Raw genomic sequence first — 227561 nt, forward strand, 5'->3', positions numbered from 1 at the left:
AGATGTGACCTCTCCACTCTTCCTGCCATCATGCCTTGCTTCGCCATCATTAGACTGTAAGTCTAAATTAAATGCTTTCTTTGATAAGTTTCTGTGGGCATGGTGTCTTATCACAGCAATAGAAAAGTAAGTAAGACACTCAGTCTTTGAGCTGGTGACTGATCCAGGGTATATAGAGCTCAGGTTTCCCAGCAGAGGGCCTGCTTCAAAGCAAATTCTAGATCTCTTCCTGAAATAATTCTCTAACCTATGGATTTTTCTTGCCATTTGTTATAATTTCCAGACAACAACAGTTTATTCTGAAAATGTGTTAAGGTCACTAAATTCACACTTTTTAAGGCACATTGAAGTTCTACATTGGTCAGGTATTTCCAGTCTGAGACACTGTTGCCTGAATTGTTACTGTGTGTGTTCAGTCTTGGTGTCAGCTAGAAGTTTCCTGATTCCTACTTATTCCCGATTTCTGAAAGAGCCTATGGGTTCACAAACATGAGTTGGCAAGAATCTGAAAGTTCCAAGATCATCCCTAAGACAATTCTGATGGGCACCAAGAGAAACAAGCTGTCCTGTAAAAATAGTGACTGCCAGGGGATATCTCAAGACAAGGTCAAGTCTGCCAATCAAATACAGCCTTAGGCATCTGATTGCACTTTCACAAGGTCAGTTGTCATGGACTATTTACACAAAGAAGTCTGGTATGTCTTCTCTTCCCATTCTTTATATTAGTCCACCTATTTACTCACAAATCCTCAAATTCATTCATTTCTCTAACAGTTTTTATAAATCATAATTTGAGATAAAATTAATCATTTAAGTATGCACTTCATACAAATTGGTATAGTGTATATTCTTTTAACTACAGTGATTGCACAAATAACATTGTTGTATAAAATATTGCATTTAAATCAATGCAATGCAAACATTTTTTATCACTATAAACACTTATGATTTTTGAAGATCAGTCTCCCCGACCCCCAGCCTTGGGCATCCCTTATCTGTTTTCTCTCACTACAGTTGTTGGAGCACCATATGAATGCAGTCATGGAGTAAAAATGTTTTGTGTCTGATTTCTTTCACTGACCATGGTAGCTTGCTCATTTAAAATGCTCTTTTAAATGCTCTGTCACTTATTCTTATTAATTACCTAATTTCTATTGCATAGTAATTTTACAACACTACTTAAACATTTATGAATTGATGGACATAAGAATTATCATCAGTTTGAGTAAAGTTATGAATAATTCTAACATGTAGCTCTATTTGCCTCTTATCTTTCTTTCTGCTATACTGTTAAAATTTTCCTCTTTCTTATACCAAACTTATGAAAAATAGAGTTACATATTGCTAAGACTTTGTCTCTCAACTAGGGACAATTGTGGGCCACCGGAGATTTATAATGATATCTGCAATAGTTATGATTATTACAAATTGGGGTGTGGATTATCCTACTATCTATTATGAAGAATTCAGTGGTGCTCACAAACACCGCATAGTATACAGGAGAACCACCCATAAAAAGAGGAACATAGAATCAAAAATGACATGGGTGTTATGGTTAAGAAAAAAAGTCTATAAAATAATAGAAAGAAGGAGCATCCATGGAAACTACTGCTATTGATCTTATTGTTACTGTTTTGTCAAAATTCATATGTTGGGCTTTAACATCCAGTGTGATCATACCAGAGGGAAGAGCCTTTTGAGACCTGACTAAGAAACAATGGCTTGGTACTCACAAAACCAAGAAGATGCTATTGGATCCCCTGGTACTGGGGATACAGATGGTTATAAGCCACTGTGAGGATGCTGGAATCAAACCCAGGTATTCTGGAATAGCTGCAAGTGTTCTTAATTGCTCAACCATTTCTCAGCTGAATTAGTGACATTGCTTACATATACCAACCATCTCTTTTTCTTTGGGCTCTAGTCTCTTGCCTATGCATGATTTTTTTTTATTTTAACACCTCCCTTTTGAATTCCAGAACCATTTGAAATGCATTGTACTTAAAAGGTATTGTAGAAAACAAAATTACATTGCATTATCATATTCTAATCTGTAATGTAAATATGTTCACACTTCAAATGAAAATTTAAGTAGAAAACCTCTGTCTCTTTAATAACTAGGTACAAAAGCAATGAAGGAAAAAGAGGTAGGAGGAGGAAGGAGTGAAGAAAATGCCAGAATAGAAAACTGCCTGCTTCCGTTAAACAGCAGCCAAACACCCTTCTGTGAACAAAGCCCTTTGCACCCTCTTGTCTGGAGACCTTGTTTCTTGGTCTCTGAGTCTGTGCCTCATGGAAAGTGTTAAGCTCATGATAGTAATATATTCAATGATGTATAGAGAGTCTGTTCTTCCTCAAAGGGATAAAGGAAACAGATGTCTTTCTTTATGCAAGAATTCCTCAGGGAATTACATCACTTGAACAGAGGGGCTGAAAGAAAGGGAGAGAAAAGCTATACTCCCAGAAGCAAGAATGCAGAGTAGAATTTTTATGTGATGGTCTCCTAGAGATTATGTGCACTGTTGGAGCAGGAGAGGCAAGCATTCTGCTATTCAGAATGGCTTTTCCAAATATGATTTTCAAGTAGATAATTCCAGATGTATTTTTAGCACATTTAGTTAAAACCCAAGTGCTATTTCCTGCTTGGAAAGACATGTGAGGGCATCCCAACATTCTCCCCTAACAGCAGTTTCAAGGATTTTATCCTACCTCTAAATTGTTATAAGGAAGTTTCAGGCAAAATCAAATAAGATATTGTCAAAATATCTAAAAAAAAAAGGGGAGGTGGGAGGAAGACTGAAAAAGAATCAAAGAAATGGGTTAAAAAATACAATTATTTACATTTAAATTTACTTACATTAAAGCTTACTTGCATTACTTACATCTTCAAGGTCATTGAAACAAATCTAATCCCGCTGGGTTTTTTTGTTCAATTTTTGAGTGCTTTCACTAATAAACTAGTTTTCTTTTGTGTACTTGTAGAATCAGCTTTGACCACTCAGGTCTCCCTGAGATGCTCAGCTTCAACTGTGCTGCTCTCTGACAAATGGTACTCATTTGTTCATAGTGCCTTGGTCACTCCTTCTCACTGTCATTTCCTGCAGTCCAACCAACCTTATGTCCCAAGTTTCACCTTCTATAGCACAATTCAGTTTTATCCACCTGACTTTTCTATTCCTTCGTACAACTGGCTTTGTACTCTTTACATGCATGCTGTATGAACACCAGAATATAATTACCACTGTGACTCTTAAATATCAAATCACATTATGAGAATAGAGACATTGCCTATAATTATGAACCAAGCTTGTCCCCTAACTTGAACTAATAAATAAATTTTAAAAAAGAACTTCTAATAAGGACTTATTGCCTAAAATCCTGAGTAAATAAATGGGCAGATGAATGAACCTATAAACTGACTATCCTTAGAAACCAAAGGTGCCTATACACCCTAAAGAGCACCCACCTCAGATTGTCAGAGGGTCAGTATTGTTTTGTAAGCAGAATTTAGAAATGTAACCTGAATGCCCCTATTACTCAATCCTATCACTTTACCAGTTACCCAAACACACCTACACGTGTAGTAATCATATAAACATTCTCATAGTGTTCCCATTTACCACAAAAATCTTACCCCCTCAAAAAAATGACCCCTGACACTCAAAGCCTTTATAGGATTATAATTCTACATTTGTCGGGTGCCTCCTGAGTGTCCCCTCATGATCTAGTTTCTTCTCTGCAATAGCATTTCTTCCAATAAAGGTGCTTCACTGTTGTAATTCCCAGTGGAGTCTCCTTCAAGCAGTCAACAAGATACTGTCTCCAAGGATCCTAAATGTGCCAATTACTGGCAAGACCATCTGTCTCTGTGTCTATCTGTGCTCATCTGGAATCTCAGATTGAACCTGCATCTGAGTTCTCAATATGAACCTTCTCCCTATGCCTGCTTCACAGTTGCTCCAGCAAACACATAGGGAGCTTAGCTTCTCCATTGTTTCTATATGTTATCAAAGATCTTTGCGACAACTCCTTCTCTAATCCTGCAACAAAATTACCAGGATTTCATGTAACTAGATGACAGATTAACTCTGATAAAAGTTCCTCAAGTAGATCCCGGGTGATTTGAATTCTCCACACGATTATTAAGCATTTATCACACTGATATAATAATGTCAAAATATCACCCTCTTGTGCTGAAAATGTTTCCTCAAAACCTATTTCATGAATTCTTTATTTGGCCACAGAAAACAAGAAAGAGTAAGATCTAGAACAAACTTTTGATGTTCAAAAGACACACATGGCAATGAAGGGTGTGACGCATTTGTAAATGAGAGGATAGTGTAGATAAGACACACAGAGTTCCACAGGTATATAACAAAGGGGAAATTAAATAAGTTGCCATGTTTCTAACAAAATTGTGATCATGTTGCCATCTGCAACAGATAGTTACTGAATGGGTTTTCCATCAGTTGAATCAGACAGTGACAGATTTTTCCAATGAATACACTTCTGCAGCCCAGCCACTCAGTGACAGTGCTTCACTTTGGAACATCAGTCACTTAGGAATAGGATCACTCCAACAAACAAGTCTCTAATAGCCAATCTATCAAGTGCACACTGTTACCTAAGTAACCATGTATCTATAGGTGACATCAGCCCATCTTTCAAGCACCAATTCCCAATCGCAGTATTTCCCAACAACCATTTATGAATCAACTGCTTGTTCTGCTCAAAAAGGCAATAATGAACCAATACAACATTCCCTCACTCATGTAAGCAAAAGTCCAGCTGTGTATATACTTCCAGATATCAAATGGTGCTGTTACATTTCACTATCACCAAATTTGAACAGATGCTATTGGCTGGGAATACTGTCCCAAGAAATTTTAATACTAATGGTAATTACTAACATAACACTTCTACTTTAATGTCGAGACAATACATGAATAACAGTTTTTTGTACTCCCATTCAATGATATTCAAATTTGTGTTTCTTATTATTATTTTGTGTGTGTGCATCCAAGCATTGTTTACACATGGGGGAGGGTACATACATCATGACATGCATACACAGGTCTGATGGGGGAAGTACTTCTGTGTATGTTTGTCTTATTGATTGTTGAATAAAGTACTGTTTGGCCAATGAGACAGCAAGTTAGACGGGACTAGAAGTCAAAGAGGATTCTGGGAAATGTAGTAGAGAAGTGATGATCCAGACAGGAAATGACATAGCAAGGAGACTCATATTTAAGCGAAGGAGAAACAGGAAGGGTCCCTTTTTCCCCTTCCTCCTCCAGCAGCAGGATGTGATCCACCAGCAAGGAGGGACGCCAATAAGGCATCCGATAGGATAAGTCTTATAAAATATATAGATGTATGATAGTTAAGACTGAGCTAGCAGATGAGGAATCGTAGTCATTGGCCAAGCAGCTTTGAACCTAATACAAGTTTCTGTGTATTCATTTGGGCCTTACTCGGGCGGGCAGCTGGCGTAAAGCTCACACGTGGCGGTGGGGCTCAGGCAGCATTTGGTGGAAAGATTTATCGTAACACAGGTCCAAGAACAGCCTTATAGAATCCAGTCACTCCTTCTATCAGGTTGGTTCTAGGACAGAATAGGTAGCCAGGCTTGAGCAGCAAGTGTCTTAACCTGCTGATCGCACTCTATGGCCTCAGTAACTCTGGAATAACATCATGGTTCTGATGTTTTTCTATTTTTAATTGAAATTAGAAACAAGCTTGTTTTACGTGTCAATTACAATTCTCTCTCCCCCCCTTCCTCCCCTGTCCCCTACTAAACCCATATTCCATCCCCTTTCTGCTCCCCAGTGAGGGTAAGACCTTCTCTGGGGGATTTTCAAAGTCTGTCATATCATTTGGAGTAGGGCCTAGGCTCTCCCCCATGTGTCTAGGCTGAAGGAGTATCCCTCTATGTGGAATGGGCTCCCAAAGTCCATTCATATGCTAGGGATAAGTACTGATCCACTACCAGAGGCCCCAGAGTTTGCTGATGCCTCCTCACTGACACCCACTTTCAGGGTGTCTGGATCAGTCCCATGCGGGTTTCTCAGCTATAAGTCTGGGATCCATGAGCTCCCCTTGTTCATGTCAGCTGTTTCTGTGGGTTTCACCAGCCTGGTCTTGACCCCATTACTCATCACTCCTCCCTCTCTGCAACTAGATTTTAGGAGTTCATCTTAGTGTTTAGCTGTGGGTGTCTGCTTCTGCTTCCATCAGCTACTGGATGAAGGCTCTAGGATGGCATGTAAGGTAGTCATCAATCTCATTATCACGGAAGGGCATTTAAGATAGCCTCTCCACTATTGCTTAGATTGTTAGTTGGTGTCATACTTGTAGGTCTCTGGACATTTCCCTAGTGCCAGATTTCTCTTTAAACCTATAATGGCACCCTCTATTATGGTATCTCATTTCTTGCTCTCTTCTATTCTTCCCCTGACTCAATCTTTCTGCTCTCTCATGTCCTCCTCTCCCCTCCTCTTCTCCCCTTCTCTTTTACCTAACTACCTCTCCACTCCCACTATGCTCCCAATTTGCTCAGTAGATCTTGTCCCTTTCCCGTTCCTTGGGGGACAAGGAGGACTCTTAGAGTTTCCTAGTTTCTCTGGTGGTGTGGATGGTTGTAGGCTGGTACTCCTTTGCTCTAGGTCTAAAATCCATATATAAGTGAGTATATACCATGTTTGTCTTTTTGTGACTGGGTTTCCTCACTCAGGATGGTTTCTTCTAGTTCCATCCATTTGCCTGCAAATTTCAATTTTCCATTGTTTTTTTCTGATGAGTAGTACTCCATTGTGTAAATGTACCACATTTTCTCTATCCATTCTTCAGTTGAGGGGCATCTAGGTTGCTTCCAGAATCGGGCTATTACAAATATTGCTGCTATGAACATAGTTGAACAGATGTCCTTATTGTATGAATGTGCATCTTTTGGGTATATGCCTAAGAGTGGAATTGCTGGATTTTGTGGTAAAACTGATTCTCATTTTCCTGAAGAAGTGCCATACTGATTTCCAAAGTGCTTGTATAAGTTTGCACTCCCACCAGCAGTGAAGGAGTGTTCCCCTTTCTCCACATCCCCTCCAGCATAAACTATCATTGGTGTTTTTGATTTTGGCCATTCTGACAAAAGTAAGATGCTATCTCAGAGCTGTTTTGATTTGCATTTACCTGATGGCTAAAGATGTTGAGCACTTTCTTGGGTGTCTATCAGCCAATTTAGACTCCTCTATTGAGAATTCTCTATTTAGTTCTGTACCTTACTTTTTAATTGGATTATTTGGTATATTGGAATTTTTTTTGGTTGGGAGACTTTTGATGACTGTTTCTGTTTCATTAGGATTCTAAGTACATTTTAAATTGTTCATCTGTTCTTGATTTAATTTTGGTAAGAAATATCTATCCAGAAAATTATTCATTGTCTTTAAATTTTCAAAATTTTCTGGAGTACAGGTTTTCAAAATATGACCTGAGATTCTCTGGTTTTCCTCAATGTCCCTTTGTTATGTCTCCCTTTTCATTTCTGATTTTGTTAATTTGCATGTTCTCTCTCTACCTTTTGGTTAGTTTGTCTATCATGTTGATTTTCTCAAAGAACCAAATCTTTGTTGCACTGATTCTTTGTATCATTTTCTTTGTTTCTACTTTATTGATTTTAGCCCTCTGATTATTTCCCGGGAGTCTACTCCTCCGGGATGAGTTTGCTTCTTTTTGTTCTGTAGGGTTCAATTGTGCTGTTAATTCTCTAGTGTGACTGTTCGTCAGTTCATTCATGAGGGCACTTAGTGCTATGAACTTTCCTCTTAGCACTGCTTTCAAAGTGTCCCATAAGTTTGCATCTGTTGTGTCTTCATTTTCATTGAATGTTAGGAAGTCTTTTTTTCTTTCTTTCTTCCTTGACCCAGGAATGGAACAATTGTTTGTTTAATTTCCATTAGTTTGTAAGGTTTCTGCAATTTGTGTTGTAGTTGAATTCTAACTTTAAAACATGATGGTCTGGTAAGATACAGGGAGTTATTCCAATTTTTTTGTAACTGTTGAGGTTTGCTATGTTTGCCAGTATGTGGTTGATTTTAGAGAAGGTTCCATTTGGCATTGAGAAGAAGGTATATTGTTCTATGTTTGGATACAATGTTTTATAGATGTCTTTAAACCCAATTGGGTCATAACTTCTGTTAGTTCCTTTGTTAGGTTTCTGTCTGGTGGTCCTGTCTAGTGGTGAGAATGGGGTGTTAAAGTCTCCCACTATAACTGTGTGAGGTCATATGTGTGATTTGAGTTTTAGTAATGTTTCTTTTATGAACGTGGGTGCCTTTATATTTGGGGCATACATATATTTGAGACTAATTCCTGCTGAATTTTTCCTGTGATGAATATGAAATGACCATCTTCATCTCTTTTGATTGATTTTAGTTTGAAGTTCAATTTGTTAGATACAAGGATAACTATACCAGCTTGTTTTGTGGGTCCATTTGATTGGAAAAATCTTATCCCAACCTTTTTTCTGAGGTAATGTCTGTCTTTTAAATTGAGGTGTGTTTCTTGTATGCAGTAGAAAGATGGATTCTATCTTCATATCAATTGTGTTAGCCTGTGTCTTTTATAGGCAAGTTAAGACTATTAATTTTGAGGGAAAACAAGGACTATTGAGTGTAAATTCTTGTTTGTTTTGGATTTGTTGTTGATGGTGGTGGTATTGTGTGTGTATTTACCCCACTTTTTCTTTTGGCTTTTGGTAAATTAGGATTATCTATTGCCTATGTTTTTCTGAGTGTAGTTAACTTCCTTAGGTTGGAGTTTTCCTACCAGTACTTTTTGTAGGTCTGGATTAATGGCTATGAAATGTTTAAATCTCATTTTGCTGTGGAATATTTTGTTTTCTCCATCTATAGTGATTGAAGCTTTGTTTTTTATAGTAGTCTGCGATGGCATGCATGATCTCTTACTTTTGGTAGAATATCTATCCAGGACCTTCTGGCTTTCAGAGTTTCCATGGAGAAGTCAGGTGTAATTCTGATAGGTTTGCCATTATATGTTACTTGGCCTTTTTCTTTTGCTGCTCTTAATATACTTTCTTTATTCTGTATGTTTCAGGTTTTGATTATGTGATGTGGGGACTTTTTTGTGGTCCACTCTATTTGGTGTTCTGTAAGCTTCTTGTACTTTCATTAGTATGTCTTTCTTTAGATTGGGAAAGTTTCCTTCTATGATTTGTTGAATATGTTTTCTGCACCTTTGAGTGGGGTTTCTTAAAGTTTTCTTCTATGATTTTGTTGAATATGTTTTCTGCACCTTTGAGTTGGTTTTTTTCACTTTATTCTATACCTATTATTCTTCAGTTTGGCCTTTTCACTGTGTCCCATTTTCCTGGGTATTTTGTGTTAGGGATTTGTTGAACTTTAATTTTTCTTTGGTTGATAAATCTATTTCTCCTAATGTATCTCCAACGCCTGATATTCTCTTTTCCATCTCTTGTATTCTGTTAATTATGCTTTGCATCTGTAATTCCTGATCATTTACCCATCTTTTCTAATTCCAGCCTTCCCTCAGACTGTGTTTTTTTTGTTTGTTTGCTTGATTGTTTTTGGTTTTGTCTCTATTTCAGCTTTCAAACCTTGCAGTGTTTGAATTGTTTCTTGCAATTTTTGGTATTTGTTTTCTTCTATTTCTTTAAAGGCTTTTCTCATTTTGTCTTTTAGGGTCTCTATCATCTTCATGAAGTTGTTTTAAGGTCATTTTCTTTGCTTCATCTGTGTTGAGATATTCAGGTCTTTCAGGTGTAGAGTCCCTAGACTCTGGTGGCATCATATTGGTTTTTCTGATGTTGAATGTATTCTTATATTGCCGTCTTCCTATCCCTTCTTCCAGTGGGTGCAGGTGGGGTCTCTTCCTCTCCTGGTGGGTATGGGTCCAAGGTTCTCTTCTGGTGGGTGCAAGCAGGTGCAATGCTCTGATGGGTCTCACCGTGGGGGCAGGCAGGTTTGAGGCACACCCTCTTCCAGTGGGTGAGAGTGGGACTAGCACAGTGGTGTTGCCAGACTCTTCGTTGCTCAGTCTGCTGGAGGCATGTTGACCTTCCTGGCATCCCCAGGCCAGGAGATCCAAGAGCCTCATAGTTCTTATTTTCAAAGCTTATGGGTTTAAGCATTCTTAGCCTTCCATTTATACCTATAATATAGATATGAAAACCTTTTTCTATGCTAATGTGACTGTTTAATTACATAATCATGGTATAATAGATTACAAAGCATTAAATATTGGTAAGTGTGCATTAACCATTTTACATAGCTCTGTTCATTCTGGAAATCAGAACAGGTACAGAGAAAAAAATACCTTCTCTTCCTCCCTTCACTATCATCCCTTCTTCCCTTTCATACTCCATTTGCAACAAATATGAGGAGTTTCTGTTGACTTATACCAGATTCATTCCTATTCCAATGTAAGTATTTGAGTATGTTTTTACAAGTGTACAGATTTTCTCTATTTTAACCCTATTCTGTGTCTAACATTTTTCATTACCATTAATCTGAAAGTTCATGGTTTAACAATATAAATGAATTTTTTGTGGTTTTAATGTTTCTTTGGGGGGATGATATTCTTTCTACATTTGTGGTTTTGATCACAAAGATAAAATAAACTCAGTGACCGTATAAACATTGAATCCCCTTATCAATTATTCCCTAAACTAATTATGCAATCTTTATTGTGAAATCATTATAATTTTTTAATTTTGGTGTGTGCCACCATATCCATAACCAAGTGCTGGGGAAACTGAGGCAAAAGATTTGGAGTACTACTTCAGTCTAAAATACATCAAGACATCTCTCCAAAACATAAAATCACAAGTCTTTTAAAATAACTTTTTAGAACTGCAAGGGCCGTTTACTAACCGTTACTTTGTCTGGTTAGCACAGCAATAGGTTTAGATGCTCCTCTAGGCCACACAGCACAGACAGGCATGGAGTGTCTACCCAGTTAATTGTACTGGCATGGATTCCATCTTGTGAAGTGGGCTTTAAGTTCAGCCAAAGATTGGTTGGTGATTCCCAAAACATCAGAGCCATTATTGTTCAGTGGGCATACCTTGCCAGGCCAGCCATACTGTCAGTAAGCAGAGTTCAAAAACATGTAACTGTTGATGAGTTTTCTGCCCCAGGAGCAAACACAGGACCTCTTAGCCTATGAAAGTAGGGATAAAATTGGGTATCTGGTTGATTTTCCCCATGTCCCATAACTCAGGTATATGGTGTCTTTAGCAATACAGTCTTGCTACCAAGTTCTAAAGGCTAGTGAAGAGTAACAACAATAGCCTATAATGTTTATTGAATCTCTATGGCAAAGAAAAACTCAAAATAGGTAATTAATATCTAGGCTTTTTATATAATAGGTTATAATGTCTTGGGGAGGCATTCCATCCATTATAAGGTACTCTAATTTAAACCTCTTTTATGCATGCATATGTCTATTTTTTAGGAAAGCTTTTATAATAAGGTTTCCTATGGTATTTTCAAAAGTCCTTAGTGTTATCCTTCCTCAGACTCAAGAGAAAGAGAACTCACAAATATGGGAGGGCAAAGTGGTGTGGGAATTGCAGGAAGACATGGACAGGAGGGAACAAGATATATATATATATATATATATATATATATATATATATATATAATATAAAAATTTGTGTGTGTGTGTGTGTGTGTGTGTGTGTGTGTGTGTGTGTGTGTGTGTCTGCCTTCATAGGTAGATGACTTAAGCTGGGCTTTTAGATGGCCTTGGGTTGAAATAAAATAGAGGGAAAAGAATACACTATAGATTTTAATTGCTCCTTTGCCAACCATACCATGAACAGGAACTATAAAAGTTTATCATCTGACAAATGTTCCCTTTTACTGAAGTGTAAACGCAGCTCTAACAGTCATTGTGTTCTAAGCTACTGACTTCAAACTGTTAGAAAGGGAAGAAAGTGCAAGCAGAGGTGCCAGGCTCTGCAGACTCGGCACCTTCTCCATCTCAGCAGCTTCCCTTTGGGAATCAGCCAGCCTCAAGTGGCTGGCAGCACCCAACCAAACACAAAGTAAAAACATCCATTGGCAATACCCCTCTCGATGCTATGTGAAACAGTGTGGAAGTCCTCTCTTCAAGGACAATGTCTAAATATCTGAAATGCAGCATGAGACTTAAGGCATGAGAAAATTGGGATTCTAGGTTCTATGACATCAGTTAGAATGAACTGCTCTGTTGCTTCTCTTCCGTGTGTGTGTGTGTGTGTGTGTGTGTGTGTGTGTGTGTGTGTGTGTATTCATCCACCTTCATTCTAAGAATACATACTTAGAAAAGCATCTGTCAACATTAAGAACTCATTCACTCACCCCACAAACTTTAGAAAACCCTTGGGATTGTTGTAGATTTCAGTAAGGGAGAGAAGAGGAGGAAGTTTGAGAGGGCAGCCCTGAATGAGATGAGTAGTACAGACACTATAACAGGGGTCTGAAATAAAGCCCCAGCCCAATGCCACATCAAACACAAAGCAGAAATGTCTTTTAATTTAGGGCGTGTGGAAGCTTTTCAGATTAAGGACACAGAGAAAGATCTCTCCATATTACTGGGTTAGGTCTGAAAGAATTGATTGGCCCAGTGATTTTGGCTGAAAGGGGATGTGCCTGGAAAAGCTAGGGCATGATTTAGGGTAAATGTTCAGAGACTTTTGCAGAATAATGGGCCTGGCTAATATGTGACATGTGGAACACTCTGAGGTGGTGAGACTGTAAGACATGACCTCAGTCAGCCTGCTTCTAACCCAGTGGTTATAACCTGTGGGTCACAACCCCTTTTGGAAGTCAAATGACCCTTTTATAGGGTTTGCCTAAGACAATCGGGAGACACAGATATTTGCATTATGATTCAAAACAGTAGCAAAATTAGTTATGAGGTAGCAACAAAAATAATTTTACAGTTGCGGGTCACCACAGCATGAGGACCTGTACTGAAAGCATCAGGAAGGCTGAGAATCACTGCTTAACTACAGAGGGCAAGATTCCTCCCTGTCTGTTTAGGGCCTGCTTACCCTCTCTGTGTGACATGACACAGACAAGGCAGAGCAACACAGGCTATGAGAATGCAGCATGACTGCTCTGTGTCAATGTAAAACACAGCAATAACCACCAAGATTCAATTCCATATTGTTAGTCCATGTTCAACCAATTCACACATGAGTAGACAAACAGTAACTCCAGTCACAGTTGCCAATATTTAATGGCCAACCCAATAAAAAAAAAAAAAAACTGAGTCCTTCCCCACCCTCACCCCACTAGAAGCCATCAATTGTGGAGAACTATACTTCAGCACCATTATCACAATTTTTAGCAGACTTTTTTATTTAAATAAGAAACAAGCTTGTTCCACATGTCAATCCCAGCTCCCTCTCCCTCCCCTCCACCGAACCCCCATCCCATTCCCTCTCTGCTCCTCCTTCCATGGGGTATCTTCAAAGTCTGTCATATCGTTTGGAGCAGGGCCTAGACCCTCCCCAGGTGTCTGGGCAAACAGAGTATCCCTCTATGTAGAGTGGGCTCCCAATGTCCATTCATACACTAGAGATAAATACTGATCCACTACCAGAGGTCCCATAAGATTGCCCAGACCTCCAAACTGACATCCATGCTCAGGGGATCTGCAAAAGTCCTATACTGGTTTCCCAGCTCTCAGTCCCCGGACTGAGTACCCCCTTGTTCAGGTTAGCTACTTCTGTGGGTCTCTCCAGCCTGGTCTTTAAACCTTTGCTCATCACTCGTGCCTCTCTGCAACTGGATTCTAGGAGTTCAGCTCAGTGTTTAGCTGTGGGTGTCTGCTTCTGCTTCCATCAGCTACTGGATGAAGGCTCTAGGATGGCATATAAGGTAGTCACCAATTTCATTATTAGGGAAGGACATTTAAGGTAGCCTCTCCACTATTGCTTAAATTGTTAGTTGGTGTCATACTTATAGATCTCTGGACATTTCCCTAGTGCCAGATTTCTCATTCAACCTATAATTCAACCTATAACCCTCTATTATGGAATCTCTTTTCTTACTCTCTTCTAATCTTCCCCTGACTCAATATTCCTGTTCCCTCATGTTCCCTCATGTTCTCTCCCCTCCCCTTCTCCCCTTCTCTTTCTCCTAACTCCCTCTCTACTTCCCCCATCCTCTCAATTTGCTCAGGAGATCTTGTCCCTTTCTCCTTCTCTGGGTGATCATCTAAGTCTCTCTTAGGGTCCTCCTTGTTTCCTAGCTTCTCTGGTGGTATGTATTGTAAGCTGGTAATACTTTGTTCTATGTCTAAACTCCATATATGAGTGAGTGCATACCATGTTTGTATTTTTGTGACGGGTTACCTCACTCAGGATGATTTCTTCTAGTTCCATCCATTTGCCTGAGAACTTCAAGGTTCCATTGTTTTTTTTTTCCACTGAATAGTACTCCATTATGTAAATGTACCACATTTTCTTTATCCATTCTTCAGTTGAAGGTCATCTAAGTTGCTTCCAGGTCCTGGCTATTATAAATAATGCTACTATGAACATAAATGAACAGATGTTCTTGTTGTATGAATGTGCATCTTTTGGATATATATCTAAGAGTGGAATTGCTGGCTCTTATAGTAGACTGATTCCCATTTTCCTGAGGAACTGCCATACTGATTTCTAAAGTGGCTATACGAGTTTGCACTACCACTAGCAGTGGAGGAGTGTTCCCTTTTCTCCATGTCCACACCTGACAAATTATATTTAAACAATACATATTCACTAATTCAGCCCTACATAATGTTCTGGAAGGAAAACTCCAACCCAAGGAAGTTAACTATCCTCACAAAAACATCGGCAATAGATAATCCCACTTTACCAACAGCCAAAAGAATAAGGGGGTGGAAATCCACACACAATACCAACAACAACAAATCCAAAACAAACAAGAATGAACAATCAATGGTCATTAATATCCCTCAATGTCAATGGTCTTAACATTGACACAGGCTAACACAATGGATACGAAGACAGAATCCATCCTTCTGCTACATACAAGAAGCACACCACAACTTCAAAGACAGACAGTACCTCAGAGTTAAGAGTTGGGAAAAGATTTCCCAATCAAATGGACCCAAGAATCAAGCTGCTCTAGCCATCTTAATATCTAACAAATTGGACTTTAAACTAAAATCAATCAAAAGAGATGAAGGAGGTCATGTCATATTCATCACAGGGGCAATCCATCAAGATGAAGCCTCAATTCTGAACATCTATGCCCCAAATATGAGGGCATCTACATTTGTAAAAGAAACATAACTAAAACTCAAATAACACATAAAACCTCACACACTTATAGTGGGAGACTTCAACACCCCACTCTCACCACTAGACAGAACTACCAGACAGAAACTTAACAAAGAAACAAAGAAACTAACAGAAGTTATGGCCCAGTTGGGCTTAACAGACATCTATAAAACATTCCAACCAAACACAAAAGAATATACCTTCTTCTCAGTGCCACATGGAACCTTCTCTAAAATCGACCACATACTCAGCATTATCACAAATTTTATGAGTTCCCTTCATTGACTTTCTATCTAGGCTGTTACTTTTGGGGGGTGAGATGGAGTAGAGGTTGTCACAGAAGCCTCCTATGTCCCTCTTTGTCAACTATGAATCTGCAATTATCAATACAATGGCAAATATAGCTTTCTTGCCTTTTACAATCAGCAAGAGCACAAATCATGAACTTATATGTGGTACTTAACAACAGCATGGACATGGACATCCATACATGTGCCATCAATCTCAGCATGTTCCCCGGTGACAGTATTTGGTTTTTTTTTTGTTTGTTTGTTTTGGTTTTTTTTTCTATTTTGTTTTGAGAAATGGTTTCTCTGTGTGGCCTTGCTGTACTGGAACTAGATTTGTAGACCAGTCTGGCCTCAAACTCACTGAGATCTGCCTGCCTCTGCCTCCTGAATGCTGGGATTAACGGCATGCACTGCTATCCCTGGCTCAGTTTGGCAGTACCTTTCAAGTATACTCCCAAGATCTGAAATTCCAACAAGGTATCTCAAGGACCAAATGGAGAGATTTCACAGCACAGGTATTTAAGGAGAAGGTGTTTGCATATTTGTTGATATTCAGGCAAAGCAACTCCACCCAGTGTTAATGGCTGGAAAAATGGTTCAACTATTAAAGAATTTTTGATGGCCATTGATTTAGTAAAATGTCATCAGAGAAGTTTGTGAAATGAATATGTAAATCCCTTGATACAGATTGTTAGCGTTAGCATGTATATCTGTTAAAACAGTGAGTCACCCAGAAATGCCCAAGATCTTATTTATAATTCCCACAACAGCTGTAGATCTGAAGTTATATAAACTTATCTGTTAGAAAAAGAGACAGACGTGCAGAGTTGAGAGAGGGGTGAAAGGAAACCAGTCCCTTCGGGAAATTATGAAGTGTGGAGAACAAATTCTATTTTGGATAGCATGCCTTACAACAAAAAAAATTTAAGGGTGGGGGTTGAAAAGGTGGGAGGGTGGTTTAAATATTTAACAGCTCTCAGTGAGATTGTACTTTAACACATAAACATAAATTGTGAATCCTTGTGGAGATGCACTGCTAAAAATGTTTGCCATGCCTGTGCTATGGTAAAGGAACTCTGTCAGACAGCTCTGTGGAGAACTGTACTGTGAAGGAGCCACAATTGTGGAGAGCCATAGGAAAAAAGAGAACTCAGAACTAGGAAAAATCATTTGATGTCACAGGAGAGAATCTCAGAGGATAGAGGGATCTGCAAATGTATGACTTGCATGCATAATTGCACAAACTAATGGCAGGCTTATTATAAAGGTAAATGTCCTTCTGAGGATGCAAAAATGTCTTGGAAATCCTAAAGCATCAAACTTCAAAACAGGAAAAAAAATTGGAAAGTACAGGCCCAGATAGCCAAAGAATCAACAGGTTTTCACAGTTCACCAATGTGAGACACCAGTTCATTGCTCCTGTATCTAGATGTGTTTGAACTCCTCCTGTAGCTGCTAATTGCTCCTTTTATGTCCTGTCGCTAGTAATACAACTCCATTTTATAAAATTGTCTTATTTCCTTGATATTATAATTATTGCATCATTTTCCTCCTGTCCTTGTCCTCCCTCCACACCCTCCCATGTACACCCTCTTGCTGTCTTTTAAATTCACAGCCTCTTTTTTTAATTGTTGTAATGCAAGCTCTTGAGTGTGTGTGTGTGTGTGTGTGTGTGTGTGTGTGTGTGTGTGTATCCAAATGTCAGATTTTCAATAAAGCAAACTTTTAATAGCAATGAACAAAATGATTTGTATAATTTCTAAATTGAAGTTATTTACACAGAAAAGGTAAACATTTAAAAAGTGAGCCAATATCCAAACAGATAAATTGTTGTTATTTTAAACTCAAATCGAGTTTTTTTCCTACTTATTGAAGGAAATTCCAGTTCTTAATGTTCAATTTCCCTTTATTTTCAGTGGAAATATATTATTTGGATTAACATGATGCTGCTAAATTAATGCTACAGCTAGTGTAGTCATGTGCCTATATCTCAGTCAATGACTTATAAGTACAAGTATCCAGATTGCAGGCACTGTCCTTATCAGAAAATGGATGCCCTTCACCCTGATTCTCATCTTTGCATCTGCAAATTTAACAGCCGTAATCTGATGCCAGACACATGACCATGCATCCCAACACTATTCACAGATTTGAAGACTACATCACAGTAGCCAACCAGATTCATGGAACCCAGAAAAGCTAGTATACTCACTGTGATTTATTACAGACAAAAGGAAACAAACTTAATTAGCAAAGGAACAAGACAAACAAGATGGCTGGATCATAGGTCCCAGACATTATGACCCAATCACTTCCCTACGAAGCCACATTCTTGGCAAAAACCAAGGCAGGCAAATAGGAAGGACTGGGAAATGGACAGAGGGAAATGTAGATAAATACAGTAAGAAACTGAACAAATAACTCCATATTTTCATAGGCCTAAAATAAGGAAGTAAAGAAAAAAACAAATTCTTCCCAAATAAGTGGAAGAGTAAGAATTAGTGACCATCAAACAGCATCTGCTAATACTCTCCAAGTCAATCTGGCAGAGGTGGACCTATTCTTATTTCCATTATGGAATGGAGACCAGAAGTCTATACTAGCAACATGTATTTATTGAGACATCCAGATTACCCTTGTGCCTCATTCACCTTGGATTCAGTAAGCACATCTGCAATTGCTCCCATTTAATTCATTACTATATAAAACAGCCTTTAATTTTTAAAGGGCCATTTATTGTTATCTTATTGACAATAAAAAGATCTACTCTGAGTACCTGAGAGTACTATCTTTATAATTAATGTCCAATTTTTAATGTTGTCATCAACAGAGGCAGCTTGATTCCTTTTCCATATAGTTTAGTATTAATGTACAGAAATAATATTGATTTTTGTAGATCAATTTTGGGCCACAAATTCATTTATATTAGTTTTAGTAAAACTTTGGTAGCAAATTTTTGAAGAGATTCCTACAAATAAGACCATACCATCTCTAACCAGAGGTAATTTTATTTTGTTTCTTTCCTTCTGGTATGGAATATTTTTGTTTATTTCTTTTGTTTTCCAAAACATGGTTTCCCTGTTGTATCCTGCTGTCCTGGAACTCACTCTGTAGACCACACTGACCTTGAACTCACAGAGATCTGCATGCCTCTGACTCCCAAGTGCTGGGATTAAAGGCATGTGCCACTACCTCCAGGCAGGTTTGGATATTCTCATAATTTCATTTATTTATTCATTTTTGCTCTGTCTAGACTTTCCAATAATATATTGAAAAAAGGACTGAAATGGATATCTGTATTATTCATCTTTTCATTGCAAAATAAGTGAGATAGCTAAGTTTACAAAAGGAAAGAATTTTACTAAGTTTGTGTGGTTTTATAATTTCACACACGTGATGACTGCATTGGTTCAGCTCTGGCAAGCCCCTTCTGACTGCATCACATAGCAGTAGGAGTGTTTGAGGAAGAAAGTAGTCATGCAGGAATCAGAAGCACTTTATTATATCACTGCCAGTTTTGAGAACTCACTAGAGGAAACCGGCATTCTCTTCTCTTGCAGGGCCCCAAAGACTTCCAATGATTCCCTGCTTCTTAAAGGTACCACATCATCATACAGTCTCAGCACTCTGGTGAGACACAAACTACCAGAAAGCAAAGCTATATTATAACTCCAGAAGCTGAGGAGATAGTGAAGCCATGAAGATCACATATTGCTGTTGCAGATAACACATCAGCTCCCAGTGCTCACATGTTGCAGGCCACAACTGTCTATAACTCTAGCTCCAGGGACTCTAAAAGCCCATTCTAACCTCCATGGTTACCTGCACTCATGTGCACATACACAGCCATAGAGGCTTCCACACAATTAAAAATATAACTACATCAAAGCCCCATTCTATCAATGCATTGCTTCTCATCTTGGAGAAAATCTATTCAACTTTCACCATTGAGAATGATGGGAAACAGGTTTATCATGAATTCTCCTTATTTTGTAGGTGTATGTTCCTTATATGTCTAACTTGTTGACAGTTTTATGTAACAGAATGTTGTTTTGTCAAATATTTCCTCTACACCTACTGAAATGATCATATATTTCCTATTCTTCAGTCTATTATTATGATATGCTACATTCAGTGATGCATAGGTCAAGTCATTCTTGTATTCTGAGGCTTGGTCTCATCTAGACATGAAGGATAATCCTCTTAATATTCTTGGAACTTCATTTGCTAATATTTTGTTGAGACTGTTTTATATCTGTTTTTATGAACAACAAAAGGAACAGTAGTGCTCTCTATAGAATAGAAAGCAATTACAAACCATATGTCTGTCCATATGAGAAAGCAACATGATAGGAGCCTACAGATCGATAGCAAAGAGAGCAGGAGCTAATTAATGTGGAAACTGCCTAAACTGTATGTTTTTCCAAAGATGAAATTTGTACAACCAATAGGTTTATGAAAAGGTTATATATATGATGAAATTTTATGTTTTATCCAAGACATGCCCAATAAAACAAAAACAACAGCAACACACACACACACACACACACACACACACACACACACACACACACACCACAAGCACATACACATAAAGGAAGACAAGATTTGACTCTCAAGGAACAAGGAGACTGAAATGAAAACAAAGTTCATGCCCCATTCTAAGTCTGTGTACTTTGTCTGAAACTGATAAGAGCTGGATAAGGACAGGTACAATCTCCATCCACACAAAAAATTTAACAGGTCACTGAAGTCTGGAGTTAGAAGAAAGAAAATGCAGAAAGAATGGCCATTGGATAATGTCAAGCATAAAACTGGAGAAATCCACCTAGCACTTCAAATCAACATTAAAACAAGTAATCTACAGTATGTGTCATGAGGAATGTAAAGGCTTTGTGCCACTGAATTTAGACACAGCAAAAACAAATATCTTAGAACTACTGATGAGAATGTTTCAATCCTCAAAGCTAATAACTAGAGAGAACATCATCTCAAAGGTTTAAATAGTACTATTTATAACAGTAAAAACCACAAAAAGTCAAGTTATAATATTTAATTGGATGAGATCCACAGATATTCAAAATGTTAAATCTATTAAATTAAATCTTTAAAAATAACACTTATTACACTCGAGGTTTCTGCAGTAAAGACAATACATCAGATCCACTGGGAAATTGAACAAAAGGTGGAAGTGATGGGTCAAATAGAAATATGAGAAATAAACACATGAAGATGAAGAGTCCTCTGGTGTACCTATCAAACCAAGAAAAGCTGAGAAAATAATAAAACTGAAGGTAGGTCAGTAGAATTTATCAAAACAAAAAGAAAAGTGAAGTGAAAAACAGAACACAGAATTCCAGAGTTGCAAGAAAATAAAAAATGGTCTAATAAGTTCTGGAAGGAGAAAATAGAACAAAAGAGATATTTAAGGAAAGAGCAGCTGAGGATTTTCAAAAATCACTAAATAATGACAAACCACACATCTAAGAAATTTGAAGGAATCTGAGTGTCATACAGACTTGCAAATAAACACATTACCACTAATGTGCTGAAAGACAAAGAAAAAAGGAAAATACAGAAGATGACCAAATGACAAGAACACGTTGCCTACAATTAAACCAAAGACAGAAATCCGTAATGCAAAACCAATCACAATGGAGCATTGAAACAAAAGCTGTCAAAGCAGAAACCATTGCTCCATAAAATAGTTTGCAAGATTTAAAGCGAAATGACAAGTTTTACAGACACTAGGGAGTAAGATGTATCAGAAGACCTTCACTGTAACAAATGTTAGAGGAGCAGAAGATGGTGGCACAGCTCCCTGAGCTCAGCACTTGGAAGGTGGAGCTGAGAGGATCAAGAACTTAAGACCATCTCTAGATATATAGTGAGTTCAAGGCCAGCATAGAGTATATAAGATCTTGTCTTAGAAAAAATAATGAAAAAATATTAAAGTTAGATGGGCTACAACCATTTTACTAGATTGAAATTTTTAGTTATTTGATGAATTAAAGACCTACAGAAATGACAAAAATAAGTGATTTCAAGCTGTGTTTTTATCATCTCTTTTATTTTAAAACAATCTTCTCTCATTTTGCATACCAATCCAAGTTCCCACTCCCTCCCCTCCCCCGGCTCCCCCCTTCTCCCCACTTTATCATCAATCCACTCCTCAGAGAGGTTAAGATTTCCCATGGGGAGTCAATGAAGTCTGGCACAATACATTGGGGTAAGACCAAGCCCCCCCCCCCATATCTAGGCTGAGCAAAGTATCTCTCCAAAGAGAATGGGCTCTGAAAAGTCAGTTCAAGCACTAGGGATAAATCCTGGTCCTACTGCCAATGACCACACAGACAGCCCAAGCCATACTACCATCACCCACATTCAGAGAGAGTAGTTTGGTCCTATGCAGGTTTCCCTGCTGTCGGTCTAGAGTCATTGAGTTCCCACTAGCTCAGGTCAGCTGTTTCTGTGGGTATCCCCAACATGGCCTTGACCCCTTTGCTCATATTATCATTCCTCCATGCCTTCAATGGGACTCTGGGAGGTAGTCCCTGTGCTTAGATGTGGATGTCTGCATCTGTTTTCATCAGTTTATGGACAATGGTTCATGTTTGTCTTTCTGGGTCTTAATTACCTGACTCAGGATGTTTTTTTTTCTAGTTTCATGCATTTGCTTGCAAATTTCAAGATGTCATTATTTTTGACTGCTGAGTAGTAATCTATTGTGTAAATGTACCACATATCTGTAATTCATTCTTCAGTTCAGGGGCATCTAGGTTGTTTGCAGATTCCAGATATTATGAATAATGATACTAAGAACAAACAGGCAGACCAATGGAATTGAATTGAAGACACTGATATTAATCCACACATCTATGAACACCTGATTTTTGAAAAAGAAGCTAAAAAGAAGCATAACTGGATGTATGGAAGCAACCATGTAGAAGAATGCAAACAGATCCATATAATTATCCCCATGCAAATCTAAATGGATCAAATACCTCAATAAATCCAGCCATACTGAACCTCATAGAACAGAAAGTGGGAAATAACCTTGAACACATTGGCACAGGAGACCACTTCCTAAATATAACACCAGTAATACAGACACTGAGAGCAACAATTAATAAATGGGACCTCCTGAAACTGAGAAGCTTCTGTAAGGCAAAGGATATAGTCAGTAAGACGAAACGGCAGCCTACAGAATGGGAACACATCTTCACCAACCCCACATCGGACAGAAGACTGATCTCCAAACTATATGAAGAACTAAAAGGAACTAGACATCAAAATACCAAATGCTCCAATTTAATAATGGGGTACAGATTTAAACATAGAATTCTCAACAGAAGGATCTCAAATGGCCGAAAGACACTTAAGGAATTGTTCAACATCTTTAACCATCAGGGAGAAATACAAATCAGAAGAACTACAAGATACCATCAGAATGGATATGATCAAAAACACTGATGATAGCTTATGCTGGAGAGGACAGGGAGCACTCCTCCACTGTGGGTGGGAGTGCAAACATGTACAGCCACTTTGGAAATCACTATAGCAGTTTCTCAAAAACTTTGGAATTAATCTACCTCAAGACCCAGCAATACCAATTAAACATATATCCAAAGGATGCACACTCACACCACAAGGACATTTGCACAAATATATATATATTATATATATATATATATATGTTGAATCGCTTCAAAAATAATTGTCAAAAATTAGGTGGAGAGGTTGTGTTGTAGATGTTTTAGTTAAGGTTGGGCACCCCACAGTCATTTGCTTTCTGCATTTTGACAAGTAGACTTCTGCAATGGCCTCCATTTTCTGCTAAAAGAAGCATCTTTGATGAGGGGTAAGAGTGACACTTATCTGTAGATATGAGGGTAAGTTTTAGAGTACAGTTAGAAGCTACACTGATTTAGGAAAGCAGAAGTTAGATGTTGTCCTCTAGGTTCCATAACTTCATCAGCCATGGGTAGTGGACTAGGTTTGCAGTATCTGACATGAATTACTTCTCATTGAGTGGACCAATGAGAAGCTATTGGTTAACCCCAAATGTAAGTGCCACCATTGCACATTTACAGATACCTAGACATGCTAATCAATGTTGTAGTTTGTAGACTTTACTGATTCTTAGGACTTCTGATCGAAGCATGATCCTAATTAGTCTTAATAATAAAAACCCAGAGTCAGACATTGGGGTAAAAGCTGAAGGATCAGAAAAGAAAAGGACCAGCCACAGTCACCTCTTACCTCTGCAACTCCTCAGACAAAAAAGGGCTGAGATGTTGTCTAGGACCCACCTTATTACTTGCTCTCTCAACTCAGTCATATCATTTCCTGTCTCGCGTCTGTACAGACCTCTATAGTTAACTAGTGGCTAGCTCCACCCTCTGATCTCCAGGCAAGCTTTATTTGTCAGAACACAAACAAAATATCAGAACATCCGATCACTTTTAACTTTGATAATGTTCATAATACCTCCCCATACTATGAAAGTTAGCCATCAGGAAGGAGGTTTCTATACCAGTTCTATGTCTATTCCCCCAGTCCTGTGCCAAGTGTGTAATGTCTTCAGCAATAGAGTCTTACCTTCAAATTCTGGGAAGCAGCCAATAGAAATAGCAATAGCCTTTGTTCTTTGGGTACTATCTTCAACTCAACTGCCCTGACCAGCAACTCAAAGGGAGATTTCCCATGCCTGGCAGTCACTGGGTCTTTTGTTAGATGGTCTGTGGATCTCTACAGGCCAATTATCACCCAAGTGTCATCATTTCATTGTGTGTGTGTGTGTGTGTGTGTGTGTGTGTGTGTGTGTGTGTGTGTGTGTGTGTGTAAGCATATTTCCCTATGGATTTTCAACACCCTTGGTGGTTTTCACCCTTCCTCTGTCCCTCAACCTCTATATTGTTCTCCCTCTCCATTCCCAAATTAATCCCCCCACAATTTTTAGATTTACCCCTTCATACACCATGTGTTCTTTTACATTCCTCTCTAGAGCTCCTTCTCCGCCTTCCTCCCATCAATGGTCTCTTTTTACTTACCTGGTTTGAGTGGTGAATCCAAGTTATACACTCACAGCCAAAGAAGCAAAGTTAATATCCATAAACAGAAGAGAATAAATATGTGGCATCTTTCCTTCTGGCCTTGGGTTGCCTTACACAGTATAAGGCTTTCTAATTCTATCCATTTGCCTACATATTTCATCTTTCTTTGAACTGAAGAGAATTCAATTATTTATATGCTCTGTATTTTCATTATCCATTCATTGGTTGAAAGACATTTAGGTTGTTTTCATTTCCTAGCTACTGGAACTAGGGCAGCAACAAATATGGCTGAGCCAAGTATCTATAAAATAGAATGTCTTTTGGGTAAATGTTGAGTGTTGGGAGAGCTGGATAATATGATATATCTCTCTTTTTTGAGAATTCTCCACACTCATTTCCATAATGGCTATGCCAGTTTGCAATCCCAACAACAGTGAATAAGGATGTATTGTGAGAGTTAGACATATTATGGAAATAAATCTAATGACAACATTGCAACAAATGGAGAATGTAAAAAGGAAAGAAAAAAGTTATACAAATGAATCTATGACAAACTATGATAAATTCTGGGAAGGATACACTAGGCTTTCAGGGACTGAATCATTTATCATCTAACAGCATGTGGTGAGAGTGCAGGACCACATCGAACAGTTGTGAAGAAATGCTACACTGGAAGAGCTGTGGAGATGCTGCTCCTTTCAAGGTGATGGGGTAACACAAATTCAAGGAAAACAATGAGGAGGCTACTGCAAAGCGACAAAACTGTGGAGTTGGGAACTGGAATGGATACAAGGGGAAGGTGATATAGGCTGACTGGAAACACAATTAAGTTGTTTAAAATAGATGGATAAAAGGTTACAACAGAAATCCTGGATTATGTTTTCTCCACTAGTGTCATGCAGGGCTCCTTCAGTAACACCTAAAGTTCCCTTCCCAAGCAAAACAAATAATATTCAGAAAAATTATTTATGTAACATTTTCTGGATCCAAATATGGTTACAATTTAAGATATAAAATGCATTATAATTTTTTTTCTAATTCAGGTATCAAATTAATAGCCAGTACGTATTGTAGGGATTTAAGTTCTTTCCCTTTTATTTGATCCCTGGCTTTGTGTGTTCCTGCAGGCTACCATTTACAACAACAGTGAGCCGCAGGATTTTAAATATAGATGGTCATTAGTACACAACCATGACATTTTCTCACAGTTTGCTATCGTTGATTTTTTAATAACACATTAAGCACCCTGTAGCATTCATTTGCACAACCACAACACTTGCAACTTCTAAGAAATATAACTTACTATAATGGTCACTGTTCCAACCCTTGCCATCTAAAATACCTTGGAGTTGCACAAAGCAAAATAGGATTGCTTATCATGCATTACTTGGAATTTACTTCTTCGTGTCTTAAAAAAAAAAAAAACTATTGGCAATCTCTTAAATCATACCCCCAACATCAGAGTTTTCACACAATTTCCCCACTGATTTATGCTGGATGTTCTAAACATTAATTTGGCTATGTTTTATTCTCTTATGTTTCTTTCTATTTGTACTTATCCCAAAATCAAGAGTATAGACACAATAGATCAGTCTCTAGACTGTATAACACACACACACACACACACACACAGAGAGAGAGAGAGAGAGAGAGAGAGAGAGAGAGAGAGAGAGAGATGTTTTATATGTTTTATGCTCTCCATAAGATCTTCCTGAGAATTTATAGAGCCTCACAGTTCAGCAATATGTGCATAGGTCATCTTTTGTTTAGGACATATGTGCATAGGTAATTCTTAATTTATTACATTTTTCTCACATTCTATTAATAAGTTGTTATTGTGCTGAACTATCCTCTTTGCCAATCAGCAGCCATATTCATAAGACCAGCTATGTCTGCTTGCATAAGATCATCGAAGCTGGGTTTGTTGGCTATTGATGTTCCTTCATTGACGGGTGTGGTAGACAGGTTCACTGAACCCTCATTAGGCATCCAGCCACTCTCCACAGCCAGCTGTATACAATTCTGCCCTAAATGCATGTGGCCTTGCCTCTTGGTTTTAGGGAGCAGGTAGAGTATACAGGCAGGGGGGGTGTTGGGGGGCCCTACCCATGCTGCTGAAAAAAAGGCATCCAATCTGGGTAAAGAATTTGCTGTGTGGCAGCTTTTGGGCCATCAATGCTCTTTTCTATAACCCCTCACCCATGCTCTGTTAGTAAACCTAAGAAATCCATTAGTTAGGTTTGTTGTTGGGACCTAAGGCCTAATAAGATGAAGAAGTTGCTGCTTATCCACCCCTGCCCCTGCCACCTCGCCTAAGGAGAAAGTTCTCACAAAACAAGGTCTATTTGTTAATCTACTATGGTTCATGGTATTGAAAGTGAATTAAAATGAAAGGGAAGCACTAAGTAGAAAAAAGAAATATTAAAATGGTATGAAAATAAATACATTTTAATAAAGAAGAATTTATGTCTTTAGACTGAGATCACTGGATGCTTTTTCAGAATAGGGATAAAAGTCTGGCAATCCTGAGTAACTTGTAAAGACATGCCACATAAGTAAGCTATATAAGATATGTAAAAGATGAGGCTTGGAGATGATAATTAGGATTTAAAATTTTCTAAGGTCAAAGTTCAATACATTGATGTCAAACTTCTGCTTAAATCAATGGAGTTTTAAATAGTTTAAAATACTATGTTAAAAGAGTAAACATTTATGTGCAATCAAAATTTATTGAAAAGTATTTGGATTTTACTCAAGCTTTATCTGAATATTAAACAATGGTTAAAAGTAGCAGAATGGTGTAGCTGACCTTCTGGGTGTTCAATAGCCATACTTGGAAGCCTAGACTTCATCAGAGGGACTAAAAGGGAAAATATTCCCACCTTAGACCTCCAAAGTCAAACAGGTCCCAAGAAAATGGGGGATACCTCTCAGAATATTCTAAGGCCTGGTTAGTCCCCTATCATTTTCAGGGAGGTCATGGATATCCCACTTGGTAGACTATGGCCAATGTCTGGTCTACAACAGAAAGGGCCAGCAAAGAGGGAAGAATGTGCTCTCTGTGTTTCTAAAACAAAGCCACAGCAAGTGGGCTTTTAAGTTAGCCTCACGAAGACAGAAACACTGGTTAAAAAGAAAAGAAAAAGGCTGAAAGAACCAGATTTCCTAAGCCCAAGAGAGGGCCAGAGACTCTACTAGCATTGACAACAAGAAGGAAATGCTTCATCCTGGCTACTTTCATAGTCTTAAACACTTAACAGCAAAGTATATCCAAAAACTAAAATAATGGCACATTTCAAATAGTTCAAGGGACCATATCTCCTGATATTATGCTTAAATAAAACTGAGATGTTGATTAGATAACTATTTTTCACTAATGGTTTTCTTCTTGATGAATGTGATGCTTTGAATGAGAAGTTTGGTTCCCTGTTGATGGACTATTTACAAGGAATTAGGAAGTAGACTTTTGAGTTTCAAAAGCCCATTGCTCCAGTGCTATGCCTGCCTACCTGCCTGCTGCTCCCAACTAAATGCTTTACTTTATAAGTTGCCTTGTTCATGGTATCTCTACATAGTAGCAGAACAGTAACTAAGACAATGAGAAAATTTCTTCCCTGGTATAAGACATCATGGCCTTGGTTTGGTTTCAACACAGCAGCACTTACCTACAACCAAGACAGACAGACCCACTATTGTTTCAATCAAAGAATAGAAAAATGGTTAAAGTTCTGCCATCTTTCTTTTTATTTATTTATTTACTTATTTGTTTGTTTGTTTTGTTTTTTCAGATTTTTTATTTGAATTAGAAACAAGATTGTTTTACATGACAATCCCAGTTCCCTTCTCCCTCCTGTCCTCCCCTACCACCCTCCCCAACTAAAAACCTACCTATCACATATCCTTTCTGTTCCCCCTGGATGGTGAGGCCTTCCATAGGGTGTCATCAGAGTCTATAGTATCCTTTGGGATAGGGCCTAGGCCCACTCACATGTGTCTTGGCTCAGGGAGTATTCCTCTATGTGGAATGGGCTCCCAAAGTCCACACCTATGCTAGGGATAAGTATTGAACTACTACAGGAGGCCATCTTTCACTCTCTGTAAGCCATTGTGGTAGGCTCTGTGACTGTGATGCTCACTCTGCAACTATCAGAGTACTCTTTAAGTCCAGTCTTAGAGACTAAAGAAAAATCAAGGGTACCCAATAGATGGATGATTTTATAAGCCCATTGAAAAACAAAAGAATCTAATAGACTTTGATATGAACATTTTAAAAGTACCCTGTTTTGGCTCTTCCTGGGATACAAAATTCTATTAACTCTTACCTTCCCTTCTTCCTCATATCCTTTTCCAAGCACTAGTCGCAGACTTCCTTTCCTCCTGCCATTTGGCAGTTAAACAAATTAAAACACTGGTGCACTTTGGGGGTCTTTTGGATAGGCTCACTGCAAGTGTAACCATAACCGTCACAGTTAGAGTCATCTCTGGTGAAATATTAAAAATGGAAGACAAAACCTAAAGGGGAAGCCCAGTGCAAAGACCCCAAACATAACAGGTCCAAAAATAGCCTTAGTTCTCAGGCAGGCAGTGACAGAAGGGGGCTCTCATTTCTCATCTCCTTCTGGATGTGCAGCCCTATTTAAGGGCTATGTGAGGTTAGGGACTAGAACTCCAGTGCCAACATTGATCTCTTCTGATGAACTGCTTTGGACTGGATTTCTTCATTTTCATGGTAAAAAGGGGTTATGTGTATCATCCAGCTCCAGATCACCCCCTACATAATTCTTAGGTTACCTCTTCGGAAGGGGGAATGTAAAAATGTAGTACATTTCCACAATGGAGAATTACTCAGCAGGAAAAAATGAAATCTTGAAATTTTCAGGCAAATAGATGAAACTGGAAGAAAACATCCTGAGTGAGGTAACCAGTCACAGAAAGACAAGCTTGGCATGTACTCACTCATATATGGATATTAGACAAAGCAAGGAGTACCAACCTAAAATCCACACCACCAGACAAACTAGGAAACAAGGAGCACAAAGAAAAACAGATGGTCCCTTGAAGAAGGAGAAAGGGATAAGAACCCCTGAGCAAATTGGAAGAGATCAGGAAGTCTTAGACAGGGGAGGAATAGAGGAGGGCGAGAAAGGAGATGCCTTGATAGATGGAGCCAGTATAGTTTTGGAGAGGTTCTGACACAGGGAAAATATCAGGGGATCCACAGGGATGACCCCAACTAAGATTCTAGGCAGTAGTGGAGAGGCTGACTTTGATGCCCTTTCCCTATAATGAGATTGATGACTACCTTGTTGCCATCCTGGAGCCTTCATCCAGTAGCTGATCAAAGCAGAAGCAGGCACCGACAGCTAAACACTGAGCCATACTCCAGGAATTCAGAATCCAGTTATAGAGAGGGAGGAGGGATGAGCAAAGGAGCCAAAACTGTGCTGGAGAAACCCACAGAAACAGTTGACCTGACCTAGTGAGAGCACAGAGACCCTAGTCATATATCTGGGGACCCAGCATTGGACAGAACCAAGCCCTCTGAATGTGAGTGATAGCTAGGATGCCTGGGTAGTCTATGGGACCTCTGATAGTGGAGCCATTGTTTATCCCTAGAGCACAAATGTACTTTGAGAGCCCATTCCCTCTGGAGGGATACTATTGCATCCCAGATACAAGAAAGAGGGGCTAGGACCTTCCCCCAAATGATGTGACAGACTTTGATGATTCCCTGTGGAAGGCTTCACTATCCTTGGGGAGTGGGTTGGGAGGTGGGTTGAGGGTTTTGGGGGTGCATGGGAGGATGGGAGGGTGAGGGAATGTGGGGATTGATATGTAAAATAAAAACAGTAAGTAATAAATAATAGTAACAACAATAATATTAATAAGAAAATAAACCCAAGGGGGGAAAATGAATGCACTGAGTGACCTTTAACTGCTCAACAGTATTTTACCAAGTAGCATAAATGCAAACCTAAAACAGAGGTAGGTGGCCTCACTATTTACAATGCAGGTTTTCATGGAATAGTCTCTTTGTAGTAAGGTAACAATAGCTTATATTTTGGTTGTGAGCCTAGCCTTTAACAGCTGAGCTATCCCTCCAGCCTGATAGCTTATAGTTTTATATTTGCTTTCTGTCCCTTATCTGAAGTTTCTTGGTTCAACTGTCTGGAAGATGAAACCTCCAGATCCCCACCAAAGTAAAAGGAAGACATGATGTGTTTATGTGTATGTGTGTGTGTGATGTGTTTGCAATATACACATGTATATGTTTATGTACATGTGTGCGAACTGTAGAGTGGTGTGTGTGTGTGTGTGTGTGTGTGTGTGTGTGTGTGTGTGTGTGTGTGTGTGTGTGTGTGTTCTATGGCTCAGGTGGGGAGCAAGAAAAGGCAATGGCTGTGTAAGCCTTTCAACCTAGGTTTAATTCCTAGAACACATATAAATGTTTTGGAAGGAGACAACTGATTCTACAAAGTTGTTCTTTTGTGGAAACTTATTCAGCCAATAGTCTTTGGGTACCTGCCAATTAAGGTGTGATCTCGAAATCATAGATCCTCTTGCCACAGCATGCCTGTAAGATTTGCTGAAGGAGGCACAGTCAGGAGGATCTATGAGTTCAAAACCACCTTAATGGGCAGGTACCCCAAAGACCATTGGCTGAATGAGTTCCCTCAACATTGTTCTCTGAAATTCACACACAAATCATTGGCATATACCTCACCACACACACACACACACACACACACACACACACACACACACACAGACACCCATCATAGTAAGAAAAATTATTAAAGTGGTTTTGTAATTATGCTTAAGATATTATTGTAAGATTTAAATGTTTCAAACTTAGTAGACTTTTGTTAGAAATTTCTCCCTGGTGCTACAGCTCGTTGCCACATCTAGTCCATCCAGAAGATAGAGCATCCTATATTTTTCCTTGGATGTTTCTTCTCTGACAGCAGAATAGAGTTTGCACATAGGCTTGAATGACTAAACTATCACAGCTGCTGTAGTTACGAAATAGATTTTCTCAAGAATAACAAGGATCAATGAGAAAAGTATATCAGCTTGGGAACACAATGATATAAACAGCAATTCTTACTTTCTCAAACATTTAATCCTACCTTTTGACAGCTCGGTTACCTTAGCTGGACATATGGCAAGGCTTTTGTCTGAAAAAAAAACAAGCAAAAAAAAAAAAAAAAAGGATGAGATTAGATTAGTGACCACTAAGATCATTTCTGTGTTGCGTGCCGTAGGATGCAACATGGAAAGCATAATGAGACTGGGCATCAAGTACATTTTAAAAGTAGAAAATTACATGTTAGATTTATGGTAAAGCATCTTCACTAAGAAATTTACTATAGTCACCCAAACATGGAAATAGCATAATTTATATGTCTTAGACACTTTTTGATTGCTATGATGAGACACCATGACCAAGGCAACTGATAAAAGAGAACATTTAACTTGGGATTCACAGTTCCAAAGAGTTAAAGTCCGTGATCACCAGGATGGGAAGCATGGCAGTAGACAGGCATGCTGGGGGAGCAGCAGCTGAGAGCTTATATCTGAACCACAAGTACAAAGCAGAGAGAGCTAACTGGGAAATAGCTTGGGCTTTTGAAACCTCAGAGCTCATCCTCAGTGACACACCTCCTCCAACAAAGCCACACCTTCTAATCCTTGCTAAACAGTTCCATCAATGGAGTGGCATCGAAGCAAGTAGTCAAACATTTGAGCTTATGGGACCATTCTCATTCAAATCACACAGTGTTCATATTACTTATGTGACATCCAAAACCTTAGGTCTGGAGCTGGGAAGATGATGCAGAGATTAAGGAAAGCTACTGTTTTCAAATATGATACAAGTTTGGTTTCCAGAACCAATGTTGAGTGGCTCACAACTTCTCTAATTCTGTGGGATCTTACACATCTTCTAGCCTCCGCAGACACATACACATACACATGAACATATACTCACACATTAACATGCATGCACATTCACAAATATTTTTAAAGTTAATTAGTCCAAGTTTGAGATATTAAGTCAAGTAATATAATATGGACATGTTATAATATCTTCACCTTTGGGTAACTTTTTAGTTCACCTTGTCATCCTTTGAGTGAGGAAGCCTTACTGTAAACTCAGTAGGTACTGATCTACTACCATAACCTACTTGATGCTCAGGGTCATCACTCTTCTCAATACTGTGTTTAATACTCAGTCCTTCTGCAGTTCTTTCTTAATACTGCCAGTGCTTGGTTTCGTCATGCATTGTATATTAGAGTTTTGTTATGTATATGCTATTTTATATTTTTCCATATATTTACTTGCATTTTCAATCTAACTACAATTATAACAACAATGAAATTCATAAAAACAGATATTGGCATTTTTCAGATGGCAACTGTGAGGGCCAATTTTTATTTTGTCAACTTGACTGGATTAAGAATCACCCAAGGGGGGAAAAAAATCACCCAAGAGACCCATCTCTGGGCATATCTATGAAAGAATTTCTATAAAAAATTAACTGAGGAGGGAAAACCCACCCAGAATGCAAGTTACATCATCCCATGTGTCTGCTTCTCAGAGTAACTAAAAAGGAACACAGGAGAACACAAGCTGAACACCCATATCAGCTGTCTCTCTGCTTCCGTCATGACTACTGACAAAATGGGAGCAGCTGGTGCCCCCACTACCACACTTCCTGTCATGATGAACTGTTTCCCATCTTAAACCAGGAGCCAAAAGTACCTCTCCTTCCTGACGGTGATTCCTGAAGGTAATTTTGGCCCAGCAATGAGAAAAGTAACTATGATAGCCATATAAAGAGCTTCCAAATGTCTCAAAGAGAGAAACAAGCAAAATAAGGACATTTACCATCAGTCTGATTTCAATGCCTTCTGTTACTTCCCCTGTAGGAAGATTTTTGAAGTGACTACACTGTTCTTGAAAAGATATAGCTGAAGAGTTTATTAAAAACCAAATTAAGTGAATATTGCGATTTAGTTCTGGAAACAATGTCTCACAGTATTCATCCTCAATGTGACATTTCATTTCACAGCTTAAATGCTTAAGTTGAACTCCATTTCCGAATTGATAACAATCAAACCTATATATGTCATATCTAATTTCTATAAGGTCCTCTAGGATGTACATAGTTAAAGCAATCATCTCTATGAGTATGACCTTTTCCTGGAGAGTCTATTTCCATTCACCCAAACAGGGAAGGCAACAAGAGAACAAAGAATTATCTCCATTTAAGTGTAGCTTGATGGGTTTATGTGCCTAGCTCAGAAGTGTACTTTAAACTAGCATACACAAAGCCCCAGCACTGTAAAAACACAAACAAAAGCAAATTTAGTCAGGCAAACCAATTAGTTTACTGGGGTTTCAAAAAGAGTATGAGTAACAGGGTCGTTTATTGGAATATGAGCAGCTTATGGGAAACTACATCACTGAGAAACACCCTTCCAACACACAAATAATTGTTAATCCTTATGTGCCTTTCTCACCTTCCACAAAGCCTTGTCAATGAGCCAGTCTGTTCAGAGTCTCATATTTGTGGTCACAGTTGCTATGATTTCAAAGTCCCTATGGCTATATCATGCCTGAAGGACAGCACTCATCCACAATTCTCCCAAAGTAATTTTTATGACTTTCGTATCTTTATGGGCTATGGAACTTAGAGAACAAAGCACATTTAGACTTAGCTATTGCACCTGCCCATACAAAGCAAGGTAACTTTTTTCTAACTTCTTAGTGCCCTCAATTTTAAAGGGGCAGTAACAATTTCAGGTAGTGTCCTCTATATCGTTCATCACACTTCTAAAAAACATTGTACTATGGCCGTGGTATGTATCCCTCTGCATCACTAGCTATTATCTTTCCTCGGGCAGGACTATATCTCTGTTTCTTCGGTTACTTCTCCTAGGCTTCAGAGGCACTGAAAGAGTCTCCCTGAATCATGCATGATGGATGTCTTGTACACTATCACCTCCATTCCAAACAGACATGACCCCATCCTGACAGCCAAGTTCTTGTTTCTCAGGAGTGAGTCACTGAGGACACATACTCCACAGAAGCTGCCAATGTTGGAGCGATGAATGTTCATCCAGAATTCACTGAAGAAAGAAATGAGCTGGAACATATCATTTATCCAACATCCTGTGAATAATTCCCTAACTTAGATCCTTAAAAATCAGATCCTTTTTATAATGAAATCGAAAGTAGAGGATAAAATTATAAAGGAACATTCAGCATTTTCATCCTGAGATTGCTTAACAATGTAAGGAACTACTGAATTACATAACTGACCCATATAGATTTCTGGAGGATAAAATGCCTTGACATGGTTACTCTAATTATGTCACCCTTTTATATGTAAGCCTACTATGCTTTACTAAAACAAAGCCTCACCCTCAACTTCCCACCATGCCTATCATGATGCCCTCTACTTTAACAGTAGGAACATAACTGTGTGTTTTATAAACTCCTATCTTCATGTCCCACCATGACATTTCCTCCATCTTACTGGCTTTGACTGGGTCACTTACTACCTCACAGTAGGTCTGTATAGAGGATAATTTCCAAGGTCAGTTCAACCACATTCAAACTATATTATAAGAGATGAATAAATGAAAATGAGACATGGCCATTCCTAGGTATGTTGGAAGAGAAGGTTGTTATTGTAGATTTGAGGGAGACAATAGCAAGAGACATCTGGGAGAATCCAGACTAAACATGGCCATCAGAACAGACTAGGCCATGAGAGGACACTGAGAGGAAGAGAAAAGAGAGGGGCAAGAGACAGGACCAGGAGCAGGAGAAGAACCAAGGGGTCAAGAGCACCAAGAGAGCCAAGAACCCAGACATCATGTAGCCAAAATGACTGAGTAACCTAGGAATGAGAAGCTGGAGAAAAGGAAGCAGAACTTGGGGGCTAGAGAGGTTTTGGGTAATGGGCAGGGTGAGAGACTGGTGGTCAGAGTCTACTTTGATATATTAATAAGTATCTCAGTTACCCATTCATCCTGGGTCTCTTTGGGATCTAACAATGAACATTTCCAAAATTATGGGTAATTTCATTTGTAAGACATGCAACCAAGACAATGATGGCCAGTGATGATTTTTAAAAGAGCATTATAAATAGAAGTATGAAAGAATGTCACCAGTCAAAAGATTGTTTTACCTTGAAATTTGCTTAGTTTTATATATAGTTATATTATTTGGCAGAAAGTGATGTTCTGTTTTTCCTGTAGACTGCAGTAGAATGTTGGAAAGGGCACATAGAGGAAGAGTCAAGTCATCCCAAGGAAAGCCAAAATGCTGATTAGGAATGGGGATGACTGCCAGAGCACCACAAAGAAATATACACTACGTGGTATGAATGTGCCACCCACTGATTTATAATCTTTCTAATATGCAAATGATTTGTTCCCTCTTTACTAACTATATTTTGAATATGAGTAATAGCAGTTTGACAAATGTCTTCTGTGCATTTAGGAAAGCAATATCTTAAAGGCCATTTAAATCTATCTTCTCTGTCATGGTAAGGAGAAAGTATTTTTTACATCTAATGAGCTTTCCCACCCATGATGTAGAGTGAGATCTTCATATCTAAAACCCACCTGCACACTCAAATATCAAGTTATTTCATAACCACACTGTATTAATTAAATGATACTTTAATACACAGATTTCTCCATCACTGGGTAAGGATGCCAGACAGTAGGCCATGCTCCACTGTCAATGAGCCCCAGAGTCTTGAAAGAACTGCAAGTTCACTGTGATTTAGTTTCTTTAAATGTTAGAAGAAGGAAGATGGTGAAGTTGACTCCTAGAATAACTTTATGTAAGACATTTGGGAAACAAGAAGTTGAGCGGAGTTGTTGGATTGACAATAATAATAACAATAATTTTTCTGTTTTACTCTTTTATATCACAACAAAAAAGGAATTAGCTGAAGTCACTTAACAAAACAAAAGCACATCCAGAGAAGAAACACAATAGGTGGGGTAAAACTGGTCACAAGTTTCCTCTCTCTGTACCTGGGATCCACACTCATTCCTTTTTCCTTCTCTGTACACTGTTGGTGCATTTTGCACAACCCTCATCTTCTGTTTATTAATAACCATGTGTCATCCTCACACAGTGATTTCCTTCTTCTGAGGTGATCATTATATGGTCTGGAGCCTAAGAGTTGGAAGACAGACAAAACCTATATCATATTAACTCTGAAATCTCCTCAGATTACTTAAATCCTTGTTTTCAACAAAATGGAGATAAAACAAAAGCCTCACAACATCACATTTGCTAAGCAAATTAACTTGCATGCAGTGTCTTATAACATAAATTAACAAAAGACCCAATGACTGGGACTCAAACTTCAAGTTAAACATCATAAAAGCAAAGCAGCTGGCCACTAGCTCTTATCTCTACCTCAGGCTAAATGGGCTGATCCTGTCTCCAGGAGCTCTCACCAAGCCTCAGAATGTAACCTCTCCCCAGTGTGGCTAGAGAGTGAAAGTCTCATATTGGCTAGTTGCTCTTGTCTTTTATACCCTTCTAGTGCTGGGATTAAAGATGTGACCTATAATTCTCTTTTAGACTGATCCAATTTTTTGTAGATCTGGGTGGGCTTGGACTCACAGAGATCCATCTACCTCTTAATCCCGAGTCCTAGGATTAAAGGTGTGTACCACCACCTCCTAGCTTCTGGCCACAGGGATTAAAGGTGTATATCATCACTACCTGATCTCTATAGCTTGAGACTGACTTTGCTTTCCCGAATCCTCAGTCAAGCTTTAGTAAATCATAAATAATATATCACTACCATGTCTAGCACATCAAGTGTTGGTAAACTCTCAATAAGAGAGGGAAATATCAATAATTTTGTGAGTGAGTGATAATGTTTTATTTCATCAGCAACTGGAAAAATACAAATAGCACAGTAATATGTTACTATTTACCAGGAATATCTGCAAAGATGAATGCTAGTAATTGTGTCCAAATTTTTTTCAAGTATGAAATATAAGAAATACTGGAGTTGCCAGGCAGTGGTGGTGCATGCCTTTAATCCCAGAACTTGGGAGGAAGAGATAAGAGGATCTCTGTGAGTTCAAGGCTAGCCTGGTCTACAGAGTGAGTTCCATAACAGCCAGGACTGTTTCACAGGGAAACCCTCTCTCGAACCGCCCCCCCCCCAAAAAAAGTATTGGTGAAAGCATAATAGTTAGTTCTGGGTTGAAGTGAAAAGCAATGAATGGGAATGTAAAGAAAATGTATTTACAAGCTTCAAGACCATATCCTTGACAAACCACCCCAACCCCCAATTCTGTTCCCCATAGGCATGCCCTCTGGAGTTCCAAACCAGTACAGAGTATTCAGTCTGATCTGTGTCTCTTACATGCCAGTTGGAGCTGTGGATTGTGGTGAGCATAAACCAAGAACTCATTTTATAAAATAAATAAACTCATCGGGGAGACTCCACATTGGAGAAGACAGTACGAGTAGAAGCCTAGCTGTAAGCAGCTGGCTGTGGGTAAGTGGCATAGAACCACCCATGCGGAACTAGGGCCAGACTACTGAGGAAAAAGAGCTCTCTGGACAACAGAGAATGTATTGTAATCTTCCACAGGGTGTCTGCACCGGCCCCTGAATAAACCACGACACAAATTTAACACATGTGTCTGAGGCCTTGGAGGGTTGATGACTACAAAGAAAGGATGAACTGGTGTTTGGAAAAACATTTCAAAGTTCTTGCCAGTGGATTCCTTCTATCCAGTCACCTTCCATGTCATCCACAACTTCCAAGTGTCCAGACTACTTTGTGCTTGAGATATTCATGTGGTCACTCTACAGCTATATCTGGTAGTCACCTTTCTCTCACCTCCTTCAAGGTTGTCACATATCAGTCTCTGCAGGAATAAAATAATGGCATGCCTTGTAGTGTGGGATACAATTAGTAGCAGGTGCTAATAGGCTCAAAACCAATAGAAAAGCAGGAGAAAAAACAGAACTGTGCAAGGCATAAGCATCAGATCAATTTCAGTGAGCCTCCACTGTGAGATTCTGTAAAGCTGAAGGAATCTTTTGAGATGCCCTCCATTACAGGGATAATCTCAAGAAGATGCAACAGTGGAGATAGGTTGTTCCAGAAATGCAATGTGCACCTGAGAAAGGTGGCTTCTCTGGAGGCTGAAGGATAGTAACAGCTGAAGTCATCACTGCAGTGCATTCCAAAGAAGGGGCATCAAATCTTAAATCTGAACTCACAATCTGGGTGGCACATAGGTGTCCATCATGTGGTCAAGTTGTTAACAAGTCATTAAGGGCCTTATGCAGAATTCCAGGGTGCTTCTCCACAGGTGCATTGCCTTTTCTTTGATGCTACTGATAAAAGACATAAACCTCACCTAAGAACGGAAGGATATGTGGGGATGTAAGGATTATTTTCTTACGGATTTTCCTTTTTTTCTTCTCCAGCTATACTACACAAGCAGAGGATATGAGCAGCAATTCTGAGAGGGTAAAAGGACAACATCACTAGAAGAGGCTGACTCTCAGAAGCTCACAGGGCCATAGCATCCGTAATACAGGAAGGTAACATCAAAAAGATGATTTGTGAGACAGCAGAGAGTATCCATGACTTCAGGGCTCAGTATGGGTAAAGAAAATATATTGTGCCCTGGGTGGGGGGAGCTCCAGCAGTCTAGGACTGTCACCACAGGTTGTTATAATGCACAGGATATTTCAACAGACCACATATATCAGAGGAGTTTATGTGAAATGTACAAACTTTTGAAATTGGGCTACTAATTCAAGTTTTTATTTATTCCATTCAACTTCTATAACCTCTAAATTTTATGTGAGAATAAAAGTAAGGACAAAATGATAAACCATAGACTATCAATGAAATATAGCTATTCTGGCTTTTCTTTGTTGGTTCTTCTCAGCATTTAATGCATAAAGACTACTTCCTCACTGAAGAAACCTGTGATGTCATAAACAAGTACAGGGGTGAGCCCTAACACTTAGGACTCCAGTTTGTGTGTTTGTGTGTATATTAGGCCACAGGTAGACTTATGAATGTGATCATTTGAAATAAAGTGCTCATTATTTGATGAATACACAAGGAAATCTTTTATTTCTCCACTCTACAAATTCTCTCTGTAAGTTCTCCCATCCTTCCATCATCACTTCTCAGGCAATGCCCTGGTACCATGTATTCCATCTCTCTACATTTTAATCCAGGACACGTGATCATAGAATATGAAGAGTTTGTTCAATCCTTTCATCTAACTAGCTGCTGTAATCGAATAGGCCACAGCCAATGACAGAAGTGTGAACCTGGGGACCAAACCTCCTCTGAGGAAATAGCAGTCAGCCCTAGTTTGTCAGATTGAAGTCATTTGAGCAATAGTAGCCAAAGCAAGTAGCCAGACATAGGTAGCTGTCCAAGAGAATAATCAAGGCAGTTTCCACATGCTGCATCTTGTGACTGCTAAATTGCTTCAGGGTTGGACTTGTGGGTTGCATACTTCTGCATTACCGTTAATAATGACCCCATGCTTTGTCTGGTGTTGTTTCAAGATCTAAAGGTTTCTGGCCATGCTTAATGTCTGACTATGAGAGAGAAAAAGTTGTACAAGAATATTTGGAGGATCTCCAAACTTCGCATCTGAGAAGCAATTGCACAAGCCATATTTGAATATTTGTTTATGACAAGTATTGGGCCCTGAACAAATGGTTCTAGAGTTCCAAGTGTTCTATTGGGGAGCTTCACAGAAACCACAGTCTGTAAGCAAGCGAAGGATATCTCAGTGGAGGCTGTGGAAAGTTTCCATCCCTGCAATGCTCACATTAGTGGGACAACTGATGCTACAATGTGGGCCCCCATCTCACACCACACAACTCAGGAATGTTGAAAGCTAGGTCTTAATGCTACTATTAGCATTCTCCCTAGTTGCCTTTTTAGTCATACTTTTTCTTATACGATGTGCGAGTTTAGCTGAAATTCTGAGTCATGGGAGAGGCCACAAAAATAAAATTAATCTAAAACAGTCATTATAGGGAAAACTACAGTCTGGGGAAGAGACAGGGGCATCAGGAATGGCCATATGTGAGATCAGGAAGGCAGAACATCAGGGAGCCCCAAACAGAGACACAAGCAGAGCTCAGAAACCAACTGACAGCCCCCTGGGAGAACAGATGGATTAAACACACTACAATGAAAGTCACTTGGAGAATGTAGTTAAATAAAAGTAATGAGATATCAAAGGTGAAGAAAACTACATCTCACTTCTCACATTTATAAAAGAAATAAAGAGCTTATAGAGAAACCTCAGACCAAGAAACTCGTTAAGATATGATAAGGTGTTTAAGGCATAAAACTCTTATGAAGCCATGGTAAAAACATAGATGCTTGCAGGTACAAGAAAAAATGTTCCAGACTGGGGTATACTTAGCTTGAAAGGCCCCTGGTGTCCCATAAATAATGCTTGATTTATTTTAGAATATGTCAGATCCAGCTGTGTCATAAATCATGTTTGAGGAAACATGGACTGGGAATGTTTTGATCTGTTGACTTAAGCACAAAGACAAAACTCGATGTAAGCTGCAAAGTGAAACTACAATTCAAAAGAAGTGCTGTTCACCCTAAAGATGTAAATCAGAGGATTCCACTTTATTGAGTGGATAGTCAGTAACAGAGGTCCCATCACAAACGTCAGTATGCTGCAGAATTAGATTTTCTCTTATAATTTAAAGCATAAATGATTTCTTAGGATTAAGAGGAGAAAAAAAGGCACTTCATTTTATGGCAAATAATGTACAATCTGTCTGGAGAGGAAATTTAAAATATTTCTTTTCTTTATAGATTAAATGCATTTTAAAAACTCATTTGGATGAGTGTAGTTAAAGAAAAGCAATGAGCTATTTAACGTGAGGATAAATGTCATCTTGCCTTTCGGAGTTTTACTCGAGGTATCTGTATCAAGTCAAGTACAACACAAGATCTGTAGTCTGACACTCTGAACATAGAATATGGCTTAAGGATTTCCTGGGAGTTATTTAGATCTGTTCTGTGCATAAAACACTCTGGAACTGGAAGGAAATTTCAGTGCTTTTTGGCTTTTTTACTTTGTGTTGAATCTGCCACTCTTTCTAGCCAAACAAGTAAGTGAGCATGTGCCTCACCCTAGGCTTGGAGTACTAACTGAGTTTGCTTTGAAAATAGCTGAAATATTCTAAGATTGCGTTATTTCTGGTTTCAGTGTGATAGGAAAGTTATGTGCCAAGGGTGGGAGACTACAGAGAGCTGAGATTTCTCACAAGAATGCTGACAGAGGCCCAGAGGATTTGTTTGTATACAAAATTGGAATTAATTTCCCAATTCCACCAAGCTCTCTGCCATACACTTCTGATGAAGGCTCAACTGTGACACTTGGACCCGCAAAGCTGGTTCTCTATGCTGCTCAATGCAAAAGGAAGCAGTGTTCTACACCTGAGGGCCTTGGAAGATGGAACTGGGATTCATTTGTTGATTTCTTGGAATGGGTTTGTCACCATCATAAAGAACGTGTGTAAGCTGCATAATGTTTTATAAAAACACGAATACTTTTGTTTCCAGCAGGAAAAAGCATACAAGTATATTTTTTAATCTTTTAAAATACATCAGTGAAGAAATAGAGAGAAGCAGGAGAATAATAAAATAAAAGCAATAATCCAGTTATATTCCTCATCAGCTGAACACATGTCATTAAGCTAGGCAACACTCACCAAGAGCTGAAGCACAAGGCCCTTCCCCCAAAGAAGTTAAAAAGGCAGAAAATAAACAAAGACATGGAATGTTGGTTTCACAAGGGCAGAATATAGTTGCTTTGAAGGGATGGTGTGGAGGTTAAGCCTATTTTCTTTCTGGAGCAATGGAATCTGCTCTAGTTTTTAATGGATGGGTAACATGTGTCTGTCTATGAGAACATGCTTCCCATAATTGGAAGTACAAAGATTGTAAATAAATTTATTTCCATGAAATGTGCCCAAGACTACACAATATCTTGAAGCAAATGATTGCTGCCTTTGTGCAAAGTTGCAAGGAGCATCTTGGTTCATTGCAGAGCAACACAAAGAAACTTTCTATATGGTAAAATCAGGACTCTCTTTTTTCACATTTCCAGCCATATGGCCCCTAGTGTTTATTTACTAATCTTCTTCTGGCTTTAATCTTGGTATTATTTTTTAAAGACAGTTGAAAAAATTCCCTAAAATTCATGCCCACCCAGAACATCCAAATGTAACTTTATTTGAAAACAGGAGCTTTAAATAGGTAATTTATTGTGGGTCTTAAGGTGTAATTGTGTTGAGGACAGAGTGGGCCTTAAATCCAATTCAAGCATACAAATATTTTTGAGAGATGCAAAAATAACCAAATACGTGTGCCACATGAAAATAAGGGGCAAAGCTGAATTGATTTGTCTTTAAGCCAAAAATGCCTGATCTGGGACAGGGACCTTGTCAGTCTTCTAAAAGCCCAGGTGATAAAGTTTTAGTCACCAATTTGGCATCATTGGGAGTGGCAGAAGCTGTTAAAGGCAGAACCTAGTGGAGTTTTTCAGTTACAGGGAGGATGCCTTTGAAGGAAACAGTAGGACACTTCCTCCTTCATTTCTGTCCCACCATAAGGTGAATAGCTTCATTCATCCTTCTCTCTCTCCCGTGGCTTGGACCAAATGACCAGAGATGGAAGCCTCAAAAGTAACTGTTTTTTTTATTATAAATTAGTTATTTCAGGTGTGTGTTCCAGCAACAGAAAGCTGAATATCTGAGCAAAAGAGGAAGAGATGCACTGCAAAATACAAAATTATATTTCAAAACCAGTCATACTGCCACACATGGAAGTATGTGGACAAATGTGCAAGTTAGAAAGCCAATAAACACCTGCCTGATTATATCAGTTACTGCAGCAAATGTGTGTCTATTTGGAAATACAAGTAGATGAGACAGGGAGAGCATATTTCATTAGAATAGAAAGCTCAAGCAAATCTCAGCGATACATATTTTCACAGCAGGCCCTGAAACCAAACCCAGAGACATATGTCTGAGCTAACACTGGGATCCATATGTTAAGTAGGGAATGGATGGAGCTCAAGCTGAAGACTGGAGGGTGGAACTTTTTTCATGAATGTTTCACTAAATCAATAGGTTAATATAATACACACATTTAAAGCACTTAAACACATTTATTTTTTAAATCTGCAGTTTGAATGTCTAATAATTCCTAGCTTCCCTTAGCTTTCCCTCTGGAACATGTCTTATATTTTTACTTCTAATAATATTATACACAAAAATTTAGTTCTTCACTCTTTGCTATTAAATCTGCCATTATACTTCAGCTTGAATCATTGTCATGTACTTTGCATCATAACACAATAATAGTATGTGAATTGGTTACATCTTGAGTCAATAAATTAGTACCATATATTAAATATATTCTTATTTTTTCATTGCAACCATTTCTGTAATGAGCTCTTTGTATGTGCCTTTCTTCAGTATTTCTTTAGGGTAAGTTCCTAAAGAATGAAAGCACAATGTCAAAGAATGTAACTTTTCCATGGTTTACAATATGTAATATTAAACTGTTATCTAAGAACCACACAGATTCACCTTTCATGTGCCAGCCTCCTTGAGAACTTGCCAGCATTAAGTTGATTTATTTTCAATATTTGTGCTAATTTAGAGGCTGTTAAAAAATATTGCACTGTCCTGTAAATTTGCATTCCCTTAGACATTAGTAAGGTCAAATTTTTATACTAATATATGGCACACTGTAGTATATATTTAAAGAATAACTTTATTTCCCTAAGTGAAATGTAGAAAGAACCTACTTCATCATGTATCCTAACAGCACATTAACCCTGAAGAAAGAGGCAGAGAAGGAGATGGAGGTTGGGCTTCCTTGGCTCATGCCATTATCCAACAAAGCCTACAAAACCACTCATGGTTAAAAATTGCCAGTTCATGGAACTATTTTCCACAAGACAGCTATGTAATAGGATATTCTGATACTCTAAATACATAGAGGGAATTAAATAATTATTTCCTGTACAGCATTTTCACTTAACTCTGAAATAGTTCTATATACTTCAATCAGAAAATAAGACAATGGCAATATTTATTCTTAGATTAGTCACTATTATTGGCACAAGTTTTGTCTGGATTCCCAATAAGTAAAGACAGGACACTTTAATGCCACTTTAGAACTGAACCTAAATGCAAGCTATCCTTAGTGGAGTCTACTAGACCCAAAGCATTCACATGGCCCTAGCAGAGCATGTACTTCTGACCTTTTCTGTCATGGGCATTTAGAGTGAGATGTCTCCTTATTAGGTTCATTGCAGCTGTAAAATATCTCTCTGATTTGAGGAAAACCTATTCATCTTATTTTTGCTAGCTGTAATTCGAGAGAGACATATATACCCACCAAAGGGATGTCACACTAAGGACTATTTCTAGATGTCCCCAGATTAATTTCCTTGTTTTTTGCTTTAAACAGAATAGAAAATAAATGTTACATGGTCAAAATAGATATCATGAAGTCACATTTAAGAGCTGAAAAAAAGAATTATACCAAATATTATATTAGTTATTGAAAAAATATTTTCATTGTTTTTCTTTTAAGTTTTAGAATAGACTGATAATAAAGGCTCCTTATAACACTAAAAAGAAGGCAAATTTTGTACCAAGTATGTAATTTGCAAAAGTTGCCCTTTTGTTTGAACAGATTTTATGTGTTTTGTTTTGCTATGCTTTTCAAATACAGCTTAAATAGCATTATGTAGACTTGTCAGGTACAAAGGAAGCTCTGATGATTTTGCACTGTTTAGTGTGGTCACCAGAGATGTCACCTCCAGTATGTCATATGCTTACTTTTCAAAATGCATTTTTCATGTCAAGTTCCCATTTATCAGTTAATGTTATTTATAGCTAGAGGTTGAAAATATTATAATAAGAAACCATGAACTACAGAACTGCATGTTTGCTACAAAATAGAGAAGCAAGGCACATAGAGCAAAACATGGAGATGGAAAGCAAAGGAAAGGAAGACTGAAGAAATAATGTGGAATAGCAAAATTCAAGAAGGCAGAGGCAAATATTTATCCTATTTCTAGCTTCAGGAAAGAAAACTTACAGAATGAATTAATTTAATCCATAAAATGAGATTTATATCTCATCATAAAAATTTGTAAAATGTTCTATAGACCAAATAAAGCAGTAGAAAAAAAGAAAGTGAAATCATAGAGAATCATAGTTAACAATTATCATATGCAAAGTTGTCATGTGGACTGTTAAGAAATTCTGAAAAGGCTCGAGTGAAGACATCAGAGAGGAAAGCTTCTGCTCAATTCTAATTCTAATTTTAATCAAAGGCGTGCAAGTTGAAACAGTGAAATTCCACATTTTACCCATCAAATTTCTGGAGATTTGGCAACTTTATAGTAGAATGTATGAAAAAACTCCCAGTGTGATAGAGAGTATCAGCTGGCACACCCTGCAGGGAAAGCAAGTCTTAAATATGCACCGACTATCTTAAAAATATCCATACCATTTGATGAAGCTTCTCTCTGAGCACTGAATCCAAAAGGGAGAAAGAAGCCAATCTATGAACAAAAACATATGTGAAGAAACAACTCCATACATTACATCATTTTATGACAGTGAGCCTGATCAACCCACTTGGATTTTTGTGAATATGGATTTATATAAAACCAATCATCTTTGAAAACATGTTCATCATAAGTGTGTATTATGCATATTCATTTCATTTCTTTGTCTCTCATAATATATGCAAAGAAATATTAAAGCTTAATAAAGTTTATTTTCTGATAACTTCTATAATATATGTGATCAGAAATAATAAAAGAACAATTAAAGTGAAAATTTTAATTTTATATTGTCCATTCATTTTAGAACGTAATTCTAATCATGTAAAGAAAGCAGATTATTACCTTTCATGAAAAGTTAAGAGCTTTTAATTTTGTAGATCTTCCTAAGCAGCTGGAGACAAAGACTGTATGACTCAACATGGGAGGTCACTCACAGTTTCCCCTCATTTTTGTGCTTTTTGACTTTTCCTCTTTAGATCAGGATACTTAAATTGTTATATTGTATACTTTTGTAAAACTCTGGGCTCTTTGCTGCTAATAAGAGACTGTTTTAGCTAGCAAGCTCATAACCAGATAAATCACCTCTCTGCCTCAGACAGGGACCAAAAACCACTGTAAAAAATCCCAACTCCCTGACCTGCAAAAGGAAGACAGCCCCCCTTCCCTCATTTATCCCTTGACCTTTAAACCTGAGAATCAAATTAAAAGTATTTTAAGGTACTCTGAAATTAAATATTTGGATCTTAAGCAGGTTGCAATTTTATCTGGTCTCCTGACATACAAATGTGAACAATTATGCATTTTTAGCATTCTTCTAGCAGCCAAGTATATATGACTTAAGTTTTGGAACAAACAAGCTTTTCAGCTTCCAAATTACTTAACTGTCCTACCCATTTGACCTTTCAGTACATCTCAGAATCAAAAGAGGAAAAAAAAATCAAAAGACCTTCACAACCCTAAACTTAAAAAAGCATCAGAGAGCAGATTTTATGCAAAATATTTCCCGGAGGCTAAAGGGTGAGATCACACAAGCCCTTTCCAGTTCCTTAGAAACTTAATTCTTTGTCTTGCACTTTCTGATTAAAAAAAAAAGAACTCAGACAATGAATGATGACGCTCTACAGAGGGACAAATTGGAGCTAGAGTGCCCATTAAACCACAAGACAGTGGATATTTGTGAAGTTAATGATAAATGATGCTTTTCTATATTAATGCATTACTTTATTCACCATAATTATTGATCCCTAAAAGCCCTTCTTTATGCTAAAGTGCTTTAACCACCGTGGATGAAAATTCCTGGAAAGAAGACATGCTTATTTGATAACATGCTGATTTGAACTCCTGTGATAGTGGAGATGTTGAAATGTTGCAGGTCCAGGGATAATTACAAATTATCGTGGGCTTTTTGTAGTCCTAAATAGGCATTTGTTACCATATTTTATGTGATTCAACACTTTTGTAACTACAGATCTATTCTTTGAAATATGCAAACAGACCTCCAATTTCCACCCACCAAAAGGCTATGAATGCTATCAGAATTGCATTCTATAATGAGACTTCTCTAATCTTTTAAAACCCATCTACTTTATGTTTCTACCAGCATATGTGATAAAAGTGTGCCAATTTGTGGTTTCTTTTGCTCTATTACTACTAAAGCCCTATGAATCTGTTAACAATTCTAACATGGAATTAGAAGGAACCTGAATCTGTGTTCCTGGGCCATGCCTACCCGTAGTTGACTCCAGAATAAACAATCCCTATCCCCTTTGAGGTGGGAGTTTGTTTTGCCTCGAGGCCACAGTGCCCTAACAGAAAGTTCATTAATGACCTCATAAAATGATACATCTGCAAAAGGAAAATAATTAGGGAAGTTAAGGCACACAGAGCAACTTCTTGAATATCATGTGTTACTACAAATCCTTCAACAGATTACACATAAGAACAAGCAATATAAAAAATAATCCAAAGTGTGTAGACACTGTGCTCTGCCCAGAATGGAGACAGCTAAGATTCCCTGGAAGGAAGTTACAACCACCAGTCACTGGGCAGATACTGCAAGACTGTAGGGAAAATGATGGTAAAGGGTTAAAACCCACCTTGAGTAGTTTTCCTGGACATCTACCAATAATGGATTTTAAGAGGATGAATGTGTTCTGGTATGGTACAGTAATTGTAGCATATGTGGCTTTGCCAAGAGTTTGAGGCATGGTTGAGTTGATGAGAAGAAACCCTAGAGCACTCAGACAAGAAAAAGTTAAAGTCTCTTGATAGCATCCTAGAATTCAATTGTACTAATCTATGATTAGAATCAAGTTCTACATGTCTTCTGGAATTAGAAACAGCAGATCTAAGACAACTAGAAATCTTGCATTTGAAGCATTACCACACCAGCACAAAGCAATACTCAGTAAATACAACAAGACTTGGTGCTCTGTGTTCTAGCTGTGCTGTCCACAATGTTACATTTCCAGTGAGTACTTTAAAAGTAGAAACAATCTGATTTGATCTCTTTATATAGGAGAAATCCCAAGGAGACAGAATCTGCAATCAGTAGGTTATACATTCATTACTTTTAGTAATTACTGGTGTATTTGACAGGGAGCCTCACACGCCACTCCCACCTCACCACTTCTTTTTGCCATTTGTTTATTCCACTGTACACTTGTTGGGACATATTTTGGATATTCATTTCACATATTTGGGTATTTTATTTTATATACAATGTAGGATGTATTGTGAATTATGTTGTTTGTCTTATAAAGATGTCACCTAGAAAAATTACTAACTCTGCTTTGTAGTGTTGACCATTGCAATTAGCTGTTTATCTACTTAAGGTGATTTTTTTACTTAGCACTATGACCACTCTAAAGTTGTGATTTACTAGATTCCATAGCAATTATGTTGGTATTTAGTAGTAATAAGAGAGACCCTAGACAGTTTTGGCCATGTTCAATAATTCATTTAGTGTATTAGAAAAGTCATCTGCTCCTTAGCTGAACATTAATGGCAAAAACTAAGATCTCAAGAAAACATCATGCTGGTAGAAGGGAAGGCTCCAATGCTGTTCACATTGGCAGGTGACACTGTCACCAAGACCAAACTGGTAATCCATCTCCTTCCTGCTGTGTGTGAAGGCCTCAGGCTGAACTTCCTACTTTTATATTCTCCTGATAATATTATGTTTGATGAAAAACTGTGATCTCTTCATTGATGCTTCAGGCATATGAACATGTGTTCTGGGCATAGCAGCAGAACTCAGGGCTGTCGGTCCTAATATAAGCATGCAAGCACTTCTGACGAAAGTCTATACCTTCCTCTCCTGTGTGAAAAAGACATTGTTCGTGCTGTAGTTTCTTTATGTGCCCTCCCCCACTACAATTCAGTCAAGAAACTATGGCAGCAGGGAAAAGATGTTAATAAGAAATAATAATGTATTATTTAAAGATCAAGCTACAGGACTTCTCACAGGAATTTGATGGGAATCTGCTGCCCCTGTGGAGCATCTGGCACTTACAGAGAGGTGAAGATTCATCTTCATCTCTAATTTTAGTGTCTCACACGGTAATTTCATTTTATTATTCTCTTCACTCTGCTTCAAGGCTCTTCAATCATTCTAATTTTATTTTTCAGTGGGCTTTTGCAGTACCAAATTCTTGCCGAAATAAAGCCCAACTGTGAGTGGTTACACGATTTGTTGGCAGTGTGACCTTTCATTAGAAACATCTCCCTTGCCTCCATTATATCTCCATGCTTTAAAGGCCTAAGGCAACACTAGTGTGTTGTTTATAAGAAGAAGGGTTTTCATGTTTGAAATCAAAAGCAAAGAAAATCACACAGCACTAAATTCTTTGGACATTTTAGATTTTTAAAAACGGCACAGAAAAGATGACTAAAATGTTTATAAATCAATTTCTAACTCTACTTACTAAATATAACTTTCATCTATAGACTTGATAATTTAATTAAAGAGACTGTGTCCAAATTATAGTACATGAGAATTCTCAGACTTTGGAGAGCTGGAGAAGAAAGGGATACTTTAAGTCCATAAATATTGCATGAATTCACATCAGAGATGAGGGAATTTGAGGAGGAAGGGGAATTGGAGGCCTTCTGCTCCACCATGCACTGGAATCACATCCGGCCATTGGTAAAGCCCAGCTCCTTACCATTCCCCAGTACAAGCTGATTAAGTGGGTCTTAGCAGCTTTTGAAGGATCGATTCCCCCTGATTTGGATTTAGACTCTGAGAAGCCCTGGTATAAGCAAACAATCCTCGCCCTCAGCCTCCAGGTTTGATGCTGTTTCACGTTGTTTATACTTCACTAAATGGTCTTTAAATTTTAAGGCTACCGTTCAGTAAAATTTAAACCTAGTGTTACTAACCCTTAGACCTAAGTTGACCACATTGAAATTCCAAAGTACCCACTAAGTTTTAGCCATGACTTTCAGAAATTAGAAAGAAGAAAAAATGGAGTCCTTTCTTAGGGCACCCGGCTGCTTAGCTACATGGAAGTCACTCAGCCTCTGCCCATACTGTTGTGTCTGACACTAGGGGGGAATGACTAAGACATGATTTGTGGCTCTGACTTCATACATAGTTGGGGGCATACACTAGAACAGAATCTCTGAGTAGTGGTGAGGTTTACAGGACACCAGTACCTTGAACACACCTGGGAGCCCTACAGCACAGCCTTTGATTTAATAGCATAGGATACATTCTGGTAAGATGGGCGGGTCTTCTCTGCAGTTGGAAGTAATTCTTAAAACAGGAAGTCATTAAAATACTTTACACTGAAACTTAAAAAATAAAACTGCATCGAAATAAAACCCGGAACCATGCAAGAAGTAATTTTCTGTGAAGAGGCCAAATACATTTCCCTAGGCTAGACTGCTTTCTTATTCACCTAGTAGAAGGAGCAGCCTCTGCCCACTCTGCGTTGATGAATCAGAAAAATCACTAGGTAGAAAACTGAAAAATATAAGGTATTGTCAAACAAAGTTGTTGCTGCAAAATATAAGGTATTGTCAAACCAAGTTTTTATTAATATTATGCTTTCATAATAAGAAGGAAAAACTCAGCTACACACACTAATTATAAGATTTTGTAACTTAAACATTTTTATGACTTAACTGTTAGCGTGGCATGAAAAAATGACACATGACAAAAAAATCAATGTTTCTTTTCACAAAAATAAGTGGTATATACGAGGGGATGAGCAACCATAGTTGAAGTCTCATTGATCCAGTAACTAGAAGCTCTGAAGCTTTTGTCAGCTTCACCAGTGTGGATGTACAAGTAATCATCTAAGAGTTCAGTGAAACTATGTCCAAAAACTAAAACTAACAAATGCAGGAGAAGATGCAGAGAAAAAAGACGCGCATGTCTGATGAGAAAGTAAATTAATATGCTCATGACGGAGAACAGTATGGAGGCTACTTTAAAACCCAAACAGACCTACACTGTGGTCCAGATATCCCGCTCAGGGCACACATCCACAGGAAAAGGAATCAGTTTACTCAACAGGTCACTCCATACCTTTGCCTATGTACCAATAGTCACAATAACTATGATATATAACCAAAAGGCAGACTAATCAATCAATCAATAAAATGTGATCTACACCACAATACATACTATAAAAATAATTAGTAATTTGTAGCAAAATAGATAGACATGGAATGAATGATGTTAAATAAAATGGATTAGATACAGAAAAAATCTAAATGCTCACATTCATACACTCAAGCTAAAAAACATCCCAAAATGAGGACACTAGTGAATGCTGGGATGCTAGAATCAGTCAGTTGCAAGGATGATTTGAGTAATGGGTACTGAAACACAGGAAGGAGGAATTGTCTCATGATTCCCAGCCACCAGGTACAATGGCCATATTTTACAACAATCACTTACATATTTTAAGAAAAACTAGAAAAGAATCACTTACATATTTTAAGAAAAACTAGAAAAGAAAAGGCCTTAAACATAAAGAAAGGATAAGGAGACAAAATGGCCAATTATAACAATTTGGCCATTACTATTACATATATGTATTCATTTATTATATATATATATATATATATATATATATATATATATATATATTCAATCTCATGACCACCTACAGTTACAATCTTTTAATTAACAACATTTGTAAGAACATTTATTAAAGAAAAAACAGATTCCTGCGTTGCCACAAGTATTTATTGGGTTCACGTAAGGCTATTATGCAATTCCTCCCTCTGCTCCTCAGAGTTCTAAAGCCCACAGTAGGCATGATGATGTTACTGGAGTCATAGAGGGTCAGAGCCTGGGCCCTAACAGCCAGAGCAATCAAGCCTCAGGTGCCCATCCTCAACAGGTCAACCAAAAGAAGTATCATAGGGAAATGCAGGAAAATGAGATGCATTCAATGTGTCCACACGGGGAAGCAAAGCAAAGGGGACCGGTGACTCCCCCATCTCCCAAGTTCATTGTGTGGATTACGGTAAGAGGTTTAAGTTCAAACAGAGGGTGAGAGACACTTTTCACTGAGCAGTCCAGGTCAGGGTTTGGTCCTTGCTGCAGTTGCCCTGCAATGTGTTCTCACAAATTGCTAGAACTGTATGAAATCTCTTTCTGGGAGACAAGTTACTCCTCGGGCTTGCACCTATTCCAGCCTTTTGTTCTTTCCCATCATGAGAGTCTGGGGAAATTCCCATTCCTTGGACAGCATCTCTCCATAGTCTGATAGCTAACAGGGGGGAACATAAATCTCAGCCCTCTATAGTCTGATAGCCTACAGCTTAGAAGTAGGAGTCTCAATGTAGAATATCTCCTAGACAATCATAGAGCTCAAATTCCTACTCAAAGTTACTGGTGATCAGCATTCAGTGTTTTGACAGCCAATCAAAGCTCAGCTTTTCCAGGGGCTCTTCAGTAGCAGCACTCCACCATAAAAGAATGCCTAAGATGAAAAATCTTACAGTTGAAAACCAACGTTGCACTTTTAACCTCACCTGCATTTTAACTTTCTGTTGATAAAATCTTTATTGTTTGGATTAATTCCCTGTATGACTATGAGAAGCCATCAGTGTTAAAAACTGTTAGATGCAAAGAGGACCCCCAACCAAAATGTCAATCTGGACTCAAGTCAGGCGGACTCTGAGAAGTAAATTGGAGGATTGTGAACAGATAAACATAGCCCTAAGATCAACACTCCTCAGACACTCCTGAGGAGGAGCCATTACCTCCCTTCTCTGCCCCTGAAGCTGAATACTTCCTGCAATGGGACTTTTAGTTCCCTATTGCATATGTCTGTAACAATACCAAAGTCCTCAGCTAGCCTGAGCTCTTCTGGCCTTCTCCCCACTACCCTAACTTCCAAGCTGTTCTGGCTTGTGCACCTCCCTCCTGACAGCTATCTGCTCCCTTCAAAAATTTCACAGCTTTCCCCACTGATTGTTATCTTCTGTCTTCAGAGGGACAGCCATGGCAGCTTTAAATTTCCCTCAATAAACCCTTCTTTCTACCCCAGGAGCAGTGCAGTTGGGTGGTTTCACTGCACCCTCACTTATGAAAACAAGCTACATTACCTCCTGGAAGTAGACCCCAATTCCAGTCATCTCCCCAGTACTCTCTCCTTCCATCTCTCCCACCACTCACCTGGTCCCTCCTGTTCCTATCCCTCCACCTGTAAAACCAATCCTATTTCCCCTTCCCTGGAAGTTCCATGCATACCTCCTTTGAGCCCTTCTTGTTACTTGCCTCTCTGGGTCTAGGGGTTAGAGTATGATTGTCCTTTACTTTACAGCTAGTGTCCACTTATGAGTGAGTACACACCATGTTTGTCTTTCCAGGTCTAGGTTACCTCACTCAGGATGATCTTTTCTAGTTCCATCCATTTGCCTGCAAATTCCATCACATCATGGTTTTTAATAGCTGAGTAATAACTCCATCGTGTAACTGTACCTCATTATTTTTTATCCATTCTTCAGTTGAGGAAGATCTAGGCTATTTCTGGCTATTTTGAATAAAGCTGCTATAAACATAGTTGAGCAAATGTCTTTGTGGTAGGATGGGCTGTCTTTTGGGTATATGCCCAAGAGTGGCATAGCTGAGTCTTGAGGTAGATGAATTCCCAATTTTCTAAAGAACTGCCTATTGATTTCCGTAGTTTGCATTCCTACCAGCAAAGGAGAACTGTTCCTCTTGCTCAACATCATCACTGATCTGAACCATTCTGACAGATATAAGATGGCATCTCATAGTAGTATTGAATTGCATTTCCCTGACAGCTAAGGATGTTGAACATTTGTTTCTCAGCCATTTGAGATTCCTCTGTTGAAATTCTCTATTTAGATCTATATCCTATTTTTAATTGGGTTATTTGGTTTGTTGCTGTATAGTTTCTTGAGTTCTTCATATATTTTGGATATTAGTTTTCTGTTGAATGTAGGGTTGGTGAAAATATTTTCCCATTCTGTAGGCTGCCATTTTGCTCTGTTAATGGTTTTCTTTGCTTTACAAGCTGTAGATTATTTTTGGTAGGTTGGCCATTTTTACTATGTTAATCCTACCAATTCATGAGAATGGAAAATCTTTACATCTTCTGGTGTCTACAATTTCTTTCTTCAAAGACTTGAAGTTTTTATCATACAGATCTTTCATGTGCTTGGTTACAATTAACCCAAGCTATTTTACTTTATTTGTAGAAGGGTGCTTGTTCTCTGATTTCTTTCTCAGTACATTTGTCATTTGTGTATAGCAGAGCTTCTGTGTTTGTTTGTTTGTTTGTTTGTTTACTTGCTTGTTTTGCTCTTGTTGTTGTTATTAATCTTGTATCCAGCCATTTCACTTAAGGTGTTTATCAGTTGAGAAATTCCCTGGTAAAATATTTTGGGTTGCTTATGTATACTGTCATATTATCTGCAAATAAAAGATACTTTTAGTTCTTTCTTTCCAATTTGTATCCCCTTAGTCTCCTTCAGTTGTCTTATTAGAAACCTACTGCAGTGGAAAACCCCTGGAATCTTTGATAGACACCCTATCAAAGTCTGCTAGTAATGGGGAACACAGAGCCTGAACTGCCCATCTTTTATAAGCAAGTAGGGCTCCTAGAAGTGGCACTGAGACATGAACCCAGGCACAAAACCTTTGATCTATAATATATTCTGACTGAAGATAGGCTGGGGCAATGGTGGCACTGAACTTATGTGAGTGGCCAACCCCTAACTGATCCAACTTGTAGTCCAAACCAAGAGAGGGGAGACCTCACCTGATGATGCCTGGATGGGCAGAAACTAGAGGCAGGACTTCCCAAAAACCCAAACATGAAAAAAATCAATAATATGATTGCTAATGATAATGTGTTATACTCATAGATCAGTGTCTAGCCCAATTGTCATCAGAGAGGCATCATTCAGAAACCAGTGGGAGCAGATGCAGAGAACTACAGTCAAATTGTAGGCAGAGCCAAGGGAACCTCACTAAAGAGAGGGAGGAAAGATTATAGTAGCCAAAGAGGTCAAGGACACCACAAGAACACAAGACACAGAATCAACTAAGCAAGGCTCATAGGGGCTCACAGAGACTGAAGTGACAAACATGGATCCTGTATGAGTCTGAGCTAGGTCTTCTGCACGTACATTGCAGCTGTGTACCTCGGTATTGTTGTGGTTCTCTCAACAGTGGGAGTGTGTGTACAGGGGAATGTCTCTGACTATTTTGTCTGTGCTTGGGACTTTTTTCCTCCTACAGGGTTGCCATGTCCAGCAGTGATATGGAGGTTTGTGTCTAGTCTTATTGCCTCTTGGTATGCTGTTTGGTGGTGGATATCCCTAGAAGACCTGCTCTTTTTATTTTGTCTTGTTTTTATTTTGTTTTGCTTTCTTTTGTTTTGTTTTGTTTTTGAAAGCAAGCAGAGGAGATGCTGATCTAGGATAGAGGGAAGATGTGAAGAGAAAATGAGAGGAATGGAGGGAGGGGATACTGCATTTGGGATAAAATATATGAGAGAAAAATAAAAGCTAAAAAGCCCTATGTTTTCATTCCTTAACCTATAAGTTGAAGACAATAATGATAATAAAGAATTGTCTACATTGTCCAGACACAAGATTTTCAAACTAACATGTGAATCCATATGAGAGATTCATAATTTAATGTCTGACTGTGAAAATTAGTAACAGTAAAATGTTTTTGAACAAGCAATGTCCCCAAATTATTTACAAATCAAATTTGTAAATGATCTGAGGTGGTTCTGGCAGCCCTGGCCAATGTGTCATTGTCAGGTTTCATTGTGGTCTTGGTTCTGGATGACCAGTTATGCTTACAGGGACAGGCTTCTTACACAAGGCAAAGCAGACATAAATGCAGTGACCACAAACTTAAACCCTCTTTACCATGACTTGGGTCTAGAAGATAAGATTTTTGCAGATTTCTAATATTTGGGTGTACATTTACTTATTCTCAAATTAGGTTCCCTTTTCTGATCACATGTAAAATAAATTAATACTTGTTTCATGAAAATAATCTTACTTTGCTCAGTAGAAGATATGGTTTTATAAATAAGAACTATTTACTTCATTATTTTAAATGCATGGGTGGTTTGCCTGCATATATGTATGTGCATCAGAAGAAGGCTTTGGAAGTTCTGGGACTGGAGTAACAGATAGTTGTGAGGCACCACACTGGTGCTGAGTATCAAACCAGGTTGCTCTGCAAAAGCAACAAGTTCTCTTAACTGTGTAGCCAACACTTCACCATGCCCACAAAATACAGTTATTATTGGATCATTAAGCTGCATTTATCATGTAGCTGTCTGGTAATGGTTTGGATATAATGGACCACTCATGAGCATGTCTGAAAACTTGTTGGCCAGCTGGTGAGGATTTTGTGGGATGGTGGAATCTTCAGGCCATAGAGTCCAGCTGGAAAGAAGTAGGTGGCTCCAGTCAGGGTCTTGGGGATGACAACCCTACCCACCTCTCTTCTCTCTCTCTCTCTCTCTCTCTCTCTCTCTCTCTCTCTCTCTCTCTCTCTCTCTCTCTCTCCCCCACCACCTCTGGTTCACTATGGCTACCTCAACCACCTGCCTCACAGACAGGAGCTAACTCTGATGCCTCACTGAGCTGCAAGGTAAGTAACCTCTCCACTGGAAGGTTGTTTCTGCTACAGTGAGGAGACAAGTAACTAATACGATGCCCAGGAAAAATGCTGGTACTCATCTATAGGCATTCATGGATAGGGGAGATGAAGATAGGAGAGACCTAAGGTGAGGGCCAGTTGCTTATGCTGAATAGTGTATGTAGCAGGCCCTCTTGGACCACCAGCCCCCAAATCATGACACAGAGACATGCTAATTATGAAAGCTTGGCCTATAACTTAGGCTTACTCTACCAGCTCTTACAAATTAACCCATTTATATTAATCTATGTTTTGCCTCTTAGCTTTGACTTCTTTTCCATCTTACTTCTGCCATTTCCTTTCTGTGTCCTCTGTCATTTTCATCTCCTCTCTCTCTCTCTCTCTCTCTCTCTCTCTCTCTCTCTCTCTCTATCTCTATCTCTCTCTCTCTTTGTCCAGAATCCCCACCTAACCTCTTCCTGCTTAGCTATTGGCCATTCAGCTCTTTTATTAAACCAATCAGAAGGCACCTTGGCAGAGACACATCTTCACAGTGTACAAAATGATTATTCAACAGCAAGTGTAAGAGGAGACCTCTGTGCTGGAAGACAGACTCCATGTAGGTCTGACTTGTTTTGAGAGTTCATGGAGATGATGAGAGATGTCAATGAAAATTCTGCAGAGAATGATTAGACCTTCAGTACTCTGAAATGTCACAGGCCAGAGCAATTACCTTATCATGGGCTATCCTCAGCCCCCAGAACAGCACACTTGTTCACCTCTGTGTTGGAATTAATATCCTGTGGATAAAAACTTTTGTAATCTATTAACTTTGAAGACCATTGGCTTCCACCAACATTGAAGCTAAGAATGTTGTCACATTGCCCCTTATGCCTTTAGAAAAGCTTCCTCCATCTTGCTGCAACTACCTCTCTGATGCACCCACCAATGTATTTTAAATTTGCTTTTATTTATTATAGGAATGATAGGATAAAGGGTATATTATTGAATCTGTTTTTAAAGCAACTATTAATCTCAAATATTTTACATTGTATGGATTTTTATATACTGATATAAATTTAAGGTTATTTTGTCATATTGTATATATGTTGTTACTATTGTTTAAAGTATCGTATCTTTAGAGCTCATTTGAAAATGCAATGCAAAGTTATAGTCCTTACAAGCTATTATTACAAATGGTTTAGGATAATTAAGAAATGCAGGTTAATTAAGAAATACAGTTAGTCATCTATAGCAATCAAACTTGTAGCCATATATATATATATATATATATATATATATATATATGGTTAAACATATATATTTTTAATAGACAGGTAGTCTTCAAACACTTCAAAGACCTACAGAATGTGGCATTTGAAATGTTTTAGTAACATAAGGCTTTTCATGACAGTGAGACTCATCTGCTCCTGACAGTACCAGTTTCCAAAAACAAAAATAAGATGATTGGTATCAAACATCCTCCATATGGAGTTTGCTTTTATTGTGGCAAAGCACTGAGAAAAGAAACTTCCTTTGCCTTGACTGATAACAGTATGCTGTCCAAATTTGACAAACAGGATAAAAAGGAAGGTGACTGCCTAACTTTGCCAAGACAAGATAGGACAGTCCTTCAAAATTCCTGCTTCACAGAAAAGTCTATCGGATATTCTAGGCATTATCTTACAGACAGAGAAGCCACAGCATTTAAATATAACATGCATTTAATATAGAATTCTTCCTTTAAATAAAATCTTAAGTCAAAGTATTAAAAAGATTATAGCAAAGTGTCTCTAGACAGAAGACATCTTGAAGTGCAAAGTAATGGGATTGTTTCTTTTTTGGTATAGAATGAGTTTCCAAATCACCAATAAGTAGCACGAATTATCAGAGTAAACAGTAAATCTGGAACACAGCTTAGTTAATCATACCTACTATGCTGTTTAAGCTAATTCCACATTCAGTGATAAATAATGCAGAATAGCACTGGCAAATTAGAGAGGTGCTTAGGCTTTCTAGGACTGCCCTTGTAGCCCCAGCCTCTGTCTCTAAAGGCTCCCATCCCACAACGGTGTAACCCTTAACTAGTTGTTCCCATAAAGCTATAGCTGAGTCCTAGGCATCAAGATATAAGTAGACATAAAAAGGAAAAAGAAGGAAAACAAGGGCAAAATATGAGCCACCTGTCACTATGGTGTATAGTGGCTGTTTGTCACCACATAACAAATCACCAATGAACAAACAACTAAGGCAACTGACAATTTTTTCTCAGGATTTTCAAAGGTCAGGAGTATGCACGAAGCTCAGTTTGGGAATATGGACACAGTTTAGCTCTATTAATTAAGTGTTCCCAATGCTGCTATCGTGATATCTGCTGTACTATATTCCCAGCTAGGGGCTCATCTGGGGCAGAGTCATGCCCATGCTGACTTGAACTGTTAGCAGGGTTCATCTCCTAATTTCAAATGAAGGACTCAGCTTCTTGTTGGCTGTGACTTGATAATCCACAGTGTCCTACGTATGGTTGCTTACTACATAAGCTCCTCCTGTGTGGACACACAGTATTCCAGGCCAAAAAGAACTCTGATGGAAGAGAGCACAGTGGCATTTGCCATCCACTCTTGTTATGACCCCATTGCAACAACTGATCCACAGTTGGACAGCACAGCCCCCCCCCTTTTTTTTCTAGATGCCCACACAGATCAAAACAAATGGTGCAATTGTGGAAAGGACAAGCTAAGTACTAAAACATGATGAGCAGATTCTGTTCCACTTGGAATTTTCCTCGCAGCTGTGTGAGATGAGAAAACGGTAGTATCCGGCATAGATCAGGAAGCAGTCAAGTGGCTACAGCTATTATATTACTACTGGATGCAGCTTTGTTAATAGAATAAAAATTAAAGTTCTTTAAAAGAAAAAAGATGTTGTGGCTGGAGAGATGACTCAGTGGTTAAGAGTGTGTGCTGCTCTTCCAGGGAACCCAAGTTCAGTTCCCAGAACCCACACAAGGTAGTTCACAACCTCCGGTCACTGGGGCTTGTGGGAGATCCAAAGACACTAGCCTTCATGGGACACACACACACACACACACACACACACACACACACACACACACACACACACACACCATGATTAAAAATAACAATCCTCTTTTTGAGAGAAGATATTATGACTATAAATCATCTTCTTTTCCTAAGATTTAGTTTCAAATAAATCAATTTTAGCTAAACATTTTTCATTCTTACACATGTGGCCAATCTGATAAATCTATTGCTTTCATTGTCTCTGTTTAATCCCTTAAAAACATCACATTCTTTCACATGTGTTTTATTCTAAATTACCCCTTCAAGGTCCCATTCTTCAATAGGTAAGGTTCAAGGGACAAGCCCAAAAATTAAACAAATGACAAGAGACACCACCTCTGCCAAGATTGCAAGTGTTGCAAGGCCAAGAAGTTGACTTCATTGAAGAAAAGTGAAAGTTTGCGAGTCATTTGCCAGAAATGTGAGGAAATGAGATAATAAGAAATTATTGCTGGTCCTCACTTCTCTCCTGAATGCTCTATGCCCTTTAGCTGAAAAAAAAAATGGTATAAAGAAAGAAGGGAGGAGTTACTAATGGATGCTTTCAGAACTAAAGCATTTTAATATGAACGTGTTGTGAGACGTATTTCAGTAAAGAAAATGGTTATTTACATCATTATTCCAATACTCCAGGGAAAAGAATGGGATATGGGCTGCAAAACAGACATCTTTCCTAAGTAAGTTATCTCCCACTACTCCCTATACTCACCTTTCTATTACCCTGAATGTTCTGTGGTGTGTGTTTGTGTATGTGTGTGTATGTGTGTTTGTGTGAGTGTGTGTGTGCATGTGTGTGCATGTGTATTTGCATGTTTGTGTGTGCTTGTGTGTGCATGTTGTGTGAGTGTGTGTGCGTGTGCTTGTGTGTGCGTGTGCTTGTGTGTGCATGTTTGTGTGTGCATGTGTGTGCATGTGTGTGCTTGTGTGTGTATGTGTGTGGGGGTGTGCATGTGTGTGCATGTTTGTGTGTGTGTTTGTGTGTGTGTGCTTGTGTGTGCATGTGTGTGCTTATGTGTGTATGTGTGTGGGGTGTGCATGTTTGTGTGTGTGTTTTGTGAGTGTGTGCGTGCATGTTTTGTGAGTGTGTGTGCTTGTGTGTGTATGTTTGTGTATGTGTGTGTTTCCTGCTGAATAAAACAAAGAAATTCAACTAGATTGCTTGATTGACTGAAAATCAGCCTTTCGCCCTCTCCACATCACCTTTCAGTCTATCCCATTTGCCTTAGCTTGGCCATTTTGCCATGCAGTGCTTAAGATAGAAACTGCTATAATAACTCATATTGTCACAAACTTAACATGAAAATCAATGAACCAAAACAATATAAAATAAGGTGATCAGAGGTTTGTTTTTGGTTTTTTTTTTTTTTGCCTCCCTTCCCACCTCATTGTGTGGTGTTTCTGTAACATGGCATAGACATCGTGGTATGGTGTCATCACACACATTTACTAACATCATGAAAATAACAAGTTCATTGTGAATCATTTAAATATGGTAAAATTATCCTGTATGAAATATAATTTCCCCTTCCCTTATTTTATCTTCTTTCTTACCCCAGTTCCCCTAATCCTTATTGAATGAGAACAATCGTGTGATTAGATTACTTAAACTTCATTTTCTACTTCTACACAATCAAAATAAATCTGCTTTGTTGCTGCCTTTACAAATTGATTAATACAGCATATACAAAGCTCAGGCTTATGACAAGTGCTTTCCTGGACACCCTTGAGGTCAAGAGGCTAACAAACAAAGGTCTGGGTACAAACTACTAACAGAATCTTTCAAATATTAATTATATTTTATCTAATGGACTGAAGAAAAAATTTTAATGATTAAATTCATTTGTCCAATTGACATTTACTTCCCATTTCATGGGGCTAATCCACAGAAGAAAAATAAACTGAGTATAGATATCCACAATTAAATTAACATCCATGCCTGAACATCAGTTCCTATAATTTCATTGCATCCAAGTTTACACTTTTGATTCATGGGCAAGTGGCAAAAATGATGGATAAGAGCATCTACTACCTTTGCTTTCAGAATGCAGAAAATGATGAGTGACAGTCACTTAAAGCCAGTACATGGTTGATGAACTTCCTCATTCATGCCTAGAAGGCATGCGCACATGCATGCCAGCAAGGTCACCTGCTCATGTTAGCAGGGTGTGAAGGTTATCTCTGCTCCCTCGTGATGTGACCACTGTGACACCCTTTCCCCAATGGTATACTATATCTTAAGCCAAAATAAACTGTCTCTCTCTGTCTCTCTTTTATGTTGCTTTTTGTTTGTTTGTTTGTTTGTTTCAGGGTGTTTTAACACAGTTTCAGGAAACATGACTAAGATAAAAAAGGGAAACATTTAAATTTTCAATTTCCATACTCACATACCTCTAAGGTATATGCTTGGTGAGGGATTCAGTGTAAAAACCCTTAAGCCTAAGACTATGGGATTTTTAGTTCATAATGTACAAGGCAGCTCAATTTGTTCCCTCTACTTCCTGCATTCTAACAACTTCCAGTCACCATTGTGAAAACACAGCCTCAAAATTAATTCACACAACTACTTGAATATTTATTATTTTCTTCAATCTCTTGAAATCCACTGATTAGATATAATGGAGAAACATCACAGTTAGGTGGTAGCGAATGCATTCTGGGGTCTTTGCTAAGCCGGCTTTCAGACAAAATGGGGAAGAAATCATCCATTTTATTCCCACAGTGTAGCTCTCTGTACTGCATGGCATGAGGCCAAGCTATAAAATGATGTTTTAATGTGGCAAGCTACATGAAAGAAACACCTTAATGATGTTTGGTCCTGCCTGAATATTAAGAGATAGCTTTGAAGACTCCCACAATAAGGTCTACAATCTGATGATTGCTTGTATTTGCCCATTAAAGATGCAGCAAATGTTATTTGAAAGGTTTATGCTAGGCCTACCTATAGATAGGAATGTTTTTACTGCCAAGTTGTCATCACGCAAAGCTTGCAATTGATGACACAGCTTATGATCGGACATAAAATTGTAAATTAGTCTCACGTGGGAAAAGCTATTTCTGAGGACAACACAGTTACAAATTGAAATAGTATTATACAAAATAATGTGGAGAGGGGGTTTATTTAGTTAGGAAAACAAAAGGTATCTCTAAAAATTCAGCCAGAATAAGATAAGGTGGTGTCCTTCGAGGACATGATAAAAATGACATATAAAACTAAACAATTTCCCTTTTTCTTTATTGTGAATTAAATTACCTTTAATGTACAAGGCACAGAAAACAGAAAGAGCCGGTGATTCAGGGATTTCTCCAAAGTGAGAAAGGAGACCTTGTTTTCCCATGTCTAGACTGACTACTTTAAAGTTAGAATTTACCATACAGAAACCAGTGAAAAGTACTGAGTTTATTGTATATTTATTGAGATTGAGGAATAGACCCAAAACTTTGCAAACTAAATAGCCAATATAGACATAAATGTTTACTCTTAAAAATGTGTAAAAAAAAAATACATAAAACCGAATTCTGTTTCCTGAAGAATTCTCTAAGCTGGCCTTCCTTGAGTTGGGGATAGCTGTGACTGAGCATTAGGTGAAAGGCAGATTCTGTGCCCTTCCCTGACCTGGACTGAAAGCTCTAGGGATACAGCACGGGGAACTGAACAAAATCCCCAGGCAACCCTCATGTCCACTAAAGTTGGAGCCACAACTCCAATCCTCTCATTTAGGCACAAATTTTCTTCTTAAAACCAGACCTTTGGTTACATGTAGTTCTTTGTCTGGGGGGTCGTACCCTATTAGATTTCCCCAGTTACACATTAGAATGTCTATTGACACCGTCATCATTGTTCAGGTATTGCTTAGGCTGAGAGAGGGAGAATTAGCATCACGAGGGGATGAGTCCCTTAACTGATTACCCAATACAAAGTTAACAGCTCTGAAATCATATATGCATAAACAACATAAATGGACTTAGAAAATTGATGTAAATAGATATATTAAATCACAATAATAAAAAACAAAAGGCCATCAATTTGAGGAGTGGAGAGTGCATGGTAGGAGTTAGAGGAAAGGGGACAAGTGATATAATTTTATTTTAATTAAAAATTATTTTTTTAAAAAGGCCTTTGTACCACCTACTCCACCTTGTTCATTTATCAAGGGCACACTCCATAGGACACTCAGGCAGAGGCAGCCTGTGTGTCTGTATCTTTGCAACACCCTGACATCCACTCATGTCCCTCCTCAATCAATCATTTTGCTGGGATATTTGGTTTGGGGCCATTTTCAAATGAACATCATTTGAGACACTAAGGAAAGTGGAGTTCCCCTTCCTTGGTTGAGTTAGAAGTTGCTAGCCAGAACATATTCTGTTAAGGCCCTATCTCACTGTGTTAAGCATATCAACAGAGTTACTACTACAAGTCTTAGGTGAAGATTTTTAAAAGAAACTGTAATATACACACTTATTAGCTGTTTCAGATAAAAAATTAGTATGTCCTCTATATGCTTGCCTTTTTAACCTTGTCATAATAGAATGATACATGGATTTAATTTAGACATTGAAAAATTGAAGAGAACTCTGCAAATTGAAATAAGTTTCTCAAAATCCTTTTGTTATCAGTGCCCTCCATTGAGGAACAAAATCCCATCAAAAGTTGTAATTTTAATTTATATAAGGCATGTTATTAAATCTCTACATCACCATGAGTTACTATCAGATGCCATCTGTCAGAGTGGCTAAGTACAGGATTAATTATTTCAATATCCAAAAGTACACTTTTTTCTTTTTGTTCTTTTTGTTTCTTTTTAATCATTTCTGTAGATTTTTAATCTATAGGGACATTCTCATTTGATTTTTTAAGACTGATCTCTGATAAACAAAATGTTTCATATAATCTAGGCTAGGACTTCTTGAAGTCCTTGACAGAAGTCTAAGCCGCTTCTACTTTTGAGGTCCTCAACACTTACATAAATAGTAAAACTAGGAAGAACAAAGTTGGTTATGAAAAGAGTGCTATACTCTGGAGTTTGATACTTATGTAATTCATTTAGCACATTAAACATATTGAAGAAGCTAATTCAGAGATAAATAAATTTGAGGTGCTTCCCCAAGGTTAATCCCAGATTCAGGTGGACACAGATTCTTTTTTGCCATACGATGCTGGAGTATCTATCTACTAGAGAGAAAATTATTCCCTGGCCTATTGGCCCTCCATAAGGTAAAGAAAATAGAAAAGGAGGGCTAAGGTAAGCAATGTTGTCAGTCATGTATGTTTCCTCTTTATCTCCCTCCCAAGCAAACAGCTATGGGATGGAAGGAAATACAGGTAATATAACAAGCTGCTACCATACATATACATAGACATAAACTTCTATAATAGCACTATGAGATTTGGGTGTATCTTGGGAGAAGACAGCATATCCCTCAGCCATCTGCATTTGCAAATGGATGGCCAGGAGCCTCAGCACTGGGTAAAAGCAGTCACATGCTCCAAAGCAACCAGGAATTTGAATGAGCCTCTGTTCCACCGAACACTGGAAATTGAAAAAGACAGTCTTAAACGGGCTAAAGAGGTTCTCTGTCGATTTTTTTTTTCCTTTTGTGCATAGAAGACCACCATTTCCAAACCTGACCACACATGGAGGAATACTCAGAAGTGTGTGATTTTGTGACTCTTGTCCATTCACTGAAATCTTATACTGCCTATATACCCCATAGAAATACTCTACAAGCAACAGAAAGGCAGAAAAATGTATCTACTTTTTCCTCCCTTTCAGTATTACTGTATTCCCAGAGCCACTCAGTTGATGTTCAATACTTGTCTACATTCATTTATTTTTTAATTGAAAATGGTTTTTTTCACGAACTATGTTCTGATTACAGTCCCCCACCTACCCTCCCAGTTTCTCTCCACCTCCCCTCCTGTCTCTAGAAGACAAATGGACATCTAAGAAATAATAATAAGATAAAACAAAAGAAAACAAAACAGCCAAACAAGAAAAAGTAAAGAAACACATATGGATACAGAGACACACAGGTTCAAGTACACGGGACCTGTAAAAACAGAAAAACACAAGCTATAAATTATATTCAAAGGACCTGTAAGAAAAAAAAAAACTACTATCAAGAGACAAAGATGCTGTTGAGATGGTTTTCTGTTGGCAATCTACTGCAGACCATGAGATCTGCTCTTAAGGACAATCTGTTTCCCTAGTGAGACTTCCTAGAAGAAAACATTTTATTTGCAAGAGGTTATCAACTGGAAAAAGCTTCTGGGTTAGAGTGAGGTTATGTGTCCACTTCTCTTTCCATGAGTTCATATGTGTGCCAGTCCTGTTGTGTCTAGAAAGCCTTGATTCCATGGTGTCCTCCGTCTCCTCTGGCTTATCTATTAGGGAAGGGGGCTGCTTGAAGATCAGAGGATAACTTGTAAAATTTGGTTCCCTCTTCCAACCGCAAGGGGTTGTTAAGGTTGGACTCTGGTTCTCTTATTGTTGGTAAGCCTCTTCATTCTTGAGACATCTCCCAAATGGAAGTTTTAGATGGCTGCATGGATGCTGTGGAGACAGGATAGGCTTTCAGAAGTGCTTATAAAAACCAATGGGGTGTTTCATGAGAGACCGTTCTTGGAAGACACAAAACTCTCAAGAGAGACTCCAACAACAACAAAATAAAAATAAAATAAAATAAAATAAAGAGTCATTCTGATACCTGTCATCTAACTGGAGAATTTTATTTGCCTAATACTTCTGTAGCTCCAGCAGAGAGTCTGTCTCACTTCTCTATACTATTCTACTCATGGAGCAAGAAGATACAATTTTTCTGACTTGAAAAAGAAGAAAGAAAGCGAACAAGTCAGATTGGGGGGGTGTGGTTCCGTGGCACAGCACTTCCTTAGTGTCTACAGGTTCTGAGTTTGACCCTCAGCACCTAATAATACAACAACAACAATGACAACAACAACAACAACAAATCCAACAAACTCAAGACATTGTGATCTGTTGAAGGCATTGCTGTATACATTCAAATGCTTTCCTAAAGCCATTAGGAAGCAATACAGTGTTTGATTTCTCTATCATTTGTGTCCCTTTAACTTCTAGTTGCCAAAAAATATAACAGGAGCTGTCTTAAGCCAAAAGTTAACTTATGGATTTATGCTAACAACACATGGGCTGTATCTCCATCTTACCGGAGTCCGGAGTGCACCAGTGTGCACATGGATTTAGCTAGTCTCCAACACCTATGTTTGCTTCCCTGAACAGTAGAGCTCTCTTCAGTCCCCAGAGGACCATGAAGCTTCAACAGCACTTCACTGATCAGAACCCAACATAAGACAGCACACTTCCATTCGCAGGGCCCCAATATGTCTAGAAATGGGATCTTTTGTCTCTGAATGACTAAACTTGGTTACATGCTAATCCTAACTACCAAGAAAACATGGTGCTACCTTTGGCCAGACCTCAGAAGGCCTCCAATAGCCCCAAGGAATATAAACATTGACCTATCCCACTTAAAGTAAATGGGACATGGCACCCTGCGAGGTGGTGACTGATCCTCTATTATGCCAAGAGAAATTTCCTTTCCAGTTTACCATTGGTACATTGCCCCTGGCTCAAACTGCTATTCCTGGGAATATTTTGAAGACACCTTCTATTCGGGCTTTCTCCCACCCTCACCTTGAATTTTAAAACCCCGTTTTATCTGTCTTTGGCCTAGGGCTGGTCTTCCAGGGTGGGAGACCCGGGCTTATGATGCTAGTGAGCAGGAGGAAAGCCCATGAGACTTGCTATCCCGCGTGGGACACTCGCACCTGTAGTGCAGCTCTGCCCTTCCCTGAATCCCTCAGGCAGCTTCGAGGGCCGCCAGGAGCTGGGTCCAGGCTCGCGCCTCCTCAGGCTCTGGCGGGCGTGCGCGAGCTGCAGGAACCCTGGAGACTGCGCGGCAGCCAGCGTGGGGCGAGGACTGGTCCCAGAGCTCGCGCCTGGGCCGGGCCGCCCTGCCCAGCCCCGCCCAGCCCCGCCCAGCCTCGCCCTGAGCGCCTGGACCACTCGCCCTGCAAGCCCCGCCCTCCCCTAGCGCCCATCCCACTCGGCCCAGGAGCTGGTGCTGGGGGAGGCCGCCGCAGCACAGCGGTGGCCGCGCAGCGGTAGCGCAGAGACGAGGCGGACCCGGAGGCAGGATGCCGGCGCTCAGCAGCCCGAGGTAATCTCTAGGATGGCGGGCAGGTCCTCTCCTAGGAGCCCAAACCCTGACCACTTGAAATGCGGACTCTAGAAATGGCAGCGCGACCACCGCCAAGTTTCTAGCGACTGGCAACGAAGGGTCTTGATATCTACACCACTCTTTGAATTTATATTCCGCCCTCCCCTTTCCTGTTTTAAATACGTTGATTTAAACAATGCAATGACAAACCCCCTCCCCCGAGTCACTGCGGGTTGTAAATATAATCCTGAAAGTTTTTTGCATGGTGTGGTTCTTCGCTATCGCGTATTTATTAACCTGTTAAGTCGGGGTAGTCAAACTGGCATTTAAAAAATTCTTTGAGGAACAGGGGCAAGTTTCGCTGCCGCTTTCAGACATCTGGTATTTATTAGCTTAGTTAGCATCCGTCTTCCCTGAAGTGGTCCCAGCGCTGGTTCCTTGGAAATGGGTCTCGCGTGTGTCACTCTTGCCCTCTAGTGCCTCGCCCGCTTGGTAGCAGTCTGATGGCTAATATTAATAAGATGTTACATAACATGAGGGGACTGGCCAGGACTGGCCTTACTGCCACTTGCAAAGGCAGAAAGCTCAACCGAAGGCTGTACATGCTCCTCTTCCTATTTATTTTGTCTGTTGATTGAAACTTTCCCCCGCATTTTACAACTCTCTGAACTTTAATTCCAGGTAAGTGCATCTGTTTATTTATACTTTATATTGACAGTTCACTTAGAGGGGCTTTCAATAAAAGATAACTTTGTTTCCATCCCGTCAAGAATCTCTGCTCTGAACAAATGCCTAACTGCGTTAACTAAGAAAAATGAACCAGTAGGGTATCTCATCATTTAGAGGTCATTCTAAAGTTTCACTTCCTTTAGGTTAAAGCACTAAGGAGGTGACCCTGAGTTGGTTTAGATGTATACTAACAAATTCATTATGCGGGAGTAGCATGGTTAATCAGCTGCATGTCTTTGACTGTTCTGAATTTTGGAAATAACATTAAAGTAACATTTAAACTCTAATCACCAGTTTAGCATTCAGTCACAATGCTTCACAAGGTTTCATATTTGATGATATGATAGAAACATTAAGTATAAATTGAAGTAAATAATTCGCCTAACTATTGAATAAAGAAGCTTTCAATCAAAAGAAAGTAGAGTTTTTTTTTTTTTTTCATTTGATATAGCCATTTAGGGGGAAAGAACTGGGGGAAACCAAATTACAGTCTCAGGAGCTTGGTTTGATCGTTTGATCACTTCCTAAATAGTTTTTCCAATATATGGGCATTCTTTAGGCTTGAAATTCATTTAATACCTGTATTTTTATAAACACATTAGGATATAGTAACATGTGCAGTTTGGGGGAGCATTTGAAAAAACAGCATAAACAGATGAGTCCCTGATATTAGGTTAAGACACAAGTTAAAATAGGGAGCCAGGGATGAAACTGAGCTGGGGTCCATTATTTCTCTTTTTGTCCTTAGGAAAAAAAAAATATCATATGATCCACTGGAACAATGCTGTTCATGAGAGTAGGATAATGAGAGGAGAGTCTAATATTCAGCTGAAAAGATTTACTTTTTTTTTCAGCCATAATTCCTTGTCAGTTTTGTATTTGAGGAGGTTTGGAATATAACTATAAACATGACAGCTGGTTTCTAAGGTTCTCCTAAAGCCGTGGATACCCATGACTTGCATCAGCAAAGGCTTCCTCTGCTTCTCTACTTAGCACTGTGGCTGTTCTCTGGGATGCTGTCTTTGTCCTGCCTGAGTATCAATGGTAAAGCAGGAGGCTTGGCTCTTCCTGGAGGCAAATTCTAATTGCAAACTCATCACTTCAGTTGGTAATTTACCCTACAGTCTTTCTCGGGTTACTAACATGTTTGAGTTCAAATGAGGTTCCTTTCTCTTTGTAGAGAATTTTGTGAACAGTTTGGTTTGGTTCAGGTCTAGTAAAATCTTCTCTTGGAATAAATTTTCTCAAGTAAAATCTTATTTCTCAAAGTTCCAGCAAATAGGAGATTTACTTTTGTGTTTTAATTGGAAGATTTACTGAGAAACCTTCCTTTCTTTGAATCCCATCCCTCTGTGAAGAATCTATTGGAATCTACAATTGAAATACGCAGGGGCTGTCTTTATTTTTAAACTTTAAAACCATAAAGACATCATAATTGTTTTAATTTGACTCAAGATATCTGATTATATGGATTCCTTTATCATAGCTGAGGTTTCACCTAATCTTTGGTGATTGTGGTCAACTTCTAATCTAAAAAGCATATTTGCTGAGGTTATTTCCAAAGGAAACGACTTAAATGCATATGTTTGTGGTTTCTCTGCACTTTATATGAGAACAAAGAAATAGAATTAAGGATAACCACACTATTCCCAGCTGCTTAGCAACTTAGGTCGTAATGGAACTTCCTTTCCCCAGGATGTGGTCACTTCAGAGGAGCAGGCCACAGGCATGCAGGACATCTGAAGGCTGGTACAGATAAAGGTTGCTACCAGATCACAATAATATCAACTGTGCTCTAAAGATCATTAATCTGAACTATACTCAAAAACTTGTATGATTTAAGTTCCCCTTATAATTGTAGAACAGAATTAAGCTATAGCTCTTGTCTTTCTAGTAAAATCTATACAAGTTAGTCACCAGGATACTTTTTTGTTTTTATTTTTATTTTATTTTATGTGTATAAGTATTTGCTTGCATGCATTTGTACCATGTGCATGCCTTGTGACTGTGAAAGTCAGAAGAGGGCATGAGATCACCTGGAACTAGAATTACAAATGGTTGTAAGTCACCATGTGGGTGCTAGGAACTGAACTTGGGTCCTCTGGAAGAGCAGCAAATGCTCTACACCACTGAGCCATCTCTCCAGCTCTGGTTTGTACTTTTATATTATTCTACATATTTTTATCAGTTTCATGAAAGCTATATGGATAGAAAAAAGTTTAGACCTGTTATGATTAATGCCAATAACACAAAGTTTCACATTTCATAAATTACTAAGGGCTATAACTTTTGAGTACCTGTTACTAGACCAGAGTTTATAAGCACCCAATATCATACACCTTAACTGTAACCCTTAATTGTCTCAATTACGTTATCCATTTTACATACAGGCCAAGTTCTAATCCTTTTGTTTAATCGCTATACTTACAAAAGTCACAGTAGACTAGATTCCAGTCCTGGCTCTGCCATGACAAAGTCCCCAGAAGGTCCTCTCTGGCTCTGGAATTGGTTCTGTCTCCCTTGTAATGATCTCAGAGCCTCTTCCCTGGACTTTTTTTGTCCAGAACTCTATAAATTCCTATGAAAAGTCAACAGAGAGTAACACAAATCTTAACTTTTTTGGAGAGTTATTTTCTAGCAGTTAAAATAACAGCTACAGCCACATACCTTATACAGTCACTGTTGATATACTTCACATAGAAAATCTGAATATGTGCGGTCTTCATGAAATCCCTTTTAACTATATACTATTCCCATTTCAATTGAGGCACTAAGAGATTAACTATGTAAGATTACATTCCTGGCCAGCAGTAAAGTTGGAATTGAGTTTGAGTCTAGCTTCAGATGCACACAGCAGTAACCACTGCTCTATCCCATCAAAATCTCTGCCATCAGATATGCATGTTTGATATGCCTCTTGCTGTAATGTTCTTCTCCAGCCACTCCATACCATTCTATCCTAGCATAGGAAATACAGTATTTATAAGCTATTATTCAAAAAGTATTTGCTAGGCATAGATTCTGGACCAGACGAAGAGCAGTACCCAGGACATTTAAATATAGCATGTTCCTTAATGAAGTGTAAACAGTCAAGTTTAGTTGCTACTCTAACTGCGTGGATGTTACTTGTTCTGAAAGGTGCCCATGGGGGGTGGGGAAACTTTAATCTGACTTCTTTGTGGATGAATTTCTAGGCTAAAGCCATGGGACCAGCGCCCACACCCAGGTCAGAATTCCCTATCGCCTTCTCTAGTCTTCACTTCCTAATTTGGACCCACTTTGTCTCTACAGATTGACCATCTCTCCTTTTCTGGCTTTTGTAATCTGCCTAAAACATAGTCCACAGCCATACAAGCAACTATATGACACAGCCAAATGCCATCTTGTAGGAAAGAAACCAGTAACTCCCTGGTTTTTAGAGATGTTATGAACAGGTTATACTCTTATGACTAAATTGTGCCTGCCATTAGGTAAATACTCTAGCTCAACCTAAGAAATAATAGGCAGATGTTGCTTCACTTCAGCCTTACAGGCAGGCAGAACAGGCAGCAAACAGTAATGGAATATTTTTCTTCTCTGCCTTGCTAGATGGCACAACACTGAAGGAAATGAACTAACTACAATCTTCCCTTCATGACTTCTAAATACAAGGAGAATGGGAACATTACAGTAGTCGTTTTCTTTTTAATTTACTATACAAAGCTAATGACCCCCAACTGCAGCTTTCCTCCCATCCATTTTTTTAAAGTCCCTGTTCCAGAGACAGAGTGTGTTCTCTATAGAACTCCACAGAAATCAATTTCTTATGTGCCTACCACAGCAGGGTTCAATTAACGTGACACAATTTCACACACTCTTTCCCAGAGACAAGCATGTTCTTTGTCAATTTTTAATACTGCTAAATTACTCTTAGCATAATCAGTAAAAGTATTTGAAGGCTCCAAATGCATTTCTCAACACATATATAATGAATTTGAGAAGAGGGAATATTGTTTAGACTCCAGTGTCTTTCAGGACCTGTGGCTCCTTAGTTATTAATACTCATTTTCCAGATAGCCGATTATTTTACATTTTATGTTCCGCCAATTTCCACATGATTCCATTCCATTTTGAAACTGATTTTTGCTGTCATATGATGATGGGTGTCAGTGGAAGAGAGGAGATGTTACCTTGATAAACTGGTTCTTGCAGATACTGCAGGACCTTGCAAATTGTTTGTATATATTCAGTTCCTCCCTACAAGTTTGGGATGGCTTGTGATTCCAAAAATAATTACACCTCCACTTTTTCTTAATGAAAAATAATAAAAAGGGCTAATGTTTTCTTTGTGGAATCTTTTCTTTTTTAAGAAGCATCCAAAGAAACTCTAGTCACACAAAATTCTACAAAATGTCAAAATGTGAAAAATAGAATACAAGTAAGAATCCAAGTGAGAGATAGATTCTGCAGCCCTGATTTATGGCTCTGGTCAAGATGGTCATTGCTACTCTCAATGTTTATATTATTGACCTGACTGTTTGAGGCCAGTGTGATTGATGGTTTGACTTGAGCATTGCCCTAGTTTGTGAATGAGCTGCTTTTTATAAAATCGAGTAAAGGCCCCCCTTTCACCCATTGAACAAGTATTCAATGGGATGTTCTTCTATTAAGACCTGTTTTGGTAGTCACTGAGAACAAAGTGAACTACACAAGTACTCCCTTCTCCATCTATGGAGAACACGCGACAGAACATCACAAGACTAGAAACTGTGTGGTATGTCACAGAATCGGTGCAGGGCCAATAGGAAGATGTTTCATCCAGGAGGCATTGCAGACCGGGGATTGATGGGTGACCTCTATGAGCTGAGACGCTTATACTTAGAATTAAATTACGGCAGAAGAAATAGAGAGAAACCTTCCAGACATAGGCAGTACCATGTGAAAAGACCCTGAAAAAAGGAGATGGTCTCTTTGGAGAGTAAGAGAAAACCCACTTTACTAGAGTGGGCCACACCATCTGATTAAGTGATACATGTCAGAGTAGGGTGCTAACCATGCAGGGCCTTGTGGCCATGTGTAGGAATTTGAATTTCAATCAGCAAGTTTTTAGCATCCACTGATAATACTCTAGCTCTAAAAAAAACAATATGTGTTCCACTTTGGTGCCACAAGCCACAAGTGGGGAGTCATAACATTTGTGCTGGCTTCTTTGTATGATGATTTCATGTGTTCTGGATGAGGAGATGCACTTGGATGAGATGAGTTTTGAGAAATGGAATTAGAAAGGTGTGGTTTTGTTTGTATATGCTGGGCTGCAATGAAAGACTGTCAAAAATAAACCATCAGGTGTGGCATGAAGATAAAGAGGTTTTCAGACTGTTGGGGAGCAATCTTTCATTTTAGAGGGAGGCTTCTTAAGTGGAGACGTTTGTAGGGAAGCAAAATAGCAGGATGTTCTAAAGGGAGAGAGGCTTCTTAAGACAGGAAGTAAACAATACTAATTGCTTCATGAAGTCCCTGAAATAGACCAGATTCACTAGGACCCTCCCTCTTTCAAGTATATAAACTGTAAAGACTTCTGTGAGTCACTCTCAGAGAAGACAAGCTTCAAAAAAGTCCTTCAAACAAGCCCAGCCCCTTGGAAGAAGCAAAACCAGGAAATCTGTCTAGAAGAAACAAAGACGAGCTGTGCTGCCTAGAAGAGGCCACAACAACTGAGCCACCTGGAATGGACACTCTCCAGCCTGCTGAGCTGCCTGTAATTTGCCTTGCTGATCTGTCATGTTGGGGTGGCCTTTGGTGATGCAATTGTCTCTGTGTCATTTCTGCTCCTGTAAGTAACTCCTCAACCCTATTCCTATAAGTAACCACAATAAAACTCATTGGTTCACCAAGTTGGACTTTGGTGGTGTGCTGGCTAGTTTTGTGTGTCAACTTGACACAAGCTAGAGTCAACAGAAAGAAAGGAGCCTCAGTTGAGGAAATGCCTCCATGAGATCCAGGTTAAGGCATTTTCTCAAGTAGTGATCAATAGTGGAGGGCCAATGCCATGGTGGGTGGTGCCATCCCGGGGCTGGTGGTCCCGGGTTCTATAAGAAAGCTGGCTGAGCAAGCCAGGGGAAGCAAGACAGTAAGCAGCTCCTTTCCATAGCGTCTGCATCAGATCCTGCAGCTGGTGTCCTGCTCTGTTTCAGTTCCTATCCTGACTTCCTTCAGTGATGAACAGCAATGTAGAAATATATGCCAAATGAACCCATTCCTTCCCAACTTGCTTTTTGATCATGTTGCTCATTGCAGAATAGAAACCCTAACTAAGACAGGTGGCATCCATACTTTGTCATCAGTTTCCTATTTGGGATGAGTAAACTTTTGTTCCTATCTCCCCAGTGGAAAAAAATCATGGCACATCACAGATAGAAGACCACAAATTCAACTTTGAATAATTTGAGTTTCCTTTCAAATGCTTTCTTTGGAGCCAACTGGCTACACAGTTGATATGACTTGGCATTGCTGTTTTATCAAGTTTCTGGTTGTTTGGAAGAACTAGACCTTAGAACTATGGGTGTGTGAGATTCAAGTAAGCATTTGGAATTTATTGGCTAGTGTATGTTAATAAAAATCAGGGAATGTGTGACTCATCTAAGGAAAGAGAGGGTGAAGAAGCCCATGGATGTGGTGGTGTTGGGATGCCTCTGATTGAGCCTTTTCCTTTGCTTGGAAGCCCCATGACTCTCCAACGGTTGTTATCTGTGCATGCCACAACTCCTCTGAAGGTGAAATGTGTGCAGCTGTCCTTTATGGGTGCTTAGTGGGCTTTCATTGCCAGATATTTCTCTCGTGGTTCATTTCTATAACAATCTTCCCAATAATTAAAACAGTTTGCTTTGTTCATTCTTGTTCATTCATTCTCTACCTGTCAGATGTTATTATGAGAGACGACTAGTTTATAGCCCACTTCTTTAATTGTAGGCCATGAGGCTATATGGGACTGAGGTAACAGGATGTGGGATTGGGAGAAACTCAACAGTACTAAGAGGTTTCAGGAATGTCAGTGAGCACAGGTTGGCTCACAGTCAAACGTGTGATGAAGCTGAGGTGTATCTGGTGGTGCTAGCCAAGGCTGTATCACACAGTGTCAGACCAGCTGCATTCAGAACAAGCATCAGTCAGTGCCGCCTGTGTGTGCAGTGATGAAGCCTGCCCGACACACTTCAGTTCAAGTTTGAGAACATACATACCAAGCTTTCCACTCTTAAATACAATGTTTAATTATAGAAAACAGACTAAATATTTTCCTGCTGTTATCCCACAGCATGTAACTATCAAGTTAGTATTCCTTTGAATTTTATTATTTTAGAATGTTGGCTTTTTAAAATTGCTGCTAGAGTCGCTGACATGAGCGTCATGAAAAAAAAAGTTGTTAAATTAATGTTGGCTTAAGAATAGAACATAATTTTCAACAATTTCTGAAATGATTCTGAACATGCCTCTGCCATTTTGTGCTATGTATTTATGTAAAGCAGTATTCTCAGCATTGATGAGCATAAAATCAAAGTATTAATCCACTCTGAAAAGCTGAATATGCTTTACATTCTGAAGCATCATATATTCAGCAATGCTTAATTCTTTGTATGAAAATAAATAAGCACATCTATATTGGTAGTATGCAAATTGCTTTTAATGTTTGACAAGTGATATATATATATATATATATATATATATATATATAGGAAGTTTTTTATTGCTTTATGATTTGTCAAAAATAAATAATAGATTTGTATATCTAGTTCATATATCCATATGCCCAGGGTCACATAAAAGTTTCTTGAATGAAAATGGGTTATGAGAAAAAAGTATAAGAAGTCTTGTTTAATACCATCATCATTCAAAACTCTAGGGTATAAAGTGTCTGGGAGAGGTACAGCTGAGTTGTTCATGCTCATTGCTTCTCTATTCGCAATTCAGTCTAGCTATGTGGTACATGTACACAATGGGATTTTATTCATCTGTTAAGGAAAAATGAACATTTCAAGAAACTGAAGAGAACTGGAAGACATATGTAATATAACTAAGGCTCAAAAATACAAATAGTATATATTCTCTCCCATATGTAGAGTTTAACCTCCAACTCCTAGTGTGTGTATCTGGGCGTGGGTAAGTATGGGTAATGGTCAGAAATTAGAACTGGTCCATGAGACTGGAGAGAAGGGGGCTGTAAGGGAAGACAGAGGAACAAAGGTAAGGAGAAATGCTGAGAACCAAAGGGTACAGCAGGCAGGCGAGAGAGGTGAGTGGATAAAGGAGGCCTGGGGCAGGGTCATCAAGCAAAAGGAAATAGGCAGGAAAATGTCATCTGAAAACTTGTTAGGTTGTAATTTTAAAAACTAATATGAAAGATTAAAAGCAAACGCTGGGATATGGCCACCACAGTACCACTGCCTCCATGTGAAGCTGCTGCAAAAACCAAAGAATGACTCCCCAGTGTCCACTTCCTATATGCTCCTCGCAAGGGAGAGAAGGCGGTGTGCTGTCTCTCTGGTGCAGGCTGTCAGTCCATGTACTTGCTGTGGCAGCTTGGGCCTGTTTCCCAGTCTCTAGAGAGTCAGGACATGCTCTGCAGAGGCCAACTGCTCTCAAATACCTTTGAGGCTATTGCTCCACATTCCTGGATGGCACTTCCTTCAATGCGGCCTACAGGAGATTCTCCTGAAGCAATCGTGAAGCTGGACCAACCTTCCTGTGCCTGTGTTTATTGACAATGCCACCCACATAGTTCATTTTCCAAACCTGATACACTTTTTACTGTCTCCTTTCCCCATCCTAAAATGATTAGGAAGCATAATGCCCCACACCCACCAACTCTGCAGTGCTGATGGAGACCCTGTCATGCTGGTCAGTGTGCTTGCTCCTTTACATAGCCCAGAACCCATGAAGAGGAAATGCCTATAGTTTTCTATGTATTTTTGAGAGCAGTTCTGAAACACAGCATCATTGTGTAAGGTTTTTCCTGTTGATTTTTAAAAAGTTTTTAAAAAGTTTTCTCTGAAAATTAACAAGATAACCTTTGCCCTTGGGAATGTCAGCCTAACAAGGAGCAGACACATTGAGCAAATAGTTTTGCTAACAATATTTTATCAAGATTCGCAATGAAGGTTCCCATGGGGGATGATCTGACCTAAAAGGGAAAAAGGCTAGAACTTGGGTTTTCCTGAGGAACTGGGTTTGGTCAACTGCTTTACAGAGCACACTGTTTTTGTACATGTTGTCATATAGTAGTTACTCTGCCTGTCTGTGAGCACCAGCTCAAGTTCATTTCCTCTCGAGGCTTTGTGCTTTATTACTGACCTGACACCTTTAGCTTTTAATCGTCAGTGTGCCTCTACTCCAACCATTATTTCTGCTTTCCTCACAAGAATTTCTTCATTTGCAATCTCCCTGACAGCCACCCTTAGTCTGGACTCACATGGCTTGCCATGGAGTCACGGCAGCAGTCCTTAGCTAGCTCATCTCCTGCATCTTCACTCTGTACTATGTGGCATAGACAATCTGTTCTTTCACTATTGCATATCCAGTGCTGCAATGACTGCTCATGCACACTATCTTTTGACTGTTCAAATAGTCTAATGCTATTTCTGAATTGAAAGATGTGCATTAATCTGCTGTACTTTTTAACCAAGCATTATTTCCAATTTTATTGCAGTGCAAAGTGTCATATAATTAGTTTACTCGCACTCTTGGGCAAATGTACTGAAATCGTCTTGTTTCTTCTGTCTGGCCAGAGATTTTTCATTCCCTTCCACCCCCACAGCCATACCTTCACCACTGTGCTAGGTATTCCTTAGGTGCTGGGGCTCTCGGGAACCATATCTTATCGGTCTCTCTCTTGATACCTCCCTTCCCCCACATCCTGAGAAGATACAAAAATGTCTTACATTTTGTACAATTTCCCATGTATGGTAGCGTTGGGCATTTTCTATCATAAATCATATCTCACCGTGTGTGACATGGTGTTTGCTGTTGTCTCACAGGTCTCATTGCTGTCAGTGACTCCATCTATGAGGATGCAAGGATTATAAATAATTTCAGTTCTGTGCTGTCTTCAGCATTGTCTACAACACTAATCCCAAATTAGTTCTTCAGTAATTACCTCATGGCTGATTGCAGAGCAATTTCTTGGTGGTTTTGTTGTTGTTGTTGTTGTTGCTGCTGCTGCTGCTGCTGCTGCTGCTGCTGTTGTGTGTGTGCATGCATGTGAAGATTTATAATCTAATAATTATTATGTTAGATTTATCATATGCCAGGGTGTTATGATTACATTTACTCTGCATTCAATAAAACAGACATCAGACATGAAATCCACAATTTTTAGCAACTATAATCATTAATAGTCATGGGTAACCCTAAAAGATACATTACAGCATTAGCATAAAGTGGAAGTGCCTAATAAACCTGCAGGCATAATGAGCCATTGAATATAATAAATTCTACCAACAGTCACTGAGCTTATTCTATGCTGGGCACAGGGCTGCAATGGTGGATAAATAAGGATTTCATTCTTCCTTTGTAGAGCTTCCACCCCAACAGGAAGGATGATTTTAAACAAAGTTTTAATTATTTTGGTAGCAAGTACAAGGGAGGGGACTTTTTCATGACTATGTGTTATCTACTGAGTCTTTGCCAGTTTGGAAAGTCAGAAAATTTGACAAGAGAACTGGGTGGACAGGGTTACTTTTCCATATTTCCCTGTCCTAGGGATGTCACGTTCACAACACACTCAGAGGTTGTTTCTGCCTGCTTCTAAAGTGTCATGCCCTGGAGGAAGCGAGACACCATCAATTCAGTCCACCCTGGGGTTTTCACAACTAGAAGAAAAGTATGGGACAGGAAGTGGCTGTTTGTGGGTCCATACTGAAACTAAAGTTGGCCATGGGCACATGAGGCATTTGTTAGAAAAGATTTGCATAGAAGCCAGGCATGGTATTTAAAATGCCTATAATCCCAGCACTGGAGAGGCAGAGACAGGGGCATTCAGAGTTCTAGAGTTCCAGACTAACATGGCTACATAATGAGATCCTGTCTTAAAAAAAAAACAGTTTACAGAAAGCAGGAGAATTGTTAAAGATAACCTAAGGGAATTTAATGGAAAAGAAATGACTTTGGCATTTATATCTACTACATCTAGAGAAAACAGGGCCTGTCATTGTACTTAAGGGTTTATCACTCCCTATAATTTGCATTAACAGTGCATAGTCACAGTTAATTTTTGAATATTTTTACCTAAATTTTATACTTTTTATTCATGACCTTTTCCCAATACTGTGCTTACTCCTATGTATAGAACATTCTCTAAATCGGATGTCTATACAAATTACCTTCCTTTCAGCTTCAGCCATGTCTTCTTCACTGTGCATTTCACAGGCTATGCCCCACTTGTCATGGGTTCTTTCCTCTCCCATCTCATTACAGCCTCCAATCCACAACCGCATGTTAGCATTCTAGTAACTGTGTCCTCTTCATGATTTAGAAGTTTTTAAAGACATTTAATATGTTAAACATGTATATTTTCAGTAGGAAAAAATAAGTTCCCCGTAAATATTTGAATGGATGACACAGATACCCCAAGTATTTGAATAATAAACTACAATGTATGATTGATTTATAGGATAAATATCATAAATATCTCATACTTATATCCCAAAATGTATTTTCATGAAGATATACATATTATTCAAATTCTGAATTACTAATTATTTTGTTGATAAATATTACAGAGTTTTAACCCTGTGATTCTTAGGGACTATTTATTCTGGATTCATCATTGTATACGCAAAGTACCAGATAGAAATATTGCAATTAAGAAACAGAGGAACAGTCCTAAATGCAGGGTAACCATCAAATGCAGGATTTTCAACCACTGTTTGTCCCACAGCTATCTGTGAGCACACTATGAAATTCATGACATGACCATAAACCCTCCCAAACATGTGTACCATACATGCTTCTCTGCTTTGGATATTTCAAAGGTTATTAAAACTTGACACTATTGGAGCATGAAGCATTTCATGGCATCTCAACTGTTTTCATGACATTTTTATCATGTCTTTATGGTACTCTTGATGTAATCACTGAGCTCTCAAAGCAGAGGCAGATCACACTGGAACATCTGGCAGAGCTGCTGGGGTGTGCATGCCTAAAGCAGGCCATCTCATTCCTGAAGGAACCTAGCAGAGTTTCGGTAGTCACATGCCTGAAGCAGGCCATGTCACTCCAGACCTGAAGGAACCTAAGAAGCTTTGCACTTCTCACAGTCATTTCTCAATATGATTGGTACAGTGTTTTAAAGCTGTGTAATCTAAAATTGTCAATTGGGTGGCTGGGCCATCTTTGCATGTAGAAAGGATTTTTCTAATGAAAGCAGTTCTTAGAGGGTAATTTCTTGAATGAATTGGAAATACATGTACATTACAGTAAGAAATTTCTGGAAAAGACAAAAAGCCACTGTTGTAATCTTGGCACTTAATGATGTATGTCCACATTTTGTAAACCTTTAGTAAGTGTAATTCAACATCCACAGTTTAAATACACACAGCAAGAGATGTGTCTGTGTGACAGCTACTGAATATTCTTGAGAACCTCTGTGTGCCCTTACATCCTGGTTTCTGACAGAATTTGATGCAAAGCTTGTTGAGTCTGGGTCCTTATCAGCCCAGTCACTTGTTCTGTGTTAGGAGTAGTGACCCTATATTGAGTGGAGCCTCTTCTTCATTCTATCCATCACAAGTCCTCATCCACATATGTAATAAGAAGGCAAGATTTTCTAATGCAACTTACACCGTCTTATCTACTTATAACCCTCCATATAAGGTAGCCAACACGATAAAAAAAAACTCACTCATTTTGGTACCAAAGACAGAATGTTTTATACTCTGTCCTATTTTCTTCTATTTTTCAGACTGTATTTCCTGTGAGTCCTGATCGTGCAATCCAGATGTGCTGCAATGGTGACATAAACTATTGACTGAGACTAGGAGCGTGACTGAAACTCCATCCTTTCTCCTGTTTTTTTTTTTTTTTTTTAATGGTGCTTCTTTTGGAATAGTCAAAGAAGTACACCCAACATGAGTGTTATCATGAAACTTCACAGACACTTTCAGAGAACACTGATTCTGCTTGCCACTTTTTGTGTAGTAAGCATTATTATTTCTGCTTACTACCTGTACAGTGGCTACAAACAAGAAAGTGAACTCTCTGGTAGGGCTTCAGAAGTAGACTGTGGTGACCTCCAGCACATACCATCCAGGCTGATGGAAGTGAAGAGGACAATGCTTTCTGATGCTTCAAGGACAGACCCCACAGTCCTAGTGTTTGTGGAGAGCCAGTACTCATCCCTTGGCCAAGACATCATTACGATGCTAGAATCCATTCGATTCCACTATCACACTGAAATTGCTCCTGGAAAGGGGGACCTTCCAGCCCTTACGGACAATGTGAAAGGCAAATATGTTCTCATTATATATGAGAATATTTTAAAATATATAAACATGGACTCTTGGAATAGAAGCCTCTTAGATAAATACTGTGTAGAGTATGGTGTGGGTATCATTGGATTCCACAAAACCAGTGAGAAAAACCTACAGAGCTTTCAGTTCAGAGGCTTCCCCTTTTCCATAAGTGGAAACCTGGCAGTAAAAGATTGCTGTATTAATCCTCACTCCCCATTGCTGCGTGTGACCAAATCATCCAAGCTTGACAGAGGTTCTTTACCTGGAACTGACTGGACAGTTTTTCAGATTAACCACTCCACCTACCAGCCAGTCATATTTGCCAAAGTTACTACTCCAGAAAACATTTCTCCTCCCATCTCTAAAGGTGCTTTTTATGCCACTATCATACACGACCTGGGGCTTCATGATGGCATCCAGCGCGTTCTTTTTGGGAACAACTTGAACTTTTGGCTGCACAAGCTCATCTTCATAGATGCCATCTCCTTCCTGTCAGGAAAGCGGCTGACATTGTCCTTGGACAGGTACATCCTTGTGGACATTGATGACATATTTGTGGGGAAGGAGGGAACAAGGATGAACACCAATGATGTGAAGGTAAGGCCCTGTTTTCTTAAGAGTTCCTCAGTTGACATCATTCCCGAGAAAACAGCTCTCTTGCCTTCTGTAGGACTGGGTTTTCTAGGACGTAGGACTTCTGTTTTATCAAGAGAATTTGAGAGAAACTAGTGTAACTGGTTACTCTCATCTTATGTCCCCTAAGTTCTTAATGTATTTCTATCTGAATCAGGAAAAAATGAAGACTGTATTAAAACAGTGAATGTGGTGAGATCCATAAAAAGACAAGGTCAAAGTGAATTTGTTTGGCAGAAACAAAGCACACGCACAAGTTTTTAGGAAATATGGATCTCAATAAGAAGCAAATTCAGATACTTTTGAATGTCTAACATGAGATTCATTTTGCTAGCCATGGAAAGCTATGACCTGACTGAAGCAGGGGGGTTATTCACGTGGAATCATAAGGGTTTAGCTTCTCTAGGAAATGCTTCCTGCACTCACCTGATGCCACTGTGCTGTGTGTAAACCACACCCACGTCTCACTGAGTGAAACTGCCTCCTTTCAACAAAAAGTTTTTAATTATAGTGTAACCCATTGTGTTATGTAAACAACTAGTTATATAACAGTAAGAAAGACAGTTAAAATTATCTACATTTATGTTGCTTTTCCATTTGATAATGGAACTTTATCTCTGTTACTTTGTTATATTGATTCGTAAATGTCCAGGGAAAGCTTGAAGTTAAAACTAGAATGATGCCATGGCATTAATTCAAACAAGAGATGGAAACTTTCTGAAACTAAGAAATGAGAGTGGAGTAATGAGAGTAATTTAAAATTTATTCGGGACATACTAAACAATATAGTAACTGGTTAAATGGAGATGAAAGATAACAATCAAGAATAGAATTTGAATTTTACCATTGATGTGGTGGGAGACAGACAGAGTAAGATGATAGTAGCTATGGCCATTCCAGGTCATGAAGAAAATTTCAGCTCCTTGGAAGCCCATCATCTCTGTTGTTTCTTTTAGTTGCTGATGTTCATTTAGGTGGTAGTTTAGAGACAGGTGTCTGGTGCTAATACTTTAAATTTGCTAAAATTATAAGTGCATTTAAGTATTTTAATGAACACGCATTCTCAACTTGAGACAAAACTATTAGCTCAACTTTATGATGGCATTTGTGTGCGTGTGTGTGTGTTGGCCTGTGAGTGCAAAAATTTGGAGACCAGAAGACAACCCTAATTGTCTTCCACTCTCCATCTTATCTTTTGAGATGTGGATTTTCATTGAACCTGGAGCTGACCATTATAGTTAGACTAGCACTTTACCCACTGAGTGATCTCCCCAGCCCCTCTTGTGGATTTTAGATCTGTTTTTGTACTGATCTGATTCCTTAAGGAGAGAGTGGAAATGTTTATGATTGCAGAATGTCTGTTTAATTCTCCAGCAATAATGAGGGGTTATACATATTTTGTTGCTCTTCTGACAGCTATTGCACCATGTATTTTGAAAATATCAAGTGCATATGTCTTACGTTATATTTTAATTTGGTATTTTATCATTGTGTGACTGTTGTTTTTCAGTTACAGTGACATTATTTCCTTTATGTTTGTTTGCCTAACATACATCCTTGTACTAGCCTTTTGGTTTCTACTGAAGAACTATGCCTTATACCATTGTATCTTGTCCTCAACTTCCGTTGTGTACTTCCATTGGCTACTAGTTGCCATTGCTCTAGATGTTAATATGCTATTGTTTAAACCCAGATGTTAGATGTTATTGTTTCACTGCTACCAAAGCTCCTGAATTAGCCAGGAGTCCACTGTTTTCATTGCTAACTATTCTCTTCATATAAGACGGTATGCTTCTACCTTCCTCCCATTTTAACTTTTAAGTTACATTTTTAACTACTCTGTGTGTCTATGTGTGTGTGTGTGTGTGCATGCATTTGCCCTCATGTGTTGTGTGCATACGTGTGTCAGGGGATAACTTCTGGAAAATCTCTTCTTCCACCATGTGGGTCCAAGGAATTGAGCTAAAGTCAACAAGCTTGGCAGCAAGTGCCTTCACACACTGAGTCATCATCTCCCATTTTAATGCAACAGCCAGTGTATCCTTTAGATCATGTCCCTTCTCTACTCAGACAACTTTAGTGACTTCTACAACAGCTAGAATTCCTACAGTCTTTCACACTGTCCCTTTTTCTTCCTGATCAAACTTCCTCCTCCTGTTTGCCTTTTGGGGGTGCCACTTTACTAAAATGCAAAACTCAAGAGAGCAATATTTTCTCCTCTATTTTGCTCTCTGGAGTATCCCATCACCTAGAAGCATGCCTGGAGCATTTCATATTTGGTGTGCGAATGAGATTTTGGTAACTTCTGCAGAAACCAACAGATATGATAGAGAAATATTAAGCTGATATAACTGTTTCTAACACCACAAAAACATTCAGGGTGTTCTTTCCTAAGGTACATTGATGGGGAATGTACTGTGTATGTTTATCTTATTGATTGTTAAATAAAATACTGTTTGGCCAATGAAACGGCAAGTTAGGTAGGACTAGGAGTCAAAGAGGATTCTGGGAAATGTAGTAGAGAAGTGCTGATCCAGGCTGGAAGTGACATAGCAAGGAGACTCATATTTAATTGAAGGAGAAACAGGAAGGGCCATCTTTTCCCCTCTGCTCCTGCTCTAGCAGCAGGATGTGATCCACCAGCCAAGAGGGACGCCAACAAGGTGTCCGATAAGATAAGTCTTATAAAATATATAGATTTATGATAATTAAGACTGAGCTAACAGATGAGTATCCTAGTCATTGGCCAAGCAGCATTGTACCTAATACAAGTTTCTGTGTATTCATTTGGGCCTAACTCAGGCGGGCAACTGGCATAAAGCTCACAGGTGGCAGTGCAGCTCAGGCGGCTTTTGGCGGAAAGATTTATCGTAACAGTACATCTTTTGGAAACTCTTTAATAAACCACCTCCTATGTTACGGAATGGCTGTATTCATTTACCCTACTCCTTAAGTGATGGCTCTGCTGTGTTGAAATGTATGTGTAACAAGCACCTTTGTGTGTAAAAATACTTCTAAAGGAAAGACAGGGATCCCCTGCTAATTACCTAACATCTGTGAAAGTAAAATTTTCCCAATGCCACTCCCTCCCAATTATCTTATAATTGATACAAAGTTAGGCAACTTGTAACCATTGGTACAAACACATGAAGCAGTCTCTTCCATGCTGTCCTACTTTGGTGGAATATTTGCTTCTGAATATGATATGAGATCACATTACATGTGAAAACAAATAACTTCCCATATCATCGTCATGTTTAGATCTCCGTAGTGCTCTAGTAAATATGTAGTTATTTTAAGGGAATGAAATTTAAGAAATACATAGATTTCTGCTGCTCCCAGCCTTGGTCAGAGAAACTTTTTTTTGCAGTGGATAGTGATTGATTCAGGATCTGCTACTGTACATTACTGTTGCAAGCTCCAAGAGTAAGTCACTTTGAGTGCTCAGCCATAGATAAATGGGACATCTATCAACCCTGGTTCACCTCTCCAGACAGAGTGGAAAGAATGTAAGAGCTAGAAGATAGGGAGGAGAGCTGTGCAATGCTGTCTTCTAGACATGACATGGCAATTGTACATATGCTATATTAAAGAAATTTAATATACCATGGGAAATGAGGGATTATTTAACAAAGAAAAGAATAAGCTCATAATTGTAATTCATATGTTCTGGGTTCATTTTGTTAAATTTGTTGCTGCATTGTAAGAAAGTATCCTTATTGTGATTAATATTAAAGAGTCATTGGCTATGCAAGGACATTGCAAAGAATGTATTCTAAATGATTTAAAGAGGGCAAAAATCCTGCCACAGAATGATCAATAATGTATAAATAGAACTTGGTTGCTGTTTATATTTTTAAGATTTGATTCTTTGAAAATTTCATACCTCTAAGTAATGTTATCTTGATCATAGCTACCCCTCACCCCCGCTTCTCTCTCCCCAAGACTCCCCAATCACTCTGCTAATTGTATGTCCTCCTTTAAAACAGATATTTAGTTTTAAACCCATCAAGTCCAATTTGAGCTGGCCATATGTGAACATGTGTGGGGTCATCATGGGCAACCTAACAGTGACTACACCTTCAAAGAGAAGCGATTCTCCCACCCACAGTATCCATCATGCCATGAGCTCCTCGGTAAAAGGTGGGACTCAGAAGTCCCTCCCTACTCTGTGCCTGAGTTTTTGACTGGCTTGATCTTGTGCAGGTCTTGTGCAGGTAACACAGCTGCTGTCCGTTCATGTGTACAACAGCTGTGTAATGTCTCTAGAGAACAGCCTTGCGCAGTTCCCTTCCCTATCTTCTAGCTCTTACATTGTTTCCACTCTGTCTGGAGAGGTGAACCGGGGTTGATACTTGTCCCCTCTACAGCTGAGCACTCAAAGTGGCTTACTGTTGGAGCTTACAACAGAAATGTACAGTTCTAGATTATCTCTGAATTAATCACTATCCACTGGGGAAAAAAATGAAGTTTCTCTGACCAAGGCTGGGAGCAGCAGAAATCTCTGGATATGAACATAAATTTTTAGGAGGCAACTTAATAACGTGACCATTCATTAAGAACACATCAATAGATCCTCCTCTTCTAGGGCCTGTAACTTCCCTAGCCATGTGTTTTGACCAAGTTTATGCTACAAAGGGTTGATTTCTCCCTGTGATTCAGGCTACAGATCAAATCATGGAATCAGCTGGCTACCCCCTGTAAACAGTCTTACCACCAGGGCACTATCTTGTCTGGCATGTCAGTAGACTATGCAGGTTCCAGTGCTGGTTAAGACTGTTGATACTGTGTTTTCTCCTACGGCAGCCTGCATAGCACTTTCTAATACTGTGGAAGCTAACCAGAAAAGAGAAACTTCACTGGGCAGTTCAAGACTAATTCATCTATGTGCTGTAATCAAAGTATTCAGTCTCCACCTATATAGCTTTAAAGTTTAGTTATGGTGGGAAACTAAGATCAATGGCAACAAAAATATATTGTTTTATGTCATTGGGGCATCCTTGACCAATAACCCATAAAGAGGCAATCTAGGTCTGGCACTGAGATTTTTATTTAATGACACATTTCTTCTGGGTATGGTATACTAATTTTTAAAGCCTTGATATCCTGAATCCTGCCTGAGAATGATTAAGGGAAGGGGAACCGTAGATGAAACCAAGGTTTATTGAGGCCAGGGTTCATGTAGTAGACTGGTAGCAGATTACATGGGGAAGACTCTGAGTAAAGTGTTAGGGCTTGTAGATTTATAGTTCTATTAATAAAACCATATTATCCATTGGGCCTGAGAAATTGCTCAGTGAATAAAGATACTTGCCCAGTAAGCCTGACAAGCTGAGTTAGAGCTCTGATTCCTAAAGGTGAAGAAGACAACTAACTCCAGAAGTTGTTCTCAGACCTCTACATGCACCCACACAATAGTATATGTGCACACACAATAATAATAAATAAGATATTTAGTGCGCACTAAATCCATCTGAGTACTGTAGTTGGATTCCAGAAGATACACTGACAGATAAAATGAAGTATATCTTTTGGTAACAGAAAGTCAAAAGATGAAGAAGAAAACTTTTCTATATGTAGGTACCAGGTTATGTGCTTCTCTGGGTTGAGTATTGTTTCTTCTTCTATTATATGATTCTAGATAATGAAATGCACAGTGACTGTCTATATGTCAGTGTTTGTGGTGTATACTCCCAGATCTATAAATGATACAATTGGTTATTTCCAAAATAAGTAAGCCATATTGAATATTATTTTAGTCAGATTTCTATTGCTGTGATAAACACCAAGGCAGAAAGCAACTTGGTCAGGAAAGGGTTTATTTTAGTTTACAGCTTTACTGAGGGAATTCAGGATAGGAACTCAAGGCAGGAACAGGGAGGGAGGAACTGAGGCAGAGGCCATGGAGAAATGCTGATATTGTCTTGCTGATCCTCACGGCTTGCTAAGACTACATTCTTGTACAACTCAGGACCACCTGCCCTGGAGAGCCACCATCCCACTGGGATGGAATGTGTCTGGGCCTTCCTACATAAATCATTAACCAGAAAAATGCCCTGTGAGTTACCTACATGCTAATTCTCAGATGACTCTACCTTGTTTCAAGGTGACAAAAAGCAATCCAGCACAAATACACACACACACACAATTTTTTTGTTTTATTTTCATCACTGTTTAATTATCATGGAAACAATATAAATTATTGTAAGTAACATCAATGAATATAAAGAAACTGAAGTACATAAAGCCTCATTAACTCACCTAGGACTAGCCTGTTTGAAAGATTTCCATAAGACACACAAAAAAAATAAAAATAAGTGAATATTATTTAACCTGGAATAATCCTCCCATGCTAAGTTCCTAACCTTAATCACTCACATCTACAAAAATCTCTTTTTGCTGTGTAAGATACATACACATGGGACTGTGTAAGATGCATACCCATTGGGCATTGTAAGGTAGAAAAGAAACATTAATGACATATATCTGGCCTAACAATTAATATTGCTATCTAAATCCAGAAATAATAGCAATTATTTGGGGAAGCACAAATTAATGGGCATCTTAACTCTCCAGAGGCCAACATGGAATAGCAGACAACCTGTAGTATGTATCTACTGTTCAATGTTGCTCTCGCTGATAGTAGGTTTTAATTTGTATATATTTACCTTTCCTTTTCCTGGAATATATTTGACATTTGTTATCATTATATATAGTTTTTGCATCAGACTTAAAACCGTCTTCTTTAGACTAAAAGGGAAATCATAGTGGTATCTTGCCTGTGAACCTGTAATGGTGGCCACACTCCTTTGGGCATGGCTTCAGGCTGACGGAAGCAGAAAGAGAGAAGCATGAGGCTTCGTCTTGGTCTCATGGTCTCTTTCTCTTGGGTCAGCGTATCCGATCAGAAGGGCAGAGAAACGCCCCTGAGGTTCTTTGTTATTATCTGTATAAGTGCTCCCCAATAAACACCCATTTACCATTTATATTGGGTCTAGTGAAATCATTACACCTACGCCTTCAGCAACCCGCTCTGAACTTAGTTTAAGAAATTTAGCTACACAGAGATTGGGTGGGAGCCACTGCAGCAGCACTGTTTATCAGCATGTTGACAACTTCCGGTGTCATGACTCCAGAGTGTATCTATTATGAGACTAATTAACAGATTCTTTTAAAGTACAACTGTCCCTGTTGCTTTCTTTTGCTGTGATAAAACACTGACCAAAGGCAGCTTGGAGAGAAAAGGGTATAGTTAGTTTACAAGTTACCTGGAAGCAGAGACCATGGAGGAATGCCGCTTCCAAGTCCCCTCAGCCTGCTTTCTCATACCACCCATGGCCACCTGGGTAGAGATGGCACTACCCACGGAGGGCTCCCACATAGATTCTCAATCATGAAACGCCCCACAGACTTTCCCACAGGCTAACATGGTAGAGACGACTCCTCACTCGGGGCTTCCAGGTGACTACTGTGTGTGACGCACTCCCCAGCACAGCAGACTGTTGGAGCTAGCAGTTCTCCAAACCTTGATCACCACTGTCTGTCGTCGTGTTTCTTAGAGTTTCCTTGTCATTCTCTTCTGTCTCTGCACCCATCTCACCTTCAGTGCCATTGTTTTTCCTTTATGTCAATTTCTTCTCCCCCCTCCCCCCCTGCCTTTCCCTCTGTGAGATCTACATTCACATCACCCTCTTGAGGCAGCAAGGGTACCCTCATCCTCTGTGAAATCCTGCTTTGAGTCTCTGGATTCTCTTTCCATCCACTATTGCTGCTTTTCTCATTCCGGGTATTTGCACATTTATCCTTTTCCTGCAACTACCTACTAATTTTATTTGCTTTATATATACTGAATGGAAACAGCTTTTCACAAAGAGACAAAAATATTGTAGGTAGAAATTAAACCAGCAGGTTAAGATGATGAACAATGACTTACCCAAACTAGCAGTGACAGCAACAATGATGGATCCTTTTATGGTCTTCATCTTGAATTCAACTGTCTAAAAAGCAACAGAATGAGACCAGCTCCAGTCATTGCTCTTGCAGTAATCCAAGGAAAAACTATTAGACTTCACATAGGAAGGCAATGTACTCTTGATATTCCAAGTAAGTTAGTTGACTGTTTTTTTACAGCAAACTACTCAAAGACCAGAATTGCTGTCCACAAGGTAGTTGATATTTCTATCCTAGCAGACTGTGTTTCTAAGATTCTCCAAGTACCTTTAGGAAATTTTGCATAATATTTTTAATAAAAATCATTTGATAAGCTAAGTGTGGTAGTCCTCACCTTTAATCCCAGCACTCAGGAGACTGCAGCAGATGGATCTCTGAGTTTGAGGCCAGACTGGTCTACATAGAGAGCTCTAGGACAGCCAGGGTGACACAGAGAAACCCTGTATGAAAAAACCAAGTTGACAATATTAACAGAAGCAAGGATTAAAACACATCTTAACTCTTGTATAGAGTTACAATACAGTCAAAGGATGTTTGCATAATTTGCTACCCTGCTTTAGAAATACAGTGAGCATTAAAAGTAGTGAAAAAGAAAAGATTTCATGGTCTGTGTTGTCTTTGCTGGCACAGGACACAGCTGTTGTCCCAAGTGGAGGGCAGGTAACAATGGAAAAGGAAAAGCACAGTTTTCATTTGTGTAGAGCTAGTGCTCAAACACCATTGTCACTGAAACTCAGGATCACCAGCCAATGCTCAGTCTCCATTTTCAGGGAACACTCAACTGTTCATTCCACTTGAAAATCCATATTTCCCTGAATGGATTCTGTCTCAGTGGATGCTGCTGACAGGAAGCCATTCATTGATACTTCAGGAGAGGAGTTCAGAGCCCCAGCAAAGCCCTGCGAGGCTCTTTCCTCCTCATAACCAAAGAGACTCCACGCAGTGTTGCTTTCAGGCCAGCCAAACCCTCTAGAATGGCTCTTTGTATAACTGAATGCCTGTAATGAGCAAAATCAACTTTAAACTACTCACCTTCTTGTCACTCAAACAGCTGTTCAAAACTGACTGTTACTGTGCATATGACTAAAACAGAAACAAGTGTTAAACCACTATTAGTAAACTGACTTGTAGTTAGTTAAGAACCAAAAAACAGTGTTGTTGGGTCATTGTTTTGTTTTTCTTGAAGAAATTTGCTACTAGTTTCATCTTAATCTTAGTCATCACTTCTCTTACTAATGTTTAGATATAGTTATCTTAGCTTGTTCACATCAGCTTCTTTTTGTGTGAAGTCAAAATCATAGCAGCATCTATCTCAGCAATGTACCTTAGAGATCAAGTAGTTAAATCTATATGAAGAGTTCATAACAGCACATATCTTGTGATACTATTAAGTTAATTAATGCATAGTGTGCATGTTTCAAAGAAAATACCCCCAAAAGGAGTGGCACTATTGGGAGGTGCAGCTTTTTTGGAATAGGTATGATCTTATTGGAGGAAGTGTGTCACTGTGGAGGTGGTTTTGGGGGTTCATATATGCTGAAGTCACTTCTAGATGAGGATAGAACCATGTCTGCCTGCATGCTATCATGTGCCTCACCATGATGACAATGGAGTGGACCTCTGAACTGTAAGCTGCCACCTCAATTAAATGTTTTCCCTTATTAGAGTTGCTGTGGTCATGGGGTCCCTTCACAGCAATAGAAACCTATAGAGGAAAATTACCAATACGGAGTCAGGTAGAAATACAAGGGTATTTAATAGGGAAAAGCCTTACTTACATAGCGACCTAGCCAGCCGGCGTGGCAGCAGTCTGTACAGAAGCCCAAAAGAGAAACCAAAAGCGAAAACGCAGTCACCCTATGTCCCCTGACCACGCCCTCGCAAGCTTGTGAGGGCATGGTCAGGCACACCTGTAGCCGGCCCCTCAGTAGGCGTGGCTACAACTTCCCCTACAGAAACCCTAACTATGACACCTAGCAATGTTATTCAGTGAGGAAAGTAAACCAGAAGTTCTCTCTTATATCTGGTAGGTTTCTGTTATGTGTAGATGTTCATATAGACATACAAGGCAAGGAGGTGTTCAAGTCTTGAATGCAAAGAGAAGTCTCAGGGAAAATGCAAACTGGGAACTCATTAGAACTTGGGCATCCAAAGTCCTGGCATTGGATGAGATATAGTATGAGAAGAGAGTGGAGAGGAGGAAGGGAGGACTGGGCACTCAACAACTAAAGACGTGGTCCAGATCTGTAGTTGCAGAAGTAGATTGAAAGTCCTAATCAAACTTTTTATTTTCAGGAAACATCCTATTCCTGAATTATTTCATGGAAGTCTCTTTTGAAGTTCTGGGTCACAGCAGGTATCCATTTTGCATTACACTGGTCCACTATGCCATCCAACTGAGGCTGCTCATGGTAAAGACTGACATACTTTTTGTCCCTACCACAGATTTCCAGTTTCTCCATAAAAATGACAGTCACTTAAAGACAAAAGTTTTGTCTTTTACATGGCACCATAAATTCTAGCAACTAGGGATATAGATTATTTTCCATAGGGAATATTTTTTATTTAAGCTCATTTTATTGGGGGAATATATGCTATCCTTTGAGGGGAGGAGAATCTAGGCTTATTATGCTACTTGCCTTCCTAGAACCCATATTTGTGTGCTGCACAAGGAATAGGTCTTCAGACTTGGTTAAATCGTACTTCAGTCTCACATGTATTCTAGTTGTGATCCATGCACATGTGATCATCTCATTTGAATACATGCTTTTATCTTTAAAACAGTTGACAAGAATTCTCACCTCACAAAGTTTGACAAAGTCTATGAGCATAAATAGAACTCTCACAAGGCAGTTTCCTTTACCCTATGGTGAGACTTCTATGTCTTGATCTGTCAAGCTCATTAGATAGACTACACCTGCATCTAGGAATATGTGGGTTGATGAGGGGCATGCAACCTGAGAACTGTGTCCCTGTGCAGTTCCATCAGTGTGTGAATATTGGCAGTTGCAGTTATCCAAACCAAATGGTGTTAAGTCAGTCCTTTGACCTGACTTTTTGATGAGATGGAGAGAGGAAATCAGAATGAAATGTTTGAGGCCATGTAGGGGAAGCTGTAGCCACGCCTTCTTAGGGGCTGGCTACAGGTGTGCCTGACCATGCTTGTGAGGGCGTGGTCAGAGTGACGCAGTGTGACTGCGTTTGCGCTTTCGGTTTCTTTTTGCTACTTGCGAACTGGCTGCTGACCCACCGGCTGGCTAGGTCGCTCTGTAAATAAGGCTTTTCCCTATTACATACCCTTATATTTCTACCTGACTCCGTATTAGTAATTTCCCACTATAAGGCCACGTGCATGTTTTCTTATAATAAAGTAGAAGGGATGTAAAATAATGATAAGTGGGCTGGGCGTTGGTGGCAGGCGCCTTTAATCCCAGCACTCAGAAGGCAGAGGCAGGCAGATCTCTGTGAGTTCGAGGCCAGAGTGAGTGCCAGGATAGGCTCCAAAGCTACACAGAGAAACCCTGTCTCAAAAAAATAGTAATAATGATAAATGACAGTATAGTAGACACACAAGCTGGTTGCAGTCATCTATCAAGTATTGTTTAGCACACATAATTTGCATGCAGGGAACCCCATGGGTGTGTTCACACTGGCATGACCACAAGCATTGATGATTAGCTGTGTGTTACTACAGTGTTGAAGTGGCTGCCACTTCACCAGGCCATATAGAAACACTTCAACTCCTCTGTAATGTGAAACCACTGTCACATATAGTCTGTTGCTTGTCAAAGCATCATCATATGATACCAAATTACACATACAAAATTCACCTCATCAAAGTAGTATACACAAGTGTGTACACAACATTGATGTTGTGTGTATGAACTGTAGATGCTAAGGATATTGTATTATTCATATGAACTGCTGAGTTTTATGTAAATGATTTTACTTTTCTTAAAAGGAAAACATATCACATCTAACTGTCAGGATTTGTTACACGGTGGTAGTTCACTGCTTTGAAATAGTCTTAGACATATTCAAATGAAAAGACTGTTTTGTCCTCATTTTCTGCCCCTACCCCAGCCTTAACTGTGTTTAGAGATTGTAAAGGAAACAGTGTTTCTTTGCTACACCCATGTTAAGCTACTGATTCTGCTTACTGGTACTTGTCACAATGTATTAACTGTGAAGTACACCTCACATTAAATTATCACTCCTCTCTCTACTCAGTTTTCCAGATAAAGGTTGCCAAGTTACAAACCAACCAGTTGTCTCTCTGAACATACAGACGTGAAACAATTTTCCTCAACATTGAACCTCAAAAGAATTTACTAGCTTTTGTGCATCTAACATCAGTGTTCATTTTCAAGCCAGGAGCATACATAGAAATCACACTGAGCACAGCACACCTGTCTTCAGAAAGCCAATAGTTTCTTGTGGTTTCAAGAAATATGTTTTCTTTGCTTGCACATATGTGAGTTCCCATCACTTGGCCTTAAGGATGATGCTTCCCACCCCACCCCCACTCCACCCCCACCCCCACTCCCCCACACCCCACACCCCCACACCCCCTCACCCCCTGCCTACATCCCTGACTTCAGTAGTCCTTTAAGTAAACAGGACCTTTCCTGGTCCAACATTGCTAACGAGCTTCCTTTCATCAGCTATGACAAGGAGTGGAGTCTGAGAATTCACATGCAAGCTAATGGTCAGTCGGCCACAGTTTCACAGGTCCTGGTAGGGGTCAGAGAGAGCATCAATACCCACAGCCACCATAGAGTGCCACACAGAGGGACACATTACAGGGAAAAAAAAGGAACCTCGGAACTCTGAGGACTCAAATCCTTTACACGAGCAGTAAACCTGAAGGAGCCTTGAAAGGACATTACAGAGTGAAAGCAGTTCATGCTGCTGCTTACAAGGCAAGCAGAATGACAAGAGCACAGGGAATGTCTTCCAGCAACACTGGAGGCTTCTCTTCTTGGATAGGTTTAGTTACATAGTGATGTCAACAGCAGGAAAAACACTTACTGCCGAGCCTTATGACCTGAGTTCAATTCCTGGGCTCCATGTGGAGGAAAGAGAAACAATGTTGTCCTCTGATTTCCTCACTCACACACACACACACACACACACACACACACACACACACACACACACACACACTAGATGAATGTAACAGGCTTTTTCAGTGTGGGTTTTACAGTTGACATGAACCAGTGCTACAAACATGGAATCTCCAAACCAGGTCTCTTACAAAACATCCCCAGCTCTTTAAAAGCTTCAGGTTTTAGTTGTGTGTGTATTCAGCCTTTGTGTGCCTCAATCTCCTTGGATATTAAATAATAATTCTTCATTTGAGGAATGTTGAACATGTTACATGAGATAATCCATGTAGAGATCTCCTCACAGATCCGAGCATATATTGAATGCATTACAAACATAATGATAATTTTAATCAAATGGAGCTCTAAGTACACTTATGATGAGTGGCACTGAATAACTCCTTCACTAACTCATCTCCATTGGACCCATTTCTGGATGAAACTTTGGGAGCTCTGGCTAGCCTCTTAGTGGAAGCCTTTTCAAGAAATACAGGAAATGGTATTTTTGAAAATTGTTTATTTAATCTAGTGTCCTATATACTATTCCATTCATTATCAGTATCGTGTGTGTGTGTGTGTGTGTGTGTGTGTGTGTGTGTGTGTGTGTGTGATCATGCACACACATGGGTAGTTTTTTTTTTTTTTTTTATGTGCATGCAGATACACGATACACGTGCATGTGTGCATGGAGACCAGAGGTCGGTGTCAGGTGTCTGTCTCTATAGCTCTCTACCATCTTATTTGAGTCAGGAGCTTTCACTAAATCCACAGCTGGCCGGTGAGTCCAGCGGATTTCCTGTTTCTGATCACCCAGTGCTGGCGTTACAAGAGTCGTAACGCCTGGCTTTTCAAGTGAGTGCTGAAGATCTGAACTCAGGTCCTCATTCTTGCCCAGCAACACTTTACCCACAGAGTCAGTTCCCAGCCCTGATAGCAGCTTTTTACAAATAACTATTTTAAAGATGAACAAACAGATTCAGACATTGCCAAAGACCACAGCTGTGAGTGACAAGAGTCAGACTCTATGCCTTCTCAGCTTTTCTTGTTCTCAACCCACTCTCAGCGATGCCTGTGGGATTGGAAGAGAAAGTCCTCTCCACTCTTCAGATTTCCCTGTTGGTGGGGATAATAGGTTCTCAGTGGGAACATCGATTAGGTATTCATCTAAAAATGGCGCCTGCCTCTGTATCTTTGACTTTATTTCCTTTGGAGGGAAGTGAGGTAAAGGTCAGAGAATCCAAAGTAGCATATATGTGGGGTATAACCACAGAGACTGATGATGAATTTTCAATGTGAACTCACCACAACTTAGAATCACTGGGATAAGAGACTCTAGTAAGTTAATTGCCTTTATGAGGTTGGTCTATATGCATGCCTTTGGGCAATTGTCTTGATCATTGATTGATCTAACCCATTCCATGGACAGCACTATTACCTAGACAGGGGATCCTAAGGTGTATAAGATAGGCAAGAACTAGGTGAAAACAAATGGTGTGGGTACATTTCTTTCTCTTCCCCTTTGACAGTAGATGTGCCATGACCAGCTGTCTCATGCTCTCACCCATGTGACTTTCCTATAATGACATGATTCATGAGCCAAAATAAATCCTTTCCTCTCCTACGTTGTTTTTGGTCAAGATATTTTAACACAGTGACAGAAATGAAATTAGAACAGAGAGCTAATGCACAAACTATTCTGTTCTGGAGTTTGGTGCTTAGTGACTAGGTTTTCATGGCTCTTGTCCATTTTTTTTAAGTCTAACTATGCAAGGTGATGGAGGTGTTAATTATACAAATTTTCCTTACCACCAGTGTATGTTCCATAACTTCTGTCACTTGCCAGACTTTCCTGAGGAGACAATAGCATGCCCACATCTTCTCACCCCAGAAAGAGAGCCCACGATAGACCACAGTATTGTACCAATGCCCAATTTGGCGAACCAATGAGTTTTTATTGGGGTTACTGAAGGGGCCATAGCAGGCCTGGGCATGGCAAACATGGCTCTGACAGGCCTTGCCCTTCCCCCATTCCCTCTGCCTTGCTAAACTATTAGGTCATTTTCCTAAAACTAGTCACCACATCTATTCCCTTCTTTGGCCACTTCCTCCCCCTAAGGCTGATTACCAAGGTCCAGCTACCCAAGTATTGAAGTCCAACAATCAAAAGCTCCCTTTGGCTCACCTAATTAACATGCCCATTTAAAATTAAACACCCCATCCTAACACAGAGTTTCTCTGTTTCCCTTTTTAAACCACTATTTGCCTGTGGGCCATGTCTGTCTCCTCTCTATCAAGAGACAGTCCTTTGTCTCTCCTGGGCAAATATCCCTTTCCCATCCCCCTTGTTCCTTTCCCCTTCTCCCTCATCCTCTAGAAACTGTTTTCCTCTCTTATTCCCTTCCCTTTGTCCCTCTGGGGCAAATAAATCTTCTTTGTGCTGAGAACTTGGTCTTGGGGTGTCCCATGCTAACTTTGTGGTCCTTTCAGGGAGTATTGTGAGGGGCTAGTTACGAGGATCAGGTGTAACTCAAAAGCAGCCACATCACCAGAAAGTCAGCCCAACGTGGGTGACGACTCATGAGAACCTGGAAGTCTCAAACAGTGATTACGTATCTCCAAGATCCAAATATCTTTTCCTTTAAACTGTTCACTTACAATTATACTGTAAGGTGCAGCTCCCAGGAATCTTCTAAGCTTCTCTTCCATGCAGTATGTTACCTTTTGTTTCTCCCCCATGCTCCCTCCTTGCACTTTGTTACCTGAAGCCCTTGAGCCACTCCTTATCTCCTGCAGCAAATGTTTCAATTTGTAGAGACTGTAGAGATTAGGACGAACATACCATACAACAACTTCATGTTGCATACCTTAAATATGTGCAATAAAAGTATATGTAAATGTCTGGGCTATTTACCTGGCCTCAGCAGTAGAATATGCACATGACATACACAAACCCCTGGACTCCACCAAAAAAAAAAAAAAAAAAAAAAAAAAAAAAAAGAAGATACTCACAGTATGCTCCCTTTGAGAAGTACTGAGTGGTCCAAAGCCACTTTTGTACCACAACCTATACCAGACCAGTAGGTTCAATCAACATAGTTTTTTACTCTCTTTGAATATATGATTCCTAGTTCAGCACCTTTTAAACTTCTCTCTCGGTATCAAAAACAAAATGCAAACCTAATTTTTGTTCTTTGGTATAGCTTTTTTATCATAGGCATTTTTTTAAACAGAAAATATAATATGGCATAAACCTGCAATTATAACAAACCCTTATTCAGATAAATTTTAAGAAATCACTTTTTTTCCATTGAAGAGATAGATAGTTTCTATAGTTACACTAAAACAAAGGTGAAAACTGTTCCTATTTTCTACCTAGTTCCAGAAGAATTTTTTTTCATGTAAACTGCTCCAAATATGAGTGAAGTTAGGGCAGGAAATCAAGCAGGATATGAACCGACATGGAGGCCATGGAGGAGTGTTACTTACTGACTTGCTCCTCATGGCTTGCTCAGCCTGCTTTTTTATAGCACCTACCCATGCTGAGCTGGATCTTCCCATGTCAATCAGCAATAAAACCAAGGAAAAAATAAGCTATCAGCTTAGGAGTGGGGGGTTGGGAGAGATTGAGGGAGGGTGACTAGGTGGACTAGAGGGAAGAAAGTGAGGGGGAGTGACTAATTACATTAATTTAATGTATAAAATGGGGGAGGCTAAAAAAAGAGAACAGAAAAAAACACTTGTTTCAAATTGATAGAAAACTGGCCATAAGAATATCCTGAAGTCCATCCATTTTCATGGAGGATCTTTCTAAAATCTACTTCATAGCACTGTGTATTGTCAATGGGTAAACTAAAGAAGGTAAGCAATGCTTTGTTGTAGTTGAGAAGTTCAGGAATTAAGTAGTACCTTTATGCAAGGCTGCTGGGAGTGCCCTGACAGTGTCTTTATTATTGATACAGTTATTACATCCACCTAAAGACAAATAGAAGACTATTGACCATATAGGTTTATTGCAAGACAGCTCATGTTCACAGATTAAGGAAATGGCAAGCTTAACTATATAGTAGCCATCCATTTCTATTATCAGAAAATGCCTGTGACAGGCTAACTTTGTAAAGAAAGAAAGATTCTAATTCATAATTCTTGTGATTTAAGAGCATATGTTGGCATTGGTCCTATTCTTGTGAGGGCTTTGTTGGTTGCCATAACTGGTAAACATGCAATAGGAGGAAGTGGTCCCATCGCAGACAAAAAGCAAGAGACTGAGACAGTGCATTGTCTCTAAAGGACATGACCACAGTTGACCTGTGGATGTTTCCCTGAACTTCACCTTGTGAAGGTCTCACACTTCTCAGTGCTATCATGCTGGGAACCAAGGTGCCAACAAGAACCTTTGGGAGACAAACACCTAAGTCTCCGCTGAGGCCTCTCCGCTCTGCCTCACTGAGCATAACTCTACCAGAGCTCCAGGTAGAGGTCCATTTCTGCTGGCCTCCCAGCCTGTCCTTTGAAATCTTGGGGGTGTCTACCATGACCCTTCTCTCTTATATTATATGCAAGCTGCAGTACAAGTGGTGCCTGGGCTAATTGAAGTCAGGCTCCATAAGAGAACAGTGTCCTGGAAAATAAGCAGTAGGATCCTGGGTGGTTCTGAATGAGAATTCAAGCCCTGAAACAAATCACTTCATGGTGGCATCATCTCTGTCAAGGGCCACTCCCACCCCAAGCCACCCCAACCCACCTCGCTCCACCTTGGCTGCATCATCTGCAGAGATACATGTGAATTACAAGACCACATCACCAAACAGGAAGCCACAAAGTGTGGGTCCCATAATACCCTTCGAGTTTTCTCCACTTACCCGAAGGACGCCACCAAGCCCTCCTAAAGGTTCCAAAGTACCCTTGCCTGACCAAGATTCCAGCAGGCAAACATTTGCTTATTCAAACACATTCAAAGCATGGCCTACTCCTACTTAAAATTGGCAATTTGGGAAATATTGTAAAAGGAACGTTCTAAAGGCTTTTGAAAGTTTCTTAGCCAACACTATCTTTCTCTGAATCATTCTGCATTCAACATTGACCACGGTAAAGTGAATGGAAAAAAGTAGCTTTTGAAAGTGAATCATTTTGATGTTCCATGTTCCTCTTCCTGAGTAATGCAATACACACCTTTTCATGGTTTCTTAGATAATTATCTAAAACTTATGAGACACGGACTGCTATATCATTGACTACATTTTAATTTCAGTCTTAACTTGAAGTTATCTTTATAAAAAAATAATAATTTTGTTGTTAAGGACCTGAGGAAGGAGAAGTCAAAATGTCATTAATGTCTATCTGTGCTGGGTCACTGAGAGCAAAAGTCTATTTGGTGGCCTAAATAGAACAAAACAGTGGCATCTTTCCCAGTTTTAGAGTCACCTTGCCAATTACAACTCAGAAATATAAATCAAACCTGAGACTTCCTACAAGAAACACTAGCCAGAAGTCACAAAATGGATGTATTCTCCGATATTGTTCTCAGTGATTTCGGAAATTAATGTTTAGGTTGATCCTGTACACTTCACTATGCTTGGATGAAGCTTCCATATCAGTTACATGTCTAGTATGCATTTACATTCTGATATATTAACTTTTTTCTTCGAAGTCGCATGAGATAAAATATTCTACAGAAAGTGGTATATTAGGGATTCAAAAAGCTGAGTTGTTGAGGTAGCCTGGTCAGTAAAGTGCTGGGCAGGCTTGGAGACCTGAGTTCAAGCAAGAACACACACAAGCCAGGCAGGATGGTGATGTTTGGAACCTGGAGAGGCAGAGGAGGCTAGTCCCTGAGCTCATCAGTGAGCCCCAGATCCCAGTGAGAGACTTTGTTTCAACAAAAAAGAGTTAGGGCCAGTGAATTGGGTCAGCAGGTAAAAGTTCATGTTAGGCAAGCTCTGGAATCCACAGGAAAACAACTAACTCCCAAAGTTTTCTGATCTCCATGTTTTCTTGTACATAGCTGCCTACACTCATACAAACATATCATACACAACATGTGCATGCATGAGTGTGTGTGCATGTTCTCTCTCTCTCTCTTTCTCTCTCTCTCTCTCTCTCTCTCTCTCTCTCTCTCTCTCTCTCTCTCTCTCTCTCACACACACACACACACACACACACACACACACACACACACCAATAGTAATAAACAAAAGCAAACCATTTTAAAGGTGGATAGCTCCTGAGAAGTGGCCAAGGTTGACTTCTGTCTACATGCAGGTGCACCCACATAAACTGGCACCCTACTCACACAAAATGTAAGGTGGGCTTCCAGTGAGAGAGCACACTATTGATCCTGAATAGAAAAAAAAAAATGCATGAGCTTTGAAAACAAGGTAGAAGTTGAGGTGATAGTCATTATGGTGGTTTGGATGAGAATGGCCCCCATAAGCCATTTAAATATGTGATCCCCAGCTGGTGGAACTGTTTGGGAAGGGTTAGGAGGTGTGGACTCACACCATTTCCAGAGTCTCTGCTTCCTACCCGTAGCTCTGACAACATGAAAAACACTGAGTTCAGCCATTGATAAGGTCTTCAGCTCTGGCATGCTCCTGTGTGATTGTCACTAATCTGATATTTTCTTAGACAGCAAAGAACTGTCTAGTTAGGTTCTATGGATTGGGTACTGTTCTATCCCAATGAGGAAATGAAGGCCATCTTTATGAAAAAAAAAAAAAACTCCTAAGTCTTTCCCTTCCAAGAGTAGCAGCTGCCCTCCACCCTCAGGACAGTGCCTGCTGCAGGTCCACCAGGTCCAGCTGTTGTCAGTGCTCAGAGAGCTATGTCCATTGCTGTCTGTTCTGTAATTGGTGTACTTCTCTGTTGCTTCATCACTGCAGTGTCTCAATATTGCAAACCCATAAATCAATGAACTAGTCACACTTTCCTTGTTTTAATTTTCTTCTATTTTCTACAACAAGAAAGCAGACCCCGGAAAGATACTTGACCAAAGTGAAAAGTTACTCGGTGTCCTGGGAACTGGAATTGGGCCAGGAAACTTCCTTCCAGGGGCCATGCTCATTGTCTTTCTGAATAGCCTCTTGGATTTTTGTTTGTTTGGATTCTAACCCCTAAACTGTTTTGGAGCCTCATTGATTTTAACCCAGAAGTGTACTTCAGGGTCAGGCCTAAAATGCTCAGACAGCAAATCTCAAGCATGCCTGGATTACTCAGCAAGTGTTTCTGGGCTTCAACGCCATTACTCAGAATAAAATGCAAATGAGGAAACAGTCAGACTCCCTATTCTGGAGCCTCTTATGCTCAGTGGAAGCAGAGAGCAAGGAACAATAGGTATGCATAACAACATCTTGGGGCCTAGCCAGTCTGGTGGAGAAACCAATGTGAGGCAGAGGACACAAGGATGCCTGGTCCTCAGGGCTATAGGAGTACCTGGGCAAAGGTTTCAGACTATTTTCTTCATTTCAGAGCAAAGCTACTTGGTAATGCACTGTGTAAAGGAAGACATAAAGGATTCAGATGTGACAATATAAGGAGAGTTTCAGTGACAGAGAATAAACAGGAAAAGCCAGGGCCTAGACACCAGAGTGCCCTTGTCCTGACTCCCTAGTGATAAGAAGGCCTGCTGCTGAAGCTGGGAAGGATTGACATCTAAATTACCTTGACATCGGTAATTCATTCAAGGGTGCCATTTGACAATGAGAACAATTTTTCCAAATTTTTGTTTTAAATTATCATGCTAACTTTGTACATTTGTTCAGTTTAAGCACAAAAAGATCTTTTTTTAAAAAAATCTCTTTTTCTCCTCAAAACATCCTGTCAGTGAATGACAGATTTAATTTGATTATCCCAGCAACTAACAAAAGATATGACACATAGTAGACATTCACTGAATGTGACTTGAATTAGCAATGTGACTTAGAATGCTATGGTACGACACTAACTCTCACTGAAGCACAGTGAACAGAGGCCGTGAGAAGGATGTATTCTCTTCTCCCCACACACTAATTTGCATAAATGTGTGATTTTTTTTCCTGCTGATTTACTCTTCCCCTGCCTGATTCTTTCATTAATGTCTTTAGTATCTTTCTTTGCAATCAGTTTACAGAATTTAATTTGTTCTGTCCTCAGAAACTAGATCACGAATCTTACCAGAATAGTGTAAGAAGGGAAGTGATTCAAAGTGACAATTACCTTTCTTAAAAATTAAAGCTGCTTTAATGTGTTAGGGTGCTGTAATGAAACATCCCACACTGGCAGCTTCTGCACGATAGACTCTGTCAGTCTGGAGGCTGGAAGGTGGCAGTGGCAGCTTCCGTGTGCACAGAGGCCCTGGCCTTTCTTTCCAGATGGATTTGTGTTGCCACACCACCAGGAAGCATAAGCTAATGCCACACCCTTCTAGTGGAAGGGACAGAAAAGACAGGCACCGTATCTGGTTCTGTGTAGGGACCCCAGTTCATCCAGCTGATCCCCATTTTCATGACCCCATCATTCTAAAACCCCTTTGGATATTATACATGGGTGACTAGATTTCAATACATGAACTTCGGTAACACATTCAGGTCAGAACAAAATTCCACTTTTCTATTTTCCTTCCTGTTATGATAAATCTTTCTGCCAGAGCCTCCAAGCCCCACCACCACGAGTGCGCTTTACGACTGCCGCCCGCCCGAGTTAGGGCCCAAATTATTACACAGTGAGACTTGTATTAGGTTCAAATGCTGCTTGGCCAATGACTAGGACTTCTCATCTGCTAGCTCAGTCTTAATTATCGTAAATCTATATATGTTATAAGACTTCTCTTTATAGAGGATGCCTTTCGCTGGCGCCCTCTCTTGCCGGTGGTTCACATCCTGCCGCTGGAGGAGGAAGGGGAAAAAGGGAACACTTCTTATTTCTCCTTGGTTAAATATGAGTCTCCTTGCTATGTCACTTTCTGCTGGCATCACCACTCCTCTACTAAATTTCCCAGAATCCTCTTTGACTCCTAGTCCTGTCTAACTAGCTGTCTCATTGGCCAAACAAGTACTTTATTTAATAATCAACAAGATAAACATACACAGAAGTACATTCCCCACCATCTCTTTTCTATATAAATAAAAGAAGGATAACTTATCCTTTATAATAACTGAAGAAAACTATAACCATAACTATCTCTCTTCAACTCTATCAAAGACCACAGAAGGAAAATATATAAACTCTAGAATTGACAGAGACATCTGCTGCCTGGACAGTCACCCACAGTTCCTCTGTAACGTTGGAGCATCCACCTTCAGCCCATAGGCCACAGAAGTCTGGCATACTTCTCCATTTCAACAGGAACCCTTCAGTACTGTCTTGTTTTGTAAGTTCAGCAGTCACTTTCTTGTGAGTCCTGCATGTCCAGTTTATACAGCAACAAACAGTCCAGGCAAGAGCAATTTCTTACCCAAATGGCTAGTCTTGCCATGTTGAAAGAAAACTCCATAACGAGTTTCTTCGCTGCCCGTCCTCCTTTCTGACGTAATTGGTGTGCCAGGAGCAGTTGTGTCTCATTGCCAAGAAAAACCCTAAACCATTTAAATGCCATATTTCTGTAGGTCTTTGAAAGGTTTGAAGAATACCTAACCATCTCAAATACATCTCTGTATATCTAGAAAATCTAACTAACCTAATTATAAGTTCTGACTATTATAGGTAAAAGATCTGTATAAACACAATACCTAAACAAGAGGAGACATATACATATCACAAAATTGACCTTAAAGTTGTATCAATAAATGAAAATCTATACCAATGCAAAGTATTCATTCCTATATCCTATTCCCCTTTTTTTCTTTAAAAAAAAGACTATGCTCATTATCATTTATAACCAACCCCATTTAAATGAAAACAAACATTTATAAACAATATTTGGGAATGTGGGCATTGTTCTTTCTAAACTGCTTCCTGCTGATTGGGAGCGATGTTCATACCATTGGAATCATGATAAAACAGAAATCTGACCAAGTCCTTGTTTTTGTAGCTGTAAGGCTGTATCGTCTCAGCTTCAGTGTGTCTTGCTTGATCAAACCATATTAGTCTGGAGGGAATCCACAGCTTTTCATTTTCTGTGGAAACACACACAAAAAAAACTTTTTTTCAAAGTAGCCTGTCCTTAGATTTAAATTTTGAAGTCAAAGCATTTTTAAAATGTATAAGTTGGATTAATTTAGCAGCATTTACAATCAAATGTATTTTAGCAGCAGTAATTCTTTCCTTGGCAATCAAACTATTTAAAGACAATAATATGGCATATAGTATCCAGATTCTCTGTGTATTTTCCATCTTTATGTGGCTTTTTTATTACATTATTTTTACTTTATTTTGTTTCTTTTTTCCGGAGACAGGGTTTCTCTGTGGAAATCTGTCTGCCTCTGCTTCCTTCAGCAAATCCTATCAGCGTGCGCCACCACAACCGGCTACTCTATTTCCTCCAGTTACTTTTTCTCTCACAAGCCTACATATATTTTTAAATGCAGTGTAAACCTTTAGATGTTTTTCTTTATCTGGATCTGTCTTTATCATCTTAGGAGTGCCGAGTCTAAACTCCAGAAGCGCCTATGGAAGCTGCTCCATTGCCTCTCAGTGGCCCCACAGGGCAGGCTGTGGCGGCAGGTTTCCCTCTTTGTCTGGGAACCTTGGGGCATGGGGTCATCCTGCTCACTGACACCATTCCTTCCTAGTAGCTTTCTGATCTCATAGGCTTTGTAGGTTCTAGAGGAATGAAGCTGTTAGGAAAAGTGGACATGTATGTCTTTTTTTTTTTTTCCTCAGTTTGTATCATAGAAAATTATAAGGCATTTTAATTCACCTAAAACAAGTTCTGCAGTCTGGTGTGAAGCTCTGTAAAGGAGTTCTTCAAAAGTCTTATCCTGGGTCTTGTGTGAGCCATTCACAGCTTACAGGTTTCTGAGTCTCACTGTCCCTCAGCAAGGGCTCTTATCCATTGTAATGATTTACCCACCTGCTTGATTTACTTTGCAATGCACATATGTTTCAAAATATGACACTTCACAGTGTAAATATATATAGTTTTTATTTGTCAATTATACCTTAATAAAGCTCAGGGTGTTTTCTTTCTATAATAATATAGAAGACAAAGGAAAGCCACACAAATATTATATAATCAGAGGCCTGGAAAACTGAGTAACCTTTGTATGTGGGAAGAGCTTGTCTTTAAGAAGCAGTGAAACCACTGAAGGCCTTGACAGGTGAGAAATGGCCAGGATTCTCATGGAGACCAGCATGACCAGAGCTGGGTGAACAGGAGAACAGGGACGGGGATAAAACTGAAGCCAGAAACAAGTTCTGGAAAGCAGTTGTCAGCGCTTCCAAACAGCCTGGCTCTTTGAACTCACCCTGTGAAGAACTTTCTTGATACCAGCATGAAGACATCTACTGGGGCATACATACCATTGTAGGACAGGGCCCATAAACACCATTTAGTAAGTCAGATAAACCCACACAGATATCAGTGTTCAGGGTAGTAAACTCTTACTCTTCTGGTCATAGAGGTGAAGTTCACTGTCATCTAATTAACCATTAGTTAAAATTACAATAGTGGCTGTTAGCATCTCTATTCCCAGGCGCTGCCACTACCTCTGCCTGGCCCAGACACTGTCCTTGCATCATGTGGACTCCACATCCGTGTCTCAGCTCACCTCATTTCCAGACCCTGGGAAGCAGCCTGCCTTACCTCTCTGTGAATTCCTGGATAGACTCAGACAGCATGAGAGGTCCCTGCCTGTGTGTTCACTTAGCTTGCTTGTGAGGTTTATCTGTGCTGTGGCATATAATGGTGCATTGCTTTCATGGGTGGGTACTATCACATTGCATATGTGTACCACAATTTGCTTGTCCATTCGTCCGTCCACCAGTGGGCATTTGGGGTCATTTTCATGGTTTGGTGATTATGACTCTTGCGACGATGAACTAGTATACAAACATTTATCTAAAAACTGTTCAGTTTTTGGAGTATCCACCTAGAAGTGGGGCTACTGAATTGCAAAGTGATTCTATGTAGCTTTGTAAGGAAACACTAAGCCATTGTCCTCAAAGGCTGGACCATTTTCCCTTATGAAATGATGTCTGTCTAGCCACCTTTGGACCTCGTGAGTACCTTCTCCCTCAAACCTGCTTTCCCAAGGCTGGAGCTGCCTAGCTTAGGTTATATGCTTAACCAATCCAGGCAATCTGATGAGTTGCTTCTCCCAGCCTGGTTGAAGTGAACTTTTATAGTTTTAGCCATGGAAAGAAGTTATAGAGGGAGAAAAACTGAGAATTCACATCTCAGTTTGAGTCTCAGGGGGAAAGAAAAAGAAAGACCAATGTTCCAGTATGAGACAGTCATGTGGGCAGAGTCCCCTCTTCGTTCTGTTCAAATCTTCAACTGATCTAGTAAAGCCTGCTGAACACAAGGAAGGCAGTCACCAGTTCTGATGTTAATCTCTTCCAAAAAGAAAAAAAAGCCTCTCAGACACCAACTACCTGGGTAACTCACATCTATTCAAAGTGAAATGAAAAAACTAAACACAGAGCACTTCATTGCCAGTGCAGTTCCTAGAACTGCTACTGAATTCACCCAACCCTCGAAAATTATCTTGTTTAGAAAACTTGCAATTTAAAAATACACAATGTCTATTACTTAAGTTGTTTGTGGAGCTGTTGCCTACCTACTGTATGCCAGGGAACTACTAAGCTAATAGTCTTCGGCACCTTTTCGGATGCTGAAGAAAATAACAGGTCCATAAATGAACTAGAGCTACTTTAAACAATCAACATTTCAAATCAAGAAACACAGTGCTTGTCCTTAGAGTGAGGTGTGATGAAACACACAGGAAAATCACCGTGGGGCTTGCTTCAGGAGTATTGCTCAGTGTGTCAGCTAGAACCCTGGAGTCCATGCTCTGGTAAACTTTCCATGTGAGCTACTGCTACTTAAAAGCAAATATTTTAAATTATTGAAATTATTGTGACAGTATAACTCTTTTCTACATAGTAGATTTGTGAGATGTAGTTGACAGCTCCCGAAGACAAAATATCTTTTGTCTTTATCTCTTTCAAATCAATGCCAAGAAGCTCTGACCACTGACACAGGGCATACTTTATCAAAAAAAAAAAAAAAAAAAAAAACAGTAAAATGTTTTCTAATTTTAGTTTTCAACTTGAGTTATATTGACATTTTTATCAAGATTCCAGTTTATAAAAACAAAGTTAGAGTAAAAAAGATACTCAAAATAAAATAAATAGATGAACATACGAATGCTCCCAAGCCTTTGGATTTCATGATCAGTCAATCAAAAAGTACTCCTATCCCACTAAAGAAAAAAACGCTTGCACAGTGGGCTGCTGACATAATGCTGAGATGCAATAAATGCAGCCACTGTCTTGTGAAGAGGATAGGTAAGCCTTAGCCCCACTTTGCTTTTAAAGTGGAAGTGGAAGTGATGCCGAGGGCCTTTTCCATGTGCGTTTGTAAGTACTTAGCATTCTCACTTCTTCAGGAGAATAGATAACATTACTTACATGTATTAAAGTATTTTTATGACATATAAAATCCTTTTCTAAGTAGTTAAATGATAAGATGTAGCTAATAGTTCCCTAAAGATGCTGCATAATAAGGATTTGTGAACTGCTTTGTATATTTATTTTTTCTTTTAAAAGTACATCAGTATTTTGCCTATTGACGTGTATCAGCCAAACACTAAATAAAATGTGCATAAAAACTCACTCAGTGAAGAATAATAACATTTAATAACTTTGTGTTTCCTAGTTACAAATCACTTTTGCCCATTTCAGTTCAAAAACTGAAGGAAAATAACCCTCGGCATATAATTTAAAGTTTATGCATAATGTATGATCTAGATAAGTTAAAAGATGTAACAATTTAGTGTTACTATGTAACTCTTTCCCGTTGCCTTCCACAAAATGGATATGGTTTTCCTCTACTAATACAGAGCAAACATAAAAAGCATGAATATTCCTGTGGGGAGTGAAGAATTCACTAACATCATTTAGAAAGACACGGTGCCCTGTGATGGTTATTGTCATACAGCTGTTTGGTGAACCTCCTCTTTAGTGCTAATAGACACCCACATTACTGGAGAGACATTGGGAATACAGCAGGAAACTGTGGGCACGGTTTTCAAAACTGTGGGAAGTTTTCAAGCTTGGTAAAATTGGCAAAGGGCCACCCTAGAGCCACAGCAACATTTCTATATGCTCGGGTTTTAGGAATCCTTTTTCCATGTCATCTGAAATGGGTTACACTATTACACTGAGTAGCTTTGATGCTTGAATTCAGATGTGTGTAACATAGACATACACTATATGTCTTTACTAATGGCTACTCAATTGCTTTTATTTAATTTAGCAAATATAGATACTCACGTTTTTGATAATATGTATTATCCCCCCTGCTCAAAAACATACTTGTCCTAAATTGGTTTCTGTTGATGTGATAAAACACTGACCAACACAAACTTGACAAGAAAGGGTTTATTTGACTTGCACTGCTATATCAATCAAGAGAACTCAAGGCAGGAACCAAAGCACAGAGGAATACTGCTTATTTGCTGTTTGCACCCCTTGGGGTGCTGAGCTTGCTGTCTTATACCGTCAAGGACCACCAGGCTAGGGTGGCCCCGTGCATATCACTCATTAACCCAGAAGATGTCCGAAGATATGGTCACAGGCCACAGCTCCTCAGTTAGCTTCCCTCTTCCCAGGTAATTCTAGGTTTTGACAAGTCAACAAACTAACCAGCACAACACTCAAACTAAAATATCTTCCTCATCTTTGATTAGCCTATCAACCTAGTCTTTTCACTTACAAATGATGAAATGATTCAAATATTAGCTAGGTAGTCTAAATAAGAAATGAAAAATTAGCAGATGTTCTCCTGAAGAATGCCGCACATTTACTGAATACTAAAATGACTCATGCAAAAATGTTTTGCAATTATGTTTAATTTTAATTTTTGCCTCTCATTTTCCCTCTTTGGTATATTCATTCTGTTAAGGAAAATTGAGTGAAATCCAAAGACACATAAAAGCTTCCATTTTACTCAATCCTCAGAGCTCAATTTCTTTAAATTAGATCTGCTTTTGCCTTTAGCCAGATCTTGCAAATGTTCTTGACTTTGCATAATGAGAACTTGAAAAGCTAAGAAAGAACAGTATATAGATTCAATTTTAAAAATGATTTTTATATTTTTGTGAGTTATGTTTCACTGCAAGTGTCTTACAATTTTATTGGACATTATGTTCCTATTAAGTATTTTCAAATTTTCTGCAAAGTTTGTTTGTTTATTGAAAACTTTGTTTATTGGCTCTTAGGATGTTTTCTTACTATGTAAATACAGACTTATACAGAGAACAAGATTTATATTTGCCAGAATGAAAGGAACTCAAATGTACAGTAAACAGAAATGATCAAATCCATTAGAGTATGGGTCCAGTATAATGCTTTGATTAGAAGGTTTGATTCTGGGGTGAAGGTTAAAGCCCATCCACAAAATGCTGTTAAATGAAAAATGTAATCCCATTCTTTTAATTCTAATTTTAACATACTCTAGTTCTTCATTTGTAGCAGAATGGCTATCTCTATGACTCTAATTTGCCTGTCTCTCCCTATGTCTGCAAATGTTCAGATTGACTTAGTTATTGAGAAAGTAAAGAGTGGTAACAATATTAACTTAAGAGATGACTTAAAAATGTCTTGTTCCAAAAATAATCAGTGGTATTTAGAATTGTAAAAATGTACCATGCTGTTAAATACATGGTGTATTTTAGAATTCGTAACAATAAAAGTAGCACTTTTCAATAATGAACACACTTGAAACTAAGTGCCATGCTTCCAAGGCTCCTGCACTAGTGTTTGAAGAGGTGTGATTATTTGCCTTTTCCGTCATACTCAACTCTCTAGAGAGGGTTTGCTTGCCCAAAACCCGTGTAGTTTTTTATTTTTTTTCATTTTAGTGTTGTAGCAATGATTTCATTTACTGCTAGTTTTTGTTACTGTCACATCATTTTAGACATATGACAAATAGAGAATAAAAATAAGGGATCATTTTCTAATATTTGTTCATAGTGATGAGCACACTGCTTCAGGTAATCATTTTGTTCCAGTAATAACAAGTTTAGTGAAAAGGATGTCATCTCAAAACATTCCCAGGCACTTAAACTTCTTACACAAAACACTTCAATACATTTTAAAACAATGGAAATAATGCATAAATATAAGACATTTTTCTTATGCACATTCCCAAAATCTGGTTTGTAAAATCAATTTAAGTATGAGACGTATTGCTGTTTATCCTAAGTACATAAATACCATCTGGATGCAAATTCCCTTTTACCATGTGTTGACTACTCAGTTTTTATCCCTATGACCAAATATCTTGGAGAACTTAAAGGCAGAAAGATTGATTTGGGCTTCTGATTTCAAAAGCATCTTCACAGCACAGAGGCTGTGGGGGAACAGAACAGAGCCTACAAGTGGAGAAAGGGGATACACATAGAGATCGGGATACCATACAATCCTCAAGAATAAGGCCTAGTGTCCTACCTCCTCCAGTCAGGCCCCATCCACTCCCTTTGATCACCCCCCAATAATGCCATCATGTTTTGAACCCACTAAGAGTTGGTCCAGTCAGTGAGTCAAAGCCCTCAGGATCCAGCCATCTCTAGAATGTCCTTACTGTCATCCTCAGATACACTTTTCTAATTTTTTGAACACTTCTCAGTCCAATTGGCTTGACAAGTAGGATGTACTGTCTCACCATATATGGCATAATCAGTATGGCCATATGTTTCAGTATATCTTCTAAGTGCTTGAATGTTTGTTTTTAAAATATCTTCTAAATGTGTGAAATATCCAAACTGGCAAAACTCAGGGGTAGCTAAGTCATTGGGATCCTTACATGCTAGTTGTTAAAGATATTATTTTGCAAGAACTTAATTTAGCTTCTAAGACCCAGGAATCAGAGGTTTGTTTATTTTCTCCTAACAAACAGAGATCTCAACTATACATTTTAAAAAATAAATCAATGAATGGTCAGAAAACAGAGCCACTGAGGGCTGATTTCAGCAAAAAGGCCAAAAGGAAAGAATGGTGGCTTCCCAGTATGAAGGTGGGTTCATAGAATGTGCAAGGAATAATTTTATAGTAGATTCTGGATGTTTAGCCACTGAATGAATAATAAAAGATAAATTGTAGTAAAATTGAGAAGGGAGTGAGATAAGACTTAAGTCATACAGGAAAAGTTAGCTAGCTATAATGTTCATCTGGAGAGAAACAAGGACAGGAAGAGGTAGGGCAGAAGAAACAACTTAAACAAAGACAGCAAACTAAGCAGTGAAAGAATGGGTGGAGGGGGAGGTGGGTAGATGGATGGATGGATGGATGGATGGATGGATGGATGGATGGATGGTGGGTGGATGGACAGACGGATGGATGGATGGATGGATGGATGGATGGATGGATGGATGGAGATGATAGATAAGTAGATATGATTAATAGGTAGGTGATAGATAAATGATATATTAAGAGGGAATAGAAAGAAGATAAATGATAGATGATAGATAGATAGATAGATAGATAGATAGATAGATAGATGATACATAGGTAAATGATAGATGGCATAGATAGAATACAGAAAAATAGATGTGAGATAAAGGGTAGGTAAACATTATAGATGATGGATGGATGAGAGATACAGGTGGATATTTTGAAGGGTTTTAGCAAACTTTACTAACCACTCCTGCAAGTATGATTCACCCTCATTATACTCTGAGGTAGAAGACTGTCTTAATTTTACAAGTGAAGACCAAGCTCAAGAAAGTACCACAGATTTTCTTCTAGAATTCCATGGTAACAACCGTGTTGGCTGTAGTGATGCTTGCTGCAGTGGGGATGGCAGAGCAGCAATGCTCAGTGCTGTTCACGCATTGTGTTCCAGTCACTGCCCCAACAGCATAAACGAATTGTCTCTTTTAATCTTCACGTAGAGCCCTGAAGTGAGTGTTATTACCCTGGCTTTAACAATGATGAGACTCAGGCTTTGAAAGTTTAATAACATGCCCAAAAGTGGAAAGCAGAGAGATCCAGAATTCTAATTAAGACCAGCTGACTGCTGGGCCTGTCCTCTTAAAGACTGCACTGTAAGTTCCACAGGGACTAAAAGGAAAAGACTCAGACACCACACCTGTATAGCATCCTCCCTGCAACAGAGTCTAGCTTCTCAGCTCCTGGCAGAAATAAGAAATCCCCTTCCTCATTGTGGCACACTCACCCGTCCAGTTTTTCTTCCTGTGCCCATCCTATTCCCCACCCTTAACGGAACAAGACCTTGCCTGTCTTCAGAGACACTGGCATCAATTAAGCTTTATACTCTCATGCCTCAGTGTGTAGATCTGCTGGCAGTCCTCCCATCAGTGTCATGTTGGCCCACCTAATATATGATTCAGTCATGCACACCAAGAAGTTGGTTCTAATAAACAAAACAATTATACATACTTACATTTCAGTAATCAATGATGGATTAGATGAGTGTAAGTTTGGGAAGAATGGGTTTCTTCCTCCGCATAGGCACAGACTCAGTTGCATTCTGATGAGGAAGGCAATCATTGGTGGTGACTTAAGAAAAAGATGGAGACTCTGAACATGGCAGTTCAGGCACTTCCAAGCATCAGCTCTGCTACTGAGAACACAAGGTTAGTTATGGGCCTGGATGTAACAAAGGAAAAGGGATCTGGATGGAAGGTCAATGTGAGAACCTAAGGTATGTCTGTGCTGTTAATTTAGGATCTTTATGCCTCTGTCTCCTCATATGCAAAGCAAAGTTTTAGGAAAGAACTTTTTGAACAACAACAGTGCTGTTTATGTTTGGTTGGGGTGGACACTAAGTTATAAGGGAACACACACACACACACACACACACACACACACAGGAAAGTGGGGAAGGGAGGGAGGGTGGACAGAGTAATTAGAGTCATTGGAATTTAAATAAGAATCAGGAAGCAAAGGAGAAGAAACAATGAAAGTCCACCAAATACTCCAAGATAGCAGAAGTAACACAAAAAACCAAACTGTGCTTCCAGTGTGTGCCTTATGAGAAGTTCGTTGTGTGTACTCTCACTACTTACAAAATGCTTGCCCTAGCTTAGGCAGAGGGGCTATTTATTTTGACTCATGGCTTTAGTTCATCACCATGCATGCATCAGAGCAGAGTTTACATCTTGGCAGCCAGGAAACACAAAAGCACAGAATGAGAGACCACCTACACTAGCTGGCTTTCTCTATTTTTTTTTTCTTATCTATTCCAACTTAGTCCCAAACTACTGAGTGATGCTGTTCATATTAAAGAGACCACCTCTCTCGGCTAAAACCACTTGTAGATCCTCTCATAGACACAACCAGGGGTGCACTTTATTAATCCCACAGGATTAGCAACAATTAATCCCATCCAAACCAGTCATTAGTCAGGATGAACCACCATGGATATCTGCTTGTTTTAATGAGCAAATTATAGATTTGCTTTACCCTGATATCTTCTTTTGAATATCAATCATTATCTTTTGGTAATCTCAGATTTAAAAGTTAAGAATTTTCTGTTTTGAAGAACAAAGATATATCTGAGAAATGCCAGTGTGTTTTCTTCGCATATGTTCTTGCCAAGCTTCATTTAAATTGAATGTCCTTTTGGAATTGGTTATCTATGTCCTTGAGGGGTAAAATGATATATTATATATATATATATATATATATATATATATTATATATAATTCTTTATACATATGGACTAACCTTTTCCTTTCACCTTGCTTTCTCCAGCCAATGTTTTTTCTTCTGATTTCTTATAGGCTAAAGTCTTAGTACATGTATGTGCTGTGTTATCCACACCACACACTCTAATTTGAAAAGAGTGGTTTTAGCCTCTGAATGTGTGAAGACTTTTGGTATCTTGTCACCCTGAAATGCCTTTTGTTCATTCTGTATTTCAGGCCCTGCTTGACACTCAGAATCTTTTGCGAGCACAAATCACAAATTTTACATTCAACCTTGGATTTTCAGGGAAGTTTTATCACACAGGTAAGGTTCCTCTGACCACTCTGTTGGAAACCACACTTCCCTCCTGTTCCCACTTTCTTGCACCTTGGTGTCTTTCCCTATTTTAGTTCATTTCATTTAACTCCAGCTAACATACTACTTTTAACCTTTAAAACAAGTTAGTGAGCCAGGCAGTGATAGTATGTGCCTTTAATCCCAGGCAGAGGCAGGTGGATCTCGAGAGAGTTCCATAATAGCCAGGGCTACACAGAGAAACCCTGTCTCAGAAAAAAAGAAAAGAAAGACAGACAGAGAGAGAGAAAGGAGGGAGGGAGAGAAGGAGGAGGCAAAGAAGGGAGGGAGGAAATGAAGGAGGGGGGAGAGAGAGGGGAAGGATAAAAGGAGGGAGGGAGGGAAGGAGGGAGGGAGGGAGGGAGGGAGGCAGAGAGAGAAATAGAAAGAGTAAATGTTAAGGCTTCTAAAGCTTATGGTATTTTCTAATGCCCCTCCTTTTCATTGAACTGTAATTTACATACAGAAAAGTCCAGAAAAAACAAACATGATCTTTTGTGAATTTTCACAAACTGTACAGTCGTTACTCTCAAACAGAGCAAGGAAAGTGTTACCATACCCGCCCCAGTCTTACTCCCTTTTTGTAGTCTCTAGCCTCCTGTTTTTTTTGTTTTGTTTTTTTGTTTTTCTTTTTCCCCTAACACTTCTAAATGGCTCCCTGGCTTCCAGTGCCTAGCTAGCTACACCTGGATCTTATATAAATGTAGAACTCACCACATCCAGCTTTTGCTGTTGTTCTTCATTGTGTTAGTTACACAGATAAGCACAGCTAAGCACAGCTAAGGTGCATAGATGATTGTTCTCTCATTTTTCTTGGTAGTGTTTTGTTTGAGCTTACCAACACTTTATTCATTCCCTTACAATGTAGATGGTGATTTCTAGCCTTTGGCATTTCTTTGATCACCCTGTTAGGCATCCATCCCTGCACCCCACCCCCACCCCCACCCCCAGAGGGCATAAGTCCTTTTCTTCTGGATCTCAGCCCAGAGTGGAGTTGCTCACATGACACATATATGAAAACTTGAAGAGAAAAGGCCAGCCTATTTTACAAACTGATTTTTCCAGTGTGTATTTCTAGCTGTCTGAGAACCGTGACTCATATTTCATGTAGTTTCCCTCTTAAATTTTAGCTGTGCTATGGGAATGTAGGAATTCAGATGATGGTTTTCATACATGGTTCTCTCATGAATAGAAAGCAAACCTATGCACGTGATTACTGGATCCTGAGGAGCATTTATTTTTGTTTTTCTATTTTTTTTATTAGTTCAAATTAGGAACAAGCTTGCTTCACATGTTGATCCCTTCTCCCTCCCCTCCCCCCCAAACCCCTACCTGTCCCCCACTCCATCCACCCTCCACTCCCCAGGCAGGGTAGGGCCCTCCACAGGGCTCCTCAAAGTCCACCACATCATCCTGGGCCAGGCCTAGGTCCTCCCCCATGTGTCCAGGCCAAGAGAGCATCCCTTCACGTGGGATGGGCTCTCAAAGTCCCTTCTTACACCAGGAAAAAATACTAATCCACTACCAGGGGCCCCCTAGAGTGCAGAGGTCTCCTCATTGACATTCATGGTCAGGGGTCTGATTCAGTCCTGTGCTGACCTCCCAGACAGCAGTCTTGGGTCCATGGAGCACTTGTTTTTAGGCTTTCTTTTCATTGCTGGTTTGTAGATTCTTGATCGATTCTGTGAGATGATTTCTCGGTTACATGCATTATAAGTTCTTTCCTCTCACAGTCTGAGTTGCCTTTTCTCTCTCTCTCTCATTTGTGAAAAATGAAAATAGTTCATTTTAATGTCAGTTTTATCGTTCCTAATAGCTTTTTTTATTCTCTTGTAATATACAAAATCAGTTATGTTTTTACACACCATCACGAAAGTCATAGATAAATAAAATAAAGTATCATTTACTATTCCATCAACAAAGTTTCAGGAACAGATTTTAGAATTATACAGTTGTATTGGGTGTAACTTTAAAAAACTGTAACATTTCCAAGGATTGGAAGACCAGATATTTAAGATTTCAGTCCTCTCCAAATTGATCTATAATTAATACAGTCTCAGACACAATTCAAGCAAGTTTCTTAGTGGTTATTTGTATCATGCTTCTAAAATGTATATGAAAATTCAAGCAGCCAAGAATAGCCAAAACAGCTATAAGGAAGATGAACCAAACTGCAATAGTTGCTCTAGCAAACACTATTAGTAATTACAGAGTTACTTCCATTGAGATGTGTGATGGAAACAAGAGGATCCAATAAGCTAAAAAGGTCGAAAGAAACAGTCTGCAGAAACATGGTAATCTCATCACTGATGAGGGTGGGCTTTCCAATAATCCATGCCGATTAGATAACGTTATCATGGAAAGAAGGTAGCTTGACTAAGAGCTGAGGAAAAATCACAAAAGTAAGCTCCAGATTGATCACAGATTTACAGTTTTGTGGTCTTCGAAGATTTCTTAAACCAAAAAAGATGGCATGCTCCCCACAAAAGGATCTCCAGCTTGCAGAAGCTCAGGTCCTGTCTCTAGCAATGTTAGGCAGCCTTTTTCATGACAGAGAGTACAAAAAGCCTAAACAAACAGAATGTCCATAGTCACCTCCCTAATGTCAAGCAGTTAGATGCTTTGACATCTGTGAAGAACAGGAAATCAAGACGCAGAGAAGGAATCAGAAAGCATACTGAATGCACAGTATCTTTGAAAGAGTTCGTATTACTCAGGCTATTACTGCGGTACATGCCTGTGGGAAGGTTTAATAGAAAAAGGGTTTGAGTTTTGTTTTCTACAGTTTCACTCATGGTCTGCTTTGCTCATCATGCCTGAGCCTGTGGTAGGGCAGAGCACCATGGTGGCTGTGTGTGGTAGAGCACCCATTAATCTCATGACAGTCAAGAAACAAAGAGATGAGAAAGGGAAGAGGGAGAAAGTACACTCCTACAGACCATCTCCAATGACCTACCTCCTCTAACTAGGCCCTTCAAGTTTCTGCCACCTCCCAAAATAGCATCCCCAACTGAGGACCAAGCCTTCAACACAGGAGCCTATGAGGCATTTGTTCCATGTTCAAACCAAATGGAAGGTAATGAAATAAAGAACTATAGAATTATAACCAGGATAGCAGAAATTTTGAGTTAGATGTAGATTAGAAGAAAGGACATATGATAGGTAGAATTTTAGTTGGGGGGGGTGGTAGAGGAGGAAGGGAGGGAGAAGAGAACTGGGATCGCCATGTTATTCAATCTTGTTTGTAATTCAAATATATAAAAAAGAAAAAAGAAAAAAAAGAATTATAACCAGGATAGACCAAACTCAGGAAATACACAGACATCTGGCAACTCAGTCTTCTCCCGTCAACCCTGGATGCTACAAATGATGCCATTTGTCCAATTCCTTCCTCTAAGCTATCAAAGAGTTGTGTTTTGTTTTTTGTTTTTTTGTTTTTTTCTTTTTAAGAAAAGCACTTCTCACAGGTCATTCTCTCTAAACCAACAGAAGACCTGCACACATAGAAGGGAAATAGAGCCAAGGTTGGTGAGACCTTACTATCTGTGGAGAAGAGGAAAAGTCTTGTGCAGTTGTAGCCAGGATGTCTAAGACCAGAGAAGTGATTCTTCATGAGAACAAACATCAAATTTAAGTCTCAGCCTTTCAAATTAGATATTACAAGGTTTAATTAAATCCTTTGTAAATAATTGATTCCTTTCTGTGTTGAAAACTCTGTCCTTTTTACTCAGTCTTGAAGGGAAAAAGAAAAATGGCACTGCTTTCATGAAAAAAAAAATCATTTCAGCAAAAAGCTTTCTTTCTTTTTAAAATTTCATTTCATATGTATGGGTATTCTACCTATGTGTATGTCTGTGCACCACGTGTGTACCTAGTGCTGATCGAGGCCATAAAAAAATGTCAGCTGCCCTGGATCTGGAGCTACAAATAGTTGTGAGTTGCCATATGGGAGCTGGGGATAGAACCTGGGTTCTCTGGAAGAGCAGCCAGTGCTCTTAACCACTGAGCCATCTCTTCAGCCTAAGGCTTTCTCGTCTTTGATTTGTTCATTTAAAAATTGTCTTGATTTTTAAGAGCCCAAAGTTATGTAGGTAGTAAAGTGCCCAGACAATCTTCACCCTCAGTTAACTAGAGGACAGTCTTTGCCCTCAGTTAACCAGACTATAGTTTTCCTACAGCGCTTATTTTCTAAATGACAATCATTCACTAGGGAAGTTAGGTGGCAAAAAAGGTTCTGATATCTGCAGGTTAGTGAGGCTGGAACATAGGAAAATGCTGGGAAGTAAGAACATCTATCCACCCTTGACTGCACTGTGGAGTTCCTGAAAAGTGGAAGGCACTGTATTATTGAATTAGGAAATTCTGACTCTGTTTCTGGAATCCACATTTTCTGACATCTCAGTCAGTGGCAGTTTACAATATAAAAGCAAAGACAGACACAATGCAGAGTAAAGTTTTTAAGTAGACATGTAATAAAATGAGCTCTCTTGACCATGACTTTATTGAGCTCAAGCATCATTTGCAATAGCATAAGGGATTTGACTTCTCATGTCTGTCCTCTGGCTCTTACGGAGGAGGCCAGAGTAATCCAAACACAGGCAACTACATTTATTTCATTTGTTTTATCATAATCTTGAAAGTAATAAATAGATACTTCCACTCAATATAATTGATTCGGATCTAAAATACACCCAAAGCAGGATTCAAGGAAGCCAGATAAATAGAGCTATTAAGACAAATGAAAGACATAAAATTATGTTTCCTGTGAATTAAGATAAATCTGTCAGATGGTAGAAATCATTTCTCTAAATCCAGCGTGCTTCCAATGTATAAAAGTTGTAATTGCAATTTTACTGTGATGTTCAGAGGAGGATGACAAACATGCTGAATATCTCTCCAAAGAACCCTGAGGTCTGTTGCTCTCTCCTCATTAAACAAACTTGGAGAAAAACAAGCGAGAAAATGAAGGGGTGCTGGCAGACAAACACAGGGAAAGACAGAAGTTACATGTGACAAGAAATGGGGAGAAGAAGCAGCAGCCTAGGAAAGAGCTCACAGACTAGGGAGCACCAGCTAACTCTGTCACCATCTCATGGCTGGGGAGGTAAAGCTCGGGATGTGATGATTGATAACTGAACATCTACAAGAGACTTCTCTCTGTTTCCACTATGAAAGGTGAGACAGGGAACTTCCATAGACACCACTGTGTGCCAACACCATGCACAAACCAAGAAGCTATTTTCTTTCATTGGAATGTGCAAACCTGTCAAAATAATTTACATCCTCTTCTGCAGTCCTACTATTTATAAAATATCCATTATTTTGCTTTAGTCATCCTCTCTATACTAAAAGCTGTACAAAGACTCTGATGATTAAAGAGCCTAATGTCTTTTTGAATGATTATATTTATTATTAAACATGATATTTAAATATTAATTTTAAAGGTGACATTGAAATATTTTGATATATCTCATGTTTAATTGATTTTTTAAAAGTTTTGGGACAGGAGAGATGGCTCAGCAGTTAAGAGTGTGTACTGCTCTTTCAGAAAGCCAGAGGTCTGTTGGGTACAACCTGTAGCAAGCTTTCTTTTTGGACTATCTTTCGATCACCAGCTCCCAAATAATGACACAGAGACTTACTAATTATGAGGGTCTAAGCCTGCCCCCAACTAGCTCTTATAACTTAAATTAATCTGCTTGTGTTAATCTAGTCCTACCACATAGTTTTCACCTTTCTTTAGTACGGCATGTCTGACTTTCTCCAAGTCTGCTGGTGTCTCCACCTTTCTTCTTCCCAGAGTCCTCTCTGTCCCCAGAAGTCCCTTCTAATCTCTTCCTGCCTAGCTATTGGCCATTAAGCTCTTTATTAAACCCATCACAGTGACACATCTTCACACAGTGCAAAGAAATATTCCACAACATTGACCTTTATCAGATGGCTGACAACCGGCTGTAACACAGCTCCAGAGGCTCTTGCACGCTCTTCTGGCCTCTGCTGGCACAACACATACATACAGATACCCACACACGGAAACACACACACACACACACACACACACACACACACACACACACACACACACACACACACACGCTTATCTACACAATTTAACACACACACAATTTAAAATATAAGAAAATAAACACACAATTTAAAATATAAAAAAATCTTTTTAAAATGATTTGTCACAGCCTCTGATTGTTCCCTAACAGATTTTCCTTTGGGTTCAGTGACTTATGTGCATGTGAGATAATGGTGTCTTCTAAATAAAGTACATGATAAAATGATTGATAGATAAGTAGTAATATTGATTATAGATGTATAATAGATACTATATAAATGACAGACGACACAGATAATAGATAAATGATAGATATAGATAGATAAATGATAGGCATAAATAGAGATGGTAGATATAGGTAGGTAGATGATAGATAGATAGATAGATAGATAGATAGATAGATAGATAGATAGATGGGGATGAAGATGCATTTGGAATTCACTGAATAATCATTTCTGCCCCTACAGGAACTGAAGAGGAAGATGAAGGAGATGATTGTCTTTTGGGGTCTGTGGATGAGTTCTGGTGGTTTCCGCACATGTGGAGTCACATGCAGCCCCACCTCTTCCATAATGAATCATCTTTAGTGGAGCAGATGATTCTCAACAAAAAATTTGCCTTAGTAAGTAACTCAAACTGACTAATTCACTGAACTCATGGACAGTAGTGAGGGGAGTAGCAAGGTGTGTGAACTGGAAACTGCCCCGAGGTTTTGGTGTGATGGGTTTCCTTGTGCAGCTTTTCCCAGTCACCATTAGAATCATGGCAGTATGTATATCCCATGTATGGCTCTTGTGTTTTTACTGTGCACTCATCACTGGGTTTACTGGTTTAACAGGTTTAATTTAAGAGAGACTTCATAAAACACAAAGTTCAATTCCATGGCATTATGGTCAGCATTCATAACTGGTACACTGCCCTGAGAAACAAAATGTACACACGAAATAAGTTCATAGCAGAATGAGATATTCTGTGATCACGTGTCATGTTATAAGAATGCAAGCCCCCAGTTCAGTGAATAATTGTCATGGAGGTAGGAAAGAATAAGCTGTGGTGGAATTGGGACTCAGTATACCCAGAAATTCAAACAAAACTAGGGTACCATAATGGATTGAAATGAGATTGGGGTAACAAAACAAATGGGACATGATAAATCAGACACAAGTCAAGTCAATGAAGATTCAGGAAAATGATGAAGAGATATTGCAAACTCGATAGGATAGAACATTTGCTCGTCAGAAGAAAAGTACACTGGCTTAAACTGAAGGTGCTATGACTTTGGAACTGAGAAACTTACAGTAAAACTTCTAATAAGTACTGTATGAAGGAAAATAAAATCCATGTACATGGAATGGTGTTCTATGCCAGCTGCAGAAGCCAAAAAGTTTTTGCTATCAATACTATTGTTCCTTACTCAGACTTACTCACAACTCAATTAAAATTAGCAGATTGTGTTTTTGTTTTAAAGATACATAAAATCTAACTCTTTCCAGGGAGCACTGGGATTCATGTTTGTCTTGAATTAAAATCCTACTTCTCCAAACAGTTTCAAGGGCATTCTTACTCACTGATATTTGACAAGAAAGCAAGACTGGGGCTTTTCAGAGCTTGTATAAGGACAGGACTTTGACATCTGCAGACTTTTGTGACATGAGAGTTGCTTTTCCTCCTGAAACTATAAGTGGCCATGACCATGTTAAATTGAGTAACCACTGCCACACATTGTCATAGAAGTGAAAGCTCTCAGTGCTCTCAACAGCAGTGTTGGTCAGTGAGAGGTGGAATGGACAAAAAAAACGTGACTACAAGTGCTGCACAAATCTATTGAGAACAGCACAAGGGAACCTGGGAGAAGGAAATGTGAAAACGCAGCACTGTAAGGCATGAGTGAAAGCAATGAAGATAGGTATTTTCTCTTACTGTTGTTTTAGTTACCTTTAAAAAGTAGACTGTTACTTTGAAACTTAAACAGGTTGGCTGGCAGAGCATTGGCTGTTCTTACAGAGGACCAATGTTCAATTGCCAGCGTACACATGATGGCTCATAACCATCTGTAATTTCAATTCCAGGGAACCCAAGGCCCTCTACTGACATCTGGGGACACAAGGAATGTATGTAATGCACAGACATACATGCAGACAAAACAAATACACTCAAAAAATAAAATAGTAATAATTTGATTGTCAAGGAAACTAGAACAGTATGAACTGACCAGAGGCATCTACCACTAATACTTGAATCAACCGATGGATGGCAACACTATGCTCATAGTCAAAAGAGTATTAAATATTTGAAAATAAGCAGTAAAAACATACCTGTGTGGGAGTTTTAAGCATTGTTCACAATTTCATCCTAAATTATAAGAATCATTCAAAATTGAAATCTTGTCATTATTTTGGTTTGTTTTGATTTGTTTTTTATTTAAATTAGAAGCAATCTTGTTTTACATGTCAATCCTAGTTCCCTCTAACTCCCTTCCTCCCCTGTCCCCAACCAACCCCCTCTCCCATGCCATTTCTGCTCCCCAGGGAGGGTGATGAATTCAAGGGAGGATCTTCAAAGTCTGTCATACCATTTGAAGAAAAGCTAGGGGTCCATGAACTCGCCCTTGTTCAGATGAGCTGTTTCTGTGGGTTTCTCCAGCCTGGTCTTGACCCCTTTGCTTATTACTCCTCCCTCTCTGCAACTGGATTCCAGGAGTTCAGTTCAGTGTTTAGGTGTGGGTGTCTGCTTCTGCTTCCATCAGCTACTGGATGAAGGCTCTAAGATGGCATATAAGAGAGTCATCAATCTCATTATTGGGGAAGGGCATTTAAGGTAGCCTCTCCTCTGTTGCTTAGATTGTTAATTGGTGTCATCCTTGTAGATATCTGGACATTTCCCTAGTGCCAGATTTCTCTTTAAACCTATAATGGTTCCTTCTATTATGGTATATCTTTTCTTGCTCTCCTCTATTCTTCCAACTCAACCTTCCTGCTCCCTCATGTCCTCCTCTCCCCACCTCTTCTTCCCTTCTCTTTCTCCTAGCTCCCTCTCCCCTCCCCCATGCTCACAATTTGCTCAAGAGATTTGTCCCTTTCCCCTTGGACCATGTATGTCTCTCTTAAGGACCCCCTTGTTTCCTAGCTTCTCTGGTGGTGTGGATTGTAGGATGGTAATCCTTTGCTCTGTGTTTAATATCATATATGAGTGAGTACATACCATATTTGTCTTTTTGTGACTGTGTTTTCTCACTCAGCTCCATCCATTTGCCTATGAATTTCAAGATTCCATTGTTTCTTTCCACTGAGTAGTCCATTGTGTAAATGCACCACATTTGCTTTATCCATTCTTCAGTTGAGGGGCATCTAGGTTGCTTGCAGGTTCTGGCTATTACAAATAATGTTGCCCTAAACATAGTTGAACAGATGTCCATAGAGTATAAATATACATATTTTGGGTATATGCCTAAGAGTGGAATTGCTGGATCTTGTGGTAGACTGATTCCCATTTTCCTGAGGAATCACCATACTGATTTCCAAAGTGGCTGTACAAGTTGGCACTCCCACCACCAGTGGAGGAGTGGCCCCTTTCTCCACAGGCTCTCCAGCATAAACTGTCATTGGTGATTTTGATATTAGCCATACTGACAGGAGCATGATGGTATCTCAGAGTTGTTTTGATTTGCATTTCCCTGAAAGCTAAGGATATTGAGCAATTTCTTAAGTGTCTTTCAGCCATTTTAGATTCCTCTATTGAGAATTCTCCTTTTAGTTCTGTACTCCACTTTTTAATTGGATTGTTTGGTGTTTTGGTGACTAGCTTCTTGAGTTCTTCCTGTATTTTGGAAATCAGCCGTCTATCAGATGTGGGGTTGATAAATAACTTTTCCCATTCTGGGGGCTGCTGTTTTTGTCTTGTTGACTGTGTCCTTTGTCTTACAGAAGCTTTTTAGTTTCAGGAGGTCCCATTTATTAATTGTCGATATCAGTGTGTCTGCTATGTTATGTTCAGGAAGCACTCTCCTGTACCACTTTGTTAAAGGGTACCTCCCATTTTCTCTTCTAAGATGTTCAGTGTGGCTGGATTTATGTTGAGGTCTTTGATCCATCTGGACTTAAGTTTGTTCATGGCGATAGATATGGATGTATCTGTAGTCTTCTACATGCCATCATCCAGTTATGTCAGCGCCATTTATTGAAGATGCTTTCTTTTTTCCATTGTATAACTTCAGCTTCTTTGTCAAAAATCAGGTGTTTGTAGGTGTGTGCATTAATATCAGGGTTTTCAATTCTATTCCATTGGTCTACCTGTCTATTTTTGTGCCAATACTAAGCTGTTTTCAGGACTATAGCTCTATAATAGATCTTGAAGTAAGGGATGGTGATCCCTCTGGAAGTTCCTTTATTGAACAAGGTTGTTTGGCTTATTCTGTTTTTTTTTTTTCATATAAAGTTGAGTATTGTCCTTTCCAGGTCTGTGAAGAATTGTGTTGGGATTTTGAATATGTATATTGCTTTTAGAAAGATTGCCATTTTTACTATGTTGATCCTACCTATCCAAGAGCCTGGGAGATCTTTCCTTTTTCTGGTATCTTCTTTAATTTCTTTCTTTAAAGACTCAAAGTTCTTGCTGCACAGGTCTTTCACTTGTTTGGTTAGCATTACCCCAAGATATTTTATGTTGTTTGTGCCTATTGTAAAGGGTGATGTTTCTCTGATTTCTTTCTCAGCCCATTTATCATCTGTATATAGTAGGGCTACTTTTTTTTTTTTTTGAGTTAATCTTGTATCCTGCCACTTTGCTGAAGGTGTTTATCAGCTGTAGGAGTTCCCTGATAGAATTTCTCAGGTCACTTATGTAAACTATCAAATCAATAATGAAAGTTTGACTTCTTTTCCAATTTGAATACTGTTGATCTTCTTTTGTTGTCTTATTGCTCTAGCTAGAACTTCAAGTACAATATTGGAGAGATAAGGAGAACCTTCTTATTGTTCACTACCTTCTCTTGTTCCTGATTTTAGAGGAGTCTCATTGAATTTCTCTCCATTTAGTTTGATTTTGGCTGTCAGTTTTCTGTATATTGCCTTTATTATGTTTAGGTATGCTCCTTTTATCCCTCCCTGATCTCTCCAAGACATTTATCATGAAAGGGTTGAATTTTGTTGAAGGCTTTTTCAGCATCTTTGTGAGATGATCATGTTTTTTTTTTTCTTTTCAGTTTGTTTATATGGTGGATTACATTGATAGATTTCCGTATATTGAGCCATCCCTGCATTCCTGGGATTGATCATGGTGGATGGTTTTTCTGATGTATTCTTGGACTTGATTTGTCAGTATTTTATTGGGTATTTTTGCATCAGTGTTCATTAGGGATATTGGTCTGTAGTTCTCTTTCTTAGTTGTGTTTTTGTTTGGGTACCATGGTAATTGTAGCCTCATGAAAAGAGTTTGGCAATGACCCTTCTGCTTCTATTGTGTGGAACACTTTGAGGAGTATTGGCATTAGATATTCTTTGAATTTTGTTAGAATTCTGCCCTGAAACCATCTGGCCCTGGGGTTATAGCACTATTTAAATTGCTAATCTGTTCTTAATTTAATTTTGATAAGTTATATCTATCCAGAAAATTGTCCATTTCCTTTAAATTTTCAAATTTTTTTGGAGTACAGGTTTTCAAAGTATGACCTGAAGATTCCCTAGATTTCCTCAGTGTCCGTTGTTATTTCTCCCTTTTCATTGTTGATTTTGTTAATTTGCATATTCTGTCTCTGTCTTTTGATTAGTTTGGATAAAGGTTCATCTGTCTTGTTGATTTTCTTGAAGAAGCAACTCTTTGTTACAATGATTCTTTGTATTGTTTTGATTCTACTTTATTGATTTCAACCATCAATTTGATAATTTCCTGGTGTCTACTCCTCCTGGGTGAGTTTGCTTCTTTTTGTTCTAGGGCTTTCAGTTGTTCTGTCAATTCTCTAGTGTGACTCTTCTCCAGTTTCTTCATGTGGGCAGTTAGTGCTATGAACTTTCCTCTTAGCAATACTTTCAAAGTGTCCCATAAGTTTGGGTATATTGTGTCTACATTCTCATTGAATTTTAGGATGTCTTTAATTTCCTTTATTTATTTCTTCCTTGACCCAAGAATAGTATAATTGTACATTGTTCAGTTTTTATGAATTTGTTAGGTTTCCACAATTTGTGTTGTTGTTGAATTCTAACTTTAAAGTATGGTGGTCTGTAGGGAGACACCTGAACCATGCCTCCTAAGGACTGGCTACAAGTGTGCCCGACCACGCCCACCAGGGTGTGGTCATGGTGATGTCAGGGTGACGTGGGAGAGGTTTTTAAGGGACAGACAAGGCACATGGGAGCTCTCTTGCCTTGCTCCTTTGGCAAGCTCTGGCTTGCTGTTGGTTGGCATTTATCTATTAAAAGTTATCCTAACTTTACGGACTTCATATCAGTTATTCACTGCTTTAGTGGTCTAATAAGACACGGGGGGTTATTCCAATTTTTTTGTACCTGTTGAAGTTAGCTATGTTGCCGAGTATGTGGTTGATTTTAGAGAAAGTTCCATGTAGCACTAAGAGGAAGGCATATTCTTTTGTGTTTGGATAGGTTGTTCTACAGATGTCTGTTAAACCCAATTGGGTCATAAATTCTGTTAGTTTCTTTGTTTCTTTGTTAAGTTTCTGTCTGGTGTTCCTGTCTAGTGCTTAGAGTGGGGTGTTGAAGTCTCCCACTATAAGTGTGTGAGGTTTTATGTATGATTTGAGTTTTAGTAATACTTCTTTTACAAATGTGGATGCCTTTGAATTTGGAACATAGATGCTCAGAAATGAGACTTCATATTAATGGATTTTTCCTGTAATGAGTATGAAATGACCTTTTTCATCTCTTTTGATTGATTTTAGTTTAAAGTCTAATTTTTTAGATATTAGGATTGCTACACCAGCTTGTTTCTTGGGTCCATTTGATTGGAAAATCTTTTCCCAACCCTTAACTCTGAGGTACTGTCTTTGAAGTTGAGGTGTGGTTTTTTGTATGCAGCAGAAGGATAGATTCTGTCTTCACATCCATTCTATCAGCCTGTGTCTTTTTATGGGTGAGTTAAGACCATTAATATTGAGGGATATTAATGACCATTGATTGTAAATTCGTGTTTGTTTTGGATTTGGTGGTAGTGGTGATATTGTGTGTAGATCCCGCCCCCCCACAGGTTTTTTTTTTTTTTCTTTTGGCTGTTGGTGAAGTGGGATTATCTATTGCCTATGTTTTTCTGAGTATAATTAATTTTCTTGGGTTGGAGTTTTTCTTCCAGAACTCTCTGTAGGACTGTATTAGTGCATATGTATTGTTTAAATCTGGTTTTATTTAGAAGATTTTGTTTTCTCCACCTATAGTGATTGAAAGCTTTGCTGGGTGTAGTAGCCTGGGCTGGTATCTGTGGTATCTGTTGGTAGAATATCTATCCAGGGCCTTCTGACTTTCAGATTTTCCATGGAGAAGTCAGGTGTAATTCTGATAGGTTTGCCTTTATGTGTTACTTGGCCTTTTTCCTTTGCTGATCTTAATAGTCTTTCATTATTCTGTATGTTTAGTGTTTTGATTATTATATATAAGGGCACTTTTTGTGGTCCATTCTATTCTGTGTTCTGTAAGCTTCTTGTACTTTCATTGGCATGTCTTTCTTTAGGATGGGGAAGTTTTCTTCTATGATTTTGTTGAATATGTTTTCTGCACCTTTGAGCTGGCCTTCTTCACCTTCTTCTATAGCTATTCTTTGTTTGGTTTTTTCACAGTGTCCCATATTTCCTGAATATTTTCTGTTAAGGATTTTTGGGTCAATGAATCTATTTCTCCTGGTGTATCTTCAACTCCTGAGATTCTCTCGTCCATCTCTTGTATTCTATTGATTATGCTTTCATCTGTAGTTCCTGATTATTTATCCAACTTTTCTATTTCCAGCATTCCCTCAGACTGTGTGTGTGTGTGTGTGTGTGTGTGTGTTTTATTGTCTCTATTTCAGCTTTAAAGCCTTGGACTGTTTGAATTGTTTCCTTCACTTGTTTCTTGTTTGTCTTGTTTTGTTTTACTTTCCTTGTTTTCTTTAAGAGATTTAAGAGATTTGTTTATTTCTTGAAGATTTTGGTTTGTCTTTTCCTCCATTTCCTGAATACTTTTTTTGGTTTTTTTCTTCCGTTTCTTTAAGGGATTTTTCTCATTATCTCTTTGAGGGTCTCTATCATCTTCATAAAGTTGTTTTTAGGGTCATTCTCTTCTGCTTCATCCATGTTGGGGTGTTCGGGAACTGCTGGTGTGAAGTCCCTAGACTCTGGTGGCGTCGTATTTATCTTTCTGTTGTTGACTGTGTTCTTATACTGTCGTTTCCCCATCCCTTCTTCCAGTGGGTGCTAGGGGTGTCTCTCACTCATGGTGGGTACAGGTCTTAGGTTCTCTTCTGGTGGGTACAAGCACTCCTCTTTCTGTCAGTGGAGTTGGCTCTAGCACCTCGTCTTAAGGAGACACTGGATGGGCTGTTCTACCAGGACTCGTGTCCCCATGTGCAGCCCCCAAGCCTCAGGGGGCTCTGAGCAGGGCACCGGAAGAGGGCCTGGAAACAGGCCCACACTTACCTCCTCCCATGGGTAGAGGCGGAATAGGATGCTGGCAGACTCTGGGTGGGCTGGTCCACTAGGACAGGTTCCCTGTGCACAGTCCTCAGGCCTCAGTAGGCTCCAAGCACAGCACTGGAAGTCTGGCTGGAAACTGAAATCTTGTCATTCTTAATCTGACTCAAGTTTCAGGCAAAGATTTATGAATATCATTACTAACTATACATTGACAACTCAAATTATAATTCTTAAGTCCTTAGAAAATGATTGTGAATGATCTTAAGTCTTAGACACCCAAAATGTATCTTAAAAAACAAAAACAAAAAAATTTATTTTCAGTGTTTGATTGAATATAGATTAGTGAACTTTTAATTTTGTCAAAGCAGGGCATATGAGAAAGAAAGGAACTTAGAAACTTGTAACTAGCCACAAAAATCACAAAATAAAATACATTATAATATACAATGTATAATATATATAATATATATATATTATATATATATATATATGAAACAGTGATTAGGAAATAATTCAATGGACACAAACTGTTGTTTTTATCTTTATATTTAGTATCTTAAAACAGTCATCTTCATCTTTTGCCTTGACTCCTGAAGTGATCAATATTATAAGTAATGGGAATAAAGTCTTTAAATAATTTTTATTTTGTATTGATGTGGCAATTGCTTAAAGTGAGCTTTACACAGTTTGCAGGTACATATTAGTTAATTCAACTCCCATTAAGGTATTAGGCATCCTAAGTTACATTGTTGCTAAATTTAAAGATGAAAAGAGCTTGCGTTTCATTTTCTAACTGATGTGCATTTTAAATAATATGAAATGTTTCTTTTAAGTTTCTTAACAATCCGGAATTCTAAAGCACATGTATTCTTTCTTTATAGGTGAGAATCCTAGAATCACACTAGGATTATAAAACTCACTAGTAGAATTAAAGACAGAAATCCAAGTCCTCTGATATTGCATAAATGTATCCCCCAGGGTTTCTAACCCAGTTCACAACTGTCAATCTAGTCTCTGCTGTTTAGTAATCAAGGGTGTATACAGCTCTGTGGGCAACATAAGGGGCTTAGAGAACTTGAGGAAAGAACTTCCAGGGAAATGCTCCCCTTAGCATCCCCCAGTTCCTGATACAGGGAGATTCTCTAACCGGTCTAAAAGACAACCTGAGCCCAAGCAACATTCCACGTGAGTAAATACTATTTATTCCACACTAAAGCTGCTCGAAGTCAGTGCAAGCTACCCTGTAGGGAATGCCATCCTGACCATCTACTTCTCAGAGGCAATAAGCACATGCTTGACCTGTGTGACTACTGTATCTCTAATGGGTGATACCCTGCTCTTCTCTTTCAGCTTGGAGGAGCAAGTGTTTCCCAGTAAGATAGATGGGAGAAATTGCAAAAAGCATTGGGCTGCCTTGAAGCCAAAGGGTATCCAACCAAGAATGGAGATGGGAAAGGCAAAGTTTAAATGGGTGACTGAACTATAAGATATTTAAAATGCCCTAACAACTAAGAATCTGAGACTGTGATCCAGTACCCCAGACCCTACTTTCACTGTCAGCCAGACACAGCTGTTTACATTTAATTAGCAAGTCTGTCTGAACGGTTAGGCTTCTTTATGGCGTAGACCTGCCTCACTCACAAAGGAACTAATGTTCTTTTCAGTGGCTTCTTATGGATGATCAGAAAGATCCTTTAAGCAGAGGTAGAAATGGTAACCACAGCGATTAATGGAAATACAGCCTTACAGACTGACCAGGGAAAACATATTTAATGACCAACTATAGACTAATTGAGTTTTTTTTAAGTTAAAAAGAAATTTTATTTTGAAATGATCAACCTTGCATTCAGGATTAATTATAATGCTAATGATAGGCCTGTCATGCAGTTTGAAATGTCTATTGTGCAGCCTTAAAAACCTATAAAATATTACTAGAAAACTAAAATAGCATTATGTTTGAGCCTCAAAAAAAGCATCACTAATACATTGTCTCATTTCAAAGATTGGGCCTAAATTTTAACAAGAGCTGTAATAGTTTAATTTTTAATAATGAGATAATTAGTAGAGACTTTTGTCAAAATACTTCCACACTCTATTATATGGTACTAACATTTTGGGGTGTTGTTTGGGCTTGTTGGTTCTTGTTGCTGTTAAATTTGAGATAGGATCTCCTTGTATATCCCTGGCTGGTTTTAAAACTTGCTTTTTATATCAGACAGGTCTTGAACTCACAGAGATACACCTGCCTCTGCCTCTCCAGTTCTGAAATTAAAGACTCATGCCACCAATGGATGGTATTAACATTGTGGTAGACAATCTTATTAGAATTGGTATCAGTGAAACAATGTTCCTTGGTACTGGAAGTCTTCCAGTAGACTGTACTCTGTATTGCATTGTATCATCCTTTGAAATAACAGCCCGTTTCCAGACCTGCAAAACACATTCATTTACCGTAGCTGGACTGTCTATTTTTATTACATGTTTTTAGATCAGTGAGCACATCACTTTTCCAATATGGAAATACAGACTATAATATCAAAATATAATTTTAAATAATTTTTAAAAACTTGTCAGCCTAAGGAATATATGATCATCTTTCCATTCATTTGCTTGCAGCTAGACAAGGGAGGAAAATCTATCATTTCTTTTCATAAAGCTCTGCTAAAAGGCACATCATCTTTTCATCTTATATTAATATTTAATGCAAAGTATAATTTTAGTAGTCTTGGTAAAAGTAGAGAATTCTGGTCAGGATGCAGAATCTAATCTGAACTGATAGGCCACACTCTGAAGTAATCTAAGCATCACCGTGCATGGTCACTCGTCATAAATTGAACAGACTGACTGAAGCATATAATTTACTTCATAAAATGAATGTAAGGCATGAGATAGAAAACTGAGGGACAAGTTATAGGGCTCATGCTCAATTTAAGAGTACTGGGATCCCATGCCAGTTCCTGCAATATGAAATATGACAGTTGTCTTCTTAACCCCACTATCACCTCATACCTTCCCCCAAGGCAAAACCTTGCAACTACTCACCTACTCAAGGGTCCTGACCTAGAAAATGTCCCCATCATCCTGTTCTGACTTTGTAGCTAGCAGCAATTCTGACTAGTCAAAAGAATGTTAAACACAGTGTTGAGAACAGTGAATGTGTCACTTGAATATAGTCTACTGAAATCCTAGAAAGGCTCAAGAATTAGTGTCTTTCTTGTGGTTTGAGTAAGTGTGTAAACAGAGTGATATTGGCATGTAGATGTTCAATAAATGGTTGTTAAAATTAGATACCTCTTCATGATCCTGAGAGCCTCTTAACCATGATCTCAAACTGTACTTTTTATCATTAGGAGACAAGTGACACCTAAAGGACAGGTTGTTACTCAAATACCAAGAGGAAGAGGCATGTAAGAACCATAGAGTGGTTAGGAGAATATGGAAGGGTGCTTTCTCTATTATTTCTATGGGTGAGGCAAGGCAGAGTAGGCCAGTGGGCTCCAAGCTAGTCTCCAGTGGGCTCCAGTATAGTCATTGGGTTTCTTGAACTTTGGTCCTGTGTTTGGAGCAGAATACTTTGCTTATCACCTGAGTCATGAGCACCAGAGATGTGGATATGTATTCCCTGGAGTAGTGGGTCACGCCTGAGGCACTCCTGGGCATGAGTTCATTATCTCTGGAAACTGGCTAACAGTTTGTAACAGTCTCTTTAGAGCCAGCAAAGCCAAGAGACAGCCAAGCATCACAAACAGAATAGTAAATAGGCATGATTAATGCATTTGCATATGCTTCTCTCCAAACTTTGCATCTTGAGCCATTTGATGGGTTGAAAACCTGTCCTTATCCCAAGTGTAATATTTATGACATTTCTAACTTTTTGTTCCCATCCAAAATCACAGTCCACTGTTGTGGTCTCATTGCATCAGAAAACAGAAATGATTTTTTTGAGTATTTTATTCCTAGATTTGGAGCCAAATGTCACATTAAACATTGTTGAACAATTATGCCACACCCATATCTAACAGACCTGGGACAAGGAGCTTTGTTAATGGTTTATTTGGTGATTTTTGTCCAGTTGGTTCTGTTAATTATAGATTAGTCTTGAGATTACATCTATTACTATTTCCATAGATTAAACATCCTGCTAAAAGTTGATTCTGTATGTCTTTGCCATGTTTGTACCATTCCTGAATTTATATGTATGGCTTCTACATGTGTATCAAGTTATTGATAAAGTTGAACATAGTCATTTGTAGATTTAGAGTTGACATTTCAGTCTTCACTCCAGAATGACTTGTGTCCTCCGATCACCAGCATGTCACAATAGTTGACAAAACAGCTGCAAATCTAACTAAACAAATTGATATACAGAAAGATCACACAAAGTGTGCCAGACATCAGGGGTGAAGATGTGTATGTGATGCTTTTATGAATCCAGTTTAGAACTTTTACTTAAAAGGATGTATGCATGCTACCAACCAATTTTCCCTCATTCTTCTCCTTTCTTCTTATTCTCAGTCACTTCTTGAGTCATTTCTTCTCACATCTCATGGGTTTGACATTAATCTTGCTGGGTTACAAACTTCACAGTGCTAGCATTCTCTTTTCCAAACCCAACATATTACCCACCCATGACTTGCTATTGCATTATGGGTAGTAAAAATATCTGCACATTAAATCCACATTCTTTTCTGTCAGTTGCCGTAAGATATATACTCTTAGTCTGGAAAAAAAGCTTGAATGATTTAGTGTATATCCTACTTGATACTTTATCTAATTACCTCTTCATCAACTTTTGTGTCTTTCTCATCATAAATACCCTGAAAATGCTTCTCTTTGCTGAAGAAGTGAAAGATACACACCTCTTCTCACTCTATCATTAGCTAAAGTGTTCCTCAACTTGTGTGACCCAGGAAAACTGATCTCTTGACTGATAAAAATCATTTAAATTGGTCATTCCCGGAAAGTAAACATTCTGCTTTAACAACTTCTTTGGCATGGTTTGTATACCTATTGTTTATTCAGTGAGTTTTGTCTTCTCTTCTCATGTGCCCATACTGAGCTGTTATTATGTAGCTGGAGCATGTATCCACTCAACAAACACGTTTTCTCCTCTTCACAACCCCCATGCCATCTCCATCTTCTATGGCAAGGCCTGTTTGGGAAGATTGAGTTCTTCCCTCAGAAGCACAGCTAGGTCATAGATCTGGCACCTGAATCCAAAGTGCTCTGACTGCTCACCTCTGTTACCCAAATGCTCCTCCCATTTTTTCAGATAATATCTTTGGAGGAAATGAGATTGTTTTGAGTGCCGTATCCTTTTAGTTCTGCTTCCCAGCAACTGTTTCACAACTATTTGCTCATCCAAAATACCCTAAATTCTACTTTTCTTAATTGAAAAATTCACCAACTTGTTTTTAGAATTATGTATTGTATGTATTTTGAACTTCAAAGACGACATTGTCATTTTCGCCTCCAGATTTCTCACATTTCCATAGAAATGACAAAATCATAGAACATTAGTGTGGGAGTGTTAAGGACAGACAGTCAGGGAAGGATTGGGGGTGAACAGACAAATTGGATTACTGTTGAGGGAATCACAGAAGATGAAGAAGAAGCCAGGCTGACTAAGTCAGTGGAGATGGGATTATGAAAAGAGAACTGTGGAAACTGTTTCCGGTGTAGAAAGATTCCAGCCTTTATTGGAGGGATGAACAAGTAAATTGAAACAACAGGTCAAATGTACATCAAGGGACAAGCCACCTACTTTTCTATCTGTATATACTTGTCTGCAATTTTGAAAACACGAACTGCTGATTTTCCTTTAAAGCTCTGTAGTTCCCCTGTGCAAGAAGACTCACCCCCCTCTTCCACAATGGCACAAAACTTCTTATTTGAAAATAATCATTCAACTATTATTAAATAACATTTATCTTATCAGGTGAAAACACTACATTAATTTACTGCTATTGTGTTATTGTTTGGGGGTTGTTTTTAATTATTTGACAGTTTTAAACATTTTGTAATGAATTTTAGCTGGATTTACTCCCATTTATTCTCTCACCCTGTCCTTTCCAAGAACAACCACATTGTGCATTCATTCTCTCTCTCTTCCTCTGTCTCTCCATCTCTCTGTCTCTATCTCTCTGTGTGTTTGCATGTGAATGTGCATGCATGTGTGTGGGTGTCTGTAAGGGGGGTGTGTTTTGTTGAGTTTAATTTGTGTTGCCTGCATTAACATAGGTATCTGGTTGTTTACTGGAGCCTGAACAACTTAACCAGTGGCTAAGCCACTGAAGAAAATGACCTCCCTCTCCCAGCAACCATTAGCTGCCAATAGACCCTCAAGGATTCTGAAACCTCATGAACACCTCCCCCATCCATGATGAAATGTTGACGGGCAAAATCATGTCCAGGTCCTATGTGGACGACCACAGCTGAAGTGAGTTCATGAATGCAATATCTCCGTTATGTCCAGAAGATGTGTTTTTGTAATGTACCTTTTCATCTTCCACCTCTTACATTTCCCCATCCTGTGATGTTACCTAAGCCTTGGGGGATTGTGGTTGTTTAAGACTGAGCACTCCACCCTCATTTATTTCTGATACTTTGAGCAGTTATGACTCAGTGTTAACAACCACTCACAGCTATAGAGAGCTTTTCCAGTAAAGGAGATCAGCACTAATTTAGGAACATAAGCAGAAAGGAATTTAACAATATGTCCACTTATCAAAACAATAGTAATAAGTTCTCCTCTAAAGGTTGTGATCTCTTGATCAGGTTCACAGATGTAGACAGGGTTCCTTTCCATGGAGTGGGTCCCAAATCCAACCAGAGAGTATTAGGTTACCTACATTTTAATCATGCTGTTGTTGCACTGGTGGGCACAACTTGCTGGGTAGGTTGGTGTTACATCGTACATGGTTCCCAGATGGACAAGACTAATGTCCTTCAACTGATGAATGGCTCCAAAAGATGTGATGCATATACCCAGTGAAATTTTATTCAGTTGTAAAGAAAATGTAAATTTACAGGGAAATGAAAAATTTATACTGGCTGATGTAACTGAGGTCTATAAAGACAAAAACCACAGGTTCTCTTTCATACATGGATCCTAACTATGAATTCTCCAGTAGTGCATTAGACTTAGAGTGCCTATAGAAGCCAGGAAGACTAGAAGGGACATTGGAGAGGGAAAACAAAAGGCCTCAAGTGGGAGAAATTAACAGAACACTTATGACATGAAAGGAAGCAAAGGAGAGGCTATGGATGGAAAGTAGGGCAGGGGTGATGCAGAGTAAGGGGGTAGGAAAGGGGCGGTGACTGAAAGCAAAGATGTATTTAAAAAATGGAAAGCTGTGTCTTTAAACTTTGGAGAGTGGTTTTGATTACCTCAGGAGCTTAAGGGTTACTTTGTAAATTCTTCTTCAGATTACATTCATTCAGTCTATAGGAAGCTTTCATACTTTATATTAAGAGAAGGTAGAAAATACATCTCTCACTTCCTTTCCCCTTTTTCCTCCAGCACAAATGCTCGATCTCCTTGCCAGCGTGCATACCATTGACAAACTGGTTTTGTAAAAGAAAGATAAATTTAGTGCATGTACTGTTTGAGTAGTCCCTCTCTGCCCACAGCCATGTGGACGGACGTGAGGCAAACTAAAGCCTTTGTGAATCTGTCTATAAATTCTTACTGCTGGGATGGGCAGGATGTGGAGAGAGACAAGTTCTGCTTCCAGATCCACAGATGCTGCTCCTAAATTCTGTCTTTTCATTCTTCCGTCTTCCTAGTCTGGATAGCAGACGATAGCTGAGATGTGGCTAGAAATGGGGCTGAGACAAAAGGGATGGCAGGAAGACAAATGTCATGTGACTGTTTCTGTGTTAACATCTGTTCAGCCCACATAGGACATCCATGACAGATCAAAGAATTAGAAACAGTCCCACCCAAATCTGGCTTAGTGAACCAGGAGTTTATTGGGCTGACTTGCAGGATCACGAGTGACTCAAAAGTGGCTGTATTGCTGAAAAAGCCCACCCCAGCAGGGGGACAGCTCAGACACAATGCATCCCTGGGGCTCCCTGCAGGAGTTACACACAGTTCAGCCCACAGAAGAGTCTCCCATCTCCAGAATTGTCACTGCTTATATCACTTAAGGAAGGGAGCTTGTGAAGTTTGTAAACTTCCTTAGCTTCCTGGGCCTTGTAAGCTTAAATTTTGTTTACTTCCTTGGGAATGTTTCAATTCAGAGGAAATGACTATGCAAGAATGAGGAGGAGCCAATTCTGCAGCTCAGCTCACCTTTTGTCTCTGTGTGTGTGTGTGTGTGTGTGTGTGTGTGTGTGTGTGTGTGTGTTGTGTGTGTGTGTGTGTGTACTTCTGTGAGTGTGTGTGTGTGTGTGTGTGTGTGTGTGTGTGTGTGTGTGTGTGTGTGTGTGTACTTCTGTGAGTATACATGTGGAGGCCTGAGGATGACATCAGGAACCTTCTATGAGCCCTCTGCACTTTCCTCACTGAGGTATGTTCTCTCAAGCCCAGTCTTTTGCCAGTGGTGAAGCACCTTGCCCCAGTCACCCCACCTTGGCCCTCTAGGAGTGGAAGGTACAACCACTAAGCATTTACATGGCTCTGTGCTGCAAATGCTGGCTCTTACACTTGAGAGCAAGTGATTTACCCACTAATCTGCCTCCTCAACCACAACTTTAGCTTTTTCATATCTCATAGCCCCCATTCCTGTCATCCCATGATGTCTGTTCTTTTTCTCCATTGTATCATTTTCTCTTCCTTTTCAACTGTTCTTCTCCAACTGCCTCCAAATTTTATGCCTATTTTTTTCTCATTGTTGCAACTTATCTAATTCCCCAAACCCCCATTCTTTCCATTTCATTTATACTCAGACTGGGGAATATTGATTTTTTTTTAAAAAATGCAATATTCTCTTTTCTATAAATGTAACAAAAATGTGCATTTCAGTCTTGATTCCTAAGGAAAGGAAGACTGAGAAATTGCTTGGTTCCAACTGTGACTCATATGTTATACTTAGTTCATGAATTCCCACAACCACCTATATGGCTGATTATTCCTGCATTACAAAGATCAAAGAATTTGCATAATTTTACTAAGGTCTCACAACTCGTGGAGACTGGAGATGAGGGTTTCATCTTGGTTTGTCAATCTTACAAGCCCATGTGACTGCCAAAGTTTGTCTAGATGCAAGTCCCAGCACCACTGACACTCGTGACCGTGGTGTTTCTAAACCAAACTGAGCAATGGCTTTTTAGGATGTTTTTCTCTTGCATAGCTATTTATGTGATGTGTCATTTCTGGTGTCTGTGAAGTACCATCAACATCACTGCCTTGGTAGCTACCATAAACACCAGAGAGCATGAAATCACCTTGACATACCAATGTCTTCTCTGGCTTTCTTTAAGAATACCAAACTTCAATTAAAATTAGTGTTATGCAGACTTAAACATCTCTATCTAGTCAACCGTGCATGTTTTCTGAAAGATAAAATGTACGTGAAAGTAGTCTGGGGTTCTGCAACTGTCATTGACTTTTCTCCAGCTTTACTGTGTCTTAAAAACCTCCAACATCCCAATCAAAATCATTGCTTCACACTCAGAGATAGCCACTGTAAACCAAACCCTGCAACACACCTACTGTATCCTCAGCCAATTATCTTTCCAGCTGTTTAAATATAAAAATAAAACTTCCCCAATCACATTTCCTTTTATATTTCTGAAAGCCCCTTTCTTGTGTTTCACTTGAGTAAATGTATGTGATTTCCAGCAAAACTCAACCTGGCGCATACAGAGTACAAGTGCTCATAATTCTTGTGAGTATTCTCAAAAGAAGCACATCCTCTAGTGGCATGTTTTCCTATGAGCCACTCGACACAGATGTGACACTTCCAGAATTCTGAAAGCAGCTTCAAGAGAGGGGAAGGCAGCCCCATTAAACGAAAATGTACTTACAATGAATTACTTGGTTATTAGGGAAGGCATAGACAGGCTCCAGTTTGTCCTTTAGAGATTGGAAGCAGCTGAACCATAGTAAACACAGGCTGTGGCATCTTTTTAGTTCGTGTACTGAAGTTTATCTTAAGTTTTGTTTCTGCTGCTTACTTGCACATTTGTCTTATTAAATACCATTCAAACTCATCAAATAGCAAAGCCATTTTAGTTGTAGTAGGACGGGGAGGGGAGTGTGTACTGTTGAGAACGGGTCATTTCTGAGGTCATTGCTACAACCCTACTGTGTATACCAGGGCTGATCCTCGACAAACTTATAAACATAACATCAGTTATCGTAGCCAAAATAAATTTATGGTTGATACCGTCATTTGTTCAACTTCCTATGAAGCAGATTACTGTACTAACTTAAACCTTTATTAAATACTGGTGGTCATCATAGTATCCTTTAAGTGTGTGTGCATTTACATAAGAATTCTGAGGCTGGGGGCACAGAAGTAACAGTGGAAGGGTTCTTTTAACTCATATATTTTTAACTAAAATATAACTACATCATTTCTCCCTCCCACCCCTTTCATGTACCATATATGTGCCAAGTAGAGTGGAGATGTCCCCTTTGCCAGCAGCCAGTGTGCAGCACTAGTCAACAGCCTCTACTTCTCTTCCTTGTTTCTGGCCTGTGGTTACTGGAAAGCTTAAACAGCTGCTGGTTGCTGTAGTTCTTGCCTATCGCTCTATGTTGCTTCACAGGCAGTAGCTCTTAAATTGTGTGCTTTACCTTTCCTTCTCCTAGAGCATTCTTGATATTGGCTATCATTGACTATAATTTTGTATCAAGCCTAAATCTTCTTCTTCAGACTAAAAGCGGAATTGTAGTGATAGATCCACCTCCCCACCTGTAGCACTGACCTTTGTGGGCGTGGTCACAGGTGTAGACATGACCGGTTAAACAGAAAAGGATTGGAGCACAGAAGCCCCTTCGGGTAGTGGAGAGCATCTGGGTGGCAGGGTCTGCATCCTTGGAGTAGGAGTCGGCAATAGTCACTTGTTTCCTGTGTAAGTTCTTTTCCCCAAATAAACTTCACTTCATCTATGCTGGGTCAAGTATCCTGATTTCCACGCCCACGGGTTGCTGGTCCAGTGACTGAATGAACCGACTAATTGTAGGAAACACTTGCAGACCTTACAGGTGGCAGCCTTTACCACTGCAGCTGGTTGTGGCTGTTGAGATCTCACTAGGGCTGGATGGCCTAACCAGTGCCAAAGTTTGGGGCTTTTCTTACATTGTCTTCACCACCTTTTTGTCCTAGCTTCTCTAGGACAACAGGGTCTGGGGGCACTTTCTCCCCTTAGCCCTCTTTCCTTCGAGCATTTGGCTGGGCTGGAAAAGATGAAATAGTTACTTTCATTGCCCCTAACACTGGGAAGAGAAGACCATGAGGTGTGGTTATGGTGAGGTGTGCTGTCTATGCACCACACTAGTCCATAAAGCTCATGGGCACAAGGCCCAGGATCTGGCTCAAGCTGTCTCCCCATACCAGATGTGCATCTTAGTTCCTGTGACACTGAGAATCTCATTCTCTTGCATTTATATTGTGGGATCCTGAAAGAATGGGAGCCCTTTCTTATCACTGACTTAATTAAAGACTGTACAGTGTTTCTCAGAGGTGTTACTTCACAACAGTAAGGTCACACTTGTGTTTTAAGTGCTACTATAATGCCATTCTGTCTCACAAGATCTCTTTCTTAATACTGTTAACACCTTTATCCAAGGATTTTTGTTAATTTCACTATTGTAGCATGTTTTTGTTTTCCAGACATCAAGACAAAGAAAATATACTTCTGGGGGTCTCTGGGTCTGTGTGAATATTACCAGTCAGGGAATAAACTTCGAATCCCAACTTTTATTAAGGTTTCACTCCATCAACTTGATGGATTGACTCACTGTCCTTGTGACCAAACTCGCTTGCCAACTCTCCCCTCCTGCCCGGAGGTCAACTGTATTTCCTGCCTCAGTGCCCCACTCTCTAATGGCATGGTTGGTCCTTCTGGCCTGACAGGTTCCATCCTAAGCAAAAACTCAAGTGTGATCTCAGGTTTGTCATTTAAAACAACACCAACCCTACTTGGGACTTTGGGAAATACGGATAAGGATTTAGGAGTTGCCTTCCAGGAGCCTAGAATGAGGAAGAGGAAGCAAATTATTTATACAATGGCTGCCAGCAGACTCTAAATCCTTAAGGCAAATTCATTCAAAACAGCATTATCACCACAGCAGAGTTTTCACATAATAGCCTGAGTAGACTGTCATCTGTACTACAAATTGAAGAGAGCATATATAAGAAAAACAGAGGTGTGTAATATCCAAACCTACAAATTACTGACCAACTGTTTTTAAATGTGTCATAACTTCTGTATGCTTGTTTAAGATTAAGCCATAAGTTAAAAATGCATTTATATTTAGCATCTGAACATGAAAATTACTTATAAAACCACAAAGATGAAGTGAAAGCAATATAACATTTACTTTAGTGTAACTTTTAAAGACAGGTTGATCTTGAACTTACGATCTTGCTTCATGAATCTTTAGAGTGCTAGGATTGTGGGTATGCATCACTGGGCCCTACAGGAAATGGTGTGCAACTTGTATATTCCACATTTGGTTGTGGAAAAAAATAAGATTCCTTGGCTAGTTGTCATGCAAGAGTTTTAATTTTAAACCATATCAAGAATACTGTCTTTTATAGAAATTGTTCTAGTATTTAACAGTCTTAATACACTGACCAAACCCTAACTCTCTATCATAGAGACAGATCCTGAGTTACCTAGCTAATCCTGTATTTTGTTCAGTTTCCTTTAAAGTCTTCACATACATTGGTCCACTCTGACCATAGTCACTACCATTCTATACTTACTCTTAGTTATCCCTGCTGTTATGGTCTCCTCCCTTGGGTACCAAAGGCCCTGTATGTACTCAGGATCTGAAATGTGTATTTGGAATATCAGTTTTACCTTAGGAAAAGAAACTGTCTTTTAAATGCTCCTTGTATTTCATTAGTATCTTCAATAATCCATATACATGTATGTGTTTGGGTGTGCATGAATTATATGAAGTAAATATACTCAAACCTTGATTCTAATCTTATTTTCCAAATATGCTCCCATCTTATAGATAAGAGTACTTGGTGAAACAGTATCTCCAACAGCCACAGTCCTAAAGGAAGCCATTTAAAAAGTCAAAGAAAAGGAGCCTTTTCCTAGAAATATCACCATAATATGAAGTGTAAATAGGAGACTTTATCTCAAATTTGTGCAAATTGCAAATGTGAATCTCAGTGTTGTGAGGTAGTTAACAGAGCATAAACTTCTATGTACTGAGAAAATGGGGCACTCCAACTAAATCAGAGAGGAGAAAATCATGTAGAAGTTTTCCAAAGCACGTTGCTGCAGTTTCTGGCTGTTTTCTCTATAGACAACAGAATATCTAACAGATTGTAGACTGCCACTGCAGGCTTAAAAATTACAATAGTCTACACACTTGCTTATCTATGAAATTGGGGAAAAGCAGTAGGCTGTCTATCCATGGATGGGAGATGTTTCTTCTATTTAGAAAGATTGAAATTGAGATAAACACTAAAAGTAAAACACCATTCTTAATTACCAGCAAGAGTTTAAATAAGTAAACACTGTCAGAGTTAGTGCTTTGGTAATGAAGTGATTGTGTTGTTTGAATACTTAAATACGGATTTTTTTTTCTTTCTTCCTTCAGTCTTTAGGGGATTTTCCTAATGACTACAGCATTACTTGCCTTTCAAGTTATCTTTGTATTATCTGTTCGGAAAATCTTGAATGATAACATAAGAAAAGTCTTACAATGTTACATTTTAAATCATAAACTTTATTATTTTGAAATTATTTATTTAAATTTTGCCTCTAAAATAATAATTTCAACTATAGTCTCAATCTTTTTGCAGGTATTCTTATGCAATTATTAAAATTTCTCAATGAGTTACCACATGCCTGTACTTTAAATGAACTATTGAACTGAGACTATTGAGGAAGTAAAAAATTAAAAAGAAAAGAAATGGTCAGTGTCAGCGTCATGTTCTCACTTGTTCACAGATGTTTGTCTCTTGTTTGCAGTTAGTAAGACAATGAGCTGACAGTGGTGAATAAAACAGAACCAGGACTTCTTAGAGTCATTGCTTAATGTAGGAGAGGCACAAAGAAACAAATATTTACAAAACGTTGCTGTGTCACCATAAGAAACAAAGACAAGTCACTAGAACTCGTTGCTAGGTTTCTTTAGCAGCTAATAGTAGTAGCCTTTCCCCCTGAGTCCAGGACTTATCTATTTTCAGATTCTTGGGTATTTTAGCAATACCATGTGGGTTCAACCTCATGGAATGGATCTTAAATACAATCACAAAGAGGTTGGTTGATTCATCTCATAACATTTGTGCCACTATTGCAGCAGTATTTCTTGTACGCAAGTCTATTCTGTAGATTTACTCAGAAGTAAGTGTGAGAAGCTGGGTATAGAGGCGTACGTATCCATCCCCAGCACTCAGAGGCAGAGGCAGGCAGACCTATGAGTTTGAGGCCACCCTCGTCTACATAGTAAGATTCAGGTCAGCCAAAGCTATATATATACAGACCCTGTCTCAAAAAGGAAAAAAAAAAGAGAGAGAGAGACTTAGAATAGGATGATACTGGGATAGAAAAAGTGTTGGGTGAATTTTGGGAAAGGTTAACATGATGAAAAAGGAGATAAAGAGTGAACATTGTAAGGCTCAATTTAAGAAGCAAGGGCTATATAATGCAGAGATCATGATCAGGTTATAATTTTGTATTTAAGTGCAAGGGGAATGCCTGGAAAATTTTAAATGGAAAGTCATATGATCATATTTGAGTCTGTCAAATATTTCCTTGAGCTACTTACTATATGGGGTATAGTTTGGAAGAAGGCAAGTCAGGGAAAAAATGGATAGAATATTAGAAACCTATACCAAATGGCCATAAGTGGCAGTGTACTGGGCCACTGTGGTAAACTTAGAAAAGACTAGGCACATTTAAGATTTGTACTAGTTGCAGTATTCATAGGCCATTATAATGGGCTATATTTAAGAGCACTGGTGCATATTGGTAAGACATGTTTAGATAGCCTCTATGTAAAATCATTTCAAAGGGACCTACTCTACCAGAGAGCTTTGTGAAATGGTTGCATTTGGACAGGTCAAAAGAAAATGGCCCACAAAAAAGGAAGGAAGGAAGGAAGGAAGGAAGGAAGGAAGGAAGGAAGGAAGGAAGGATGAGATATCCCCAAATCCACAGCAGAGGTAGAGAAAAGGAGATTGTATCTTTTAGTAATTAATCAATCAACAAATGAAGGTTGAGAACTATGGTAGTTTCCTGGTTAAGTTGTGTGTTAAGATCACTGCACACAAGACCATTGGACATGAGGTAGTAATGTTCAGCAGTACTTCCTGAGTGTGCCATGATACAAGAAAAATTTTAAATGTGCCCCACATATGAATTAATGATATCTCAACACTTTGAGATATGTAACCTTCTGTGCAAAAGGCTAGAAAACGGGTCTAGGGATTACATGTAGTTAGTTTTTCTCCCAAATGTAAGATAGTAAATGTGTGTGAAATGCCCCCATCACTGTACCCAACTGCAAAGAAAAGGTGAAATACTAATAACTAAAGCTAGCAAATAAACAAAGTCTGCATACACCATGGTAGTCAAACATTCTTCAAGAATTCGAAGGAAGGAAATGTCCTTTATATGTTAAATCATCTTTTTGTTAGACATACAGTTTCCTGGAATCCCAAGAGTCCTTAGCAGGCATTGAAAAACACCACCTTGACTTTTTGATCAACATCATTGCTTGTGAATCTCTGGGTGTTGTAATACAACCTGACTGTTGTGGATTGCTTCTCCACAAAGTGCTCCAAGATGTTCTTAACATGTAATGGTTCCTTTTGATGGCAATCCATCTTTTTGTCTGACCTAAGTTTCACCTTGTTCTTCAACCATTTGAGACTGATACTTTAGCGCCCTTTTCTAACAAAATTACATATTGGTACACAATTCTTCATAGAAAAAAAAATGACTCAATGTGAATTATTTAAAACTTCGGAGGGAAGCAAGGGGATATTTTATTCTATTTTAGTGAAGTCCTCAAGTATATGATGATGATTGCATAGGTATTGAAATGTCTGCAGAGGTTGAAGATAAAAGAAAACTTGTCAATCCTTCCCAGTCATTCTTCAGTCTGCCTCTTGTGTGCTCCTTGCCCCATCTCGTTTCTCTCAATAGCACTGGGTAGCTCTCAGTTCAAGCACCCTTACTAGAGAAAACTGATAGGAGTTTTGAATAGTGAATAAAGTTCCTGAAAGCAAGTGAACTTAGGGATATAATGAGCCCCTCACTGAGAGTTGGTAATGCCTGGCAGCCAGCTTTCTTGTGTACTGATGTTACATTGCGTCCCTCCCCTTTTTTATATTCTCTGGGTCGAGAAACAAAGCTGACCATATTCTCTTTGCCTTCTGTGTCCATTTGTAGCATACTTCTGCAAGGCAGTCTACTTGACAACCTGATACTATGATTCTCTGTGTGAAATTACTCTTTGGTGTGAAGAAAACCATGACTAATTCAAAGGAAGATTATTTCAGTGGAATCCTTAAAAGTTGCGAAGCAATTGAAAAATACAAACAGAAAGCAAAACAAATCATTGAGGAAAAATATCTGTCCATATTAAAACCGTGGGTGTTCTTCTAAAAGACTGATTTCACACCTCGTGTCTGGGGAAACCATCTCTATAGCAAGAGTAATAGATGAGGATTCATGGGCCACCTGAAACTGAGAACAATTACAGTGATTCTGAGTTTGTCCAGATCTTCTCCAAAATAAGCTAGCATTCACTGGGATTTGGCAGGATCTGGACAGGACCAAAAGATAAGGAACACCTTGACCCATCAGGAGTCACTTCCTCAGTATACATTGTGCATATGTAGTTTGGAAGGTATCAAAGGTATGAAAGTTTAATTTAAAAGTCTTATAAATTCCCAGATTGTCTCTTTGAATACCTTCTGCTTGAATGATGATTTCTACTTTAAAAAAGAAAAGCTCTATAAAACCTTTCTACAGTTTGCAATCAAGTCTGTGTGTGTCTACTGAGATTCAGTAGTGTTACTGCCATTCATGCTGAGGCCCCAGTAGAAATGTAGCAACCTTGGTAGGAAGCACAGCAGACACAACAATATCCTTTGAGCAGGCCAGTTAAACCTGGAAGGTCTGTCACTCTTTGTGTCCAATGGAATGGACTGAATATTGTTTATAGAAGGTGTTTGTCATTAATTTTTTTTGAAATTATGGTCAATGGAATGAACAGGTGGCCAAGAATGTGTTAAGTGGAGTGCAGTGTTTTGTCCAACCTACGACCTCTCAGTTACCAACACAATAAAAAGGTTGGCCAATGGCTATCCAACTTCAAGAATTCTGATGGTCTTAATAGATATCATTTTAATTCCACCAAACAGTAACTAATGATGGATTTAAATGTGTGTATTTATAGTACATTTCAAAACACTAAAACAAAACTATAATCAAGACAAATCTTCAGAGCCAGGCATGGCAGTACATGCCTGTAATCCTAGCACTTGGAAGTCTGAGGCAAGAGGATCACTGTGAATTCACAGTAAGTTTGGAGTTAAACTATGTAGTGAGACTCAAGAGAGGAGGAGGAACAAAGGACAAACCTTCTTCCCATATTCTAATGAGAGTTTGCTTGGTTTTAGGAGCATGGCATTCCTACCGACATGGGCTACGCAGTGTCCCCTCACCACTCGGGCGTCTACCCTGTACATGTACAGCTTTATGAGGCCTGGAAGAAGGTTTGGAATATTAAAATCACCAGCACTGAAGAATATCCTCATCTGAAACCAGCTAGGTATCGGAGAGGCTTCATCCACAAAAACATCATGGTGAGCTTCTGGCATGGGTAGGGTTTGGCTGGTTCTTCTGGATGACAGCACACACGCACAGACAGAGAAAAAGGAGAGCCAAGTGTTAAGAGTGTGACTCAAGAGAGGGTGTGCTATGTGAAGAGTGTTGTTATACCTAAGGAAGGCGTTCTAATGATAGCCACGTCTTCCTGTTCAATAGAACTCGAAAAAATAAAATAAAAAGCTTCTTTTCCTGTCACTCCTGCTGGCAAGCAATCACTGGTGTAAAAATACTAAGAAAACATTACATCAAAGTTAGAAATAATTTTAGACTACCATTTCTTACAACAGTCATGTGGCAGCTCTCTGTAGTCACCATCCTGCCCTTTTATAAACTGGTCAAGTTTCGCCTCTTTACCAGGTCAGGTCCCCCAAAACACTACAGTGAGTGCAGCAAGAGGCCACGTGTGAGGTCATGACTTGTCTCCAGGTGCCAGAGAACAAATGGAAGGTGACATGAGTTAAGTCACTATTCCAGAGTGTCTCCATCTTGTTGTGTTTTCTGCACTATTAGAAAACCATCATTGGTATCAGAATATGTGGCTCCCTAAGACAGCATGAGCCCTCTCACAGTCACTGAACACTATTTTTTCCCAAGTCAGACAACCTAAAGAAAGTATTAGTGAAGGTAGGAATGGTCTCTGATTGAGACCCACACACTGTGAAGAAACAGTCAGGAAGCTGATGCGCCCCAGAGCGCTGGGTCAAAAGGATGTGCGTGAACAGATATCTACCCCCTAGAGCAGGTGCAGCTGACTTCCTTTCACACAGTTTTCTAATGTCTACAAAAGTCAAGTGGATGATGGCATTTAACTTGGGTCAACCCCCATCTCAGTGTGTCCCTCAACAAGAAAAATGCTGTAAATGCTAGATGAGGGTATCATGGCCACATTCTTCTCCCAGCTTTCCCTTCCCTGGTGTTCAAAGTAAATTTATCATGCCTCATTCAGCCAGCTTTCTGATGAGAGAGTTCTAAAAGCCTGTCCATGGTCATAATTTAAAAAGCATTTGGTGCTCTTTTGCCATTGTGATATGGTAGGCAGCCCTATAGTGGTGAACTTCGGTCTCTGGAGACATATTCAGCATGGTTCTGTCCTGTTCTGCCCAAAGGACTTCATTTCCCATACCTCCTAAACTGTATTTTGCCTGTGTTGCAAATGCATGACTATTGCAGGTAACCAAAGCTCAGGTGGATTTCCTGCTTTGACACAACTGTCCCTGTCGTTCTGTTTTTGTGTGAATTTGATTCGTGGGCTCCTGCATGAGAACTTCCAGATGAAAAATGTTCATCAGGCTGTAGGTTATGCAGGAAGAGAGATAGGATATCACCAGAAGTCATCCAGATAGACTCACAAGATGAGCTGCAGAGCTGGATGCCCTCCTGAAAGAGATGAGAAGGAAAGAGCTAGGGACTGAGCATGAACCCTAAATCATGTACCAGACCCGTATCTTCTAACTGAAATGAAATCATCCACGAATTAAAATCAAAAGACGTAAAGGTATTTTTCCTTACAAGGCATCATTGATCCTGCTGTCACTAGTTCAGTTATATAATTCAAAATTCCTGCTAGGACTTCCAAGCCTTCTCTGGGTTCCCACAATAATCGCTTTAGAGTATCTTTTCATTTGCTGTGTGGCAGCCACTCTCTTAATTCACTGCTTGGTTTTCATGTTGACTGTGGTACAAGCTCCCACTTGGTCAGTTTTCACCTTCTGCCCATCCTTCAATGAGGGCTAGCCAGTAGGCAGTGATGGCCCTTGACTCCTCCCGACCTTTCTAACCTTGCGAGTCTCTGCTGTTCCCACGCTCTTTAATGCATCTTTTACAGACAGGAGATGCTCAGCACCACACCTGCATTTCTGTCTTCCCCTGCCCAGCAGGGAACACTCTGCTCAGTGTGAATGACTACCCCATCTAACTTTCATTTTAACTTGGTTACATAACTCTGAAGTGCCGTGGTTCTCAAAAAGACGTACAGTTTTCTTACTCTCCTCTGAATTCATGTGTTCCCTGAGGACACAAAGTCTATTTATTGGAAACTTTTTATCCTCGCACATAAGGAATGAATAGAAAACTATGTTCTGAACTCTGAACCCAGTTGTTAAATGAGACTGTCTGAAGAGACCCAGAGGCTTCTGAACAACAAGATTCACACTCCATCTACATACTGTGTGTAACGGGTACCCAGGGGTAGGGGCTCTCACCAGTCTAACTATAACACATACACACACACACACACACACACACACACACACACACACACACACACACACACACACACAATGGCCTTCACTGGCCACTTCACTGTTAGCAGAGTTGCCTGTATGAAGTCTTTCTAGGCATTATATTGGTGTGCCTTGAGATGTATTGACTGAGGTTTCACCATTTCCCAAGAACAGTCAGCAACTACAAAGATTACAGTTTCCAAGTTTGAATTTCACAGTGTTACACTACCCACCCTTCTCTGAAGGAAAGTTCTTATTAAAATACCTTAAGTTTCTCATTCCTTCTGTATTATAAGAGTTGTTTCAGGAAATGTGTTCATCACTCTACAGCTGCATTTAGAATCAAGACAATGGAAGAGGACCCTGGTCCGGCTCCTGCTTGAGTGCCTAGCCTCCCATAGTGGCCCACCAAGGCCCTAAGATTCATAGAGTAAAGGCCTCCCTTTGACTCCTTTCAAACTCGCGTAATTTAGGAAAAAGACAGCATTCAATTTTCTTCACAGTTGTCTCCACTTAGCCAAACAACCTGGGCAAGCTAGCTTCCTGGACAGCCCTGCATGTATGCTGTGATTTTCTATGCAAGACAAACAAAATAAATCCTAAAAGTGCTTTATTTGAAATCATACCCTTTTAAAATGTAGCAGGAGCCTGACATTTAACTACATGCAGTCATTTTCTGTTTACCCTGATATATTGTTAGTAATATTTTTATTAATTTTCCAAGAATTCCATAAATTTATTTTGACCATATACCTGGTAAATTTTATGTCCTCTTGACATAGAACACACACACACATACACACACACTTCTGTTTTACATGAACCAGCATAGAATTTAGAACAACTATTTGCCATTCTTGAGTAAAGATTGTAAATAGCTTTAATTTAATGAAATTACATGTCCAGTTATTGATAGTAAACATATCTGATAAAGTTGAAATTTTTTGGTTGTGGTGCATAGCATTATAACAGTTTATGCTGCTTTCAGGCATTAACAACCCTGAGCTAATAAGCCTTGGATTTAAACTGAAATACTTTAACCAATCTAAGGTAAAGTATCTTTTCACTGTATATGTTTTATCAAAATAAGTGAGATGTATAGAGTCTTGATTGACTCAGAAATACCCAGTGCATTAATTGAGCTTAGAGTTATATTTCCTGTGAATACTTCTAAGGACTAGAGTAAATTCTCACACAGTGCTGTTCAGACCACTGGAAAAGAAGTTGCAAATACATAGAAAGCTGAAAACGTGGACGTCTTGAACAGGTGATTTTTACAAAGCAGTCATTGAGCTAAAGTGTTTTGAGATAAAGCGATAAGATGACAATTTGTTTCCTTAAAGCAGTGAGCAGAATGGCTGAATACATTGTGCTGAAGAAGTCTTGACTTGCTAAATATACATTTTGATTTTCTGTGTCTTCAAGTATGGCAAGCACAGGACACTGTGAGTCTCATTATGTGACTTAGCTGAAAACAGCAAATCTTGCACAACTTCTTTTATAATTGTGCTTTCATGTAATCAGGAAATCTGGACTTAGGCCCGGAAAAGACCTCATCACAAATGTGGACATTAGAAGCAAAGAATGAAAACACCTTTTGATAAGTGACAGTTTGTCATCTTGTTTGTGACACTTTCTAAAGCTAACAACTAAACAGATGCACTCTTACTTTGGGGTCTGGCAGCCTTCACCCTTGGACTTTGGGGCCCCTTGCTGCAGTATTTTCCCACCAGAGCAGAAACTGATTTGTTTTCAAATGTGTATTCTATCTAAAATGCCACTTCCTAAGAAGTACCACGTGAATAGCTGACTTCATTTCCAAATGTGTAGCAAAGGGACTTATTCACACTTTACCAATGAGGGTCATACACAATTGGAGTACTTTAAAGTCTTACTTAAAATTTTATTTCTTAAGATTTATAAAAAAGATTTATTTCTAAGACACATTAGACTCCATAATAAAAGCACTGACTCTGAGACTTAAAATAGAAAAATGGCTAAAATAATTCCAAGTCTATTTTCAGTTTTAATGACTTCTTTAACTTCCCTTGCTGCCCCTTCTTCTTCATGCAATCTTTTCATTCCCCACAGTGGAGGGTTCTTCCAGGTCCTAGATAGAGTTCAATATGTACCACCTTTATTTATATCCTCTTCCATGAAGAAAAACAAGTTAAGACTTGGTAGAGGTAACTAGAGCTTTCTCCTGACATGGCCATCTTTCCTTCAGGTTCTTCCAAGACAAACCTGTGGGCTCTTCACTCACACAATTTTCTACAAGGAATATCCAGGAGGCCCCAAGGAACTGGACAAGAGTATTCATGGAGGGGAGCTCTTTTTCACTGTTGTTCTCAACCCAGTAAGTACTTGGAGTCATTCTTCAAACAAATGATGTTTAAAATGACAAGCTGCATAAAAATTACCTTGAGGAGGAAATAGGGAACTGGGTAGTTATGAATCAAATAGCATGAAGCTTGCTGCTATGGAAAATGAAACCATCTCCTCTCCTCCTTCTTTCCCTCATCTTCCCTCTTTCTCCTTTCCCCCTCCCACCTCTGCCTCTCTGTCCTCTGGCCCATCCTTCTCTCGCTATACTCTCTTCCTCTTTGTTTCTTCCCTTTTCTCTCTTTCCCATCCTCCTCACTGTCCCATCCCTCATCTCATCTCATCTCTCCTCCCTGAGACAAGAAAGCACAGATTTTGTAAGTACAAAGACAGGAGTTGGGTAACCAACTGTCACTCTTGTTTTCCATCCATACTCAGCTCTGCCCTGCTGGGTCACAGAGCATCTCTGGGGAATGGTGAGCTGCTCTTTCTCCTTCATATCTTTATGCTAGTGTATCAGCAATGCAGTGAGCCACTGGTGAATTCATTTTCCCGGAGCTGAGTGTCATAAAATCATGGGGTGAAAGAAAAACTATTAAAGTGAGCTGCAGAAAGGAAAGGCTGTTAGTGATTTTCTTCCATGAAAGAGAACAGAAAAAAATAGAGATAAATTTATTTTCAAATATATGGATTTACCCATGGCTTTAACAATATTCAAGATGAAAAATGCAATTATCTCCAAATACAAATTTTTTCTTATCAGGAGAAAAGTTGGGTAAGATAGAAATAAACAGCAAAATTTAAAAGAGTCTCAGCTTGACCTTACTTTTAACAGGATCTATAAATAAAACTGCAAGTATTTTTCATCATCTACTCTATTCAACAGCAGATCTATATTTTAACAGCTAGAAAATGAGATAGATGAAAAGGTAACTCAGTCTTTGGTAACATCTGCATGAGTTCACACCTCAGGACACTTTGTAACTTTCAGCCTTTAGGAAGGTCATCAAATTTCTGAGCCCTCCCCAAACAGATATTTCTGATTTACAACTCCACAAATTACCCCCTTATTTTAAATTACCTGTATTTTGAATTACACTGTATGGATTTCTTCCTTTTTTTCTCAATTTAACCAGTATTGTACAGGGAAAGGGAAGTTGGCCAGTGTGTGATTGTGAACAGATTTTATAATGACCTGTGAAATTCTAACAACTTCACCAATGGATTTCAGACCCTTGAATCTGCATTTTACAAGATTCTGATTGAGTGATGCAATGGGAACCAGTCTGCGTGACTATCTAGCCATTGGTGATTTGGTATTTGAAATTCTCCTGGTATTATTATCTCTGAACTTTGTGAACCAAATAATCTCCACTCAGCACAGAAGAAATTTAAAAATCAGTCACCCATTTATAGTGAACTTAATTTTTTGCCTATTATCTGATAAGTAGGACAGGAGTATAAGCAAAAATTTTAATCCAAAAAATTATAACAACAAAGGATATGCTGATCTTGGTGCCAATTTATGCTGACATACAAATTTTTCTTTCTAGATTGGAAAACTTTCTGAAGATAATTATTGTCAGTAAACAAAAATTGGTTCAAATTAACTAGGAGCTTGTGACATGTACCCTGAGACAGACAGTGATCTGACTGGAGATGATTAATCTGGTACACAAGGTCCAGTAGAGGGTAGGGATTCTTTTAACCTGGAGGAGACAGTCACTTTTGAAGTTGACATTTAGACTCTGGCCATAAGGATGTGTGCTGTCATTAGTGATGTCTGCCTAGAATACCAAAGTCAGAAATGGGGAGTGCTTCCCAGGAATATACATCCTGAAATCAAATGGTAAAAGAAAGTTATGTTCATGCTTCAAAACCTCCAGCTTCAGTGACACATGTATGAAGTTAGCAGGTGACATGTTTTATTAGGTCAGAATGGAAATGAAAAACTCCTTATCAGATCATAGTATGTGTTAGCTATAAGAAAGATGGAAATTTTAATTATACTGGATTTGAGAGATGGCCGCTGGATGATCACATAATAATATAGTCTTAATTAAAGGTGATAGTTTCTGAAAATACTAAGTGCCATCATTTCCAAGGAAAATGTACATGATCTGAAAATACTAAGTGATGCTGTTTCCTAGAAAAATGCATTAAATCACAGTTGATGAAAGGGGGAAATACAGTCAGGGCTGTGGTTAAAGACCTTTTAAAATATTAATCATTGCATCAACACTTGAAGGTGTTACAACACCAGTGTTGAGTAAGAGGTGGCTACAATTAAGTGCATTTTAGAGTTAAACTTGAAAAGAAAACAGCAAGGATAAAAACTACTTAAATTGAATAACCTGTTACACTGCTACCAAAGTATTTTTCTCGTGACTAAAAAGAAGCGTCAATCAAATGAATATAACACAATTAGAAAAGAAAAATGATGACTAGCACAACAGAGGAGAGGAAACCTTGGCTGTCTTTCAGTGATTTCCAGTGTCACGGGCCAGGAAGGACACTTCTGACATGAGATGAATGCAGATGTTTTGATGACTTGTGTTTAAATCCACTTTCTGTAAAGATTCTATTATGGAAATAATATGTTGATCGTAAGAACATATTGTCACTGGGGTAGCAAGATGCAAAATAGTTTTATGAACATCGTCTTGTGTTGGTGGTGAATACTACCCAAGCAGGCTGAATCCCAAGAAGGGACCGTCTATGTCTATGTTTCTTTACACAGCTCCTCCATGAAGGCATCTTCAAATTGCATGCTGCTTTACTCATTTCCCTTATAGAGGGACTCTCTAGCTGAGATTTTGTTAAATTAATTTCTTTTGTTTTATGTGCATGGATGTTTTACCTACATATATGTTTGTGGACCATATACATACCTAGTACATGTGGAAACCCTAAGAGAGCATTAGATACCCTGGAATTGGAGTCATGGAGAATTATAAGCAACCATGTGGGTGCTGGGAATCATACCTGGCCTTCTGAAAGAGCAACAAGTACTCTGAATTGCTAAGTCATCTACACACACACACACACACACACACACAGAGAGAGAGAGAGAGAGAGAGAGAGACAGAGAGAGAGAGAGAGAGAGTCCTACACCTTTGTGTCCTAGCTTGCTTTCTGTTGCTTGATAAAACATTGGCCACACAAATAAATGACTATCAAACCACCACCATTTCTCTCTTGTTTTTCCCTGAGATCTTATGATAATATTACTATCTCAACATAAAACACAGCTCAATTTTTTAATTTCTCACAGTTTTTAAATTTTTTAACACTCTAAAAGTTCAATGTCTCTTTAAAATATCTTACTTCTCCCTCTAATGTGGAGGTGAACCAGGTTTTAGAGTTCACAGGCTAAAGAGCAGACACTGAAGTATTTGTGTTTGTTCCAGGTCGACGGTAAAGGAAATTAGGTTACATTATGTTGCACCATTGGAGACAGTTGCAAAAATGCCTCAGAATCTGAGATGACTCAGCTAAACAAAAAAACTTCTCATGAAAGCATGAAGACCTGAGTTCCACTCCCAGCACCCACATAAAAAGCCAGGTGCACAGGCATGCACCTGGAATTCTGGCACTGGGGAGGTAGAGACAGAAAGAGCTCTGTCCAGCCAGTTTAGCCAAATTGGTGAGCTCCAGATTAATAAGGGACCCTATCTCAAAAATAATGTGCCAATCAACTGAGGAAAACATCCAATATCAACCTATGGCCACACATATGTGTCCACACGTGTGTGTGTGTGTGTGTGTGTGTGTGTGTGTGTGTGTGTGTGTATACCCCAGAGTCATTGTTTACTACATACCCACAAGCACAGTTTTAGGTGCTCTCAGATACAAATATTCCTGATCAAGTCACAATTCAACAAATCTGCCATATGCTATATATAATTATTGATAGATAAAAAGAAAGATAGATGATAGATAGATAATAGATATTTTAAATATTTTTAAATAATGAGAAAATTCCTAGTTACTTTAAGATACCTATGTGAATTGCATATAGATAGGTTATGAAAATTAAAATATATAGGATCTAGAGAGATGGCACAGTGGTTAAGAGCACTGGCTCCTCTTCCAGAGAACCTACATTTGATTCCCAACACCTGCCTGGTGGTTCACAACTGGTTGTGACTTCAGCTCCAAGGGATCTCATGCCCTCTTTTGGCCTCCACAAGCACCAGGCATGCACGTATGATACACAGAAGGACATGTAGGAAAAACACTCATGCATATTAAAAAATTAAAATTTGTAGAAATGACAAAAAACATTGAGTTATAATGATTACATTTGTCCTCAATCAAGAAATCCCTATATAATGTATGGCATATATGTTTATACAAAATGAGCTAGTAAGGGAAACCATACATTTTAAGTTTCCAGTTCATCTGTCCTAACCCACATCCCTAGGCATGAGAAATGGAGTTGCTTTATCTGGGCAGAACTGTGTCTCCGTGTTACTAGGAAAGCTCAGTGAGCAATGTCACCTTCCTAGGCAGAACACATCTGCATGTTACTAGGGCAGATCATTGAGCAAGAATATCACCTTCCTACTTCACTGTTTTTATTTGAAGTCACCAGATCAGATATTCTAGTCTCTGTATGTTTAGCAAATACACAGCAGTATTGGGTCATTAATATTTCTCCAACTGAGAATAAAGTCAGTGTTTGCTTTGTTTATTCATCCAAAAGACTGTGTGGCCTGCTAGAGGACTCATACTTGCACCACTCTTGCTTGGCATCTGGGGATAGTTCCACACTCATAATGTACACGTGGCAATAGTCCACGTGAAGAGAAATTAAGTCACATTAAATCTTGAAAACTATATTTTGCATGTCAATGTGTAAAATTCAACTGAAAAGGAAACTGCTTTGTTTTTCCTGATGAGAAGTGTTACTCTTTCCCTTGTCATCTAGTCCTACAGAACACTCTATTATAGAAAAGGTGACAAATGAACCATCACTGCTGCCTTAGACAGTGAGAAGTGACTGCCTAACTGTCCAGTGGGGAGCACTGCCCAAGAGCCCTGGATAAAAGGTTCAGACAATGCACTAGGACTTTCAGGGGAGTTTTATCAAGGCTCAGATATTTATCATGTGCTTAACTGAGGTGGTTTTATACTCAAGTAGACTAGGAACACTCACACAATAAATGTTACACTAAAACAACAAATAATTCTCCAGTATTAAAGGGTAAAATTTTCAGTTATTTAGTGTTGTTAGTGCACAAGAGTATAATTAATATTTTCTGGGTTCCTGTTGTCTATTTGTAAGGCTTGTCATTATCTTTACCACTTGCCCTGTAGTGTGCTTATTTACATGCTCATCTTTTCCATTTCGTAAGAAAACAATCTGTGCAATGTTCACCTCTGTGCTTCCCATTATGTCTAGATCTGTGCCTTGCATTCAGTAAGAGCTCACTAAATGTTTTGTTAAATGATTGGCTGAATTTGTGAAAAGCTGTGTTTGGGGACATGACTTACTTGTGACATACCCAAATGTGAATTATATCAAGCACCGATTTCATAAAACTACATTCTGGCAGTTTCTCTGCTTGCAAGGAAATGAAATGTAAGATTCAGAGGGAAATTCAATTGGCACGAGTATCTTAGCAGGTTCCCACAAGTGATGGAGAAGTGTTGTGCCATGTGACAACAAACCCTTAAGGCAGGAAAGGACCAAGAGGATAACAAATTCAACTCCTTACTTCCAGCTGGAACCCCAGTGCGATGACCTGAGCTGCTCAAGGTCACTCTGTTAGTATTCTGATGAGAATGTCATCCTTCTGAATTCGAGTTCAGTGCATCTGCAAAGATAGCATGCTGCTTCTCCAGCAGCTGAAATGGCCTTATACTAAGTGTACAGTAGTTCTCAGTGTGCCTCAACCACCTGGCAGTGGGGAAGCGTATAAATGGTTGGAAATTTCAGGCCATTATCTGGAAGAAGGTAACTATCTCTTCATTGATTTTTCCCCATGCTTTAGAGTAAGTCTATTACAAGTAATGACTGGCGGAAGATGCCTCAGAGGCTTTGGAGAAACTATAAACAAACATCTATGTTGTTCCTTCTTTGAATGGCAAATCTGATTGACATTACTTATAAACTGATAAGATACTTATGCCAGTAAAGGCAAAACGTCATATTTCACACATTCCCTGTCCTCCAACGAAATTCTGGTTTTGCTGTCATTAGTGTTTTCACTACTGACTATGCTGTTATATAATAATTGACACTGTGAAATTAAGAAAATCAAGGGAAACATAATCCACTCTTTCAGCTTTCACGCTTAAGAAAAGCAGAAGTCAGCCAGGTGTTGGTGGTGTACGCCTTTAATCCCAGCACTCGGAAGGCAGAGGCAGGTGGATCTCTGTGAGTTTGAGGCCAGCCTGGTCTACAGAGCGAGTTCCAGGACAACCTCCAAAACAATACAGAGAAACCCTGTCTTGGGAAAAAAAAAAAAAGAAAAGAAAGAAAAGCAGAAGTCATTAGGCTACATATTGTTTAAAATATCTAAGTCAGGCAGTGGTGGCACACACCTTTAATCCCAGCACTACTGGGGAGCCACAAGGAGGTTGGTCTCTGTGAGTTTGAGGCCATCCTGGTCTACAGAGAAAGTTCCAAGCCAACCAGGGCTACACAGGGAAACCCTGTCTTGGAAACAAAAAGAGAAAAGAAATCTAAAAAGTTTCAGTAAATAGGTTAAAGGGAATTCATTGGCTACTCTGTCTCTCAGATTTGTTCAATTAAAGGATACATCCCTGTGTAGTTTTACTTAAACACACTAAAACAACTAAAACAAAAAGACAAACTATTAGTTAACAAGAAATTGTCGCAAATGTGTAGTGAAATAGAATTCAGGGTAGCATATCCAAATCAGTCATGCCACCAACTCAACCTGATGTAAGTCTCAGTGTGTCCCAGTGGACATGTCATGGTCCTGGGTTTTGCTTTATGTTTGTTCCAGAAGTTATAGGATGTGCATTCCAAAAGGGAACATGAGACAGGAGGTGGCATTCTTTGTGTTAACCTGAACACATTAGGAACCCTGGAGAAATCAAAAATGTTATTGTGCACCACCCAAGAGTCAGGGAATGGTGAAATCGATACTATACTTTTTAAAACAGGTTGCTGTTGGAATTGATGCCAGAAATACCAACATAAATCAGCAGCATCTTGCTCCCTTTCTGGGACTCTCACATCCCAAACAAGTGCAAGTGTTCAACTGATCAAAGAAATGAATATTGTTATGTCTTGGTTAATCCTTGAATGTGCCCCATAATCTTCAGCAAAGCAGAAACATCTTTCACCTGGGGGATGGGAATTATATTGGGTGTCTTTCCCAAAGTCACACTGAGTGTCTTCTCAAAATCATCTTGGGTGTCTTCTCATTTTTCTAGACTCTTTTTAAAAAAATAATCTCTGCACATGTCTTTTAGCTCTCTGAACACAAAGTACTATTTTGTGACTTCATGAACTAGTGATAGAAATCTGAGCTCATGAGCCTCCTTTCTATAAAGTTCCCACACACTCTAGTTTTGTTTAGATTTCTCCTTCTTATGAAATCATGGTGTAAACACAGCTTTCCCGTGGTGCTGTAACTAATTTTCTCATAGTCTGTGAGCTTCTTGATTTAAAAGACCTTGCTTTGTTCTATTTTATGTTTACAAACTGTCATAAAACTTTTGGTACATGGTATCTTTGCCATGGATGAGAAATCATTATCTTCTCCTGCCAGCAAATGTTCTAAATTAAAATCTGTCTTGAAAATCTAACCATAGACTTTTTATGAGATCAGGCAGGTCTGCATAATTGTACTTCTATCTCTCCCAGCAAAGCATGTAAGGAGACCTTTGGGAAAACCTTCAAATTTATGACAAGTTGCTAAGTTCTGCTCAAAATAACAAAACACAAAATTAAGTTATTTTGAAATAACATTTCTTTTCTCTATAGATTTTTTTAAAGTAATGTCAAATAATTCTGTTAGCAAAACTTAGAAAGCTAGCCCACGTGTGTCCCAGTGACTGTGAAAGCCAGGGCACATGTGTCCCAGTGACTGTGAAAGCCAGCCCACATGTGTCCCAGGGACTGTGAATGCCAGGCCACATGTGTCCCAGTGACTGTGAAAGCCAGGCCACATGTGTCCCAGTGACTGTGACAGCTGGCCTTCAGGTGTCCCAGTGACACACAGCAAACATTACACACAAAATCTTTGGTGCAGCAGTTTTGGTTTTAGAAGTCATATTTCTCAGAAAGAAGTATTAAAGTGTCTACTTTCCACATATAACTGGGATATGTAATAATTATCAAAGTTATATAGTGGAAAAAACTTGAATATCCATCTGTTATAGACTAGTTAAATCATCTTTGTTACAGCTACACAAATTAGTATTCACTTAAAAATAGAGATTATGTTCAATTCTTCACACACACACACACACACACACACACACACAAAGAGAAATAGAGAAGAGAAACAGTTCTCAGTGCACCCTGACTCCCATAATAGAGTTTAAAAGTTACACACATTCATCAAATTGGATGAAGGAAAGGAAATACAGGAAGAGTGCATCAATGAAAAACCGCACAGTCACCTGCAGGAGCTGAGGTGAGACAGACAGGAGAAGTGTTTCAGTGAACACAGCTTTGATTTTGAAATGAAATAATAAATGAAAAAGTGTGAGGGGAAAGCAATGAGCAAGTAACCTGCTTGGAATGTTACAATCTCTTCACATGCTATAGAAAAATAGTTTAAATGATTCTGAGCAAGCACTGGGGCTACATACATTCAGTAAGATAAAAGGGTAAGATTCTGAATGGAAATTTTCAACCTGTAAAGTATTTTTTTGTTGTATTCTTTTACTAGAATTATGGAAGCTTTTATGTACTGTCTGGGACAATGAATGATTAAAACAGTGCTATGGGGAACTGTAGAAAGGGAGAGAAAGGTTACTCAGGGTACTTGATTTTGATATAAGGAGATAAATAGGAACAAAGATTCCAGACTTGTGTACCAGAGTTACCTGATTCTCAGTGGCATCCAGGTAACCAGAGTCACACGGCATCAATGGAATCCAGTGGTAAGGAGTTCTACAAGTCCCCACGTTAAACTAAATGTCGCCAGGCGTTGGTGGAGCACGTCTTTTTTTTTTTAATCCCAGCACTCAGGAGGCAGAGGCAGGAGGATCTCTGTGAGTTCGAGGCCAGCCTGGTCTCCAGAGCGAGTGCCAGGATAGGCTCCAAAGCTACACAGAGAAACCTTGTCTCGAAAAACCAAAAAAAAAAAAAAAAAAAAAAACCAGCAACAACAACTAAATGTCAATTCTCCTCAAAAGTAACAGCCTTTTGAAGTAAAGGCTTATTCCAAGTTAGGTATCTGGAAAATACAAAGTGAGTCTGGAATATCTTGTATCAGTGATGATGATGATACAGTGATCACTCATAAAATAGTGTTTTTTTAATTAGGACAAAAGTCAGCTATAAGAGGCTCTTAATGACCAAATTTTATGTGGTTTCAACATCAACAAGTAATATTGCAGACATACTGAAAATATGGCAAAAAATGGGTGTGTTATATATGATCAATGCACAAGGAGTGGTGAGACCAGCAAATCACCACAATGAACAAAGGACAACTGATTTAGATAAGAATCAGTAATTGGTAGAACCACTGGAAGAAATGTGGTTGAGAAATAGTGTGTGTATGGTCATGAAGCTTCATCCCAGAGATTGCATGTTAATTACAAAAGGAAAAGTGACCCCCTCATAGTGGCTAACACTGGCAGTTTCTATTAGCAGAATGATCAAACAGCATCAACATTGAAGGAACAGTTCAGCAATGCAATGTGACCACACCCACCTCCTAATGAGATGCAACATGAAAAAGACTACACAGCAGGAAAGGTGCCAAAATAAGACGTGCTGGACCCTCCTGCCTCCTATGAAGACATCAGCTCAACATGTGTAAACCAATCCCCTTTGTGAGAAATCCAGGAACAATGAAAGAGATTGCTGGACCCCAGGTGGCATGAAGGTAGCAGGTGACACCACAGAACTCATTTGGCATCCATCTTACTTTCGACTACAAGTGGCAGAAAACTCCTAGCTCCTAGCTTCTCCTTGGAGAGAGAAAGAGAAGACTAAATACAGATCCAACATTCAGACTTTGGGAGGCCACCTGTTGACCTGATTTCTGTCTTGCCTAAATCTAACTGAAAAAAGTATTGCAAAGAGTGAGCAGGAAAAGAGGTAGCCTGTGCACAACCTTTTGGCCTTCTGGAGCTGGCTCAGATGTCTCCTACCTCGCCTGTTTTAAAACACCAGCTGAACTGGAAAATACCTAAAACATGAGGCTATTGAGAACAAAAGGTTTCTTCGGAGCATGCAGTAGCTGCAGGAACCATGCAGGAGGATTTTAAAGGGAGCAAGGGGTTACAAACTGGGGGGGGGGGACGGAGGAGTAAGCTAAAAACTCCTTGTAATTGGAAACTTAAAATTACTTAAAATTACTTACTTAAAATTCAGTTTAAAAAATCTGGCCTGGGGTAGTGGCTTAGTAAAGTGTCTGCCTCACAAGTGTGAGGGTTTGAGTTCATGTTCCCAGAAACTGCATAAAAATCAGGACATAGGGACATGTGCTCATACCATAACACCTGAGGAGCAGAAACAGGAGGCTCTCTGGATCTCAGTGACTGAGTTGGCTAGTTTTATGTCAACTTATGTCCTCAGAGGGAAGAGATCCCCAGTTGAGAAAATGCCTCCATAACATCCAGCTGTAGGTAAGTCTGTTGTGTGTTTTCTTAATTAGTGACTGTTCAGGGAGGACCTAGCCCATTATGGGTGGTACCATCCTTGGGTTGGTGGCCCTGGGTTCTATAAGAAAGCAGGCAAAGCAAGCCACAAGGAGAAAGCCAGTAAGCAGCACCTCTCCGTGTGGCAGCATCAGCTCCTGCCTCCATGTTTCTGCCCTGTTTGCATTCCTATCCTGACTTCCTTCAGTGATGGACAGCAATGCTGACATGTAAGCCAAATAAACCCTTTCCTCCCCAACTTATTTTTTTGTCATGGTGATTTGTCACAGCAATAGAAACTCTAACTGACCTACTTGTCTAGCTGTCAGGGAGCTCCAGTTTCAGTGAGAGACCTGTCTCTAAACAACGAAAGTGGAGTTTACTTGAGAAGGACACCAGTTATAAACCTCTGACCTCCACACATATACACATATGCCCATTCGAAAACATACACACACACACACAACACACACACACACACACACACACACACACACAGAGAGAGAGAGAGAGAGAGAGAGAGAGAGAGAGAGAGAGAGAGAGAGAGAGAATAAGCTAACGAGGAAGAAAGGGGAAATATCCACATAAAAGTTTTAGAGGTCTTTCAAATATCTAGCCCAGCTGATATTCAAGATACAGGAAGGGGATTTTGTTCATCTTAACACCCAGTAATAATGTGCCTGAAGAAACAAAAAAAAATGGCCAAAAAAATCAGAATAAATTTCAAGAAACATACCCTAAAAATGTCTGCAGAATTACCTGCAGGAAATACACAATAACTATCATAGAGATAGTGACCAAACTCAAGAGCAAAGGGCCTTAAATAGTATCAAAGTTTCAAAATGTTGAAAAATATTTTTAAAGAACCAAATAAAAATATTGGAGCTAAAGAATGCAGCAACTAAACCGAGTAACTCACTGGAGGAGTTCAATAGCTACATGATGAAGCAGAGGGAAGACTAGAACTGATCTATGCTATTTGAAATCACAGCATCCCTTTACCTCTTATCCATGAAGAGACACACAAAACTCTTCACAAGCCCAAAACTGAAGATTGTACATGTCACCTGTAAATGCTGTAAATAATGTACAAACCCAATGCCTTTCCCTTCTTTATTAATAATTTATCCTGCACAAAACTTATAAAATGTGAAATTTAAAGAACAACACCAAAAACAGCATGAATTTGTTTTTGTTTCCTTAGAATGTCATGGATATAAGATTGGAGCTTATATGTCTTACCAATTTTAACACATGATTTTTGTCTTTCCTAAGGGAGAGCTTTCTGTTTTCACTTAAAGGAAGTGTCTATGGCCTCTTGTTAACAAAATTACTGGCATCATTACCTGGTGCTTTGAGTTCATTGTCAGGTAAAATAAAGGCCACAGAACACAGTCCTTAAAATACAACGAATGCTGTGATCGATTACCAGCCACTTATCTAACAGATGGATAGATAACATAGATGGATGCCCTGACGAAGATGCGCAGACAGGATGGAACAGGAGAGCCCATTGTGCTACTTAGACTTACAGCTTATGGATTGTTTGCTTCTGGGATCATCCACTTAATATTTACAGACCACTGCGGCTTCAAATCTCTGAAACAACAGAAGGCAATACCATAATCAAAGTAGAGTAGTGTATTCAGTCAGGAAGATAAAAGTGGTCAATAAGAAAAGATGACCTAAGGGCAAGACTTCAAACAGTTAATGGATAATTGGAGAGAGAAAGAAGAAATAAAACTCATTTGAAGAAATAACAACCAACACTTTCCCAAATCTGAAAGGGGAATAGATACCAAGACACAAGAAGACTACAAACTCCAGCAAAAACTGGAGTTTCGTAGCAGCATATGTTAGGATCAAAATGTCAGAAATGAAGAAGGATTTTGAAAGTTGTAGAAGAAAAAACAATCCCTGCATTAAAGAGAGCCTTCCTAAAGCTAGGAGCATATTTCTCCACAGAAACCTTCCAGGCAGAAGAGAGCAGAGGATGTCTATTCAAAGTGCTGAGTGAAAGAAAAAAAAAAAACAGGCACGCGAAGCTGCCCTTCAAAAATGAAGGATACTTCAAAATACAAAAAAAAAAAAAAATACATTCCCAAATAAAGTGAAATAAACTTCCTCACAAAAAGTGTAAAAGGGGTTCTTCTGGTTGAGAGCTGGTCAGCAATAAGAAAGCAGGTCACTCACTCGCCAGTGAGTACTCAGAGTACCCTCACCCTGGGATGACAGTGCGTGCATCACTTGTTATAATATAGAAATTGGGAAACAAAAGTGTGAAAGATATATGTAATTAGAGAATACTGTTTAAACTGCACAACATAAAAAATGCCTTCTCTGACAGCAATGGGGAAACAAATGAGCAAAGAGTCAATTTTGCTGGTTGAAGGGAATTTTTTTTTTTATTTGAGTTACAAACACGATTGAATTACATGACAATCCCAGTTCCCTTCTCCCTCCCTTCCTCCCCTACCACCCCCCCCAACTAAAACCCTACCTATCACATATCCTTTCTTCTATTCTTCACCTGACTCAACCTTTCTGCTCCCTCATGACCTCTGCATCCTTCCCCTTCTTCCCTTCTCATCCTCCTAGCTCCCTCCGCCCTCTTCCCATGCTCTCAGTTTGCTCAGGGGATCGTGTCAGGGGACAAAGTTTGTCTCCTGAAGGGAAAATTATTATGGGCTGAGAATGTGAGCTTACACTTGCTGATAATTAGATTTTAATGCCTTGATAATCAAGAAAAACACTTATATCAGGTTCAAAATTAGAAAATGAGAATGAATCAAAGAATGTCACAATACAAATTAGAAGTCCAAAGGAAGTCAGCAGGAAAAGACAAAGGTTCAAATAGCTACAAAAACCAGTTCAAATGTGTAATAACATTGGCAATGTTTCCTATTGGCAGTAAGTAATATTAAAGGCAAATGAACTAAAAATTCCCAATCAAAAGACATATAGTAACTAAATAAACACAAAATCCAAATTTCACTATTGCTTACAGGACACTCACTTTAGATTCCTGATGTACATGGACTAGCATAATAAAATCCTCTGAGTATATGTCCAAGTGTAGATCTGGATCATGTAGTAGATATGGTCTCAGCTTTTTGAGGAGCCTCTAAATCAACAGAAGTTTCCATAGTGGTTGTGCTAATTTACGCCCTCCCACAGTGAATAAGTAAGTGTTCCCTGTCTGTTCCCTGTCTGCACACCTAGCACCAGCATCTGCTGTAGCTGGTTTCTTTGATCTTTGATTTTTGATCTTTTGATCTTGGTTATTTTGCCTCAGATATGCTAGAATTAAAGACTTGAGCCACCACAACCAGCTAGATTTTTTTTAATTGAGGTATTTAACTATCAAAGAAATACAAATTAAACTATTTTGAGATTTCATCTTATCTCAATGTGAATTCAAAGCCAGCTTGGTCTATGTGTTCCAAGAGAGCCAGAGATACCTAATAGGGGGATCCTGTGTAAAACAACAGCAACAATAAAAAGAAATTTAAAAGAGAACTACACCATTTGTGTTTCATCTTTTGAGAACTATTTAGATGTATGCTCCAGTTTTTAACTGGGTTGTTTTCTTCTTGTTCAGATTTTTCAGGTCTTTGTGTATTCTAGAAATTTAGCCCTGTCAGATATATAGCTGGTAATGCTTCTCACTTGGGGTGAGTCTGTGATCTTTATATCTAATGTTTGGTTTTACGAATTTGGGTATCCTTGTGTTTGATATAGAAATGTTTAGAATTATAATATCCTCTCTATGGGTTTTTCTTTTGATGGGTATGAAATGTTCTTCCCTTTCTCTTCTGGTTAGTTTTGGTTTGAAAACTACATTATCAGATACGAGAATGGCTACACCTGCTTCTGTTTCGTTTGTCTGAAATATCTTCCTCCATCCTATGGTAATGCCTGTCCTTGGTGGTAAGTAGTGTTTCTTGGAGGCAAAAAGATAGATTCTGTTTTCTAATCCAATCTGTTAGTCTCTGTCTTTTTCAAGGAGGGAACTTAGACTGTTAAAATTGAGGGTTATTATTAAATAATGTTTAGTGATTATTTTTTCTTGGTGGTTAAGTCTTCTGAGATCATATATTCGTTGTGTCCTCTCTGGTATGCTTTAATCATGGAAGCTTTTTCTTTCTCCTGCAATTACAGCTGATGGTTTTGCTCAGTTCAGAAGGTTGGGCTGTCATATGTGGTCATTTAGAACTTGTAGAACATCTGTCCAGCCCTTTCTATCTTTCAAAGTCACCACTGAAAATCTGTTATTAGTCTGATGAGCCTGCCTCTGTATGTGACTTGATCTTTCTCTCTTGCTCTCTATACCCTTTCTTTGTCTTGTGCATTTCATGTTTGATTAGTATGTGTTGTGGAGAATTGCTTTTTCTGGTCCTGATTACGTTGTATTCTGAATGCCTCTTGCACCTTAGTAGGCATCCTTTTAGATTAGGAGAATTTCTTCTATGATTTTGTAGAAATATTTTCTGTGCCTTTGACTTGGGTTTCTGCTCCTTCTTGTATACATACTATTTGCAGGTCTGGTATTTTTTAATGTCTCAGATTTCCTGTATGTCCTTCTCTTTTGACAATTACTATTTTCTTTGACTGAGTGATCCACTTCCTCTATCTCATCTTCAAGAGACCTGACATTCTCTCTCCCACATGATCCTATGTTGGTTGTACTTCCTGTCAGCTCTTTGTTTGATATCCTGAGTTTCTCTAGTTTTATGTCGTTTTGGCTTTTCTTCAGAGATCCTACGTCTTTATTAATCCATTTTCTTATCTTGAACTGTTTTCCTTATTTTATTCAACTGTCTGTGTTTTTGTGTTCCTCATTCATATCCTCTTTGAGATCATTGAATATACTTATAATTGCTATTTTGAAGTCTTTTTCTTGGACATTATCTATGGCGCTTTTCTCAAAAATCAGTAAACTGAGGATGGTAATTTGGGGAAGAGACATATTATCTTCATTATGCATTTCGCTTGTGTTTTTGTAATTGGACCTAGATATCTGGAATTCAGTCTTCAATGCTAGCTCTTGTTGGCTTTCTGTTCTCTCCTTTGTTGGGTAGCTGTTTAGATCGTTGTTTGGTCTTATCCTGACCTCCCACAATGTGGGCTGCTTGAATGTTGGTTGGTATTCAATCTTGGGACCACTATATTTTGGTTTGCAAATAAGGTATCTAAAGTGGTTTCATCTCAGAATGGTTCTGGGCAGACTCCCCAAGTGCAGGTGGATGTCAAAAAATAGTGGGAAGCAGGGAAGCTGGCAGCCAGGTAAGAGGGAGAGTGGGTCCAACAACCAGACTCTGTTCGGAACCAGATTTTAAAAGAAGAAATTGTTAAAATATCTTTCTTAAGTCTTGAGAGTGTGTTGTTAATAGTAATCTAACCATGAATGCTAAGCTAAGAAAGGTGTGCACTGGCTATGGGAGTTGTGCACTGGAAAAGGAAGGTATGAAGTGGACTAAGGAAGGTGTCCAGTGGGCAAAGGAAGGTGTGCACTGGGGTTTTTTTGACAAGCTTCTCTGGTTTCAGCACAGTGACTAGCCCTGAAAGTTGGGTGGCTTGCACAGCTGGGAGCTGCTGTGGTATTTGCTCCTGACAATTCAGTCTTGGTTCTCAGCAGAAATGTGGATGTCTCCAGAGGTCATGTGATAATGCTCTACACAAAAGGGTGATTGGGATCAGGCCTCGTGTTTTTCAAGATTAGTTTATCGAACCTTGTGACCTTTCTGTTAAGTGGAGCCTGTTTCGGGAGATCTGTGGTGCTTGAGCAGTGCAGACCAGGGACAGCAAGGGAAGACAAACTCAGTTGCAGCTTCCTCTGTGTCACCAGCCATATCACTATCTACTAATACTGCTCTCTCTGGTGAAAAGCTAGATGCCTATGAGATGTTAGAGATCATGGTTTCAAAAAGTATTACCAGGGCATCCTCATGTTCATCGCACCAATGGCCAGAACACACTCTAGGTAAGGTTCTTTAAGCACAGAAAGCACAGGGTCCAGAGGTTCATGTGAAGGGAAAGGACAGAGGTGGAGAGGCCTGGCTGGACAGCCGGTAGTCATTGCCATGAGGCCTCTGCTTTCTGTCTTTGTACTCTGTCGTGCTATGGTTTCACTGTTAATGCCTAGCATAAGGAAAGAGCACAGAGGACAGAAAAAAAATGTTAGTTATTATAAAAAGAAAAATAGAAACAAGGTCAATGTCCAACTGAAACAAAATGCTTTAAAATTGTGTCTATTTAAAAACCATGCTTATGAACACTGTGGTAACAATATGTTATAAAACATTTTAACTGTCAAATTATGAATTAATACACATGCACAGATATTTCAAGACGATAATTGCAGCACTTTAAAGAATTTAAAAAACCATTTTTTTTCAAACTTCAAAACATTAACACTAGCTAGAAGTTTGTAGGAGAAGAGGTAAACACTAGTGGTGATAGCTTAACTGTCTTTAATTCACTTCCTCCATCCAATAACTGCAGCTCTGTATAAAGAACTAAGCAAGGAATAGTAGTAGACCTTCAAAGGGGAAATAGAGAAACAAGGTGCTGACTCAAACAACAAGGGCTCTGTGCTGTCATACATGTCCTCAATGAAGGTGTGAACTATGAGACTTTAAAATATATGTATTGACCTTATCTGACCTTGGTGGATATTTTACAAATAAGGAAACTGGGGTTTAAAATGATTTCACTACTTCGTGAAAGGGAAACAAATAAAAAAAAATCTGTATTCTACTATCACTGAGCTCTGATGCCAGAATAACCCCGGTCCACATTTGTGACCTTTAAAAACAGAATTCATCCACGTTTCTTAGTCTGGATACTCATGTGAGGGGGTACAATTTTTTTAGAAAAGAATGTGGGCATGAATGAAAGGATGCAACAACAGCAGCAGGGGCAAATAAAAGCTGACATAAGAGAAATATATGAGAAGTACCCAGAAAACTGAAAAAGCATAGCTCTATGACAGCTCATAAGTATTCCATCTCAAACACACAGCCCTGAGCAATGTCAGGTTGGCACGTTTGCAGTCAGTGTCCTGTTCTGAAAGCATGGGAGGGATGTAACACAATTATTTTATGCAAAGGAACCTCCCTAGCTACCTCCTTCTGATTCTCAGTGGATGTAGCGTTTCTCTTGGCTTATTTTTATAAAACTTGAAAATCCAGCATGAGATTTACAAGCTGATTTCTAAATCACTGCCCCTCAGAAAAGTCAATCCCAGACACAGTGTTGTGCTTGTCTGCCTACCTAAAAGCTGACGAGTAGACTTAAGAGCTCAGCTGAAGCTCTCTGTGCCATGGCAGTGTAAACTGCAGGCTGCTCTTTGTGTAAACATGATTTCTGTGGTTTAACTTTAGGCTGTTTTCTGTGGTCCTCCCGTGTATCGGGAATACATCAGAGGAACAGCTTCGTTTCCTGTGAAGGCTGGAAACTGTTAACAGCAAAGTTTGGAGACACTGTTGAGTGAGTGCTTTGCCATATGTTAAACTAAACTTGATATGAAAAATCATATCAGTTTCCAGTTTCCCAGAACATTCCAAAGAAAAAAGGAGAAGAAGCTCCTCCGGCTTTATAAATATAAAAAGCATCTGTCTGCACAGGAAACCCAGCTCTGCCATTTCCCAAATGATCCCTACTTATGTGTACAAGAAAAATCAGATCTGATGAACTATTCAGGAAACCATGTGCCGTTTTGTTCAACATTTGAAGTAGCTATCCACAATTCCACATGGCTGGCTGCCTGGTGGGCTATCATCGCACAGAGATCTCAGCAGCCTGCCCAGTGTGGTCCTGAAGCATTTATGTTTCCAAGTTAAACCTTCCTGTGAGATATACTGTTTGTGTTTAAATGCTCCCATCACCATTTCCAAGTCAAGAAGCCTCATGAGCATCCCTGAAATGTTCTGCAGTTTCTTCCTAATGCTTTATTTATTACTGACTTTCTGAGCCTCCAAGGGTTTCCCTAGAGTCAGTCACCTGGACACAAATGCCCTTCACTTAATTATCAGTAATACTTTGTAAGAGAGGTCATTTGTTTGCTTGTTGAAACTTGATCTTACTGTATAGCTCTGACTGATCTGGAACTCCACATATAGACCAAGCCAGCCTTGCACTCACAGAGAACAGCGGCCTCTGCCTCGAGTGCTGAGATTAAAGCCTGTGCCACCACATCTGACTGTTAGTAGCACTTTTAAGACTATTTCTGAGATGTCTGGTGGCCCACTGCCCCAATGGGACATGCCATTTTGCAGTGTCTTTTACTCTGAACCAGATTTCTATCCTGAAAGCCTCGCTGTCTCATGGCTCTCCTATGATGAACAGATACAAACAACCATAACGCTATCAATTGTCTGTCTGCCAGGCCTTCACGCCATCTGTTTGCAGCCCGTGTTTCAGCGTCAGCAGCACTTGCCTTCTTGACTACAAACTCTGTCATCAATATGATGTTTGTCCTTCATTTCATTGGTTGTTTTCTAGCACCACAGACGTCACTAAGACTTTTCCTGGCAAACTCTTGTCCTGTTTCATGTAGTGGCCATTCCTGCAATGTTTCCAAATGAAGTTAACTACAAAACCATTCTGGTTGTGCTCTTTCTCTTTCCTTATTTAGGAGACTGAGTCTCTTCTTGTTCTTGGTCACTTATTTCCATCTCTCCAGTCATGTTAATATCACATACACATGATTCTTATTCATACATCACCCGTGTATCTCTTCCTTTACAACCTTATGTATTTCAAAGGTTGCTAAGCCCTAATGTTTCTTCTTTAAATAAATTCTTTATAAAGAGACTCTCTATCCAATCTCAGAAGCATTAAAATGACTCTCCCAGATTTAAAACAATGTGCCTGTTCCCTCTCCCCTCAGAAACCAGGGACGGAAACTATCTGCCCTCCTTAACAGAACTAAAACTAAAACTTATTCATCTCTGTGGCATTGATAACACTCAGTGTGTGTCCTGTCTCTTCCTTTTCCTGAGGATAGGCCCAATCAAAATATTCGCTTCGCCTGCCATATATAGGAAAAGGACTTGACACCTTAAAACAAGCAACTCTATAACTTAGATGGCCTCTGGAGAAAAGAAAGACTCACTAGAAATGAATGCTTTCAACCTTGAGAGAATACAAATGTGCATATTCATGTATTATTAGCTCTAGTAAAATGTAATCAAGAAGGTTCAAATGCAGGAGGGCATAGTGGTATATTCCTTTAATCCTAGCCCTACAGAGGGAAAGGCAGGGATATCTCTGTGAATTTGAGGCCAGCCTGGTCTACATGGTGAGTTCCTGGACTTTATAAAACCAGGGCTTTATAAAGAGACCTAATCTCAAAAAAAGGAAGGGAGGGAAGGAAGGAGAGAGGGAGGGAGGGAGACAAAAGAAAAAAAGAATGTTCAAACATTTTTTCACTACTATTTTTTGGGAAAATAAAGTTTTTTCATTCATAATATTCTTATCACAGTTTCCCCTCCTTCATGTCCTCACAGATCATCCCCACCCATCCTACCCCACTCCTTCCTCTCTCTTTTTAGAGAACAAACAGGTTAAAAAACACATATAAGCAGAAAAGAAAAAGAAAAAAGTATGAGAAACATATACATGCACACACACACACACACACACACACACACACACACACACACACGCACGCACGCACGCACGCACGCACGCACACGCACACAAAACCCATAAGAATACAGAAGTGAAAATCAAAAGTAAGTTAAAAATTTCCCAAGCACTCCGGGCACTGGTGGTGTACGCCTGTAATCCCAGCACTTGGGAGGCAGAGGCAGCTAGATCTCTAGGAGTTTGAGGCCAGTCTGGTCTACAAAGTGAGTTCCAGGACAGTCAGAGTTGTTGCACAGAGAAACCCAGCCTCAGGGGATAGAAGACTGAGAGGGTCCATAGGAAGGAAGACCCCACCAAGAATGGAGATAGTATGGAAAGACAGGTCCCTGCAAGCAGGCTGTTACATAGCTGAGATTGAGACTGGAAAACTACAATGGAGGATATGAAAGACAGTAAAGATCACCTACCTGATTTCCAGCTGGTGTGGCAACTGGGTTCCCATGTAGAACAGGCCTGACCTCATTCTACAATTCCAGTCTATGGCATATGCAGCAGAATATGTAACAGTGAGTGATGCATGGGCTCAGTGAGTAATCCATACACAAGTGTCCTGCCTAGTTTTGCATCAACTTGGCATGCCATAGTCAATAGAAAGACGGAAACCTCAACTGAGAAATTGCCTCTATAAGATTAGACTATAGGCAAGCCTGTAGAATATTTTCTTAATTAGCAATTGATATGGGAGAGCCCAGTCCATTGAGGGTGGTGCCACCCCCTGGGCTAGTGGTCCTGGATTCTATAAGAAAGTAGACTGAGCAAACCACGAGAAACAAGTCAGTAAGCAGCAGTCCTCCATGGCCTCTGCATCATGTCTCTCGGTTCCTGCCTTGTTTGAGTTTCTGTCCTGACTTCCTTCAGTGATGAACAGTGATCTGGAAGTATAAGACAAATAAACCTTTTCCTCCCCAAGGTGTTTTCCATTATAGTGTGCAGGGTCTTAGCCCAACCACAGAAGGCTGAGCTGGGTCCATGGAAGGGTAAGTACCCTGCTGGCCTGCTCCCCTGCCTCCCAGGATCTGGGACACAATCAGACACAGCAGAGAGTCTAGTCAAACAGGAACTCATTTATTGTCCTGCGGCAAAAAACCACAGGGTGGGGAGACAGCCAGCCAATGGTTTTAAAGGTCAACCTATCATGCACCTAGATGCCCTTTGCTTTACCTAGTGAGCACTAACTGTTCTTGCAGTGACCTCATCAGGTTTAATCTAGGCAACCAATCATCTTTTTTTTTTTTTGTAAACAGCTCAGAACTCACCCATCTTACTTCCCCTCAATACCATTGTTGACTGGCTCCTGTGCCCTACAATAGTGCTTCATCCCAGCAATAGTCTAACTAAGAAACAGCAGTATATGTTAAAATTATAGATAAAAGGTCTCAGTGAATAATCATATAGACATATATGTTAGCAGAGAGATGCATAGGCTCAGTAAGCAATACATACAACAGGATGTGCTATCATAATTAGGGGAAACCTGTCCTGAAGCATGAGGTTGCATGGTGGGCAATGTTCTTCTGTATATGTTTGTCTTATTGGCTGATGAATAAAACACCGCTGGCCAATAAGGCAGCAAGATAAGTGGGACTAGGAGATGAGGAGGATTCTGGGAAGTGTAGGCAGAGAAGAATCATCATGCGATCGCAGGAAATGATGAAGCTGGGCAGAAACTGCCACTAGCTAACCATAGAGGTCTGGAGGTCTGTGCAGACAGGCAGGAAGTGACATATCTGGGCAGAATCAGAATATAAGCAGGGACAAACAGGAAATCGATCTCTTTGCCAAGACACTGAATAGTCGCAATGTAGCAGGCAAAGGAGTTGCAGGTCCAGCATTCCTGGCAAGCCATGACCACATGAAAATACATAGATTAGTAGTTATGGGTTGATAATTAAAACAGAGCTAGCCAATAAGAAACCCAAGCCAACGGCCAACAGTTTCATAATTAATATAGCGTCTGTGTGCTTCATTTGGGGCAGAGAAGGGCAGAGGGACCTGCCAGTCCAGAAAACTCACATTACTGGTGTGTGTATGTAAAGATACAGAAAATCTCAAAGCTATTAAAATAAAAAGCAGGATATAGAATTGCATGTACCATCTCTTTTATACTTCTGTACTTAAAGAGGGAAAATGCCTATAAATAATTACTTTGGCATAAAATACTTCTAGAACACAACACACATGGCATAGAGTTCATAGTAGGAAAATTATGATGCAGATTTGCAAGGGGAATTGATAGATAGCCACATAGCAGCCAGTACTGTGTCATGATAAAGCATGATGCAGAGGATGTCGGGTTGACATGCTTCATGCAGAATGAGAATGGACAGCATCATGTGTTTGGGGAGCATTGTCATCCGGTGTTATAGCTGAGGTGATCATATACCTGAAGGTCTGTGCCTGGTCCAAAATCCTGAACATGATAGAGTAGGAAACAGAAAAACAAGCAAAAAGTCGGATTTAGAAAATAGAAGACTCTTGCCATCCCCTTTTCCATTTCCTCCACATCTCCATAAATAAGGCAAATTTTCTTTCTCAACAGGTAGCATTCCCTAGTCACTAAGATTTAATGAAACCATTATTTAAAGCTATATATTGCTTTCAAAGTTTCCACTGTATCTAAGGTCACTTGATTGTGAATAAAAAATAATAGTAATAATAACAATACTAAATAATAATATTGCCAAACAAAACATTTTTGAAATTTTTCTATATGTCAGGCTGTCTTGTACTTTAATCAAGACAAATATACCTTTCAGTTTAATAACATCATTGAGTCCCTTGGATCTTCTCAGCAGTTTGTACCATGTGGAAGGGCTGATGATTTTAGCTTGTGAACAACGATAACTGCTGGTTCCTCTTAACAAAGTGGCTTACATAGGTCCTAAAACATTGAAAACTTGTGATATAGAGTACCATCACTTATAGAATGGCTTCTCTATAAATAACTTATTCTAAGAGATTTAGAATTTAAAAAATGACAAGAGTCAAATGTAGAGTTCCCACTACAAATTATTTTTACATAGATATCTGACCTACTTAGAGTCTCTGTGAACTAAACTCTTGCCCTGAGTTAGGATCCCTATTGGCTTGATCATTGTTCTACTGCTGTGAAGAGACACCATGACCATGGCAACTCACAAAAAAGAAAGCATTTAATTGGAGCTTGCTTAATATTTCAGAGGGTTAGTCCATTATCATCATGGTAGGGACCATGGTGGCACACAGGCAGACACAGTACTGGAGAAGGAGCTGAGAGTTCTACATTCAGACTCATGGGAAGCAGGAAGAAAGAGGCATTGGACCTGGCTTGGCATTTTGAAACTTCAAAGCCCGCCCCCAGTGACACTTCCACCAAAAAGGCCACACCTCCTAATTGTTTTCAAGTTGTGCTTTTCCCAGTGACTAAGCTTTCAAATAAATGAGCCTATTGGGGCCATTCTTATTTAAAACACCACACCTATGATGACATTGTCCCAGCGCTGGTGGACAACAGCCTGTTTTCCCTGCAGCCTTTGCAGCATGTGGCCACTGCTGTTTTGACTCATAAAACTTAAGCTCTGTGTGTGTGTGTGTGTGTGTGTGTGTGTGTGTGTGTGTGTGTGTGTGTGTTTCCACCTACATCTTCACACAGCTTCATGCCTGACTCTTACAGCTGAGATTGTCTTGCCCTGTTAGGCCCTGGAAAAACTATTGCTCTTAACTTAATTTTATGCCAAATTTCATTTATTAAAACACTATTTTTCAGTAGAAACACTTACAGACAGCTTATATGGGAGCAACCCAACACCAATTCTTTCTCATAAAGGTAGGGCATCTTGGGTTGTTTCATCAATGTCTAGCAGTGGATTTTCTTCATTCTATTCTTTCGTGTTGTTTGAATAGTTACCCTCTACATGAAGAAATAAATTTCTGAACTAACTTGGAACTCCCATGTCTTCTCATAAAACACTGGATGAAAGAAGCTATCTTAAAATAAAATAAAATAAAATAAAATAATTTAAAAATGTTAAGTTTATGTAATAAGGAGGGTGCGGGGGATGGGGATACAAGGATCTGTCTCAAAAGAGGAAGGAGATATCTCCTGGGTGAACTGAGTGCCAGTGGGCATGGCAACTTGAGGTATCTGGTTGGGGATGGTAAGTGGAAGGAGAGAATGCTGACAGAGATGACTGGAAAGAGGGGCTTTATGGAGTTAGGTAGAAGCCTGATGCTAGGGAAACTTCCATGAGTCTACAAAGATGGCCCCAGCTAAGACTCATAGTAGCAATGGATGCCTAGCCTGAACTGGACATCACCTGTGACCTGATTGGTGACTAACCCTGTTTGTTGGCAGAGAACCTTCATCCAGTGACAGATGAAGACAGATTCATAGACCCAAAGCCAAACATTGGGCTGAGTTTAGTGAGTCCTGCTGAGGAGAGGAGGGATTGAAGGAGCCAGAGGGCTCAGGAACATCACAGAAAACAGCTAGCCTGGCTCATGGGAACTAGAAAGATTCTGAACCAACAGCCAAGGAACCTGCATGGGACTGACCTAAGCCTTCTGCATATATGTGGCAGTTGTGGAGTTTATTCTATTTGTGGAACTCCTGGCAATGGGAACAGGAGCTGTCCCTGGTGCTATGGCTGGATTGCCTTGCCTAACCTGAATACAGGGGGAGGTGTTTGGTCTTATAGAAGCTTGATGTGCCATGCTTTGCTGATGCCCATGGGAGGCCTGCCCCTTTCTGAATGAATATGGAGGAGGGGTGGATTGGGGTGGGGAGCAGAGGGGAGGTTGAGGGAGGGACTAGGGAGAGAGAAGTGAAGACAGGCTGTGATGGGGATGTAAAATAAATTAATAAAATAAAAAATGTTAAGTTCTAAATAATAGAAATATAATACACACAGCAAAGGAAATATAGTGAAATAGCATCCTGCAGCTGAAGGAAAGCCTATGCCAATGTGTATTTGATGGGAATTAATATCTAGAATGCTAGTAAAAACCTGCATTGCAAGTCTCTCACCCTAGTCAAAAGGGCTGTCATCAGGAAAACAAGCAAAAAGCTGCCTAGTGGGAATACAAACCACCACTATAGTGGGGAGGTTCCTAACAAAACTGGAAATGGAATTCAACTATAGCATTCATAATTTAATATTAGTTCTATGCTCTTTTAAAATAAGAGTAAATAAATGAAGCAGAAACTTAGAAGGGAGTTCCCACCATTTTAAAGTGTAGTACTGTTTAATTCACAAAATAAACGAACAACCTTGATGTGTTGTTTTCTGCTTCCATGAAGGATCTAGCCCTATGAGCTAGTGTGTTAACCAAAGCCTCCCAACAATGAGTTTGATCTTTGTGGTTGCCGAAATTCAGTTCATTCACATATGAACCAAAGTCAGATTTTCATGTGGTCTGTTTTCTTTCATTTTTTTTCATCTACCAAGTCTTTGAAGTTCAATTAGATACATTCATAAACATTTAATTCAATTTCCTCTCTATATTTTCATTATGCTGTGGGGGCAGAGCTTTAAAACTAAGGAGGAAAATATTTTCTGCAAGAGAATAAAGATGTTTGCGTTGCAGGACCATACCACAAATGTGTTACTCAGTTTTGCAAGATTTTCTTCTAATTAATCACTTCTGAAGCTATCATCAGCGATGTTCTCTATTCTGTCACTGTAAGTCCAATGCTACAAGATCAGCTGTGTCTGTTCTCTAAACCACTGAAGTAGGGTCTTTTCAGAATAATGAGAAACAACATCACAGTGGCATAGGCCATGGACACAATGCAGACTTAATTGAAAATCACTGGTGTAAGAGATGGAGCCACTTCGTGAAATGTAAACATGTGTTCTGAAGCAGAAGCAATAGCAGTGCATTCCAGTAGCATTACTTCTGTTATCTAGGAGAAACATTCATTCATCAGTCGTTAGCTTGTAACCAAAGCACTCCAGTTGTCGTTCTGAAAGTAGAGCCAGAAAAATTAAGCAAGTAATGGTGAAGAAGTCAAAACACTTCAAGCTAAATTGCTTTAAATTACATTGACCTCATCCCTGTACCTTTGAAACCTGTCCCTAATTGAGAGCAATGGATTTGCCCTTGTGGCTTTCTTTTAAAGCTTGTCAGAGCTCAAATTCAAAATGTTAAGGCCTTCCTGAAAATCATTCTGCAATTGAGTTTTCCTGTGAGATTATTGAATGATGAGCATGGCACAAGGCAAGTGTTAAAACAGAACTCAGTGAATTTAAACCATTGAAATCAAAGCAGCATCTGTTTGCTGCCATTGGAAGCAATAAAATGAATGAAAAATGCTTTCAGCATAAAACAGGATAGAACAAAATATGAAGAATATGCCAAGTTCTCAAAATCCTCATCTCATATACCAGCTGTGTCCTTTTTCCTCGTTACCTGCATCATCCCAATAGAGAGTGCCCAGAAACTTCAGTAAGCAAGAGAAAAGGTTGAATCATCACTGATTGGTGATCACTTTTTATCCCTGGGAGCTTGCATAGCACTGTCCATCACCATTAAAAGAAGAAAGACTACATTTAATGAGGTAGACTTCAGTTCTATTCAACAAATACTAGCAGCCTATTCAATTGAATTTTTAAATATGTCCTTAATTATTCAGTGAAGGCTATAATATAGTCATTGATCTTGGTGAACCATATTTAGTAACAGGACCCTGTAACTGCAATAATTGTTAGAAGAGAGCAACAAGTACAATGGACTGGAAACATACAATTGGAGTGGAAACATGAGAGGGTATGCCAGGAGGAATAAGTCATACACACAGATGCAGGGATGGATACATTCCCTGGGTTGCAAAACAAAAGATGATTGATGAAACCATGAGATGGAAAAGAAGGAGAAGTTTGGTGAACTCTTAAAGTACCAAGGGTGTGGCCTGTAGGGCTATATTATATTATATGGTGACCCTGTGGCTACTCTACACTGAAATGTACTGTGACTATCATAGAACACATCAGATTTGGGAGACCTAGCATTAAGGGTGTAGAATACTGCAGGTGCAGACACCGGATGTATGCACTTAGCTAAGGAGCCAATGGAGCAAAGCTACCATCAGGGATTGTGACTGAATGTCTCCACATCAGAGGCAGATCCTGATCAGAGAACTCTTGGTCCTGGGAAAGCTCACAAAGGGGACAATCATCTCACAACCCACCATGTGACACTTGTTCATATGGAACCTGCTAGTAAACCACTCATAGTCAACCTGTTTCTGAGTCTGGGCTTAGAATGTACAAGAGTAAGTAACTCCCCCACTACAGTGTCCTGAAAGCCAGCCCTCAGCCCAAGAGGACTGTAAACATTAAAGATTAATTGAAAGAAAAATAAATTAATGATGCAAAACATTCCAAGTAGCCACTTAGATGTTCACGTGTGAAATTTAGAAGGATATGGATTGGGGTAGTTTGAAATTAGTGACTCAATGTGGTGTTTCCACCTAGAGGCACAGAAGGTAAAGAACAAAGCCCAGAGAAACAGCCTAGCCAAAAAATGCAAGCTTCTGTTTCCAAAGAGAGATCCTACCTTTAAGGAATGAGGAAGGAGAGCCATAGAGAAAACTCAATGCCCTCCTCTGGTTTCCATATGCTCCTAGGTCTACATACCCAGTCAAGTTCCTGTGAACACATCACATACACATACAAGAAGAGATTGGGCTGCCAGTGAGAGTCCTCAGTATTTGTTCTAAACCTGAGGAGCATAGTTCAATCCAGTTAATTAAATAACATTAAGAAGAAAATGAAAAAGATTGGGACCATACATGTTATTAGTAGTTGTCATTGTGTTTTCCCTGAAGCTGTACTGAAATATCTCTGTGTTTGGAAGGGAAATCAATGTGAGAACTACTTCCAAGTCTCAGGTTGGCAGGTCAGTAAAAAAGCTGATTTAAGAAGCTATGAGTGGGGGGCTGGAGTGATGGCTCAGCTGTTAAGAGCACTGACTGCTCTTCCAGAGGAACATGGGTCCAATTCTCAGCACCCACATGACAGCTCACAACTGTCTGTAACTCCAAGATCTGACACTCTCACACAGGCGTGCATGCTAGCAAAACACCAATGCACAAAAAAGGTAAATTATTAAATGAAAGAAGCTTTGAGTGGATGGCATGAGAAAAGTCCCAAGTCACCGGCAGTAGAATCTTGCCTAGTGGAAAGGATCGGAAGATGGATGCAGAAAAATAATTGTTAAGAGGTGGCAGATCTGAGCTGGTGAACTGCTAGAATACTGTTATAAATAAGAAAAATGTTCTTCAAACTAACAGGAGCATCAACAACTATAATACTATAAGTAGCTATTGCTTGTTATGAAATTATTATGCAACAGGCTGTGCTTTGAATTTCCTTATGGCTATAATGACAACCCTAAGGTCAATATTACTGTTAACTCTGTTATTTGTTGTAGATAAAATCCTGAGAATTGAAAATTTTAAAGATCTCAGAGCCAGAATATATCAGAGACTACTCAAAAAGTGTGTAAGATAAAGCTAAAGACATAAAGATATTGTTTATAAGCAAAGGAAACAGAAAGAAGTGGCCAGGAAGAGAACTATGAAGAAGGAACATGCTACAGTCAGGTGAGATGAGAAAACAGGAGGTGTCAAGATAGAGGAGATCAGAAAACTACAACAGTTTAATATTTGTTTGGTTTGCATTTTATTTCAGTTTTTTTACATTCTACAATGTTTTAACAACTCTTAATTTGATGGTATTACATATGATTTCAAGACTGACCATTTGGTATTAGATAGCCAGTTGAGGGGACTGTTCCCTGGGGAAGACTATTTCTTCCACTTTTAACATTTCTTAGTTGCCTGTAGTTTTTGTCTAGAGATGGGAACCATAGGACTTCTCCTTCCATGTTAGCATGTCTTGTTAGCACCCTTGTTTAGGTCTTCTGTAGGTAGCCATGTTTTTGAGGCTTCATAGTGTGGCTTCCTTGGCATTTCTAGAAGACACAGTCTCACAGCAGACAGCCTGTTCCTCTGGTTCCTAAAACCTTTGCTTTTCCTCTTCCACAATGATCCCTGAACCTTGGGTTTAAGAGTTGTGTTGTAGATGTATCAGTTGAGACTGGTAACACAGGTTCACTTATTCTCTGCTTTTTGGCCAATTGTGGTTTTCTGTAATAACATCCATTTGTTGCAAAGAGAAATTTCTTTGATTGGAGGTGAGAGCTACACTTATATAGGTATGAGGCTAAATATTTCGAATGCGGCTAGGAATTGTACTGCTTTGGGAAAGTGATGGTTGTTGGTTCTCCTCCAAGATCCATTACCTCACTAGACCTGGGAATTTGCTAGATTTCCCCCATTAGGTTTTCCTTAAGTCCAATTAGAGAATTGTTAGCTTCCACTAATGTGAGTGCCACTACTGCATCTTTAGGGTTACTGTGTCATGATGATAGTTGTTGAAGTTCTTAAGCACCATAGCTGGGCAGGATTAGTGGTTGCTTCACTCTCTTGGAAGCTTGAATGTCACATGTACCATCAAAGCTAGTCCTCAGTGAGGAGGCTTTCGGGTTAGATCCAGTTATGATTCTCTAAGTCTTATGTCTGAAGTAAGTGTTATCTTCACCAATAGGGCTTACCTTCCACCTCTGAAAGGCAACCAGAGCAACAGCTGACTTTCTGAACAAATATATTCTCTTTGTTTATTTGTTCTCACCAATACAAATGCTTTTGCATATGCCTTTGTAACCAAACCAATAAAGAAAATTTGGGAAGGTTACTTGTTTGGCAAAGGATAAACAATATCCATTTCTGAATGGGAGTTATGATTCATTACTAATATTTTTTACTGATCTCCAAAATATATAAAGAACCAAAAACTTAAACACCAAAATACAAGATAATCCAATTAAAATGGGGTACAAATCTAAACAGGGAATACTCAACAGAAGAAACTCAAAGGCTGAAAGACATTTAAGGAATTGCTCAATATCCTTAGCCATCAGGGAAATGCTAATCAAAATGACTCTGAGATACCATCTTAAACCTGTCAAAATAACTAAGATCAAAAGCATGATGACAGTTTATGCTGGAGAGGATGTGGATTAAGGTTACCTACAGAAGACCTAACATGGCTACCTACAGAAGACCTAAACAAGGGTGCTACCATTGCTGGTGGAAGTGCAAACTTGTACAGACACTTTGGAAATCAGTATAGTGGTTTCTCAGAAATTTGGAATCAATATACCTCAAAACTCTACAGTACCACTCTTGGGAATATACCCAAAGGATGCACAATCATACTACAAGGACATCTGCTCAACTCTGTTCATATCAGCATTATTTGTAATAGCCAGAATGTGGAAACAACCAAGATGCCCATCAACTGAAGAATAGATAAAGAAAATATGGTACATTTACACAGTGAAAAATTATTCAGCTGCCCAAAAACAATGACATCTTGAAATTTGCAGGCAAATGGATAGAAGTAGAAGAGAAATCCTGAATGAGGTAACCGAGACTCAGAAAGACAAACACAGTATGTATTCACTCATAAGTGGGTATTATACATAAAGCAAAGAATAAGCAGGCCACATTCCACAACCGCAGAGAAGCTAGGTAAAACAGGGGATCCTTAGAGGGACACACACATGGAGGGCCCCAGGAGGGGAAAATAGTTAGGATATCCTGGATAAACTGGGAGGGGTAGAAAAGAGGGAATGGGGATAGGAACATGAGGGATCAAGAAGACCAAAATTGTGGGAGGGAAGGAGAGAGAGAGGAATGAAAGAGATATCTTGATAGAGGGAGCCATTATGGGGTTAGGGAGAAACCTGGTGCTAGAAAAATCCTCAGGAATCCACAAGGATGACCCCATTTAAGACTCCTAGAAATAATGGAGAGGCTGTGTGAACAATCATTTCCATTTAATCAGATTAGTGACTACCATAATTGTCATAATAGAACCTACATCCAGTAACTGATAGAAGCAGATGACCCACATCCAAGTACTAGGCTGAGCTCCTGGAGTTGAGCTGAAGAGAGGTAGGAGGGATCATATGAACAAGGGGGGTCAAGATCATGTTGGGGAAACCACAGAGACACCTGACCCAAGCTAGTGGGAGCTCAAACTGACAGCTGGGGAACCAGCATCGGACCAAACTAGATGCTCTGAATGTGGGAGACAGTTGTCTGGCCTGATCTGTTGTGGGAGCCTCTGGCAGTGTCACAAGGACCTATCCCAGGTGCATAAACTGGCCTTTTGGAGCCCATTCTTTATGGTGGGATACTATATATTGGGATATAGTGCTTAGCCTTAATACAGAAGGGGAGGATGGTCCTGCCTCAACTTGATATGCCAGACTTGGTTGACTCCCCGAGGAAGGCCTTACCCACTCTGAGGAGTGGTTGGGGGAGAAAAGAGGAGGTGGGGTGGGCTAGAGAAGTGGAGGGAGGGAGAACTGGGGTTGGTATATACAAAGAAAAACAATTTTTTAAATGAAAAATAGTTTTAAAGAAATTGAGGTGTTTCATATCCTGAAGAATTGTACTCCTCGTTTGCCTTCTATTTCTTTTTTTATAACTTTTACTTAAATTAGAAACAATATTATTTTACATATAAATCCAAGTTTCCATTCCCTCCCAACCTTCCATGCCCCCCACCACCACTCCCCATCCCATCCCCCATCCACGCCCCAGGGAGGGTAAGGCCTTCCATGAGGTCATCAAAATCTGTCATTTGGGGCAGGGCCTAGGACCTCCCTTATGTATCTAGGCTAAGAGAGTATACCTCCATAGGAAATGTTCATACACTAGGGATACATCCTGGTCCCACTGCCAGAGGCCCCATAGACTGCCCAGTGCTCCTAGCTGACAACCACATTCAGGGGGGCTGGTTTGGTCCTATATTGGTTCACCAACTGTCAGACTGGGGACAATGTGTTCCCATTTGCTCAGGTCAGCTGTTTCTCTGGGTTTTCCCAGTGTGGTCTTGACTCATTTGTTCATCACTACTCCCTCTGAGAATGGATTCCAGGAGTTCGGCTTCGTACTTGTCTGTGGATCTCTGCTTCTGCTTCCATCAGATACTGGATGAAGGCTCTAGAATGGCATTTAAGGTGGTCATCATTCTCATTATAGGCAAGGGTGTTTAAGGTAGCCTCTCCACTATTGCTTAGATTCCTAGTTGGGGTCATGCTTGTGGATCTCCGTACAATTCCCTAGTGCCAGATTTCTCTTTAAACGTATAGTGGTTCCTTCTATTGATATGTCTCTTTTCTTGCTCTCCTCTGTTCATCTCCCCAACTCAATCTTTCTGATCCTTCATGTTCTCCTCCCCATTCCTCTTCTCCCCCTCCTCTTTTTCCTACCTCCCCCTCCCAAAGGACTCTTGTCCCTTTCCCCTTCTCCAGGGGACCATGTATGTCTCTCTTAGAGTCCTCCTTGTTTCTGGAGGTGTGGATTGTAGGATGGTAATCCATTGCTCTATGTCTAATATCCATATATGGGTACCATGTTTATCATTCTGTGACAGGGTCACCTCACTCAGGATGGTTTCTTCTAATTCCATCTATTTGCCTGCAAATTACAAGATTCTTTTGGTATGTGGGGGGTGGGTGTGTGTGTGTGTGTGTGTGTGTGTGTGTGTGTGTGTGTGTGTGTGTGTGTGTGTGTTTCTGCTGAGTAGTACTCCATTGTGTAAATGTACCACATTTTCTCTACCCATTCTTAGGTAAGGGGCATCTAGTTTGCTTCCAGGTTCTGGCTATTACAAATAATACTGCTCTGAACATATTTGAACAGATGGCTTTGTTGTATGAATGTGCATCTTTTGGGTATATGCTTAAGAGTGGAATTGCTGGATATTGGGGTTACTGGTTCCCATTTTCCAGACAAACTGCCATTCTGATTTCCAAAGTTCCTGTACAAGTTGGCGCTCCCACCAGCAATAGAGAAGCATTTTCCCTTTCTCCACATCCTCTCCTGCATAAACTGTCATTGTGTTTTTGTTTTTATTTTAGCCATTCTGACAGGTGTAAGATGGTATCTCACAGTTGTTTTGATTTGCATTTCCCTGATGGCTAAGGATGTTGAGCACTTTAAGTGTCTTTCAGCCATTTTAGATTCCTCTATTGAGAATTCTCTGTTTAGTTCTCTACCCCACTTTTTAATTGAATTATTTGGTGTTTTGGCAGCTAGCTTCTTGAGTTCTTTGTATATTTTAGAAATCAGCCCTCTGTCAGATGTGGGGTTGGTGAAGATCTTTTCCCATTCTGTGAGCTGCCTTTTTGTCTTGTTGACTGTGTCTTTTGCTTTACAGAAACTTCTCAGTTTCAGGAGGTCCCATTTATTAATTGACAATCTCAGTGTCTGTGCTGCTGTTGTTATGTTCAGGAAGTGGTTTCCTGTGCCAATTCATTCAAGGGTACCTCCCACTTTCTCTTCTAAGAGGTTCAGTTTGGCTGGATTTATGTTGAGGTCTTTGGTCCATTTGGACTTAAGTTTTGTGCATGGCAATAGATATGGATATATCTGCAATCTTCTACAGGCCAGCATCCAGTTATGCCAGCACCATTTGTTGAAGATGCTTTTTTCCATTGTATAGTTTTACCTTCTTTGTCAAAAATCAGGTGTTCATATGTGTATGGATTAGTATCAGGGTCTTCAATTCTATTCCATTGGTCTGCCTGTCTGTATTTGTGCCAATACCAAGCTGTTTTCATTACTACAGCTCTATAGTAGAGCTTGAAGTCAGGGATGGTGATGCCTCCGGAAATTCCTTTATTGTACAGGGTTGCTTTGAATATTGTCCTTTCAAGTTCTGTGAAGAATTATGCTGGGATTTTGTTGGGAATTGCACTGAATTTGTAGTGGTTTTGGTAAGATTGCCATTTTTACTATGTTGATCCTACCTATCCAAGAGCATGGGAGATCTTTCCATTTTCTGATATCTTCTTTAATTTCTTTCTTTAATGACTCAAAGTTCTTGTCATACCAGTCTTTCACCTGTTTGGTTAGAGTTACCCCAAGATATTTTGTGTTGTTTGTGGCTATTATAAAGGGGAGGTGTTTCTTTGATTTCTTTCTCAGCCCCTTTATTATCTATTTATAGTAGGGCTACTGGTTTTTTTTTTTTAGTAATCTTGTATCCTGCCAATTTGCTGAAGGTGTTTATCAGTTGTAGGAGTTCTCTGGTAGAAATCTTTGGGTCACTTTTGTGGACTATCATATCATCTGCAAATAGTGAAAGTTTTACTTCTTCCTTTCCAATTTGTATCCCCTAGATCTCCTTTTATTGTCTTATTGCTCTAGCAAGAACTTCAAGTACAATATTGAAGAGATATGGTGACAGTGGACTACCTTCCCTTGTTTCTGATTTTAGAGGAATCTCATTGAGTTTCTCTCCATTTGGTTTGATGTTGGCTGTTGGTTTGCCTTTATTATGTTTAGGTATGTTCCTGTTATCCCTGATCTCTCCAAGACTTTTATCATGAAGAGGTGTTGAATTTTGTCGAAAGCTTTTTCAGCATCTTGTGAGATGATCATGTGGTTTTTCTTTTGCAGTTTTTTATATGGTGGATGACATTCTTGGATTTTCATATGTTGAACCATCCCTGCAGACCTTAGCTGAAGCCTACTTCATTATAGTGAATGATTTTTCTGATGTATTCTTGGATTCGATTTGCCAGTATTTTACTGAGTATTTTTGCCTCAGTGTTCATGAGGGATATTAGTCTGTAGTACTCTATCTTAGTGTGTCTTTGTGTAGTTTGGGTACCAAGGTAATTGTAGCCTCATAAAAAGAGTTTTGCAATGATCCTTCTGCTTCTATTGTGGAAGAATTTGAGGAGTATTGGTATTAGCTGTTCTTTGAATTTCTGGTAGAATTGTGCACTGAAACTATCTGGATCTATGCTTTGTTTGGTTGGGAGGCTTTTGATGACTGCTTCTATTTTGTTAGAGGTTATATTTCTATTTAAATTTCTTATCTGTTGTTGATTTAATTTTGGTAAGTGATATCTATCCAGAAAATTGTCCATTTCCTTTAAATTTTCCAATTTTGTGGAGTACAGGTTTTCAAAGTATGACCTGATAATTATCTGGATTTCCTCAGTATCTGTTGTATGTCCCCCTTTTCATTTCTGATTTTGTTAATTTGCATGTTCTCTCTGCCTGGTTAGGTTGGATAAAGGTTTGTCTATCTTGTTGATTTTCTCAAAAAACCAACTCTTTATTTCATTGATTCTTTGTATTGTTTTCTTTATTTCTACTTCATTGATTTCAACCCTCAATTTGATTATTTCCTGGCATCTACTTCTCCTGGGTAAGTTTGCTTCTTTTTGTTCTAGAGCTTTCAGAGATTCTGTTAACTCTCTGATGTGGCTATTCTCTAGTTTCTTCATGTGGGCATTTAATGCTATGAACTTTCCTCTTAGTACTGCTTGCAGAGTGTCCCATAGGTTTGGGTATGTTGTGCTTTCGTTTTCATTGAATTCTAGGAAGGCTTTGATTTTTCTCTTTATTTCTTCCTTTACCCAGAAGTGATGCCATTGAGCATTGTTCAATTTCCATGAGTTTGTAGGGTTTCTGCAATTTGTGTTGCTGCTGAATTCTGATTTTAAGCCATGGTGGTACCATAAGATATAAGTAGTGCTGTGCTTTACGGCTCTGGGTGTGCTTTACGTACAAGTGCACAGCAATGACTCGCAGAGCATAGCAATCACCCTGGGAGGGCCTATGGGCCATAACAATCAGTTGACCAATAAACACAGGGCAAGCCTGGAGGCACACCAATCCTGAGCCTGTGCATATCCCTAGATACTCCCCTATGCTGCCCTATTAGATCTCTATGCAGTGGCTTCTCGCCGTCTTTCCTAGCCATCCGCAATGGTGGATGAATGAAAGGCCTGAGCTAACATGGGATTATCTCGTTAAACAACTACAATAAAGCCTCATGCTGTTTGCGTAAAAAAAAAAGCAAGCTGAGGAAGCTAGGGAAACCAGAAAAATTAGCAGCATCCGTCATGCATTTCTGCTTCATTATTGCCTTGAGTTCCTGTCCTGATTTCCCTTAGTGATGGTGTGTGACCTGAGGGTTGTAAGATGAAATAAACCCTTTTGTCACTAACTTGCTTTTGGTCATGAAGTTTTCTCACAGAAGTAAAAAAAAAAAAAATACTAAGACAGGAGCTAAGTTAAATACTCTATAAATATTACCTCAGTTTTTGCAATGAGCTTCAGTTTCAGCAAAGCAACATCAATAACTAGCTTTGTAACTTACTTTGGGTAGCCTGACTTTATCAATACCAGTGCCATTTTGCTTTCTGTAGTTGTGCAAGTCAAAAGGTAGATACCTTGCTCCATCACAGTGCAAACTGTGATGAATAGCGAAATCAGTTGCATTAGTGTCACAGCATTGTACTCCAGCATCTTTGTTTCTCACTTTATATGTGATGCAGACACGAGCTCTTCCATAAAAAAATAAAGCAAAATCAATGGAGCTAGCAACTAACTAGGTTAATATGCATCTTTAGTTAATGTACTTACGTACAGACCTGAGTTTAATAACCAGAACCACACACATGAGGTGGGGGGTACATGCTTGTACTCTTGGTGCTGGGAAGGCAGAGACCCAGGGCTCACTGGATAACTAGTTTCCCTATTGGGAGAATTCCAGTCAACTAAAAGACCATGCCATAAAGAAGCATGGGATAGGGGGAGGCCAGACAGCATCTGAGGAACAATACATAAGGTTCATCTCTGACCTCCATTTATACACATGAATCTGTGTGCACACACACAAAGTGGGGCATAGGAACAAAGACTTCCAAATGTCAGAAGAGAAGAGAAAGAAGACTCATAATAAGCAGCCAGTAGTACATGACTGTAATGTTAGCACTGTGAGGTTGGGGCCAGCCTGGGCTGTGTAGTGGTATCCTGAGTTAACACAAGGAAGGATTGCCACAGACTTGATGCTATTTGAAGAAAAGTAACCAGGAGGATGATTTTTGTTTTGTTTTTGTTTTTGTTTTTGTTTTTGTTTTTCGAGACAGGGTTTCTCCATGTAGCTTTGGATCCTGTCCTGGAACTAGCTCTTGTAGACGAGGCTGGTCTCGAACTCTCAGAGATACGCCTGCCTCTGCTGGGATTAAAGGCATGCTCCGCCACTGCCTGGCCAGTAGGATGATTGTTTAAAGCTTCAGTTTTCAGAGTCAAATTATAAGAATGACATGAATCTTCAGAGAATTGTGGCTGTGTTGACAAGCTGACCACTATTTAAAAGTCACCTTCCAAGTATTTTGGAAGTTCTAACATCTGTTCAACAAGAGGGGCTAAATAATAACAGTTAAATAATCATGTTCAGAACGGTAGCTTTTCATGTAAGTCTAGAGACTACCCCATGAAGTGCAGGATACTGATGCTCCGCCTTAAGTTGTACAGACTGAGTTTCCATGCATCCTGTCAGATATCACGGTGAGTGTCTTAGGTCTTGATTGAAATCCTTATACAGACCGTCTAATTAAAAAGTTAAGTCTAATGTTGGTATGATCATACTGCCCTCTAGTGTTAAAATTACCTATGTTTATGCCAAAGTTCATTTGCCTTTTTCAGATCAGTATTTTCATGACCCATTTGTCTAACTATGGAAATGACCGACTGGGATTATATACATTTGTGAATCTAGCCAATTTTGTGCAGACCTGGACCAACCTGCGTCTTCAGACCTTGCCTCCAGCTCAGCTGGCTCACAAGTATTTTGAGCTCTTTCCTGATCAGAAAGACCCTCTCTGGCAGGTAAAATCAGATCAGTCATTGGCATAAATAATTCATCCCACCAACGGTTTGTTGTTTTGTGAAGTTATCCAAATGTGAGAACTCAGAACATCTAAGTAAAGCTGTGCATTTAGGAAACGTTTAGATTTGAGAAACTACTTCCTACTGAATTGTAGGCCTATGTTATTGCTAATCATTGAGCCACATTTCTGTTCCTTTCCTATTAGAAAGTATAGAATATGGAGAATGGGACTCTGTAGGTGATGGTATTTTCAGTCATGAGAAATCAATTTTCAGACTATCATAAGTTGAAAATGGAAAATGGTAAGTTGTGTGTTTGGCAGTTGGCCAACTGGTCGGCCTTACACACACACACACACACACACACACACACACACACACACACACACCCCTGGAGTTACCAGTCCACATCAGCAGGTCTCTGGAGTAAGCTCGGTGCTGATAGCCAGTGTTAGTTTTTGTTGGTGTCAGAGGCACCATATCTTCTTAACTACTACAAATCACCAGATGTAGTCACTTGAACCATTTTGCCACTCGTTTCAACCCTTATCTTTAAGCTGAAATCATTATCATTGTGAGAGAGTGGTTTAAAATACACTGTACAGAGTAGCAACCAAAAGAAGTACATGACTTTTGGCTTTGCTACATATAAGTAAGTTTCACATATCTATAGTGTTAACTGGACAGAAGGAAAGAGTGATCCTGTTTGCTCATTCGTGAAGTAGTATTAAAGAATGCTATAATCTTCCTTCCCCTTTACATTAATGAACATACTGTATCTCAGAAGAAAGTATGTTCTAGATACAAATACACAGCCTGTCTTATTTTAAATAGGCCAAAAATTAAGCGGTGTAATAGCATGTCACCTTCATTTTTCACTTCTGCTAAAACTGGATACTTTCAGCATCATAGTCAGTAAAGTTACATTTTTAGATATGTATTTACCAATTTTTAAGGTATCTGGAAGAAATTGGCTGTCTCTTTAAATTAGCATGGTTTAAGTTCTCTCCTCTTGAAGGAAACTCAGTTATTTAGAATAAAAATAATAATAATAATGTCCAGAAAATAATAATAATAAGGTCCAGGAAAACTTTCTTTTTCCCCCTAGGGGAACTTTAAATAGAGTGATTTAGTGAATGCTGAGAGTATATCTCCCCTTAGTTCTCAACCTTCCTAATGCTTCAACACTTTAATACATTTCCTCTTGTTGGGGTGACCCCCAACCATACAATTATTTTTGTTGCTACTTTATAACTGTGATTTTGCTACTGTTATAAATCGTAATGAAGACAGAGGTTTGCCGAAGGGGTTGTGACCACAGGTTGAGAAGCACTGCTTTAAACTCACAGAAAGAATAGTGTCTAAGCAACAAGTTTACTACTTAAAGGGAAGAGGGCAACTGTAGAATTGCCAGGGGCAGGAAAAATGTGATCTCCTGGGCACTTAGATGTTTACCTGAAGTAAAAACCTCTCCCCTTCCCACTCCCTCACTCTCAACTGAAGGATAGAAAGAAATCCTTCCAGTGCTTTTGTGATACCACCTCACAGCTTTCAGTTTCCAAAAGAAACCTCTTGTTTATCATTCTGTCTCCTTGTATATTTTAAAGCGAAGATTGGAATCTCCACTCAAAAATGGATACACACACATACAAGCATAACATCTCTGTATTCCTCACCCATACAGAACCCCTGTGATGACAAACGCCACAGAGACATTTGGTCTAAAGAAAAAACCTGCGATCGTTTACCAAAATTCTTGGTAATAGGACCCCAGAAAACTGGTAAGAACTGTTAATATTATTATTAAATAATATAAAATAACTAGACAGTGAGCCCTTGTGGCAGCAGGACCTTGAGCTACTGAAGCCACAGCATACTCTGATGCAGCCTTGTTCAGCTGAAAAGCATACTAAGGGCTTCCTCAGGCTCTGTTTAAAAGGAAGGGGGAAGTGGATGTCATTTGAAAGACACAGCAGTCAGCGTGCTGGCACGTCTTACTTTTTTCCCCAAGGCTCTTACTCCAAAAGTGTAGTTAACATTTCTAAAATTAAAACGAATTTTGCATCTAGAAATTGATTGACAGGATTTGTTCAAATGCCAAGGGAGACATATGTAAGTACCTGATCCTTATAAGAAATCTTTTCCAGAAAAATTGTCTCTCCATTTCAGATACAGTTTACATTCTTGCAGAGATGACTTTTTTTTAAGATCCAAAAACTGTTTGACAAGCAGAATTCCTAGACATAAACAAAACTTTCTGCTATCAAGGTGCTTATTCACACCCAGGAGGAATGCATTGTGCACCTTCCTAAATTGGTCTGCAATTTGTTCCCCCATAAACTCCTTGTTACTGTAAAACCAAGTATTTGAGTGAAGCCCAGTGGAAGTTTTAATGCCAAATATTTGAGCTGCCTCTTGCATGATAAATTACTTGGAGCCCTTGGACTCTAGCTTCATAGAAAACAGCCACAAAAAAAAAAAAAAACTGCCTTGCAAGGCAATCCCTTTCCTCATCTCTGAAGATATGTTAGAATTCTGAGTGAGATCAGCAGACTTGAGCACTTCGTTAGTTTTAATGCCATTTTCAAATAGTCAGAGAGTCTGGATAAGAATGCCAGATATCCCTTCCCTTGTGTGTCCCCCTGCCCTAAAGATGCATACAACATTGAAAATGGAATAAGTTTCACATAGCCTCAGCATCACTGATCACCTCTGTCTGAATCTTGACACACCCAGCCCTGCAGGATATGTTGCTTCTCCTACCACACTGGATGCAGACTCCTTACCATCATGCTTTGACAGCAGAAGTGTTACTGGGCATCCCAGACTCTGCTGAGCTTTGAATGCTTATGTTACTATTTGTTTATGGCATTTGCCTTTGGCATAAAATTGTTGTAGAAAGATAATTGTTTTGTGGAAATTAATTTTCCCATGGTTTTTTAGAGCGGTGTAATTTGTATCATCCAATAAAATGTACCCATTCCAAATGCTGAATTAGGCAACTATCATATGGCTCTGTTTGGGTAGTATTTCCACATAGAATAACTTCAGAAGATTTATGGGATCCTGAGAGCGAGTCTTTTACTCCCTAATAAACAGATTAGAAAGCTAAGACAAAGAGTCCACGTCGCTAGTGATGCTGAAAATGCAACAAAATGCTTGGCCCTAGGATTTGCCTGATTCTCGCTCTCTCATTGTGACTTTCAGTTAGGACAGTTTTCCCCCCATAAATTTTGAAGACTGCTTCACATAAAGACAGTCACCAGAGAAGAAGCACAGATATCACAGAGCTTTGTAGAAGTACAAAATTCCTAAGCATACCTTAGAACTACTAAGTCAGAAACCCTGGAATGGATACAGATGTCTGTGTGAACCAGTCTTTCTGTGACTCGGCTACAGTCAGGGTTTGAGGATCAGTGTGGAGTCGAGGTGCTGAAGAACACTGGGATTGTCTACCACAGGTCCTTGCATTTCATCCCATAGAGCCTCCTTGACTGTGGGTAAAGTGCTCGTTGTTCAGCTTAGATATATAATCTTGGTATGCTGTCTCTTTATTTATTGTTTAGACAATCTTGTAGTTGACAGATATTTTAAACCTTTTTATAGTGTACATGTATTGTATATTGAAGTGCAGTTTTGAAGAACTTTGAGTAATAAGAAAATACCAAATTTTGCACAAATGGCAGTGTGATACTATTACTGGCAAAATTAGAATGGTGGCTTCCGCAAGTGAGATTGCTCTTGCTGTCTTTTGACCTGAAGTAAAATTGACAGTACACAATCCATTAGATCACAACAGTTAGATCACAGCAATGATTGTGTAGAAACTATAGGGAACATTTGTATCCTAGGAATAATGAATGTGTAGACAAGAGACACCTCTATGTGATGATCTTACAAACATAGTCATAGTTGCAAGTGACCCTTTAAATCTTGGGCAAACTGAACCCAAACTGCCTTCCTCTTCTTGGGGTAGTCTGAGCTACACACTTTACCTCCTGATTTAAGTAAAACCTCCTGATTTAACTAACTCTACACCTTTAAAAAACAACACTCTTACTCCCAAATGACATGAGTACCCGAGATGTGCCATTCTATATCCAGTAAGTGGAAATTTTGTGCTAATGGCATTAAAAAGAATACCACTTCTCTTCACAATTTAGCAGTTCAGATGATTTTTGATCATTTGTTGTGTGTAGGTACACTCAAGCCTATGCAAACTTGTTAAAAGATTAAACTATTAATTAGCTTTCGGAGGCCTTAAAAACATTATATCAAAGTTTATTTATATCAAATGTTATATTAAACAATTATCAGTTTGGGTAATGAGATGTATTAGATAATGATATAATTCACTTATATTTTTAATTTTAAAAAATCTTGAGTTATAAATGTCTTTTTTTAAATCTTTTTGCTCATTCTTCTTTCATATACTACACCCAGGCCACAGCTCCCCTCCTCCGCTCCACCCAGTCCCCCATCCAACTCCAGTCTCCCCCAAATCTATTTTTCCTCAATTTTCCTTCAGAAAAGAGCAGACCTCCCAGTGATACCAACTAAACATACCATTACAAGATGCAACAAGACTAGGCACAAACCCTCATATCAAGACAGGATGAGGCAACCCAGCAGGAGAAAAGGAGTCCAAAGAGCAAATGACAGGGTCAGAGACACTCTTATTCCTACTGTTAGGAATCCCACAGACACCCCACACTAAACAACCACCGCACATATGCTGAGAATGTCGGATGTCTTTTAGCATCAGAGAAAATCTGTGAAGTAGATGTGGTGATGACTTTTTTCCTTAAAGAAAACTGCAATAAAGAAAAGCTAACAGCCAAGTCACAGTCAACCCGGTGACTTAGCTGACATCAAAAGGCAGTTTCCCAGCATTGGCACGGGGACCCCCTCTCATTGCTCTGTCTTCATAGGTAAGAAGGCAAGTCCCATTAGCTGCAGGTGGTCTCTTGGGTTTGCTGGGGAGTACATTGAAAGAATCTGCCTGGATCATATACTGATCATATTACAATACTGAGTTTATTAGTGGCTGAAACACTAAAAGTAGGAAACTGTCTTTTCTGCTTGTTGATTTCTAATCCCTGCTGTCATTTCAGGTACCACTGCCTTGTGTCTGTTCCTGATTATGCATCCTTCCATCCTTAGTAACTCCCCCAGCCCAAAATCCTTTGAGGAGGTACAGTTCTTTAATAGAAATAACTACCACAGGGGGATTGATTGGTAAGATGGGTTATTAGTATAAATCTAAAAGTATATGTACCATGCACAGTATAAACTTGGTGCTAATATTTAGAAACACAGAAGTTTGTGACCACAGATAAAATTCATGCTACACATCTTAGAAATTGGCTGACAAATTTTGTGCATAAAGAAGCACAAAAGTCATTCGTAGTAAGACTTTCCAGTTACTGGGAGGTCTTCTTGCCTCATGAGACCCACGTGTCAGTTGGCATTAATTATCTTTGAAGGAAATTGCAGATGTGCATTCATAGAAATAGGGCAAGCCCCAGGAATGTCACCCTGCCCTCGTGCGCCTTTCATGAAGTGATGCTGTGGTCTGAATATATCATTTTCCATCATGTTTTGACAAAAAAGACAAAGAAGTAACTAAAAATAGAATTTTATATTTTATGAATAATGAAAGCTGTAAAATAAGGTTTAAAGGTATCAATAAAAATTAATTTTTATCTTTGAGTTAAAATTAAAATGTTAAGTATCTGAAGAAAATGACTAACATTAGAAGTAATAACATAGATATAGACAAGCTATAAAAATGGACGATACAAAATAACATAAGATATGTTTGAAGTGCTAACTATTGATGTCAAATGTTGAGCACCATGGGAAAGTGCATCTTCCCAAAGCATAGACATAACCTTCCTGTATTCACTGTAGAGTAGTAATGAGCACAAGCCTCTTGGTTCATGATCTCAGTTTTCTAAGGATCACCAGTCTCAAGAGATCCTGGTGGATAATCTGTAGAAAACTGATGAAGTGAGTATCATTTGAGCATCTACAGAAGTTTCAGCCTAATTGTCCTGTATTTCATGACTCATTCCTCCTCACAGTGTTGGAAACTAACTAATAGTGTGGTGTTAAATAAACTGACAACTACTTCAACCTCTGTAGCCACTCTCTCAAATAGAACACAACATTGACATTAGGAAACTTCTCTAGGAGTAAATACTAGTAAAATCCTTGGCATTACTAGAATTTAAGAATAATCAATTTGGTCATAAATTATATCCAACAAAACCTTTTTGATCATAAGCTAATAATGTGTGTCAAAACTGTAATAAAAATTAAAATTTCTTCAAATAGTTTACAAAAAGATGACACACATAACTGAATATAACTTACCAGGGGCAAGGGTGTAGTTCAGTGGTAAGTGTTGCCTGGTTTGTGCAGGGCGTAGGTTCAATAACCAACACTACAAAACATAAGTAAATAAATGAAGAAAGGATTGTAGATCTAAATTCAGCTCACCAAAAGTACCCTGAATACTTTTGATTGACAAATTACACATTATAAAAGGCAATTTATGCAAATAATAGATAATGGTAACTGCAAGTGTCATTTTATAACTATAATTACATCTTTGCTCCCAACAGCATCAGGTGTGTTCACAGGCAGACTGCCTGGGTTCCTTGTGAAGCATTACCCCATCAGCTGTGATTTAGGGGTTTTGATTCCACAGGGATGGAGATTTTTACCTCAGAGTTCTGGGACCATTTTAACAATTTGCTTATACACACTTAATCAATCTAATATGGATCTACTTTTGTGTTAAGATCTGATAAAACTAGGACTGTCTTAACTGACAAGTAGTCCCAGTGTCCAAATAAGGTACAAACAAATAGGCCAAATGAAAAATTTTAAATTCCATCTTTGACGAAATAGCCAAATTCTGTAGTGAGAAGGTCTCAGAAAAACATTTGACTTACTCATGCATCTATGTTTTATGCTTTATGATTTAAATTATTTTTAATGTATAGGGGTGGTGTGGGGAGCTAGAACGGGCATGTAGACAGCCATAGAGTCCTATTAGCATTTGTAACCTCAACAGTTATAGTCTGGCTTTGAGTCCAATCCATTGAAAATTCTTAGGATCAGATCAGGGAAAAATGTCTCACTATGAAAAGTACTTGTTAGGAACAGAAAGAGAAGGAACCCCAAGGGCTTGCTGGCCAGTTGTCTAGCTTAAACGGCCAGTTACAGGTTCAGTGAAGGAGCCTATCTCAAAAAACAAAGTGGAGAATAATAAAGAAGGCATCCAACATCAAGCTCTGATCTTCACATATGCATTCAGGTGTAAACACACACACACACACACACACACACACACACACACACACACACACACGGGCCCACGCACATACATCACATGCAGACATAAAAATTAAGAAAATATTCAGTGTCAGTGAAAATCACAAATAAATATACAGTGCTACAAGAAGTACATCTTCTGAATTATTTTTCTTTTGATGTGCAAGTCTTATTCTTTTCAGAAGTTTGAAAGCTTGAGGGGTCTGCATTCCTTTATAACCCCTGAAGTCACTGTAATAGGCTTGCTGATTCTTTGGCTGTCCTGAATATTTAATCTCCGGGAGTAATCCTACTAGGGGAAACTCCAGGTCCCACTCTGGAAATGTGGACCATAATCTCCTGTATTTGCTAGTTTACAAATCACACATTTGTCAAGTGTCTGCACCTTTGAACTCCTAGAGAACGTGACAATATGGGCAAACAAAATGGATCCCACTTTTCTGTGCAAACCTGAAACTAAGGATGATCAACAATAGAGGTCCAACATCCAGGACGACTTTAAGGACTGGTAAAAGCCTGAATTGTTACAGGGGTAAAAGACAGATGGGAAAGTGAGATGTCTTTCAATGTTAAGAGCTTTCTAATGTTAGCACCTCTGTCCATTTTATTCATCTTTTTTTGGTGCTTTATCTGAAAATGCAGGTTTGAGATAAGCTTGTAGCAAAGAGGGTCAGACACTCCTGGTAATCCTAGACCCTCGAAGCAGTATATAAGAAAGCCAAAATGTGGCACTTCCGTAAACAGAATGTACACCACAAGAGACAGCAGATCAAGCACCCCTCAAATGTTTTCAAATCTCTTTTACTCTAAAAGGGAGCCAAATATCTGGCACAGAGAGGCATTGCCTGGAACACACAGCATGTGTGTTACCTCAGTTATACTTTGCTTTGTAATAACAGCTGGAATCCTAGCAGAAGCTGGACCAAGTTAAAAGTCACGTGACCTTTCAGGTGAAGTAAAGCACACTATAAACTGAAGTCATCACATGAATGTTGATGACTCTTGCTCAGTAATTATTGAACTGTGTGCATCTTGTGGCTTGTGAGTTGAAGGGAGGAAGGGAGTAGAATGAGGCCATTAATATAAAATACAAGTTCTAGGAATTCAATTTTAAACAAAAGCTTTTACTGCTATAGAAATATCTATTATCCTGACCACACTTTTACCAATGGAATGTTAAGTAAATGTCTACATTTCTATGCTTAGACCAGCAGGTCCTATTGAGTTCACACTCCTGGTGATGTGACTTCTCATATCCAGGAAAGGCTGATTAAGAGTTTGTACTAAATTCTAAAGAGAAACAATGTAACATTGTATTTTAAAAGGAAACAAATGGATGGTGTTTACAACAGACACATTTGGTGCTTTGACACTTTGTGATTAACCTTATCAGCCAGACCCAGCCGTAAGAGTGATATTTGTTTATTGTGATAACAAAAACTATCTTGTATGAATTCTTTTGAATGTCTTGTAACCAAATGTACCCTCTATTTCATCACATTCTCTTTTGTCTGGGATCTCTGTGCTAGTTTCTTTGTTTCCATGTATTTTGCCCAGGAGCTACAGTTTGACCACTCTGTTCCTCTTTGTACCCCCATAACATTTTTTTTTTGGAATTAAGCAAAACAACAACAACAAAAAATATTGTGTAGGACATTGCTAGTGTTGTGAATGTATTTCCTTCAACAACTGGAGGGACAACTGCCTTAAAGAAAAGCTTGGTTGTCAATTTTTTTAGGGGCAGATGAATTTGTTGGCCACCTTTAATGTCTTCAGTCACCAGCATATAAACGTGAGAGGCTTGTTTTGAAGAACGATACTCCTTTCTAGGTACATGGATTTCTTCCCAGTCCCATCTAATGTCACCAGTGACTTTCTGTTTGAGAAGAGTGCCAATTACTTCCATTCAGAGGAAGCTCCTAAAAGGGCTGCTTCTCTAGTCCCCAAAGCCAAGATCATCACCATACTCATTGACCCATCGGACCGAGCATACTCCTGGTACCAGGTAAGAGAAGATGTGCCCAACAGAGAGAAGGAGAGTATGCACAGTGGAGGGTCATTTTGTGGAAAATAGTTACCTTCCTTTGGAGGGCAGATCTTCTGTGAATGGGTGCATCTGTCCATGTGGTTTCCATGCAGCTAGCTCTCTCTCTGTCTCTCTCTGTCTCTGTCTCTCTGTCTCTCTCTGTCTCTCTGTCTCTCTCTCTGTCTCTCTCTGTGTCTGTGTCTCTGTCTCTCTCTCTCTCTCTCTCTCTCTCTCTCTCTCTCTCTCTCTCTCTCTCTCTCTGTATGTGAGTGTGAGTCCAGGGCCCACCTGTCTCTGGCTCCCTAGCTCTGAGATATACCATTACATCAGACTTTGTATCTGAGTTTTGAGAATGAAACTCCAGTCCTCACATTTGCAGAGCAAACAGTTTGCCAGCTGAACTATCTCCCAAGCTGTAACATCTCAAATTTGAATAGACAAGAAGACCTACTAGTTAATTGATATGTGCAGCAAAGTAGATAATTTATTCTTGGTTTTCCAGAAGAAACAAACACAATCAAGGTTTTTTATTTTCTTTAAGCTGATAACTTTACTTGATAAAATTATTAGTTCAATGAATTGCAATTGAAAAAATATAACAAAATATTACATGTTTTGTACATACATGTGCATGTTTATACATATGCATTTTAAAGTTCTTCAAACACATAAGTTACAAAATGCTAGTTAATTTTTCATCCAGGTTTTATAGGTTATAAGGGCTCTTTGGCAACTCTACCATTGTGTTTCAAAAGTGGCAATAGAGGATATGCAAAAGAGTGACCATGAAACTCCTGACCCCAGATCAGGATGTACAAACAAGTGAGCATGGCGGTATTTGGTGACACTGTTGGCCCTAGCTCCAAAGTCTCTCAAGTGACTGCTTCTACTGAAAAACGGATGGGGTGGCAAAGCATATTCAGAATCCTCCATCCAGGAAAGCCCAGCCGCCTAAACTGCTCCATGCCATCTTCTCTATGCTTGCTGTCATTTTGTCCCTGATGTTTATTAGAACTGAGCAGAGATAATTCAATGCACTCTCAGTGAGTCTTTACAACACACAGTGATATTTTACTCACCTGATGAAAAGCAGACAAAATTAAGCATACACATACAACAAAATTGAAGCTTTTCATGTATATAATCGTTATGAATCTTTAGCTGGTTGACCTTTCTCAGTTCTATAATTTGTTCTCATTGTTTGAGACAGGGACTTGGGTAGGCCAGCTGGCCTGGGATTTGCTATGTAGCAAAGCAGAGGATGACTTAACTTCATCTCCCTACCTTCACCTCCCAATGCTGGGATGGGAGGCATGCACTGCCGTGTCTGGTGATGATTTCTCAATACTTTCCTAATGTTCATCCGGCATCAAAGAATTGCAAGGATCTTTGCAAAGTATTGCTTTTAAAGTGATTTGAGTTAATGGAGTTATCAGATGTTAACACTGCTTTTGGTTTATAGAGAAATCACATGTATATGAGCTTAAAAACTAGAAAGATATAAGTAATGTACAGACTCATTCACTAATAAAGCCTGGCTGAAACCACGTTAGGTGTATCAGCTGAAATGGAGCTTTTGAAGAACCACTGGGAAATCTTTAAAGTGAGGGAGGATTTGTAAGAGTAAAATAGTTAAAAATCCCAACAGTGTTTTAATAGTACAAATGGAGGTGTAAAGGGTGCATCAACGGGGCGAGGCAGAAACCAATATTGTATTTCCCTGGAAACTGGAATGTTAACATAAATGTAGAAAGTCGTGTTTACAAAAACGTATTATCTGAGATTCTGCAGGTGAGTTAGACATAAGGTGAATTCCCTGTGTTCTAAGTGGCCCACATGGTTCAGAGCCTCCTGAATGAGCTGATGTTATACTGCTATTGGTGTGATTTAATACACCTAAGGTCTTGAATTTTCAAGATTTATTTTAAACTATCTGTATGTGTGTCTGTGTATGGGTATGTGCATGTGAGTACAGGTGCCCAAAGAGGCCAAAAGAGGATATTGGATCACCTGGAACTGGACTCACAAGTGGCTGTGAGTTGGCTGGCATGGGTGCTGAGATCTGAACTTGGGTCCTGTGATCTAAGAGCCCTTGCTCTTGACCACCGAGTCATCTCTACGGTCCCAAGTAGCTAACTTCTTGACAGTTATTCTATTAGAGAATAAAGTGTTCCAAAGCACTGCACCCTTTTCTATTTAGCAAAACTAGTTATTCAGGATTCACAAGTGGAAGGACACATTGTGAGACGGTGAGTGACAAGGACTAGGTCCACAGCCATAGGAAGTGAGAGACCTTACAGAGGCAACAATAAAGATCATCTATACAAGAGAGCACGGAGCCATTCTGGAAAGATAAGATCACAGAAATGTATAGCCTCACCTCAATTTTTTATAACAAACCCAGAGACATCTCTCAAGCCAAAATTTACATAAAATTGAAAGTAAACATTTCATTTTCTGCCATCTACTCTTTCCAAAAAAGTATCTGGGGGAAAGAAAGAAATGCACCTTGATTGTCCCAAAAAGGAAAACAGAGAATTGGAGTTGGCAACCACTTATTCCCTGAAAATTGGGAAAACACATACACACACACACACACACACACACACACACACACACACACACACACTGTGCCTGGGTGCTTATTGATCAATTTAAGGAAAATTTGATTGTCTTGAGCCCATATTTCAATTGCTGCTTTCTACATTTTCTTATTCTTATTCTTATTCTTATTTTGGTTCACCACAAAGTTTGCCATTAGATAAAATAACCTTGGCTTTTAGACTCTAGGCAATGTGTGATAGGATCTGTAATCTCACGTAATGTGTGTCCCAGGGTTTGTATGAGTCTCTCCATTTAAAGTAGCCTTTAAATTAAAGTAGGGGCTTTCTAATCAAAACCTACCTTAAGGGTAGGGTTAACAGGGTGCTTCTTTATTAGAGAAATTTACTGAGCATGATGATTGGTTCAAATATGAGCTGGCAAAGGAATGTGAACGCAGGTTTTGAAAGTTTACTTTCAGGATAAAATATGTAAACTGAGGGAAAACTCGGTAATACTGGCTAAGAAACCCTATCAATAACAATTCTGCCTCTACTACATAAGTTCCCAAAAAGTATGGCCTCACCAGTATCTTAATTTTAAACTTTGACACTCTAAGCACAGTTTCATCTTTTGTTAATTTCAAAACAAATAACTATCCAGTAGGGCAGCATTCCTTCCTTTAGCTTTGAGACTTGTGGAAAGATCAGGTTTAAATAATTTATGCCTACAGTAGAAGTTAATTAATTATCTACCTTCTCATCATAGCACCAGCGATCCCATGAAGACCCCGCAGCTCTGAAGTTTAGCTTCTATGAAGTGATCTCTGCTGGGCCCCGTGCACCCTGGGAACTTCGCACCCTGCAGAAGAGGTGCTTGGTCCCTGGGTGGTATGCCAGCCACATCGAGCGATGGCTGGTTTATTTCCCTCCCTTTCAGGTATGAAGCAACCAGGACTTACAGCATGTAACAATCTCATTAAGTGGATGGTTTTGCCTCAGACACAGCTAAAACACTGAGAGGTTTCATCCTTTAGTTGCAAATAATGATACTGGCAGAGGAAAAAATTCGGTAGAAGTCATGAAATGGGTTAGTTTTCTAAGAGTATCTCAGGCTAATTCTGCCTGATGATTTGTTGGCGTTAGCATGCCATCTCTGAAAGACTAAGTCCTGTTCTGAAATGAATGAAGCCTGATGAGAGGGGATGACTTCATCATACAAGACTGATGCCATTTTGGTTAATGAAATGCCTTGATTTCTCTTCTGAAACATTTTGCTGAAGTCATCATGAGTCCTTTTCCTCTCATACCTTTCTCTCTCTCTCGCTCTCTCTCTCTCTCTCTCTCTCTCTCTCTCTCTCTCTCTCTCTCTCTCTCTCTCTCTCTTGCATCACCTCCCATAAACACCCAGTAGTCCCTACTCTGGCTTGCACAAGCAGCCCAGTGACATCAGAAGAGAGTCCTGTGGATATGAAACCATGTGTCCAGTATGATGGCTATAAAAACTTACAGCCACTTAAGCATATTGCAATTAAGTAAAACCAAAAACTCAGCTCATTTTCATTAGGTATGTGTGAAAGCTGAGGCACTTCTTGTTAGATGCAGCAGTCTGTCCATATCATGGTAAATTCTATTGAATATCCAATGTAGACTAACTAAAAATACAGGAAAGGAGGCTTCCACAAAGTAGTGTGACAAGGTCTATGACTTCCATCATGGCCTATTGTCACTTTGTCTTGCTAGGTTATCTTTCACCACTCCCAGGGAAACAAATTCTTTTCCATTCTTTTGGTTTTGTTGATATTGTTCACTTTGTTTTCTTGAGGCAGGGTCTCTCTCTGTAGCACAGACTGACCTCATGTCCACAAAATCCTCCTGTTTCAACCTCCCAAGTGCTGGTATTGTGGGTGTGGTCTCTGATATGTGTGTGTGTGTGTGTGTGTGTGCTTTAATTGTGTGGATGTGTGTCACACATGTGTGGGTTCCCACAGACGCCAGAAGGTGGCATCAGATCACATGGAACTGGAGTTACAGGAGGTTGTGAACTACCTTATGTGGGGTCCAGGAACTGACCCCCTGGTCCTCTACAAGAGTGCTCTGAATCCTTAACCCCTAAGCCATCTCTTCATCCCCTTCTACTTCATTTCTTTTGTTGTTGGTGGTGTTCAAAACAGAGTTTCTCTGTGTAGCTCTGACCATCCTGGAACTCACTCTGTAGACCAGGCTGGTCTCAAACACAGAGATCCACCAGCCTCTGCCTCCCACATGCTGGGATTAAAGGCATTTGCCATCACCACCTGACCCCATTCATTTCTTGAGCATCTTATTATCGGTTAGTTTTCTAATATGGGCAGCACCTTCTGCCCATATTCAAGTCTTTGGAAATCTTGCCTCCTCCCTCATAGATCAAAGGCTTCCTCAAAAACTGCTCCTGAATAGAATTGGGAGGTGATAGGTCCCTGCCTCATTACACCTAAGCTTGTTATAACGTTTCTGTTTGGGAGGTGGGGCCAGAGCAAAGAGGTGATGGTGACTGCTACTTTAGACACAGGATCTCACTCTATTCCTGGAAGAGCTCACAATCTTCCTGACTTGGTCTCTTCAGCACAGGATTGGAGGTGTGAGCCAGAATTCTGACTTAACTGAAAGCTTTCTTCTGTACTACAGTCATCCATCCCAGCATGAGGGATGCAACCCTTGTGTTGTGACCTCATGGACACATTCCTGGTCACACTTTCTCCCCATTCATGTTGTGGCTTTCACATCTTATCCCTGACTTCTCAGAAAACATCAGAATGCTTAATTAGCATGACTTATTTACAAGCCACTAATGAAAATGACTTGATTGTACCTCCCAACAATGTATGCATCTCCCCAAGGATGGTGCCTGAATAAGTACATGAATTTGTCATTATACAGTGTTTTTCAACATCCGTGTCTTTTTTTTTTCCCTTACTATTACTTCGGTAATTTAGCTGCTAATTATCGACGGGCAGCAGCTAAGAACTGACCCTGCAACAGTGATGGATGAAGTCCAGAAGTTTCTAGGAGTCTCGCCTCATTATAATTACTCTGAAGCTTTAACGTAAGTTTATATTCTAATTAGTTTATTGAAGTTTCAGGAAGGAACTGGTTGTAAAGAAATTGTAGTTGGATGATATGATTGGCTGATTAACACTCTGCAATTGAGAAAGAGCATTCAGACAGCATGACAAAGAAAGCGTCCTAAGATTTCTTGATTCTTCTTTTCCTTTTGTTTTATTTTTATTTCATTTTACATTCCAATCACAGTTCTCCCTCCCACCCCCTTCAACTCCCCCCTAGCAGACCCCCAGTGTATTCCTCCTCACAGGTAAAGTCTCCCATGAGGAATCAAAACAGTCTGGCACAGCAGGTTGGAGCAAGGCCAGCCCCTCTCCAATGCGTCAATACTGAGCATGGCATCCCACCATAGGGAGTGGGCTCCAACAAGCAAGCTCAGGTGCTGGGATTATATCATGGTCCCACTGCCACTGAGCATGGCATCCCACAGTAAGATTTCTCCATCCTGGTCTCGACCTCCCTTGCTCATATGTTCATGTCTTCTTGATTCTTAACTAGGCAGATTTACCCTAGAAGGAACATGAGAAAAAATAGTTGTGGCTTATTAAACTAACAAGGAACCACAGTAGAGGCTACTTGAAATAAGTAGGTATCCTGCCTAGTTTTATGTCAACTTGGCACAAGCTCGAGTCATCTGAAAGGAGGGAATCTCAGTTAAGAAAATGCCTCCATAAGATCCAGCTGTAAGGCATTTTCTTAACTATTGATTATTATGGGGGAGGCCCAGCCCATTGTGGGTCATGCCATCCTGGGCTGATGGTCCTGGGTTCTACAAGAAAGCAGTCTGAGCAAGCCATGGTGAATAAGCCAGTAAGCAACACCCCTCTATGGCCTCTGCATTAGCTGCTGCCTCTAGGTTCTTGCCCTGTTTGAGTTCCTGTCCCGATTACTGTGATGTGGAGAAGTAAGGCAAATAAGCCCTTTCCTTGCTTTGGTCATGATGTTTCATCACAGTGGGGAAGAGCAGAGCCCAGCTAACAGGCAATATTGGAACATCTTGGGGACATGAAGCCATGTCTGGCATGGTTTATGAACTGACCTTTGTGTGACTTTCAGAAACAATGTCATGTAGCAAGAAAAGCCCAGTGGTTGGCTGGGTGGGGGAGCACTGTTATGAGCCTAAGCATGCTTCCTTCTCTTGCTTGTCTTTACCCACTGTGAATCTGACCATCTTCCTTCAGCAGTTACAGTGCTGGTTTAGGTTCAGTTTGTTGGCTTTTTGGTTTGGAGGATTGCTAGCTTTTGCTGTTTTTCTCAAGCATCTGACTGGAAACTAAGTCTAGGGAGAGGAAAGACAGGAAGAATGATGTTAAGGAAGTGTTTGCTCTTATACTGTGTCTGTGCCTTGAAGTTTGTACCCTCAGTGTCTTTCTTCCATCTCCCTGGTCCTCCCTCTGCAATCGGTAGTGAGGGCTGTGCTTGCTCCCATCTCAGCTGAGCAACTCAGCAGAGGTACCGAGATGGACTGCCTACAAACCATATTCTCACTATATATTTCATTAATTCTAGGACTTATGGGTTGAGTCTTAAAGAAACTTAAAAATACTATATTGTGAAATACTTCTACTATTCTTTTCTTAAAATATATAACGTTTTATTAATTTGAGAAACCTGTGTAATATGTTTTAGTCATATTCGCCTTGCTACTCCTCCTCCTCCTAACTCCTTCCATATCCGTCTCACGTCAGCATCCCCCTTCCAATTTCATTCCTATTTTCTTTTCCTCCACATTTAATATCATTGTCATCATCATCACATCATTATTCATTTCTTTAGTCATGTCATCCCCTCCTCCCAGATAAAACTCAGTTCCATAAACCATCTGGGTTTGCTTCTGCTGTTACATTCTATTCCATGACAATTTAGAAAGTGAGAAAAGGTTTTCTTTTTCCTTTCAGCCTCCCTTTGAGTAAAGAGTTGGTAGAAAAACATCAAACACTACTTACATCAGGTACCAACTGTATATAGAGCCTTGTGGCTTATAGGCCAAAGGATACTGTAACTCTGGAGTTTCAGACTTTCTTCCCAGGAGTCTCTTACTTTGCCATTACCATTCACATGCTGGGCTGGTTTTCTATACTCCTACTATGACCAGTTTTGTGGAGTTTCAGTTCAACGAGTGATAGACACTAGCTTTAAGTATTTAACATTCAACTTAACCTTAAAGAAAGCCGAGTGCTTTTAGTTTGCAGTTAGGATTTCAAGTCCACCTTCTGCATGCTGCTCTAAGTATCTCTCTAAAAAGGAAGCTTTTATTTTCTAAACGATTTTCTATTTCAAGTTGGCTTCTCTTTGTATCTTTTTATAGGGTATCTGGGAAAGCATTGTGTTTCAGAGAAAAGACGTAGTCTATAAAGACATCATTTCTTTCTCTTGTAGAATGGCCCTTGACCTGCATGCTGTGTGTTTGTCTCTCTGCACCCTGCTCAGCAGAAAGATTTTTTTATTCATCTCCATTGCTGGGAAAGGCAATGTGAACTTGAGAGAATGAATATCAAAGAAACATTCCATACACAAAGAACTGTGGGTCACTGTGCACCTGGAATGTAGCTAGCTAGCTAGCTAAAATTACCCAAAAGCAGCAGGTGTAATCTGTGAGAGCAGTTTCTGGTCCAGCAGAGCTGCCCAAGTTGTCGCCTTGCTGACATAGATAATGTACTTCCAGGCTGTTTCTTTCCACATTTTCGTGTCAGTCATTGACTGGCCTGACACACCTTGTAAAAACCAGCTGTACACCTGTTGTAAGATATTTGGACAATACATCTCATTGTCCTTGCTTTGAAATGCTCTTTCCTCACCCCATGCCCTGCTAGGTTATTCATCTGAATCCTGACCTAACAATCCCTTCCTCCTAACAGAGTCACTGTGGCCCAGCAGCTGTTTCTCAGTGCTTTGAAACATGGCCTAACCATGAGGAGAAATGCATCTCAGAAATACCATTGACACAACTCCCGAGAGACTACTTGGTGTATACATCAGCATTGCTAATTATTTTACTACTAATGAGAGTGAAGATTTTCTCTTTTGGTACTAAAGAGGAACAAAAAGAAATGTACCATAAGCAATTGTACTGCTCCAACACTTAGCATTTCTAGGTGCCCTCTTGTAGATATTCAGAAGATTGAAGTTATCACCACTGCATTTTTGTTCTTGGTGAAAGTCCTCTATGGATTCAGTAAACCATAAATGACATCAATTCAGTGTTTACACGCAGAACAATAGGGAAATGGGAGGCAGTCTATACAATCTTGGCATGCAGGAATATTCAAGATGGGCTCCATGCTGATTATCTTCAGTAAAGCAAACTCTAGTATCAAAGGTACTTCCCAAGAAGAATGGGCAAAATACCCTCATTAATTAGGATTACTTCTTCCCTCAATTGCTACAGAAAGTGTTCAAGAATTCTAAATTTTTCACAAAACCATCAGATAATATGTGATGTCTTAACTGGCATGGTGGGTTTCTATTTTTTTTTTAAATCAGATTCTCTTGGGAAGTTTGTGATTTGAAATATACAGTATAAACCTAAAACAATATAAATAGGATTGTCTAATCAGATTAGAATTGTACAGCTCTTGTTTAACATAAGCTTAACCCTAACCTTTAAAATGGTTGCTGTAGTGATGTTACATGAGATGTGTTACGTAATGTGGGAACCAGACTAGTCATTTGAAAGAAAAGAGTGACAACAAAGCTAATAACATGCTAATTCAGGTAAACCAAAATCGAAAATATCAACTTTTAATTTTATATTTAGTTATATATCCGTGGTAGTTTGAATGTAATTGGCCCCCATAATCTCATAGGGAGTGGCACTGTTAGGAGATATAGCTTCGTTGGAATGGGTATGGCCTTGTTGGAGGAAGTGTGTCACTCTGGGAGCAGGCTTTGAGGTTTCTTATGCTCAGGATACCACCCAGTGTTTCAATCGACTTCCTGTTGCCTGCAAGAGGTAGGACTCTCAGCTACCATGCTCCCAACATGATAATGATGGAGTGAACCTCTGAACTATAGCCATAGCAAGCCAACCCAATTAAATGTCTTCTTTCTAAGAGTAGCTGTGGCCATGGTGTCACTTCACAGCAATAAAAACCCAAACAAAGACAATATACATTCAGAATTATCACTGGTCAGCAGGTGTCTTCATTTTAAAAATGCTAACCTTGCAGCTCATTTCTCAGTCTGGAAAATACTTGTTCAGATTAATGAAACCAGATTGTGTTGTATGAATATTTAATACTAATGCACTTGGAAATTGTCAATAGTGACCAATAAAAATGTGAAGGTGACCAACTGACATAGTCTGTGTTTATCTTTTGTGTTGTTTTCTGGTTGAGGCTTGGCTGAGTCACAAGGGAATTTTAAACCTTCTTGATAATTAAGAAAAACTTCTAGTATCTCTTTAATTGCTGCCAAGTTAATATTGGCCAGAAAGTCTCCCCAATCACTTCTGGTAAGCTTAAGTAAAATCTGTCACATTAAAACAGCCAAAACAAAGTAGTGATAAGAACTACAATCTGTTGGATATCTATGAGAGTACCTAGAAAATGCTAAGTATTGGCAAGACAACAGAAAGCTGATTGGTTATGATATATTTATAAATATGTATGCAGTATGCAAACAGTTATTTACTGGATATCTTATATGTAGAAACACATTCATATATATTATCACAAGAACACTAAGTGATTGGTGCTGTTAGTTCCTTTCTCTTCTTATTGAAAATAGAATTTTTTCATATAATGTATTCTGATTATGGTTTCCCCTTCCATAATTTGTCCCAGATCCTGCCCACCTCCCTACCCACACAAATCCATGACCTTTCTTATTCTTTCTTAATAGAAATCAGGCAGGTATCTAAAAATAAATAAGGAAATATGATGATGATAATACAAAATTAAAACAAACCTGAAAGAACAAAATATGCCAATGAACAGATTTTTTTTATAAAAAGCCAATGAAAAAGAACACAAGAAACACATACATCCACACACAGAGAAATCTCATAGAGACACAAAATCAGAAACCAAAATATATAAGCAAAATATCTGCAAGTTAAATTTTTTAATTTTTTACTAATTAATTTTTTACCTTCCAATCCCAGTTCCCCCTCCCTTCTCTGCTCCTGCTCCCCAACTTTCCCACACACACACACACACACACACACACACATCCCATCTGCTCCTCAGAGAGGGTAAGGTCTCGCCTAGGAAGTCTACCAAATCTGTCCCATCATCTCGCTGGGACCATGATGATGAGGCAGGACCAAGGCACCTGTCCACCTGCAACACCCCCATGCCTAGGCTGAGCAAGGTATCTCTCCATATAGAATAGGCTGCACTAAGTCAGTTTGTGCATTAGTGTTAGATCTTGGACCCACTGCCAGTGACCTCATATATTGTCCCAGTCACACCATTGTACCTATATATTATAGGGGTCTAGTTCAGTCTTATGCAAGTTTCCCATTTTGCCAGACCTGAGTCAGTGATCTCTCACTAGCTCAGGTCAGCTGATTCTGTGGGTTTCCCCGTCATGGTCTTGACTCCTTTGTTCATATCATCCTTCCTCCCTCACTTCGATTGTAGTCCAGGAGCTTGGCCCATTGGTTAGTTGTGGATTTCTGCATCGGCTTCCATTTGTTTCTGGAAGAGGGTTCTAGCTTCTCTGGGATTGTAGATTGACGGCTGGGTATCTTTTGCTTTATGTCTGGTATCCACTTATGAATGAGTGTATACTATATTTGTCTTTCTGGTTTGGGGTTTCTTTACTCAGGATAGTGTTTTCTAGTTCTGTCCATTTGCCTGAGAATTTTAGGATGTCACTGTTCTTACTGCTGACTAGTACTCCATTGTGTGAATATACTACATTTTCTTTATCTGTTCTCCAGTTGAGGGACATCTAGGTTGTTTCCAAGATCTGGCTATTATAAATAATGCTGCTATGAACATAGTTGAGCAAATGACCTTGTGGTGTGAATGTGCCTCCTTTGGGTATATGCCCAACAGTGGTATTGCAGAGTCCTGAGGTATGTTGATCCCTACTTTTCTGAGAAATTACCATGCTGATTTCCACATCTTCTCCGAAATGAGCTGTCATTTGTTTTATTGATCTTGGCCATTCTGACTGCTGCAAGATGAAATCTCAAAATAATTTAGATTTGGATTTCCCTGATGACTAAGGATTGTCCAGTCATGGTTTGGTTTGGGTTTTGGGTTTTTATGGGGCAATAGAAATGTTCTGAAACAAAGATAATATTACTGTCATTGGATTTTACACATATATGCAAACATTATTATATTTAAATTATACCTTAAAAAGGTTAAGGGGTGTGTGTGTGTGTGTATTCTGTTCTTGCCCTATATTCATAACATAAATTATGGTGTTTTGATTTTGAAAATCCATCTGCTCTGGTTTGACATGGAGATGTAATTGTGGTTTGAAGGTATTTCAGACACACTTCCTAAGTGTCCCCTGAATCTTCTCTGGCTTCTATAGTGGGAAATTACCAATACGGAGTCAGGTAGAAATATAAGGGTATTTAATAGGGAAAAGCCTTACTTACAGAGCGACCTAGCCAGCCGGTGGCAGCAGCCTGTACAGCAAGAAGCAAAAGAAAAACTGAAAGCGCAAAGACAGTCACACTACTGCGTGGTCAGGCACACCTGTAGCCAGCCCCTAAGAAGGCGTGGCTACAGCTTCCCCTACAGGCTTCATCTATCCAAGGTGAATTTCACTAATAAGGACTGCATTTCTCCTTGGAGAATCTCTTTTCCCCTGACCCAAGTTTCCTTTATTATATCCACATGCCCCCAGGTGATTTTCTTCACAAGCTTTCAAGCATCTTTATCCTCTCTAATTTAACTCTTTAATTCGTTTATTGATAACTATTATATACATGACCCTGGGGACACAATGATGGGATATTTTTAACTTCACTGTGGGGCAACCCCAAGGTCAGACACTAAGCAGTTTATTACACTTCTTCCAAAGGCTCGTTTCCTGAAAGCCTTGGAAGGAGGAACCCAGCTATAAAATGGTTACCTGTACCTACATTAAAAAGACTCTTTTTACTCCATGTTCTCCCAGACACGGTGGTTCTGGGGTTATTCTTGCTGGGAAGACCATTGCTGCTTTTTAAATAGATGTGGAGAAATCTTTCTCCATCTTCTGTCAAACCTTTTCACTTAGGCTCTGAAATAATGGGATGTCCTCAGCCTTACAAGGATCTTCATCAGCTGCAATCCCTTAATCTTTTCTTTGTGACTGTTCTTTGTAAGTAGTCAAGATGATTGGCCACCTGGAGAACAGACACAATGGCTTGCCTTCATCGTCTACACTCACATCACTAACTTAAACACTTACATACTACCCTAGGTGGTGGTTACAAACACTCCCACAACACACACAGAGACACACACACACACACACACACACACACACACACACACACACACACAAACTCTCTCTCTCTCTCTCTCTCTCTCTCTCTCTCTCTCTCTCTCTCTCTCTCTCTCTCTCCCTCACTGCCTCAGTAAAGCCCTGCATGATGCCTTCTGTAAGATATCTAACCAAATTTCTTTGAACAAATAGCTGAAAGAAAACCTGTTTTCCCTTTTTTCCCCAATTTGTGATTGTGTGTGTATGATGTATATGTGTAATAATACATACCGGGGGGGGGGGGTGTTGTCATGTCAGAATGAAACTTTGAGGACTCTGTTCTCTCATCCTCTGCCATCTTTACATGGGTTCTGGGTATTGAACTCGGATCCCCAGGTTTGTGCAGCTATGCCAAGCTATCTTGCTACTTTGGAGGGAGGGGTGCTCAGTAACTTGATTGTTGTGGACACAATGTACTCATGTTTGTTAAAAATTCACTGAACCCATCAATGTTATAATTGGAGAGTTTTACTTATGAAAAATCATATGTTAATAAAACATCTTAAATAATAGTATTGTTTAAAGTATATGTATGTAAAATCTATGTGTGGCCAATTTTGTAGTTTGTAACTATTGCCCTATGAAAATAACACAAACTTGTATTTCTGCATCTGCCCTTCTTCAGCTATGAACCACAATAACACAATTGCACCCCCCTTACACAAGCCCATTTCTTGCTACTACTAAAGTAACCATAGGAAACCAGAATGCATGGTATGTCATTATGTCGTATATATTCTTGTTTGAATCAGACAGATCAAAAATTCATTTTACTGTCACCTAGGAACACGTGGATATAATAAAGGAAACTTGAGTCAGGGGAAGAGAGATTCGCCAAGGAGAATGGCAGTCCTTTTTAGTGAAATTCACCTTGGATAGATGAAGCCAGAGAAGATTCAGGGGACACTTAGAAAGCGTGTCTGAAATACCTTCAAACCACAATTGCATTTGCATGTCAAACTAGAGCAGATGGATTTTCAAAATCAAAACACCATAATTTATGTTACGAATACAGGACAAGAACAGAATACACATATACACACACAGATATGTACATATACATATACATATACATATCTTAACCTTTTCAAGGTACCCTTATTTTGCTTTTCATGATTAATTTTAACATCAGTATCCTAGGGAAAAAAATTCTCTTACAGGGCTGCCTTGTTGCTGTTTCTGCGCTGCTGTTATTTGTTTGTTGTTGTTCATCTTGATCTGTTGTGTTTGCAAGAGGGTAACCCAAACCAGCCTAGTACTCTCTTCATAGCCCAGGCTGGCCTTGAACTTGTGATCTTCTTGTATTGGCTTCCTGAGTGCTACAACTGCAAATGTAATATACCAACCAGGTAATGATGGCACACACCTTTAATCCCAGCACTCAGGAGGCAGAGGCTGGTGGATCTTTGAGTTCAAGACCAGCCTAGTCTACAGTGTGAGTTCCAGGACAGCCAAGGCTACAGAGAGAAAATCAGTCTCAAAAGATAAAATAAATAAAATGCAAATATAGTATACCTGGAAAGGTTCTTCACATAACATCTATGTGTCATAGTAATATATCTGTAATAAGGTACATTAGCAACATAATAGCAGTTGCTCTGTATCTTAATCACTTGGAGACTTGAAATGAGGTCAGTTCGAATGTGTAACTGTCATTGTTCTTTATTTTTTCCAGTTAATATTCATTTTTTTTCTTGTACAGCTTGTTTCAGTTCCCTCATTAAAATAGCTTCTTTCTATTTCTAAAAGTCAGTGACCTTAGTTGGGAAGGTCTCCTTGTGCATCTTTTATTCTGCTCCGTTGGTCCATCACTGTGAGTATGGTGGAGGTCATCGGTGCATCCTTCATTCTGCTCTATTGCTCCTTCACTGTGACTGTGAGCAGCATTGGTTACTCAGCATTCAAGAAGCATTGAAAGTATGTAGTATAAGATCTCCAACATGGCTCTTTGTTTCAAACTTTCTAAATGTTTTAGTTTATCTAGGTCCTTTAGATTTTCGTATGTATTTCAAAGGCATTTTTCATTTCCACAAAAAAAAAAAAAAATACCAGAGTCTAGTCAAGTTTTAATTGGAACCATATGAATCTGTATGTAATGTTGGAGCCAGCTGATTTTAAGTATTTAAACTTCACTGTGAATGGTACAGTGTCCATTTTGGTTAGACCTTCTGTGTTTTTGTGTTTTTCAGTGGTGGCATGGATTCTGTTCATTTTATTTTTAGGTACTTCAAGATTATAATTTAAATGTTTTATTTAAATTTTATTATAATTTAAATGTGTTTACATTTACTAAATTGTTCACTGGATGATTTTTTTTGGGGGGGGGTTCAAGACAGGGTTTCTCTGTGTAGCTTTGGATCCTATCCTGGCACTCTCTCTGGAGACCAGGCTGGTCTCGAACTCACAGAGATATGCCTGCCTCTGCCTCCCAAGTGCTGGGATTAAAGGCGTGCGCCACCAACGCCCAGCCACTGGATGATTTTAAGCAAACTTTTGAGAGTAGAAATTTGAGTAGTGCAAACTGAACACCAAAGGAAATGTAATCCTAAGTAATTCTTCCTAGTGGAGAAGAAACTTTGGCAGTCAAATCTTTAAATAACAAAGGTGAAGAAATCACCACTGCTGTTTTCCACATTTACATCTGAGCATGGAAATCACCGATTTGCTTGCAACAAATAACACAAATAGATTCATTGTGATAGATATACATAAATAAAGGTAGAAAGATTGGCCTTGAGTGGATAATCAGGAGGCCTAATCTTGAACTCAGCAGGATACAGAGAAAATATATAGTCTGCAGAAACTAGGCCTTGATGAACATTTTCTTCGTTTCATTGTTACCCACTGTGTGTGTGTGTGTGTGTGTGTGTGTGTGTGTGTGTGTGTGTGTGTGTGTGATTTTTTGAGACAGGGTCTCACTGTGTAGCTCTGGCTGTCCTGGAACTCACTCCTGGCTCTGCCTCCTGGGTACTGGGATTAAAGGCATGTGCCACCTCACCCAGCCCCATTATCTAACTTATATTTAGTGAGTATTTACAAAACAAAACACTGTGCTATTACTTCCTAAAGAGATATAACAAGGGGCCAAATGAGAAAGAAATGCACAAACTAGTGTTATAAGTAGAAATGTAAATTTAGCATTTTACTATCGTTGTTTGTGTAATTACAGCAAAAAAATTATTTATAGGCATTTTTGCTTTAGTACTAACCTCATACCGAAATTTAAAAGATCATTATACCGAACTTTAGTGGATTATAGCTAAAGAATTCAAATTTTAACACTCCAAAGAACAAAAGGCCTGGTCGCTTTTCAGGGGATGAGGGTGGACTCCTGCTGCTGACATATAAGTTTCTATTAATAGGAAGTCTTCTGGAAAGTGTTCTACTAAAAACCTGGCAAATGCAAAAATATGACACATGGACTGAAAATTAGGATATGTGCCCAAAGACTTTATGTAAGAGGTTGTATGAAAAAACACTCCCATTTACCTGGTTATAAATTAATAGCTGGTCATTGTAGCTTATAAGCTACTTGAAAAATACTTTTTTTAACTTAGTCAATTTCCTCTGTTTTTAGGTTTGATTCTCATAAAGGCTTCTGGTGTCAGCTGTTGGAAGAAGGAAAAACAAAATGCCTTGGAAAGAGTAAAGGAAGGAAATATCCTCCAATGGACTCTGATGTAAGTACAGAACCTGAAAATACAAAATGTAGAAATGATAAATAATAGTAATACCAGTTATTTTCTTAGAAAGGTGGTTAAGAACAAAATTCATCTTTATACAAACCCAAAGTCGGTGGGTCCCCTCTGCTGTCATGTCCACTTTGTGTTACAGTGTTGTCTCCTGCACAAGGGTAGGAAGGTGTTCTGTGGGGAAAGGGTCGTTCGTGGCTACAGCACAAAGAAAGTGACATCCCTACCCTAACAAGTATTAATTATCCCTCTGGAGGGGGGAGAGAGAAGGAGGAGGATGGGGATGGAAACAAGGTTGAAAACTAATGTTTCATTACATAAACGTATGAAAGTTGTCAAACAGTTTTAAATGGTCAAAATTTCTCAGTAATCTCTATTTATTCAACAATTTTTTTCATTTTGTTTTTATCTTTATTATTCTTTGACAGTTTCACATACAAATATATATTCGGTCACTTCATCACCTATTACACCCATTCCTCCCACTACCAATGACTCCTCTCCAGGGATAGAAAGGCCCTCTACCAAGGACCTACAAAGTCTGTCATATTGTTTGGGGGAGGGTTTAGACCCTTCTTGCTGTATCTGGGCTGCAATAGTATCCCTCCATAGGGAATGGGCTCCCAAAGTCCATTTGTGCTCTAGGGATAAAGACTGGCTCTGCTGTCAGAGGAGCCATAGACTGTCTTGGGCTCCCAGCTGGTACCCACATTCAGAGGGTTTGGTTTAGTCCAATGCTGTTTCCCCAGCTTTATGATTAGGGTCTCCATACTATCAGTAGGTCAGGTCCACTGTTTCTGCAGCTCTCTCCATCCCTATCTTGGCTCCTCTGCTCAACCCTCCTCACTCTCCACAACTGAATTCCAGTAGTATGGTTCAGTGCTTAGCTATGGGTGTCTGTTTCTGCTTCCAACAGCAACTGGATGAAGACTCTCCTTCCTCTCCCTGCCCCTGGGCTCCAATTTGGTCAGGGGTTCTTGTCCCCTTCCCCTTCTTCGAGGGGCTATGCAGTCTTCTCTTGGGGTCCTTCTTGTTTCCTAGCTCCTCTAGCAGTGTGGAATGTAGGCTAGTGATCCTTTGCTCTATGTCTAAAAATCAAAAATGAGTGAGTACATGCCATGTTTATCTTTTTGTAATTGGGTTACCTCACTCAGGATGGTTTCTTCTAGTTCCATCCATTTGCCTGCGAATTTCAAGATTCCATTGTTCTTTTCTGCTGAGTAGTATTCCATTGTGTAAATGTACCACATTTTCTCTATCCATTCTTCAGTTGAGGGGCATCTAGGTTGCTTCCAGGTTCTGGATATTACAAACAATGCTGCTATGAACATAGTTGAGCATATGTCCTTATTGTATGAGTGTGCATTCTTTGGGTGTATGCCCAAGAGAGGGATTGCTGGGTCTTGAGGTAGACTGATTCCCATTTTCCTGAGAAACTGCCATACTGATTTCCAAAGTGGTTGTACAAGTTTGCACTCCCACCAGCAATGGAGGAGAGTTCTTCTTTCTCCACATCCTCTCCAGCATAGATTGTCATTGGTGTTATTAATTTTAGCCATTCTGACAGGAACAAGATGGTATCTCAGAGAGGTTTTGAGTTGCATTTCCCTGATGGCTAAGGATGTTGAGCACTTTCTCAAGTGTCTTTCAGCCATTTTGAATTTCTCTGTTGAGAATTCTCTATTTAGTTCTGCACTCCATCTTTTAATTGCATTGTTTGGTGTTTTGGAGACTAGCTTCTTGAGTTCATTGTATATTCTGGTGATCAGCCCTCTGTCAGATGTGGGGTTGGTGACTATCTTTTCCCATTCTGTGGGCTGGTGTTTTGTCTTACTGACTGTGTCCTTTGCTTTACAGAAGCTTCTCAGTTTCAGGAGGTCCCATTTATTAATTGTCCATTTAAAAAATTCCCCATTTAACAAATTTTTAATCCTTAAAGGTCTGAAGGACAATCAATGCATTGTGCCATTTTGATAGGCAGGACCTTGGTTGGATCACAATGAAAGTCTATACAGAAGACATAAGTGAGAGAAAGACCTATTGTTTTCATAAAGAGATTACTTTGTAAGAATTCTAATTCCATTTGAATGACTATCAAAATACATCATCAGATCACTATGAAAACAGTCAGAATACACTAAAACATGTCGAAAGTAATTTCCTTCATTGTTTCAATAAAAAATAAATATATTAATTTTCACATCAAAGCTACTTCCATGCATAATTATTAGAAGGCACTGAGATGTATCTTAGTGTTTTGGTTTTTTTTTCATGTATTTTTTATTAGTTCAAATTAGGAACAAGCTTGTTTCACATGTCGATCCCCTCTCCCTCTCCCTCTCCCTCTCCCTCCCCTCACCCCTATCCCTCCTTCCCCACCCCCGACCTACCCCCCACCCCATCCACCCTCCACTCCCCAGGCAGGGTAAGACCCTCAACGGGGGCTCCACCTTGGTCTAACATAGACAAAACTAAGATACTCAATAAAATTGGTGCTAGCCACCTGGTGGTGGTGGCTCACACCTTTAATCCCAGCACTCAGGAGGCAGAGGCTACCCTGGTCTACAAGAGCTAGTTCCAGGACAGCCTCCAAAGCCACAGAGAAACCCTGTCTCAAAACCAAGCCCCCCCCCAAAGGAAAATGGTGCTAGCCTAGATTAATAAGAAAAACTCAGCGTTTCAGAATATCTACTGTAAATGCCAACAAGGTTACTCTGTAAATACATACTGAGTTTACCTGAAGAAGTAAAGTGTCTGACTTTGTACAAGTAGTCTCCAAATGAGAGGCTCCACCGGGGGAGGGAGTGCGGGGGGGGGGGGGGGGTCGGGTGGAAACACAAGCATGTAGCCCGATTGGAATAGCAAGCTTTGCCACTGCGATGGTCACTTCTCCTATTGCAGACTCCAGACAGAAAGCAAAGCTTCACAGGATGTGACCAACACAGTCTCACGCTTCACGAAAATCTTGACCCGTGTATGGTGCACGAGGCACTTACTTTAGCAGAGTCAACATGCATGAAATTTATTTTAGTAAAATGAAATATGTGTTTCTTCCGCTTCGCACTCAGAGCAGAGCGTTTCTGTCCAGCTACTACCGGGACCACAACGTGGAGCTCTCCAAGCTGCTGCACAGGTTGGGGCAGCCTTTGCCTTCATGGTTGAGACAGGAGCTGCAGAAGGTGAGGTAGCATGGAGAAAGCAACACGAATCTGTCTATGAACTGGCACGTACATCCTCCAGAGCTAGCAGAAGCTACCAAAAAGCTGTCAAACGTATACCTCTTCGTCAAGAAAAAGAAGCAAGCTTCCTTCCATGTGCTGGCATGTGGATATTTGTGGGTGTGGACATATATAAAGTACCTTTAAGAAGCTTCTCAGCCAATGGCTTTCCATTCTGCACTTGTGTGGAAACCCAACACCAACCAATGTAATTTAAAAAAAAAATGGCAACAAAGAAACAAAACACTGACACAGACCTGTTCCATTTCACACTAATATATTTACAATTTTGTATATCGAAGTTATATATCTGTAAATTTCTGGACCACTGTTTGACTGTAAAATTTTTTTATTTGATTCTGTGAAGTATCTTCTATGATGATAAATGTCACAGTGTAAAATTCCAAAGGCATGAAAAAAAAAAGCTGCCAGCATAGGCCATGACTGTGAGACCGAGACTGGGAAGTTATTTATAGGCTTTGTCTCCTCTAGACCGAAACAAAGGATAGAACCAGAGCAAAGGTTCCTTTGTGCACAACCCAGTGTGCTTATATAGCTCTGCATTGCAGACTTGTCAGACAGTAAATAGAAACCTAGTTTTACATCAAAATAGTGAATGAAGATGGAAGAGTACTGACTAAATCCTCTAAGAGAAAGAGAGACAGACAGAGAGAGAGAGAGAGAGAGAGAGAGAGAGAGAGAGAGGGTGACCATCTAAAGGTATGCCATTGAGAACTCTATGTTTTCTGCTCTAAGCTGCAGGTCCATCCTGGTCACCCTCAGTTGTAGAGAAATGTGAGCAGTGTGTAGGAAGTGTCCTATCCAAGTCACGCTGACCACTAGATGTGCAGGGCAGCTACTGAACAAACTCCACTAACTGAAAACTAAGGACAGTTCCTTGAGGTGCTTTATCAAAGTACTCAGACTTAAATTATTGAAAAACTGCATTTTCCAGGTGATCCCAAAGGAAATCACATAATGTACAGATTTATGTAGAAAATGAGTTAATGTGCAAGTTGTAATCTAATATTTGAAACGATTCTTGTGCTACAAGATGGAGACACCTGAGCAGGTAAAGTCCAATGTTTGAGGATATCTTACCCATCTTCAACATCCCTACCCCACAGCGAGCATAGTCAAATGTATGAACTATCTAAGAAAACAGGCGCAGAAGCGCAAAGATAAGCCCAGCTCTTGAAATACACTCAGTTTAAATTAGACGTGCAATGAGTCAAGAATTCAAAACAAGAGTCCAGTAGATCATATTCTCCTGTGTTAATATTTACTTAATTTTGTATTGTAATTGACACCTATGTAAATATTAAGTAGTGTGTTCCCTGTTGTGACTATACAAGCTCTTATATTTTACAAGATAATGTTAGAAAAAAAAAAGACATGCAAGAAAGCCAACGGCCTAAAGATATTGACTGACATTATAGTGCATAAAACTGTACTCTTTCAGTTATGTACCAGTTAGAAAACAAAAGGGAAATGCTTCCATTCACTGTGTATTTCCTTATATACATCACAGTTATCGATTTGTCTGTTTAAGGTTTTTCTGTGTTTTATGTACTCAAAGAATACAGAAAGAATTGGACAAACAACCAAATTTTAAGAACCCTGACTGAGAAGCAAAAGCAAAAGACGGTGAAATCGGTCTTCCTCCTTACTGTTGTGGCTTCAGAAGTGTCACCTGCCAAACCCAGCAGGACAATCATCCCTCACTTCCATGACCATTAATTTAAGAAAATTGGCTCAAAGGGGTCGTGAGACCCGGCAGCTCCAGCTGTTACTGTCTCACTGGCAACAGCGTGTCAGCTCGTGAAGGGAGGGAGGAAATAAGTTGACATATGTCTCCACATTTGAACCTCTAGATAAATTGGCTACTGACATCCTTTAGTCTAGGTAGACAGTGTCTTTAAAATAAATGGCAAAAATAGCACTTATAATGAATCAGATAAAAAGAGAGAGGGTACCAAGACCTGTTCACTCACAAGTACATGTCGGATGTAGTGTCGGATAGCAACCCTTTGAAAGGGTTTTGACCACTCAGCATGTCAAAGAGACAGCTCCAAATTCTAGAGGACACACACAGGCTTCACACTGTGAGCTCCAGCTGGCTATTATGCTATCCTGAAAGTAGCAGAGATCTATGAGGAAAGAATGAGAGAGAACATGATTTCAAACTAGCTTTGTATAGAATTCCCTTTTTCATTACTTATAATATGGGGCTTCCTCAGGAAGAAATGAAATGGTTATTTCAATGTTTATAGCTATAATATTCTTGTCATTCACATTGAATGAAAATTATTGGGAACATTTTCCCCCTCAATATAATTCTAAAAGTGGCATGATACCTCATATGTATAACAATAAACTCTGATAAGAAAATGAAGATGTTGGGCCTGGTGATTTTAGGTAATGAGCAGGTATTTGTTTTGCTGGGACCGGGGGTGGAAATGGGACACAAGGTCAGATTTCAAAAGCACACTGTTATGATTTAAAACGGAGAAGTAATTGAAAAGCTTAGTAAGCAATGAGGAATTTTTGTTCCAGTTTCGCCTACTGTGGTTTTACTTGTCTCCTAATAGAAAAAAGCTGCAGTTTTCAAGACACTTCTGGGCCCTTTTCTCTCTGTAGCATCTTAAGAGATGTGAACTAGTCCTTTTCACAAAAATCTAGAAAATGATCTGCAAGAAAAACAAAAAGAGGAGAGGAGTTGGACGTGTATCGTTCTCCATCAAATTTCTCTGCTTGGATCTCTTTCTCTTCAAGACACTAGGTTTTCTCGCATTCCAACCCCTCCAACCCCTGAATTATTAGTAGCTGGAATACACCTGATTGATACTCTTCTTTACAAATGTGTGATGGCATAGGTTTCCGCTTCAGGACCAGTCAATGAGCAGGTAATGAACCCACCCATCAGTATTCATGGTTGAAAATAACAATACTATGTGCTTTAGGAAGCTCAGCCCTGCAGCTAGGAAGCACTCACTTAAGCAATGACTCATTAATGAAGGGGCACTGAGCCAGGGCACTGATGCCAATATATTTCTTCAATTTCAATTTTCACTCTACCTGAATTGTCTTCTGTCAATGGTAACAACACCATAGTATACTCTGTGTGTGTGTGTGTGTGTGTGTGTGTGTGTGTGTGTGTGTGTGTTCTTGCATGTGTGTGATATTCCTCTGAAGAATCCTGATACATAGTAATGAAAGACTTGGTTAGGCTATGACAAAGGAATAACTTTTGCATTTTTTTGAAACTATAATTCTTCCTTCTTTAAGAGATCTTTCTAAGTAAGTTATTGACATGTTGCTGGTTCTAATTTTAGTGATTTAACAATCTTTATCCTACAGGTTAAACTAACAGAAACTCATGAGTTCTTCCAGTCTTCATCACACCTCTGAAACACCCTGTAGCTACTCAGACAGTTAGAAATTATTGTAGTGGAAACATCCTCTGTGGTTGATGATTCTCAAGAAATTAATTTTATGTTGGCTTGGATGTTCAGCGTTTTCACTTACTTTAGACAAGGGATGCTTCAATCCTGTGAAGCCAAACCATGAATTTGCCCTTTGGTAATAAAGACAAAGAAAAGTGTGATCAATTTTATATTAAGTTGGCTAAACAAGATTAACTATGATTTCTAGGTCCTTCTGGGAGAGAGAGGTTAGTATATGAGTTAGGAGGTTCAGGAAAGTATCCTGTCCTTCCCAGTGTGGATGACACCCAAACAAAAGAAAGATTGGGAGTTCTTGCCTCCCTGACTAAACTGCAACAGCTCCCGTTTTCCGTCTGCTTGGGGTTTGTGCCAATGTCCCCATAGTTCTCGGGCTTCACCATCAGAATGAATTACAGCAGTCTCCTGTGTTCTGGCAGTAGATCAAGGTACTGCTTAGCAGATACAAGCACGTGAGTAAATCCTTTACTATGCACTGTGGTGATTTGAATGAGCAATGTCTCTCATGAGCTCATAGATTTGAGCACTTCGTTGTCATTGGCTGCTATCATTTGAGGAGGTTATGAGGCCTTTAGGAGGTGAAGACTTGCTGGAGTAAGTGCATCACTGGGGCCAGGATTTGAGTATTTATAGTTTGTTTCCAGTTTGCTCTCTGCTTCCTGTGTGTTACCTGAGGTGTGATCTCCCATCTTCTGGCTCTGGCCGCCTGCTGCCATGCCTCACCCATCACATAGACTCTCCCTCTGACTCTGTAAACCCAAATAAACTCCTTCTTCTCACTCTTGCTCCTGTTAGTTGCTTTTGGGCTTGGATTTTTACCACAGCCACAGAAAAGTAACCAATATAATATGTAGTCATAATATTCACTATATTATATTTAGTGTGTGTATGTGATATATGTCAGTAATGTTTCCCTGAAGAACACTAATATATACAATGTAACACTAATTCTAAGGAAATATCTGTGGAGGACCTTGTCTCATCCTTGTAATCCAGGGCACCTATCAACCAGGAGCCACTTCTTCTTATTTAGTTCAACCACTGGTTCCTTCCATTTGTTCTTATCAATTTTGGTGCAAGAGAATCCTCTATATGTTCAGTGTTCTTCATAAATAATAGAATCAAATTCATTCATTTTATACCTCCATATATTAAAATTATTTTTAACCTTTCCTAGCACTTTCTTCCATTTATCCTACCACCACCCCAGTCTTTGAGTTTCTGTCATTTGTTGTGTATTGCCAAGAGAAACAAATGCAAAGATCTATTCACTGCTAAATTTGGAACTGGCTACAGGTCAACAACTTACTTAGGCAGATCTCTTAGAGAAGAGGAATCATGAGCAATGTCGATAAATAAGAACAGACTTGCAAAGTTCCAGTCAAATATCTTGTTTACTCTTATGTTAGAATTCTCTGGAGAAGTAGCATGGGAAGGGGGGAGTTCTCAGAAAGAAACTGCACCTTCCTCTCAATCTCTACAAAGCCAGTAAATAATTCAAGCTTCACCGGTTGTGGAGAAATTGGAGTGTTGCTGATCCAAAGCAATTGTTCTGAGCTGTCTTTGACCCCCCCCCATAGGCATTCCTTGCCCACTTCTGTGTCTAACCTAACATTCTGTGACTTAGCTGAGAAAAACCTTTTGGAATGTATTAACAAAACCCCAGCCTCCACCAAGCAAAAGGTTAAGAGTGTCATCGTATGACATTTGGTGCCTACAGCAGAGATTTCCCCTCTCCTGTCACCACCTACTTTATGTTTCCACCCGAGAGTTTGAAAAGTGCCTTGATTTTTGACGGTCTTTGTTCTGTTACCGGAGCAGAGCATGGAATTTGGAACAACCTCAATCTGTATCCCCAGGTTATGTTCACTCATATGTGGCTTCAGAATAAACTATCTCTTACCACTTTTTAGGTGAGAATTGTGGGTCATTTTGTTTTGTTTTGTTGTTTGTAACAACGATATACAATAGATAGATACATAGGGATATATATAATAGTCATACATATTCATTAACTTTTTATAATTTTATATAAAAAGGTATAGAAGGAAGGGTGAGAAAATTACTCAGTAAGGCACCTGCCATGCAAACATGAGGTCCTGAGTTCAACCTCTGGCACCCACATAAAAGGGAAGGATGGTCATATTTCTGTAATCCTAGTGCTGGAGAAGACAGAGATAGGAGGATCCATGGAGCTCTTTGGCAAACCAGTCTAATTTCAGTGGGAGACCTTGTCTCAAAAAATAATGTAGACAACTACTGAGAAAGACATCCAATATTTACCTCTGTCCTCCATACACTTACATTCATATATACAAATGTATGTGTGGGCACTCACACAGGCATGCACACGCACACACTCACACACACCTACATACACCCATACACCGCACACAAGAGCTCTAAAGTATTTACGTTCATTCAAGCCTTGAGAAGCAGCCCAGAATGATGTAGATTCCAGTCTGGTTGGATGTAGAACATCCAGAACAGATCAGCTTCTAGCCTCAGCAACTAGGCAGAGGTGATTTGACCTTCCTCTGCACGGGATGAACTTTTTCGACC

The 227561-nt window shown here is 39.3% G+C and overlaps 1 protein-coding gene across 1 annotated transcript; it reads left to right on the top strand.

Annotated features, from left to right (window-relative positions):
* Positions 1–82546: 82546 nt before the first annotated feature.
* Positions 82547–221505, top strand: LOC100758983 (bifunctional heparan sulfate N-deacetylase/N-sulfotransferase 3). The gene is made up of 13 exons (XM_027395659.2): positions 82547–83527; positions 116643–116730; positions 123292–123446; positions 149213–149398; positions 153873–154001; positions 191994–192176; positions 193861–193957; positions 197291–197414; positions 201351–201525; positions 204856–205026; positions 207062–207171; positions 218203–218305; positions 221386–221505. Exons 1-13 carry the CDS (start codon positions 82547–82549, stop codon positions 221503–221505), a joined length of 2622 nt encoding a protein of 873 aa, XP_027251460.1.
* Positions 221506–227561: the final 6056 nt, after the last annotated feature.

The sequence above is a fragment of the Cricetulus griseus genome (assembly GCF_003668045.3).
Source record: "Cricetulus griseus strain 17A/GY chromosome 1 unlocalized genomic scaffold, alternate assembly CriGri-PICRH-1.0 chr1_0, whole genome shotgun sequence".
Taxonomy (NCBI): Eukaryota; Metazoa; Chordata; class Mammalia; order Rodentia; family Cricetidae; genus Cricetulus; species Cricetulus griseus.

Coding starts and splice junctions, on each gene's coding strand:
- LOC100758983 (XM_027395659.2), top strand. CDS start 82,547: ATGAGTGTTATCATGAAACTTCACAGACACTTTCAGAGAACACTGATT. Junction 116,731..123,291: donor AGGGAAGTTTTATCACACAG/GTAAGGTTCCTC, acceptor CTGCCCCTACAG/GAACTGAAGAGGAAGATGAA. Junction 193,958..197,290: donor AATAGGACCCCAGAAAACTG/GTAAGAACTGTT, acceptor CTGTCATTTCAG/GTACCACTGCCTTGTGTCTG.